Raw genomic sequence first — 228,010 nt, 5'->3', positions numbered from 1 at the left:
AAATTTAAACAATATCTGTCTATAAACCTAGCCTTATAGAAGGTGCTAGAAGGAAAACTTCAACATAAAGACATTAACAACACCCAAGAAAACACAATAAATAAAATATCCCAAACCAGGACATCAAAAGAGGGGAAACACACAAACGGTACAATAGCAATATACCAGGAGTCAATAAACACTGTTCATGGATATTTCTCAACATCAATTGTCTCAATTCCCTAATAAAAGACACAGAATAACAGAATGAATTTAAAAACGGGATCTATCCTTTTGCTGCATCCAAGAAACACACCTTAACAGAAAGGATAGACAACACAACATGGTCAAAGGATGAAAAAACAGATTCCAAGCAAATGAACTTAAGAAGGAAGCTTGTATAGTCAAGTTAATTTTTGTGTAGTCAATTTAATTTTTGACAAAGTAAATTTCAAAGCAAAATTAATCAGAAGAGACAGGGAAGGACACTACAAACTCATACTCATCAAATGAAAAAAATCCATCAAGAGGACATTGCAGACAACTCCACCTCAGGACACTCAGCCTGGGTGGGCAGAAATCACCAAGAAGCCACCAGATACTATGAGCCCCAGCACAAGGAGGACAGATACAGCTCTGCCCCAGGACACTGTGCCTGGGCAGGCAGAAATCAACAAGCCAAGCAGTGCCTCTGGCACTGGGTTGTCGGGTACCATCATGGTAAGTGAGTATGTGGTGGGGAAATGGGAGAGAGGCAGATCAGTTCATGTGCTGGACAGAGAGAGGCAGACTTGAAGAGGAGAGGGCAGTAAGGGATAGGCTGATATGGGTGGCCTGCTAGCCACCCAGGGCAATGGTGACATCCAGGCCTGGACTGGTACTAAAGGCTGTGTCTGGATCCATGGCCTTGACACAGCCTTGGTGTTCTGTGTTTTGATCTCCACGGCTCCTGGTACCATCAAAAGCCCTGTGGATTCCCAGAGGCTGGGCCATTACCTATGATTATGTTTGTGTCCAAGAGATGTGCCCCCACAGTGGCCATGCCAATCTAAAAGGCCTGCACAGCCACCTGACCATGATGACATCCAGGCCCAGACTGCTATTGGAAGCCAAGTCTGGGTCCTTGGCCCTGCTACAGCCTGGCTCAGTATTGATGTCAGTGGCTCCTGCTGCCTCAGATGCCTGTAGTGTGGTCCGACACCTGAGGCGATGTTGGTATTTGAGAGTCAAGCTGCCACTGGGGCCATATAGATCTTGGTGGCCCGTGCTGCCACTCTGGGCCAGGGTAACATCTAGACCTGAACTGTGGCTGAGGGCCATGTCTAGGTCTGTGACGCTGCTGCAGTCTGAATCTGTGTTGATGTCCAAGGCTCCTGCTGCCATTAAGGGTCATGTGGATGTCTAGGACCTGGGTCACCACCTAGGGCCATGCTGGTGTTCAAGGGCCACACTACCAACTGGGGCTATAATGACTTCTGGGTCCTAGGCTAGGTCCATGGTTCAACCTCAGATGGGGGTCTGTGTTTATATCTATGGCCCGTGTTGCCACCAAGAGCCACATGAATGTCTAAGGTCTGGGCAGTAACATGGGGCCATGTTAGTGTCCAAGAGCTATACCACTGCCAAGGCCGTACAGATCTGAGTGGCTAGCTCTGCCCCCTGGGGCAAAGGGTGGATATGAAGCAGGTGGGGAGATAAATGGGATCAGGATGCATGATGTGAAATCCACAAAGAATAAAATTTTCTGTAAATATCTGTTAAGTCTATTTGGCTTATAGTGTCAGTGAGCTCCAGCATTTCTCTGTTTTGATTTTGTCTGGATGAGCTATCTATTGTTGAGAGTAGGATATTGAAATCTCCCACCATCAGTGTGTCAGAGTCAGTATGTAATTTTAAGCTGTAGTAGAGTTTCTTTTATAAACATAGATGCCCTTGTGTTTGGTACATAGGTGTTAAAAACTGCAATGTTTTTTTTTTTTTTGTAATAGCAACTTAACAGTACAACTGAAATATCTAGAGCAAAAAGAAGGAATCACATCCAAAAGGCAAGAAATAATCGAACACTGAAGAAATCTAAAGAATCATAAAGACATACTTTAAAAACCTCTACTCCACCAAATTAAAAAAGATGGAATAAAATAAATGGATAATTTCTCAATAGATATCACTTACCTAAGTTACATAAAGATCCGAGAATAAATTTAAATGGACCAATAATATCTAGTAAAATAAAAGTAATAATTAAAACTCCCCCAACCTAGAGAGAGAGAGAGAGAGAGAGAGAGAGAGAGAAGAAAAAAAAGAAAAAGAAATGGAGCCAGATGGGTTTAGCATAGAATTCTACCAGATTTTAAAAGAATAGTTAATGCTAGTACATCTTAGACTATTCAAAAAAATAGAAACAGAAAGAGAAAGAACATTGCCCGATTCATTTTATAAGTCACCCTGATATCCGAACCATGTAAAGACCCAACAACAAAAGAGAATTACAGAATAGTTTTCCTCATGAACATAGAATGCAAAAATTATCAATATAATACTTACAAGCCGAATCTAAGAACACATCAAAAAGATCATCCACCATGATCAAGTAGGCTTCATCCCAGAGATTCAGGGATCATTCAACATTAGAAAATCTGTCAATGTAATCCACCATATAAACAAACTAAAAGGAGAAAAAAAACCCACATGATCATCTCATTAGATGCCGAAAAGCTGTTTGACAAAATCCAGCACCACTTCAAGATAAAAGTTCTGGAGATCTTAAAGCTACAGATGACATACCTAATAAGCATAATAAAGGCAGTTTACAACAAGGCCATAACAAACATTAACTTAAATGAACAAACACTCAAAACATTTCCTCCAAAATATGGAACAAGACAAAGTTGGCCACTTTCTCTCCATACCTATTCAATATATTATGTAAAACCTTAACTAAAGCAATAACACCACTGGTAGAGATTAAGCTGCTACAAACTGGAAAGAAAAATGTCAAGTATTGTTATTTGCATATAATGTGATAGTATACAGAAGTGACCCTAAAAATTCCACTGGGAAACTCTTACAACTGATAAACACTTTCATCAAAGTAGCTTTTCATCATACAAAATTAACTCACCAAAATCAGTAGCCCTCCTTTATAGAGATGACAAACAGATTGGTAAAGAAATCAGGGAAACAATACCTTTCACAATAGCTTGAAATAATATAAAATATCTTGGATTAACTCTAACCAAGCAATTGAAAGATCTGTATGATAAAACCTCAAGACATTGAAGAAAGATATAGAAGGATATATCAGAGGATGGAACTATTACTCATACTCATGTTTCAGTAGGATTAACCTAGTAAAAATGGCCACCCTACTATCTATAGATTCAGTGCTAACCCCATCAAAACTCTAACATAATCCTTCACAGAACTTGAAAGGACAATCTTCAACTTCATATAAACACACACACACACACACACACACACACACACACACACACACACACCAACAAAAAAAATATAGCTAAAACTGTCCTGAATAATAAAAGAACTGCTGGAGGTATCAACAATCCTGACCAAAAATTGTACTACAGAGCTACAGTTAAAAAAACAAAAAACAAAAAAAAAAAAACAAAAAAAAAAAGCAGCATGGTATTGACACACACATACAAAAAAAAAAGACATGTTGATCCACAGAATCGAATTGAAGACCCAGACATAAGTCCACACACCTACGAATATTGAATTTTTGATAAAGAAGACTGAAAAATCACACTGGAAAAAAAAAGGCTCTTTCACAAATTGTGCTGGTCTAACTGGAAAGTTGCATGTAGAAGAATCGAAATAGATTCATATTTATCACCCTGCACAAAACTCAACTCCACATAGTTCAAAGATTCAACCTTAAACCAAATCACTAGTCCTGATAGAAGAGAAAGTAGGAAATAATCTTGAACTTATTGGCACAGGAAAATTTTTCTGAACAGAATACCCCATTAGCACATGCTCTATAATCAACAATTATAGAAAAAAAATAAATGGGACTTCATGAAACTGAAAAGCTTCTGTAAGCCAAAGGATGCTGTCAGTGGGACAAAATGGCAGCCTACAGAATGAAAAAAATATTTTTACCAACTCCACATTCAATAGAGAACTAGTATCCAAAATATATAAAGAACTCAAGAAACTAGATATCAAAAGAAACAAATAATCCAATTAAAAATGGAATGCAGATCTAACCAGAGGATTTTCTTTTTTCTAACTTTTTATGAGCATTAGTGTTTTGCCTGCATGTGTGTCTGTATAAAAGTGTCAGATCCCCTGGAACTGGAATTACAGACAGTTATAAGTTGCCATCTGGGTCCTGGGAATTGAGCTAGGGTCCTCTGGAAAGCAGCCAGTGCACTTAATTACTGAGCGATTTCTCCAGCCCCTCAGAGGACTTTCAGTGGAGGACTCTCAAATGGCTGAGAACCACTTAAAGAAATATTCGACATCCTTAGCTATCAGGGAACTGAAAATCAAAACTACTTTGAGATTCCATCATAGACCTGCCAGAATGATTAAGGTCAATAACACAAGTGACAGGTCACGCAGGTAAGGATATAGAACAATAGAAACACTCCTCAATTGCTGGTGAGAGTGCAAACTTGCACAGCCACTGTGGAAATCAATATGTTGGTTCCTGAGTAAAATGGGAATCAATCTACCTCAAGATCCAGCCATACTACTCTCAGGCATATAATCAAAGGACCTTCATCCTCTCACAAAGACACTTGCTCCATCGTGTTCACTGCAGCTCTATTTCTAATAGCCAGAAAAAATAGCAAAAAACAAACAACAAGAACAGAAAAAAACTAGGTATCTCTCAACAGAATAATGGATAAAGAAGTTGTAGTGTATTTACCCAATGGAGTATTACTCAGCTACTTGAAAAGAAATCATGAAATTCACAGGTAAATGGATGGAACTAGAAAAAAGTCAATGATATAAAAGTTACAATCTGTAGAACCACAGAGGTTAAATAGAACAAGTGACTATAGGGGACAGATAGATTGCATTAGAAAAGGGAAATAGAAAGATAGATATGGATGGATGGGGAGACTGGAATGGGAGAATAGAGTGGAGAGGGGGGTAAGGAAAGAGGAAGAGGAAGGGGAGAGTATGGGCAGAGACCGCTAAAATTAAGAGCCATTGGAAGGGTAGTATGAAAACCTAATTCCATAGAAGCTTCCTAAAATACATGCATATCTGAAAGTGATCTAAATGAATCATCAAATAATGGTGGAGACAGAAGCCCAGCTGGCCATCTCTTGTCACCAAATGAAGCTTCCAGGACAGAGATTGTATTACACATAATTGAGCTGTTAGCCAAAGGGATACCATAGGAACTTCTAAACAAATCTGCCTATTGCCAAGTCTATAGGTTGCTCTTCACACAAACTGACAGTAAGGCCCCATTGCTGAAGACACATCTACATAACTCATTGAACCTGGAGAAGTTGAGATGGTGCCTACATAGAGCCTTCACCCATACATGCAAGCATCTTCGGCACCAGAAGGTACTTTGAAAACTGCCAACGGAGAAATGTAAACACAAACCCAGCCACAAACCCTTTGACCTATAGTGCCATCCTGCCTGCTAGATATGCTAAAGCAATGGTGGCACAAAGCTTGTGGAACCAACCAATAATTGATTGGATGTAAGGTCTACTCCACAAGATGGAAACCATACCCACCCAACACCGCTTGGGTGACCAAGAACTAGTTAGCCCAGGGAGCTGAGGCAAAACCAAAAATGTTGTTATTTTAAAATAGAAATGTAGTAATAAAATGACTTCTAATGATATTCTTATTTAGCCATCATCATAGAGACTTCTCCTGCAGCAGAGGGAAACAAATAAAGAGACCCACAGCCAGACATTATACAGAGAGAGAAAGAGAGAGAAGAGAGAGAGAGAGAGAGAGAGAGAGAGAGAGAGAGAGAGAGAGAGAGAGAGAGAGAGAGGGAGAGGGAGAGGGAGAGGGAGAGGGAGAGGGAGAGGGAGAGGGAGAGGGAGAGAGAGAGAGAGAGAGAGAGACCTTGGATTAATTACACAGGTCTAAATATGAGGTCTTCTTCAAATCCCTCCCCTTAGAGATCAGGGAACCCCATGAAAGAGTCAGAAAGAGTTTAAGAGCCAGAGAGGATGGAGGACACCATGAGAACAAGGGCCTCTGAAACAACTAAGCAAGGCTCATATAAACTCACAAAGGCTGAAGCAGAGGCTGGAGAGATGGCTCAGAGGTTAAGAGTACTGACTGCTCTTCCAGAGGTCCTGAGTTCAAGTCCCAGCAACCACAAGGTGCCTCTCAACCATGGATAATGAGATCTGGTGCCCTCTTGTGGCCTGCAGGCCTATATGAAGGCACAATACTGTATACATAATCAAGACTGAAGCAGCAGGAATAGAGTCTACGCAGGTGGGGTCTGCAACAGGTCTTCTGCATATATATTACAGCTTTTGGCTTGATAATTTTGTGGTACTTCTGAGTGTATGAAGAAGTGGGTCTCTGATTCTTGTGCCTACTCTTGGGCTTTTTTCTTTCTGTTGGTTTGCCCTGTCCAGCCTCGATGTGATGGTTTTGGTTATATTTTATTATATTTTATTTTGTCATGTTAAAAAAAGTAATTAGCTTTCCTAAAATAATTTAATAATAATAATAATAATAATAATAACAATAAAGACACAGGCAATTGATGCTGAAGGTCAATGGTTCATACACAAAGTGGATTCATAGAAAGTTTATTAAGTCATAAAAGTCTTCGTGAATTTCCTTTTTGTACATGAATGTGTGGATTGATCCACATTTCAAGGGCAAGCTTCTGTGAGAGAAGATCCACTGAGGTCCATAGTGAGGTGGAAATCTCCCAGACTCCGAGATTCTGCTTGTTTATATTGAGTATTTTACAGTTTGGAGTTTAACTATTACAGTGAGAACATTTCCTTTCATTTTCTGGAATTTTTTTGCTTATCAGCACATGAAAATGACTCAGTGATGTTTTGTTTTGTTTGTTTGTTTGTTTGCTTGTTTTTTAATAAAGCAGACTAATAAATCTTCAAGGAAAATGACAGCATTCTATGTATGATCTTGTCCTATCTCAATAAATATGTATAACCACATAAAGTGAATTGCTATATGATTAGCATCTGTTAAATGTATGTAAAAATAAAACTCTTACCTAACACCCCAATGTTCAAGATGGTACCTACATTGTTATCCCTGCTCACTTGCATACTTTGAGAATATTTTGTCCAACTCTATTGTGCTTTCCTAACATGTACAGGTGTGCAGGAAAAAACATGGTACATTAATATTCAATGTATTTTTAAACTTCATGAATAAATACAAATATATCTCTATCGTTAATATATGTTGATAAAAAGTCAACCAGTAGGATTCCACCTAACAGAAACAGCCACCACATGACATGCTATAGTTCTATTTTTTTTCCACATGAAAAACTGAGTTCTGGACTTCTCCTTGGCTGAATTCCCAGGTGCTGGATACTTTAGTTTTCTTACAAACCTTGCCCATTTTAATCTGATTCTTTCTCCATGATACATGAGCCTCTCCTTGCAGGATAAGTTCATCTGAGTGCAGTTCTCTCATTTGAAATTAATCGGCTGCCTTCCACATTATCCAGATTGAAGTGTTGATTGTCTACTATTTATCTTCTTAATAACAAAAAAAATTAATCTGCAGAGGAAAGATCAAAGGAGACACTGTGTTCTCCACTGTGAGAGATGATGTTCTCACTGAGAGGCGCGTTTGCCTCCTTTTATTTATTTCTGGGTGGCATTATTTTATTTAAATGTGATTGCTTTCTGGACTTCAGATGTTTTAACAGAGTCCCTGAGTGCCCTGATTCATTCCAGGTTTCACTGAGACCAGTGCAGGTTTAGGCCTGAAGTGTTGAGAATCTCTTCATAGTCTCCACTTTTAAACCAACCCAGCAATCTCAGAGTCCAGATGTGACATCCACACCCAAAACAAAGAGATGTTCAGACCTATCCAGTGTTCCTTTCTTCCAGGACGATCAATGTAGCTCCTTCCCAAGAGGCCCTGGCTTGTTTTTTATTTAGCTGCTGCCTCCTTCCCACCCTACATTGTGATATGGGAAGAGGAGTTCATTCACAAATGCCAGAAAGAACCAGGGTTTCAGGACCCTTTCCAAGTGGCCACCCCTGTGCTTCACTGGAAAAGTGCAAGTTAAGGCTATGTCGTGTTGGGTTATGATGCAGACAGGTTTTTGTCCCCCTATAAAGCCATGCTTAAAGGAATAAACAAAGATGAGATTGTGTTGGAAATGCCACCAGTACCCTGAAATTCATCCCCATTTTCTGTATAATTTCCTCACTGAACTATATAGGCTTCAACAAATGCATGCCAAATACCAACTACATACCAGGTTTAGGGAATGGAGTAATAAGCCATAATCTCCCACCTCAGCAAAACAGCCGTTTTCATCAGCTCAGCTGTGACTTCCTGAAAGACACTATCACAGTTGGGCCTGTTGACTGTTGACACTCCCACAGAGGAGGGGCTAGAGACCCTCACTTGAGATTCTAGTAACTCCTCCAACCATTTGTATCCAATTCTGCCCAAATGCACATGGCCTCAGGGTCTGAGGTTCTCTGGAGATGCTAGAGTACATAGCACATTGGCCTGGGGAGGTTAACTGATGAGGCTTCTATCTACCCAGCCATGGGGAGATCATCATCCATCATAAGTGAAGACTTCCCAGTGTGACTGTTTCAGCATCACCCACACTCCTGCTAGCAAATAGTACCTCACTCATATTCTTCCTGGGTAAGTAAGTCCAGTAAATTCATTGGTTCCCCAGGTTGAAGTTTTGTAGAACTATTCTTTGCTTTGTCTTTCTGATCTCACAAGGAGAGGATGGATGGTGATTAAGTCTCCCCATGGAAGGAGAGTGGCTTCATGTGACTTAAAGGACATGGTGGTTCCTGAGCCTGATGATAACATAAGTTTCGAAGAGGGTTTGTTGGTGCCTGGCACTATTTATTAGTTCTTTGAACTCCCAAGAAATAACTTACAGAAGTCATTATTGCTGTTCCTATTTTACAAAGAAAAATAGACATTGGAAGCCTTACGGACTTTTCCCAAAGCACATGGCCAATGAGCTGCGCACCCAGGTCTATATGCAGGCAGGAATGGTCCCCAGACTCTGACCTCTGAGCCTTCGGGTGTATCACATGACCTACCCTCCTCAGCACTGGGCATCCTCACTAAAAAGCATGTTGTTGCAGAATGTTTGGGGGCAGAGATCATCTAACACAAAATTCTTGTATCAGGAGAGAGGATACTGGAGCCAAGTTAGCTTCTCAAGAGCATGAACTGGCTGCCTCCTTCCCCTATCTCATGCTTCCTCCTGCCATTTCAAACCAGTTCAGCCACAGGACCAGGCTGCAGTATATCCTGCCCTGCATTCTTCCACCTGCCCTCACCAGAATGGATAAGTTGAAATAGTACAGCCTATATTTTAACTTCATTTCCTCTCAATTCTTTCTTGCCTCTCTTATCACCATAACACTCTGTCCCCATAGTCATAGCCTTCTATCTTAATGCCAGGCCCCTACACAGAGGAAAGGCATTCACTAACAGTGGTCAATGTTTCTGCAAGCAGTGATGACTTTTCTGTCTTCTCCTCATATTTGTCACAGATAAGCAGTAGCCAGCGTTCTGAAGATGCCAAGATCAGAATACAGCCCAGGGTTTGACACTTTGTGAGTGTAATTGATTGGCCTTCTTCCACAGAGCAGTGCACTAGAACTGGCAGGTTCATGAGCACAGCAGCTTTGACCTTTTCTTTGACCTATGCCTCCTCCCTTGAAAGGGATGACTCCCAGTGTGTGGTCTCTGGAACAGCAGCCATCTCTTAGCAACCTGAAGCTGCAGCTCTGGCTCTGAGGCAGGACCAACTGCAGTGCTGCTCACACGGGTGTTTTCCCTTGGTGGCTCTAGCCGTGCACACTTCTCTGCATTCAGAATGCACTTAGTGGTATATCTGAGGTCTTAGGCTGCACACATCCAAGTCTGAATCTTCAGGGGTTCTTTTCTACCTTAGTTCTTGGCAAGTCTCCGAGTTTGCCTTGGCTTCCATTCATAAATTAAAAATAATGACGCTTCCCAGAGCTCTGCTGAGAAGTGTTGAGTTTTAACATCCCTAGAATATACCAGCCCTCCTTGATACTCTTATAAAAAAAAAAAAAAAAAAAAGACCATGTTTTTCCATTCATTCAAATATCTATCAGGGAAAGGCTTAAGAACTGTTTCATTTAAATGACCTGTAGGCTGATGAACTTACTACTCATTTTTTTCCCCAATGAGACAGATATTTCACACCAAAATGATGAGAGCTTCACTTATAACAACACCAGACTTGAAAGCACAGATATTCTTTATACAGACCATTTGTAAGAAAGATTCACTAGATAATAATTTATTCTCCTATCCAGGTGGAGCCACCAAGTCCTACTGAGCTTAATACAGCCCTTCAGGACCTGGCTCTAAATGGGCCATCTCTGGCCAGCAGACATGGTGAGAGGCAATGAGTATTTACGTCTGTAATTACCTGATTTGCATAGCTAATTGCCCTCTGCTGTCTGTGTAGCCTGATCTGTGCCAGTAGTCTAGATGTGGGGCCGAGAGCCAACAACTGCCTAGTACAGACACTCTTTTTGCAACTCATTTGCTGAATGGCTTAGACAAATCACTCAGCACCACCACATCTCAATTTTCCACTCTCTGTCAGCATCACGGTGGTGTGTGCTTGTTTACCAATTAGTTGACTCCGTTAATAAATTTAAATTGCTTTGTAGATAGGTGATATTGAGTGAGAGTAAGTATTAATTATTGTGATTTGTGAACACTTCCCCAATAGTGAGTCTTGTATGCAAATTAGGCAATAACTACCCTAATTTGGTAAAAAAGAGAAATAAATGCTAACTAGAAGTTGTGTCAGCAAGTGCAAATGTTTACATGGAAGCAGAAAGGAAGAATTAGGAGATACATTGGGGGGGAAATTGTCCTTGGACTGCCAAATTAATCTGATGCTTGCACAGTCTAAAACAGATTGAGAGTAGGGAAACTGGCAAGCAACCCTAGGCAGCCTCTCCCAATGGGGAGAGCAAGCAGAAATCTTAATCATTGCATCTAGGAAAAGTCAAGTGCAGTCCAATAGACACGAATGTCTTCTATTATAATACAAGTATTATATCCCTGAATTGCAAGTGCATCAAAAGTCATGTATCCAGCTGGTGAGTAGGATAAAGCAGACAAGTACTAGAGTAAAGAAGGAAAGCCCTCATGTACACATGTGCACATGCACGCCCACATATGCCCCCCACCCCCTCTACACACATATGACTATAAGACAAATTGCTAAATGGTTTTATTAATAAAAAAAATACCCAGAGCCAGATATTGGGGTAAAAACTGAGAGATCAGGGAAGCAGAAAAAAGCCAGACACATTCTTACTGCTAGAAATCCTCAGCCAAAGAGAGACCTACTTCCTATATAACCACACTTATATGCCTTTCTTTCCCTCCCCTCTTACTTCCTCTTTCTGCCCAGCTCCATCACTTCCTGTCTGTATGTACAGACCTCCAGACCTCCATGGTTAGTGCTGGGATTAAAGGCATGCACCACCATGCCTAGCACTGTTTGCAGTGTGGCCTTGAACTCACAGAGATCCAGATAGATCTCTGCCTCCCAAATGCTAAGATTAAAGGCATATACTACCATTGTCTGCCTTCTATATTTCATATAATGGCTGGCTTTTTCCTCTGATCTTCAGATACGCTTTGTTGGGGTGCACAAATAAAATATCACCACATATGACACCTAGAGAAGGAAGCATATTTAAGAAAAGAGATATTTCAGAGTGGATCTGACAGTTGAACTAAGTTCTGGATAATTATGTAGCAATTATCCATGAAAAAAAAGTGAAAACACTACTCAGTGTCTTGAGCACAAGGATATACAGAACTTTCTGGGTACCGTCTTGAGTGCGAACAGCACAGGCAAACCCAACAGGGTTTTATCGTAGTAACAAATAACCAAAAGAAGACTTGGCCCAGGGGGAACCCTGAAACCATAACTCAGTACATCATCTCCTAGAAAAGGGTACTCTGTACCAAAGAGGAAAACTGTTCTGTAGAACCATGGATTGCTGAGTTACGAAATTTGTAGACTCCAGGGAAGAAAAAAATTAGGGCAAAGTAAAAAGACTACAAAAATGTTAGGTTTGTCCTATTAAGCACACCAAGCCTAAGGATGTTGATATATAGTTGCCATTGCAGAAGGATGTTCATGTTTACGCTACCAATAAGGCCCCAAATCTTATATCTTCACCCAGCTCTTCCATTGCTGAGTCCTTTGAGGACCCCTAAAACTGGAGCCATCTTTCTATCTTGTCCTCTAATGCTTCCTCTCAGGGAAGCCAGAGGAGATTGGATTTTCTCTTCCCTTTTAAGTTGACAGGAAATAGAAAAGGTGGTCTGGGCCAGCTTTGCATAAAGAAGGTGGTTCCCTACACACAAAAAGGCTCAAAGCACCCGAAATTCCCAGGAAAGTGGAAGTAAGTGTAGCTGACAAGGCTCTATTTCCCCCGCCTGGACCACAGCCCTTCACAGGCATTCTGAAAACTACCAATATCTAGTAGAAAGTGTATTATCTGTTTTAACTTACAGACAAGAACACTGCTCAATTCCCATGACCACCCCTACCCTCCCTGCCTAATGACCACTCCTACCCTCCCCACCCCACACCCACCCCTGTATACCTATAGGAACAAAAAGAGCTCTACTGTGACATTCAGTTGTGCCTTCTGGATTCCTGCTCACACTACATGCCCAGCCCAGCCTGAAAGACCTGCCCAGTACCAGGTTGATGGTGTTCTGTGAAACACATTAAAGTTTCAGCAAACTAGAGAGAGCTTGGAAGTTGTACAGTAATTAACTGTTTTTCTATATTCATATCTCTTGTTCTACATGAAAATACTCACTTTCTTTCTATTCATGTGGTTGGCCTTGCAATTTTACAAATGTCTCCTTAAAATATCCCTTCTCATCTTATCATTCTTCTAAGAAGCTTATTATACATATTTACCCAAAAAGAAATTGAGGTGTCACAAAAGTTGAGTTATTTACAAGAATACCCCATGTTTGCCAAACTCTGTTTCACCAGTGTGACTATTAATTTCGATTGTCAACTCAATTAGATGAAGAAATGCATGGACCATTAGGGAGACACACCTTCTAGTGTGTGGACCTTTCCAGAAAGGACTGAGGCAAGAAGACCTATCCTGAAATTGGGAGACATCACCAATGGGTTGAGGCAGGTTCTGAATAAAAAGGGAGAAAGGAGAGAGCTAGCTGATTATCACCAGCATTGCCTTTACTCTGCTTACTGGATGACTGGTCAAACTCTGCCACACCTTCCTAGCGCATGGACCCTCCCCTCTCAAACCCTGAGCTGAAATAAACCTTCCCTCTATAGATTGCTTTTGGATAGGTATGTGGACATAGTGACAAGAAAAGTAACTTAATAAACCAAGCTACATTTAGTCACAAGTCAGGTCAATTTGAAAAGTACAATAAATGTCATGAGTAACATATACAAACACAGGGCACGGTGGGCACAGAATTAATAAAACATGCACGAATGCACTTTGTAGTTGTAATTTTCTTTGGGCCACCAACCAGCTCCCAAATAAAAATATGGAGACTCGTTATTAGTTATGAATGCTCGGCCTTAGCTTAGGCTTTTCCCACCAGCTCTTTTAACTTAATTTAACCTGTTTTTATTATGTATGTTTTGCTTCAGGGTTTTTTACCTTTCTTTCACTATGTCTGTCCTATTTTCCTGCTTCCTCCGTGACTGGCTGGCTGGCCTCTGGAGTCTCTCCGGCATCTCTTTTTCTTTCTTCCCCTCCCAAGCCTAAATTGCTCCTCCTCCTTACTCTCTCTGCCCAGAAGTCTCACCTATACCTCCTCCCTCACTATTGGTTGTGCAGCTTTTTATTAGATCAATCAGGTGCCTTAGGCAGGCAGGGTAAAACAGCAACACATCTCTGCATAGTTAAACAAATATTCCACAACAGCACTCAGTTTTATAATATTAAAAAATGGCTCTCATCCGTCTACAGAGGTTCAAGCATGACTACTTTCTTGGGTATTAAAAATATAGCAATAATTAGTGTTAATAAATTATACATCTGACGAAAGATTTTTCAGAAACATGAAAATTTACAAACTCTGCTAAACAATAAAAAAAGATCAATACTTCTACCTAAAACTGGACAAAGAATTTGAATAAACATTCTCCAATGAAGACATACAAATGACCAATATTTTTAATGAAGATATTCAAAATAATTAATCACTAAGGAAGTGCAAATCCAAACTAAAATGTGATCCCACATTACACTCACTACAATGTGTGAAATTTAAAAAAAAAAAAAAAAAGACAGTGAAAAACTAATGTTGGTAAAAATATGATGAAATTGGAATTTTAAACATTCCAGAGGGGAACCTAGAATCCATAAGAAAGAAAAAAAGTGAGCCAAAAGTATTACAAATCAAGTGAAAGAAATGAGTTCAAATCCACACATTAGTTGTGCATTACAAGAACTGTCCATCAGTGAAACTGCAAAGAGTACCTGCCAGGGCCAGGACGAGCTTTAACACAGTGCCATAAGGGTTGTTGTGCGGAGAGGAATAAAATGGTGTACCTAATAAAGAATGAATGATATATCAGGTGCAGAATTCTTTGGAAAGAACTGAAAAAGTTAACTACGTGTAACTGATACCTATATTGCCCCCACACAAATAGATTGCAAGAACCAGATACCTAAAAAGAAGTGACTTATGGAGGAAAGTCTTGTTTAGGTTCACAGTAAAGGAGATGCAGTCTGTCGTGTGGGGTGAGGCGCTCAAGCAATGGAAGGAGGAACAGCAAGTGGCTGGTCACAGTGCATCAACAGACAGGAAGGAGAGAGCAGACAGAAAGCAGGGCAAGGCCAGAAAACCTCAAATCCTTACCCAGTAACCATCTCCTAAAGATTCCAAAACACATGAGCCTGCAGTGAACTTTTCATAGTCAAATCACAGCAAGAGATCATTGCAATGCCAAAAACTAAAAAGCAGTGTCCCTTTCAAACAAATGCACTTTGTAATTTGCATGGTAGCTCAAATACAGCTGTCCCTCAAAAGGGAAATGCTAGTAATTTGACTGATTATCGCCCCACCTTACTTGATAGCCCTCAAAAGTTTTGTAATAGTTGTGCTTCATTGTAGTTAACAAAACTGCAGCTGCAGAGAAAAAGTGAATTACTTGAGGTGAAACAGTGAAGAAAAAGTTAACACCTAATCATTGTGTTAGTAACCCAGCAAACATGTAGATGACAGCCAGGGTGTAGTTAAGTTTTTATATTTAACCTCACAATTGTGGCATGCAACTGTTTGATGTTTGGAAATAAAATGAGACTCAGAGGGACATGTTTAAAAATGTGTAACTAATGACTACATTGCCCCAAAACACATTTTAACTTTAAGAATTCTTTCCTATTGTAGACATCACATATCCTTACCAAGAAGGTGAGATGATTACTTGCTTAAAAAATACGAAAAAGGTTATAGGAAATCAACTTGTGATTTCCTCTTCATCTACATGGAGAAACAATCTTTTGATACCAGAAGATTTCAAATAAAACCTGTCCAGTTTTTATTGTGTCAGTGTGGCAGTTGATAGTGTTCCTTGGTGCCCGATCCAGGATCCCTACCTGAGCCACAAATTTTCACTTAATATCACCTTCTTTAATTCCTTGAAAGATGCTTAACCTTATTCATCTTCTTTAGAAAAGTGGCAGAATTAATTCACCAATGGTAACAAGTAAAATGTACAAATAAAAAGACCTTTCCACACTAGAGCAGATGTTAAATTAGCCACAGGAGGACTCTCCTGCTATTTCCCAGATGAAATGCAATAGAGTTATAGGGAATGCATCATTAAAAAAGAAAAGCTTCTGAAACTCCCATTCTCCAACATAAATTAATAGCTTCTAGGTTTATTGGCTCCCAGAAGAAAACAAGCTGAATTTGTTTACTCCTGCATATGAATAATCATGTCCATCGTGTCCCAGCAGAACAAAACATACAAAATGATTAATGTTCCTGTTAGATGAAGTAAACCGAAGCACAGTCAGAAGCAGGGAGGCAGAGAAGCTTGAACTGTAATGCACACATGAGAAGTCAAGCTTCCTCTGGCTCTGAGCTTCAGGTAGACCATAACGCTTAAGCAAAATTCAATATAGTAGAAGAAATGTGAACCTCCCACCCTTACTATGTGGCAGCCTTTCCTCTCTTAGAGTATGTAAGATCTCATCAACCAAGAACAGTATAGAATGCTACATTGTGGGGAGGTAGTCACACAGGAAAGGGGGAGATGGGAGAAGGGAATTCCACAAGTGCCCTTTGTATCAACCTTGTGTAAAGAGGACTTACTCCATTACCAAATCATACAGAGATGATTAAACTAGAGCCACAAATATTGAAACACAACATTTAAAATTGTATGTGAATCATTGTTGCCCACATTTTCCAGAAGAATAATATTATGGTTGGATCAGATACATGTCTCCAAGCTTAAATGGCTGAGTCTTTGTTTACTGTGGGGGGCTACTTGATTCTCAAAGTCATTCCCTTGAGCTCTGTGGCTACTATCTTCTCTAAGAAGAGTAGATGGCTAAAGGAAGGAGTAAATTGGTGTGCACTCCCACAGGTAAGTAGTATGAAGCAATACAGGATGCTAAGGCTCTACCATCCTCTGGATTGGCAGAACCCAGGTGAGAGAAGAAAATATATTAGGAGACACCAGATACAAAAAATTGTAACTGCTAGTTCTAACTGCATAACAAACATCCCCAAAATATCCATGGCCCTGAAAGGTAGGCATTTATTTTTTGTTCACCAGCTAGTGGATCAGTCTCAGCAACACTTTTCCACCTGTCTCTCTTTCTTCACGAGGATCCATATGACAAAAAAACTTGTTCTCTGGTAGTGACAGAGGTGTGACAGAATTTACCTACCTGTACATGTGCAATGGCTGTGTCTGCCCATACCATATATAGGAGAAATCATCTGTCAGCCCAGTAGCCAATGCACAAGGCAGAACTCAGAGTTGGGGCCTGAGGAAGACACTCGGGATTTGTGGTAGAAATATCTCAGCAAAAAAGAAAACTATGGAGACAAATGAAGACCTGGGATAGTCCTTCAGCCAACCTTAGTGCCTGAAGGGATTTGGATTCACTACCTAGTTTCTGGGGGATCATTGACAGACTTTATCCAGGGAATTAAAACAGTTGAATTTCCCTTAAGGGTAGGCAGAGAAAATTTTTGAAGAATAAATAAGCCTTTGGGATGCTTTGTTAAAAAATAACTTTTTTTGCCTTCATGACTGATCTGTCACATGGGGATCTTCCTAAGAGGAAGAATAGAATTGTACCTGACACAGATAACAAATTCAGGGGTAAGCATCTTTTCCTGTAGTTTTTGTACACATGTGTTCAAAATAAGAGAAACCAAAAGTAACTAGGATGAAATCTGAAATTTGTTCAAATCTGAGTAGTATTTGAAACTTAAAAAAAAAATTGATAAACAGTGTGTTAAATTGCCACATGGCTAATTTTTATTCACCATGTGTGTTTCTACTTGATAAAAGTGTGAAATACTATTGTTGTCATTGAAAACTTATATATGAGTATTTTCAAAGCTCGGAACCAGTCTGTACCACCTTTAGAAAATGCACCATTTACAAAACTGTTTGAACTTGCCTATTAAAAATTGAATTATCATCTTTGCATGTTTGGAATTTGAAATTACATAGATCTCACCTAGCTGTAAGCTTTTCTGAGTCTTAATTCCCTTTTTAAAAAAAGATTACAAATACCTACATTACAAGGAAATTGTGAGTGTTTTTAAAAACATACAGGCAGTACCACATGTTCCTGATGGCCACATTATCATTACTATTGCACCCTATCAGGTCCTGGGTAAAATGAGCACATAGTTACAACACAACAAGACCCTCCCTCTACGTTTAGAAATGAGCTATTCTATAATTAGAGTCAAGGGGAAAACTTCTTGCTTCTTAAGAATCAGTGACTCATCCTTCCTGGTCAGTTTAAACATCATTCTACACTGTAGAGAGTGAAAATTATTACTGCCTGATGACCTGCAGTAAGAAGGTGATAGTCTCAATCAAGTGCTGGCGAGAAGTGTGTCTAGTCCAGCCAAAAGAATGTCTTTAATTGCTTGCCCTCTTCACAGATCCTGTGACAGGTTAAGAATCCACTAAGCATATTGATGGGTGATCCATGGCCTCTGCTACAAAGGCTAGGAGGCAGGAAGATGTGGGGGAAAGAGGCCCACATGTTGACCTTTCTGGTTCCCTCCTTCCTTTTAAGACAATAAGTTACGCATCTCAATCCAGAATGTTATCAGATAAGGTGAACTTGGCATTAGATTCACATCGTATTAAAGGAGAACCCATAATAAAGAACATGCCTACACTTGACAGTTTTCTCCATATGTATTCTTACATTGTTTGTGCTATAATGCTTGGTATTCTTTCCAATGTTAAAATGCATATAACAACTGCATAGTAATAACAAAAGGAAAGAATCAGTGTGTTTGAATTTGATTACTTAAGTTCAGATGTTTTCATTCCTCTCAGCCCTTCCATTAAATGTCAAGATAAACCATGTACTTATATTTATTATATTCTGTGCAAAACCAAAAAAATAAATAAATAAAAAAACCCAACAAAACAAAAAACAGGATTTTGAAACAACACTTGGGGCTGAAGAGATGGCTTAGCAGTTGCGAACATTTGTTACTCTTGCAGAGGACCTGGGTTTGATTCCTAACACCCATACTGTGGCTCACACTATCAGTAACTCTGGTTCCTGGAAATCCAATGCTCTCTTCTAGACTCTGCGGTCACTCATACACATGGTATTTACAAACCTGTGGTAAATTATTCATATATATTAAAAACAAATCTTAAAAACAGCACTTTATTTGAAGCAACATAGGAGAATAAGATTCAATAATTTTTCAGTTATATTCTACATATTTATCAAAGACTTGAGCCATACACTCATCATTTTTAAAGGATGAAAGGCAATGTGATTAGCATATTTATAGGATGCCAGCATACTAACCAGGCCTAAGAGGGCATGACAAGGGCAATAAGGCCTTTCCTGGCATCAAGCTAGGAGCCAGGAAAGCAGCTCAGCGGAATGCATGAAGGAAAGACATGAGCACTGAGAGATAGAGAAAGACCCAAGGCTAATTCAGAATCTGTCTGTCATGCTAGGCTTTCCTACCTGGGGATAAATGAGAAAATGGACCCCACATTCAAATAAAGCCCAACCTTCTGGGAGTGGAAATGTTGCTCCCTTGTAAAAAAGATTGCTTAGCATGCATGAGGACTTCAATTTGATCACCCGCACTATAAAACCAAAAGTTTCCGGTGGTGTTTTTTATTAACCATTGAACTGTTTGTTATTGTTGGAGCTAATGAATACTGCTTTAAGCTTTACAGTAGAATTCTCAGGCAGATGGAAGTTGAAAATCTGTCTTCAAAGATGGTGATTCTTTATCGTTGGCCACAGTCAGTTCATGGAGGTGGGGAGACTAGGGCATCAGTCCCAATGCTGCTGTTTGGTCTACTCACTCTAAGAAAAGCCTGTGTTACTGGAGTCCAGAATTGACTGCCACAGTGAGAAAGGAAGTTTCAAGCAGGGTGGAAGACCTAGTTGGTTAGGATGCTGGAAACAGATCAAGTGTGTCCACTCTATGAATTACTGAAAATCCATCTGTAATCTAAAGAAATAGAAAAAGCATAAGCCTAGGTTTGATACCTATTTGCCAGACACCATTACAAATAATTTATATAGAGAGTTCTCTTTGCAATGTCAATGAAGTTATGAGATAGCACAGGAAAAAGACCTAAGACCACATATTGAAAGAACATCAGAGCTGGAAGTTAAGCAGAATACACAGGGGTTATTTAATTTCATGGAAATATTTGTTTGTTTTGAGTCATTATATAGTTCCACCTTACAGCAATTGTCCTGGAGAAATAACTCTATGTGATCAAGAAGCAAATTTGATTTTTCTTGGCCTTTCCCACTTGAGGAACCATGTCACATTCAATCAGGAATGTGCAAAAACTACAACTTTGGTAGAATCTTCTTGTTCAGTTGGAGAAAAATTTGAAAAGCAAACTCTTTAAAGAGAGTGTTAAAATTGAATCAAAGTACAGACAAAAACACAGCTAGCATTTTGTTGCTGTTGTTCACTGTAGAGGGTAGTTGTTCCAGCTTTGACCTGGAAGTACTACACCCATTGAGGCTTCCGGTAACTGTCACACCTATGAGACAGGAGCCCTTAAGACCTGAGATAAGGCTGTGCTGGCTCTCTTGGTTCCTGGATCCTAGACACTGGAGGTAGACCAAGCAGAGTTCTCCAGAGAACACCACTGGACTGCACTTCACCTCTCCCAGACCCTGTAACCTATCCCTTTCCTTGTAAGTTACCCCACAAAATAAACCTCCCTTTTAACTATGTGGAGTTGCCTTAATACTACAACCAATAGTTCACAGCTCTTGTTATGTTCAAATAGTGGTAACAAGGTGGAGATTAGATGGGTAAATGTGAAAAATTAGAACTTTACTTAAAGCAGGGGCAAAGAGAAAGGAAGTTTATTAAACTTGAGAGTGCACCCACAATCATCAAAGACTCTCCCCTCAGCTCCCAAACTAGGGCTGATCTGAAGTTCTGATTTCCTTAAAAAGTATGGCGTCAGTGTGCTGGTCAATAAGGCCTTGGAGAGTGCCTACAAAACCCATATGGTTTCCTCAATTTCAAGAGTTGTTAGTAACTGGGTTTGGGGGACCATGGAAGGAAATGTTTATAGACATGTAGATAGTATGCTATTGGAAGCTACCAGTATCTTTTATGCAAATGTTATTGATTATTAACATTATAAGCTAGATATTTTTTAAAACTGTGGGTTTGTCTCCCTTATTATGAGTTTATAGGCCTCACATTTCAAGATGAACCAGAAAAAGGGAGGCAGAATCTTCTGGTTCTGGATGTGTTGTCTTTGGAGACAACAGCAGATTTGGGCTTCTTTTGGCTCACAAAAGACTGAATTTTTTATGAAATATTCCTAATATGGGAACAGACCTTCTTTCTGAACACCTTGAACTACTGACCCAAAAAAGGAAGAAACTATCCATTTTCCTCAAATGAGCCATAACAGCATTAATACATAAGAAAGGAAGCTATGTTTTTCATACTGCTATGTCTCAAGTTAAGCAAAACACAGGACATGTAATACCATTAAGTACCTTCAACACCCAGACTGCAATATCTTTGTCTTGTTCGTGGACTCAGTCGGCCAAAACACTGGCCCCTTTGCAAAGATTTGCCAATTCTCCCAGCTTCTGACTTCATCATCCAATATCCTGATTATAATCTTACCTCATCACCTCAGCCATCATTCTACATGACACATTGCCGGTCGTTTAGCATTATTGCTCGTCTCCTTGGTAGTGTGCAGGTTGTCCTTCTTCATACCCACCATGAATTTGTCTCCTTCAGTTCATTCTTTAGTACTCAACACTCTGTTGCAGCTTCCTTCTAATCAGAGTTGGTGAGTAAAGGTGCATTGGAGGGGAGGAGGAAGCAAGAGAGAAACCATGGGAAGCAGCACCATAGAGAGAAATAGCAACAAGTTGACTGAGGCTGAAGCTCTGGTTCTCAGACACTTAGGAATTCCAGTTTATATGGCCCTATCTGCTAAGCACCAAGAGAGCCTTCTTCTGTTCCACCTTTGGTTTGAAGGCTAAAGATGATGGCTTTCTGACATAGCTAGTCTCTGCTGTGCTATGAAGTCTCCTCTAGTGTTCTTTGCTCTTCTGTATCTGAATGGCCAGCTCCACACCATCTACAAGGTATTTATTTACCAACAACTTTGTTTCATGTATTTCAAGTAGCTTCTGATTTTCTAGTTGGACTCCAACTAATAGGGTCTATTCCATGGTACTGGGTCCTACACAGTGGTACAATGGGCACTCTTAAAAAGCCCATGCTTGGTTACCATGCTGACCAAGAGACTCACACTTTCAGTGAACACTGAAGCAGCTAGTCTTGCCAATTCACTTTCACAGAAACATTAAGCTCTCAGAGTTGCTTCTGTGGCAGTTGACATTTACACAAGGTTTTGCTCTTGACAGGCAGCCTGGCCAGGATTCTGGCCCTGAGATAGGCTGCTCACTCTGACATATTGTCTTTGGAGATGGCAAAAATGCTTCACTTCTTCTAGCTCAATTCTAAAGGGTGAAATCATTTAAATTAAATAGTTCTGTTATAGGGACAAGCATTCTTTCACTTGACCGATGCGTGTTCATTGTCTGGTAGAATCCTCAGTGTCTTTGCTTTACTGAGTCAGTGTGGTCCTCTAGTGACTTCTACTACTGATTCTGCTGAGCAACTCTGTAGAATTTCCTTGTTTCCAAATGTAAGTCACTTGACTATTTGTGATTATCAATCCAGTTTGCCTTTATTAACTGTGATATGTCATTCAGCATGAAACAATCACCGTGTATGCCAAAGTGAATACTAAAAAAAAAATTTAAAAAATTTTAAAAAAAGGTGGCAGTCTCAGCTGACTGGGCAGACTCTTCTAATCAGAAGAAGTCAGGATTGAAGAAATAAAGAAAATCTCTTGCAAAATGAGTTGATACCACGCTCCTGGCTCAGCATGTGAGCAATGTGACAGACTGCAATGCAGTTGCAAAGGTATTTCTATTCTAGACACAACCAATCTACCTGTGCACATGAAAGAACTCTTCCTGGTTGACTACTCCAGGGTGATGGAGTACATTTCAAGATCAGTGAAGTGGGTAGAAACATTTTAAGTAAACAAGACAAATCTCTGCCCTGGAAAGTGAAGCACCTCTGCTCACCAATGTGGGATGAAAAGGACTCCAATATAACAGTTTCGGTGACTTGTTTTCAGGAAGCTGATGATCTGTCCTGAGAAACAGACCAAGCCAAGAGTCTAGGAATGGCCCCGTAACAGCATCCATCAAATCAATTTCAATGTCATAATGTTCATATATTGAACCTATGCCAAAAAACTCCTGCCACCACAATCTGTGCATATCAGTGCTATGTTTTTGGCTGCTATAACAGCACTATAGCCTGGGTGTCTTAACACATGTTTATTTCTTACCATTTGGGGGGCTAAAACTCCAACATCAAGATGCCTGTGTGGTTGGCCAGTTTCCCAGTGAAAATGGCCTATCTAGAATCTCCTCAGGTAGCATTCTTTGGTGAGTAAACTCAGGAAAGATGTTATTATGTCTCTTCTATCTCTATAAGAGCATCAGTCCCCCATCATGGAAGCCCCATACACCTTATCTCATCTAAACCTAATCACTCCCCACATTGGAATACCATCAATTAGGCACTTGATTTTCCATGAAGAGGTATGGGAAAGAGACACACATACTTGGTTCATGGCACTGAGCCAATAAAGAGTGCTGGTTGACTGGAGGATGATGTCAACAGCCACAAAGGAGACTCTTCATAGCTAGTACATTGCCAAGAGCTCTTTCTGCTGCAAAAACATACTTGAACCTTTGAACAGAACACAAAGTTTTCACATTCTCTCTACATCCAATAAGTTTAACTTCCTATCTTTTCCTAATATTCCTTCTCATCAGTCATAATACATCCTTGGATAATTTGCCAAACTACAAGTGATTTTCAGTGATGAAAATATATGTATGGCTATACTTTCTATTTAAAACAAGTAGTGTGGTATTAGTCCCAGAAATTTGATATTCTGGGATGTTGCTCCAAATGGCTCAATTTCAGGACCATGGTTATATCATTTTATTGAGAAACAATTGCTTTTCAGTTGAAAAAGTAGGGTCATTGTTTACGTTTTTCTCAGCAGTCAGACAAATGAAATTGCCCTTAAAGCCATAGATTTGGGTTTGAGGGATAGATGATAATGAACAGAAAATCTTAGCCATTTTCTCATAGAAGTAGTTTATGCCATATAGAATAGCCTGACCACACAAATGCAATTTCTATATTAAAATGGATTTTTACGCTGTTATCAATCTGCTTTATTTATTGGTTGTCCACAATTTATGACAAAAATTAGAAACCAATGTTAAGCAAGAATTTATGTTCAAAAGGAGAGCTTGGTAGATGAAGAAGGGTATGCCTTAATTCAAAAGAGCTACTGTATGATTCATTTTGCACAGCCCACACTTAAAGAGGCACTAAAGGCCACTTGCCTTCTGCATGGAAGACTACCTATATAATTTACTAAGAATTCTTCAGTTATTGTAGATGTAATATTCCACATAATTTGTTTGTTACATAATTTATATCTATATGGATTTGTGAATATTTACTCTACACTTAAGATTACAACCCAGTTGTATCTTACTTAGCTACTCAAAATCTTCAGCTTTGGCCGTTGTCAGATTTTCAATTTTTACCTGAACCTCTTGACATATCCCATCACGGGTATTTTTGTTGTTGGAGTATTTATATGAGTTTGGAGAAAATTTGATTTTGAGCACCTCCTAAATTTCTAGTCTAACAAAATGAGTTGCATTCATTTTGTGCATTTTCCCCTCAGTCTAGAATTACCCATTTTTCCTAGGTTCCTCTTACTGTTTCATAACTCATATGCTAGGTGTGTTCACTATAATTGAGGTCTTGTTTTGGGGGCCCATCCAGTTGACAAATCATCAATATTTCTTTGTTCTTTTTTTTTTTTTTTTTTTTGGTTTTTCGAGACAGGGTTTCTCTGTGTAGCTTTGCGCCTTTCCTGGAACTCACTTGGTAGACCAGGCTGGCCTCGAACTCACAGAGATCTGCCTGGCTCTGCCTCCCGAGTGCTGGGATTAAAGGTGTGCGCCACCACTGCCCGGGCAATATTTCTTTGTAACAACGTATATATTCTAAAAATGAGTCTCTTGTCTCCACCTCTAATGTGTTGCTATATGGTGCATTCTAGTCCCCTCCTCTCCTGATTGTCACAGCTACTACAACAGTCAGAACCTGGATTCTATCAACTATTATTTAGCTGTGCAGTTTGGGTATGTACTTGTGATAGTATAAGTTTGAGCATCAGATGCCCAGGGAATAACCTTATCTGCTAGACTGCAATAATTACACTTGGTTCTCTTTGCCCTTGGTTTTGCAGATTCCACATAACTCTGAAACAACTTAAGTCAGCATCTTCTTCTCCACCTTTTCCACTGAGGTATATTTGCACTTGTGATATAGTTACATGGTTTAAGAACATTCTTTCCTCCGTCCTAGAAGGCCCTGATCTCCTAAATGACTTTTTAATGTTTTTCACACACTACATTCATTCATTTGTCTCTACGGGATTTAACAAACACACCCAGTCAAGTATTCATCATTACAGTACTTGACGGAATCATTTTAAAACACTGAAAAGCAGCCAATCAGTGCTTCTCCTCCCTTATACTCCTGTCCTCCACCACTTCCCAAAACCTCTGGCAACATCTGATTTTTCTACTATCTCAATATGTTTTCACTTCATAATATCACACAACTAAAGTCACATAGTGTGAAGTTTTTCTTTAACTTAGAAATGTGTGCTTACAATTCATCTATGTATTTTAATTATATGATAGCTCATTCTTTCTTCTTTTGGATCACATAATAATCTATGAGTGGGATTAACATATTTTTATCCATTAATTGTCACTCATCAATAGTATCTTGATTGACAACAGTTAGGGGTGATCCACATAATTCTGCTGTAAGCATTCTTACGCAAATGTTTATATAAACATAAGTTAGCAAATCACTTGAGTGAGTTACTACTAAATAGCAAATATCAACAAATAAAAATAACAAAGAAAAAAGATAACCTGAGAGAGGTTATTGCTGAATTGTGTGACAAAGCTATGTTGAGCTTTGTAAGAAACAGCCAAACTATAAAGTAGCTATTTCATTAACATTTCCACTAAAAATAAATGAGTGTTCCTCGTCTTCTATATCCTAAACAACATTCGGTTTTGTCAGAATTTTTGGAGTTTAGCCATTTAGTAAGTACATAACGATGTTTGCAGTTCTCTGGTGACAAAGGATATTTAAAATCTCATGCTTCTTTGCTATTGTAATAAGTCTCTGGTGAGGTGACATATTTTATTCAGTTTTCAATTGAAATGTTTAATCTTTATTGTTGAATTTTATGAATTTTGAACACTTAGAATACATGTATTGTGAAATATCTTCTCATAAACTAGGGTTTTTGTTCTATTAACAATATCTTTCACAGAACCAGAGTTGTAAATTTTAATAACACCCAGTTAGGCAATATTGTAATAATAGGTCATACCTTAAAAAAAAAAAAAAAAAAAAAAAAAAAAAAAACAGAGTGAGGAGATGCCAGCTTGCCATCCAGGGAGCATCAGGTAACAGCACACAGGTAAAGCCACGGAAAACGTGGTGACATATAGATTAACAGAAATGGGGCTGAGTGTAAGTGCAAGAGCTAGTCAGTAGTAAGCCTGAGCTAATGGCTGAGCAGTTTTGTTTAATATAAGTCTCAGTGTGTTTACTTGGGTCCAAGAGGCTGAGAGACCTGCAGGTGGGAGAGATTTGTCCTGACTGAAGGCTGGGTGGGAAAGAGGAAAACTCCAGCTACATTTTGACATACCAACGCAGGGCTCTTGAATTTCCATAAGGCCTAAAAGACTTTAAAAAGAGCTTCTAAACACACAATAATGGAGCCAAAAAAACTGGTTCTTGCTTCACGTCCCATGCAGGCTGCGAAACACTGCAGCATTCGAGCTTGAGCGCAGCATGGCAGGTTCCCGCCAAGTTACACAGAGGTTCCTACAAACCATGCAACATGGTGCATGGTGGATATAGCTTTTGCTAGTACAAAGAGAGAGAGAGAAAGAGAGAGAGAGAGAGAGAGAGAGAGAGAGAGAGAGAGAGAGAGAGAGGTATTTGGGGGCTACACGCGGCAGTATGGAGGCATAGACCCACTGCCTCCCTGAGTCCAGTGATAAGTGTGGTTCCCAGAGCTGGCGATAAACATAATTCCATCATATTGGAAAGCTAAGGTGGGCAGAGCCAACAGCCAAAGCTGCCATTTTAGTCCTAGTCATGCTGCAGTTTAAAGCAATAGATTCACAGTAAGACAGATTCAGATTCAATAAACCTCTAAATGATTTACAGTGTGTGTAAAAATGTATGTAGGCTTGAAAGAAAAAGGAAAAGGAAGATAGACAGTTAAATAAAGAAATAGTTTAAAAAATAAAATCTTTAAAGAGACAGTAAAAGTAATATAAAAATAAGCCACATAAAGATGTAAATCACACAGAGAGTCTGGATTATACTGTCTTTGGGATTTTTAACTACAGAGAGACATTTGATTGTAAAAGCTACTAAGTTAAAACAATATGTATATTTTAAAGGTATCTTGACTTCAAAATTTGTGTCTAAGGATACATTGCTTTGGGAAAGAGGTTGTGCTTTTGTTTCCACAGAAAATAAGAACATGTGGATTGCTTCCAGGCTAATATGGTTTGACCAGCCAAGACACCCGGAAAGGTCTCCAATGATACCATGGACAGATCATCCAACATCCAAAATCAACTTCAAGGCAACTGGCTCATAGAATACAACCTCACAGACTACTTCAGTAAGGACTTGACCATCATCCTAAAATTTTCTCCGTGTCCCCATAAGATTACCAGCACCCTCTATCAGCAGTAAGTAGCTTAAAAAAACTGCACCACATTCCCAAAAAAATGGATTATGGATGTTTGTCTTTGTTTAGATTGTTGGTTACAAATTGTTATTGGTCACAGTCAATATCTTTCTAGAGAAAAAAAGAAGACAGGATATAGATATGATAGGATGAAAAGGTAGATTATTAAATCTACTTTTAAAGAGCAACAACTTGTTTGAAGTGTTTTACACTGCTATGGACTTTAGTTTATTGATACAAATTTAAAGTCAATTTTGTAATAGTGTATGTATATTTCTACTCTTGTTTAAAGTATTTTGTTTTTCCAACTCATTTAAAATTGTAGTGCATAGTTGAGAAATACAGATTAATAATTAGTCATCTATGATAATAAAACTTATAGTCATGTTAGTTAAATTTTCTAGGTATACATAGATATATTTCAATTAGGTAGGTAATCTTCAAATACTTCAAAGACTTACAGAATATGGCATTTAAAATGTTTTAAAAACTTAGACTTTCTGGCCAGTGAGACATGTCTGCTTCTGGCAGTACCGATTTACTTCAAAAAGAAAGATAGGTATTGAAGACACTCCATATGGGGTTTATCTTCTTCTTGGCAAAAATAGCCATTTGGGTAAGAAACTGTTCTTGCCTGGACTGCTTGACAAAATGTTGTATCAACTGGACATGCAGGACCCATAGGAAGGTGACCAATGAACTTTGCAAGGCAAAATGGTTCTTCAGATTTCTGCTTCTCAGAAGAAACAGTCAGACATTCTACAGGACACAGAGAGAAGTGACTGAGAGACTCTAAGCCTATGGGCTGAAAATGAATGCCCTAACATTGCAGAAGAACTTTGGGTGACTGTCCAGGAAGGCAGCTGTCTCTGTCATTCTAGATTTTTGAAAGTTGCTTACAATGTACTTCCTGTTTACTTAGGTAATATTATATCCTTCTGAGGTCTTTGATGTAGTTGAAGACTAGGTCATTATAATTATGGTTTTTCTTGGTTATGATAAGAGATAAGGTGGATATGAAACTTTAGATGCATAAATATAGGATAGATAGAATGTTTTCTTTAATTTTACAAAATACAAACAGACTGGATATTGTAACTGCAATTCTTGTTTGTTATATGTAATTTTACTATGTTAAAATTAAAACCTTCCTTTTTAATTAAATAGAAAAGGGGGGAACCTCACTACTTTTCTTTCTCCTGTCTTCTGAATATGTTGCATGTTTTATAGTTTATAGCTGATATTTAGGTATAGTGTCTAAAATTGCACTACTTTTTGTGAACGGTGTGCTTGTGTGCAGATTAATGTCTTTTCAGACATGTAGCTCTGAATGTCTACATTTTTTATTAAGACAGGTTTTAAATAAGTAAATGATACACCTTAGGCATTTGTCAAAAAATGGCAAACTCAGCATATGTGGATTGAAATTAATACTTGCTGTCAAGACAGAAACTAATAGAATAGAATGAAAAAAATACAAAGAAAAAAAAGAGGACAAACAAATCTAGCCAAATCAACCAATTAACCAAAAGAGAAAGAATCGAAGTAATATATAGTTAGAGATTTAAAAAAATGGAGCCATAATGACAAATAGATATGGAATTCAATAAATTGTAAGGATGTGTCTTAAAACACTAAATCAGAAAATCTAAAAGAAATAGGTGGACTTCAGATACATTTTTCCTACCAAGTTAAATTAAGTTGACATAAACAATTTAAAGATAGCATTATTAAGCAATAATGTTGAAGCAATAATAAAAAAATTCTTGACAAAAAAGTCCAGGTCCAAATTTTACTAGAACTTCAATAAGAAACAACAGCATTTCTTATCAAATTACTCATAAAATAAAGAAGGGAAGAACAGTATGAAACTCTTTTTATGGAGGCAGTATTGCCCTGATTTAAAAAAAAGCTGATAAAGCCAAAACAACAAAAATTATAGACCAATATCCTCAATGAACATAGATTTAAAAAACTGTTAAACTATTTGCAAACAGGATACAGAAATACATAAAAAGATTATTCACTATAACCAAGTTGGCTTCATTCTAGAGAGGCAGGAATGATTTAATATAGATTAACAGGTAAACATATGTCATACAAAGAGACTCAAAGACAGAAATCACATTTATTTCAATGCAGAAAAGGCTTTTCACAAAATTCAACATTTGTTCATGATAAAAGTCTTGAAAAAACTGAGGAAAGAAGGAGCATTTAATAATAAAGACTTTATTCAAAAAACCTATGACTGCCAGACGGTGGTGGTGCACGCCTTTAATCCCAGCACTTGGGAGGCAGAGCCAGGCAGATCTCTGTGAGTTCGAGAGTTCGAGGCTAGCCTGGACTACCAAGTGAGTCCCAGGAAAGGCGCAAAGCTACACAGAGAAACCCTGTCTCGAAAAACCAAAAAAAAAAAAAAAAACCTATGACCAACCTTATATTAAAAGGGGGTGGGCAATACAAAAGATTTTTACTAAAATAAGGAAACAAGGTACAGGAGTCCCTGAACTTAAGTCCTTGTTCAGGGCACCATGTAGCTGAAGTTTTCCTGTGTCCTGCCCAGTCCACAGACGCTCAGACCCAAGTAAACACACAGAGGCTTATATTAATTAAAACTGCTTGGCCATTAGCTCAGACCTACCACTGACTAGCCCTTACACTTAAACTCAGCCCATTTCTGTTCATCTATATGTTGCCACATGTTCCGTGGTTTTACCTGTGTGCCATTACATGCTGCTCCCTGGATGGTGGGCTGGTGTCTCCTGACTCAGCCTTCCTCTTCCCAGAATTCTCCTTATCTGCTTATCCCATCTACACTTCCTGCCTGGCTACTGGCCAATCACTGTTTTATTAAACCAGTGTACAAAAGTGTTATCCCACAACAACACCATCTACAGGAGGCCAGCTTCCACTTTTTTAAAGGGTTCCTATGAGGAGAGAGGAATAAGGAATTTGTAGACAGAAAGATAGCAGAGATGAGACAGACAAAAACATAGGATAGCTTCTGGAGGTTCTGGATCAAAATCCATTGGTCCCCTCTGTCTCTTCAAAAGGGCTTTTTATAACAATGCCAAGGGGTAGGGCAAAAGACATCCCCCTTGCTAGATCAAAGCACACCACACAGCCAAGTGTAGATCCTTCCAAATATCTGGTAACCACACATATGGTCAAGTCATACCCTTATGCGGCTCTGCTGGGTAAAGCAAGCTCAGATCTCACTAGGAAACCTCTGTGGACTCCCACAACAAGGGTATCTTCTTTCTCCACTCTTATTCAATATAATGCGAAAGTCTTAGCTAGATCAATAAGACAAGAGGAACTAAATTAATTTAAACATGAAGAGAAAAATGTAAAGTATACTTACTTGTAGATGATGCAACTCTACAGTTGGAGACCCTGAAGACACTTGCAGAAAAACTTTAGAGCTGACAAATACTTTCAGTAAATTGGAAAGATAAAAAACACTCAAAAGAATAGCATTCCTCCTATATGAAATTAACAAACATGCTGAGGAAAAATGCAGAAAAACAATATCATGTATAGTTTACACACAGAGAGAGACAGAGACAGACAAAGATAGATAGACAGACAGACTTAAAATAAACCTAACCAAGGAAGTATAAGATGCATACAATTAAAACTTTAAAACACTCAAGAGAATTTGAAGAAGTTGCTATAAGATTGAAATACTGCCCATGCTCATACATTGCCTGAATCAATATTGTGAAAATCAGTATCTTACCAAAAGCAATCTATGTATTCATTGTAATCCCCATTAAAATTCTTAAACCATTGTTCAGAGAAGTAAAAAAAGTATTCTCTTTTTTTTGAAACAGAGTTTCACCATATAGCCCTGCCTGGTCTAGAACTAGCTATGTAAACCAGCCTGGCCTCTAACTCACAGAGATCGGCCTGTCTCTCCTTCCTGAGTACTTAGATTACAGGCATGTGCCATCATGTCCAGAAGGGAAAACAGTTTTAAAATGCATTTGTATAATAAAGGACACAGTAAAACCACCAAACTATACCACTCCATGGGTAGAAAGAAAGGTTTATTGGGATCCGAACTTTCAAGGCTATTTCTCAGGGACAGAGAGAAAATGATGGGAAAGCAAGCAGATTTTATATTAGTAAGCAGGGTGGGGGCCTTTGTGCTGATACAGGATGTTCAGAATGACCTGACAACTAGACTCCCTGGTGTGAGGCAGTTGACCTTTGGGGACAGACTAAGGAAGGGTCCTTGTAAGCAAAAACCTGGTTTACAAAATCTACTTTTCTGGTAAACAAAAACCCACCTTTAGGCTTCTATTTGCCTAATAACAACCTTTCTGTTTACCTGCCCAAAACCCTTCTGTTTAGGACATTGTCACTAGCACTGACATTTGATGGAAGCACTTTGGACCTGAAGCTCCAGTCTTTTGTTGATGATAGGGGACAATGACAGCCCTCTGGCTGCTTCCTGATGATTAGGGGCTTGAGAAGGGAGGTCTGGAATGCTAGTCCAAAGCAGGGGCTCAAGCAGCAGGTGATGGTAGGACACCTGATGAAATTCTATCAAAATCATCTGGTTTACTGACTCTCCCAAAGGAACATGAAGAGGCAAGGATCATTATTAAGAGAATGGTAGAGCCCAGTGGGTAGAGGAGGGGTAGAAGCCGTGTCCCAGAAAGGACCATATGGAGAATCCCTCATTCAGCTGGTACCTGAAGGCCATAGTTTGTAAACTAGTTTGTGTAAGTTTTTAGTCTTCTCTTCCACTTGGCAGGACTGGTTCACATAGTAGCAATATTGAAATAGAGGCAAGCGCCTCCCTTTTCTGCTGTCAGCAAATTGAAGTCTTGCTGGTTTGGAGCACTCACAGGGGTGAGGTTGATTCACAGATGGTATCTACCAGCTGGGTGGAAATCTGCTGGGATAGATATAAATTAGAACAGAAGGTTAAAGTTAAGATGCTTAGGAGGATCCTAATCTTCGGGATATACTTGAAACTTCCAGGCCTGCCATGATGCCTGGAAGGTCTAGAAGGTAAAGAGAGCTCCCAACAGTATGGGGAAGAAAAGTGCCCAACCTTGGAGCTAGGCAGTAGGAGGAGAGATTAAGCTGTTGACTGACAGGCAATGAATCCAAGTCATAACTTCCTAAAACTATAGCAAAATAAAGCTTGGAAAGTTGTTGACATGATAGAAACATAAACACTCTTTTCTCTACCCAGAGGACTGGAAACAGAGATGGGACAGAAATGTTTCCAACACAATGAGAAGAATTTTTAAGTCTATATTTAGAAAAGGAAACAATCAAAGAAATTTTAAATTTTTTGAGCCTCTATGATAATTTTAATTATGTTTTAAAAAGCTTTAGCAGCCAGTGCTCATAACTGTTATCAAGATTAGATTAATAACTTAGCAGAACTCCACTGATTAATATGTTAACTTTGAAGTTTTAGCCTCATATGCATCATCTTTAAGTCTCATTTTTCATAAACCTTAAGTCACTTCTTTAGTCCCTCACAACTTGCATCTTTCCATTCTGGAAATATCCAGCCATCCTAATCTTAAATGGTTGCTTTTTCTTTCCATCTGGAAACAACTAGTCATTTACCATGAGACATAGATGCTTGATTATTGCCAGTAGTCATTGAAAAAGCCAGACTCTTTGAAAATTGTCATTAGAGCATAAAAGGATAGTAAAAAGCAATTTTAAAGTCAATGACAATAGCATGATAGTTTTGAGTTTACTTTACTTTTTTTTTTTATTGAAACCTGTCTTGTTAACTCTAGGAAAAGGCAAAGCCTGACTTTTACACTTAAAACTAATTTAGGCTGATAGGTAATTGAACCTCATTTCCAAGCTGTTTTATTTAGGAGACTTGAGTAATTTAAACTTTCTTTTAAAGCTCTCAAATTTGTACCATCAGCAAGCAACACGTACATCTTTTGCACTCAGAGTTATTGTAAATACAGAATGTTTTTAAGGTGAAAGCACTCTCTAGCTATGAATGGACTGACCATGCAGCTGCAGCCTCCATGGAGGATCTGGCCAGGCTTGCTTGCTGCTGTAGCATCAAGTGGCAGGGCTGCTAAACTGTCTGGTGATAATAAGGCCTGCAGTTGGGAGGGATTCAGAGTCTGTAGAAGTTAAGCTTGGAGGAGCCAAGAAGAAAACAGAGGTTGTATGGTGAGGGTATTGGCTGACTTTAGCAGTACTGACAGGGAAAGCATTTTCCAAAGCTATAGCATTAGTAGAGCCTGTTGGTAAAGGGGTGCATTCTATAACCTGATCAAATGAGACTACAGCATAGCCTGCTTGGTGGGAGCCAGTGCAGCCGAGAGCTGAGCTTCTCTGTCTATGAACTGAGTATAGTCAGGATGTGACATAGGGGAAATAGAAAATTGTGGGTTTGTAAGTAAGGGTTCCAAGTGATTCTAGGTAGGAATGGGTGAGAGCAGTGGCCTTGGCATGAAGTGTACCAGGGTTGAGACTCAGAGGGCAAAAATGAAGTGAGACATCAGGATTTTCTAGGAAGGTGATGTGAACAAATTGAAGCTTAAAAGGGGACAACATAGAGAAGCTCTTGTGTGAAAGGAGGTCCTGAGCCAGTCTAATGAAAGGACTGAAGGTGATCTTAGAGGTCTCCTGTGCCCACATGGAGGCTGCCGCTCGCACCCACAGGAAAGGTTGCCATCACCTGTTGTAGTTAGCTCTTTGGAAAGACAGGTGACAGAGGGAAAATGGGTCCTCTTATTTGCCCAAAACCCCCCAGAGTCACTTGTTATGTGATATGTTGTTTATGTTCTGACAAATAAAGCTTGCTTGGAGTCAGAGGACAGAGATAGCCACTAGCTAACCGTAGAGGTTTGGAGGACTGTAGAGAGAGGGACAGGAAGTAGAAAGGCGGGTCAGAGATAGGATCTTGGCCCTTTTGGACTGAAGGAATGGAAGAGGAATGAAGGAACTATGGCTGTTCTCCCACTTCTCTGATCTTTCAGGTTTTACCCCAATATCTGACTCCTGGTTTTTTATTGATAAGATTAATTAGATTTACACTTCATCTGGTGTCTAACTTTTGGGGCATGAATTCACCAGATAGCCACTTGCCCATGGTTTTGCTGCCGCCAGTGGCTGCCAGCACTCACTGGAAATGCACCACCAGGCAATCACTGCAGCACCAGCTAGGTTTTACATTCCTTACCCAAGCCCTCTAGCAAGTCTGGGATTTCCTGTTGCAGCCTCTCTATAACAATCTCCACAAGCCCCTAAAGCCCTTTTGGGATCCAAACACCATCAGAATTAGCCCCTTACCACTTGCCATCTCTGCCTTCAGGCAGCTCTGTGCTTTCACTTCCCACTGGTCACACATGCTGCATTCATATGTTCCCCTGTACAGACAGCTGGTTCTTTGGCTCCTTTTCTGCCATGAGTTGTGGGCTTTCCTGTAGCTAGAGTTTTCCTGCCTGGCCCACAGTCAGGACAAATCTTTGTCACCCACCAAGTAAACACAGAGACTTATATTGCTTACAAACTGTATGGCCGTGGCAGGCTTCTTACTAACTGTTCTTACAGCTTAAATCCATTTCCATTAATCTATACCTTGCCACATGGCTCGTGGCTTACTGGCATCTTTCCATGTGGCTTGTCATGGTGGCGGCTGGCAGTGACTCTCTTTCACCCAGCTTTATTCTCCTCCTTGTCCCGCCTATACTTCCTACCTGGCCACTGGCCAATCAGTGATTTATTTATTGACCAATCAGCAACACACTTGACATACAGACCATCCCACAGTACTTCCTCTTTTTTTTTTTCCAAAAAGGAAGGTTTTAACCTTAACAAAGTAAAATTACATACAATTTGGGAATTTGGGCGTAGCTTCTCTCACTACTTCTTGCTGGAGGGGAGCGCTGTATCTTACGGGGACACAAAGAAAATTTTAGGATTATGGAATGAATAGTCCATGAGGCTGTATCATCTGAACCAGTTGCCTTCAAACCATTCTAGATGTTGGATCATCTGGGCCATGGTGTCATCGGAGACCTTTCAGGGGGTCTTGGCTGGTCAAACCTGATGTATCTTATTCTGGAACAAATCCATAGCCTTTGGCTTTCTGTGGGAACAAAAGCAGAGTCTCCTTTCCAAAGCAATACATCCTTATATCCAAATTTTGAAGGCAAAGTATCTTTAAAATATATATATTGGTTTAACTCAACAGCTTTTACAATCAAATGTTTTTCTGCAGTTAAAATTCCCAAAGACAACACAATCCAGATTCTCTGTGTAATATTCATCTTTACGTGGCTTATTTTTTATATTAATTTTACTGTCTCTTTAAAGACTTTACTTTTTAAAACTGTATTTGTTTATATAACTGTATATATCACCTTTTTTGTCTCTTTCAAGCCTACATATATTTTACACACATTGTAAACTATTACATCTGAATCTGTCTTATTGTGAACCTATTGCTTTAAACTGCAGCATTTGTAAGACTGAACCGGTGCTATGGCTGCTGGCTCCGCCCACCTCAGCTTCCCAACATGGCGGTGGTACGTTTTCTGCCAGCTCTGGGAGCTATCGTGCTTTTATCCAAGCAGCGTGTAGCCCAGAAACCTCTTTTTTGGTTTTGTACTAGCAAAGGCTAAATCCACCATGCAGCTTAATGTGCCACTTGCAGAGGCCTCAATCCCGCCATAGGGCAGGTCAAGCGCGCATGGTAGGAACCCACCAGTAGCTCAAACCGGCAGCTGCCGCTCATTTGAGAGAGACAACTAGGAAGCTGTTTTTAGCTCCATTTTAGAATCTTTTTTCTCAGTTTTTAGGTGGAATCTCTTGCCCCACGTTGGGCGCCATTTGTAGCTAGAGTTTTCCTGCCTGGCCCACAGTCAGGACAAATCTTTGTCACCCGCCAGTCCCACAGCCGCTCAGACCCAACCAAGTAAACACAGAGACTTATATTGCTTACAAACTGTATGGCCGTGGCAGGCTTCTTACTAACTGTTCTTACAGCTTAAATCCATTTCCATTAATCTATACCTTGCCACATGGCTCGTGGCTTACTGGCATCTTCACATGTGGCTTGTCATGGTGGCGGCTGGCAGTGACTCTCTTTCACCCAGCTTTATTCTCCTCCTTGTCCCGCCTATACTTCCTGCCTGGCCACTGGCCAATCAGTGATTTATTTATTGACCAATCAGCAACACACTTGACATACAGACCATCCCACAGCACTTTCCCCAGACCCACTCCTCAGGCTGCTGATACCCAATCAGTGGCTGCTGTCCTCAGCCAGGCTGTGCACCACCTGTGTCCTCTGCTCAGACATCCTATGCAGTAACAGCCAGCCTCACACTTCACCGTCATCACTGTAATGATACAGCGAGCAGGAGGCCTTGGCGGGTTTTGGAGCCAAGGTGCCCCTCGGCAGGTGAGACAAGCCATGCAGTCTGGCAGATGGTGAAAAGTTACTGACAGGGCAGATATGACGTCCACATGGCAAGTTTATTTTGGGGTTTGAGGGAAGGTAAGAGGGAATGGAGGAAAGGAGAAAAAAAGGAGAGAGATAGAAAGAAAGAGAGAGAGGTGTGCACTATCTCAGGCAAGGGGGGAAAGGGTTTTTTTTTTTCCTCTTAAGGGGGCTTTAATGTAAGATGACATCAGGACACTGGCCAGGTCAGAATACTAACATTCCTCTGTTTTGATGATTATAAAAAGGTGAGTTATAGACAGCAAGTGGGGGAACAAGGGCGCTAAATTCTCAAGACTGCTTCCTGCTGATTTGGGGGCAAAGTGGGAGGGGGAAGTTGGGAGTTGGGATCACTAAGGGTGGGAGGTGTGAGTGAAGAAACATCATTGTGGAGTCCTCAAGGGTATGCTCCTTGAGGGAGCTGAGAAGACAGGTTGCAGCAGTGGTGTTCCAGGAGCTTGGGGGAATGGCATGCCAAATCAGGAGTACGGGAGCCATCACATCTGCCCTTCCTCTGGAGGTGGAAATGCCCCTATTCATCCTGTAAAAAAAAAAGTGTCAATGAATTAGGAGATAACAGTTTTTATGAGTGGGCATGTGGGTGAAGTTAACCTGTCAGTATTCACCTGGTTGGCTACCCGGTTGGTGGTTGGGATCCTCAGAGCTGGTGAAGAGGCCAGTGGTATATCTAAAGAGCCCCTGAGGGTTGATCTTGGCACAAGTCTGGCAGGAGAGGTAGACTTATGCAGGAACCTGTAAGTGAGTAAAACTGGAACATATTTACATCCTTGATGTCATAGCAAAAGGCTATGGCTTTGGGTTAAAAAGTATGAACATTTTGTAGGACCTGGTTTCAGCCCAATGAAACACATCTTTGAATCTATAACCAGAGGAAATTTACTGAATGGAAGTGGTTGAGTGAGTGAACATCATCAGATCTAAGAAGGATATATAAGTGAACAGAAGTGAGACAACTTTCCTATCTTCATATAAACAAACCTTAAAGTTGTTTTTTCTTTTTTTCAATCTAATTCTCCAGGAGATACTGAGATCAGTCAATAGTAAAAAGTTATATTGAAATCTGTTCTGTGAGTTTATCTGATCTGGCAACAAAGTGAATTGTGTCTAGACCTAGGAGTAGTAGCCCTAGGAGAGGGAGACCTGTGAATTTTATATAGAGAACTGAGAACGCAGCTGAGGCAAACCTGGTCATCAAATGGAATCAGAGATCTGAGAAAGATAAGTTATACAGCTTTTGAATCTATTAAAAATTATAGGGACCAGTCCATATCTAGGTTTCTACATCTTGGAGGCAGAAGTATCAGAACAGCATAAATCTTCAGCCGCCAGGGCCGTAAGGTAGGAGTTTTTCCCATGGAAGAGGGACATAGAGAAGACTGATCTTACTTTGTCTAGGCAAAAGGGATTCAATCAATTCTCCAATGTCCTGCTACTTATCCACAGTCTTGCTGGGTCTTGGCGGCTGGTGTCACATTGGGGTATTTCACCCAGAGGTCAGTGTTGCCATCATCCAGGCAGAGACATCATGGTGCCTTGTATTCTTCTTCAGAGACCTTGGGTCACTGATAGGATCTGGAAATCTCCGTCTAATATAATAAGCTTTTTGATCAACATTTTTAAATGCCATATTCTGCAGACCCCTGAGCATTTGAGGACTACCTGTCTATTAGATGTGAATGGCTGACTATCATCTTACAGTCTCCGATGTTAGCAGCTTCCATATGCAAAGACTTACTGTCTCCTGAGAAGGCAAGGAAGAGTGATGGGGAAAAGATCCCAGAGCTGAATGGGAATAAGAGAAAGGGACTTGTGAGTCAGGGTGTGACCCAAGTCTGAGAAAAGGACCCTTTTGGCAGACCAGAAACTCCATCACCTGAAAAGATTAAATTTAGCTATGACAGAGGGCTTATATTCTTAAGTCTGAACAGACCTTGTGTAAGGAGAGACCCTTTTAAGCTATTGTCAGTGATACTGCATCTATTACCATTTTTAAGCCCCTGTAGTTCTAATCTTTGAATACAGCCAGATTATAATCCTGGATGGCTTATATAGAAATAATTATTTCTTTAGGTCATATAATACCTCTTTGTTCTGCATAAAGAAGGTCAAGTGTCTTATCCTATTGCAGAACCACTTTAGTTAATAAATCTATCAATTGACAACATTAGGTTCAGTTTCCTGGTATATCAATGGTCATTAGATAGCCAATTTGTTCCCCTATGTCAGGAGTTTTATCTTTAACGTAGCCTTTGGGAACAGAGAGCACAGAACTACGTATTCTCTTCCATAACTGCTTCAAGTTTAAATGGGGCACAGGTGGTCAGAGTCCAAGGAGGCTGAAAGGCAAGTTAAAGATCAGAAGGGAATTTAGGCAATGGGGCATTACCAGAAGCATCTGATTTGATCCAGCTGGAAATAAGGAGCATTCATATTAACTGGCTTGGTCCATATCAGCTTTCAGCAAGTCCATGTGTCACAGGTTGAAGTCAGCAACCGATGCCTGGATGTGTCAGTCAGCCAAATGGAAGCCCACTGAAACAGATATAGACTAGAGACAAGAGTTAAAATTTATGAACTTATTTGGAACTTTTAGGCCCATGGTCTTAGTAATTGGGAAAGGAAGACCAAGAGGGAGAAGAATATCATCCTCACGAATAGACAGGCAAGGAAAACTCCTTTATCTGGAGCAGGGGTGGGACATCTGAAAAACAGCAGTAGACTCATACCTATAGGTTTATATTTGGAAGACAATCAAAGAAAACCCAAAATCCTGAGTTTGTGACCCAAACTGCATCAGCACTCTATTGATGTTAAAATCTGAAATTTTAAAACCTTAATATAACAATATCATAGAAGGGGGAAGTAATCTGAAGCATTTAAATCATTTATTTGTGTCAAGAGAACTAGTAGCTTTAGTAAAAGTAAGGCTTGATTTTTTTTTTTAAGATTTATTTATTATGTATACAATGTTCTGTCTGTGTGTATGCCTGCAGGCCAGAAGAGGGCGCCAGATCTCATTACAGATGGTTGTGAGCCACCATGTGGTTGCTGGGAATTGAACTCAGGACCTCTAGAAGAACAGTCGGTGCTCTTAACCTCTGAGCCATCTCTCCAGCCCCTTGATTTTTTTTAATGTGTAGAATGAGCTGGCAAGTTGGCCATATCACCAGCGTGTGGCACTACTGATGCCCTAGAACCTGGAAGGTCTCCAGGCCCCGCCCACATGAGCACTCAAGCAGCAGTAGAGGGATGCCAGTTACAAGAAATAATCAGAAACAGAAATCGTACCTCATATGTAACACATATTAGATCCCATACAGGTCAACCAGGCCCTCTAGCACAAGGTAGTGGTGAAATTGATCAGTTGTTAGTAGTGTGCTAGAGGCCTCAGAATTTCATAAAAAAACACCATGTCAATAGCAAGGGTTTGAAAAAAGATTTTCCATCACTTGGCAACAAGCCAAGGAAATTATAAGAAAATGTTCTACTTATTCCTTATATAACCAAACTCCATATTCAACAGATTTCTTTGAGAGACTTGAGAACCATCATCTAGTAAGTTTGAGCCTTAATGTTTATAATTTTTAATAGAAAACCCTTTAGAATCAAAATAAACTTTAAACCATAAATGCAGTCCACAGAGAAACTGGGAACCTCATTTTCTGATCCTTTTATAGTATTCTTTTGAAAAATATAATAGTTTTTTTTGTTTAATATGACTCAGTTTCTCTAAATAGCTAAAGCTTAACAAAGTTAACAGAAATGTAAGTGCTTAGACATATGTTTTTAAGTCAGTTTTTGTTATCCTGAACAGACCATTATAACCTTGGGAATTTATAAACCTTCATTTACTTTGTCAGTAAGTCCTATTTTCTATAAACAAGGTTTATGCTATTGTTCTCATCTGTTATTTTTACTCTTAGGACAAAAATCACCATACAAAAAATCCATCCTTATCCAAAATATCTTAGAGGCCTGGTATTGTCTTCCTAGTCAAGAGAAGATAAATACAACAAAACATCTTCAAACATCTCTGTTTTTTCTAAACAAGAATTGGATCCAAGTTACATACATGTTATTTTGTAGCAAATTAAAATTACCTATACATAGATTTTTTAAGTATCACCCCCCTTTTTGTTACTAGTTTTAAGCTAACTTTTTCTCTGTTTAGGATTTTATAGATTTTTGAAATCCATACCCTAATGATATTACAAATCCTGAGATGAAGGAAGTTTACATTTCAACAAAAGCTTCACAGTTAGTGAACAACACCAAGGGGAAAAGGTGGGAGTGGGGGTAATTTAGAGAGTAAAACATTTCCATTGCATTTAGCCGCCAGTGACTTCTATTGAAAATTCACTGTTCTCAAGTGCAAAGTGTTAACTGAGCCATTTCGTTTCGTTCTACTCCCTGTTACAGAGTCAGGTGGCCAGCCTGACCCAGGACAGAGACTTTGGAGGCAAGCTTTAAACAAATGTGCTTGGATTGAGAGCAGTCAGGCCGAATCCCATCTCTACAGACAGTTTTTCTTTGTTTGTTTGAGTAGGGTAGAGTAGAATAGCATGTGACAATATTTTAATATTATCCATACCCAAAGGCATTTGATTATGTGTAAGACTGAGCTTGGTGGTCACAAGAGAAAAGAATAAAAAGGTTTAGAAAGAGATAAGGAATGTATGGAATCAGAGAACAAAGGAAAACTTAGAGATAAAAGAATTTTTCAGAACATTTGCTTGTGAAGTTGCAGGAATTGTCACAATTTGTCAGGATTTAAAAATTGAATGTGCCATTTTCTGCCCAATGAAACTTGATTGTTAAGTTTGTATTGAGGCCAAATCATACTGTAGTAAAATAAAAATAAAGTAACGAGGCTTAGTCGAAACCTTGAGTCCAAGGAGGGGAAGAGATTTGAAAAGGCAGACAAGTGAAGTTGATGAGTCTAATAAGAGCCCATAGTTAGTTCAGGCTCTAATAGGCAATGGGAGAAACAGAGCAAGTGCTAGGAGCAAGCAATCAACAGAGGACCTGGGAAAGAAGGCATGCTTAAAAGCATGTCAGTAAAGAATTTCCAAGAACAGAGCAAGGAGGAGGTGGGAAAGAATTAGGAAGAGAGGCTGTAAAAACGAATGCCACCAGAAGGAGAATTCAAATAGCATAGGATCAGAAACACAAGGAGGCTGGGCAAAAATATAGGTGGTAAGTGCCATGGACAGAGTCTCAATCCCAGGTTGTCCCCCAAAGAAAAGAAACTCATCAGAGAGAAGCCCTGAATCACAATAGAGAGGCATCACTTTCCATGCAATGGTCACCCAGGAGGATGGGGTGAGACTGCCTGACTTACTGACATGACTCTAGTTGAGAAGGTTCCAGTGAGCCAAAGAGACAGCAGGCTCTAGAGAGCCAGTGAGAGATTGAGAGAGAAAGACAGAGTAGGAGCTCCACAAGGATACTTACTCAAGGTGAAAAGAGATAAATTGGCACAGCAGGTAGAGAAAAATGGTTGGAGAGGTGGACTCTATAATTTGAAGTTGAACATTGTGAGTGGCAGGAGCCAGCATACAGAAATGATCCACATTCAAGAGGGCTAAATCAGTATTTTCATTATGTTAGGAGGGGCAGGATCCTTTGAAAAGGGGACCTAGTGTTTTCCTCCTGAGTTTTGAGGCCAAATGTAAGCAATTTCCAAACTAGACTACTCCATGGGTAGGAAAAAAGGCTTATTGGGAACCAAACTGCCTAGACTATCTCTCAAGGGATGGGTGGAACATAGAGAAGCAAGTGGATTTTATATGACAGGCAGCAGGGTGGGGGGTCTTTGAGTTGATGCAGGCTGTTCAGGTTGACCCAGGAACTAGGTGTTTTTGCCCTACATTTTTGACCTTTGGGGTTGAATTAAGAGAGGTTCCTGGTAAACAGAAACTGCCTTTAGGCTTCTGTTTACCCAATAACAATCATTCTGTTTACCTGGCCAAAGTCCTTCTGTTTAGGACATTGTCACTTGTATTGCCATTAAGGGGTTGCAGGGAGGTACTTTCAACCTAACAATTTGGAAATAAAGAAAAATCTTGCTAGCCAAAGTAATGCAGAAAAAAATAAGTTGGTGATATTACTACCTGATTTCAAAGTATATTGCAGAGCCATTGTAACAAAACCAGCCGGCATGATAATGAACCAAAAAAGACACATACACATAGATCAATGGAACAGAGTAGGTAACCCAGATGTAAAATCATCAGCTACCCAGTTTTTGACAAAATGTCAAAAACATTCACAGAAGAAAGAAAAATAAAGTACACCTTTTAAACAAATGGTATTAGGGAAACTGGATGCCTACGTGTAAAAGTGTTACAAGAAACCAAGGTACCCCTTTATGCATTCTTACTCTCCTTGATTAAATAACTTAAAAGTGGAGCCAGATGCTTGGGGACTTTGTTATTGAAATTTGAGAGAAAACTAACAGGGCAGGCAAGCTGTGAATCTCAGCAGGTGCTAGGTTCTAGCAGCTAGGGGGAGAGAGATAGGTAAGAGGAAGAGAGATAGCTACCACGTTTGAGCAAGAGAGCAAGAAATCAGGCTGGTTTAGTAAGGGATGTCTGCCAGAAGCAACAGGAAGGAAGCTGAGGGAGAGTGTCTTCAGAGAAAGAACACCAGTGCAAGCATAGGAGTTGAGAAATAAATAGAACCGGGAGTTATGCTTTTTCCGTTAGAACTCACAAAATCAGGTACTGTTAAACAGTGACAATCATCAATCAACTGCATGAAGGGTTGCAGCTTCTGGGTGGTATAAGTACACTATCTCATTAAGGAGACAATTATTCCTCCCATGTTGTTAGCATGTCTTGAGTTGAATAAACTTTTGTGAGGAGCTTTCTCTGGCCAGGTGATTGACCCACACCGCTGTCTTAACTCTTAATGAAGGAAATAGTAGTATGTAATATTCTAATTTATGGCGCAAGATTAGAATATCTCGTCTCCACCCAGGGCCAGAAGTAAAACTCCCATTCCATTAGTTTGAACAGGCCCTTAATGGACCTCAACAAAGCTCTGAAACTTCCACCTTTTGATGTGGAGATTTAAATCTGAAAGAAGGACAGTTGTGATGCTTCCCTTTTATGGGTTACCAGGAAAGTTGGAAGTGAAGTCCAAAGCTAATTGTGATATAGGAGTTCATAACCAATGGCCCTTAAGTTTGCCAATACCTATATACCTACCTAACAGAAGTATGAAACTAGCTCCTTATCACTCACTTTGCATAAAAATAAAATCCAAGTGTTTTAATGTAAAACCAGAAACTATGAGACCAATAGAGGAAAATATAGGAAATATTTCAAGATATAGGTGTAAGTAAAAACTTTCTGAATAAGACTTTAGCTATTCATGGAATAGGGCCAATTACTAGAAAATGGGTTTCTATGAAATTTAGATGTTTCTGTGTAACAAAGGAGACTGTTAATCCAGTGAAGAATGGAATGGTAGAAAAATATTTGATAGCTGTACATCTGAAAGAGGATTAATACCCAGAATATATAATGAACTTTAAAAAAAAACCTAAACATTGAGAAACCAAACAATCCATTAAAAATTGAACCATAGTCTTAGTTAGGGTTTCTAATTTCTGTGAAGAGACACTATGATTCTTGTAAAGGTAAACATTTAATCAAGTGGCTCGCTTACAGTTTCAGAGGTTCAGTCCACTAGGATCATGGTGGGATATGGCAGCATGAAGGCGGACATGGTGCTGGAGAAGTAGGTGAGAGGCCTACATCTTGCAGGCATCAGGAAGTAGCCTAAGTGTCACACTGGGTGGTATCTCGAGCATAGGAAACCACAAAGCCTGTCCCCAGAGTGACACACTTCCTCCAACATGGCCATACATACTCCAACACAGCCACACTTCTCAATAGTGCGACTCCCTATAAGCTTATCAGGGCTAATTAGGTTCAAACCACCATACATGGTACACAACTAAAATTTTTCAAAGAAAGAACTACAAATGGTTAATAAATATTTTTAAAGGTTCAACATTAATATCAACCAGAAAAGTGTAAATGAAACTACTTTGGTATTATATCTTTCTCCACACAGAATGGTTATCATGAAGAAAACAAATGGCAAATCATGAAAACAATACACTTCACAATAGCCTCAAATATTATAAAATATCTTGGGATAACTCTAACAAAGCAAGTGAAAGACTTGTATAATAAAATCTTCAAGTCTTTGAAGAAAGACATTGAAGAAGATATCAGAAGATAGAAAGATCCCCACTGATCATAGATCCATGGGATTAACTTATTAAAAATGGCCATCCTACCAAAAGCAATTTGTAGATTCAATACAATCCCCACAAAATTCCAACACAGTACTTTACAGACCTTGAAAACAATTCTCAACTTTATATAGAAAAAGAAAAAAGAAAAGAAAACAATAGCTAAAACAATCCTGAACAATAAAAAGAACTGCTGGAGGTATCACCATCCTTGATTTCAACTTGGACTACAGATCTATAGTAATACAAACCACATGGTACTGGCATAAAAACAGGCATATTGATTAATGGAATTGAATTGAAGACCCAGACATAAAGCCATATACCCATGGACACCTGATTTTTTATAAAGATTTTTATAAAGAAGCCAGAAATATACATTGAGAAAAAGAAAGCATTAAGACGAGCAAATGGTGCTGGTCAAACTGGATACCTGCATGTAGAAGAATCCAAATAGATCTATAGTTACCACCCTGCACAAAACTCAAGTCCAAGTGGATCAAAGACTTCAACATAAAACTAGACACACTGAATATGATCAAAGAGAAAATGGGAATAGCCTTGAACTCCTTAGTACAGCAGACATCTTTCTGAAGAGAACACCAATAGTGCAGGCACTAAGATCACCAATTAACAAATAGAACCTCATGAAACTGAAAAGTTTCTGTAAGACAAAGGACACCATCAATAGGACAGGTAGCAGACTACAGAATGGGAAATGAATTTTTACCAACTCCACATCTGATAGATGAAATATCTATGCAAACATCCAAAATATATGAAAAACTCAAGAAACTAGATGTCAATAAACCAAGTAATCCAATTTAAAAATGGGATACAGATCTAAACAGTGATTTCTAACAAAAATATTCAAAATCTTTAGCCATTAAGGAAATGTCATTAAGGAAATGCAAATCAGAACTACGTTGAGATTCCATCTTACACCTCTCAGAATGACTGAGATCAATAATACAATTGACAGCTCATGTTGGAGAGGATGTGGAGCAAGGGGACCACTCCTCCATTTCTGGTGGTAGTGCAAACTTGTATAGCCACTACGGAAATCAATATGGCAGTTCCTCAGAAAATTGTCAATCAATCTACCTCAAGACCCAGCTGTACCACTCTGACATTTACCCAAAGGATACTCCTTCCTACTACAAGGACACTTGCTCAACTATGTTCATAGAGGTTATATTCATAAAAACCAGAAATTGGACACAACCTAGATGTTCCTCAACAGAAGACTACATAAACAAAATGTGGAACATTTACAGAATTGAGTATTAGTCAACTGTTAAAAACAAACATACCATGAAATTTAAAGGCAAATGGATGGAACTAGAAAAAAGTCATCCTTGAGTGAGGTAACCAAGACCCAGAAAGACAAATATGGTATGTATTCACTTATAAGTAGATATTAGCTGTTAAGTAAACAATAATCAAGCTATAATCTACAGGCCCAGAGAGGTTAGGTAATGAGGAGGTCTCTAGGTGGAAAGCATGGATCTCCCTGGGAAGGGGAAATAGAATAGATTTTGAGAGTAGACTAGGAGCAAGTGGGGAAGGAAGCAGGAGTAATCTCGTTGTGGAGAGAGGATGGAGGGAGAGAGTGTAGGGAGAGACAGCTGAAATTGGGGGGGATTTGGGGGTATCCAGGGAAACCTGGTGCAGTGGAAACTTCCTGGAATCTATGAGAGTGACCCTAGTAAGGACTCAGTAATGAAGGATTCAGAGTCTTAACTGACCATCCTTTGTTACCAGGCAAGGCTTCCAGTGGTGGGATTGGGTTGCACTGGGTTGAATTGTTGGCCATAGGGGTCCAACGGAAATTCCTAAACAACCCAGGCTGATACTAGGATAGGGTATTACTCTGCAAATACTAACAATAGGGCCCCATTGCCAAGGACAATTTCTACTTCCAACTACACACTTAGCTCATTGAACATAGAGAGGTCAAGCTGCTGCAGGTTTGGACCCTTAACCCCTATGTTCAAGTCCCTTTGGTGCAAGAAGCTACTCCAAAGGCTATGGAAAGAGAAACCTGGATACCAACCCAGTAACAAATCCTTTGGCCTATAATATGCTTTGCCGGTAAGATGTGCTAGGGCAATGGTGGCCCAGCACTTGTGTGAGTGGCCAACCAATGTCTGGTTTAAACTAAGTCCCATGCCATAAGAGGGGACCCATGCCTCTACAATGCCTGGATGGCTAGGAAACAGAGACTGGATAGCCCAGAGACCTAAGATAGAACCAAATAGTCCTGGGAAAAAAATCAATTAAATGACCCTAATGATTGTTTCCTTGTGGAGTCATCATCAGAGAGGCTTCCTCCCGCAGCAGATGAGAGTGGGTGCAGAGACCCACAGCCAGACATTATGCAAAGAAAGAGTCTAATCTAGAGGTCTCCAACAGGTTCTTCCTCTTGACGCTCTTGGAACCTGTGGAAGAGGGGAAGGAAAAATTGTAGAGAATGGTGGACACCAGGAAAACATAGTCCACCAAATCAACTACACAGGGCTAATATGGGTTCACAGACACTGAAGCAGCAAGCATGGGGCCTGCGTGGGTCTGGGCTAGGTCCTCTGCATATATGTTATGGCTGTTAGCTTGGTGTTTTTGTGGGACTCCTAACAGTGGGAGTGGGTGAGTCTCTAACTCTTTTACCTGCTCTTTGGGAGTCTTTTCCTACTTATTGGGTTGCCATGTCTAGCCTTGGTGTGAGGGCTTTAGCCTTGTCTTATCGTATTTGACTGTCATGTCTTGGAGGCCTGTTTTTTTCTAAAGACGAAATGGATGGGGAGTGTATCTGGGGGAAGTTGGCAGGAGAAATTGAATAGAGTTGGGGGAGAGAAAACTGTGATCAGGATTATTGTATGAGAGAAGAATCTATTTTCAACTAAAAGAAAAAGTGAAATGGCACAAAAAAAAAGGGAAAAAATCATGCCTTCTAACATGTTTCAGTTGTTTTTAATAGAGATATATTCTAGAAAGGAAGATAAAATTTGTAATGGGATATTATATTGGGACAAAAAATACCAAGGAAAGCCTAGAAAAAATAAAATTTGCATTAGAAAAAGGATTGTATTTTTATCAAATTTCAATAAGATTAGCAAGCTAAAAACAAAACAAAACAAAACAAAACAAAAAAAACAGTCTGATGAGCAGAGCAACCAAAAGTTCTTGGAGGCCTTCCTTCTGTCTCTGCAACCCCATCCTTGAAATGATCTTTTATTAAATCATCATCTTAAGAACTGTAAATCTTTAAGCCTTGTGTGTTACTATAACCTCAGGTTATACCCCAAACACCTAAATTGATTTTATTAGTTTCTTGGCTGTGATAAAAATCCTCCCATTAAAGCAACAAAAGGGAGAAAACTTCATCTTAGCTCACAGTTCTAGGTCACCTCTTAACAAGGCAAAGAAGTAAAAGCAGCGGGAGCTTAAATCAGTTGCTCACATTATGTCAGCAGTCAGAAGAGGGCAAGTTCAGGCATACTAGTTCCAAATTTCCTGACTAAGGAATGGTGCCATCTACTGTGGGTAGGTCTCCCCACTTCAACTAAATTACTCAAGATAGTCCCTCCTTGGCCATTCTCAGAAAGCAACTTTAATCTAGACAATCCCTGACAGGTGTTCTCAGAGACTTGACACCTAGATGATTGGTTTCACAATAATACCAGCCATCACCCTGGGACAACTATTGTACCATCTATTTTAAAGACTTCTAAGGACAGGGTTTGTCTTATCATTTAGAATTTCTGTTGTATTCTTAAATATCTTTCTGCAATGAACAAGTATTCAATGCCATGGAAATCTGCTCACAGGTTTCTAAAAGGAGAGGTGTGTTTAAAGGTGAGATAAGAAAATCATATTCTTGGGCTAAATGTTGATGTAAAGAAAAAAAGTTTCACTCCTGAAAAATAGAAAGAGAAAACAGGAAATATGCAGTTTTTAGCTAAAGGCTGAGTAGAAAATTCTTCTCATCTCTGCACTAATCAAATATAATGAGGATTTGTACTGAGATTTTTGTACTGCTAATGTTAACTCAAAAACCTCAAGTAAATAATTTAACTGAAAACAGCCTTGCTTGGTGCTATACCAGTGACTGATGAGCAATGTGATGAGCATATATATATATATATATATATATATATATATATATATATAATATATATATATTGTAATATGTGTGTAAGCAACTTCTACAGATTAAAAAAACCAACAAATATATTTCTGAATAATTGTTATAAAATACAGTCATCCAGAGAGAATAAACAAAACACACAAGGAGACAAGGCACCAACAAAGCAGGTCTGTGGGTGCAGTTAGAGTGAACAGAGAAGATGATGATGCTCAACATGTATCTGAAGACCGGAGTGACCATGTGAAAAACAAGAAAGAGTGCAGGACTGTGTATACTGGGGAAAAAGTAATGCAACTTCTGTAGAGTAATAAAAATTTAAAATTCATTGACTATGGTAAAGGGTACACTGCACACAGTTAAGGATAAAATTAGTAAGCAAGAATATAGTCCACAAAAAATTATTTAGAATATAACACAACAAGAGAAGAATATGAAGTGTGAAAGCAATGTAAAAAGAGTTTGACATCTCTGAGACAATACCAACAGAAGTTCTAGAGAGTGAAGAATTTATCAAGGATCAATGTTTGATTTGATAAAAGTTGAGAAATTTTCAGAATAATAAACATACAACTTGCCCTATAATGAGGATCACAGGGGACCCTATGAACAACTACAAAGATAAACATTTCTTATCAGTGGAGGGGTAGATTTTTCTTGACAAGCACTTATATACTCTGTAAGAAGCAAGTTTCCAGTAAGGATTAATCATCAAAATCCAAAGAGGCAAGAAAACATGATAAAACTACTTTAGTAGCTAATAAATAAAATAATTTACTATACAGAACAATCATATTACTGTCTAAAGTGTAAGATTAAACAAAGCGAGATAAAACCAAAAAATGAAACAAATATTGTTATTAGTTATTTTTGTTGTTGTCATTGTTGTGTAAGACACTTGACAAAAACAACTGAAGAATGGAAAGATTTATTTGGGTTCAAGCTTTAAGAAGGGGTGGAGTCTACTATGGGAGAGAAGGCCTGGGGCCAGGACATTCAGACAGCTGGTCACATTTCACTTGTCACAGAAAGCAGAGATCAGACAGGAAGTGGAGGCAGACTTTAAAATCAGTGCCTCCAGCATGGTTCCACATCAGAGAAGTTCCACAACCTTCCAAAGTTAGTGCCACTTGCTGCAGACCAGATGTTCAAACACATGGGCCGATGGAAGACATTCCATAGTGAAACTATAACCTATGACCTTAAACTTGGAAAGGAAATGACTCCTCTCAAACTCACTGCATATCTTGTTATATTGGGGAAAGTGACGAAAATACTGATTAACATTAATTATTTCAAAGGAAAAACAAAATATTAAGAAACAATCTAAAGCACCAAGAGTAAATCTCCAAATAATTAAAAATTTTCAAACATATCATTATTATTTAAATATATATTTAAATAAATGCAAAAGAGTTAGAAGTTTGCAAGACATAACAGAAATTTTCACACTAAATTTTAAAATTCAGAAAAATTGAAATTCAGCAGCCACAAAAGAACCAAAAGCAAAACTTGTGATATTTGTTTGGGACCTGGGAAACACACATTTTTAGGGACAAAGGTTTTTTATGTTAATTAGGAAATATAATTCATCAGTTGCATTCATATTGACATATGTACAACATATTCACATGTCAATCAAATATTATAGTCACAAATTATGTGTATCAAGATTAAGCCTAATGGTTCAATTACAGAAGCAAAATCTTAAAATTCATTTAGATTTTAAAATTGTGCTTACTAAAATCTACTAGCAAGACATGTCAAGCAAAGGACTGTATAAATAAATGCTATATCTCAATAAGGAAAGGAAGACTTCACATTAAAAACAGACAAAGGTGTGAGCAGACCTTAAACACCATACACTTCCCATCATTTTAATGCACCAGAAAAACTATAATCAAAAGCAGAATTATTTTTCACTACATACCTGCCACAGTGACTGACAACACCCAGTCCTGGCAACACGTGTCACTTTAGAATTCTCTAGCTCAGTCAGGGTACATCTGGGTGACTAATCGCCCTCCTGTCAAATGATTCAATAGTTCTACTTCTAGGCATGCCCACAAAACTTTATTGTCATGAGATACAATTGTCCTGAACTAGAAATAGCCCAGGTATCCACCAACAAGAAAATGGGAAAAAAAAATGGTGACATATACACACATACATAAATGGAAAACAATCCAGCAAAGAAAAAGAAGAAATACACAACGACCTGGAAAAACTTCAAAACTGCAGGGGGGCAGGGAGGAACCCTTTGAAAAATAAGTACAAGCCCTATGATTTCATTTAGATGAAGTTCAAAAATGGGAAAATTAATCTATAGTCATGGAAGAGAAAAAAATCCTAAGAGAATCCTTTGTCTGGTGTTAGCTAAGCAGTTACTAGGAAGACACAGTGGGTAATGGTCATACTCTATAGATCAAAATTTTGTTGTGCAGGTGTGTACAGTAATTAAAAGTCACTGTCTCAACACTTCCTGGCCCCAGCCATGGAATAGACACTGAGTAATAACCCACTGACATCAAGACACCAAAGCAAGCAAAGAAAACCAAAGGAATGTCTGTGGACAGTAACTGGGCAATTCACTCTCCTAACCACAAAGCATTTTCATGTATAACACAATGCCAAACAATGAGATCATCAGGAATGAATTTAAACTTAACTAAGGATGCAAAGGTCTTTTATATGGAAAACTATAAAATACCTTTGAAGAAAAATATACATGAAGACCAGAGGAATGGAAATATATCTAATATGGTCATGAATTTTAAATGTTGTATTATTAAAATGACATTATAGCTCAAAGCCCTTTACAGTTTTACTGCAATCCCATCAAAATTCTCGTGTGTGTGTGTGTGTGTGTGTGTGTGTGTGTGTGTGTGTGTAAATGGGAAAGCTGATCTTCAAATGCACAGGCCATTGTAAGGAAAGCTGCAAAGGCAAAATGATTGAAAAGCAATAAATTTAAGGACTCGAAGTTATCAATACAGTTTACTAATCAAACTGTAGTGATATGAGCATAAGGAAAGATGTACAGACAATGAAAGAATTGTAATCTATAGATAAACTCATATAGCTATATTAACATGTCTCCAACAAATCTAAGTCTACTCAGTAGGAGGAAATAACAACCTATTTAATAAACAGAGCTGGGAAATTATGCATCAACAAGCAAAAAAAAAAAAGGTAAAAGTTTAAACCTCACCTCCCATCACATTAGATGGATCATTGACATAAAATTTAAAACAATGAAAATCATAGAAGAAAAACAGGGCTAAAGTTTATGACTGTCTATTCAAACACAATCTTGGATTCTCAGATAAGATATCAAAAGCATGGGCTACAAGAATTAAAATTGTGCATCAACATTAAAATCTTGTATTTATCAAAAGCATCATTTAGAAAGCAAAACAGAATTTATAAAATATTAGAAAACATTTACAAAGGATATACATGACATGGAGGTTAGTATTCGTGATATATAAAGAACTCTTTCAACAACACGAGGCAACAACATGATTTTAAAATGCACAAAGGAATTGACTAGACAATATCTCCAAACAACATATAATAATAGCCAGCAAGGAAATGGGAAGATGGTTAGAGATCCTACTGGACTTATACCCTTTATATTTAGTATCCACTCTTTCTGAATATGCAAAGTATTTCACAGCTTTCCTTAATTAAAATTCATCAAGAAACTCATTTCAAAGCTCACCTTTAGATATTCAAATTTGTCAGCATGAACAGGGACTATATGAGAAACATTATCCACTGCTATGGAACAGACACTGACCAATTAGGATGGACATTGTCTATATGCTATTGTTTCAGATGTCCTGGACTGGACCAGCTGCACCCTAGTCTTAGAGAAAGGCAGAGTGTTGGCATGGGAACAGGCTTGCCTCCACCTCCACTCTTTGTTGGTGTCACCAAAAGCATCATGCCAAAGCCTGATCTTGAATGGTGTGCTTGATTCATGCTGAGTAGAAGCAAATCACTCAGGTGGTAAATTAGTCCAATCTGACAATCGGATTTTTTCCCCTGCTATTGTGTTTTCAATTGTTGCAGTAGAATATTCTTAGCAAGTTGCCCACATGCTGCAATGAATATTAGGAGTGTGGCTATTCACATCAAGCTCTGTACACTCCCAGCCCCTTCACTCATATTACATCACTTATCTAACACCATACAAAAATCTACCATATTAATACCAAGATTAACTGTTTCTTTTTGTAGGTGCAAGCCATCCAGGGACAGAACTAAGTTTTCTTTGTCACTTATTGCCCAGAATAAGGTTGAAACTCTAAAAATTTTGACACATTGTTAAAATTGTGAATAAGCTTTTAGTCCCTGTGAGCACTTTAGGTATTTAAGGATGATCCATGTTTGATGTCTTTCTTTTATCTTCTCTTTGACAGAGAAACAATTAACGGAGAATGGACACTTTATAGTGCAGCTAAAGTAGCAATTGCATCGACATTTGTCATCTTAGCCATAGAAGAAAAACAATTTACAGTTCATGTGAGTCTATCTGTAAAAGTGGTGCTTGTCAGATAACATTCATAGAAATTGGATACAAATATTTTTAAAATCCTTGCTCGACAAGAAACTTAAGATTTTATACTATAAACTTAAGAATTTCATTAATGCTGTTTTTAAAATTCAGACAATTGAAGTCTACAAATTATCTAAGTCAGTGTCAAATTTTATTGAATAATTCATGCTCATGCAGAATATTTTGAAATTACATAAAAATACAAATAAAAATAAGTTGCATCCAATAAAATGTCTAGAAATGTGGGTGAAAATACTTGTGAACACAATTACATATTTTCATGGCTTCATATATTGCTTTTATTTGGAAAGAATATGTTTATTACATCTGCTAATTGCTTACTTTCTTGACTAAGCATAAGTAATTAATTTTAAATGTATAACTTTAATTTCTTGGTGTGATTTCTACATTGTTCTTTTCAAAGATTTGTTTTTAATTTTGTTTATGTATATATGTGTGAGTCTGTGTGGGTATGTGCATGTGAGTGTAGGTACTCATGGATGCCAGAAGAAGGTGGCAGGTTCCCTGGAGCTGGAGTTAGAGGCAGTTGGGAGCTGCCCAATGAAGGAGCTGGAAACAGAACTCAGGTCCTCTGCAAGAGCAGCAAGTAATCTTATCCACTGAGCCACCTCTCCTGCTCCATATTTCCAACTTTTATTTCCTCTTGTTTTGTTGACTTATAATTAAACTTTAATAGCATATTGTGTTCATAGTTGTACTGAAAGTTATTCTCAAGAACTTCCTTTCAATTGATTCTTTTAAACTTTTAAGATTTTGTTATTGGTGTGTATTGGTGAAATTATTAAGGCCACTCCACGTAGTTAAAAGGAAGATTTATTTAGTGGGTAACTTACAAATGAAGGGATAGGTAGGTTGCGGGGTCTGGGGAAGGTGTATCATAGTCCAGCGGTGTTGTCTGGAGCTCTGCTCGGTCAACCTCCACTGTCCATGGTCCCGGAACAGAGAGAGCGCTGGCCCATCCAGATCTCAGGTCTCTCGGTGCCTCCCTTGGCCCTGCCTTGTAGGCGTGACAGTTGCCGAAGCCTCAATGGCGGTTGGAATTTCCAGATCAAAGCTGGAATGGCTACCCACTACATCTCCCCCTTTTTGTCTAAATAAGAAGGTTCTAACCTAATACAAGACTATATACAAAGGAATGGTTATCAAATATTGTCCAGGAATAATGAGGGATAATGACCTAGATAAGATGGAACTACAATCAATGTGAACAATATCAAGCAAGAAACAAATACTAAAGTCCAGAGAAGTATAGAACATAGGTAAATGGCATGTTACAAAGATCATTCCAAAAGGTGTCCTATCCTAAAGAACCTGAATCTAATACTTAGTATGTTCTATCTAAGAGTACAGTGGTCGCTTTTTTTGTGTCCCGCTTGTCCAGAAAGGACAGCATTGTATTCGTACTGTCAGCAGTTGAGGCAAGGGCAGTTCTTTGCCCAGTAGGCCATTTTGTGCCAAGAAGACAAACTTCCAAATGGAAATAAAGCCCAACATTCTCTCGGGATCAAATTGGTGCAGCCAGGAGCAATTGTGTCTCACATCAACAGAATTTTAAGTTATTTAAATGCCATATTCTCTAGGTCTATGAAGTGTTTGAAGATTACCTGTCCATCTGACCTATGTATCTGTAAATCTGGATAACCTAACTAATGTAACTATAGAGATGACAAGCATAGGTGACTATGAATCTATAAGTCTTATCTACCGAAATAACCTAAGGACTAAGGCTTCGTGTCAACAATGTAAACAGTCTATAAGCAAATGTATGGTAAAGAACAATGACTTCAAAATTGTGACAATACACAAGATATTTATAACAGAGGTAGGAATATATAGTGCGATATGCAATATGACAATAATCTTAAATATGTATCAATATACAGAATATCCTAAACAGAAGTAGAACATACAAAAAGTATGACAGATATAAATTTACATTTGTATCAGTATACAAATATTTCAAATAAGAGTAGAAATACATGTACATTATAACAAATATAGTTCCGTATTTGTATCAATATACAAATTATCTTAAACAGGAATATAAAAATAGTTTACATTTGTATCAACATATAAGAATCCATAACAGTGTAAATTACAGTGCAAATTATCTGAGGCTGCTATTTTACTAAATTTGTTTACTAGTATATACAATAATCTACCATAATATCTTATACCTATCCATTCCATTTCTTCTTTTCCCTCCTTTTTTTGTGGGGGGTGCACACACATGCCATGGTGTACATGTGGAGACCAAAGGATAATGCTCCCTAGGGAGTCAATTCTTTTCTTCAGCCATGTGAACTCTGGGGATTAAACTCAGGTCGCCAGGTCTGAGAGACAAGCTTTACCAAGTGAGCCATCTTGTTATCTCTGATTATCTTCAATTTCTTAATTAATTACAATTTGTGTTTTAATAAGGATAAAGAGAGACCACCCTTCATTATCTTCATTTACAAAATGTATTTGACATGGGGGAAATGGAGAGAAATTCCACTATATTATATTTGATTTCTGGGTTTTGATGGAAGATCAAGCCTGGATACATAAACTACTGAGCAGATGGCTGAAAAGTTTACTGACTAAGCATACCCCCAGGCAGCAAGGTAAGCCAAGAAGAAATATGGTTTGACTTCACCATGAAATGACCACTTTAGTACCCATGTAAGTAGAGCTACTGTTGAAATAGGGATGAAATAAAAAGGACCAAATAAAAGCAAGATGAGGGACCATGTTCTGCTGGGCTGCCTTTGTGCTTAGCTACTGCCCTTTTCTCACTCACCAAAGTCTGTAGGTTAAGAGGTAAGACAAATCTCACCTAAAGACTTAGGCTTGCCAAGAACCAGAGAGAGGATACAGCCACTATGCACAGTGAACTCTGAGAACAGGGAAGTCAGAACACAGTCTTGCAGGGATGTGGCTGAAGGCTTGCATGGCAGGATGGCTGAAGGGAAGAATAACATTGTCTGACCTGTGAGAGACAGAACAACTCCCTCTGGATGATCCAAGTAGCTCAATGGGAAACACCTAAAGATTGTGTCATCATTTGACCCCGTTTATGACCCACATAACAATCAACATTGAATCCTCCATACTTAAACTTCCAATTAGCCTCTCCATACTTAAACTTCCAATTAGTCTCTGCGTCCCCTACTTTAACTACTAGAAGGCAGCCTTCCATAATCTAAGAAAACAGCTCTCACTGTGGAAGACAGAGAGTTCTTGAATAATAGAAATAAAAATTTGTAAGACACAGAGATAAAATACTGGGAGAAGCAAGGAAATTATAATAAAAATTATGGGCTGGGTTGGTTAAGTGTTTCCCATGCAACCATGAAGACCTGAGTTTATTTCATTAAAACCCACATAAACAAACAAAACAAAACAATCAAACAAACACCATATGCTGTGGCACTTACCATACACCTTCTTTGGGAAGTCAGATATCACCAATCAAACCCTGGAGCTCCCTGGCCAGCCAGGTGGCCTTGTAAGATTGGGCAAGCCCCATCCCAGTGAGAGACTGACTCTGTCTCAGAAAACAAAACAAGTTAGATGGCATTTGAGGAGAGACAGCTGAGGTTGTCCTCTGGCCTCTACACACATGGGCACACACATGTACCTACATACACATTCACACACACACAAACACATACAATGTTTGCTAAACTATTCTGTCAGTGAAATAAGTAATGAAATTAAATCATGATAAATATTTAACAAGTATCACTATAATATGAAATTAAATCATGATAAATATTTAACAAGTATCACTATAATATGTAATTAATCATAAAACTATATAAAATCTGTAACATTTGATACTTTATTAATCATACATATAAATGTCTGAGATAATATGTGGTGCACAGTTATACTGTATATATAATGTTGAACAAATAGCAAAAGATTCTTAAAAACTGAAGACATGAAGGCATGGACGTAAAACTGAATAGAAAAATTTTAAAAATTAAGTGCAGAAAACATGAGTGCCTCTTTAAAAAATATACTGAAAGGTGGAAATTACAAAAGACACGAAAATTAGAGTTTCAATCCAAATGTTCAAATGATCAAATCCTAGAGATTCTGAAAGAAGGTAATGATGACAATGCCAAGATTCTCGTTATGGAAACAATTCAAGAAACTTGAGACAAGAAAACGTGGGACAACAACAAGGAAGCTGGCAAGTGTCACTCACGCTCTCACTGTGAGGTGGGAGATAATCTGCAGAATCATGTCTTTCTCTCATTCCTTCCGAGAACTGTTTCTGCAGGGAACCTAGGACCTGAAACCTCAGTGACAACCAGAACCTTCAAGGAAAACAGCATGTAAACACTTGCCAAAGGCCAAGCTTAGGCTCACACAAGTGTGCAGACCCTAGAAGCAGAGGAGCCCAGGACATGTCAGCAGCTCACAGGCTCTTCTCCCCAAATATGCTTGGGAACTAAGGGTAAGGCAAGCAAAATATTGCACATGGACATAAACCAGTGTGTAAAAAAAAAACAAACACAAAAAAACCCCTTGATATCATCAAATGTTTGCACTACAAAAGAAGTCTCAAATTCATTATTTAACTTCTTATTTTGAAAGCACAGGAAAAGAACAAACTAAATCCATATAAGCAGGAGGATACAGGAGAATGGCAGAGAGTGTCGGGCATGCCACCCATCAGGCTGCATTGCTGGCTGTCAGACCCAGATGAAAAGTTATGGCTTATTCTATCAACTGGCTATTACTGTGATTGGTGAGAGATGGTGGCTAATATTTTATAATTAGGTAAAACTGTACACACTAAAAATAGTGAGTGAGGGAACTCTGGGTGAAGTGTATTGCTAGTATAGTTGGGTATAAGATCCACACTCCCTGATGGAAATGACCCAGGAGCCTGTGGCGCAAGGCTGGGTCATCGACAATCCCCACACTAATCCCCATGCCTGTGAAATGTATGTTTCAAGAATACCACTGCCACCTTCATATGACACACGAATAGGGTGATAAGAGTCATTGCAAGACTTAGCAGGAGCAGAGGATCAAATTTATCTCCTACTTTAAAATTTATTGTCCAAAAGAGCATTACAAAGTGTGCCATTCTTCATATTCAAAGTAATTAAGATATTTCTGTGGATATCACTTCTCTTCTAAGAAAACCAATGACCTGGTGAACAGAACCCGTTAGGTGGTCCTATGAATGAAGTGTAAAGCATCTACTCATGTTTTGGAAAAACTAAAACAGCCGGTACTTTTCAATGAAAGCCCAGATTTGTGTATGTTAGTTTCTGTCAATTTGACACAAACTTCAGTCACCTGGGAAAAGGAAACTTCAAGTGAAGAATTGCCACCATCAGCTTGGCCTTTGATGTGTCTTCAGGGGCATTTTCTTGGTTAATGATGGATGTGGGAGTGTCCAGGCCATTGTGTGTGATGCCACCCCCGGGCAGGTGGTGCTAGGTAACACAAGAGGCAGGCTGAGCAAGCCACAAAGAGTAATCCAGTGAGCAACACTGCTTTTAGTTCCTGCCTTGGCTTCCCTCAATTTGTAAGCTGAAAGGAACCCTCTCCTTCCCCTAAGTTGTGGTGTTTATCACAGAACCAGAAAGCCAACAAGGAAAGGCTTGTAATTATTGCTCATGATTTAATAAATGACATCCACATAAAGGATAAAATACCCCTAAGTCTCTCTGATCCCTGACCTCCACTAGTCCTATTCCATTTGGAATAAAATATTAGAGGGAACAGTAAAAGATGACAATAAAATGGTAGTGAATACTTAGAAATGACATTGAGAGAACTAGCATTTTAATAGTTACCTGGATATTTTCTATTAAAAAATATAACTCTTCATTTCATGTCAGCCTCATCCTATATTAAAAATTGTCACCACCTCATGAAATGTAGACTTCAATAGATTTTCAAAGGTCATAATTTTTCTGATTTTAATAGTATTAAATATGGCACTGATACATATTGGTATTTTTGCTTTATTTACTGGCATAGCATTGAGGTACTCAGTCCTCTTTGAAGAACTTCACTTTAGCTTAGAAAAGCTTTCACTCAACTGGTCAGCACCCACAGCTCCCCAAGCGCCCTACAGCCGTAATTCCTAATACCTTTATATGTGGGTGTTTTGGTGATGCTGCTTCCACACTTCAATTCTTTTAGGTATGACATTCATTTTTAAACTGGAGTAGTAGAGTCATTTCAGAAAACTAGAAGACACAGATAAGCCAACATAAAAAAAGTTATGTAAAATTCTATTTAGTAAGAAAGGAATCATTAATATATTGGCTCATATCTTTTTAGGCTTATACACACACACACACACACACACACACACAGTAGTTATGTAGTTTTCATAATATGGTTTTTCCTAGAATGCCAGTGTTCATAAGAAAGAAAATAACATTATCATTTGTAATAACTGCTGCTTTGAGTATGCTATAATTTATTTAAAAGTAGCTAGAGACTAGAAAAGCAACTTTATCAATAAAAGATTTTAGGGACACAAAATGACAAATGATCCTAAGAGACTATGTGGGAAAGTACTTTATATTTCACTAAATGAATCGATTTTCTAAAAAGTGTTTATAGTAAGCCTTCTGTGTAGATGAGGATCTTGGCTCTGAGAAAAAAAAGAAATATGAATCAAGCAAGGGTTCTGGTCTTAAGGGACATGCAATGTGTGGGGAAAGATATCAGCACTTCACACAAACATTTATTTAAGAAGATACATAAAATTCAAGGCTGAAGTTTAGAGATGGCCTACAGTATGTGCAGACAAAATATCATAGTTATATCAGGATAGATATATCAGGGTCACTGAAATGGGGAGGGGGTGAAGAAAATACATCATTTAGTTGAGGGCTTCAAACATTTAGTTGGACAAAACTGACTATAAAATTCCAGGATGAGGGAGAGACAATCATGAAGAATGTTCAATAGGAGAGATTAATGTAGAGCCTGACAGTCGGTGGGACAAGCATCAGATCCATCTATGTGAACAACTGTGCCCATGGAATGAAGATGTTTAGATTCCAGAACCCAATAAAGTAGTTAAATTAGTTGGGTGATTCACCTATATAAATCTAAACCATTTTAGAGAGATTTGCTGGAGAACACAGAAGAGAAATGACCCTATGTGTACGTCTCCCTTGCATGTGTGATAAAAATGCATGCATTACATCACATCAAACTTTATTTCCATCATATGGTTCTCTAACACCCGTGGTTGATTGAGTGATTTGTTTTCCATTGATGATATTTTTCCAGACCAAGAAATATTTGTGGCCACCTTCCATATAAACACATTTATTCACTATAAGCAACATGTTGTTATAGAAATACTAGATTCATCTACCAGCTGTAAGGACAAAGACACCAACTACACATACTTTTGTGTCATCTGATCAGTCATTTTATTACCATAGTAAACCTACAGGCTAGAATTCATCTCCCAGTAAAAAGAAATCAAAGATTGTTTCCAGACTGTGAAAATGGCATAACCTTAGTTCTAACAGCTACAGAATCTTTATGGGTAGGCTCAGTTTTTTGTTTTTGTTTTTGTTGTTTAGAGACAAGGTTTCTCTGTGTAGCTTTGGTGCCTTTCCTGGATCTCGCTCTGTAGACCAGGCTGGCCTCGAACTCACAGACATCTGCCTGCCTCTGCCTCCCAAATGCTGGGATTAAAGGTGTGCACTACCACCGCCCAGCCTAGGCTCAGTTTTATAGTTTCCTCAACAGCATGTAGCAGCAACTTCATATGGCCCTTCCCCACTTTGGCATGAAATGGTAAAAGCGGCTCATCCAGGAGCCAGTAAACAATAGTAAGAGAAGAATGGTAAAGAAGACTATGTGCTTGGCTAAAAGCAACAAAGAGCAGTCAATACTCTGCCTCGATAGTCAATAAATACTATGATCAACACACTGGACCCTCTGCACGTGGTACTGGGGAAACTGTACCTGGGCTTTCAGAGATTGCATGCATCCTTCCAAACTGCAAAGAGTCACTGTAAAAGTTACCCGCACTGAGAGTGGCATGCTAGGTCTGCAGAATTACAACGTGTGTGTAAAAGATAACTTGCAGGCTTTCAATAAAAGCTTTTAGGCAGAGGCTAAAGGTGAGGATGGAGGGTAGGAGCGTGGCTGGAGACAGAGCTCAGCTGCTGAAAGCATTTACTGTTCTTTTGGAGGAGTTCAGTTCCCAGCACCAACATTTGCAAAAGCATGTAACATCAGTTCTAGGAGATTTAATCCTTTGGCCTTCTCCAACACTAGCACACATAGTACACACACACACACACACACACACACACACACACACACACACACACTCACAAATAAAAATTAAAAATTAAATATTTGTTAGGAAGAAAAACTTTTTAGCAAAATGCAGCTGTTATCACAGCTGACTACTTGAGTCTGAGACACTGAATTCTTACACACACACACTCACACCCACATCCAGTGAAGACAATTCATCAAATAGTAAGAGTCTCTGTTGGGTGACCACATTTTTATTTGTAAGTATGCATCTTACACATTATTGTAACTTTCCAGGTGGCCCCAATTAGAGCAGATATATTTGTCCAATGCACTTTATGTAAATTTTAATATCAGTGAGCAAATTGTATACTTTTTCTCAAGACACTATAATAAATTTGGGCTCCATAAAATGTGGATCTCCAGAACTTAGGATCATAAAGTGATTCCTTTATACATTTATTTATTTTTATTTATTATTTATACATTATAACAATATCAGCAATGTTCTAATTAAATATAATAGAAAGTTACAGTAGCATGATGACATATAATATATAATGTGATGCTGTAAATACATAATGATGTCTTCCTATAGAGAATCTTAGTAGGAAAACAGCACCATACAATGGAAATAGCAAGTAAAAATGAAGGCTACCTAATCAAGTTCAAATTCTTTACAGCAAACAATATCTGCAATGTAGGTATGTATGCTGAAGTGTATTATGTGCTTTGTTAATCACCAAAGGAAACATTCCAAAATGAATGTCTTATTTTCCCGTGTCTGTGATAAAATACCTTGATAATCATCTTGAGGGAAAAAGGGTTTATTTAGCTCACAGTTCCAGGTGAAAGTTCCTTACAGCAGGGAAGCCTTAGCAGCTGGAGTTTGGGAGAACTGGTGATCTTACATGCATAGTTAAGAGCAGAGAGCGAGCCGGGCGGTGGTGGCGCACGCCTTTAATCCCAGCACTCGGGAGGCAGAGCCAGGTGGATCTCTGTGAGTTCAAGGCCAGCCTGGTCTCCAAAGCGAGCTCCAGGAAAGGCGCAAAGCTACACAGAGAAACCCTGTCTCGAAAAAAAAAAAAAAAAAAAAAAAAAAAGAGCAGAGAGCGACGCTTCAGCTCAGCTCCTGTTCTTCATTTATACAGAAAAGGATCCCTAGTCAGGTAAGGATGCTGCTCACTTTCAGGTTGTACCTTCCTACCTCCAAGTACTTAATTAATATAGTCCTTCACAGACATTCTCAGAGGTTAGCCTTTAGCTAAGCCATCCCTCACAGGTGTGCTCCAAGGTTAGTGAACCATCGTGGGAAAATAGCGGGAACTTTATACCTTATCATCAGCCCTGGAAGAAAGCCAGTACTTGTTCGTAAATGCTAAAAATCAACAACAGAGAGAAATGTCTTCAATCCAGTTATGAATGCTTTTCATGTATGGCTGGAAGCAATGCTCTAAGGATTTTTATTTCTTCATGCAATGTTGATTCAGCAATTCCTAAAAAAGGAAATGCTACACTGAAATAAAAAGTAAAAAGGCCAGGAGGTGGTGGCGTACGCCTTTAATCCCAGCACTCAGGAGGCAGAGGCAGGCAGATCTCTGTGAGTTCGAGGGCCAGCCTGGTCTACAAAGTGCGTTCCAGGAAAGGTGCAAAACTACACAGAGAAACCCTGTCTTGAAAAACCAAAAAGTAAAATTAAATAAATAAATAAATAAAACTGTCTTTATTTCAATTTCATGCAACTCCTTTTTTTAAGTATTAAAGAATATATAAACAATTACTACTAAAACTTAAAATTACCTAGGTCTCAGAGTAGAAGGTTAATATATTAAGCCCAATTCTATTTCTGTATACTCTCAATACAGAACTGGGAAATAAAAATTTTAGATGCCATCGTCTATGATAGCATCTAAAAACGTATTTTAGGAGGAAAATGAGGGTTTTTTGGCTTATTCATCCTGATCACTGACCATTATTAAAAACACATTTTTTAATTTAAGAAATTATGTATCACTAAAAGATTAGAGAGAAAATAGACACAGATATTGATGTACTATGTTCATGGATTAGACTCAATATTTTTTATTAATTAATTAATTAATTAATTTTCCCAGCATTATCAGTCTCCCCTCCCTCCTCTCCTCCTAGTCCCTCCCCCCATCTTCCCCTCTTGCTCCCCCATCCTTTCTCTTGAGAAAAATGCAGGCCCCCCATTTTTGTCAGCTAGCCATGGCATAATCAAATTGCTGTAAGACTAGACATCTCCTCTCCTATTAAGGCTGGACAAGGTAACCCAGCAGGAGGAAGGGTCCCAAAAGCAGGCAACAGAATCAGAGAAAGCCCCTGCTCCCTCTGCCAGAACTCCTACAAGAGGACCAAAGATATATGACTGTAACATATGTGCAGAGAGCCTAGGTCAGTCCTATGCAAGTTCTCTGGTTGGAGGTTCTAGACTCAGGATTTTTAAGAGGACATTTCTCCCTCAGTGGATTTGTGGACTCAACTGAAAAGAATAGTCCACTATTTGGGTGGAAATCCAAGTGTTAGAAAACTAATACAAATATTTAAAAAGCTATTTAAAAAGCTGTGGGAACTAACATTCTTTGATTGTGGGTCTTATGAAACTACTAACTTAGGCATTATATGTGTTAGCATAAGACATACATTTTTCAATAGAGAAACATATGGAACAGAATAGGAATTTAGGAAACAGAATAGAAAATTTGAAAAGTTCTGAAAGGAACATCATCCAGTGAAAAATGCTGGAAGACTTGGAGGTGTCTATATGAAAATAAATCAAGCCTGGATCTGGCTGCACTTGTGAAACCTAGAACAGATTATATACCTAAGCATAAAAGCTGAGTTAGGAGGGCTGCAAGGGTGGTTCCACAGCTAAGAGCGCATGCTGCTCTTGAAGAGGACTCAAGGGCAGTTTCCAAACCCATTTTGGGCAACTCACAAGCCCCTGCAATTCCAGCTCCAAGAAATCCAAACACTCTCTTCTAACATTTGCCAGCACCTGCACATACAGATACATGAACATAAATAAAAGAATGAATGAATAAATAAATAAAAATACCTAATTTATAAAGTATCCAGAGGAAACACAGAAAGAACTCACCTCAACTTCAGGGTAGCAAAAGTAATTTTCAGTGAAGAAAACATGTTTTATAAGTTTGAATTTATTTAATAAAAAAATGCTACTTTTCAAGAAAATTTTTAAAAAGTTGAAGCTTCTGAAACTTTCTAAAATGCCAGGCAGTGGTGATGCACACCTTTAATCCCAGCACTCGAAAAGCAGAGCCAGGCAGGTCTCTGTGTATTCAAGGCCAGCCTGGTCTACAGAGTGAGATCCAAGACAGGCAACAAAAAACTACACAGAGAAACCCTGTCTCAAAAAAACAAAAAAAAAAAAATTTAAAAACTTCCTAAAACTAATGAAAATGGAGGTTAAATATAATATTTTATGGATTTCAATCCAAAATATATAAACTCCAGTTACTCAGTACAAAAGATGGAAAGATGGGCAACCAATTTTTCCAGAAGTGTACCTGTGAACAGACTCTTGACTGAATATGACATGAAAGGCCAAAAGTACATAAGAAAGTGTCAACATTGGTTAGTCAAAAGGCAAGTACAGTTACAAACCACACTACAATATCCCTTCACAACCACTAGAGAGGTTAAATCTGCAATTACTAACATCAATGCTGACAGGATGTGGCACCTCAGGAGCGTTCAAGGACTTCTGGTAGAAGCATAAAAGGTATACAGACATTTTGGGAAGTAACTTGGTAATGTCTTATAAAGCTCTGTACAGACCATAAGTACAATAATCCAATTTTTCTGAAAGCATATGTTCACAAAATTATTTATGTAAAGAGTGCTCAATCTGCCTCAATCCTGATAGTACAAATGTAGACATCATTCAAATGTCTATTAACTAGTGGAGGGGAAAAAAATGGTAGAGCCACAACACAGAACATTTCATAAAAGAAAAAAACAACTTCCTGAGGTATGTGGGCATAGGATGAAGCACAAAAGCATAGTGGAAAAGGCCAGACACAAGCAATGGATAAAGATGCATGATCCTCTGGATGGAAATCCATAAGCAAAATGAAAGGGGCTCTTGGAGATTAGGGTGTGTGGGGTGGAATTGGCAGCCACATAAAGAATTGTCTTGAAAATATAAAGGAAGATTTCTGAATAGGTAACAGCAAATATTATGACTAGTGTGTTAGGTACACATATACGCACATTGGTTAAAACACATCAAAAGCCATAAAATCTGTGCATTGTATATTATATATAGTACATTGTATGTGAACCGTTTCTTTATAAAGTTAGTTTCAAATGACATAAGCAGATTCTACATCCTTAGATGATCATCTAATGAGAACCATCATATGAGTTTATTTCTCACAGTTCAAAAATGTTTATTATTATGCTGATTTGGCATTTGGCACAATTTTAATAGCCAGAGACTCAATAAGAGCCAGCAGTGAGTCTTCATAAATAACAGCTGTAGTCGTGTTAAATAGAGGCCACTGACTTTATGGGAAGCCCTGCTAATGAAGCATTGAAGAGTTTAAATAGAGAAAAATGTTGGAGGATCCAGGCCCCACCAGGCATGAATCTTCTGACAGTGCTGGGCCCTGAGGAACAGAATAATTAGAGACATGGGCCTCCCACGCTGTGTGGAGCCATGGGGCTTCAGGAAGACTCCCTCCCCCTTTTCCTAACTAGTGTGACTGGTTTCAATTGCATCCGTTTTATAGTTTATTTTATATCTGATCTGTAAATTTATTTTTGTAATTGTCTAGCAGCTGTAAGCCTAAGGATGTGCAGTGTTTTGTATTTGCATATGTTTAAGTAAAATTATAATAAAAAGAATTTTATATTGAGGGTCCATGTGAACAGTTTCTCTTTTAAAATACGTCAATACATTACTCAAGACTGGAATATGCTGAGTGTTTCTAAATGGTGTTGTAATTGGAAGTGGTCCAGAAATCTTGACTGGAAGCTGGGGCTGCCAGAAAGAAAAAAAAAAAATGTAGCAGAGCTGGCAATAGGGACTCTGTGCACAATGCAGGCCAGTTCTGCCTCTGAAAGCACACAGGCAGAGTTACTGGGACGGCATGAAAGAAATTCTTGTGCAGAAAGGGCAGTGGCTTCATTTCCAAGTGAGAGGCCGCATTTGAGAACTGTGAAGAGAGGCTCCCAATCCACTTACAGTCCAATCATCGCGGTGGGATTTTGACGTTCGCAGATACGCTCGCGAGCCACTGTTTGAACTGTGACAGAACTGAATTCAATTAGTGAACTTAACGAAGCGTTTGATTTGCCAGAGCTGTGCATGTGTGTTTGCAAAAAAAAAAATCAAATTCAAATCTGCTTGGGAGAGGGAAGAAGGGGAGGGAGAAGAGACAAGAAGAGGAGGAGAAAGGGAAAGGGAGAGGAGATTAAGGGAAAAGTAAGAAAGAAGAGAAGAAAAAGGAAGAGATGAAGGGGATAGAAGAAGAGAGAGAAAGAGGAGAGGGAAGAGGAGAGAGGGAGGAAAGATAGGAGAAAGAAGAGAAGGAGAGTAAAGATGAGGAAGAGGAGAAGGAGAGGGAAATACTGAGTACAGGTGACGCAGCAGCTGTAGAGACAAATACTTCTGTAAGTCTGGAAGCCCCCCACCTCACCCCGGCCTTACCAGGAGTTGATTTGTCTTCTTGTTTGAATTCTCCTCTGTGCTGTCTTCATTTCAGGTAGATACACAACATGCGCTGCCTTCAGCACACAGACCCCTGAATTTTACAAGTTCCATACTACTAGGAGGAAGAAAAAACAGTATATCTTTGGATGGCTCAAACAAGTCTAGCCCTGCTCTTCCCTGCCTCAGAGGCATTGTGGTCACATCCTTGCACCACCCACCATGGACTACGGATGAAGATGCTGGCTAGACCTTGTCTCTTGTTCCAGGCAACAGTTCTGCCTGAGAAACTGGTAGGTAGAAAATAGGTGGGTTATCATTCTCTAGCAGAAAAATCAAGTTAATGTTAGTTATCAAAAAGAGATGGGTACTGAGTGGCAAATATTTAAGTGTCCTTTTATATCGTCATATAGCTGTCAGCATATGTCACCTTACAAACCTCCAAGTATGACCATAAATCAGCTTCTAATGGACAAACTGTAGTGCTGTCTTTGAGGAACATGGAAGAAATAGTTGAGTGCAATTATATGGGTTATAAGATACAGGTTACAACAGAAATACTTGAAAAAGTATTTCTCAAAGGATACTAGAGAGTCTGGTTTCTGGTCCATAATGTTGGAGCCCAGAAATCTTCTCTCTTACAGTGAAAAGCTCAAGCAACAGAAACAAATACTGCTTAGATTTTTTTTTAGAGAAGTTCACAACGCAGACCTCTGCTCTCCAAATAAAATAGATAAGTGGATATGCAGAATTAGAATTTATTGCAGCAGAAATCTACCTTCCAATTTCCATAGGAACTGAGTGTGTGTAGTAAAACATCAACTGTAACTGTCATTGTTGGAGGGGGTGTGTGGGCAAGTCAGGCATCAGCAACTCCAGCTGGACCCTCTCACCCAGGGGTCTCCCAACTTTTATGATCTTACCTTCTGAAGTTGAACCCAGTTTCTGCTTCTAGCAAAGGGAAAGAAATAGGAGATATTCTGAAATATTTCAGAACATCCTCTTTTCCTTCTAACAATTCCTGCCCTTAGAAGATCCTATTTAACCAGAGCTTAGCCTAATGCAGTATTTTCAGAAATAACTGCTTTGTGGGAAAATAATACTCAGGTGCAACCTCACAATTTGAAGACAGAGCAAGCATCAGAGCCAAACAGGAAGAGATGCTTACTTTTCAGGAATTTAAAACAACCGTGGTTGACATGGAAAGGATCACACTGGATAAAGGCAATAGCCCATGGGCACTAGAAGCAAAGAGGTAGAAATCCCCAAAAGGAGCTAAAAAAAAAACGCTAAAGATCAAAAAGTACTAACAGAAATGAAGAATGCCTTCCATCAGCTCATTGACAGGCAGCACAAGAGGAAAGAACAAGTTTAAGGACGTCTTGCACCAAAAAACAGAGTAAAGAGACTGAAAACAGTTCTAGAAAATTGAGCCAATTAATTGGAAGAAAAACCATGGAAGTTATGCACCATGAGAATTTAAGAAAGGGGGGAAAAGAGAGGTGGAAAGAAGGGAGTGATGGACACATGGTTTGAAGCTGATAACTAAGAATTTCCCCAAACTAAACTCAACAGAACACAGATTCACAAATCTCAGAGAAACGGAAGAGGGATAAATTCCAGGACAAAAGAAAGAAAGAAAGAAAGAAAGAAAGAAAGAAAGAAAGAAAGAAAGAAAGAAAGAAAGAAAGAAAGAAAAGAAAAAAGAAAAGGTACCTAGCAGAAAAGCAATCCCAGCAATTAGGAGGTAGAAATAGTTCAAGGTCATTCTTGCCTGCATAACTAGTCAGACACAAGCCTGGCACCCAGGAGACCCCACTGCAAAGAAGGAAGGGGAGGAGGAGGAGGAGGAGGAGGAGGAGGAGGAGGAGGAGGAGGAGGACAAAAGAAAAAAGGGGAGGGATAAAAGTTTCACAGAATGCCAGAAATAGTGGTGGGAGGACTGACTAAAGGTCATCTAAATATGTAACCCATTCCAAGTGTTCAAGGGTTTCTGTTAGAAAACAAAGATTCTCTGGGCAATTGGGTTCCATGTGTCTTTAGTTAGGCTAACTTAAATCAGTACCCGCTGCAAAGGATCGATAGTAACACAGAAGTCACTGTGAGCTGAAGTCTTCGAGCAGTCTCATCAAAGTGACGGCCTGGAGAGCATCACTTCAAAACTCTAAGGTCTACTTCCCCTTGGTTTTCAGTGCCCCATTCTACGCAGTTACTAGTGATCATTTTCTGCATCGCCCACACCTTCTGCTTTTGCTTCATATTTATGACTTGGTTGTTGTCATTGTCCTTTGTATCCCAAATACCTGAACATTTGGAGTCCATGTTGAGGTGGTTTGGGGCAAAGGCCAAACTCTGTGTGCCATTTGGGCCTCTTGTGAAACAAGTACTCACTCTCCCAGCCCACATCTGCAGCCTGGTATCTGAGCATCAGGAATGATCAGAGCAGTAGGTACTTTAAATTGTCACTTACAAACAGAATACCAGCCACTCTCAGATTCCATCATTGCTCAAGGAGCTGGTGATATCCAGAAAGTGTGGGAATGCCCCCAAAAGATTTGAAAGTTCCTTAGCCTTACTGTGGATTGTTTTGGAAACTAATCAGCTTGGGGTCAAAGTGACAATCCATACAAGGAAGACAGGTGCTGGTTCTACCAAAAATCCACATGCCATTGACTCACCATCAGCCTACCTGGAAATACTCTCCCATTCTTACACTACTTTCTGAAAACTCTGCTCATCTGGGGATTTACAGAAAGGTATGAACAACATTGCATCTTCTGCGGCATCACAGTCAGGTCTGATACCTTGATCTTTGGAAGATCAGGCACTAAGAAGCCACCAGGATGCAGATCTTGTGCCCAAAAAACCATGAAGCACCTGAAGTCTTTTATCTCTGTTTGATACGCAGAGGCCCTTCTCTATGAGACTACTATATTTGCCAGGACAGTCCCAAGAATTCAAAGCAATCCCCTTACAGCACTTTCAGACCAATGCACTCTGACCAATTATTATATTTCATAATAATTGTTTTCAAAAACATTTCTACCCACAAATATCAATGTCTGTAAAGCTCACACGTTGGTTTAATTTATAATATATGAAAATGAATCCCTGGAAACCCAGCAAGCTTTTGCAACTGATTTTGAAAAACACCTGAGTCATCCATTCGATTATCTGAGCAGATGCTGCTGACTTTTAGCATCATAGCAGAAGGGATGAGTCCCTGAGGTATGTTGTAATCAGGCAGCCTGTGCATCAGGTCAGCCCAGGGAGCAGTAACTCTCAACCCCAGGCATGTATCAAAAGGGTAAGCGGTAACAGAGCTGTTGCTCTGTCGACTGGTCGCCTGCTCCGGAGCAGAACTTTAATTAGTGGCTCCCTTAACAGCCAGGCCTGCTCTGTGAACATCCATAAAAAGCCATCTGAACATGATGGTGGCTTCTCTCACTCATTAGCTTTAGTTAATGGTCAATCTTCATCCTGAACCACAAAAATTCTGCTTACTCTAACTTCAGGTGCCAGTGGCTTTTGTTCCCCCTGGCTTTGGAAGAGGAAGGTTTGAGATCTCTTCCTTCTCTGGCTCACATCCAGAGTTCATGTTGAATGTGCCTTTGTCAAAGGTGTAAACTAAGTGAAGGCCGCTCCTTATTTATCTAGGCCTAGACCTTCGCCAATCAGAAGGACACACAGACGAGAGCCCTCTACATTCCCTGCTTTTCTTGCTCTACTCCATGTGCAGAGAACATGAAATCACAGAGGTCTTCTTTCTCCTTGGAAGTGTCTTTGCGCTTTGCCAGCCCCAAGGACAAGCATGTTGGCAGTCAGGCATATCTCTTCTCTGCCACTCTGGGCTACCTTCCCCCTGTGTGCCAAACAGCTTCCTCCTTGCCAGGAAAATTCATAGGGTATGCGTTCATTCCATGTAGCTGCTTACCAGACCCCATAGGAACATTTCTGTTCCTTGGCCATTTTTTAGTCACCTTAACTTCATTCTGTATTTCATGTCACACCATATGATTTTTAATCTCAATCCACAAATGCCAATGCCCTCCATTTCAGCAGGTAATTATGCTGCACTGGATTCTTCTCTGCCTCTTAACTTCTCTTCACTCACAAATGAGATGCTGATGTCCACCCCAACCCAAAGCACCTTATCTTGCTTTTTCTGCCAAGAAATTATAGCTCCTTGGTTCCAGGTGTTCAGGATTTTGTTTCTGACCAAGCTATCCTCCCTCAGCCATGCTTCCTATTGGTTTGATCTCCCGTAAAAGGGTAAACAAGTCTGGAATCCAGTTATAACAGGGCACTAGTGTAGAACATACAGGTGATAAGCAGATGAAGAAGGCTCAGAAACTGACCAGAAGGGCCATACAATCTGTCCTAGTTCCTTGTGTCACCATTGTGCCTCTGCTCTTCTGGGTATGTGGTCTGAGTGAGGAAGCCTTGTAGTGTTTGCTGGACAAACAGGCAACTTAACTGAATTTCCTTAAGAAGCCAGGAATGATCTGCCCTGTCCAGATGGTAACTGAGCGGAAGTGAAGCTCAGCCCTTCCTCCCGTTCCCTCCTTTCCCCCCTCTCTGCTTGCTTTGCTTCCTTCCCAAGGGGTCTTGTTAGGACCCTCAGCACTAAGGATAGAAAGATGAATGAAACACCCCTCAGCCATTTAGTAAGATGTGATTTCCTAGGTGAGTACTGACACCCTGGAGCTATGAGAAAGTTGAGTGTTATAAGGCTGTAATAGAGACATAAACCATGCCTGGATGGAGAAGCAGAAGGTAAGTTCAATTTTGCCTAAGGGGACAGGAAAGGTGACCCACCTTTCAAGGCAAAGTTGAACCCTGCTTAGAACCACATGCACTGCTGTTGCTCAGGGCTACCCTGAAGCTGATCACACATTCTCAGCCTGGCCACTAAATATAACTGTACTGCAGCTGAGTGATTTAACTCCTGAATAAAGAAAGAGAGGGGAAGGAATAAACTGGGTTAAAATCCAACACAGGGGCAGCAATGTAGTGCTCCTATTCCTCAAAACAGAGAGTTCCTAACCATTGTCCACTCTTTCCTTTTGAAGACATCTGAACCCCTGCAACACTGGGTAATTGCCCCGTGTTTTAAAGCTAGACTTGGCAGGGTTGGATGAGACTCATGTCACCTTACTTTCTGACAAAGATCTTTCTGCTGCTGTCCTTCACTCTCTAACATAAAAGACAAGGTATGGAGGACAGGGAGAGAGAAATATAAGGAAAATAGAAAAGAAAGGAAAGGTGGAAAGCAGGGAGGAAAAAATGGACCACAGAAATTTACTACATTGGCAAGAGATGAATGACAAATTCCTCCTGTGGTGGCAGAGTCCTCTCTATTTGGTTGCTGGGTATGGGGAGGTATTATTGTAAGGGGTTATTGTTGTAAGAGGGTAATGCTTTAAGGGGGTATTGTTGTATGGGGGTATTATTCTAAATGGGGATATTGCTGTAAGTGATTATTGTTATAAGGGAGTATTGCTATAAGTGGTTATCATTGTAAGGGGATATTTTTGTAAGTGAGTATTGCTGTAAGGGGGTATTATTCTAAGTGGTTATTGCTATAAGGCGATATTGCTGTGAGTATTGCTGTAAAGGGGGTATTATTGTAAGGGTATAGTGGTGTAAGGAGGTATTGTTGTAAGGGGGTATTGCTGTAAGGGGGTATTTTCATAAGGGGATATTGTTGAGGGGGTATTGTTGAAGGCGAGGTATTGCTGTAAGAGTGTATTGGTATGGGGGGGGGGTGGTTGCTGTGACAGACCTGACCATGGTGTTTTGGAGAGAATTGTAGAAGGACCTTTGGACTTTGGACTGGAAAAGCTATTGAATGAATGCTCAGAGACCAATGAGATGTTCTTTGAAAGCTTGGAAGATTAAGAATGCTGGGAGAAATGCAGATGGTGGAGGTCAGGTTTGTGAAGTTTTAGAGGAAAGTTTAAAGACTCTCTCCAAATAATTTGCTATTTTTAATTGAGAATCTGCAGTTCTGGTCAGCTGGGGCTGAAGAGTCAGCCATGATTAACAAGAAACCAGTACCACTGAAGTGAAACCTTTGCTTTACTGGAACGATTGATGCTAATCATCTGGAGCTAAGAAATAAACAGTGTTTAAGCGATCAGCACCACCGAAACAAAATCTTCTGGGAAGTCTTTCCTCAGAGTCAGGACAGAACCTCTGCTGTGGTCCAGAGGCAGCCAAGGCTGCTCCTCACGCTGTCAGTCAAACTTGGTAGTGTAAGAGTCACCCAGGCACTGCAGAATGCAAAGGTGTGAACAGGCCATAAAGAGTAGCTGGGTCCAGGAGAAGCCACTGGTGAAGGTGCAGCCTCACTTCCAGTCAAAGCCTCAGGAATGAGGGGTTACGGAGAGAAGCTGAAGCATGACACAAGTAGCATGTTTAGAGCCCCTGAAGAAAGCCCAGGACAGACCATTAGTGAAGGTGTAGCCCAGTTGTAATAGAGACTTTGGCATGTTGGAGATGCCAATATCATGGGACAACCAGCAAGGGCAGCAGCAGATGTAGAATGGAGCCAGCCTGAACCTAAGAGACAAGTTGTGTGTGCTGTGAATGGCTGCCCAAGCCCTTTGAAGGAGCCCAGAAGACTTCAAAAGAATCCCAGAAGTCTGACACTGACTTTACACTGTGGGAATTTGGCTGGGCTTTGCTCAGATTCTAACTGTGCCCCCTTTCTTCCCTCTTGGAATAAGAATGCATTTAACTTATTTGGTTTTTATAGGAACCCACAGTTGAGAGATTTTTATTTTTAAAGAGATTTTAGAGTTTTATAGAGCCTAGATTTCTAGAGAGACTTTGGATTCTAAAAGGAATCAGTTATTTTAAAAAGACTGAATTTTTAAAGTATTTGAATTTGTGAAGACTACATAATTTTCAGTTATTTATGTTTTATATTGAAATGTTAATATTAACATCCCATCTTGGGGACAAAGGACAAAAGAAAGGTTACATACAAAAAGTGATGTGCTTGTATGTCAACTTGACAAGTGATTAATTATCCTGGTTGGTTTTTATTTCAAATTGACATAAGCTTGAGTCATCCCAGTGGAGGGAAATTCAATTGAGAAAATGCCTCCATAAGATCAGTGGTGGGGGAGTCTTTCTCTACACTGCCACGAATATATGTTGCTCTGATTGGTTGATAAATAAAGTTGTTTGGCCTATGGCAAGGCAGCTTAGAGGCAGGCGGGAAATTCAAAGAGAGAGACAGAAAGAAGGCGGAAGGAGATGCCAGCAAGCTGCCCAAGGAGCAACATGTAATGGGACACAGGTAAAGCCATGGAACATGTGGTTATACATAGATTAATAGTTATGGGCTAATTTAAGATATAAGAGGTGGCTAGCAAAAAGCTTGAGCCATGGCCATGCAGTTATAATTAATATAAGCCTCTTTGTGTTTACTTGGGGGACATGAGTGGAAGACATTTGTCCCAATTGCAGGCAGGCCGGGACACAGGCAATCTTCTGACTAAAGATCAGCTTGTAAGCAAGCCTGAATGCCATTTTTATAATTGGTGACTACTGTAGGGGATCAGCCCATTGTGGATGGTGCCACCCTGGGCTATTGGTCTTGGGTGCGATAAGAGAGAAGACTAAGCAAGCCATGAAGAGCAAGCTATCCAGCAGCACTCCTGCCTCCAGGTGCCTGCCTTGTTTGAGTTCCTTCCCTAACTGCTTTCAATGATGAATTGCTATCTGGAGATGTGAGTGAAGCAAACCCTTTCCTCCCCAAGCTGCTTTTGGTCACAGTGTTTCATCACAGCAATAGACACCCTAACTAAGACATTGGACTAATCAAGCTGTCTGGATAGTGTTCTTATTCACCAAGGAAGGGGGTTCCTCTGGAATTGCATTCTCCCTTCATCTTATCTGCCCTATTGCACTATTTCAGAATATCTGATGGAAAAGCCCAGTTTGGACACATAGTAGAATAACCAGTCTTTGCTTGTCAAGCCTCTTCTTAAAAGCTTAAATATTCATATTAATATCTCTACATTATGATCAGGAAGTTGGGACAAGTCACAAGTCCCTCCAGAGTCAAAGGGACTTCAGACCAATGCAAGACAAACAAAATTTCCTCATTGGGATCAAGGTGAGGCAAATAAAACATCTTCATTCCTTCAGTTGAACCCCTGGTTTTTCCATTGTGCCTCTTCACTCATATTATTACATAGTCCTAGAAAGTGTATGCATGTGGAGTTCCCACCTGTAACCAAATTGGGGGGGGGGTGAGAGGGGAACTCTTGGTAAAACAGAGCACTTGGGCTATTTCATGAGTAGAGCAGTTAGAAATAACAGCCTTGATTCTAGCAAGCACTTGATGCTGTCTCTGGGTACTCCATAGAGGACTTCCCTCTTTAGAAGTGGTCACATCTCCAGCCCATTCTCATGGTAGACTTTGCTGGTGTTTGTATTAGGGGCATCATACAGCCCCAGAAGTTATGATTTATGAGTACCAGAGATGGAGCAGGGAATCACTGTAGGTAAGGCAGCAGCCCGCAGGCAAAGATAGCTATTCTTTTCCCTGAAGGTGACAAGGGCGTTGGCTGCAGCAGAAGTAGAAAGCATGGGATCATCCTGAGCCTGGAGACTCCCTAAATTTTTGTCAGTGTGCATGGTTTGTTCTCTTGTGGAGGGTCTCCCTGGGAATTTCCAGGCCCTGTTCTTTCCGGTCCCCCTTTTAAACCTTGGTTGATCATCTACATAGAGTTAAGGGGAAAAATTGGTCCTATGGCAGTCCTCACTCCCAGCAAAGGGCTTGACCTTGTGAAGTTGGGTGTCGCTATCTGAGCAACCTGGGCATGGCGAGTAACCACTGTCCAGGAAATGGATATTTCTTTAAACACTCGACTTCAGAGAGAAATTTGAGCAGACACCACTGGCTCTTATTCCTTTATCCAAGAAAAGCAGCAAATTCTGTGTTCAAGACCAGAGTGGAGCTAACAGACTTGCTTCCCACTCCAGCATTCGAACAGGTCAACAGCAGCAACAGCAGCAGGTTTTGCCAGTTTCCTACTCTACCTCATCTCTACCTCTGGGTTTCCGAATTTGTAAAGGTGGAACAAATCTCCCAACAGTCTATGTTAACACATCCTCGGGATCCCAAACTCAACAGTTCGGTTTACGTTTCCAACAGCAGCAAAAGCAATCTGTCCACAGAGAGCAAAGCCAGAGGGGGCCAATTAGGGGAAAGGGTTTTGAAGAAAAGAATAAACAGAAGGAAGAAAAGCCCAGATGAAAGGTCCAGAGGAGAGTGAGTGACAAGAAAGGAAGCTTGAGAGCGGCTGACAGGTGGGCTGAGCGGTGGTAGTGACGGCCGCGCGTGCGGCAGCGGGGGGCCTCCCACCCACCAAGGGCAGCGCAGGCCTCGGCGGCGACGCCTCGCAAGCGTGGGCAGCGGAGGAGGGAGCGGGGTGCGAGCCCCGCGCCAGGCAGCTGCGACAGGAGGCAGGCGGCGGGCGCGCGGGCTCCCAGCCAGCCTGCTTCCCATTGGCCCCCGGGAAGCGCTCGGAGCTGTTCTTCTCTTCCTGGACGCAGCGGCTGTCCACCGGTTCCCGCTAGTCAGTTTCGAGAAATTCCTTGCCTACCCAGCTGGGAGAGCTAGGCTGGGCTTCGGCGGCCCTCTAGGGCGCTCTTCTTGCTGGAGACTCGGGGACGAGACCCGGGGATGAGCGGCGGAAGGCGGCGCCGGCACTGACAGGACTCCCGGCCAAGGCTACCCGCCACCGGCTGGGGATGAGCAGGCTGGGTCAGATGCCTTAGCCGGGTGCACGCGCCGGGCGGAGCGCGCAGGTCGGACTGTGCTCTCGGCGGTCCGCCCTGCGTTGGTGCCTGGCCAGTCCCAGGATGGGCACTGGAGCCCCCGGGACCGCGCCCGCTAGAGCCCGGCGTCCCTTCCACGTCCTGAGCTCATGTATGTAGGTGCCAGTCCGCCGGGGTGAGGGTGCATGTTAGAGGTCCACGCCGCGGGCAGCGGGACACCTCCGGAAACTATTCAATGGCCCAGCCGCTAAGGAGGACCCCTGCCTGCCTCCCAAGTTTTAAATATGGGCGATTAACCCTGGGCTGAGGTCCACTGGGGTTGGCGGTGAGCCAGGGGCCAGCATGATTAGAGTCCTAATAGAGAAGGCTGAGGCAGAGGGCAGACGCACTGGTGTGCACCAAGAGGCAGGGGGGGTGCTTGGACGAGGCAAATAGAGACTGGCATGTCTGTGCCCAGCGGTGTCTGGGGCTCTAGGCTCCTTTGGGCAACAGAAACTTTGAGATCCACAAAGGCTGGAAGACACCCTTCAACGAGATAGTCCTATACCCCTGCACCTCCCACCTTCCCTCTCGGTCCTCCCTGGACAGGCATCAGACCCCTCCGGGTTAAAAGCTATTCCAAGACAGCGCTGTTGCCGGTGACAGCGGCTCACGTCACCCTCCAAACCGCCTAGTGAAGAGCCGTCACCCTCCAAACCGCCTAGTGAAGAGCCGGGTACAGAAAGGGGGGGGGGGGGGGTAACAGCAAAGGAGCAAAGCCTCGGGAAACCCGGACCTGGTCGACCAGGCAGAGGCCAGGTAGTGCCCAGGTTAGAGAACGGAGGGGACATGTGTTCCCTAGATAGGAGGTATCTAGGAAGTTACAAATGCCTCGTGGGGTCTTCGGAGTAGCAGTGGGTTTTTTGTTTGTTTGTTTGTTTGTTTTCCCCAGTTCTTCCCCAGCTCCCTTTCCATGCACAAACCCCTTGGGCGAGAGAGGAAGGGTTTCTCTTTAATCTGTGCGCCCATTTGTCGGTCTCCAACTCCACTGCGGAATTCTCCTTTTAGTAACCTGCGGGAAATGCGGCCAAGACTTAGTGAGGGCCAGCCCAGGTGCCGGAATTTGAGCTTTGGGTGCAAGCCTTGCAGCCGGCACCCGCCCGACTTGCTGCATTTTCTGGGCTCCGCAACCTGCCGGTGACCATCTCCAGCACTAATCTCCACTGCAGGAGACTCCGCGGCCGGTGTTTTTCTTGGACTCTGCTTGCTACATATTCCTGCACGTGTGTGATGTCTGAGAAGCCCGTTGTGTACAGACACTGGGCAAGCTGCCCCCGCCCCCGGCGTCCAGCTCGTTAATCTAGAGCGATGCGGGAGCCCGGGCGGCGCCGGGCCGGGTGGGGGCCACGGCGGGGCCGAGGTGGTGCGCGCGGGCCACGGAGCTCAGTTGTGCTGCTGTTCTCTCCACAGGGACGGCGACTCCCGGCTGGCAGCGGCGCGCCCCCGGGCTGTGAATGCGACTCGCTCATCGTCCGCGCTCCCCGCCCGCCCGCCCGCCGGGACGTGGTAGGGGATGCCTAGCTCCTCTGCGATGGCAGTTGGCGCGCTCTCCAGTTCCCTCTTGGTCACCTGCTGCCTGATGGTGGCTCTGTGCAGTCCGAGCATCCCGCTGGAGAAGCTGGCCCAAGCTCCTGAGCAACCCGGCCAGGAGAAACGCGAGCACGCGTCTCGGGACAGCCCCGGGCGGGTGAGCGAGCTCGGGCGCGCCGCGAGGGACGAGGGCAGCAGTGCCCGGGACTGGAAGAGTAAGGGCAGCCGCGCGCTCGCGAGCCGGGAGGCGTGGAGCAAGCAGAAGCAGGCCTGGACTGCCCAGGGCGGGAGTGTCAAGGCCGCGGACTGGCAGGTCCGACCTCGGGGGGACACCCCTCAGGAAGAGTCCCCGGCCGCCGCCCAGGAAGCGATCAGCCTAGAACTCGTGCCCACACCAGAGCTGCCTGAGGAATACGCTTACCCAGACTACCGCGGCAAGGGCTGCGTGGATGAGAGTGGCTTCGTGTATGCGATCGGGGAGAAGTTCGCCCCAGGTCCCTCAGCCTGCCCGTGTCTGTGTACGGAGGAGGGGCCCCTGTGCGCACAGCCGGAGTGCCCGCGGCTTCACCCGCGCTGCATCCACGTCGACACTAGCCAGTGCTGTCCGCAGTGCAAGGAGAGGAAGAACTACTGCGAGTTCCGGGGCAAGACCTACCAGACTTTGGAGGAGTTCGTGGTAAGAGGCAAGCGCCTGCCGGCGACTTGGCACCTTCCAGGAAGGGGTGGAATGGCTTTGGTTCTGTGACACTCCCCCTCCCCCAACATACACCCCCCCCCCCCCCACACACACACACTTTGAAGGGAAGGCTCTCTCTGGTTCTCTGAGGTGGGGAGCGTGGTTTGGACACCCTTTTTTAACATACCCTCTTTTCAGTGCTGGGGTAGTCCTTATAAGACCAGTGTGGCCAGTCCGTATTGATTGATCTGGTATTTGCTGTAAAGGGGTTTCATTAGACAGAAGCCTTGGCACCAAGGGAACAGCTGCAGGCTATTGGCTGTGCTTTCAACACGAATTCATTGCTTCTAATTTAGAAGTGAAGTGCTCAACCTGTTTTCAAACACAGTGTAATTTACCCTGCCACTTGGGACATAGTCTTTAGTAATTGCCTAATTAAGAAAGACCACTTACATACATAAGCCATTCCCCAGATCTGGTGGTCCTAAATATCAAAAAAAACCAAAAAAACAAAAAACAAAAAACTTACTAGTTGACAAAACATGGTGGGAAGCAACACCGAGAAGCCCAGTTTCTGGTTAAAAGAGTTTTAATCTAAGAGGAATACAAGGAATTCTATTTCTCTTGATCCTCTGTATTGGGTTCCAGGCTCAGGTTCTCACGTGCCGTGATTTAGTGGGACTATGTATCCGGCTAGAGGATAGGTTATTTATCTCTGTTGCATGAAAAAGAAGAAACTGAGACAGAGAATATTTAAATCATAAGCTGGTGGCAGGGAAGTTCACAAGGAGCAAATTCTTGTACCAAAATTAGCAATTTACTCTCTAGTGTATACTTCCAGCCGTGGGCTCCACTTGAACTCCAGCCCGGGCCTCCTGGGACTTAGGTTTGCATTAAGATTATGCCATGCTTACATGTGCTGGGTGTGATGCAAGGTGCAATGTCTACCTCTGGGTTAGGAACCTTTGGAATGTACTTCTGTCTGCATCTGCAAACACCCCAATGTGGCTTCCACTTACAGTTTGTGGGGCCCTGGCCCTTGACATAACATGCCAAAGGTATTTCCCCCCTGCCAGCAGAGGGCATCCTGAAGCTGCAAATCCTAAAGCAGAGGTTGGAAGACAGAAAGGAAGCCTTTTGGAATTGGGAATACCCTGTAAATTTGTGGACTCCTAGACTCCGTGGGTGAAAGGTACCTTAGTGAGTGGAGTGGATTCCAACATGGGGAGCACAGTGAAGTTCAAAGCCAGGAAGAACTGATCTACAGATAGTGTGTAAACTGTGGAAACTAGCTTTGTGATTTAGTCAGGAAACATGGGTTTCCATTTGGACTTGGCTGCTGCTCAAGTGCATGACTAAAACAAGGCATGCACGTGCCCCATTTGGATTTTATTTTTGTTCTCTGTGAGATGAGGGATCTACTATCCTCAAGGCTCACAGCCAGGGTATAGCTTCAGATGTACCACATTCTTTGGCTTCGGCCCTTTGGAGAAAGAACTTTGATGAAAATTCCATAGGACCCAAACTCAGGAGATATGTTAGAGTCAAGAACACTATCCTCAACAATGCCTCCTGTGCACCGGGGATGCTGCCAGACAGCTCTCCAGACGTTTTGGATTCCCAGCACAATTCTCTTAAGTGGTTTGGGTTCATAAGATAATCAGGGTCTTATAAAATTGAAGACAAACAGTTGTTTCTAAATTAATAACATTTGTTGCTTGTTCTGTTTATAGAGTTCCAAGGCACTTTAGAAGAGCTTTGTGAGGTGAGCTGAGGAATTATTTTACTATAAAATAGAGAGCTGAAACACTTCCCAGAGGAGCCATCCCTGCACCTGAAATCACAGATACAGGAGAACTCAAACTTCTGTTTTCATAATTCATTGCCAAGTACTAGAAACAAGGGAGCTGTCTTTTCCTTTTAGGGGAAGGCAAACTCTTGTTTGATTTCTGACTGCAAAAACTGGTATTGGAAAGAGAGGATGTGTTTTCAAGTTCTGGGGGAGGGGCAATAGTGACAGAAGAAACAGGAAGTTGTTAGAGTATTCACATCTTCCTTCTTCAAATGACTTTTCATACTCTATGTCTCTATCTGTGTCTCTCTGTGTCTCTGTCTCTGTCTCTCTCTCTCTCTCTCTCTCTCTCTCTCTCTCTCTCTCTCTCTCTCTGTGTGTGTGTGTGTGTGTGTGTGTGTGTGTGTGTATACATACATGCATAGACCCAGAGGTCAATGTGTAGTGTCTTCCTCAGTTTCCAGGTTGCTATTGAGAAAGGATCTCTCACTGACTCTGAAGCTTACTGATTTAGTTAGACGGGTTGGCCACCTCTAGAGACCCTCTGACTCTATCCTTCCCCTCTGCCCAAAGCATGAGGGTTACCAAGGTATGCCACAGCACCAGGCTTTTATGTGGGTGCTGGGAATCCAAACTCTGGTCCTCTTACTTGCACAGCAAACTGACTGAGCCATCTCCAGGCTGACTTTTCATTCTTAACATTCAGTCAGTCTTTACACATGCTAGGGTGTCACATGTTGGGATATTGCTGTGTCATAGTTTTAACTTACGACATTTCTCTTATGTCATTTTATTCTATGATGCCGTGCTTGTTCCTTACTATTGGGATCAAGTAAATTTCTAGTCATTTATCTTATTTGGTATGGCTAAGAGAAGTCATTTGTGCCTGTGGCTGTTGTTTTTCAACATAGCACAAGGACCTACCACTTGGGTGGAGGATCCTGCAAAGGATCAGTATGGAAGAGTGCAGTCAGTTTCTGGTCCACGGAGTTTGTGGATGGCAGTGATGGATATTTACTTTGCAAATGTTCACATACTTGCTCTGAGTATTCAGAGAGAGATGTTATCTGTCCATCGGTCTATTTTATGATATAGTAGACTAATATTCAGAACTGTGAGCTAGAGATAGTTATGGAGAGAAAGACTTCCTTTCCTGAAGAGATACAGAGCCCTGCAACAGGCTGGTCTCTCCTTCCTGACTGAGGAAATGGCTAGCCCTGCCTAGTGAATATTTGAAGTGAGCAGCAGATGAAATTCCTAGGCTGCCAGCTGCCAGCAGGTGCCTGTGATGTGTGGGGCATTTGGTTCCCAAGCCATCAGCATCTCCTTGGTTCCTATGCTTCCCTTTCTTGGGCACATGTTACCCACCCCTTCTGCTGCAGAATCTCACCCCTGCCTTTTATCTTCTTTCTGGATACTTTAACCCTTATCAAAACCCCTGCTATTTATGGCTACATATCTGTAGAAGACTTTATTAGTCAACAAAATACCACAAAGGTGATAGTGGTGACAAGGATGGTGGCCTCACTCCTCCAGGTGTCTGTAATCCCATTTGTTTTCCTGAATGTGGGGGGGGGGCAGTTAGTAGTAGAATGTTTTCCACTGCCTCTTGATTATATATCAAGAGTCTTATTCTTTTATGGCAGCAGCAGATATCCAAGATTAGAACAAGTTCCATCTGCTTTGTGCTTCCTAGGAATATTAGTTGGCTAGGGTTGCCATAATAAGTACCAAATTAAAAACAAAACAAAAAAATGAAAAGGAAAAAAACATGGTGCCTTAAGACATAGAAATGCATTACCTCATGGTCTTGAAGGCTAGAAGTTCGAGAGCAGGGAGTGCACAGGAGTGATTCCATTTAGCTTGTAAGGGGCTGTACTCTCTGTGTCTTTATTGCTCTTTCTTCTGGACATTGATGTTCAAATTTTTTTTCCTTCTTTCTTAATGGCCATGCCTGTTGTTGTGGGGGTTGAATCAGTGGTTTTCCACATGATAGACAAACACCCTAAGCCAAACCCCCAGCCCCAAATTTCTTGCCAGGACACCAGTACTGTTCGATTGTCATTCCAGTGACCTCATTTTAACTCAGTTTCCTCTCTGAAAGGCTAGATCTCCATATTCAGTCAAATTATTAGGTATAATGCTTGGGACTTGACCATAAAATCAGGATACAGTTTGGTCTGGAGCACAGAGTGCCAATGACCAGAGTTGACCTTGTGGCAATGAGACTAAGGGACAAACAGGACAACTGGAGTAAAGAGGGACATATTTACACAAAGAAAGGAAGAAAGTGTTCATAAAGATGACACAGGGAAAGATAATAATAACTCCAGGCCCAGTAACATCAGCTTAACCCATGTAATTATGTCAGTTCCATTGTGTGAGTGCCACTTTTGGAGTTTTTATGTTGCTTCTGCGGCTGCACTCTCAGGTCACAGATAGCTAGAAGGTGACTCTGCTGCTCTGTTGAGTTTTAAACCTGTTCCCCATAATGATCAGTATTTAGTGAAGAACCCAACTGAGTTTGAAATCTATTAACAAGAAATAATTTTATTTGGATCTATACAAAATTGTTCCCATTGTGGGAACTCTAGTTCGAGGGGACTCATAAAGGTCTCAATGGGAATCTGTAGTCATATTCAGTGTTTTATTCAAGCTGGTGGAACTCATGGGGCTCTCTGAAGTAAGACTGTATTGGATAGCTAACACTTCATGTTTCTTTGCTTCTGGTTGGATAGTATCAGTTCGAGGTGTCAGCACTGTTATCACAGCAATCAGAAGCTCAACTGGCAATCACTATGTCTTTGGAAAAGAAAATATGAATTATTAGTAGAAATTGCTTGATGGACTGTCTGTCAGTGCTCAAGAACTGTGGAGAAGAAAAGAACTGTGGGGTTTCTGCAGGCAAATTGGATGGGGACTACTGACTTAAAGCAAGCTCGCTCGCTCTCTCTCTCTCTCTCTCTCTCTCTCTCTCTCTCTCTCTCTCTCTGTCTGAATAATTGTCTGGCTTGCTATTAACTGTATCACAAAATTCTCATTTCTAGAATTTCATCAATGAGAAGAATATTTTTACATGAAAATTGGAACCAAAATTTCTGTCTAAATAGATGTCTGTTGCAATTTTGGATAAGTGCCAGTAAAACAAAATCAATCATATCTTCAGTCTAATAGTGTTTATATTCTTTTGGCTGATAATGCTTAGCCAAAAACAATGCTATTACTATCTACTGTCACTGAGCAAGTAGCATTTTGTGTATGGCAGTGAGAATGGCGTTTAGATCCACCTACCTGTACAAAAGAACATTTACACAAACTTGGGCACCTGAATGACATTTATGCCTAATAAATAATTGGATCTATTTACCTAAACATTTGTTTATGTGAATTTATGACATTTGAGACTCAAGATAACATATCTATATATTTAAAATGATGAACTATTGAGTGTAATGTAAAAAAAAACATTTAGTCCTAGGCTTTCCACAAGAGCAAAGGGCAATGATTCAATGATTCAATCACAGAACATTAGGTCTCAAGATGTAGGCAGAACCTTGGAGAAGACCATACCTACCTGGGGCCCAATCAAATCCAGCTGGAGGTTTCCCAATGGTTAGCTCAAGTCTATGGCATTTGTTTATCTAGTGCCAATATTGAACAAGTGAAAGGTTCATGTCAACATGCAGATGTTTAGTTCCTGAAAATAGGATGTTTCTTAGATGGCAGCTGTGGAGGGACAGACTTCGCACCACTGTGCCTTAGGAAGCCATTTGCTCCCTCACATGGCCCCCTCTCCACTTAGCAGCTGTTGTTTCTATAGACTCTGGTCCTAAAGTTTCACCTTAGGAAAAGGGTGCCTTGTTCAATGCCTTACAGCCAATTTTCCTCTGAAGGAGTTCTGGAGTCCTCAGATCCCTGGCCATTAGGTCGCACTCTCTTCATTTGTGGGCACAGAGTTCGTAGAGAGTGGACACGATTGTGTGAGTCTCTGTCTGCTACATCCTGCATCCTGGGACATTTTCAGGGCTGTCTTGTTTGCTGGCAGGTTAAGTAGGCAATACCCTGAACATCTCTTACCATCAGAAGGAATGAGGTAACTGAGAACAGTTTGCATTTTTCAAAGCTCTGAAAAGACATGAGGAAAATCCTGTTCTTAACTCCTGTGTGGATGCTCAGATGAGTTCTCCTGGAAAGATGCTCAGTTGGCCCTTTTGTTTGTGGCTATGCTAAGGTGTGGCTTAGATCTCCCTGGGCTTTCACCTGAACATACCCTAATCATCCAGGGCTGATTTGTGGAGCTGTGCTTTAAGCATTTTTATTCAGATAAAATCTCCGTGTCTGATACATTCCAACAATGTATCAAAACCATTGTTGCATTTACTTCCTCAAAATATTGTGACTACCATGTGTGTGTCAGATATTGGGATAGATCTTAGAGGTACAGTGAGAAGCAAATGTGTGCTCTAGTTGACAAGCAGGGTCACTGTGGTATGACATGTCCGCAGGGTCCTAGTGGGGAGCACGGAGTGGACAGGTGACAGCCACTCTTGCTCGTTATTACTCGGTATTAGTAGTAATAAACTCAGTTCTTGCTGATGGCTTATTTTTAAATGAGAGGAGGCTTCAGGGCAGAGGTCCTAAGGGACAGAAAAAGCTGTTCAAATATAGCCACCATCAGCTAATGAAGGGTAGACTTTCAACCAGGCCTGTCTGCTCAGTGACCATCCTTCACAGTACTTTTCTGACCGTGTAGCTGGAAGTCCTCCTTGCTGCTCATGTGTTCCCAGGCTGATATCCTGCCAGCTGGATCTCTCTTCTCATTCTATTTCTGTCAGGCACTGGGGTGCAGCCAGGACATGGGCTGCCTTTCGAATCTGCAGAAAGGGATGATGTCAGGCATCTGCCTGTGGCCTTGTGAGTTCTCTTAGAATCCCTAGGACAGTGGAAAATCATGAAGACCAAAATTTAAAATGTTCTGTGGATGCATTTCCAGTTATGACAGAGTGATGCTGCATTAAACACAAGGAGACCATTCCTTTCATGGCAATACAGAAGATGGCTAAAAATGTACAAAATCCTGGATAAGATGTAAAACATATTCATGTTTGTCAGTATTCTATTAAAGTAAGAAAACAAGAGGTTTTTGATTCACAGTTTTGGAATATGACTTGCAGTTACAATCCATGCTCAGTTGGCCCTTTTGTTTTTGGCCATTGGTGAGGGGCTGTGTACATCCTGTTGTGAGTACATGGTAGAGCAGAACCAGTCATATCAAGGTTGAGGATCAAAGAGAGAAGATTGACCAAGGTTCTACAATCCCCTTCAAGGGCATCCTCTTGGAGACTATGGATCTATCTGTAGATTCTATCAATCTGAGGTTCCACTACCTCCCAATAGTACCATTTCAGAACTGAGCCTTTAATGTATAGGTTAAAAGGGACATAAAAGACCCAACCAAAGGAGCATATTTTGAAAAGCATAGCTGAAATGGTAAGAAAGTAAAAGACATTGATCCTTAGAGGTGGAAATTATAATCCACACAGCAAAGTCTGCCTTGATATGGTGGCTCTCTGGAAGTCTCTGCTGGTTCTTGTTAGTACTTATTAGGCCAGTCTCGTGAGTCTATGTAGGCTTGGAGGGAATTAGATCAATATTAGCCTCATAAAGCCAGGGTCTGTCCCTCAAAGGGCCTTAGCACTGCTCAGAGGAGGAAGAGACTTGGGGTTTCTTTGTGAAGTTCTAGTTTCTGCACTCACACCCTCTTATAGATGTGGGAGTGAGTTCATTCTTCCCCCAAGAGGTGTGAAAAACACAAGCTTTTCTGCTTTCCTCAAGTGAACTGCTTGAAAAGAGACCAAAGATACCTAACCTAAGCAAGTGCACACAGAGGAAACGTGCCTTCCACCAAGGGCACTAAAACCACCACAAAGAGCATTCCAAGCAATGTGAGTGATTTCCAAATAAAAGCTTAATTAGGGGAAGAATGAGAATTCTAAGCAAGTCAGTCAATGGCAAAGCTGTTGAGCCTTTCTGAGATTCTTAAATGAGAAATGAGCACATTTAATATGAATCAAAAAATGAATGCTGAAACTAAACATCTAGGTAAGAGATAGAAATGTATTCCAACTACTTGTCATGTTTAAAAAAAATAAAAGAATCAAGTATAACCTGCATTAATGAAGTAATGCCAAAATAGGAATTCATGTCCAGTAGTAAGTGGGTTTAGCAGAAGGATAATCTTCATAGTTAAACTGACTAGATTTAGAATCCCCTAAGAGATATGCTTTCTGGCATGTCAATGAGAGGCTTCCAGAGGAGGAAAAACCCACCCTGACTGTGGGCTGTGCCATCCAATGGAATAAGGACCCTGACTGCCTAAAAGAAAAGGGGAGAAATCAAACTTAATACCAGAATCATCTCTTTCCAAACTCTCGACTAAGGATGCAATGTACCATCCATCTGACATCCCAACACCTTGACTTCCCTGCCATGGTTATACTATATATTCTATACCTCAAAATAAGCCTTCTTTAAGTTGCCTTTGTCCATTGTTTTGTGCCAGTAACAAGAAAATTAGCTGATATAAGACTAAACACTAATGAAGAGTTAATTTAGTGAGTCTGCAAAGAAGTCTGAAGAAGCAGACATGTGGCTAGGATAAAGGAGTGAGACGTTCTACTGCAGAGAGGAGAAATGAGGTCTAGTGATTTCTTCCTAGACTGTAGACTGTGGGAGAAATCAGGAGACCATTCCAAGACTTTGCTGTTGCAGCACACATCGCTTTTCTGATTCAGGAAAACCAGTAATTATAAGCAAGGGTAAATAAAACATGTCTACACTTATGCCATTCTGAGACTAGTGAGCACAAGGACAGAAGAAAGACTTGCAGCAGCAGCAGCAGCAGCCAGAGAAGATACTGTATTTCGAGCTGCCAAAGGCAGACTGACCTGGTGACTAAGGACTGTGCAACAAAGGCAGAATAAACAGGGAAAGCAAGTGTTAATCTGGTAATGTATCGAGTACCACTGACGTTCAGGAAGGAGCCTAATAACGTAGTTTCAAGTAATAATAAGCTGGGCAAAACGGCCTATGCCTGCCAGAGGTGTGAAGGATGTTTCTGGCATCAGATAGTAGAAGCTAGATTGGAAACCTACTGTGTGCAAAACAGCTGGACAACCCACACCCTTGGTGCATGGTGTTAGATGAGTGGATCCTGCTCAGTGCCTGCCTCCCTGGTGGGAGGAGCCAGAAGGGGCAGATACGCCTATGCCTGGGTTGATTTCTTTGCCCTGGAGTTTGAATTGGGAAATTTAAATAGGAAAACCCTTTAAGTCCAACTTTCAAGTGCTCTCGGGAAGTAGATCCAGGGGTCAGTCTCAGCTTTACGCCAGATCAGGAAACAGGTGGATACATTCTGAGTCCCCTCTGCTGCCAAAGCCACCCATGGCAGGCATCACTAGGGTCCCCTTGATCCTAAACGTCTTTTATTGTCCTTTCTGTAATGAAGATCAGAGTACTTCAAAATGATCTTCCTTAGTTGGATCTCCATACCTGCCACACCCTGGGCATTTCCAAAGCAATGTATCCAACCATACAGATACTCCCCATGCCCTGCTTTCACCACACCCCCTTAATCTTAACCTTCAAATTTGGGGTACCTTTTCCAAAGATTTCTCAGTATTTTTAGAAGGCTTCAAGTACAACACCATCAAATTAGTTTCGAGCAAGTGACTGTTCTCATTAATTACTTTTGGTGTGTCAGGAGTTGTGACAGTCACTCTGGAGACACAGTCCTTCCTCCCTCAAATAGTAGAGGAGCTGTCTTTAGTTCCCTTGGATGTGGCCAGTGAGACACATACCTTCTCCTGTGGAGCAGGACTGCCCTGAACACTGTTGTATTTACCTGTTGGTACCTAGCTATGTCAAGCATACAGAAATGTAGTGTGGGTGAGCTGAAAAACAGAAAGGATTCTGACAAGGCTGCTCCTTCCCTCTGGCTGGAGGAAGACAGGCGGGTGGCCTGAGGGATAAACTGTGCTCTCACGTCTTGGCTTGGACAGCTTCTTGCTGTTGGCAGAGCTTCTGGGCTCCAGGGCTCTCCAGGAAGCCAAGAAAATAAGATCATCTTGCCCCTGGGTAGTAGGGAAGGAGGAGGGATATGCTTTAATGGTTAGGCCGCAGGAATATTGGTTCCTGTATGTCTGCTTGCAAAAATGGGTCCCTCTGTGGGTAAGCTCTGTAGGCTCCTTTGCATAGAGGTGAAGACTTCTGACAAAATGGCTGGGTGACCTGGAAACACTGCTGATACTCTATTTGCATGTGTGCGGGTGGCAACGAAGGGGACTTGCTTGGGTCAGAGGGAAAGGGCAGCAGAAGGGAGCTAGCAGTGCACACAGTGAGCTGGCTTTGAGCTCTAGCACCCAGTAATTGACAGCTGACGCACTCGGACGGACTTTAACATGACAGCTGGACTGCTGGTGGTCACACTGGTTTCCAGGAGAGCCACCTTAGAGATGTGGGTATGATCCCTGTTGCCATGGCCCTGCCAGCTCTAGCCAAAGCCAAAGGAACATATATTTGTGCATTGTCATCATTATCTGTTTAAGATGACCACTGTTGGCCATCTCAGTTGCCATCTCATAGTAAGAATATGAAAAGGAAGAATGGGACTGTGGGGTGTGTGTGTGTGTGTGTGTGTGTGTGTGTGTGTGTGTGTGTGTGTATGAAGATATATGCGTATCAGTTTCAGTGCATGAAAGTTTTTTTCACTTGGCTACAGACCCCATCTGCATTCACCTAGGTCACGGCTTCATTTTCCTATCTGAATGATCCCTGAATTGAATTTATGTTCCCTACAGTGGAGAACAGTTCACAGGTCTTTTCACACCCTACTCCTTGGAAGATAGTTGATTTTAGACGTTCATATATTCAGTGAATAGTACACCCTCTGCTTCATTCTACTGAGGATTACTTAAGAGTTTGGATCTTCCAGGTTTTTTGGTTTGTTAGTTAATCAGTTAGTTAGTTAGTTTGTTTGTTTTGAAGAAAAAGGTGGTTTAGCTTTTAGTGAAAGTTTTAAGAAGGGCTTCTTTCACAAAAGTGGGCTCTAAGTAGTTGACCATGTACGTATCACTTAAGGACTTAATTTAGGAATCTGTGAATGAGCAAACTAACTATTATTATTTCATAAGAATCTCAATATCATCTAGGGTCCCCAAGGCGGGTGGCTGAGGGCTCTGAGTCTGACTGCCTATATACAGCGCTGTGGCCTTTGGCACTCTGGGAAGCAAAGCTTTCCTGTGTTGGTCCTGGCAGAAAACAAAAGCACTTTCTCAGGTTGTGGACAGGAGCCTGCCTAGGTTTTGCAGAGCCCAGCTGCTGGCCATATTTGAAGGAGAATGGGGTGATACCTTGATGTTCATTGAAAAAACTTATCCCACCTGCTCTTGCCAATGGTGGGTAGGGGTGTGCCAGAAGTGGCATATTTTCTATCAATGTGTCCATTCTCACTGTGTATCCATCAGTCTGCAGGCACCATGTCTGAACTGTCAGCAGAGAAAGCCATCTGGCTTTCTTCTATTCCTCTAAGTTAAATAAACATGCCATGTGAACATCACTAGCACTTTCTACTCTGAACTGCCCTAGCAGATTCCTGTAGGATCTGCAATAATCAGAGGGAACTGTTCCAACAAGGATTTGAAAGACTGACAGATGAGGATCTTACCAAGTTACTGGTTGGTGCTTAAGAAGAATGCTGTGCCACTTCACCCCTGTCCCCAGGCTGCTCTGTGAATTTACAGTATGGTCCATGGAGTTTTGTTTCTTCCAGACTCTCAGACACTGACAGCTTCTGGGGACAGTTGTTAATTAAGTCCCTTTGTGTGCAAATCCATTCCCTGACAGAGCGTGGGGGACAGGGAATGACAAAAATGTCTTCTCTGAAGAGGACAGGCAGCCAGGCAGAATGCCCTGTGGCTGTCTGCTGCTGCTGCTGCCTGGCTTTGAGGGGAAGGAGGGATGAAGAGCTCTCTCCTTCCAATTTGGAAAGAGCACCTTCCCATGGAAAGGAGACAGAAGCACCAAGAGGGAGCAGAGCATGCCTGTGCTGTCCCTGTTAGATCACCATCCATCAGAAAACAGGGAGATGACTACCAGCATTTCTGTGACCATGGGAACCACCCTGTGACTCATAGACTGCTGCTCCCAGCCAGATTCAGAAAAAAAGGGGTGAACAGTTTAATAAGTCAATATCAGGAAGAGAATGTGGGAGCAGAGTAGAACCGATGAAAAGGAGACTGTAAGTCCATTCCAGGTGTGCATGTGTGTCCTGATTCCATCCAAGTGAAGGTTTTTATCTATAGACCAGACCTGAGTTAGACATTTGACCAGATCCCTGGCCATATTTTTTTCACGCTGTCAAAGCCAAGTCAAGGATATCACTTCCGATTTTTGCCCCATCTCTGAATAATGCAGTTTCAGCTTACCAGAAGTTAATGAGATATTCACACATAAGAGCACTTGCTCATGCCCAGAGTGAACTGGACAGTTTTGATAGACTGAGTATCTAGAAAGGACACTTTCGCCACCTGGTGACAAAACTGTGGCAGTGATTTTTTGAGGCGCTGTGAGTCCTCCAGAACCAACAGGGAAAGCCCTCTGCTTCTCCTTCTTGCATCTAGTTACTTGCCTGGAGTCTGAGCTCATCAGGACAACTGGACAGCAGGGACAGAAGGAACTGACCGAATTTCCATGTAAGAGCTGGAAGATCATTAGTCTAGGAGCACTCCTTTTAACTTGTGACTCCTTAAAACAGAAGATGGTTGGAAATAGTTGTCCTTATTAGTTTTTGCTTGAACTTCTATTAGAATGTTCTGGTCTTTGAGGTTCTCAGAAATCCCGTTACTGTGGGTAATTACTCAGTGATCCAGTGGTTTTTCCCATAACACCAGGGCCAGATTTCATTTACCCCAGAGAGGAAAGATTTCTGTAGCATCAAATTGTTGAGAAGAGTACCTTATCCTTGCCGCCTGATTTCTTTTTACAGAATCCAGCCAACTGTATGAGGTGCTGAAGGTCCTGTGCTTTCTTGGGAGCAGCATCCTAGCTCCCGTGTCTGTGAATGATTGTCCGCCTCTTTGCAGCTCCCGATGGTGTTAGAAGCTTTACTCTTGACAGCTGTCTTTTCCAGCTCCTTTGGGACCCCTGGTCACCAGAGGCCCCTGCTATGTCCTGTATCCTAGGTACCTGTTCTGTGCCCAAATACCTGAATGACTCCTGTACTTGTGAGTTTCCATACTATAGTCGAGGCCAGCTTTCTCCCAGAAGCATCTGGAGTCTTCCAAATCCATCGAGGCTAGTGAATGCCGGCTCTCAGTTCTCAGAGACCACCCCACCCTAATCCTAGGGATACTTCTGACTTCCCCTTCCACCAGCCCCCAATGGACTCAAGCTAGAATCTTAGTTTTTGACTCAGTTCTCATCCTTCTTCCTCCCTCTGTCCCTCAGGTCCTTATTTCCAACACTAAAAATGATTAGGCTTCTTGTGATGTGTTCTAAAAGTCACGCTTTCATTCTTCCTACTCTATAGCTCACCCTGCAGACTTTTGACTCCTGATGTCTGAAAGTCCAGCTCCAGATGCTCTGCAAATGATCACTTCCTTTCTGGAAAGTCTCTCCCTGATAATACCTACAAATTAAGCATAAGCACCTGTTAGTGGTTATTAGTGGTTCTGGATGGTTTTGCTCTTCAGAAAATTAAGTTTTTGGACTCTCGGTGAAAATACAGACGTGGATGGACTGGTGAGAAGAAAATCTGGGCTGGGCAACATTTCAGAGTTTACCCAGCAATCTATGTATGGGCTTAGCAGTGGGAGTTCAATCTAGTGTGGACTGAAAATACTTAAAAGATTTGCACCTAAATTTCTTGTTATCATACCTAAATAATATAGTCAGACAACTATTTATAGAAAATTTGATACAAGTAGGTATTATAAGTCACCTAGAGATCAGTTTAAATGTGCAGAAGGATATACATAGCTTCATGCAAATATAGCTCCATTTTATAGAAAGGACTTGAGTATTTGTAGATTTTGGTCACTATGATTAAAGAAAAATCCCATAGGAATAGTGAGAGAACACAATACCCCCCTTCTCTAACTGTGGTTTATGTCCCATAGCAATTTATGTTTATTAGTGCCTAAGCATATTGTGAGTGATGGCTTAAGTCCATCTTTTAGATGTGGCACAGATACACAAGTCACTTGTCCTAGTTTGCACAGCCAGTTGGGCAGAACTGGGCTTGGACTCAATATCTGCTTATCAATCTTGCTCTCACACTAAAGGAGATAATTGGGTGTATCCCTGTGTGTGTCAGGCACTGTGGTGCTCTGATTGGACCTTAATTGTTTATTAGATACCTTCTTCCTCCCAGCTTTGCCATATGAAAGCAGAGAGGTTCAACAAGAAGTGTGACCAGCCTTAGTTTCCCTTCCCAAATCACTGTGCCATCACCATATGGACAAAACCACCACTACCACCACCACCACCACCACCTGATGTCCTTGACTTTATGTCCTGACCCTTCCTTGTTCTTGCTTGGGGAAAGTTGGAAATTTTTTTATCTTTGTGGCTAGAGACCTCCCCACCACCACATTCAGCTTTGAATTTCTCCTTGGCCATCTGCAGGAGGCTGACATATGGGTTACTGCAAGGCCTTTCCCTCTTGTTTCAGGGGCATGAGTACATGGGATTCTTCTGCCTGAGGCGTTCATCTGGGACAGTGATGCCAGGGCCCAGAAGAGCCTTACGCATGCTGAGACCTAAGTGTCAACGTCATCCCCACCCCTAGAGATCTGTGGCATCGTTTATTTGCTTGTTTTCATGTTTGATTTGAAGCTGGGTCTTGCTCTGTAGCCCAGGCTAGCTTGGAACCCGCAGTTATCCTGTTTCCGCTTTCTGAGTACTGACATAACAGAGGTGCTCCACCTGCCCAGTTTGTGGAGCATCCTTAATTCCATCCATCTGTCCCTGTGGTCAAGGTCAGGCAGACCCCCTGATGGGGCCCCGCAGAGCAGCCTGGAAAGCCATAGCCCTCTCTCCACTGTGTTTGCACCCTAGTAGAAGTGATGCAGCCCAGAGAAATACAGCTGCCGCCAACTGGTTACTGGTGGGAGTGATGAGTGGGCTGGCGGGTATTTCCTAGCATACATTAAGTACATAGTAAATGTATTTTTATGTTTTGACATAAAAAGGTGTATTTTTAAAAGATCACATGTAAAACATAACCAACAGGCACAAGCAATGGGTAGATGTGTAGGCACCATATGCTTCTCTCAAGTGCTGTTTTTTACCATACTTGTTTCTGATCCCCGTTTTCTAATGAGATGAAAGGATACAGGTAAACCTCCCTCCCCATCCTTTCTTTGTCCTTCCTCTCCCTTCCCTGCCACAAGGAGATAGGTAAATTAGCCTCCTGTGTTGGCTTTCTCGTTTTCTCCACGTGCACACGCCCATGACCCACGCCTTTCGTTGCACGAGCAAGCGAGGTTTGGGGCTTATGTGCACGTGTCATAGGATGCCATATCTGTTCTTTTGTAACTTGCTTTGTTCCCGACAGTGGTTTTGAGATTCACCCATTTGTTTCATGGATGATTATTCCTATGTTTTTGCTGTGTCCCGGATTCCTCACGATGACTGTGACACAAGGCTTATCGGGTCTCTTACTACCAGGCAGCTGTCTTTCAGTTCTATTTTTATCAGCTGTCAAGGTTCTAGTGCTCAGCTCAGCTGGTGCCACAAGGTCAGCAGCTCGGGCTTGGATGTATACCCAGATGGAAGGCATTTTGCTGGTGGACCCAACGGGTGGCTATGCTCTTCCAGTCTGAACAACTGCAGAGCCTATCTATGAGGTAGATCTTATAAGCTTATGAAAGGAGGTCCCAAATTCCCTCATCCTGTAGGCAAGCTGATAGCCAGGGAGAGCATGTTCAGAGAGTCCCTTGGAGTTAGCTGCAGAGTGTCCTTGATCACCGCCCCCTAAAGAGATGGGATGGAGACAGAAGAAAAACCTGGGAGATTTCTCTCACTTCTATTACTCTCTGGTTGCCTCCTGGATAGCATGACCCAAAGCCCTAGTTCCCATTTGCAAACCAGAAAGGGTAAGAATTCTTGTTTGTCCAAACTTGATACCCTCTACATTCTCACCATATGAGTATAGTGCTCATGAATATGTTCTCATTTGGTTTGAGCTTCCTAGATTTTTTTTATCAGATGGCATATTATTTCATACATCTTAACCATTCAGACTGTCTCTGCCATACCATTTGTTTTGATTGTTTCTCCCTTTGATTTGTAAAAATAATTCACAATTGATTTATAGAATTTCTTGCACCCTCTAGATGTAGTTCCATCATGATTGTGTCAACTGCAACAACCGCAATTTATTGAGCCTTGTGTGTCTTCATTCATTTCATCTCCCGTAGTAACCAAATGAACTAAATACTGCTTTTTCTATGATTCAGCATTTGTCACTGTAACAAAATACCCAAGGCAATTCACTTATAAAGAGAAAGGGGGTTGTTTTCAGCCATACTACCCTGAAAGCGCCCAAACTCTCCTGATCTCAGAAGCTAAGCAGGATTGGGCCTGGTCAGTACTTGGATGGGGGAGAAGAGAGGTTCTTTCAACTTATACTTTTGGAGATTTCAGCCCATGATGCTTTTGAGCCTAAGATAAGGCATCACATAATCACATGAGCAGGGGACAGAGAGCAAAGCTGCTCACTTCAGGACCAGAGAGTAAATGAGAGTAAGGAAGAGACTGAGGTTCCACATGTCTCAAATGGTCCAAGGCCATCCACTAGACCCACCTCCTGAAGTCCATCACCTCCTAATAGCACCACCCTGCGGTTCAACCTCCAAAACTTCAGTAATTGAGTTGTTCAGGTCGTGGTAATAGACATGGAGGCACAGTAATGACAAAACAAACATGAGGCTGGCTGCATTGTCTCTGAGCTTTGTAATACAGTCTGTGAATTCAGAAGGGCAGGTAAGTAGGATTGAATGCATTGTTGGTTAGTGTAGATCCAGGTGGACTTTGTATCACTATGCAAGGACCATGATTGGAGGATGTCCATCACCACAGATCTCATGCCCCGGTATGTGTGTTTGTATCCCCTCCCTCTCTGCATGCTGACTCTGACCTACTATTGTGTATTTGCACTGTAGTTATGTTCATCCAGCCTGGTAGGGGCAGCATTCTTTGTATAAGGATCTGTGTCTCAAACTTTGTCTTCTTGTCCATATGGTTTCCTCTGCTCCTCAGTCAGCAATCTAAATAAGATAGTTTCGGAGAAGAAATGATTAGGAAAGAAGGGGGAATGAGTTTTAGTATATCTCTTTGTTTTCATGATAACCTTGTTTTGTGTAATTGCTGAACGAATACTTTGAAGTTTAGGAAGACAAATGGATAAACTAATCAAATAAATGGTGAAGCGGGGCTTTATTTTGTGATGAGAAGTTTTAGTGGAGAAAGAGCTAAGCTGAAGCCTATTAACTCATACTTCTCTCAACTTAAATTAATCCCATCAACCAAAGCATTACAATCATTGGGGGAAATCGTTCTGGGATTTTCATCCCTCCCATTGTCTGTTGTTGAGTTAGCATCCTCATTGAGCATGGAATTGGTCCCTAGGCACCAAGAAGTACTGCCTTTTGCCACGATGGGATTTCATGCTACCCACTCCAATAGTTCTTAGTGACAACCTCCAGACAAGGAGTATAATAGAGGGAACTAATTATGACAGGGTGGTTGACACACACAACTCTTCTCACTCTTTTATGTCAATGCCCCTTTCCTGCAGCATAGAACAGGTAGATGCATTTGAATTGATTTAAGAAAGAAGTGCTGTATTCCTAAGCAGGGGGCAATTGTGGTGTGGTGAGAGAATGTTGTGGTGCAGACAGAAAGGAGCAGGAAGAAATATCTGGAAAGATTTCTTGGTTTTTAGCTATGTATGGTAGTACATGCCTTTGATCCCAGCACTCAGGAGGCAGAGGCAGGTGGGTCTCTGTGAGTTTGAGACCAGCCTGGTCTACACAGTGAGTTTCAAGACAGCCAGAGTTACATAGTGAGACTCTGGAGAGAGAGAGAGAGAGAGAGAGAGAGAGAGAGAGAGAGAAGGAGAAGGAGGAGAAGGAGGAGGAAGAGGAGGGAGAGGAGAGGAGAAGAGAAAAGAAGAGAGGAAAGGAGAGGAGAGGAGAGAAGAGAAGAGAAGAGAAGAGAAGAGAAGAGAAGAGAAGAGAAGAGAAGAGAAGAGAAGAGAAGAGAAGAAAATATTCCTTTTGCCACAGAAAAGAAGTTAGAGACATAGGCAAGAACAGGATTTAAATTTAAGAAACTTTCTGCAGGTCCCTCTTGTGCTATTAGTAATTAGAATTGCAGTTACAAACTGACCAAGGCAGACTTTCATACAGATAGACACACCTAATTCAACTCAAGTTCATTAATATAAAATGTATACAACTTGCCATCTTGTGGGGGTGTACATATTTGAAGCTTGATCCTCCTGGTGGTGATAGATGGACTCTTTAAGAGGGAGGGTCTTGTAGGAAGTGATTAGGGGACACCTAGTTTATGGGTAAGGCACAGTGTCATTTTTATGTTCTTCATTTTATACTCAAGACTAATTTCATGTATTAACTACATTGCCCACTGTCCTAGTTAGGGTTTCTATTGCTGTGAAGAGAGACCATGACTATGGCAACTCCTAAAATAAACATTTAATGAGCAGCTTACAGTTTAGAGGTTCAGTCCATTATCATCATGGTGGGACATGGTGGCATGCAGGCAGACATGGTGCTGGAGAAATAGCTGAGAGTCCTACATCTTGGAAACAATAGGTGTTGGGTTTTTTTCCCCACTCTTTACTCTTTGGGGGACCCACCACTCCACTCCAAAATAATCACACAGAGACTTATTCTTACTCATGAATGTCCAGCCTTAGCTTGGCTTATTTATAGCCAGCTTTTCTTAACTTAAATTATCCAATCTACCCTTTGCCTCTGGGCTTTTATCTTTCTCTATTCTATATACCTTTCTTTACTTCTTACTCCATGGCTTGCTGTGTAGCTGGGTAGCTGATGTCCTCACTCCTCCTTTTTTCACTCCTTCTCTTCTCTCTTTTTCTGCTTCTATTTATTCTCTCTGTCTGGCAGCTCTACCTATCCCTTTCCTGCCTTGCTATTGGCCGTTCAGCTCTTTATTAGACCAATCAGGTGTTTTAGTCAGGCAAAGTAACACAGCTTCATGGAGTTAAGCAAATGTAGCATAAAAGAATGCAATACATCTTTGTATCATTAACAAAATGTTCCACAGCATAAACATGTAACACTTCAACTAATATCCCATAGCAACGGAAAGTTGTCTTAGTGTCACATTAAGCAAAGCTTGAGCAAACAAAAGATCTCAAAGCCTGCCCCCACAGTGGCACACTTCCTCCAATAGGGCCACATCTTCTTCAACAAGGCCACGCCTCCTAATAGGGCCACTTCCTTTGGGGGCCATTTTCTTTCAAACCACCACACCCACTTATCCTAAATCAAATGATACAGCCTCAGTATTTACTGCTGTACATGTGACAGAGGCACACACATAACTATTGAGTACTGTGAGAGCACCCCTAATTATGACTGATGTACTTTTATTACCATTGAATTACTGTATTTATTTACGCTTTCTTGTTTATGCTGTAGTCAGAGTTGTGCTACTGAAAAAATTTCTGCTTTGTGTTTAGGGTATGTTTCTTAGATTCCCTTTAAGGAGCTGCTGCTTGCAAGCATAATCCATGTGGTAACTACAGAGCCATGTGGATAAGGGACAATGACCAGCAGTGTGAAATTAGAGCTCTTCCAGCAGAGGCCAGGTCCAGCTACACTATTTGTTCATCACCTTACACACACACACACACACACACACACACACACACACACACACACCACCCTACACCAAACACCATCTTATCTTCACTCTCGAAAAAGGTGGCAGAAGTTCACACTTCTGAAATTGCAGCTGGAGTTGTGGCATGAACAGAGAATGTCTTCATTCTCACTCACAATTGGGAAAAGCCATACTATTCTTATTGACACATGTTGGGATCGCTCCCAGTGTGTTGCAGTGCCTGAGGCTGCTGAACAGAGTTGGTTTTAGAAGGGAGGATGGGCAATCTGAGTCAGAGCCAGAGGCGTGAGAACATCTAGCCTGCGTCCTTCTGGGTCCCCATCACAGGGGTCACCTTTTGAATGTGCAATGCTTACAACTTCCTTGGTTGGTTCCTGGGGTCCTAGAAACACTGGTTTGGTTTGGTTTGCATTTTCTTTATCTTGTTTTATTTAATTTATTTTTAAACTTAGCAACATTCCATATGCTATAAGAGGGCTATAGCCCAGGTCAAGGGATGGAATTGAGTGATGGCTTACTGGAGGAAAGGCCCCAGCTCTATCCATGCTTTGATGGACATGTCTCAGCTGGGTCTATAGTCAGCAGAAGTAAATTCTGTATGAGATTTAAAAGGGGCACAGGTCTGCACAAGGGAAGAATAGAAGAGTGAAAGCCAAGAGGCTCAGATGCTAAGTATCACTGAGCTTCACAATCAGGGGGTGGCATTATTCCGAGGCATGGCTGGTTGACTGCCTGTAGCTTAATTGATGACCAGGAATCAACACAAGGAGTGGCAAAAGACCACCTGATGGGTGATCCCAGAGGAGTGTGGAAACTAGCTGGCCAAAAACATGTGTGATTCCTTGGGAGGAAGTATCAGACTGTATTGTCCTGTGGGAGATAGGAACATGAGCACTGTACCCACAGTTCTGAGGTGAAGCTGGGTCTGGGACAAGGTGGGAACCCCATTAATACACAAGAGAGACTGATATCTTAGGAACTAGGGGCCTGTGACCTGCTGACGATGGTACCAGCAGAGCCTAGGGCAACTCGGGGAACCAACAGAGATTTGAAACTTCCTCTCACCACCCTCTCTTTGTAGGAGCCTGGGTGGCCTGAGCCTGGGATTGGAGTAAAGACAGCCCCAGAGTGGGAGCTGATGACAGGAGATATGTGTGGCAGAAAGGAAACTGGAGAGGAGCACACTCATAGTAACCCTGATGGAGTATTAATTCTGGTTTTTGAAAAATGAACAAATCCCTAAATAGCTGAGTCAGACTTCTAAATATTTAATGACAGTAAAACCCCCAATCAAATTTTAGATAAAACTGCAGGACTTTTCAGAAAATAGAAAATCATCATGTGTATCTACAGCCCTCACATGGGGAGGTTTTACCTTGGGCTGGAGATAGGGAACTTCATTTCCAACCGATTGAGGCTTCCTGTGGAAGGATGGACTCACCAAAGGCCACCTGCCTACATACTGAGAACAGTCTGATCTTCAAGTGCACATTTTGCCTAGGAACATGACATAGGGCCCATTTTGTCCCCTTTAAATCCATCGTACATTAAGCTTCATCCTCTCTACCTAGAGCATGGCCCAGGTGAAGGGTGGGTGCCTAGCTATTGAGCAGCTTCCTAAGGACATATGCAGATATGTGACCTCCCTGCCCATTGCTAACTCTACTGCCCTAAGCTGGGTAGGCTCTGCTCCCTTGGGGCAGCATGGCTCTGCATCTCTAATCCACACCATCTGGGCTTCTTGGCTTCTGCCTGAAGTCCTTCCAGTTAAAGGGATCTGACATGCACTTGACTGCTTTTCTTGCAACTCAAGGTCTTTGCTCTTAAAACTCAGAATATTTTCCTCATGTTGCTTGCTGTCTACATCTGCTCTGGAGACAGAGACGCAGTGCTCTAGCCAGGAAAAATGGAGGAAAACAATGACAACCACAGAAACATTACAAAATCTCCCACACTACATTGTGCCAAAAATACTTCTTAAAACTGAAGCTGTGCCTTTATATTGTTGTAAACTTGGTTTTAACTTGTAAACTAGGCCACCATTTTATTCTGGGCTTTTGTGAAATGTTGAAGTTTCTCTCTCTCTCTCTCTCTCTCTCTCTATATATATATATATATATATATATATATATATATATATATACACAAAGAGACAGAGAAGGAGAAAGAAACAGACACACACGGGGGGGGGGGGGGGACAGGGAGACAGACAGAAAGAGACAGACAAACAGAGAGACCCTGATACCTCTCAAAGCCTTGGTTCCCAGAAGAACATGGTACCATTGATGTCATGAAGGAATGAGCCTGTGAGACACTGGAGAAGGGGGAGGCAGCATGGACCTCCAGTCAAGAGCCCTCTGTGGCATCTTGCCTTGATCTCTTAGGATATCTGGTGAAGGCAAGTTACCTAAGGCCTCTAAGTCTCAGGTCCCTTTCCAGTAAACAGGGCCAACCATTTCAGGAGGGCACTTAGTGTGGCTATAAGACCTCTGGGACATGAAGGTCATGCAGCTCCTGGCACGGGGCTTCTGGCCTCGGAGGACCATGTGAGTGTCTTATGCCTTCCTTTCTTCCTGCCCCCCTGTTCTGAGAAATATTGGGAACAATCCATGCTAGACTAAGTGTAGAGTTGACAGGGCTATAGAAAAGTAAGGCTTTGCTGAGCAAGAAATCAGTAGTAATTTGATTTTGGAAGCAACAGAAATATTTCTTCAAAAGATGCTTTTAAAGAAGTCCCTTCAGTGAGAGCTGCCCTGACTAGAGCTGAGCGCTGAGTGGCTGGGTAGCCCCAGTGAATGCCTTTATTTACACCTTAGGCAACAACGGCAGGAGCTTGTGTCCACATTTGAAAAAGTACTGGGCCCAGGCATTTAAAAAATGTCATCCCTAAAACACCTGGGTGTCTTCATACCTTCATAAAAATAAAGATATGACTTTATAGGGTAAGGACTGTGGGAGGTGTGACCCTGATCATGGGCTTGTGTCTCAGGTGTCTCCGTGTGAGCGGTGTCGCTGTGAAGCCAATGGTGAAGTGCTGTGCACAGTGTCGGCGTGTCCCCAGACGGAATGTGTGGACCCCGTGTACGAGCCTGATCAGTGCTGCCCCATCTGCAAAAACGGTAGGTGGAACACCCATCGGGACAGTGTGACCGGCAGTCCCAGCCACTCTGCTTATGAAGGTGGAATATTGGGCATGCATGGTTTCCGTAGACGTGTCTGGGCCCTGTCACATAGATCATCTGTAGTTATGGGGGTAGGTGCAGGTGAGACTTGCTGTTTACCAAGGCATTCTGTCTCACTGGTGTCTACCTTGTGTCTCATAGATGTGATGAAGTTTGGAGGGGAAAATTCCATTCTGCCACGGTGGAGAATCACTTATTTTAATTTAACTTTGTTTGTTCTTGCAAAGCTGTTTCTGTTTCCAAGACAAATCAAACACGTTTGTTGGGCTCATTTACTTTTCATCACTAAGTGAATTAAAGTAGAAACATAATTGAATATTTTTCAAAAGCAAATTAGACAGGAAGAGAGGTCCCTCTTTTTCCCAGGGAGCATCCTTGGTACACAAAAAGCCAGACTGGAAGTCATTGTCAAGGAAGAGTGCTTGTCTAACTTAATCAGAAGCATTAATTACTCTTGTACCTAAAGCTATTAGGGCCATATGGGTGTGGCTCTCCAGGAGGGTGTTTGATGAAGGTGCATTCTCACTGGAATAGACCAGGGGATTACAACTCAATTAGGTGATTGTTGAAGACATAGAAGGCAGCTTAGAAGAGAACAGAGATAGGAGAGCTGACCAGTGCTTCCATGTCTCAGTGTCTTCCCTATGGGAGACCGGGATTTCTGGATTATATTGACTTATGGTTTGTCATAGGTATCTAAGGGTGCACATGTGAGTACTGCAGGGCTAATTTGTGATGTCTGTAAACTTGTGTGCTTCTGGAGCAATGCTTGATGGCTCTATGATACAGGCTTTATAGGCAACAGGTTAGATCTGCATTCATGATTATATAGGAGTACCAGTTGTGTTCCAATTTTGAGAGTCTTGGGACTCCATTAAAACTTTGACCAAGGATATGCACATACCTAAATTTCCCTCCAACACATTGTGAAACTCTTGAAATGTATAAGTAGAAGAGGAAAGGAAGTTTCCATTGAAGATGGGTAGCCCTGAAAGGGCAAGGTCAATGTGTTAGAAATGAGTAACTGTGGAGGATGGCATATTCAGCCCTGACTACAAATGGACAGTGTTCAAGGAAAAGGGTTAGAAAGTTTCATGTAGGACTAGTGGTGCATTTATGAAGAGACCATGAGGTATTTGATGAAAATGGAGACACTTTTAAAAGTCAAGAGTATTTTTTTTGTTTTTGTCTTGGTATAGACATTGTGCTCCAAGTACACATATTTGTGTACCACTTGCATTTCTGATGCCATCAGAGGCCAGAAGAGGGTGTCAGATCCCCTGAAACTAGAGTCACAGATGGAGATGAGCTGCCATGTGGATGATGGGTATTGAACCAAGGTCCTTTGGAAGAGCTGTCAGTCCTCTTAACCCATGAACCATTTCTAAAGTCCCTCAAGTATGTTCTTTTAAGAAAGAATGTAAAACAGAACTACAGGAAACTAATGACTACTGGGGGAAGAATTAGCATCTCCAAGGGCTTGATGAGCCCCCTGATTGTCTAATACAAAGTGGTTTTACATGAAACTATATATGCACAAAGAACAAAAATGGACTCAGTGGGATACATGTATGTGTGTTTGTCCATATATACATACATATGAACATCATATGGGTTACATATATGTATGTAACAATAATAACCAAAGAAAAAGAGGCTATCAACTTGAGCATGGGGGGAGCATGGGATGAGTTAAAAGGAAGAGTACATTGGATGATCTGGAGGGAAGAAAGGGAAGAAGGGAAGTGTTATAATTATTACATTTTAATTTAAAATGTAAAACAATAAACTAAAAAAGAATGTTACAGCAGTGAAGTAGTGTGTGGGAAATTGAAATAATTTACTAGTGTAAATCAACAATAAGAGAAGGAGACTGAAGAAGGAGAAACAGAAGCAGGTGATAAGGCTAGCAGAGTGTCCTTCAGATGGTGTGTGGTAGTACACTAGCAAGGCCAAGGGCTGTAGTCAGGACTTCAGATGGCGAGGAGATGGCCAAAGCTGGCAGGTCGTCAGCTCCCTGCTGGGAGAGAGGCTGAAGAATGACCTCTTCTCCAGCCAAATGATAGACAGTGAGTTAAACACTGACACTGAGATGCTTGGTAAACAAAGTATCAGAGATAATCTGTGTTTCTCTTGTCAGTTACAATTGGTAACATGTGTTGGTATTAGCTGGCCTTGGAAATCAGAATTTCAATCCCTGTGTATTTTCCACAGGGGGTAAAAACGACAACAGAGAGTGCTAACTAGCATAAGTGTCCAGTGAGCGGGCACCCACTCTACATTTGCCTGCTGTTCTGCTTTGTTTGATTCATGGTTTTCACTCTCTATCTTTTTTTGTTTTGTTTTATTTTGTTTTGTTTTGTTTTTCAAGACAGGGTTTCTCTGTGTAGCTTTGCACCTTTCCTGGAACTTTTGTAAGAAAAGATTATTTCGTATATATAGTTGATTATAGCATATCAAGAGTGGGTGCTGTATGTGAACATAAACATTTGAGTAGACTTAGCTTGGATGAAGCTGTGAAGTATAACCCTGATCGCCGAGCTGCACATTGTCTTCATGCTGGTATAACTTGACCTACAGCATTAAACAGCTCTTTTCTTGGTAAAATGGAAATTGCAATTTGGTTGCTGCCTGTCAGTCTCTTTCATCAAAAGAGCAAAAGTTTGAAACCAAGAATGACTTGAGTATAAATAAATGATCATAGATCAAGTACAGTTTTATACTATTCACTTTCTTGACTTGTGTAGATCAATCTCTCAATGTTCTTTTCTTTTAATAAAAGGAATGCATTATGGCACTGTTCCCCAACCCCACTACTATACAAACAGGGTGCTGTATTAACTTTTGGGAACTCACACTTTCTCTGGTGGTGGACACACCCTGTCCTTTATGTACCTTGATCATGGGCATATTTTCAGCATTGCATAGGCAAGTGGCTTTCACCAGTGATCAGATCTCTGCTCTGTGTAGACAGACTTTCTTTTCCGCCACCAGCCCCAAATAATGACATGGAGAGGTATCATTAATTATGAAAGCTTGGCCTTAGCTTAGGCTTGTTCCACCAGCTTTTATAACTTAAATTAACTCATCTATATTAATCTGCCACTTGGCATTACCTCTCCTTCATCTTGAACCTCCTGTTTCCTCTCCACATCTTGTTGGCATCTCCTCTGTGCCCCGATTATTTCCTCCTACTTCCCTTCTCTGCCTGGAAGTCCTACCTATACCTCCTGCCTAGCTATTGGCAATTCAGCTCTTCATTAAACCAATCACAGCAGTGAACCAACCTTCACACAGTATACAAATATCCCACATTTCCCCCTTTTTGTCTAAATAGAGAGAAAAATTTTAACTCTAACATAGTAAAACTATTTATAATAAGAACAATTATAATTATCAAGTAAGAATTATATTTGCAATGTTTAGTCCATATGTATTTGGAAAATTCAGAGAAAGTGTTGTATTGTCTGTCCTATCTTAGTGAGTCCAAAGTTTTGTACCTAAACCATTTTTTATCATAATTCATATTACTATTCTAAAACATATTTTAGATAAACAACTTAAGCTTTTAATGTTTTTCTTTCTTTCTTTTTTTTTTTTTTTTTTTTTTTTTTTTTTTTTTTTTGGTTTTTCAAGACAGGGTTTCTCCGTTTAGTTTTGGTTCCTGCCCTGGATCTCGCTCTGTAGACCAGGCTGGCCTTGAACTCACAGAGATCCGCCTGACTCTGCCTCCTGAGTGCTGGGATTAAAGGCGTGCTCCATGGCCGCCCAGCACTTTTATGTTTTTCAAACTTATAGACTTTATACCTCTTTTGTGAGTTTTTTTTTAATTTGATAACAAGGAAAACAGTAACTATAGCTATCTAGTCTTTAACCCCATTAAAAATCTGAAAAGGATATAATATTACCTGATTAAACAGGAAGTGCAGAGCAAGCAACTTCCAAAACTAAGAAACAACAAAGACATCTGGCTGCCTAGACAGTCACCCAAGGTTCCTCTATAATGTTTGGGCATTCATCTTTGGTCTACAGGCATGGAATATCTGACAGACTTTCTTGTGAAGCAAGAATTTTGAAGGACTGTCTTGCTTTTCCTTGACAATGTTTGTCAGTTGTCTTCTTTTGTGTCCTGTTCATCCAATTTGAACAGCATACTGTCAGCAGTCAAGGCAAAGGCAGTCTTGCCCAAATGGATAGCTTTTCCACATTGAAAGCAAACTCCATATGGAGGTTCTTTGATGTCCATCATCTTTTCTTGAAGTAAATTGGTGCTGCCAGGACAGATATGTCTCACTGTCATGGAAAGCCTTATATTATTAAAACATTTTAAATGCCATACTCTGTAGGTATTTGAAGTGTTTGAAGACTATCTATCATTTAAAATATATGTCTGTTTAATCTTGAAAACATACCTAACATGACTATAAATTTGATTGTTATAGATGACTAACTATTAACCTATCCTTCTTTAATTATCCTAAATAGCTTTCAACGTCTAAAACTTTACATTACATTTTTAAATGAGTTGCATGGGTATAATACCTTAAACAAGAGTAGAAACATATATACAGTATAACAAAAATAACCTTAAATTTGTATCAATATATAAAAATCCATACTAATGTAAAATCTTTGAGACTAGTGGTTCTTCAAAGGATACTCAGCAATCCACCCTTTTAGTCCATCATTTCTATACTATATCACCTCCCCTTTCTCTTCAGAAAGAGATCCCAGAATCTAATCTCCTTTGTTATTTTTTTTTTACCATTACCAATAGCAATGTGTAACCAAGTGATGACAAATATCCATAACCTACCAAATGACCAAAAATCACTCACCCCATGTCTTAGGATGTGTGGGCATCATGTTCTCTAGACTGATTCCTGTTGCTTAGGGGTAATGACATCTTTAGGGGACCCTGAGAAAATTTAGATAATGATTAAGTCCTGGGAGAGCTAACTGTATCATTTTTGTCCAATTTCTGTGTAATGGTAAAGTGCAGAGCTTAGCAGAAGTCCTGGCTGGAATAATGCATGAGGCTGGACCATCTCATCTAGCAGCTTTGAAGTTGTTTGAGATGCAGAATTTTGAGGAAACTGTAACAGAGGCATTCTGAGAAGCTGGATCACCTGGGCTACTTGTCTTTATTGGTGTTTGGTCATTTATTTCTGAAAACACACAAACTTTTAAAGGTAACATATATCTCCATTAACACAAGTGTGGAATGTGCAGTGTGTACAAGCCAACTAAAGATAATATTTTTTTGTTTTATGTTTGAGCAGGTAAAGGCATCTGTTAACTTTATAAGTTTGTTTGGACTTTATAAGCAAACCTCTACCCATGCCATATGAAAGTATGTCATGTAGTAATAAGTCATGAGGATTCTATAGCCAACAAGATTTATCATGTCTCATCCAGTCTCAGAGCTTTCCTCGTGTCAAAAGATCAGCATGTATGTTACCTGTCCCATAGTCTTTCTTGACTTTTTCCCTCATGTCTGCAGCCAAGATTTTCAGGAGGCCTCCCCCAATCAAATCTGGCCTTTATTAATTTTGAAGAGAACTATAACTTTTTATTTCCTGTGGAAACAAAGGCGTAACCTCTTCCCCAGCACAACATATTTTCTGACTTCCATTTTGAAGTTAAGACATTCTGCCGGGCGGTGGTGGCGTACGCCTTTAATCCCAGCACTCGGGAGGCAGAGCCAGGCGAATCTCTGTGAGTTCGAGGCCAGCCTGGGCTACCAAGTGAGTTCCAGGAAAAGGCGCAAAGCTACACAGAGAAACCCTGTCTCGAAAAAAAAAAAAAAGACATTCTTAAAATATATATGTTAGTGTAATTTAGCAGTTTCCATAATCCAATGATTCTCAGCAGCTATTTTTTTTAACATTAGGATTTAAAAAGTTCAAAATCAACAAAGCACCATATAGGACCCAGACACCCTGTGTATTTCCCATGTTTACATGGCTTTTTTTTATTAATTTACACTCTCTTTAAAGACTTTATTAGTTTTAAACTATTTATATTTTCTATGACTGTTTATACCCATTTTCTTTTCTTTCTTCAGCATCTAAGCACATTTTTAAACAGACTGTACCTTTTTAGAGGTTTTCTGTGTCTGGACCTGGCTTTACTAAGCACCTGCAGCATTCTCTGACAGAGTGAGACAAATCTTAAACTGCCATGTCAGCCACTGTGCAGCTCAGCTTAGTGCATGGTGCTAGTGGCTGGCTCCAGCCTGCAGGCAGCAGCCTGAAGCAACATCTCTATATGCCACCAAGCACTGGTCCTGAGAGACTGCAGACTAGGAATCCACATCCTTGTCCAGAACATTTTTAGCTTTCTCAGGCCCTGTGTTTGGATGTTTGAGTCTCCACATTGGATGCCATATGTAACAATACTTTCTTTGTCCCATGAGCCATCTCCCAAAAAATGACATGGAGACTTACTATTAACTATGAAAACTTAGCTTTAGCTTAGGCTTGTCCCACTAGCTCTTATAACTTAAATTACCCCATTTTTTTTTAAATCTACATTCCGTCATGTGGCTTGTTACCTCATCTCTCTGTACTGCTCATGTTGCTTCCTCCTTGTCTGTCTGGCTGCTCTGTCTTCTTCTTCCCAGAGTGTTCTCTCTGCCCTGAAATCCTGACTAAACCTCCTACCTACCTATTGGCTGTTCCACTTTTTATTATACCAATTACATTTTCACACAGTGTACAAACATCCCACAACAGCTCTGCATGGGTGCTGTGGTCTCACTGTACAACTACAAGAAGGATGCCAAGTGTTGGGATTAACTGTACTTCTCAGAGAAGGGATTCAGTCATAGCAAAGGGAGAACATGCTGTGTCCCAGAAGCACAAAGGCATGGGGCATAAAGCTTGTTTCTTCCCTGGAGTCTCATTGCCATTTGATAGTAGTTATTTACAGCTTTATTTTCATAAGAAAGTATAGGTGTTTTTTGGATGAGCATGAAAAACATGAAATTTTAAGATAAACACTGAAATTTCGAGTCATTAGATGTATTTTTATAGAATATGTGAGAAGCACTGACAGCAAATAAGGCAGAGTTTTGTTTGTTTTCCTGAGTATTTCAAAATAGGACATAACTATGGTGAAGATTGAGAGAAAGACTGGGACAAAATAGAGGTGTGTGGGCTCCTATCCAGAGCCCCTCAATAAGGAGAATCCTTTAAATTGCAACATTCTACAATTTTACCAAAGCAATGATACGAGTATCAAAGAACACTCTGTCATTGTCTACAGATGTATCTATGAAACTTCTAAAATTTTCAAAATGTCAGAATGAATTGGTTGTAACAAGAGAGTTTAGTCAGGTCACTGTTTAACACCCAGCTGTGTGCTGGATTTGGTGGCCTAGGCCTATAACCTTAGCCACCCAGTAGACAGAGACAAAAGATTATAAGTTCAAGGCTAGCCTGAGGAACTTATGTCTCAAAAGAAAAGGTAAGAGCAGGGCTATAAATATAGGTCAGTGGTAGAATGCTTACTTACAGTGTCTTGGGCCTAGGCTTAATCCCCAATACTATCAACAAGAATTTTTTTCCATATACCCACAGTAATCACTTAGAAATTAATTCTAAACAACATTCTGAAATAACATCATACATATCAAATGAATAGAGGTACATCCTAGTAAATTGTAGTTTCATATCTAGAATAATAATTTTTACCAAAAAAAAGCCAAGAAGAGCTGATGAAGGGATTCACCATATTATAAACAGGCAGACTTAAAAAAATATTTAACTGCTTCAAATGAATCTACTGATCCAATAGAATTCCAATAAAAATTACTCTTTTTTTAAAAAAACACATCAGATTATTTCTAAAAACGAAACAGAAATATAAAAGTCAAAAACATGCAAGAACAGCTGGGAGTGTAGACAGTAAGATAAAAGGACTTACTCGACATCATAGACATTAGCGTACTGTTGTGAAGCCTCAGAGGTTCACAATGACAAACAGAACAGAAGAGAGTGAGAAAGGACTTGTGATGGAAAGATCACATGCTATGCAACTCAACCAATCCTTGGCACATTGGGCAAAGGGGAGAGCGATCCAATAATGATGCTTCTCTAACTGAATAGCAGATGAGTTCAAAAGAAAAGTCTTGATTCTTCCCTTATACTACATATAAAAAGGATGAGAAAACCTGAATTCTCAATAGATTTCATCTTTAAGTATGGAAGTTGAAACTAATAATTTTGGAGGGAAACACATCTTCATGATGTTCAACAGGTGGGAATTAACAGAGCACTAAAACCACTAGCCATATGGGAAAAGGTGATAAGATGAACTTTATTAAAAGAATGTTTATCAAATAATACTATTAACAAGTTAAATGTAGCCTCCCCCCATTTATTATGAGAAAATGTATCTGACAAGTATCTAACAAGTATCTATGTTTCTAATGCATTAAAACAGAACAGAGAGAGGACAGAAATAGATTCTGGAGATACCCAAGCCTCTGAATACTGGTGCCTTTTCTAACTCATCAGAGAGGTTTTATTCTCAATACATTTTACATAACAGACTTCTATCACTGTTTCCTCACACTGTGGTCCCATTACAGTACCTGTCTTTAGTTCGTATATAAAAAAGGAATTTCTCACCTCAGAAATAAGTAAATAAGTTGGTATTTTCATTTACTTTTTAATTTTATGAGCTTTTTGTATAAAAAATGTTGCAAGCCAATAAAAAACATTGTACACCAAAATGAACCAGAGCCAAAGTCTACACAACTCAATGAGCTTCTGTACAGCTAGAATGGGCATTAGGAACAGAAGCTGTGGATCTTCAGACTGAATTTTCCCCTGAAAGTGTGAAGTGAATTAGTATTAACATGGGGTCCATTGTTACAAAGAAAGGCACATCTTGTAATGTCCAGATCGCTAAGAGAATCAACAAAGAAAATAAACTTGAAACATGAAAATGCATAACTTTAAAAAGGGCATTTAAGGAGAAATAGAGACCAAACACAGGAAACAGAGAAAATAAAATGTTTATATGCTCTTAGCAGTATAAAGCCCAAAGTACATGAGATAAGTTTGAAGAATTCAAAAGGTAAATAGAAAAATAAGTCATTATGTTGACAGGTTTCTGCACGCAGTATTTAATAGACAATCTAGACAGAAAATTGGGTTATGAGAGACTTACACCAGCTGCTAGAGGTGTGAATATACTGCCAAGTTGGAGGGACTCATTTTGCAAACTGCAGATGGGTGTTCCGTAGGAGAGACCAATTGCTAAGCTTCAGAACAATTCCCAATAAGTTTGACAGGCATAACCACACAAAGTATGGTCTTTGAACACAACAGATTCAATGGAATCAACTTAGAATTAACAGCAGCAGACAATCTAAGGAATCTGAAAATATTAGGCAATCAAATTGTTATTTTTTTAATCACCTATGGGTCAGAAGAAGTCACAGAGATTTTAGGGATGTACTTGCAACTGATCCAAAACGAAAAGCACCTGTTTTAGTTGATGAAGCCCCTATAAGCTACAATAGTGCTTAAAAGGAAATTCATCTCTCAGGTCAGTAACATACGCTGTAAACATCTGCCTGTAGTTAACTAATATCAGAACAGCAGATCATATAGAAGCATTCAAAAGACAGAACCCAACAAAATATAAGCAGAACTCAATTAAATAGAAGATGTAAATGCCAAGTTATTAATGCTATGAAAGTTATTTGAAACAATGAAATTATCACACCCTCCACTAGACTTGAAGAATGGCATATGGGTACCACTAATGACCCTCCAAGATGGACAATAACCACAAGGCAATATTAGGAAAAGCTTTGGAACAATATGTTAGAAAACTTGGAAGAAATGGGCAAATACCTCAAAAAACACAAAAATTACAATTAATGTTAATCCCAAAGATGTGAAAAGAAAAACCACCAATCCAAATCATCATGGCCAAATCAATTAAAGCAAGCATTTTTATTCATGTATACAGGCTGCCTCCCTAATAAGGTGGGGTCCAAGAAGTCAGCCTTGGATGTAGGGAAGAGGGGGTGGTTTTGATTTGTTTGATTTTGTTTGTTTCTCGTTTTTTGTTTTGAGACACGATCTCACTGTGCAACTCTGGCTATAGTGTGAACTCACTATATAGTATGTAGTAGAACTCACAGAGATCTACCTGCCTCTGCCTCCTAAGTACTGGGATTAAAGTCATGCCCAACTTGAAGATAAGGTTTTTGTAGCTCAGGGGTAGGGGTTTCCAAATGGAGGATTTGGCAGGCAAACAGTCAGGGTTACAGAAGCAGAGTATAACACAGTGGTCATAACAAGGTAGTCATAACAACAGGTGGTTATAATAAACTTTTGAAACAAAGGTAGGGTTGCAATGTTTTGAAACAAATACATGGTTACCATTTCCTGAAGCAGGCAGTACAGAACCATTTGTAGTTAAGGTTGCAGGTGGGGCATAGCCCAATCCTTGAGAAACAGAGTTAATCATAAACAGGAAGGAGCCTAGTTTTTCTTTATTATAAGATGGCTTTCAAGTCTAAGATGGAGGCTGGCTGGTTCATCATAATATGTATGCAAAACATTTTTAACAGACAAAAGTGCTTTCCCTGGTGAATTATCTGAAATAATGAAAAGAATAATAATTCTTCTTCACAAATTGACTCGGGAGAAAGTGGCCAAAAAGAACACTTCCCAATTTAGTTTTTCATTGATTCTGATGCTCATAAAGTTACAGCAGTGTACCATAAACCAAAGAAAACTGTAGAAAAATTCTTTATTAACATGATGGAAAAATCTTTAAGAATGTATTAATACTCTGAACTCATAACCATGAAAATGATGTAGTGCTATATCAAGTAGGTGTAACCCAGGAAAGGAATGTTGACTTCACATCTGAAAACCAAGTGAATGAATTACTACATTAGCAAGATCAAGGAAACAAAAATCACCTCAAGTGATGCAGAAAAGTTATTTGACAAAAATCCAACATTCAATTATGGCTAATACTTTTTAATAAATTACTTACAAGAAGAGTGTTTGCAAGTTGATAAATAGTAACTGAATAATTCATAGCTAATAACTTGTGTGATTGTTCTCAAAATACTCCTGAATCTTAAGATCATAGAGCAAACAAGGATATCTATTTATCTCTTATATTCATCAATGTAACATCAATAACATCAATATAGTATGGAGAGAGAGAGGGACAGATAGAGACAGAGACAGAGAGATCTTGAATCTGAGTGTGAAATTTTTCAGGGAACATACACAAACTTAATAGGGCAAGTAAATAGTGATACCAAGTAAGTAAATCAATTTACATACTATATAATGGATTTTAGAAAAAACTAAATTCAGAAAAAATTCCTTATTTGGTGTGTTAGTGTTACCAAAAATTTGGATAAATCCCTCCATGATAACCAAGCAATGCTGGGGAAATGTGGGCCCTCCGGGGGTTCTTGATTTTATTAATAAATGAATTTACAAACTCAAATGGGAGCTTGAGTGCAGTTTTATTTGAGTTTTAAAATACCCAGGGCAGGCAAGCTCTAAGTCTCAGCAGCCTCCTAGAGGAGAAGAAAAGAAAAACTACAATGATTGAGTCAAGTCATCAAGGAATCCAGCCATATAGACAAGCAGCCACATGGTATGGAGGGAAGTTTAGAGAAAATAATGCCCAATTGTTAGGGAAAGCATGCTTAAAAAAGAGCTGAAAGGAAGAGAGGAAAAAAAAATTGTATTTTTCCGAGTAATTCAGAAAAGCTATCTGATTTACCAAACTGCATGTTTGGCCCCCATAAGAGACTGAAGTAGGAGGTAGGAACTCTGAAAAGGAAAGGTAAATTATGTCATTAAAGAGAGATTTAGTCCTCCTATCTTTAGCATAGTTTAAGGTGGATCCACCTTCCTTGGGGGTGGAGCCAGATTCCTTCCTTAGGTGATTGGGTAGCCTAACTGGACTAACTCTTAAGAGACAATGGCCTATTCCACCCAGAGGTACAGTTCATTCTTTTGACTAGGAGATGACAACTTTCTGTAGTTAGAGTTTTTTCTCCAGGTCCCGCCAAGCCCTGGCAGTTCCATAGCCCACTTATAAAATAAACATACAGACACTTATATTATTTAAACTGCTCGGCCATTAGCTCAGGCCTACCGTTGTTTAGCTCTTACTCTTATACTCAGCCCATTTCTGTTAATCTATATGTTGCCATGTGTTCTATGGCTTTACCTGTTGCCTTTACATGATACTCCCTGAACTGCAGGCTGGTGTTTTCTCCTCTTTGCCTTCCTGTTCTCTCAATTCTTCTCTCTGCTAGTCCCGCCTATACTTCTTGCCTGGCTACTGGCCAATCAGTGTTTTATTTATCAATCAATCATCCACAACACTTCCCCTTTTTCTTTTTTTCAAAAATGAAGGTTTTAACTTTAACATAGTAAAATTACATATAACAAAACAATTATCAAGCAAGAATTACAGTTACAATATTAAAGAAGATACCCTATCTATCTTATATTTGTGAGTCTAAGATTTTATATTTAACTTATTCTTTATCATAACTGAGGAAATTATAACTATCTGGTCTTCAACTACATTGAAGACCCCAGAAGGATATACTATTACCTGAGAAATGGGAGAAGGATGCAAGCAACTTTCGGGAGTCTTGCAGGGTAGACAGAGACAGCTGGCAGCCTGGACAGTTACCTAATGTTCCTTTGCAAAGTTGGGGCATCTGTCTTTAGCCCACAGGCCTAGAGTCTCTCAGTCATTTTTTTCTGTGTCCTGTAGAATTTCTGGCAGTTTTTTTCTGCAAAGCAGGAACCTAAAGGACCATTTCTCCAAGCAAAGTTCAGTGTTACCTTCCTATGGGTCCTGCATGTCCAGTTGATCAAGCAGTACAGGCAAGAACAGTTTCTTGCCCAAATGGCTATTTTTGCCAAGGTGAAGATAAACTCCATATGGAGTGTCTTTGATGCCCATCCTCCTCTCTGAAGTAAATCGGTGCTGCCAGAAGCATACATGTCTCATTGTCCAGAAAGTCTAAATTTTTAAAACATTTTCAATGCCATAGGTCTTTGAAGTGTTTGAAGATTACCTACCTAATTGAATTATATCTATGTATACCTAGAAAACAATATGACTATAAGTTTGACTATCATAGAAGACTAATTATTAATCTGTATTTTTTAATTATCCATTACAATTTAAATGAGTTACAGAAACATAATACATCAAACGAGAATAGGAATATATATACAGTATAACAAAATTAAGTTTAAACTTGTATCAATAAACTGAAATCCATAGCAATGTAAAACATTTTAAACAAGTTGTTCTTTAAAAGTAGATTTAATAATCTACCTCTACCCCTTTATCCTATCATATCTACATCATATCCCTTTTTGTTCTTTAGAAAGAGATCACATTTATAATCAACCTGATTTAAATAAAAATATTGTTTTTTTTCTCTGTCCCACCCCAGAGGGCTCTTCTGATATGGGACAAAAGAATTTCTTAACCCCCCTTTTTTTTTTTTAGCAATATGTTTGGGTTTAGAGAAGTAGTGAGCCAATTCCATCTCCAAAGCCAGCTTGGTATATTTGGGAATTTGGGTGTAGCTTCTCTTATTGCTTCCTGTTGGAGGGGGGCGCTGTATCTTATGGGGACACAAAGAAAATTTTAGGATTATGGAGTAGTTCGTGAGGGTGTATCATCTGAGCCAGTTGCCTTGAAACTGTTCTAGATGTTGGATTATTTGGGCCATGGTGTCATTGTAGACCATTCAGGGGGTCATTGGAGACCATTCAGGGGTTCTTGGCTGGTCAAACCTGATGTATCTTAATCTGGAACAAATCCATAGCCTCTGGCTTTCTGTGGAAACAAAGGCAGAGCCTCCTTTCCAAAGCAACATATCCTTACATCCAAATTTTGAAGTCAAGGTACCTTTAAAATATACATATTTGCTTAACTCAACAGCTTTTATGATCAAATGTTTTTCTGCAGTTAAAAATCCCAAAGGCAACACAATCCAGATTCTCTGTGTAATATCCATCTTTACATGGCTTATTTTTTATACTACCTTTACTGTCTCTTTAAAGATTTTATTTTTAAAAAACTATTTCTTTATATAACTGTATATATTTATTTTTTTCTCTTCCAAGCCTACATACATTTTTACACACATTGTAAAGCATTTAAAGTCTTATTCCATCTGAATCTGCCTTATTGTGAATCTATTGTTTTAAACTGCAGCATTACTAGGGCTAAAATAGCAGCTTTGGCTGGTGGCTCCGCCCACCTCAGCTTCCCAACATGGTGGTGGAACATTTACCACCAGCTCTGGGCCACCTCCAGCTCTGGGAACCATCAACTCTTAGAAACAGTGGTTTTATGCTTCTATCAAGGCAGTGTGTAGCTCAGAAACCTCTTTTTTTTGTTTGTTTTTGTTTTTGTTTTTTTATACTAGCAAAGACTAAATCTACCACGCAGTGTATTGTAGATGCCTAATTCCCACCATACTGCTGGACAAACGCAGATGCCAGGAACCTGCCAACTTGAGAGAAACAACTAGGAAGCTGTTTAGAGCTCCTTTTTAGAATCTTTTTCCTCAGGCTTTAAGTGGAAACTCTTGCCCCATTTTGGGCACCATTTGTAGCTAGAGTTTTTCTCTCCAGGTCCTGCCAAACCCCGGCAGTCCCATAGCCCACTTATAAAATAAACACACAGACACTTATATTATTTAAACTGCTTGGCCATTAGCTCAGGCTTACCATTGTCTAGCTCTTACTCTTATACTCAGCCCATTTCTGTTAATCTATATGTCACCACGTGTTCTATGGCTTTACCTGTTGCCTTTACATGATGTTCCCTGGATGGCAGGCTGGTATTTCCTCCTCTCTGCCTTCCTGTTCTCTCAATTCTTCTCTCTGCTAGTCCCGCCTATACTTCCTGCCTGGCTACTGGCCAATCAGTGTCTTATTTATCAATCAGTCATCCACAGCAACTTTCCCTAAATCGGCCTACACTGATAATATAACACTACATACACATGAAGGGTAAAGCAAGAAAGTTGTGAATTGAAATCAGCCTGGGCTACACAGAAAGAAAGTCTTTGCCTCAAGAAAAATAAAAACTAATATGATTTTGTTTACTCTAGTATCAGAAAAATAGACTACCTGAGAGTATAAATAGTTTAAAAAATGCAAGATATGGCCGGGCGGTGGTGGCGCATGCCTTTAATCCCAGCACTCGGGAGGCAGAGCCAGGCGGATCTTTGTGAGTTCGAGGCCAGCCTGGTCTACAGAGCGAGATCCAGGAAAAGGCACAAAGCTACACAGAGAAGCCCTGTCTCGAAAAAAAAAAAAAAATGCAAGATATGAGCACTGAAAACTACAAAATATTACTAAAAGAAACAATAGGAGATATAAATGAAAAGCTATTTCATGTATTAAAAAACTTCACTATTGATAATTCTTTCTAAATTGGACAATAAATTCAATGTGGTTCTTATACAAACCAACAATCATTTTGGCAGAAATTGAGAAATGGAACCTAAAATTCACCAACAATAGACAAACCAATGTCAAAGCGAGCAAAGATGGGAAAATGTCACCATTCAACTTCAGAACACATTGGAGAATTGTAAGGATACTGATATATTGGTGTAAGAATATTTGCTTCTTTGTTTTGAAACAGGATCACACTGTGTAGCTCAGACTGGCCTCAAAATGACTACGTTATGTAAAATAGCCTCAAATTTGTCATGATCTGTAGTGGGTAGCCATTCCAGCTTTGATCTGGAAGTTCCAACCCCCATTGAGACTTCGGCAACTGTCACGCCTACAAGGCGGGGCCAAGGGAGGCACCTGGGGACCTGAGATCTGGATCGGCGGGCGCTCTCGCCGTTCCGGGACCCTGGATAGTGGAGGTGGACCAAGCAGAGCTCCAGAGAATACCGCTGGACTGTGATACACCTTCCCCAGACCCCGCGACCTACCTATCCCTTAATTTTAAGTTACGCCATTAAATAAATCTCCTTTTATTTATTTATTTATTTTTTTTAAGATTTATTTATTATGTATACAGTGTTCTGTCTGCATGTATGTCTGCAGGCCAGAAGAGGGCACCAGATCTCATTACAGATGGTTGTGAGCCACCATGTGGTTGCTGGGAATTGAACTCAGGACCTCTGGAAGAACAGTCAGTGTTCTTAACCTCTGAGCCATCTCTCCAGCCCTAAATCTCCTTTTAACTATGTGGAATGGCCTTAATAATTTCACCAATAATGATCTTATTGCCCCAGACTCTCTAGTACTGGGATCACAGACATTACAAATCTGAGCCACTATGCCTGGCAAAATGATTGTATGTGCTTGTGTGTATATAATTAACATATATAAAAATCAATGCAGATATGAATTAACATGTTCATATTTAACATGTACTATGAATATATTAAATTTATATAACATACTACATATATAAATAACATTAAATATAGAATAAATAATATGTTGGATTTAAATGTCATGCATATAAAATTAATGCATAAAATCTGTATTTGAGGAACAAAAAAAGATGCAAATCTTTTTTTTTTATTCAAGAAATTTTTTATTCATTTTACATACCAACCACAGATTGCCCCTCTTTTCCCTCCTCCTGTCCCCTAGCCTCCCTCCCCCACTCACTCCCGATTCCCTCCTCAGACAAGGTAAGGCCTCCCATGGGGAGTCAGCAGAGCCTGGTACATTAAGCAGGGGCAGGTCCAAGCCCCTCCCCTTGCATCAAGGCTGTGCATGGTGTCCCACCATAGGTAGTGGGCTCCAAAAAGCCAGCTCATGTACCAGGGATAGATCCTGATCCTACTGCTAGCAAGGCCCTTAAATAGATCAAACTATACAACTGTCTCTCTATACAGAGTGCCTAGTTCAATCCTATGCCAGCTTCACAGCTATTGATCTAAACTTCATGAGTTCCCACTAGCTTGGTTTGGTTGTCTCTGTAGGTTTCCTCTTCAGGATCTTGATGTCCCTTGCTCATAGAATCTCTCTTCTTTCTCTTTGACTGGACTTCTGGAGCTTGGCCTGGTGCTTGGCTGTGGATCTCTGCATCTGCTTCCATCAGTTACTGGATGAAGGCTCTATGATGACAGTTAGGTTATTCACCAATCTGATTATTGGGGTAAGCAAGTTCAGAAACCTTCTCCACTATTGCTAGTAGTCTAAGCTGGGGTCATCCTTGTGGATTCCTAGGAACTTCACTAGCACCCAGTTCCTCCCTATCCCCATGATGTCTCCCTCTATCATGGTATCTCTTTCATTGTTCTACCACTCTGTCCCTGTTCCAGCTCAACCATCCCATTCCCTTATGTTCTCATCCCCCATCCCCTATCCTCTATTGCCCCCCTCATCCCCAGTTTACTCATGGAGATCTCTTCTGTTTCCCTTTCCCAGGGCCATCTGTGCATCCCTCTTAGGGTCCTCCTTGTTAGCTTTTTTTTTTTTTTTAACCAGGAGAATAAGATACTTTAATGGAGGTAAAAAGAGCCTTTCCAGCAGATCCTGTAGGGACAATTACATAATCACATGATTAAAATCAAGAAAGAGATAAGAACTTAGACCCTAAGTCACATCATCTACAAACACTAACACTCATGAACCACAGACTTACCTAGAGGTTTAAACTAGTTATCCTTTGGGTAGGAAGAGAATATTTTATGGCTTTAGGTTTGGCAGAGTTCTTAGATTTGACATAAAAATCACAATACACAAAAGGTAAGCAAAAATTGAATGTGAAAATTTAAATCTTTTGTAATTCAAAACATAGAACTAAAAACAATTAAAACACAAGCCACAGATTATGAGAAAATAGTTTGAAATTATATAATTGATAAAATACTTATATCTAGAATCAATAAGGAGCTCACACAATGTAAGTGAAAACATAATAAAAGTCAAGGACTTGAATGTGCATTTTACAGAAGATGAACAGATGCATTAGATGTTCTCATTAGTCTCTGAGGAAAGAAAAAGGGGAAATGAAAACATTTGTGATGGGAAGGCAGACCAATGAATGTTAGAAATGATGAGGAAAAGCTAGATGCCTCAACATGGCTGATGGAACACCAAACAGCATCCACCATGGAAACAATTTGATGTTTTCAAATTGAAAGAAAAACCTACCACATATCTCAATAATTCATTCCTAGAATTCTGTCCTAGAAAACCATGAGCATATGTCTTCGCAAAACATATGTGTTTACAGATGTTCATAACAGGATTACTTTCAGTTTCCTCAGACAAGGTCTTAGGCAGCTGAGGCTGGCCTTGAACTCCTGACCCTCTTACCTTCACCTCTAAAGTGCTAGAGTTATTGGTTTGAGCTGCCACACCAGCTGCATTCTTAATGACAACTAAATAATCAGAAATGTCTGTCATTGAACAGATGCACAAAATGTACCATATCCAAACAAATGCATGTTATTTACAAAGAAAAAAATAAAGCTATGTGCTACCACATGAATGAACTTAGTAGCCAGTTTTTAAAAACTGTGCATTTGATTTATTTGAACATTATTAGGAGATAAATTTACACAAAGGGGAAATTTATTGTTGGAAGAATAAAGCTCTTATCAAACTAAAAATTACTGCATGTAGACACAGGGAATTTATTGAGGTGGTGATATGTGTGTTAATTGAGTTAATTAATTAACTGGGCTGATCAATTAATTGGGTTACTTAGCCACACAATGAAATAAACTTACCAAAATTTGTTAAATTATAATGTCACTGTGGCTAAGTTCTATGGTATGTGAGGCATACCTGAATAGTACTGCTGAAAATGCTGGTGATCTCTTAAGAAGAAGACACGGAAGTGTATTGGTTACTGGCCTGCTGCTGCGATAAACAGCACGACCAAAAGCAACTTGCAAAAGGAAGAGTTTCTTTTGGCTTGGGGTTCCAGGAGGAGAGTCAGTCAGTAACGGTGGGGAAGGCAGGGAAACAGAAGGAAGCCAAGAGTGTGAACTGGAAGTGCGGTGAGGCTATGGCTTCTCAAAGCTCGCACCTAGTGGCATACTTTGCTCCACAAATATCCACCTCCTGAAAGTTTTAGAACCTCCCCACACAGCACTACTAACTGGGGACCAGGCCTTCAAGTGTACTGCCCAAGCCTCTGGGGGACATTTCTCATTCAAATCACCACAGAACGGTTTGGGCAGTTTCCTTGACTCACAGCCCAAGGCTTCTTCTCTTGGTTGCACTGCCTTTCATTTTCCCTCAGGGATCGACTGTTCTATACCAGTTCTGATGCCCTTGATAATTCTATAAAATATCTTCCTGTTTAAGCCTGTTATGGTTAAGGCCTTTTTGAATATATACTTTTTACCTGTATGGAAATAAGAAATTAACTTTTACGGCTTTTATTTGCTCAAAGGACAATTAGTGAATCAAACTGAGCAACACCAAACCCCACAAGTTCAGAGAGTCCCATCCTGCCAGGTTTCAGTTTGTTATGTAACAAACTCTGTTTATTTTATTTTGACCTTGAGATAGGAAGCTGTAAAGGCTAGCAAGTGGAGTGACGCAGCAGAAGTCAATAATCAAATGGAGTCCTTCCTTACACTCAGAGTTCCATATTCAAACTGTGCGTGTCCAGCACCCCACCCACTCCTGCTCTAGTTCCCCTCCTCTTGCAGGATAGACAACTTCTTGCCTCCTTCAAGCCCTGTACTTCCCCTTGCCAATCTAGGCTCTTCTACTTTATAATTCAGCTTCTCCAAACATGGCTATGAGAAGACAGGAAGAGTCAAAGTCAGGAAGAGATCCCTGGCCTCTTGCAGGCACTGTACTTCTCTGCACAGCCCATCAGCTCCCTCATACCACTGGCTAACAAGGTGGTATATGTAGAAAGATCACCTTGAAGGCTGGCTGTTGGGATCTGCTCTGGAGTTCCTAATTCACAAGACCTCGCCTTTTTTAAGACCTTGGCATTTTTAAGTTGAACCAGCCTCCCTTCTGAGGGGTTTCTGTCAGTGCTGGGCTAAACCCTAAATTGGGAAATACTGCTGGCCTGCACTCACATTTTTCTGCTCTAACTGGATATTTCTTTCTTGTCACATTTAGTGAGAGATGAGCACAGTAGAAGTCTAAGGCCTTAAACATGGAATGAGATTGTTTTGAGAAGTAAATGCATTTGCAACTCTATTAGTTGCATTTCGTGTTTTCCTAGAGATTTGAGAGTTTATAGAAATGCATAACGTAATTTTGTTTTTACTTTGAAAATACCAGGACAAAGAGAAAATGACAGCTGAATGGTAAATTAAGTTGGAAAAGGTTAAAACAGAAATGTGTTCTCTCATTCTGTACAGTTAGTTATTAAAGACAAAGTTTTACTGTTGTCTTAGAGCCAAAATAAAAAGAAACATAATAAATCTTAGCTACAAAGAGAAGCACAGTTCTGCTTTTCTTGGTACAAAGGCCTAGAAAACTCTCTAGTCATCAGGTTTCTTAATAATGAATACATAAATAAAATTTAAATATCTAAAAACTTCATTCAACTTCTCAGCATTCTCCAAGTCAGAAACTCAACTCAAAAGTGCTAACTTCCTTTTCTTATGCATGTTCTAATTTATGCACATTTTTGTGGTATAGGAATTCTTCAAGGGGCATCTCATACATACTTATAAAGCTCCATGAGCATCAATTAACGTTTTTACTTAAATACGTGATTCCCCTGCTGCAGTAATACATCCTTCCCATAGTTTCTCCTCACTTGTGTAATTAATACTATTTCTACATTTACTGCTGTCTGTTCCAGGCTTCCATTTTATATCATCAGAAGAGAGACCCTCTCATTTATAACAAGGTAGATAAAGAGAAATGTGTGGAGCTGGTTTCTAAACTTCAGGGGAAGTTGGTTTGCTTTCACCTCAGATTTTTGGGATAACAGCCTTCTGCTGTTGGTTGTTTTATTTACTCTTTTACTCTTAGCTCTTTAGGGGGCTGGCCACCCAGCTCCCATGTAAATCACACACAGAGGCTTATTCTTAACTACAAATGCCTAGCCTTAGCTTGGCTTGTTTCTAGCCAGCTTTTCTTAACTTAAATTATCCCGTTTATCTTTTGCCTCTGGGCTTTTACCTTTCCTCTTACTTTTGTATATCTTACTTTCCTCTTACTCTGTGGCTTACTGTGTGACTGGGTGGCTGGCCCCTAGCATCCTCCTCTCCTTGTTCTCTTGCTCTTTCTTCTTTTTCTCCCAGATTTCTCCCTCTATATATTCTCTCTGCCTGCCAGCCCTGCTCATCCTTTCTCCTGCCTGGCTATTGGCTGTTTAGCTCTTTATTAGACCATCAGGTGTTTTAGACAGGCAAAGTAACACAGCTTCACAGAGTTAAACAAATGCAACATAAAAGAATGCAACACATCTTTGCATCATTAAAACAAATGTTACACAGCATAAACAAATGTGAAACATCCTAAAATAATATTCTATAATAGCCTTCCTTTGCAAATTTAAGAACATTAAAAAATAATGGCTAGGCTCACAAATAATGGTTCAGACTTTTTGTACAGTGTCTCAGTAAATAGCCCAGACTGTGCTACCAAACCCAGCTCAACCTCTAAAATCAAATAAGTTAAAGTCAGGGTACCCCAAGCAGTTGGTACCAGTTTATTGACATGTATAATTTTTCTAGGTTTAAGTACACTTCTTCTTGTCAGTGGCTTTAATTCTGTGTCCCTAGGGTTACAAAAAAAAAAGAAAAGGAAAGAAAAGAAAACAAAAGCTCCAGTCTGCCAGACATGGCCACTTCTATTTTATTCTGTGCCCTTTGACCTTGCTGAGGACTAGCCCTGGTGCCCCTTTCTCATCTTTGCCTCTTTGTTTTTTGTTTTTTTTTTGTTGTTGTTGTTGTTGCTGTTTTTGTTTTTGTTTTTCGAGACAGGGTTTCTCTGTAGTTTTGGTGCCTGTCCTGGATTCTCGCTCATATAGTCCAGGCTGGCCTCGAACTCACAGAGATCTGCCTGGCTCTGCCTCCCAAGTGCTGGAATTAAAGGTGTGCACCACCACCGCCTATCTTTGCCTCTTTGTAAGCCTACTTGAATCTTTAAAGGCATGTGCCCATGTTCCCACTGGAGAAACTTTCCATGCCCTGCTTCCTCAGAGTCTACAGTTTCAGTTAGGCAGCATTGTGAGTGTGGGAATCCAGAGACACTGTGATAAACGAGCTTTCTTCAGCATTTAGTTCTGCTTTTGCAGAGATGTGTGTTTGCATGTATGTGTGTGTGTGTGTGTGTGTGTGCACTTTGATCATTATTTATAAAACACTGAGTTCCTTACCATTTATTTCTCTGTAAGTACAAAATGGATCATGTTATGGCATCTTGCCCATAATGAGCTCATGGCCTAGAGGGGAGTCTGCCTTGTAAATAACTTGTGTTTGTGGTTCTGCTTGAATTATGATAAAAGTGGGGAGGGGGACAGGAAAAAACTACAATTCCACTGTAGCCTCACTGTATACGTAACCTTGGTTTGCTTTTGAATTATTAGAACAGAGTCCCAGGAGTGAGCTGATTAAACCAGAGGCTTGGAGCACTTTTATGATCTGATATATTGCCATGTTGTTGAACAAAAGCTTATGAGAATTCATTCTGGTTTTCTTTTAATCCTTCTAAACTCCCATTCACTTAATTTAGAGAAAAGAGTGGTTCATTTTTTCAGTACTGAACATTTAAACTTTTAAACAGCCTAGATAGCATTTTTCTACAATATGTTTTACTTCTCTGCCTTTATAACAAATAACTTCGGACACAATTTAAATAGTTGCTAGTGATTTACAGTCGGGGATATAAAAGAGTTGGTGGAGTGCCATGTATACAGTAAGGTTGCTCAAAGAACCTGACTTCTCTGTAACCATTTTTGTATCTGTAACTGTGGGTACATACATAGATGTTTCATGATAGTTTAATACAAGGATGAATTTTGAAATCCTTCATAAATTCATTCAGCAGAAACTACTCGATTCTTCTTCTCTATACCTCAGAAAGGAAAGTGACAAATCAAATAGAAAGACTTCAGAAGCTTAGTGTCCTGGTTGATTTTTTTTTTTTTTTGTCAACTTAACACATGCTAGAATTATCTGGAGGAACCTCAGCTGAGTAAATGACTCTATCCAGATTGCTCATAAGCAAATCTGTAGGGCATTTCTTGATTAATGACTGATGTGGAAGGGTCCAACCGAAAGGGTGGAGGGTGATGCTGCCTCCTCTAGGCAGGTGGTCCCGAGTCCTATAAGAAATCACTCCAAGCAAGCCATGCAAGCCAGTAATCAGCATTCCTCTATGCTTCTACTTCAGTTCCTGCCTCCAGGCTCCTGCCCTGAGACTTCCCTTGGTGACCTATAAGAAGAAATAAACCCTTTCCTCCCAGTTTTGTCGTGGTGTTTTATTGCAGCAATAGAAACCCGAATGGAGACATAGTGTAGGTAAGGCAAACTGTGAGAAGGGCTCTTCTTCACCTAAGGAGAATGCCTGTAGGTTGTAGTGGCTGAGAAGGAAAGTACATAGTAAGATAGGAAACACAGGTGTTGGGGACGTAAAATGGTGCTGTGAGTCTGAGATGATGCAAGAGTGAGGAAATGTGAGGTCACAAATCACCTCATAGAGGACTTAGATGCCTCATCATGGAGGTAGACATTCTGAGTAATGAGATGCAAAGAGAGTATTTTAGGATGGACGTGACACAGTTATATTTGAACTCTATAAATCCAATCTGATTGCGGGACTCAGAATAGAGGCTATTGCAGTATCCAGAAAAGGATGACAGTGGCTTAACTTGAACGTGGCCAGTAGTTATGGGAAGAAGTTGCATCCTAGAGACACATTAGAGGTTAAGACAACTCAGTGCTGACTCTGTAAGGGTGGTAACCAAAAGTTTAAGAATGGTGCTCTACTTTAGATTTGGACGACAGCAGAGATAGCGGAGAGGGTCTCTGAAGTAGGAAGAATGGGAGGAGGAGGAAGAACAGATGAGCAGGTGCATTGGTCAGGGTTCTCTTGAGCAACAAAACCAATAGGCTGTGTGTGTGTCTGTGTGTGTGTGTGTGTGTGTGTGCACGCGCGCGCGCGCACGCGCGCGCATGTAAAAGAATTTAATTAAGTCAGCTGTAAAAGTAATAACAACAGCAGAATCACACATGAGTGCTGAGACCCCAGTTACTGAGTCTTTGAGGCTGGGTACCTCAGCAGTCAGAGTATTCCCACAGAGAAGACTCACAGTTATTGCCTTTCACTATTGGGGGCCTGACAACTGGGCAGTTGCTCGGTCCACAAGGCTGGGTAGCTCAGCAGTCCCAATCTGACCCTGAAACCCAGAAGGTTCCTAGAACACCAACCACTGGTGTGCATAGTCCATGATGAAAGCTTGGTAACACTGTTTCTGACATTAGCAGAGAAATCAGCATTAGCAGCAAATTAACGTGGTGGTAGGGAAGGCCAAGTGATCAAGAGGCAAGATGATCTTCCTTATGTCATACCTCTTTTATTAGAAAGTGCTGACCACAGTTGAGGTGGACATCAATCAAGGCAATTAGGACATACGATTCAAGTGATTCTAATTCGTAGTAGTTTGGCATTAAAACCAACCACAATAGTACTCCTGATGAAAGACCAAGTTCTGGGCCAACTGTTGGGTTTGACTGGATTTCTTACTGTAGTGTGAAACCCCTTGGCTTGGAGCTAAACCACTGTGATTTCTCACCTCAACCCCTGTGTCCTGTCAAGGCAGCTTATCATGTTCATTTTTTTTCTCCTGCAAATGGGCACAATCTTCTGTACATCACTTTAGGATTGTTATAAGGAATAAATAAGTAAAAAAAACCTACTATTGAGACCAAGTCTCCAGACTGCTTCCTTCCCACCTCTTGCCTCCTAGGGCTTTACCTGAAATTTCAGTTAATACTCAATTTGAAGACAACTATAGTGAGACTCCATCTCAAGAAACAAAAGAGTAACATTTATCGCCAAACTTCCTTTTAATAAGCCTCCAAAATTTGTCCTGAATACCCTATAACAGTTTGTGCAGCCTCAGGTTGTGGACCAGGGCTGGAGAAGAGGCTTACGGTCCAGCTGTGTTGCACAGGCCAGACCTCTCAGATAATTCCATTCATGTTCTCTTCATCATTGTTTGTCTGTTAGAAGCTGCTTGGTCATTAACATAGTGGTCTAAAATCCCCCTAGTCTGTGTCCTCTGCAAAAGGTTGATCAATTGTCACAATACACAATAAAGCCATTCAATCCAAGACAGATAGCTTTGCCGCACTCCCAGGATGATCAATGACACCATCACTGGAGGTAACTTGAATTGTATCCAAAACACTTACATGGGCCACATCCTGGTAGAAATGACCTGTCAATGGCAGACAGTCTAAAGACAAATAATCCCATGGATGACTTGCTCAATCTGTCTCCTTCTCAGCAGTATGAACCAATGAATATTCAAAGCAAGCATTCTAGTAGGGGCATCCAAGGAATGCAGAATGTGTTCCTTGTTGATAGAAGACACATTCTGCTCTTACCTAACAGCCAAACCCAAATGTTTTATTTGGCTTTCATGAAGATAAACTTCAGGTGTAAAAGAGTCCACTGCCCTGGGAGGTTCCCATAAACCCCTAATTCTGAACGTTGCTTCTCCATCTCATCTTTTCTAAAACTAATACTTCCACTTAAGAGTGTTTGCCACTTGCTAATCCTGACAGCTGTGAACTGAGTGTTTTTTTAATCACACATTCACTGAGGTCTGTGGAAAGCACATCAGCCATCACTGAGTAAAGTATTAGCATATGGGATGGGAGGGAAATGTTGCCAATTCTTTAATTAGGAACACTTAAGTTTTCCAGATATAAGAACCATGTGCCTTTTGGAGGAGTGAGTGTACTTAGCCCCTGACAGACCTTCCTGCTATATACTGGTTAAGACAGTAGTTATTTGAAGAAATATTTAGTTACTCAAGGAGCAGACTAGGATAGGTACAAGGAAACACACTAGATTTCACCTCAAAGCAGAGCCACCAAATACTGGGTGAAGGACTGTATGGCCTCTTAAACAAAGGACTCTCTACCTCTCCTGAGATGACCATCTGCCCCTCGTGATCAAGAATCCTAACCCAAGCTAAACCCTTCATTCTGGAAAAGCCCCAGGCATCTATCCAACCACCCATTCCCAGAAAAGCAACAAAAATCCCTTGTCCTGACCCAACTCCCATCTGTAGCTAAAGTCTTCCTGGTCCTGCCTGGCCCATGGTCAGGACAAATCTCTCTTACCCACCAGTCCCGCGGCCTCTAGGACCCAAGCTAACACACAGAGACTTGTATTACTTATAAACTGCATGGCCGTGGCCGGCTTCTTGCTATCTAGTTCTTATATCTTAAATTAACCCACTTCTATAAATCTATACCTTGCCACATGGCTCGTGGCTTACCGGTATCTTACATCATGCTTCTCATGCTTCTCATGCTTCTCATCGCGGTGGCTGGCAGCATCTCTCTGACTCAGCCTTCCACTTCCCAGAATTCTCCTCTCTGCTTGTCCCACCTATCCTATACTTCCTGCCTGGCTACTGGCCAATCAGTGTTTTATTTATCAATCAATCATAGCAACACATTTTCACAGCATACAGAAAGACATCCACAGACCCATCTGCTATAAAACCATGGCTTCCCCATCCCCATGAGGCATTGCCTTCATGCCTATGTGAAGGTCACTGGCCCCTCATAGCAATAAAGGTGCTTTCTGTTTCTATTGAGGTCAATTTCAGTCCCTCCATTTCCACATCACCTGGATCAATCCTGATTTAACACTGGGCCTGCCCGTAATCAAGTCATCTTGGAAGATGAGAGTGAAATGCATGGGATTCACAAAGCCAGGATCCGGTGTTTCCTCATTTTCATTCTCTGTCCTCCACAGCCATGTCAACCAAAGCACAAAAGATATGGAAGATGCCATGGCGCCTACAGTGTAACTACTGGAGGGTAAAAACAGAGGTTCCCAGTTGCCATGTGCTCTGGTACAAAACACAGACTGCTAAGAGAAGGCAGAAGTTTGCTGATAGGCATTTCCATATGCACATGGGAGTGAATGGTTCTTTCTCCAGTTGTGGCACTGGATTCTATATTATATGATCTACTTAACAACGATACACAATTGTAGAGCAAGGTGTGACAAAACAAAGAAAAAGGGTTTGAATCTCTAAGATCTGCAACTGTGGGAAGGTGAATAGCCAGACGACAAGGCTAATAAGTGAAGCATATTACTAGGCTCTTCTTGTTCTGTCTCCAGACTCATGAGGAGTCAAAGCTGTTAAAAGAGGCCAATATTTGTTCTCCCCGGTGAAGAGGGGCATGAAGACCATTTGTGTTTAACTTCTAGGTAAATACAAGGGGCACAGGGTATTCTCTTGGATCACTTCTGACTGTCTTCAGTTCCTTCATATTCTGCTCTCCCTTAATGTATCTCCAAGTTTAATCCTTCTAAATATGGTGCAGTTAGAGATACCAAGCAACCTGCCCTTGCAAGGGAGACCCTGCTTAGTGGTTTGCTCTGGAGCCCTTGAAGAAAATGCTGGGTTTTTTTGGTTTTTTTTGGGGTTTTTTTTAAGCATTTAAAAATAGCCCAGAAATCTGTAGCCTGCAGGCTCTGTGGATCTCTGAGGCTGTCCAGAGTGTAAGAAACTTCTCACTAGTGACTATGACTGCTCCCCAGACCCCGTAAGCGATGATCACCAAAGCAGCCTGACAGGCACGATCTAAAATGTAGCCTCAGAATAATGAAGATGCCCAGACTCTCCCTGCTGGCTCCCATGGGTAATGAAAGCCTGAGGAAAAGGCTCACTCACTAGGGTTTCATAAGCAGAGGAAGAATAAAAGGACGTCTGTCTTAAAGAAATTCACTTTTGTCCAGTCTGTCCTTGCTTTAGAAGAACAGGATAGGGGATGTAAACTATTTTTTTTTTTTAATGATTAAAGTCATGTTCCGTTGCTGAGAATGTCTTTTAACTACTGAAGTGTTTCATTAGCAACAATTTCTTCAAAAAAATTATCCACTAACAGGAATTTCATTTTGTCTCATATGCTAAAGAAATGCAAAGATGGTTATTTTTATATACCAGGAGCACAGACAATAAAGTGCATTTCACCCCTATTTCCTTTTCCCATCACACAACTTTGCACAGTCTCTGCAATTTTTAACTATACTGGCAATGCTTCATTTCTTGGGGCATACCCAAAAGGTGACCACTAACAATCCTACTCAAAGGTACAGTACACACGCTTCAGTGACAGGAGTCCTAGGAGGGAAGGATGGGGACACATGAGCTGTCCTTCCACCTGCGCCATGGACCACGCTGGACCACAGCCCAGAGCTGCACTGTGCAGTCCCTCTCAGAACAGGATTCTGAATTAAGGGCTTGTTTTTCTCATTGAGCAATATGATTGCAGGGAAACATCTGCAGTCACTTCTCAGTATCTGTGAGATGGGATCCAGGATCCCTGTCACTAATACAAAATGATCAGTGATTTCCTTTTCACCTACATCCTCCTATGTACTTTGGACCATTTCAATGTGGTCTATAGACCCTAACACAATGTCAGTGCTATGTAAAGAGTTGTATTGTCTGGGAAGATGACAAGAAAGATGGGCGTGTCTGTACAGGCTCAGTTAAATATTAATGTTATTTATTTATTTTTGGAGATAGAATCTCATGTAGCCCAGACTGACCTTAAACTCTCTATATTGGAGAATGAGTGATATGTAGCTCTTGATCCTCATACTTCCGTATATCTTGTGCTGAGACACTCAATTTTTAATATATATTCTTTTTTTCAATCCCAGTGTGTATTAGTTACTTTCCTATTGTAGTGACAAAACACCATGACAAGGAACTTCACAGGAGGAAGGGTTTATTTGGGGCCTTACAGTTCCAGACAGATAGGAGTTAGTCCATTAGCACCATGACAAGGAGCATGGTTACCGGCAAGCAGGCATGGCACTAGAGGAGCAGCTAAGAGCAGCTCACATCTGTTCCTAGTTCATAGGCTAGCTATTATTCTAGGATGATGATTTCTAGATGTGATGTGATCCATGCAGCAACAGAAGGCCCCCACCCCACCATCCCACCACCTTCTCTGAACTGTAAGTTTTATAGAGCAGGTCTTAAATGTTCAAGGAACATTAGTCCTTTTCAGTTGCAAGGTTCCTTTGTGGTTGAGTGAAATATGTACTGTTGCTAATATGTTGAATACAGTATCACAAGAAAAAGGAGCAAAAATGTTACATAATTGTTTTATATTAGTATCCCATTTGCTTGACATAGAAAATCAATAATTTCAAAATCAAGGTCAGTTGTGTGTGTGTGTTGTGTTGTGTGTGTGAGTGTGTGTGTGTGTGTTTAAATTGGTAGAATCAAAGCTAGTTGAAGATAATTCCACCAAAATTAAAATATTTAATGCTCTTACTAATTCTATCTTAAATTTGCTTGAAAATTCTAACATCAAAAACCAAATGTTTTTTGACAGAAGATGTGAATGAGGTTTTGACATATTAACTAACGTATTACCGTGGTCTTGCTAATTGATTAAGCCTGCAGAGAGAAATGCATGTGGACTCAGCTCTGCTGTGTGCATTGTTCACGTTTGCATCCCAGAAATGATTTGTAGAAGTAATTGTGGGAGCTGTGATTGTCAGTTGTCACATTTCAAAAGCTTCATGAACCCATCTTTTTACAAATAAAAAGGAAAATCAGCGTGGCTGTCATGACTCCACTTGCACCAAGTGGGTTTCCTCCCGACCTGCCTGGAGCTCAGCATAGCTGCTCTAGCCTTAGCACTCCTCAGAGTTTCTGACTGCGAGTGAGATCTGTGTATTGTGGTCGCATGGTTCCTTACAATCAGCTAGAAAAGTTAATCACAGTACTCAACAAAGATAAAAAAAAGCCCCAGGTTTTAGAGTTTTAGGAATTTGATAATATGGAAACAACTATATATAACTTCTATGTATTCCACAATTCCATGTGCTAAAATAAGCTTTCCCTTTACCGTGCTGCATGTTTCTCAGCCTTCCCTCCCTTCTCCAGGCAAGTGCTTGTGTGTTCTGCAGCTGTACTTCTTTTAAGTTTGGCTTGCAGAATTTCTTTGGATGGACTAACTTACCACGAAGGCCCTGCGACTCACCTAGGCTGCTGTCTTTACCACCCTCCTTGTTTTTAGCATATTTACACATCCTTCTTCATTCACCACCTAAGTTATTTCAGCTTTCAGTTTCTAACTACTGTGAATGATGTTTCTATGAGCATTTGTGGATCAGCTTTTGTGTGAGAGTAAGTTTTTATTTATCTGGGGTAGATTTATAGAAATACTGGGAGTCAGGACAGGTTTTCTATGTTAGGACACGTCTACAGGGTTTCACATCGTGGTTGTTCCGTTTGCATTCTCTTCCGGGAGAGTGTGAGTACTCTGATTTGTGTCATAATTACATGGTGTTCCATATGATTACAGGTTTCTTGGATGGCAGGATTTAACACAAAGATGCTCATATGAAACGCCGAATGCTTTGTTACTTATGGATGGGAACACAGTGTGTTGCATTATATTATACACACAGTAACTGAAACTACCAGAGGGAGCTTTTGGGCCCCAAGATGGGTGAAAAAGTTTGGTGGAGCTAGTGGGAAATGGAAACAAGTAAGAAGTAAGTGAGGAGGGGCTGTTCCTGGAGATTTGGTGCCCCGGGAAGCCTCTGGCAATGGGGTACCTGCATATTCAACTCTCAGTTCTCAGAGCCTGCTAAGAGAAATCACTGTGAGTGCACTTAGCAAATTGTGTGCGCTTTCGGAATTCAGAAGTTTCGGTCAGAAATCAAGTTTTGGTGAAACAGCACTTGTAAAGTATTGAATTAAATGTATACCCATGTCATTGCCAAGAGCTGTTCTCAATGGCACTTAATTTTAGAAATTTTAAAAGGTGAACCTCAATTTCCATTCCCACAACTGCACAGGCTGAAGATCCTTTCCTAAGGCTTTATGGCCATTTATACAGTCAACTTTCTGAGGTGTCTGTTCAGATCTTTGGCTCACTTTTCTTTGATTTTCTTGAGTCTTATTATTGATTTGAAATGGCTCATTCAACAACCCCCCCATCTCTCTCTCTCATTCCTGTGTTGTGTGTGTGTTTGTGTATGTGTGTATGTATGTGTACTGTGAATATTCACTTGCAGGCTTTGGCGTGCTTTTCATTTCTAAAGAGTATCTTTGAAAGAGCAAAATCTTTTAACTTTGATAAAGTTTAATTTGCTGATTTGCCTATTATGCTTCTTTTTTTTCATTGTGATTCAGAAGTTTTATAATTTTAGGTCTGTGCTCCATATATTTAGATAGAGAGTAAATTGTTGATAGTAACTGTTTACATGTTGAAATCCAGGTGTACCTATACTACTTCTGGAAAAAATTATTTTTCCCCACTGACTTATTTTGCATCAAAATATACTCACCATATACGTGTAGACCTATTTAGGTTACTGATTTTGCTCCATGGATCCATACATTTATTCTTATATCAATACCCAACTTGATTACTCCAGAATTTCTGTAAGTAATTCAGATATTCTGGTGACAAACATTTAAAAACTTCTTTGGCCTTTATATCCTGATAAGTTTTTAAAATCATCTTGTTCATCTCTACAAAAATATTTGCTTGGGTTTTGATTGGATTGCATTGAATCTACAGATCAGTTGGAGGGAAAAGGTAGATGTTTTATTTTGCTTTTCATTGCTGTGATTTAAAAAAAAATGACCAAAACCAACTTTGGAGGAAAAAGTTTTATTTTATTTGCAGTCCATCATGAATGGAATCCAAGGCAGGAACCTGGAGGTAAGAACTGAAGCACTATGGGAGAAGGCAGACCTCATCTCAAGAATGATTCCTCTCACTGTGCTGCCTCCTGGCCCCCTTCACCCTCGCTGCTGCACATGCTTGCTTATCTTTTGGTCAAGGAAGACAGTTCGTACTCAGATTGGGGGCCTTACTCATTCTCTACCTCTTTCACTTCACAGACCTCTCCCCACCAGTATCTCCAGATGTTTTGCCAATCCTGACTCTGCCCTTAAGGCAATAAGAGTGTGAATAAATTTCTTCCAAATATTTTATAACATTTAAGCTATAGATAAAATAATCATTGATAAATAAAAGAGAAACTCACAGTGCCTATGGTAGAGTGCTTGGCAGTCCTTCCTCAGGTGCCTGTCATGTACCAAGGACTAATGGAAGCGTAAGTTATAGAGAAAAGAAGCATGGTCTGTCTGTGAAAAGTACATAGAGTTATGATAACTTATTAATCCAACTAGGGATGAGGGAGATGGCTTGGCAATTAACAGAACTTATGTCCCAGAGTTCAGTTCCCAACACCCGTGACAGTCTATAACTCCAGCACCAGGGGATCTGATACGTTCTTTTGGCCTCCATAGACACTTACACACATAGGCACATGCCCCACACACAGACACACAGACACAGAAATAAAAATAAATCTTTAAAAAAATTCAAACATAACCCGAAATTCTTTCAGTTACTTTTAGTTTAAAGAAATGCTGAATGCCGTGTAGAAATGAATTAACATACATATCATATGCCAAAACCCATGATAATTTCAAATACCTAAGTTTTTGGTGAGAAAATTTTCACAGTTACATTAACAAATCCTTAATGGGTTTCTTGAGCATTCACACAGGCATAATTATTTGGAAGCTTGAAAAATATGACATGGAAGTTGACTTAAAGTTATGTTGGCAACTGTAAGGAACACTATGCAAATGTACTTTTTTGTCATGATTTTCAGGAAGAACTATATATTATTTATCATATGGTAAATTTTTCACTAATGGTTAGAATATTTTCTTAGATAAAATTTTAATCTTTAGCTTGTTCAGTTTGCAGAGTCAGGAAAAACAGTTTATTCCCAATTGTCTTGTTCTTTGTCTTATGTACAGTTGCACATAAACATAATTTTTCATCCCTCCTTCCCTTCCTATATTTCATTATGACACAGTATAATTTCAAATTTTAAAATTGTTTCTTTTTTTTTTTTTTTTTTTTTTTTTTTTTTTTTTTGGTTTTTCGAGACAGGGTTTCTCTGTGTAGCTTTGCGCTTTTCCTGGAACTCACTTGGTAGCCCAGGCTGGCCTCAAACTCACAGAGATCCGCCTGGCTCTGCCTCCCGAGTGCTGGGATTAAAGGCGTGCGCCACCGCTTCGTGTTATTTATTTAGTCATATTTCAGGGGACGTAGTTTTGCTCTGTATCCTCATGGTAATCCCCCTGCATTGGAGTGCTGTAATTACAGACCTAGGCTGTGCTTGTGTTTTTGAGTGGGATTTGGATGTTTGTTTAAATATTCTGTGTATTTCCAAATTCGTGGGTTTCTATACCCAGAGAGCAGCTTTGTTGATTCTTTAGAGTGCATATGTACTTTGTTGGCATGCTTTTTAATTGTTTCTTCATGTTAAAGTCCAGCAAGTGTCTTCATTTCTTTAGAAGAGTCCTTTGCATTTCACAGTTACATTAATACAGATTCTGTGAGGAATGGTGTTTCCTCTTACTTCTCATAAGGTTTCCTGTGGCCCAGACTGACAAAGACAAAAACAGACGAAAAGCCACACAACATTGAATGTTCCAAAGGAGGGAAGCACAGCACAAGAGTGTGTTTACCCACTGGCTTCACCTCGTGCACAAATCACAAAGGTTTCTTTCCATGGGGAATGGAGAATTAAGACACTTTTGATGGCTTGTAAGTGACCATGAGCCAGCCATAAGCAGCTGGCACAGACTGTATCCTATAGATTGGCTCCTGCTTCTGCCTTCTTTCCTGAAGTGGAGATGGATGTCAGGGTGGAACTAGAAAATTCCCTGGGCAGCTGGTCACAGGGAACCAAAGGAATTCCAAAAAGGCCTTCGACAGCCTCTTCTCCCTTTGTATATGTGATGTGATGTGATGTGTGTGTGTGTGTGTGTGTGTGTGTGTGTGTGTGTGTGTGGTGTGCATACATGTACATGTGCAGGTACATGTGTGTATGTGTGTGTGTGTGGAGGCCAGAGGGAAACCCCAGGCATCATCCTCAGAAACACCATCTAGCTCTTCTAAGACAGGGTCTCCTTTTGATCTGGAGCTCACCAGTTGGGCTAGGATGACTGGCCAGTGATCCCCAGGAATCCTCCTGTCTTCGCTTCTCCAGCACTGGGGTTATCAGAGCATTCTATCATGCTTGGAATTTTTTAAATGTGAATTCTAAGAAATGAATTTGGTTCCCAGGCTTGTGAGGTAGGAACTTTTCTGCTTGAGCTGTCTCCCCAGCCCCTGTGACTAGGTCTTTTCTCCATGCTACGTGGTAGGAACACTAATACTTTATTTTTCTTCATATCAGATGGAGATAGTTGTGTACTATCCAACTTACTTTATAGAAATTTATTTATGTTGTGCTAAGACGCTTTCTTTAGTTTCTGCCCTTGTTACCACCGAGCCTTGTTGATAGAAATCACTATGTAAGAGGTTTGCTTTGTACAAAGAGTGATTCTAACCCTCTGTAATGGCTCATATGCTTCAGGGCTCTCTTCTCTTCGAGGGAACTTTTACAGCCAGGGCATTGGGACAGCCTCCACTGAACATCCCATTACTTCTTTATTTATTGGCACTAGAGATTGAACCCAGAGTCTCGGCAGCAAAACCTCTTAATTGAGTTCGATCCCCAATTAAATAAGATGTAATTCTTACACCAGACTGTTTGTTAAATGTAAGGTTTTTTTTAGAACAAACTTTCTCCTCCCATATTTTGGTTAAACTTTTGCTTTTGATGCATGGGTCTCATGAAATAATTCAGACATATTTTAGTCAGTCGAGTACTGTTTCTTTTTTTGAGATTTTGTTTATTTTATTTTATGTGTATGAGTGTTTGCCTGCATGGATGTTTGTGTACTAGGTAAGTGCAGCACTTCTGGAGGTCAGTTGGAGACATTAGATCCCCTGAAACTAGAGTTATTGACAGTCATGAACTACCATGTGGGTCCTAGGATCTGAACCCAGGAGCAACAGGTGTTTTTAACCACAGAGCCATCTCTCCAGCCCCTCATGTAAGTTTTGATTGTTACATACATCTACCTAACCAAGCCATCATTCCCCAAATACTTCCGTGAGTATAACCATGAGACTTCCACTCAACTGTATCTGCCAAAGAAATTGCTTTCTGATTTCTATCCCTGTAGGTTATTTTTCTTGTTTCTAGATATCATTGAAACGGGAATCTCCTGAAAGTTGTGTCTGTTTTCATCTGATGTAACGTTGCTGAGCTTGATCCTTGTTGTTGTATGTATTGAATTTTGTTTCCTCTTTCACGCTTTCTCATTCCAGTTTACAAAGAACCACAATTTGTAAATCCACCCAAATGTTGATGGATGCCCAGTTCCTTTCCAGTCCAAGTAATGAATAAACTGCAGTAAAGTTTTTCACACTGGCTTCTATTGATCTTAAATAAATACTGAGGAGTAACTTAGGAGTTAGCCTTGTTTAAAGTTGTATGAAATTACCAAGTTTCAAAAGATTTGTAGCTTTCTGTGTGTGTGTCTCTCTGTGTGTGTTTGTACATGCTGACATGAATGTCTTGTGCATGTGTGGAGGCCAGAGGTTATCCTTGGGTGTCTTAGCAACCATACTCCTTATTTTGTGAGACAGGAAGCCCTAGGAAGCCTCCTGCCACTGACTTTCCAGTAGTGGAATTACAAAAACATGCTCTCTCTCTCACCATAACCAGCTTTTTATGTGGGTCCTAGGGATTAAACTCAGTATTCATGCTTGTGTGGCAAGCTTTTCCTAAGCTATCCACCCTGAGCAGTTCTACATTCCTAGCAGAAGTGTGTGCAAGTCCCCATTACTAGGCATGCCCTACCAGTCTTCTTAGCTTCCTTTGGTTAGTGGTGGTGTGGCATGTGCTGAGCAGTCTCCAGGCTTGGCCACTGCTTGGTTCCTTTCCGTTCACCACGTCTTTTATTTTCTGTGTCCTGGTACTTTGTGCCAAGCCTGGAGGGACTGACCCTCTTAGTGTTATACAATTTCAGAAAATATGAACTAGCTCACCTATGGATACACATATGAAACACCAACCAGCCAATCCAGGGTACTCCCTCTTCCCCTAGCTCCCTAGAAAGTCCTCCCACTCTATTTTTCTGCCTTCATACCTACCTCGAGATAGGAAGCAGAAAGTTCCTACATCTGAGAGCCAGGAAGAAACTCAGAGTAGCTGATCCTAAGCCTGTCGGGGTACTTTGGTCCCTTCCCATTGGACCTACTACAAAGGCTCCTGGCCAACACCCTTTTATCTCCTTCTGCCTTGTGATTGCACTAGTCCCTCTGGGTATGAGCCCAAGAGTTGTACGTCCTTCCTCTTGGGAACTGGGGGATTGTTGAGTATCAAGACAGCAAGATCTGTCTCCTGATGTATTGGGCTTGCTGTACCTTTTATTTCTATTAATACAGTATATTTTAAAATAAATCTTCTGTACCTCTTTAGATGTTTTTAAGAGCAAATCAGATTTTTTTCTTTTATCAGTGCTTAGGAGCTGAACCAAACATTCTTCAATTTTTGCGATTATTTTGTAATAATTCAGCTTCCTAAGTTATTGAGTCTTCTTTTGCTTATGACCTGTCTCTTTCTGGTTCTCAGGGGAATTCACTTAGTTCACCATCTGTGCTCTTGATGTCCTCAGGTTGGGGGGGAGGGTCTGTCTGCTCTGATATCCTAGGATGATCCCACATCACGTTCAGTTAAGGTCTTCACTGGATGCTTAGTCCCAAATATTCTTTGCTAATGGCTTCTGTTCCTGTGCAGAAGCCTTCAAGAAAGGACATGTGTGGAGAGGCTTACTTACTGGCTTGTTGTCCCCTTGGGCATAAGTACTGTGCCATCTACTTTTTCTAGTTAAGAACAGTGAACCTTTGCTTTCTCTCGCCCTGTGCCTAAACAGCCCCCTGCCCATCCTGTCACGACAGAGATGACATCAGGACCGTTGGGGGACTCTGCCCTCATGGAAGTGGCTATCTTGGTCTGCCTCAAGTCTCTGTGGCTCTCTTTGAGTCCTCATTGCTGTTGATTAAATGTATTAAAAAGACCACCTAGCAGTCACACCAAAATCTGTGGTTCTGTAGTTTATGCAGAGAATTCTTAGTAGGGTTGAAGTGATAGTTCCTTGAACTCTTTTCTGTGCCTGCTGGAATCAAAGCTCCATCTTGACTGGTTTGCATATTGTTACTTGTCTGTGGGTTATTGTCATTCTCCCTAGTTAACAGGCCCTCGGGTCTCTGTTGCTGCTTGTAATAAATTTTACAGCCATGGGACTGTATATAGATAGATTTGTTTCTCAGGTCCTCCATCTTCCACGATATTTTTCTTCTGATTTAAAAAAGAGAGAAACAAACAAACAAAGCAACAACAAAAGAAAACAAAAAAACAAACAACAACTGAAAAAAAAAAAAAAAACAGCCTAGCTGGCTGAAGCCATTGCGGAGGTCATGGTCTTTGTTCTCTTTCCTGGGCTCCTTCCTCAGCTCTTTCCTGTATAAGGAAGCAGCTTCCTTTTTGTCCTGAGCATGCTCTAGCCTTTGTTTTTAGCTTGCAATATTTCAAAAAGAAATGTTTAACAGGAAGGCGTGCTGGAGCAGAAAAGGGCTTTTTTGTGGGGTATTATATGATGTCTTGGGATCTTGATGGCATCACATGTTGGATTGCCCGGATGTGATGTCAACATGTGTAAATTAGCTTTATGTTAGTGTCATCTTTTTTGTCCCTGGAATCAATAGTAATTCTTCTGGACTAACATTGGTCTAGCACTGATCTGTTCTTTCTTATCATTCGGTTAAACTTCAAGAAAGTTAGTTAACCTTCCGCTTTCCTGAGAATTTTCTGTTTTAGCACTTTCCACGCTGTATCATGGGCTTGTCTACCTTGTTTAATGAACTGACCATTCTTCTCTGACTTGTGGGTGAGGAAGTGGTCAAATGCTTCTATCAGAGCTCAGGGAGCTGCATCCAGCCACCTGTTCCTCATAATTGTATCACCAGACATGCTTCTGGGGGTCATCTTTCTCCCTCTGCGTTTCTCATTGCTTTTATCAGTACTTCTAATCTGTGTAGATACAGGTTCTCTTTGAAATCCTGTCATATGCATTAGCTATTTTTTCAGCAGTAGTAACAAACAGACCTCTTCTATTTTGTCTGGATACCAGGACTTCAGAATGCTATGACAAATGTCCTACTTATTACACAATTATTTAATCAGAAGATAATTATTTAATGTAGATAAGAAACACTGAGACTTGTTAAGTGGGATGAAATGCTATGAAAATTGACCATAGTAATTTGCTCTTTGTGTCTGAGGGGTTCTGCTTTTGTGGATAAAAATGTAAGCCTCTGGAGTTTGCACCTGTTCTCAACAACTACTTATTAATACTGAAACAATTTATTACAAACTGTAAGTAATCTAGAGTTGACTTGAAATACACAGCTGCATGTACATAGGTGATATGGAAATCCTAAACCATTTTATATAAGGGATTTGAACATCTACATTTCAAGTTTCTTCAGGGAGTCCTGGAACCAAGACCCCACAGATGCTAAGGAATGATTATGTAACTGAACACAATGGGTTCACATCCTCATGAATACAAAGCCAAAATAAGCATAACCAAGACATGAGAGAGGAGAGGAGGATTGGTGACCAGTGGGGTGAGGGTGAGCAGAGGAATTATTTGCAAGTCAATGCTCTCCTCCAACAGAGGAAGCCCTCAAGCAGATATTGTTCCAGGAGGCTATACATACTTATTAGAAAGCACATGAAGGGTGGGCAAGCTCAATTTGAGGTCATAGTTTACAAAAGACAGACATTTTGGATATGCTCAGCTGAAAGTCATACACATGTTTAAAAGGCCAAAATGGTGGACAAGAGCAGAGCATGCTCAGATTTGTCACTAAATTCTTGCTGAAAATAAGTGAAAGGACACTAAAGGTGCATTAATATGTTAATATATGATTCTGTCTCTACAAGTGTCTGTCTCATCTAGTGGCTAATAGTTGTGCTTATCACATAAGGAGAAAAAAATATTTATTCTGTATAGCTGTAGGACCTCATGGGTAGCATATACATGTGGCAGATTTTACCTTCATGAAAAGAGAAACTCCTGACAATGAAAACTAATAGTTGCCAGAATAGACACTGGGAAGTCAATAATCTGCAGCTCTCAGAGGTAGGAGAACAAAAGCACACTAGCTTCACTTGAGCTACAGTGTGAAGACATCCTAATTGGGCAGCAAAATCCAAAAATTCTTTCTATCAGTAAGACTATAAGCGGGAGCAAAGAGATGGCTCAGTGGTTAAGAGCATGAGCTGTTCTTCCAGAGGACCTGGGTTCACTTCCCCAGCACCTACATGGTAGCTCACTACCATCTGTAAATCCAGTACCAGGGGCATCCAATGTCCTCTTTTGGCCTCTACAGGCACTGTACACATGCAGTACACAGATGTACATATCTGTGCATATATGCATATGTATATGCAGGCAAAACACTCACATACATAAAATAAAAATATGGTGATAACTGTCAAAGAAATAGGTTTTAGGAAGGACTATTCAGAAATATTACCGAAAACAAGAGGGAACATTAGGGAAGGTGGCTATTGCTCTAGTGGGAGTGTGCTGTTGCTATAGGGAAAATGGCTTGGTAGAGTCCAGGAAGATGGCTATTGCACTTGAGGGAGCATTGTGTCTTTAACAAAAGAGCTAAGGTCCAAAAGTTAGAGAAACAGGGGTCTATTTTCATAGATATGAGTAGGTAAAGATAAGAACTGAGTGTGGGAAGCAGGACAAAAGAGCTGCATGACTGGTTAAACCAGGGCTGTTTTACCTGAGACCACCTGTCCTTGAGTGGACCAAAGCTCTGGAGCCCAGAGAAAGGTGGGTCAGTGGAGAGAAGGTGGTTCAAGTAATCATTGACAAGACAGAGAGAGAACATCATTTGTAGGTCTGCATCTAGCCTTGTCACGATAAGCAAGGGGATTATGAGTCTTACCTAACCCATATGGGAAGAAATGATTCAGTACATACAGGAGCTTTCAGGAGCACAAAATGGTGTGAGGATAGCAAATTCTTTAAGCATCTTGTTGCTTTTTACTTATGACTGTAGAATGGGCAACACCTTATTGCATAGAACAGAATGGAAGTTTTCACACCTGGGCAGAGACGTTTGGCTTTATAGAAGTCCAAGTGGCAAAGAAAGCAGAAATGTACAAGTGGTTGAGGGTTTTACAATTGCTTTTCTTTAATAGTAAAAACACAGGGGACTTCCTCAGTAGGCTCAGGAAGTTTGATTAGAGTTTCCTGGTTTTTTGAAAACTGACCTTTTCTAAGGTTCAGCTTGATGAACTGATACTTGGGTTCCATTTGGGTTTGGTCTGGTTTCCTGGGGCCTGGTGAAGGACCTTGGTCCAAAAGGGTCCCATGCTTTAACAACACTAAACCAAATTTATCGTTGTGAAGATTTTTATCAGTTTTTCTTTTCTAACCTCTGAGTATCTCTCCAACTCTTCTTGGTATTTTAAGTAGTAGGTCTTGTAAAACTCAGGCTGGCCTCAAATTTGAGATCCTCCTACCTTAGCATTTCTAGGACTTGGGTTCAGGGTGTTTGTAGCAGGAATCTTAAAAGTTCTTATTAATAAAATCAAAGCTGAGGCCAGTTATTGGGGTGAAGCTGGAAGATCAGAGAGACAGAACAAGCCACAGCTAACTTCACCTGGCCAACTTCTCAGCTGGTCTTGTTTCCTCAGACTGGAAACTTCTGTGTCCTCATCCCAATGGCTCTCAGCTGAACTGTTTTGCTCAAAACCTAAAAGCTTATCCAGCCAATTGCTGCTAGTTTCTGGTTCTCACGCCTTATATACCTTTCTGTTTTCTACCATCACTCCCTGGGATTAAAGGCTCGCTTTCTGGGATTAAAGGAGTGAGTCACCATGCTTGGCTGTATCCTTGAACAGATGGATTTCTGCCTCTGGAATGCTAGGATTAAAGGCGTGTGCTACTACTGCCTATCCTAAGTATCTAGTGGCTTTTCTGTTCTCTGACCCCAGATAAGTTTATTAGAGTACACAATATTTTGGGGAACACAATACCACCACAGGTGTTCACTATCATGCCTACTTAATACTTTCTCAGTATTTATTAGCTTCTTTACCAGGCTATATCCATGTGTCATTTAGTGATTCTTAGCCACTCCACTAGGTACTTAGGCTGCCCCCAGGAGACCACAGCTGTAGGGCATGTATATCTTGAGTTGTCAATGTATAACAGTCCGGATGACCATAGTAAGGGCAAGATTTCAAAGGCTATAACAAGAATCATATCATAATTTACATTCATGCACGAAAGATGAGAGGCATCCAGCTTAACTGTAGAGAATTTAATCTAAACAACTAGATGAACGGGAATGATATTGTCTGATATAAAGAAAAATATGGGCATAAAATAATGGAATAAGAAGAGAACAGGAATTCAGCTGGATGCATAAAGCTTGGTAAACCTCCTTCAGACCCAAGTCACTTTTTCAATGATAGAGTTAAAAGTCTGAAATTTAGAGATGTGGTCCAGGCCAGAATCATTAAATCTGGAGGTGACTTTTGGAACATCCTAGCCACAGAGTTGACCTTGTACCATGAGGATGGTAATGTTTGAACCCAATAGAGATTGTGATAGATTCTAGGCTAATAGATAGGATTCAGTAATGAGGGAAGCTTGCTATTTTCCAAAACAACCTAATTTTCAAAACAGTCTTCTCTGACTTGTGAGCATGGGTGTTCTGATTAGCTGAACAACATTGTGTAGGTTATGTGGGCCTTGGGGCAAACTTCAAGGTTGACTTGATGCAATCCATTGGTGTGTTTCTTTGTCCTCTATTCATTATTCCCTGTGGCTAATTTATTCCCAGGGGACTCAGTGGTAATCGAATAGTATATGGAGAATGAATCTGGGCAGAGAGGTTTCATAATTAATTTTAAAAGACCATACTATAAATGAGATACAAAACTATAAGAATAGAATTAAAATTACATAAGTGTATTCTCAGGTGACAAGTTAATGAGTGACTTAAATATTGAATACACTTGTTAGCTCTAGGAAGGGTCAGTGTCTGAATTATATATTAAAGTTGCAAGAGAAACTAGGTTACAAGCCACATTGCTGACAGAGATGAAATTCATGACACCTTCTTACCATAAATAATTCCAAGCAAATTTGTTTTGAAAATTCTTGACAACTATAGCTTGTTTTGAAAAACAAATATAAGTAAATTTCCTTCAAGAGCTAGAAATAAAGATGCAAGTGATTCTCAGTCATAACTGGTGGTCAGTGTTACAGAGACCTTGGAAATTTAGGGTTGACAGAGGCATAGAGGATGAGAGCTGTGATTGTGTTACCAGACCCTCTTTTATAAAACCTGACTTATGGGTCCACCCCATTATAAGGCTTGGCTCTTGGATCTACCCCCTGCTACAAGGCCTGGCTCTTGGGTCTACCCCCTGTTATAAGGCCTAGCACTTGGGTCCAAAAATCCTCCCTATGTTAAGAGAAAATAATATTGAAGGTAGATAGAAATGTGGCAATGAATTTATTTACAGCTTTGGCTTTAGAAAAAAATACAGCTCCATGCTTATCCACCTCATGTTGAACCACACTTAGAATTGATAATAAACAGAAGTTGAGAGAAAGTGCCAGGGGAATATTTTCATGCTGTGTTTTAAAAGATGTCTCAGATGTTCACTATTTTTTGTTATCAATAGACACCAAACCATCAGGTTTAATTTAGGAAGAATACTGTAGGCAAATAAATACACTAATTGTATTTATATTTCTAAACTCATGATGACCATTTTTATATCAAAATGGGTAGGTAAATGTGTAAGTTGGTGTCTCTTATCAAGAATTTTGTGAGATTTTATCTATGCCCTTACTCAAACTGTATCTATAATGTGTATTTTGATAGGTCCAGAATTTATAAGGAAACTTTCTTGAGAACTGACAAAAACTTTCAAACAGTTTTATATACAAAAATGTTACAGTACTGAGCAAGAAGCCAAGCTGCTGCTTCACTGTAGGCATTCCTGTGTGCATATGTTCTCATGGGGGGTCCTCTCAGTGTGTGGGTGAACTCAGGTTCCCACCATCTTTGTTCAGTGCTGCAGGCCACAGGAATATGAAGCAGGAATTCAGCTGACTGTATCAAAAGCTAATACCTAAAAGAAGCAGGATTCTTCCAGAAAAAAAAGCCAAGCCTCAAGGAGTCTTGCTGATATTAGCATTTTAAATACATATTAGCTGGTTCCTGCAATGATTTTCTTGTATGTTATGTGTGCTTCTAAGAACTTCTAACAGTGTATTTTATCTAAGATACCGCTCAAGCATCCAAGGACAAAAGGGCAGACAGAATAGCATTCCAGACCACCTGCTGTCTCTTGAATTAAGGTAAATATCCTTATGGAGACACTGCCTAGTCCGGGCAGACTTTAGGTACATAGCTTTGCTTCTTGTGCAAATTAAGCTCAGAACCCCTTTCTCTCAAAGCCCAACATGGCACCTTCAGCAACTTACTTAGAAAAAAAGGCTTTTCTCATACCAGGTGCTTCAAGCTGTGAAGCAAGTTACCTAGCTATGGAGTACTCTTCCCCCACCCTGCCAGAAAATGGCAGCACAGAAAAAAAAGGGGAAATTTTATTTATAGACTCTTTTACCTAACCACTTCTAAGATTGTAGTCGGAGCACATTTATGACAAACTTGTAACGTTTCACCTAACCACTTCTAAGAATATATTTTGAGCACATAAATTCCCTTTCTGATCTATTCCAGCCCTTATTTGACCCCACCTCCTTTATTCACTCCCCTTTTGGGTTGCAAATGAAGCTGATTATCACTGCTCTTGTGGGAACCTGTGGTGATATTTTATTTGTGCTCCAACAAATAAAGCTTGCCTGAGAATCAGAAGGAGGAGCTAGCCACTAGTTAACTATAGAGGTCTGGAGGTCTGTCCAGGCAGACAGGAAATGATAGAGCTGGGTGGAGAGAGGAGTGATAAGACAGGGTGGAGAGAGAAGCTTGCTCTCTTTTGGTGGAGGATTTCATAAGGGTAAGAACTAGTGGCTTGCTCTGCTTCTCTGATCTTTCAGCTTTTACCCTAATGTCTGACTCTGAGTTTTTTATTAATAAGACCATTTAGCAATTCGTGTTACAGGGACCTTGAAAGCCTTGCACTGTATTGTAAAAGACTGAGTGCTTGTAAAGTTTTAGACTGGTTCCAGAGAGGAACAAAAATGAAGATGAGGATTAGGTGGAAAGAAGTTATTTAAAACTATGAGAAGACAGGAGGAGAAGGGACAGAGAGGAGCTAAGTACGAGTACAGAATTGAAACTGTGTAGATAGAATTTTGTCTCAAGAATAAAGTGAATGGATTAAAGAGCTCAGTGTTCTTAGATTCCTTCCCTCAGATTATTCTCACCATTGATAGCATCTCTTCTGGAACCCTGGGGAAAAAAAGACTATTAGAGGCTGGACCTTATTAGCCTTCGACAGTCCTGCCCTTGTAGGGGACATCAACAATGATGAGAATATGTTTACTACCAATTTCTAAAGTCCACAGTCACTACATTCTTATATTTTTAGCCTTTGAAGTCGGGGTTATTCAGTTTGTATGATTATTAAAAATTGGCCTCATGGAAAATAATGCATGACAACTACTGAAGTGAACTGAGGCCCTTAACATAAAGAACCCAGTTCTTTCCAGCACTTTATTAAGCATATTCCATAGAGATGTAGACAATTTAAATCAGGAGTTGCGACTGTGATAACCAATAACTAATCTGCACTCCATGGGACCTGATGAACCTTACAAGAATTTTGCATTCTGGCCTGAGTAATGGAACGTAATTAAATTTAGGCATACTTAGAGTAATTGCTAGAGACTGTGTTACTATTTGCAAAGTAAGTAAATAAATATTGCTAACCTTAAAGAAACCAAAGCAAATAGTTTACCTGAGTTATGTGCTCACTGTTTCAGGTAGGAGGGCGGATGTCAAAGATTGTGTGAAGGACTTTAAGTCACTTCTTATCAGCAAACAGGTTTCACACTGGGGTTTCTGAAGGCTAGGTAAGATAGCAGAGAGCCTTTGGACAAGGCCTCGGCCCCTAATCAGCTCTGGGACTTAGTCAGGGCCCAGTGGTGGGGAAATCACTTGCACTGAAGAGATAGTTTAGAGATCAAAACTGGGAGTTACGTGGGAAAGCGGCTTTATTCGTGGAAGCCCTTTTTGTTTCAGAAAGGACTTGGCAGCTTGACACAAGATACAGAGCACAAAGGGATTTAACGGTTTTAAACAGCACAGTTTGCGAGGGATAAGAAAAAGACAAATCCTAGTAAGACAATGACCCCCAAATGCCTTCCAACATCAGATGAACTTACTAGAGATGAAATACAAATTTAATTTTTAATTTTATGGCACACAAGGAGGTAGAAATGTAATCCATCCCGTAACCCCTCACACTGATAATAAAAATAAAATGAGTGGCTCAGGAGGGCATGCTTTCTCATTGTGAGATTTGAAAGGAATTTCTCTGTTAGTCTTTGTGATACTGTGTAATAAAAACATTTCCTACCTTTACAATACAAGAATAAAGTTCAAAAATCAGCCTCTGTGTGCTTCCTCCATGTACACTGATGTGATAAAGCCAAGGGCAGTTCAGTGGAAGCAATTTGAAGGAAAGCCTTCGTTCCCTAGTTCAGATAAGAAAGTCTCCAACGGCCTGGCTTAATCTGGATATAGAATCCACCATAGCTGAACATCCCCAAACCTGTCTTCCATGTCTATCATAAGCATGCTAGCCTTGTGATAAGAACCTTGAGGCAGTGTTAGGGGCATAGTTTGTGAAAAGCAAGTACCCAGAGTGCATAACCATGAAAGGTTAAAATATTGAATGAATGGGAAATGTTTCTTGTCCAAGATTCTTGAACAAAACTGTGCGAAAAATGGAATGTATTTAATTTATCACCTCTTTCTTAAATGCTTTCTTTTCATCAGATTAGTGCTTATCTTGATTTTCTTCAGAATAACTAGCTGGACTCTTTAAAAAGGCATCTGAATGTTGATGAGAGATCTCTGACAGTGGGATGTGGGGGATTCAGTGTCTTCAGATCTGGCCAGAGAGAGAGGAGCTAGGTGTCTGGTTCTGGGGATGCACAGCCATGAGTGCTTCTTCTAGCAGTCAACAAAAGGGAGGGCGACACAGATGCCCAGGCTACAGACTATCCTGTCCAAAAACTGCATGTAGGAGGATGGCTGCTATTCTTTAGGTGGACCACAGTAGTGTACAAACTGCTTTTTAAAGGAAAAACCTGTGTAAAGTTTCAATGGCTGCAGTCTTATAATTTATCTTACAAGATCTAAAATTTATTAGGATTTTCTAGGAGCTTTTAATGTATCACTTAAGGTTCGCAGATACTGTGAAATATAGCACACATTTCACAAATGAAAAAAACAAAGTGTTAGGGAGGATGTTTAACTTGTCCAGAGTGCCCTGCTATTCAGAGTGAATGGATTGAATTGTGTCCTCTAAATCTTAATCACAAGTTACAGAATTTGGACAAAAGCCCTAGCAGGAAGTAATGAAGTCTAAATGAAGTAATAAAGGCCTTCATTACTTCATGACTTCCTAGCTTAATGGGGCAAGGAACTTAGAAGAAGAGAAAGACACACTTGCATGTGCTCCCTTCTGTGATGTGAAGACTGGGCTGCCAGCAGGAAGAGAATTTTCAAAAGGCACAACCCACCTGCACATTGATCTTCCTAATCTAGATCATCCTTAGGATTTTCTGAATTTCATTATATCTGTAGTAATGCTTCCCTTTTCATTTCTAAATTTATTATGTTGATTCTTCACTCCTTTTGGGTTAATTTGGATAAGAGGTTTTCAATCTTATTCATTTATTTCTTTAAAAATGCTTTTGTTAATTGTTGAACATTTTATACAATGTATTTTGATCATACTCATCCCTTTCTCCACCTCCTCCTAGGTCCCCTCTAACATCTTTTCCCAGGTCCATTCCCTTTCCACACCCTCCAAACTTTGTGTTCTCTTTAAAAGAAAAAACATCAAATTCAATTTTACCTCCTGTATACTCTTAAGTGTAGGGCCATCCACTGGAATGTGGTCAACCTATTATGATCCATACCTTCAGAGAAAACTGATTCTCCTTCTCCCAGCAGCTCTCATTAGCGATAGTTCTTCAGCTAAGGATAGGAGTTTGTACCCACCAGGAAGAGTTAAATGGGGATGGATGAGAGGGCAGGGTAGAGGAGGGAATACAAGGAGAGATAACTAACATTGATGACCCTTGAAAATACCATATGAATGCCTACTATTATAGAAGCCATATATTTACATATACATATAAGAAAGAGTTTAAGTGAAGGTACCCTATAATTGTGTGACAGTACCCTACTAGATACCACAGGCTAACAAATTCAAAGCAAAGTGCCTGGAATGGGTTACCTCTTTCAGAGTTGTTGGCCAATGAGGTTCCATAGACCCTCAGACATTGCATTGTATTGCTAATGCTCCTGGTTATACTCCAGAGCTTGATGGTAAGACTCTGCTGTCGAAGATACCCACATACTTAAGCCAAAGAATATGGAGAAGTCAAGCTAGTACTGACCTGGAAGCTCCGTTCCTAAGATCTGGATTTCGTAGTGCTGGGTTGTGCTGTGTGCACTATCAGAGGCAAAAAGTAGTCGATCAGCCTTACCTATTTGGGAACGCTGTGATCAACAATAGAGATAGCTAGCCCTGGCAAAATATGCTCAATGGTTAGAAATATTTCACAGGAGTAGCCAAACACTTTGTGATTGGATTTAAGGCCCGCTCCATGGAACCCATACCACATTATCAGGAGCAATAACCTGTGGCTAGACTGGTCATAGACCCAGGTGAGAATCTACTACTGCTGCTCATCTATAGATGTAGTTTTACACTGGTTTCTGGTGATTTATAGCTATACCCATGAATTGGTGAATTTCTTCAGTCTCATCAGAGAAGCTTCCTTTGAGAAATGGCAATAACAGACACCCACAACTGGTCAAGGTGTAAGAATTAAAAGACTGTTTCTCAGCCCTAAAGGGGACATGTATATCACATCCCTCCTCCCAAGGCTCAGGGGTCATTATAAAAGGAGACAGAAGGATTATAAGAGCAAGAGGCAGTGGATGACTAAGAAAACAGTATCTTCTAGACACCGTAGGGCAGTCACACATACTAACCTACAGAGGCTGTGGCAGCATGCACATCACTTGTATAAGCTTAAGCCAAACAAAATCTTGTTCACTGTTTTCCAACAGCCATCTTTTCGTTTCAGTTATTTTTATATTTCATTCAATTCTACCCTGGTCTTACTCTTTATTTCTTGAGTAATGCCTTTGGGGCTTTTTGTTTGTTTGGTTTTGGTTTTTTGTGGGTTTTTTTTTGTTTGTTTGTTTGTTTGTTTTTTCTTATATGGTACATTTTTTTTAAATTTTCTTATTGAGTCTTTGGGAGTTTCACATCATGCACCCCAATTCTGTTCACCTCCCATTCCTCCCATGTCCCCCCACATCCCTGTTGCATCCCCCCCCATGAAAGGGAGCAAAACAAAGTAAGCAAGCAAGCAAACAAAAGCAAGAACAAATAAAATAAAATAAAATAAAATAAAATAAAATAAAATAAAATAAAATAAAATAAAATAAAATAAACCATAACAGAACAAAAGCCACACCAGAAACAGAAAAATCTCTGCTTCTCCTCTCCTTACTCTCCATCACCTCTTCATCCGTCCTGATGGCATTGGAGGCTTCTATGTGTCATAGAGTATACCCCTTTGTCCCATCTGCTTGACTGGCAACTCTTCATTGCAACGGGTCGTTGGTCTGGTTTTTGGTACAGCATCCTCACTGGACCCTCACCAGAGCTCTTCTGGGGTATCCCGTGTCTTTGAGATCTTGTGTGTATTGTTCTGCAGAAGCAATCCCTTCATGAGTTCCAGCAGGACCTAGATGGGGTAGATGCTAGGGTGAGTCAACCCAAGGCCCAGTTATGGGCCTGGGTATTAGCCAGGCAGGTCAGATCAAGCCACTGGAGCCACCTGCCTGGGATGCAGTCATGGAGTCAGCTCCTGTACATGCATGCCCTCAGGGCAGGTTCATCCTCACTTGTGTAGGGTGGGGGCCCTCTCTCCTGAGTACAGCGCTCGTGCTGTAGCAGCCTATGAGAGGCTAGGTCAGCTTTCCCAGGGCAACAATCAGTGGGACTGGCTCAGTATAGTCCTCTGATTCCATCTCACATGATTCCTAAGGCCTCCTGAGGTGACACTAGCCACAGACACCAACACAGACCCCAACTGTGGCTAGACCATGGACTCAGACGTGGCCTTTGGCAGCAGCTTAGTCCCAACGTCATCCTGGCTTTGGGTGGAAGGAATGGTCACCCAGGTGGGAATGGTTCTGGCAGCCTAGTGGTCGCTGGACATCACCAAGATCTCAGGTTGTGGCTCCAACCCTGGGCCTCTGCATGACCATTAGTGGCAATGCAGGACCTGGATCTCAGGTCAGATCCCCAGCCACAGACATCAACATGGTCCTTAGCAGCAGCTGGATCTAGACATCACTACTGCCCCCAATGGCAGCATGGCCCTGAAACACTAACTTGGCCCTTGATCTTGGGTGTCTGCACAGCCTTTGATGGCAACAGGAGCAGCAGGCATCAGCACAGACCCTGGCTGTCTGGGGCCACGGACCCTGACATGGCCCTCAGCTGCAGCTAAGGCCCAGATGTTGCCATGACACTGAGCAGCAGTGCAGGCCACTCACACATGGATGCATTCTGGTCCTTGCACAACAACCTGGACTCAGGTGGCTGGCTTGACCCCAGGCTTCTTCATGGCGCTCAGTGGTAACCTGAGCTACATATGTCAATCCGGACCCTGGTCGCTACATAGCCACGGACCCAGACATGGCCCTCAGCGGCAGCCTGGGCCCAGATAAAACCCTGGCCCTGGGTGGTAGCACAGGCCACCCATATCTGTAAGGCCCCTGCTGTGGCATAGTCCCCCTGACTCTACCCAAGCTGCAGTCTCTGGCCCGAATCCCCAGCCTCTATATAGGCCCTAGTGGCAACCACAGAGTTCAATGCAGACCCCAGCTGCAATTGAGCAATGGACCCAGACATGGCCTCATGTAGCAGCTTAGCCTGGTCACACCCTTGTTCCGAGTGGTAGCTCCAGGTATTCAGATTAGGATGGCTCTGACGGCAGCATGGCCCCTGGAGACCAACAAGGCCACAGGATGCAGCCCAGACCCCAGGCTTCATGTGGCCTTTGGTGGTGCTGTGGGGACATGGACATCAACATGGATCTCAGCTGGGGTAGGACCACAGCATAGGCATGGTCCTCAGCAGCAACCTAGGCCTGGTTGGTTGTTACCATGGCCCCAGTTGATGACAAAGCCCCCCCCCCCCCAGATCAGTACGGCCCCAGTGGTAGCATGGTTCATGGACCCGAACTCCAAACCACAAGGCGGGCCAGCCCACTGGAGTCAGCATGGCACTCAATAGCAACAGGAGTCATGGCTATCAACATAGACCCTGGCTACTGCAGGACCCAAGACCCACACATGGTCCTTGGTAGCAGCGTGATCCAGACATCGCAATGGACCCGGGTGGTAAGCAGACCTCCCCACTAAATCTACTCCTCCCCACTGTCACCATAGACCCAGGTGACAAGCTGCCTCCAACATCTGCCCAATCCTCTTCATCTACCTTCTTCCTTTGTGTCTTTCCATGGCTTATGAACCATTCTGATTCTCTAACTCTCCCAATTCTCTGCCCCTTATTTCCTTAAAATGGTGGGGATACCCACACGCTGGACCCAAGAACCCGGGCTGGCTTTCTTCTCACCTACTGAGCGAACCTGCATTAGTTAGGTGTGGCAGTCCTCCTGCCAGCCTGGACCCAAGAACCCGGGCTGGCTTTATTATCCTGTGCTGGGAACATCCCAGCAGGTTAGGCCCCTTCTAAGCAAGCATGCACCCGGTGGGTGTGGCTGTATTTCTTTCTTTCTGCATCTTTCTGTAGCGCATGAACCATTCCGGTTCTCTACCTCTTCCACTTCGCCACCACACATTTCCTTACTGAAATAAGGCCCACAGGCCCAGCACCTCGGGCCCCTGGTTGTCTTCCCGCCAGGTAGAGCCTGGAAGACCCCTGGTGGCTGTCTTCCCACAAACAAGCTTGGTTTTTTGTTGTTGTTTTCCGGTTTTTGGTTTTTGGGTTGTTTTTTTTTTGGTTGGTTTGTTTGTTTGTTTGTTTGTTTTTTGTTTTTTGGGTTTTGGGGTTTTTTTGTTTTGTTTTGTTTTTGGTTTTGTTATTTGTTTTTTTTTTTTTTTTTTGAGACAGGGTTTCTTTGTGTAGCTTTGCGCCTTTTCCTGGAACTCACTGGGTAGCCCAGGCTGGCCTCAAACTCACAGAGATCGGCCTGGCTCTGCCTCCCAAGTGCTGGGATTAAAGGTGTGCACCACCACCACCCGGCTTGGTTTTGGTTTTTTATGTTTTGTTGTTGGTGGTGGTTTCTTTATTGTTTTCAATATTGATTTCATTGTATCCCATAGATCTTAGTTTTCTTTTCAGTCAACTCTTGGAATTCTTATTTCCTTCTTGATGTCTTTGGTGGCCCATTCATCACTCACTGTATATGGTTTAATCTCTGGGAGTTTGTATACATTTTATAGTTTCTCTTATCTTGATATCTTGCTTTAGTACACAGGATCAGATAGAATACATAATGTAATTTTAATTTTCCTATATTTGTTACGTTTGCTTTGTATTTTAGAGAAAGTTTCATGCACTGCTGAGGGAAAAAAAGTATTCTCTAGCATTTATGTAGAATACTCTATTGTTAAGTACTTTATAGCATCATTTTAACTTCAGTGTTTCTGTTTGTTTTATACCCAAATGAGCTGTTTATTGATAACAGTGGGCTATTTTGGACATACGTTACAACTTTGCTAGAGTGTCCCTGCGGCTTTAGATCTACTAGGATTTGTTTTATGATACTGGGTGCACCTATCCTTGGTGCATATGTATTTAGGATTTTAATACCCTCTGCATGGATGGTTCCTTTAAGAATTATGAGGGGACCTTCATTCTCATGAGTAGTTGTAGTGAGAAGTCTGTTTTGTCAGATGTTAGAATCTGCCAGTTCGTTTCCTAGTTATATTTGTTTCACATACCTTTCCTATCCTATTTATCCTAAAGTGTTATCTATTCTATTATCTATTTATCTGTTAATAAAGTATATTTCTTGAGGCAGAAGAAAGATGGGTCCTATTTTCTTAACCATTTTGGCCCCCATAGGCTTGTAGCCATATTATAATGTAAAAATGCATTCAATCCAAGTTCAAAAGTCCACATAGACTGTCACAGTCTTAGCACTGTTTAAAAGTCCAAAGTTCAAAGTCTCTTCTGAGACTAATGGCAATCTCTTAGTTAACCTCCTGTGGAATCAAAATAATACTTCTACCATAAAAAGGCCCAGAATATACATTGCCATTCCAGAAGGGAGGGAAGGAAACATAGTGAGGAATTGCTGGAACAAAAACAGAATGAAAACAACAGGGCAAACTTCAAATTCTGCATCTCTATGTCCAATATCAAATCGATCTTCCAATCTCTGACTCCTTCTAGTTTTATTGACTGCAACATACCTTTATTGACTGCAACCTCTCTTCAGCAGTTTCCAATGCCCCCCTCAGCAGGTATTCCCTGACTCTGGCATCTCTAACATCTATAACATCTTAGGGTCTCCAACATAATTCAGGTTTTACTTTCACAACTTCACAAAATGCTTCTTTGGACCTCCATTCAGGGACACCCCTGACACACACTTGGCCTCAGCAGCTTTCCTTAGCTGCTGAGGGAGATTCCATAAACCCTATCTTTTATCCTTGACTCTATCCAGAACCATGTGGCCAAAACTGCCAAGTTCTACTGCTTGCTGGGGCTAGGAGTTGGCCCCCTCATTCATATACATTTTCATCAGCTTTCTGTTTTTAGTGGTTTACTTCACTGCTTAAGCTTTTCTTTAATTCCTTTTTATAAGTTGGCAGCTTAGCTGGATGGGGTCTTGCCCTGAGGTCACCAGTCCCTTTATTCCATATAGCATCCATCCCATTCTTTAAACTGTTTATCTCCCAGAGCACTGGATTTAGCTCCATTACACTGGCTGGTGCTCCTTTTCTCCTCAGACTATATTTTGTTTTTTCTTTGCTCAATTTGCTCCTTTTCATTATGGACCTGCATGAAAGTGACCACTAGTAACCACATGACAGAGTCAATACTAGGTTGTCTTGAAGTATCTTCTGCCAAGGTCTTTAATCCAAAACCCCTCAGTTCAGTCTCAGGCAGATTTTTTTGGACAAGGGCAGAAAGCAGCCACAATCTTCACTAAAATGTCACAGGAAAGGTCTCTAGGCCACTTACTAATAGTTTTCCCCTCTGAAACTTCTTGAACTGCTGCCCCCGCCACAGTTCAAATTGGCCTCAGCACTATCTTTCATACCCCTACTAGGATAGACCATTAAGCCCAACTTAAAGCATTTAACTACTTGTCTAGTCCAAAGTCCCAAAGTCTTCTATATTCTTCCAACAAACAGCATGGCCAGGCCTATCACAGCAATTACCCCAGTCCCTGGCACCAACTTCTGTCTTAATCAGTGTTCTATTGCTGTGACAAGGCACCATGACCATGGCAACCATGACCATGACCAAGACACCATGACCATGGCAACTCTTATAAAAGAAAGCATTGAACTGGGGCTGGCTTACAGTATTAGAGTACATTATCATCATGTCAAGGAGCTTGGTAGCACACAGGCAGAAATGGTACTAGAGAAGTAGCTGAGAGGTCTACATCCAGATCCACAGGCAGCAGGAGAAGAAGAAGAAAGAGCCACTGGGCCTGGCTGTGGAGCCACTGGAGGGCATGTTGATATGCATATTCTGTGCTGTCACCTGAGGCTATGTTGATTTCCAGGGTTCATGCAGCCACAGAGGGCCATATTGGTGTCTATGACTCCACTGTGGCCCAGGGACCATGTTAATGTCTGTGGCTCGCGTTTCCACTGAAGGCCATGTGAATGCCCATGATCTGTGTTGCTGCCAGAGGTCATGTTAATGTCTTTGACTTGTGTTGTCCCTGAGGACCATGATGGTTTCTGTGGTCCATGCTGCAGCCCAGGGACTTGTTGATGATCATGGTCTGTGCTGTCACCAGAGGCCATGTGGAAGTCCATGATCCATACTCCTGCTAACTATAAAGGGCAAAGAAGCTTCTTTTGCAGTGGTGTTGATGACTACAGACTCACATTTTAGAAAGAGAGACACAGAAGGCTTCTCTGATAACCACTACCCCTACCCCCCAAAAGTAACAGCTTATATAGGAAGTCATCGAAGAGAACTACTTTTTAAAATTGTGATAAGTATGATGAAGTGTAGCTCTCCACAATTGATGGTTTCTGGTAAGGGTGGAGGTGGGGGAAAACTCAATTTTCTTGAAGGGGTTGGATGCTAGGAGTTTGACCATGCTCCAGTGAGTATATAGGCAATACAAATTGGACTTTTTTTTTTTTGTTGTTGTTGTTGTTGTTGTTGTTGTTGTTATCTTTTCTTCTATTTTGGGGCAAGGTGGTCATAAGGGTAGGTGAGCAGACCTGGGAGGACTGGCTGAGTTTGATCCATGTGCATTACATGAAATCCCCAAATATATGATGTTGGAAAAAGTTTTCTTTTTTTTTCTTTTCTTTCTTTCTTTCTTTCTTTTTTTTTTTTTTTGAGACAGGGGGTTTCTCTGTGTAGCTTTGGAGCCTTTCCTGGAACTCACTCTGTAGCCCAGGCTGGCCTTGAACTCACAGAGATCTGACTGCCTCTGCCTCCTGAGTGCTGGGATTAAAATGTGCACCACTACCACCCAGCGGGAAAAATTTTCTAACAAAAAGAAATCCGTTGTTATTCTAATAGGCCTGTCTGTGTACATCATTTGGCCCCTCTCTCTTGCTACTTTCAATCCTCCTCATTCACTCTGTTGTTAGTGTTTAAACTCTACTGTGTGTCCAGTAGCTTCTTCTCTGGTCCGATTTATTTTGCTCTCTGTGGGTCTCTTTGACTTGTATTAGATTCACTCTCCCTAAATTTGGGACTTTTTCTTCTGTCACTTTATTGACAGTATTTTCTGTGTTGATCTAGACTTCTAGAATCTCCTCCTTCTTTGTCTACAATCTAAATGCTTGGTCTTTACATGGTGCCCGAAATATCCTCTATGTTCTTTTCGTGTCTTGTTTTTAATTTACAATTTTCTTTGATTGAATGATCAAATTCCTCTCTCCTGACTTCTAGCTCTGATATTGTCTTCTACCTGATCAATTCTGTTCCTGATGCTTGCCATTGAGATATTATTTAACTAATTATTTTTTTTCCTTTCCAGTTTCATTTCAGTTTGGGTTTTCTCCAGTGTTTCTATCTCCTTATTGAATTTAATTTTTTATATCATGAATTGTCTTCCATCACTCAATCCTTGGAATTTGACCATGTTATTGCTGTCTTCTTTAAGTTCATTCATGTGTTTGTGTTCTTTTTGAATGCTGTAAACTCACTGAACATATTTATATTTGTTGTTTGGAATTCTGTGTCATGAATTTTGTCTAAAATGTTTTCCTTGAGGGCCATTTCTACCTACGTGGTTGGAGCTTTGGGTATATTGTCTTAGTGTTTTATATTACAAGTATTTTTGCAATGGGCATCTGAGTTAGGCTGTTTTGTTGTGTTTTTTAGCCCAGAGGGTCTGACTCTTGAGGGATGATGGGCCTTGTGAAGGAAAATTAAAAGATGAGGGAGGTTCCCAAGGCAGTGAGAGGCAGAGTCAGGGTATTTTGGTCTTTTACTGAGATGACCACATTTAGTGGAGCAGTGGAGGAGTTTCCTGAAGTGGTAGGGGCCAGGACAGGGTCGTGGTGTTTCTTGTCTTTTACCACCAACCACGGAGTGGTAGGACAGGTTCCCAATGTGGTAGGGAACAATGGTGTGCTGTTTCATATCTCTGAGCAAGTTGGCTGCATTGAGTGGAACAGCAAGAGGAGTCCAAGAGAGGGCTGTTGATTTAAATCAAAGTTGTGATGAGGCCCAAGGAACCAGCATATTGTTTGGGCGTTGTACATCTTCCTCCCTTTAGTCACACAGACCCTCAAGGAGAACGATTCCCTATGCAAAGCTTATTCCTTCTGTCATACTGCACATTGTCACATGCTACACAGGGTGACTGCTCTTTGGTTAACAGTAGAAAAACAATCCAGGGGATAATTTCCAAAGATGGCTTACAGAAGAACAAATGTTTCTGTGACTATCATTCGTAAATGCTCAAAATCCAGAAGTTCATGGGACTTAGGATAAAGGAGGGTATCCCCCGTAATACTTCTGAAAATTTCTAATCATAGTAGAGCAACACCTCCACAATATCAACGTTGTGACTGCCGTGTAGTATCTGCTTTGTGTAGCTCATTGTATCTGATCAGTGACTGCCTTCGATGGATCTATTTGCACAGCAGAATTTATAGGCTAGTGCTTGATAGAGCTGCTCTGGGCAGGGGGCTGCTTAGTATAACTGAAATGCTGTGCTGCAGTGCTTGGAGTGGGAGGGAGTGATTGTGGGACAGCGAGCCTCCATCCATGTTAGATTTCTGAATGAGTAAATGTTTGTAAGCTCCTCTGCTTTTCTTAATTTTGTGAGCAGGAGGGTATTGGTGTGACTGTTTTTTCTTCCTGAATCTCTAGAAAATTGCTTCAGTGCAGCTTCAAGAGCCCTATGCATAAAACCTGCTTCGTCACTGTTTTGCTGCTCATTTGTATGGATGAAGCATTCAGGAAAATTCTCCTAAAGTTCCACTCATAGCATTGATGTACTTCATATTCACAAGGAGTCAAGCCCATCTTACACCTTATTTGCTTTTCTCCATCTTTTCTCTAGCCCCCCGAAGGCACTGCTGGAGGTCATTCCCAAGCTGTCTGCCTCTCAGAGCAATTGGGCCAGGACTGCAGCTGGTCAGCATGCAGCTGTCTGTAGGTGTGCAAAGCCCAGATGGAGATGATGTCAGGAGGGGGTCTAGGAGGAACTCATCCTTCTTGATTGGCCTTCATTCAGAAGACAGGGGTTGAAATGCTTTGTCTTATTTAGATGTGGGCAGAAATAGGGTTTGGAATTGTTCCTGTCTGAATTATGAGACATAATAATGCATACAGGGAATCCATTTGTTCTGACCCAGGAGGATTCCAGAAAGAGTGACTTTACTGCTCCAAGACAAGTAACCAATGGCAGGAAGTGGCTGACAGTTTTCTACCCATAGAGATGAATTTGGCTATGTTATGAAAAGTACCATCTGCAAAAAGAGCATTATTGCATTTGCGTTTTGTAATGTAAGTTGATCAGGGAATGGCAGGAGCTAGACCTCCAGCTCCAAGTTCCATAGTCACGCAGAACAGTATTTTTCAGAGTGGAAACAAAGACAATTAAATGAGTTTGTAGAATTTAAGGCAGAGGTTCAGTGTTTATTATGTTGATATATAATTCTCACATATTTGCATCTGAACAGTGCTTTTCTTTAGAAATTTCATGCTTCTGAACTCTAATGTTATAGCAGGTTTTGTAAACCTGTAAGAAACTGCACAGAAATTTCCTACATTCATATGGATGGGATTTTACTTTCCCTATACAAGGGCAGAGGCCCTAGGTAACACCTCTAGAGGTGCTACATAGACGATTTCCTTCTCTTCAGATTCTCCATTGTATTAGAAATCCTTTTCTAATATTTCTTGTATGAAAGTTTATGCAGACATTTTCATAGAGCTCTGTTTTGTGAGAAACTATTTTCTTCTTTATCTGCGTTCTGTGGCTGTAACTGAATAATGATGACTGTGTAAATGGTAGAGAAGACAGGTTTGTTCAGCTCATTGTTCTAGAGATTTGCAACATCAAGATTGGGTAGACAAATAGGGTGAGCTCTGTTTTGTAGGTGGAGACCCTCTTCAGAGTTCTAAGTTGATACAGGGCATTAAATGACTTAAAAATAAATTGTCCCAGTTTAGGCCTCTTCTCTCTCTCTTTTTTTTTTTTTTTTTTATTTTTCAAGACAGGGGTTCTCTGTGTAGTTTTAGTGCCTGTCCTGGATCTCGCTCTGTAGACCAGGCTGGCCTTGAACTCACAGAGGTCGGCCTGGCTCTATCTCCTGAGTGCTGGGATTAAAGGTGTGTGCCATCACTGCCACCTGGCTTTCTTTTTTTTTTTTTCTTAAGCATAACATTTTTGTTGATTCTTTGGAGATTTCACATCATGCACTGCAATCCCACTCACTTCCCAGTCCTTCTGTGTCTGTCCACTGACCCTTGAGACCTCCCCCTCAAAAATAAGTAAATCACTAAATGAATAATAAAAATAAAGAAAAAATAGAATTTTTTTTTTTAAAAAAAAGATCCAATTTGTGTTATCTATATACTCACTGGAGCATAGTCAAACTCTCAGTGGCCTGTCTCTTAAAGAGAACTGAGTCCTTCCCTTCCCACACCATCAACTGTGAAGAGTTACACTTCAGCATCCTTATCATGCTTTTTAAGTCTTCTCTTCAATGGCTTCCTGTTTAGGCTATTACTTTTTGGGGGGTGGAGGAGGGTGTTGGGAGGGAATAGAGATTCTCACAGAAGCTTTCATTCATGCTGCCACCGAGGGCCATGTCTGAGTCCATGGTCCTATTGTGGCCAAGGTCTGTATTGATGACCATGACTGTGTTACCGCCAAAGGCCATGTGGATGTTGGTGATCTATGCTGCAGCCTGAAACCATGTTGATGTCTGTGGGCCATGCTGCCACCTGACCATATTGATATGGATGGCCTGCACTGCTACCTGAGGCCATGTTGATGTCCATGGTCTGGATTGCCTCTGAGGACCTTGTCTGGGTCCATGGTCCTACTGCAGCTGGGGTCCTGTTCCATGGTCTGTGTTGTCAACGGAAACCATGTGGAAGTCCATGATCAGTGCTCTCACTGACTGCAAAGGGCAAGGAAGCTATTTTGCAGTAGTATGGATGACTGCAGGCACACAGTTGAGAAAGAGGGACATGGAAGGCTTCTTCTCTTCTTAAAAAGTGTCAGTTTTATTGGATGGGACCACCACTTTTATGGCCGAAATCAGCATTGATTGCCTACCAAATATCCTACTTTCAATCTGTAGTCAGATTAAGTTTCACTTTCTTATTATCATACAGTGAGATTTAAATTCAGCAAGAGCTTTGGTAGAAACTATTCAAATCATAGCAACCTCTGTTTCTGAGTGAGGACCTTGTCCACATGTTAAAAATGTTGTTCGTGGGACGAGAAAGATAGCTCACCCATTAAGAGCACCTGGGTTGGATTCCTAGCACACAGCAGCTAACGACCCTTTCGAACTGCAGTCCCAAAGGATCTGTTGCCATCTTCTGGTCTCCTCAGGCATTGCATGCACACTGTGCACAGATAGACATGTAAGCAACACACACACACACACACACACACACACACACACACACACACATTATATTTATATGTATATATATTAATAAAATCTCCCCCAAATTAATAATATAGTGTCCACATGATGCATGGACTGAAATAAACCACTGTTACTGTTGTAGGTTTTCCTTTTATGTTTGTGAGATAAATTCTTACTCTGTACCCCTGACTGGCTTGGAACTTTTAGCAATAGTCATGCATCAGCTTCTCAAGGATTGAAAAGAAGCACCTCTTAGAGACCATTCTGAATTCAAGTCTAAGTGATATTATTAGGATTATGTAGGTATTTGACAAATACATACTAAATTTGAGAACATATACATGAATGAAGAAATAGCTTTTGCAATACCATCTCAGAAAATTATTTTAAAAGTCCTAAATGTATCTGCTTCAATAGATTTAAATAAATTCTTACTACAGCATTTATTTTAGGGATAGATAGATAGATAGATAGATAGATAGATAGATATAGATATAGATATAGATATAATACCTAGTGGCCTGGAACTTACTGTGTAGTCCAGTCTCATACACAATCTTCCAGCGTCACCCTCTCAAGTATTGAGATTACAGCTGTGCATCACCATGACTGGCTCTTTTATTTTTAATTAGACATTTGTTTTGGGGTGTGTCAGTTTAGTCAAGGCAGACTCAGGAAGACCTTAAGAACATAGATATACATGTGAGAACAAAACCAGAAAAGCAGTATTGAAAACAACTACCCAATGGGACTCAGTAACATCATAGTGAACCCATATCTTTACCTGTTTCCATAAATGTGCCCCCTTCCCATCATGCATCAGTGACTTTAAGAAAGCTCTCATCTGGAATAGTGTATATACTTGCACATTACTTGACATTAATATTATTGAGAATAAACATGGGAAGTAGTGTAATCATTTATTCAAGTCTAACGTTAGTGATTTATATCCATGAGCATTTTGAAATGAAGCAAAATTGTATAATATGAATATGGATGTGTGACTAAGGTCATCTTATGGTAGACTAGAGTGGAACCAAATTTACGGGACTGGTATGACTATGCAGAGAAGAATCATGTTTCCCATGCCATGTATCTCCCAGCTTTTCTCTTCTTTTTAAATTTCTTGCTTACTATAAGCAGTAATAAGATTCCTATAGGGTAACTCCAATATCAAGCTATACTCATAGAAGTCCACATTCAGCTGTTGTAGAACCTCTATTGTAATGGATGTTCCTGATGACTTCAGGCACATAGAGCATGAACTCTGCAGGTCAGAGATATCAAGCCCAAGACTCCAGGGAGAGAAGATCTACCCTCATTGAGAATCTCTAAACTATATTGGTGTCATTTTTATCATTCAAAAGACCAAAGAGCATTCCAGTAGTGAGCCCATAGAGCCAAAATGCACAAAGACAACTACCCAAACTACTTCAACTATTATACCAAGAAAATACTTAACTAAAGCAAACAAATACTCTTTAAATCAAAGATAACTTTTTGATGAATAGATTCATTTCATTGAGCAGAGAAAAGGCATTTCATCTGAAGTATCCACAGTGTAGGTAGAACCTATGTTGTTGCTTTGGTTAGTTGATTCCCTTTCGTATTTACTCTAGAAGAAGCAAAGATAAAAGATCAAGTCAACAGTTGTGAGTGATGCTTCCTACAGAATACAGCCATGACATGTGAGGAACGGGTGGTGTCTGCTGGGGTATGGAATGTATGGATCCTGGAAGGTCAACACATTTACCTCAGTCCCTAGGATGGCCACCCTAAAGAAGCAATGTGAAGTTGTCTGAAAAAGCAACATGTATTTTTTAAGTGATTTCAAATATTTTTGGAAAGATGGATGAAAGAAATAAATTTTATTGAGTGTAGCCACCTTCTATAAAAAATGTTCTTAGGGAAGGTTTAGATCAAACCACCCATGACACAGGCCTTGGTGAGTCTTAGTCAAAATCTTTGAGGATTAGTCAATACTAGCAGAAATTGTGGGTGAGCTCTCTCATTCCTCACTCACCCACTCACTCCCAGCTCACTTGTTCGCTTATTGGGTTGCTCACTGTTTCCTCCCAAATAGATGCTTTGCTTCATAATTCCAACATGGTAACCATCTGTGATCGTGACAAGACTTACCAAAGAGTCAGAGAAAACCACATTTTTTTTTTAGAATCTTATGGGTGCTTTTAATCAGATTTATAATTTTCTTTGAAGGTATCTATCACTGAGAGTTGGTGTCCTGAAGTTAGACAGGTCTAACTTTGAAAACTGATTTCTGTTTTACAGAATTCCTCTTGGTTACAAAACTTTTGTGCTTTGTTAACAGTTAAGAGATTTATTTGCATATAGGTTTTAAACAGATACATTTCCTGCCTCTGCTTTAGACATATTCCTTCATTATTGACCTTTTAAACAGCAACACCATAAAACAGCATGGGGTTGAAATTTAGCTAATGTTTCAGTTATTGTAATCACTAATGCTATTGTTGAAATAACAGGTTGCATGTTAATTTATAAAATTCTGCAGAAATCATAGATATCCAATCTACATGTAGAATCCAAGAAAATGTATGCTTCTGGAGAACTATATCTTTCTGGAGAAAAGGTATCTCTGGAGACTGAAATGACTTACCAAAGAAAAGGCCCTGCATGCTGGATCCACTGACCCCAAACATTACTCTTTCTGTCCCCGCCCCCTATCCTAGGGCTGCCTTTTGCTCCTATTCTATAACCTATTAAGAAAAATTTACATTCACCAATGGCCCCAACTAATTGAGTAATGTAGAATAAATTTTTCCTAGGGAAGTTTTATTGTGCAACCTTAGAAATGCATCATGTTTATGTTAGCTAACTTGCAGAGGAAAGCCAGTTTGGCCTGACTTATGTGGAACTGTGAAAATGGGTAGGTTACTAACTAAACTTCCCAAGTGTAAATGCTGCCAAGCTTTAAAGGCTGACAAGTTAGAATTAATGCCCTCAAAGGCCCTGCACTTTTATATCATCTACACTAATGTGGAAATTTTCCAACCCAAATCCATGATTCCCACTTAGTGTTGGAGTCATGTCTGACCAAGTCAACCCTTCATCTGAAAGTACCATATGTACCTTAATATCATCAATTCTCCATCTTTTGATCACTTCCTCTCCATCAGCAATAACCCCTAAGTTCTCAACCTGTGGGTCGTGACCCCTTTGCCAAACCTCTATCTCCAAAAAGAAAATTACGTTATGATTCATAACAATAGCAAAATTATAGTTATGAAGTAGCAACAAAAATAATTTTATGGTTGGGGGGGGGGTCACCACAACATGAGGAACTGTACTAAAAGGTCACAGAATTAGGAAGGTTGAGAACCATTGCCCTAGCACTTGCCCTGTGTCTTCCACATCCAAATAGTTCCACAGCCAAAGCCGAAACCTTCACTGGCTTTTCCCCTGTTCCCTTCTTTACTCGTGGCTCCAATGGCCTTAATCTGGAATTTTGCCTGTTTTACCCTTTCAGTACCTCTGAGGTTTCTCTACCTCTCTGGCCTCCAGCTTTTTCCATCTGTACACTTCACAGCAGCCAGATTGATTTTTCCAAGCTCACACTTTGCTCACATCAGCTCCCAGCTTGCATCCTTGCATGATGCGCTTGTAGTGCCAGACAGAATATTCCCACACCCAGCTTCTCATTCCAACACCTCTGTGATCTGACCACTAGCAGACCCCAGAAATGTCTGCTTCCCTACCAGCCAACATGCCAGCCTCCACTCCCAGTTCCCTCAGCTTGCACGTGGCCTGCAGTACTCCTCCCAAACCAGTCTCATGGCTCTCTTCTGCTCTCCTGCCACACATACTTACTTCTATGTGGACCTTTAAACACTATATGGACTTTTTCATTTCAGCATCCAGTGTCTAAAAAACAGATCACACAAAAGGCCCTGTGCTACATAAGGACTTAATACACAGTTTCTGACCTAGGAATTCATACACTCCCCTACTTGATAGACACATAAACATCTCAGAGCATTGCCACACAGCCAGAGAAGGCTTCCCAATCATAAAGACATGATGGCAGTTGAGCCCCAGTGAGGTAAAACATTATGACACAAATATATGATTGTTTTTCTTTGAAGGGGTAATTAGCAGTTTGGCAACTTGTGCATGGAAAGCTGGGAAGCTGTAAATCTCCTACCTACACAATTTAACCCAACTTTAAGTAGAAGGTCTTTCTTTGTTAAAGGGTGAACATCTTTGAAACACAGCTCATTACAAAAAAGAAATGGCAAGTTATATAGATGACTTTGTTTTTAAAAATAATAGATCTTAAAAGGGTCACTGCCAGGCTTTAAGAATCCTCTAAGTCAGTGGTTCTCATCCTGTGCATTACCCTTTAAGGGGTTGCCAAAGACCATCAGAAAACACATTTATTTTCATTACAATTCATATCAGCAGCAAAATTACAATTAGCAACAAAAGCAGTTTTATGGTTGTGAGTTACCACAACATGAAGAACTATTTTAAAGGGTCACTGCATTAGGAAGGTTGAGAACCACTGCTCTAAGTGACATAATATTAGGAAAGGAAAAGTGTGAGCACTTCACAATGTGATCACTGATTGGTATATAAATGTCACATGGATTTTGCCAAGTCCTTTGTTATCTGTAACTCTGAAGTTTTCATATTTAAATTGGCATAGTGGTATTACCTGTATTGGAAATTTGTTGCATTAAAGATCAAGGGTACAGAGCCTGCCAATCCCTAACTATCACAGCCATCATTATAAACCTCCTGAAGACATATGATTAGAAAGTAGGACCCTTTTCTTCTTGGGTATGGTATGGTTAATGTCTCAAGACAGTTGCTACTGGAAAAGTTACTTTGCTTATACATATCAAAAGAAGTCAGGATGGTGGAGCTGGAACAAGAACAGAATGGGAGAGCAATGAAAGAGATACCTTGATAGAGGGAGACATCATGGGGATAGGGAGAAACCCAGTGCTAGGGAAGTTCCCAGGAATCTACAAGGATGACCCCAGCTTAGACTACTAGCAATAGTGGAGAGGGTGCCTGAGCTGGCCTACCCTGGTAATCAGCTTGGTGAATACCCTAACTGTCATCATAAAGCCTTAATCCAGTAACTGATGGAAGCAGGTGCAGAGATCCACAGTCAAGCACCAGGCCAAGCTCCAGGAGTCCAGTCAAAGAGAGAGAAGAGAGATTCTATGAGCAAGGGGCATCAATATCATAGTGGAGAAACATACAGAGACAACAAAACAAGCTAGTGGGAACTCATGAAATTTAGACCAACTGCTGTGGAGCCTCCATGGGACTGGACTAGGCCCTCTGCTTACGTGAGACAGTGGTATAACTCGGTCTGTTTAAGGGGCCTCTGGCTGTGGGAATAGGGTCCATCTCTGGTGCATGAACTGGCTTTTTGGAGCCCATTACCTATGATGGGACACCTTGCTCAGCCTTGATGCAGGGGGAGGGGCTTGGACCTGCCTCAAATGAAAGTACCAGGCTCTGCTGACTCCCCTGAGAGGCTTTACCTTTCCCAAGGAGGGGGTGGGGGGGTTGGAGGAGAAGGCTGGGGGCGGGGGAGAGTGGGAGAAGAGAAGAGAGGGGGATCTGTGGTTGGTATGTAAAGTGAATAAAGAGTTTATTATTAAAAAAAAGAAGTCAGGGGATAAATCAGAAAGTACAGGTTGATCACAAGTCAGAGGCAGCCTGAGGAAGACAGGACCACAGCTTTGACTGTGGCATCTGAGATAATAACTAATGGATAAGGTTGGTGTCTTAGTTAGGGTTACTATTGCTAAGACAAAACACCATGACAAAAAGGCAAATTGGGGATGAAAGGCTTTATTCAGCTTATACTTCCATGTTATAGTGCATCACTGAGGAAACCAGGACAGAAACTCAAGCAGGGTGAAACATGGAGGCAGGAGCTGATGTAGAGGCCTTAGAGGGGTGCTTCTTACAAGCTTGCTCCTCATGGCCTTGCTCAGCCTGTTTTCTTATAGAACCTGGGAGCACCAGCATTAGGATGGCATTACTCACAATACACTAGGCCCTCCCCCATCAATCACTAATTAAGAAAATGCCTTACAGCTGGATCTTGTGGGGTCATTTTCTCTAGTGAGGTTCCCTCTTTTTAGATAACTTTAGCTTGTGTCAAGTTGAGATAACACTAGCCAGCACAGTTGGACAAGCAGGTTTAGGACTGGCTAGGGAGAGAATATCAGCATGCTTAGGGCACAGGATTGGGCCTAGTTGTCTGGGATCTGGCTCTGCAGTCAAGTGAGTAGAACAGGTGAAGAGTGGTCCTCAGGGAGAGTCCCATGAGTTGGAGTAGGGACTCTTAGGTATAGGCTGCCTTTGGAAATATGCTGATCTTGCAAAAGCACTTCTTCCAAGTCAGCATGGCCCTGGATGTAAAAGCATCCAGATTTAGAGATTAAAAGTTGAGTATTAAGGTGAGATTCTCCAAATAGAGCCTTAGTAGTGAGTGCTGGCCACTGGTTAGATCAGTCTTGAGGGGAGAAATCTGCCATGGATCTGCTTCATTCTGTCTATATAGTGCTTTACCTAGGCAGGTGGAGCTAGGGCTAGAGTGGCTGGGAGACTTGGACAGGATTCGACAGCATGTGAATTTTTCTATCTCAGGAATAGACACTACACAGCACTATCTGCTGAATGTGAAGTGCTTCCACTCAGCTAAGGTAGGACCTGCCTGGGATCTAGTCCCTTGATAACCTGTTCCTCCACTGATAAGAAGCAATTGATTCCCTGAGACCTCTGGGAACCAGACCAAAGACCCTGAGCAAAGCATCATAGCACTCTTTTATATCTGTTTTTTGAGCCGCATGGCCTAGGGTGATATAGTCTTGTGTGATAAGCACCCAGAAGCCTCAAATGTTGGATAAGCTTCTCATTGTCCTATTTGCCAGCCACTTCTCTATAGCTACATCCAGGAGCCATCTTTCTCCCTTTTCCCACTTGTAAAAATCTTGCCAAAAGTATGTGTAGATAAGTGCTCTGTGTCCAGGTTGTGCATGTCTGTCTAGATTCAACCATTCATAGTTGGAAAATGTCTGTCCCCCCTCCCCCCCAAAAAAAATGTCTGCACTGAACATGTATAGACTTTTTTTGTCTTTATTCCATAAACAGTGCAGTGTAGCAGCTAACCATACAGCATTCACAATGCATTAAGCATTTAAAGTAATCTAGAGGTAACATCGGCAACATGGAGCAATAGGCCTTAATTTTATATGCAAACTGGACCATTATATAAGGAACTTGAGCATCCACAGAGCTTGTTATCCATGGGCGATCCTGAGACTAATTCTCCATGACAACTATATATCTATGATTTGGTGACTGTCACTTCCTGTTTCTTCAGAACACCTATGTTCAGAATCTTCTACATGGAAAACACATTTCTCTGTTTTGTGCATATCATTTTTGTATGTCAACGACATAACTTGATATTTCTGTAACTGTTGTCTGTTCTTTAAATTATTTGCATTCTATGAATTAAGAACATTAAAATACACAGTCAGTAGAATGATTATGCTTTCTCTAGATTTGTAGATCAAAAAGGAATTTATCCAGGATATATAGAAATGTCTCAGGAGTCAGTCAAGAGCTGCTCTTGCGGAGGACATGAGTTCGGTTCCCAGCACTCATGTTGGGCAGCCTATAACTAACTCCAGGTCCAGGGGGATCTGATTCCTTCTGTAAGTATCTGCAGAAATGTATGTATACCACCTTCCACATAATAAAAATAACCGTTTTTAAGAAAGAGGTGAATTGGCCAAATATTAGAGTTTTACAAATGTTTTAGGAATTTCCTGGATTCCATATCCATTTTATAAGAGTACTTGGACTTACCCAGAATTTGGAGGATATGAACATTGTCCTCTATTCAAATTTTCCAAGTTTAACTTAATGTTCTCACAGTAGCTCATATTTCACAGACCCAGACATAGGCATCCTTCTCCATAGGGAAAAGCAGTCAACATACCTTGATTATATAATGCTTTTGCCTTTTATAAACAAATTTCTACTTAATAGTCTGCTCAAAAGTCATTATTTAAATAAACTGGGCCAAGAGATCCCTGGGGACTGAATGTACTGTGGATATTTGTACATCTAGCCAGTGCTCCTACAGGCTCTGAGCATGGTCCCTGTGGCTGGGAGAAGAGTTGGGAAGAGGGCTCCTCACAGCTTTGCATGTGGGGTGCAGTCCATCTCAAGCAGACTTCTGTGTAACCAATTCACCCATCTGCTTCTGCTGCAAGCAAATTTCAGCCCTGGCAAATACATGCCCTGGATTTTACCTTGCTTTTTTTTTTACCCAATCCAGAATCTGTCTGACACTTAAGACACTAGCTCTAGCCTAGTGCTGGCTATTTACTTTTATCCCGTGCTAACCGCCTATTTTATTTCAAAGAGAAGCTAGAAGGTGAGCACTCAGTGAGAGCCAGTTTGCTCTGTCTGCTGATTCTGGCTTGCTAAATATGACTCCCGCTCACACTGGGGGTTAGGGAGACATCACTTCTTTTCTTGATCATGGGGGCATTTGAGCCCTATGTAATATAATGAGAAGACTAAGCATAGTACCACAACATGGTACCCGGGAAGGCTGAGTACTCCACCCTAGCACAGTGAACAGACTAAGTATAATACCTTGTCACAGTGCCTAGGGAAGCTGAGTGTATAAGTTAGAATCTAACAGTAAAAAACATCTTCCTCACGCCGGGCGGTGGTGGCGCACGCCTTTAATCCCAGCACTTGGGAGGCAGAGCCAGGCAGATCTCTGTGAGTTCGAGGCCAGCCTGGGCTACCAAGTGAGTCCCAGGAAAGGCGCAAAGCTACACAGAGAAACCCTGTCTCAAAAAACAAAACAAAACAAAACAAAATCTTCCTCATGTCACTGTAGAAGATAGATTTTTTTTCTCGACTTTCTAAGGGTTCAATAATTAAGCATATGAAATAAACTGACAACGGGAAAAAATAGTCATACAAATTTGTTTATGTGCATGTGTTCAGACCAACTTGGAAGACCCAGTCTTCCTGCAGAACCCTCCCGAGCCCAGCATCCCTAGAACTATGGTAAACATGGTGTCATCTGTATAAAATATAGATGGCGGCTGGGCAGCAGGGCCTCGGGACAAGAGTTGTACTTGTTTTCTCGTGTATACCCATGTCTGTAAGCAGTTGTCAGCATGCACACACACACACACACACACACACACACACCCTGCACAACATCATTATCTATATTGATTTTACTGGGCAAGGTCATAACTAATTTCATATCATGTAAACAGATACAGTATGAAAAAATGCTAATGTCAAACACATACCTGTCCAAAATATCTAACCTATGTGACTTCCCAAGTTAATTTACTCTATAAAAATGCTAGCTATTGCAGTATTATCAGTAAAATGAGGTTCATGTATAAATGCAGTAGAGCTTAGCTGATAATTCTTTCACTGAGCTAGCCCCGGGGTTTACTAATCCTTGCAACAACTTGCTATGGAGGCTGTGAGAAATGTTGGGGAGAAAGCTGTGACAAAATTACCACAATTTTAGTGCTCAGTCAGCCTAAATTCATTCTCTGGCAGTTTTGAAGGCCAAGCCTGGACTCCAGGTGTTCGCAAGCAAGCCTTCTGTCTGGATGTTCTGAGAGAGGAATCCTCCCTGCTTCCCTTCAGCTTCTGGTGACTGTCAGCTGTCCTGGGATTCCTGCACTGTGGACACGTTGCTGTTATCTTCATTTGTGTTTTCTCCTTTACTCTTAAAGACAATTGGTGGTTTAGGGCTACCAGGGTCATTCAGGATGATCTCATATGGAAATTCTTCACTTTATTATATTTGCAAAGGCTTTCCAAAGAAGGCCTCATTGATAGGTTCTAGGCAAAAATAAATTTCTGAGGTCATCATTTCAATGGTTAGTCTTAATGGTCACCTTGATTGGGTTCAGAGTCACCTCAGGTACTTACTTCTGGGCATGTATACAAGGCTGTTTCTAGAAAGTTGTAACTAAATGGGAAAAGGTCAAACGTAAATGTGGGTGGCACCACCTAATGGGCTGGGTTCCCAGACTAAATAAGAAGGGAAAAGGGAGGACGCCAGCTGAGCATTAGCATTCATCTCCCCTTTCCCCCCTTCCTGGGATACAATATGATCAGACTCCTCACGTTCTAGCTGCCATGCTCCTTGCCCACCATGATGAACTGTGCCACCTCAAACCATGAGCCAATGTAACCCTTCCTTCCTTCCTTCCTTCCTTCCTTCCTTCCTTCCTTCCTTCCTTCCTTCCTTCCCTCCTTCCTTCAGTTGACTTTGCTAGGTATTTTGTGGCAGCAGAAGCAACAACAACAAGCTGACATACACCATTCAACCCAGCTGCTGTGCTAAACACGCAGCCAGCACATAGCAGACAGCTACTGAAGGACGACCGCCAAGAGGAAAGAGGATGCTTCACTTAGCACTGTGGTCCAGCCTGATTTCTGTTGCTATGATAAATGGCACAATTAAAGCAACGTAGGAGAGGAATGGGTTTATTTCAGCTTATGCTACCAGGTCATGGTACATCATTGAGGGAAAGCAGGGCAGAAACTCAAGGCAACAACCTGCAGGTAGGAACCATGGAGGAGTCCTGCTTCCCAGACTCATCTCAGTTAGCTGTCTTATACAGCTCAGACTCACCCACTTAGGGATGGTGCCATGCATAGTGAGCTGGATCCTCCCCATCCTCAATCAGGACATGATTATAGGCCAATCGGGTATAGGCAATTTCTCAATTAATTCCTCTTCCCAGATGCCTCTAGGTTGTGTCAAGTTGATGATGAAACCTAGCTGCCACACCTAGTAACAGTGTCATGCAGCAGTATGTGACTAAAGACAGCCTAAGGTCATGGCACTGAAGATGGAATTAAAAAAAATGCTGGAAAGAGGCTAGACCCATGCAACTTTCACTCCATAACACAAGGTCTCTTCCTCACTCCTCTGGACTTCTTCCCATGTTCATTCTGATGGCTTCCAGACATTTTGACATCTCCATTTCTTATAGGTCATTCTTGCATGCCTAGGATAAAGATTGGATCCATGAAACCTAGAGATGCCTTGAATAGTCAGAGCGTTGGGAGCCTGACAAAGGTTACAGGTTCTTGAACTCCCCTCTACTGATACCTGCTCTGTGGAGAGTGGATGCTGACAACCTGTCTGCTCCAAACCCTATGGCTACTACCTTCCACTGACAAGTCAGATAGAAAGCCAACCTCAATAGTTCTATCCTGGAGAGTCAGGGTCACAGCATCCTAGACCTGTGGGCTGTGTTCTTCCAGGACTAAGGATATGAGTGCTGATAGTGCCAGTTAAAAGAAGAGGCAAAGGCCAGTGGCCATTCTGGAAGTATGCACGCTTTCACAGCACAGCACATGCTGTTGATCAGCCCTTGCTGGAAATTTATTCTTCATTCGGCCCTTTAGGGAGATGATTCTGTTCCATGTTTTAACCAAGTCTTTATAAATACTTTAAAACTGAGGAACAGGAGATTATACCTGGGGTAATACTACATACTGGTTGTTGCTGTTCTTGTGGTGTTTTGATATTGTAGTGTTTTGAAGAGTGGTGGAGTGGGTTGAGAACCATGTGCTTAGCCTCCTTCTTCTAAATTCTTGCTATCCTGGTGTATTTGTCAGGGTTCCCTAGAGGAACAGAATTTATAGAAAGAATATATGCATACACACATATATATGCATACACACACACACACACACACACACACACACACACACACACACAGCTTTTCAGTCCATGAGGCTGGATGTCTCAGCTAGTCTTTGGTATACACCAGAATCCTGAGGAAGTAGGCTCTAATGCCAGTAAAGGAATGGATTTGCCTGCAAAAGCAAGGGCAAGCAGGCGAAGAACAAAAGCGAACTTTTTCCATATCCTTTAAATAGGCTGCCACCAGAAGGTGTGGCCCAGATTAATGGTGGATCTTCCCACCTCAAAAGATATGGACTAGAAGTGGGTCTTCCCACTTCAAATGATTTAATTAAGGAAAAAAAAATCCCTTGTGGGTGTGCCCAGCTACTTGTGCTTTGGTTAATTCCAGATGTAATCAAATTTGACAACCAAGAATAGCCATCACACCTTCTATGACTAGACTACGAGGGGGTCCTCCTGTAGATTTTCAACTTCAAGAGTTTATGTTTTCCTTGCTTGATTTCTTACAAAGACTGACCCCTCTCTTTGCCCTCAAACTTTGAATATTCATCCATGGCTTGGACTGACTCGCCATCTAGTGCCTGAGTCCTTTAACTGCAGATTCATATGGAAGCCAATTTAAACCCAGGGCCACTGTTGATGTTGGTAATAGAAGGGATGGGTAAGGGAAACTAATTTCCCTAAGAAGCATCTTTACCACAGACCTACTTTGATCCAGAATCCTCATCTTTACCTTCCTTCCCACACTTTAAAAATGTAACATCATTAGCAAATAATGCCCAAATCTTGCTCAAAGCCAGAAGCCTAGCTTGACTGACAGAGTTAGGGGGAGGAACAACGGAGCCTCAGTAGTTAGTAGCCAGGGTGGGCTTTGATTTGCTGTAAGCTGTTTCTTGAAGGTGAGGCCCTACATATTCAGGCTAATACAGGATGTGGGCTGAGCTGTTCAGCAAGGCAGTTGGTCTCCTCTGATGACTGCAAGCCATCACAGCCTCTGTTGGGTGAGGTGTCATCATCCTCAGGGTTCAGGTAGTCATCTTAGAATCCACACTCACCCTTGATCTCAGGAGATGCTGACCATCGATCGGCCTGCTCAGCACCAGGATGCTGCTGGCCCCAAACCCAGGATGTGTCCTCAGGTAACTTGCAGTTCAAAACACAGACGAGGCAGGTTCCAAAGTTATTTTTAATCTTAGTGAAATACAAAACCTAAAGAGAAATTAAATTAGCAGACTTACACAAAGTATGCTTATGCAATTCCTGTTCCTGATTGCCATTTATTATCACATCCTTAATATAAGGCATGCACCACACTGTGTGTTCTGTGTGCCACAACTCAATGAAATAGCCGTTATAATGTTTTACTTTTTTAGATGAGACTATGAAGATTATTGTTCAATGTCACACAGCCTGGTCCGGGGTGACCAGTTTAACACATGTTAGATATCATAAGAAAATTGCCAAAAATCACATAGAGGCAAAGAGAGATAGTGTCATGCATGACTTAATGATTGGGGTATGATCTAAGTAAAGCACTGTTGAATGAATCTGTCATCATCCTAATGTTAGAGAGTGTACACAGTTCTGCACGCGGCTGTGCATACCTGCATCGTGGTACTGCCCTGAATGCTGTAGATGAGAATTCCACAATGACAAATATTTGTGCATCTAAGCATATCAGAATGGAAGAGGTGCACTAAAAACACTAAGCCATAGACATGCCTCAGCTCCACTGTAATCTGTGGAAGCTCTGTTGCATATTCTATGTGCCATTGAACTAAATCTTGTTATGTAGCACATGACTGATGACAGTCTCATTTGAATGTGACAAGGAGTTCTTAGCTTCCTTATTTAAAAGTAGAAAAATAAATATTCTCCTTCATAAAGCCATTAATGCAGAAATAAAATATATCATGGTGTGTAAAGCATATTTACCTTAGGTTCTTAATAATTAATGCAGTTGCCATATAACTTGGTGCCTAAGAGGCGCTTTTTTATTTAGCATACTTCTTGTCTCAGAAGCCTGGATGCATTTTGCTATATATGTTGGAGAAAAAAAATTGGGGTCATGGTTTAATGATATATTTTCTTCTTTAGTAGTATCTAATGCTCTTTCTTACCAGTGCTAAAAGGTATGTTCTATTTGCTATGGTATTGCTAGTTGTTAGGTGCAAAGCTTGACTAGGACGCCCCGTTGTTCCTCAGTGGGTATCTAATTACCCAAGAGTGAGTGTCAAATATAGTCCCAGGGTCATTCAGGTGGAGCACAGACAGATGAATCCTGGAGTAACAGAGGGCAGACCTCAGGAGACAGGGGAGGCAGGCTCACTCAGGATGCAGAGAAGAGGAGAATAAAGCTTGTTACATTCACGGACTTCTGTATATCATGCCACCTCAATATTCAAGGAATAAATACCATTGTATCAGGATGTATGATGATTTTAATATGGTGTCACAGTCCAATTGATAGCATTTTGTTGAGGATATTGAATCTACGCTCATTGCAGATGTTTTCTTATGGCTTTCTTTGATGTCCCTGTCTGTCTATGGGATTGTGTAATGTTGGCCCTTGTAACCAACTGCAAGAAAGTGATCTCCTCTCTTCTATTATGTGGAAGAGCTTGAGAAGGACTTGTGCTAATGTAATATCCTATTTTGGAAGACACTGCACCTTGGAAATATACTACAGAAGAAAAAGTCAATGTGGAACTGACCTGGAAGCTTTTTCTGTGACAGTTAACCTTTCATAGCTCAAGAACATGCTGTGTAGTCTGCTTGGGGCGGGGGAGGCATCACTGGTCTTACTCAGCTTTAAACACTAAAATCTATAAGACCAACCAGCCAGGAAGGATGAGCCCACCCACCTGTGCAAGAATGGCACTGCTGGTATGGCATAAACCAAACTCCTCTCTGCTGGGATCTGGAACCCACACCACAGGAGGGAATGCCTGTCTTGGCATTATGCTTCGTATTTTACTGTAAACCAAGAAAGAAACACCTAGGGAGAAACTAGATACTGTTTTTTTTTTTTTTTTTTTTTTTGCAAATTGATAGAACAAATTGTCAGACTGACTTTTACAAATTTACATTTATTCCCATAGACAGATGATACTCTCAGCCTTACTCAGAGAGCCTGTCTTTCCAGCCAGCCAGTGGTGGATGCAGGGGCTCATGGCAGCATAAAGTGTTGAGAGCGACAGACGAGTGCTTAGCTCTAAAGACATTTATACCATCCCTTCTAAGGTTCAAAGAATATTGTGTAAGAGACAGGAAGAATGGGATAGCTGAAAGACAGGCAGAAGGGCTATGAAGCACCATCACCTGGCATGAGTCGACTATTGCAGTCAACAAACTCACCCCCTGTTGTGGATGCCTGTGCTGAGTCTGCACAAGGATGGGCCTATCAACAGTCAGGTATGGATGGTGGAGAGGCTCAGAGTGCCCTGCCCCTCACTGTGAAGTATCTTCTACTGATAGGTTCAGGGGGAGGGGGAAGCATTGTGCCCACTGATGATTCTACCAGGCTCCAACAGAGAGTTCCAATTGAATGGTCACATAGATGGCCCTAGATAAGTAAATGGGTCACAAAGGTAAATGAAAAGTCATGAATTTGGGGAAAGGACTGGTAGAGATGGGAGAGCTGATAGGGATTGTAGGGAGATAAAAACAGGGTGTGGAGGAGAGGGTAATCAGAATGTTTTCAATACACCGTTAAAATTATCAAATAACAAAAACAGTCAAATAAGAAACCAGAATTGATCTTTACGGTGTAATGCTTTGTAACAAGGACATTCTGCTACTCATGTACACTCAAATACCAGCTTACAAAATAATACAGTACTAGCAAAGCACATTCAAATTAAAACATACACATCAAAAAGTTTGGTCGAATTAATAATGAACCTAGTTCTCAGCTGTTCTTTGGATTAGGTATTTTGACTTTGCCAATTTTTAAAAACAGTTTCTGTTTCTTTCTGAGTGGGTGTTTGTGCTGTGTGTGTGTTTCTAGCAATTTGTTCATTTCATTCAGATTATACAGTCAGTGGGGGGTGGGGCTTGATCACACTAGTATCATGTAATGCTTTTTGTTCCCACTAGTTTCCACTTTCTTGTCTGATTTGGGTAATTTTGATCTCTTTATCTTCATTGTTTGAGACAGTGGTTCTTATATTTTGCTGAAACAAAGCAACTTTTAGATTTGAATTCTCTCTTGTTTTCTATCCTCTATTTTGCTTATCACTGCTCTAATTTTTTTTTTCATTTCCAATCTTCCAGATGGTTCTATTAGAAGGGGTGAGGCAAGAGCAAATAAAAGGTTTGCACCCCCTCTTTCCTTCCAGCTGGAAATTACTTCAAGCTTTCCTATGCTTCTGTTTTTTGTTTGAGACAAAACCTCACCCTGTAGCCCTGAGGCTGACCTCCAGGTTTTCTTGCCTCACCCTGTTGAGTGATGGGATTTCAGGCATGCACTTCCATGCCTGGCTTGCCTTATTCTTGATTCAGCATTTGCATGCTTGCTGTAAGCCCTGGACTACTTTCCACGTTTCTAACAAAACTGGACCTGACAATCCCTTCTGGCTGCCCAGTGTCCCTGTGGAGGGGATGGAGGGCTGCAGCTGTTTTGCTGACATCGCTTCTATCTGTTTATAAAGACTTGGTGTTTGCAAACAACTTTTAAGAATCATCATGTAGAAATGCTATTACTTTTTATACTGACTTTCTATGACATTCCTTAAGGACCATGGTTAAGGGTGAAAGCTTTTTGTCAAGTGACCATTAGCGACTTGGGTTTGAAATCACAAACATGGAGCAAAGCACAGACTGATTCTCTCCTCTCCATTTTGTAAGCTTTAATGAGTCATTTAAGCGTTCAGCCCCAGCTTTCTCAGCTTAGTTCATTTCTGTTGCTGACAGAATACCACAAGCTGAATAAATTATTTTAAAAAGAAGCTTACTTTGCTCATGGGTATAGTCCAAAGTTGAAGGGACATATCTAACAATGGTCTCCTTGAAAACAGAGTCCTAAGGTGGTGCTGGGAGTCACATGTCAAGTGACAGGAAGTACATGAGGTGGGCTTTTGCAACAGATCCACACTCCAGATAATTAATCTATTAATCTTGTAAATGAATTAATACATTTGTAAGGGCAGAGGCCTAATCATCTCTTAGAGTTCCTGCCTGGTCTAACTTCTCTCACAAAAAAAAATCGAACCTCAGTATTAACATTGGAAGATATATAACACATCTGAATGTGTGCATACACACATATTGCTTCTATTATTTTTCCTAAGGGTCTTTCTTCCTGAGAATCTGTGGCTAGTTGGAGACAGAGACATGAAATTTTTCAGTCTTCCACCTAGAGAGTCCTGGCTTGTCCACCTTTTCCAAAGTCTGCATGTAAGCCAAGCAGCTCATCTTATCACTCCCTTGCTTGCAGAGTATCAGAGACAAGTGTGAGAGCCACCCAACACTTTGGCAGATCCACAGTTCATCGGTACTCTATTGCTTCTCATTGCTCGAGGTATTAGCTGTGCCACATCTGACATGGATTGCCGTTTTTTCTGACCAGTTGATTTTCCAACATCTATCTTTTTTTTGTGTGTGGTTTTTTGAGACAGGGTTTCTCTGTGTAGCTTTGCACCTTTCCTGGGACTCACTTGGTAGCCCAGGCTGGCCTCGAACTCACAGAGATCCGCCTGGCTCTGCCTCCCGAGTGCTGGGATTAAAGGCGTGCGCCACCAACGCCCGGCCAACATCTATCTATTTTATGTCTGTCTTAGTTAAGGTTTCTATTACTGTAAAGAGACTCCATGACCATGGTAACTCTTATAAAGGTAAAACATTTAATTGGAGTTGCTTTACAGTTTCAGGTTTAGTCCATTATCATCATGGTGGGACAAGGCAACATCCAGGTAGACGTGGAGCTGGAGAGGTAGCTGAGAGTTCTACATCTTGTGTAGGCAACAGGAAGTAGTCTCAGACACTAGGCACAGCTTGAGCATATATGAGACCTCAAAGGCCACCTCCACAATGGCACACTTCCTCCAATCAGGCAATACCTACTCCACCAAAGCCACACCTCCTAATAGTGCCACTCCCTTCTGGGGCCATTTTCTTTCAAATCACCACAATGTCCACTCATAAAACTGACTTTACAGGTGGATGGTAAGTACAGGTACAGAGCCACCTCATGTGCAGGCATTTTGCAAGCCTCTGCTTCCATTACATTTGCTATAGTTCATAGAAAAAAGCAGTCATACAAGAAAGTCAGACATAACCCGTAAGAAGATAGATCCCAGTGCTTGATGAGAGGAGATGTTCTAACTAGTTCTGGTGTCCATCCCAGGTGCCTAGTGTGTGGGATTATGCTGATCCATCTTGTTATCATTTGTAAGAAGGAGGCAAAACACATGCATAGCCACTTCTGAAGGTGCTCATATACAACCTTAGCTGTATGCAATACTTACTGAAGCTGTCCTTTATTGTGTAGAGGACTTGTGATTGTGGGATTAGGCCTATGTTTGCTTCCTTTTAATTTGTACATTCCTTTTAAGAGACCCCACACAGCAATAACAGCAGTAAAACAAAGACGCTTCCTTTTAATTTGTACATTCTCTTTTAAGAGACCCCACACAGCAATAACAGCAGTAAAACAAAGACGCCATTTCTCTGAGTACAAGGAGATCAGTATCTTCCCTTTGTCAGCAAGAGAATTCTAAACCAGGCAGTGGTGGCGCACACCTTTAATCCCAGCACTCGGGAGGCAGAGGCAGGCAGATCTCTGTGAGTTCGAGGCCAGCCTGAGCTACAGAGTGAGTTCCAGGAAAGGCACAAAGCTACACAGGGAAATCCTGTCTTGGGGGGGGGGGGAGAAATTTTTTTTAAAAAAAGAGAATTCTGAATGAGACTGTAGACCAAAGATGGGATACTTGAGAGCTGACTACTTTGTCTTTGCACTTCCTAATGAAGAGAAAGATGGATTGAGACATTGAAATATTAACCTGTCTCCTCAGAAGGGTGTTGCTTCTCAAAGGTGGAGTACACATGAAAGAGTATGAGAAAAAACCCTTCCTCAGGCAGCTTCCTAGGAAAAATTTAAGCTTTGTTATTCTCTATGAGCTCCACAGGGAAATATTGACCATAATATAAACCCACATACATTTACAGATATTTCAGTTCTAAAGTTTGCCACCCAAAAAGGAGTCATGGGACCACCAGGAAAGTGGTCTGCTTGTTTATTCATTTAGTGTCAGAATTTACTGTTCAGCAGGCAGGAGCAGATTTGAGAGTGACATATAGACAGTCCTGAACCCAAGGTGGTAGCATTTAAAATCTTCAACCGAACCTGATTACATTTAAGGTAGGCTATGTGAAGATAGGATGTTTAGCGAGCTGGGTGTAGTAAATAAATGTTCTGCTTATTGTGAGCTTATTGGATGTATCTACATCTCAAGTTGAAAAGCTTCTGTGATGGAGGAGGTATCAAATCAGTAGAGAAGCAGTGCTGTGTATCCAGATTTAAGAAGAATGTTAGAAAACGAAGTATTACAGTAAATAGAGTTGCCCCATGTGCTGATATGACCACTAGTGTCTTAAGAACAATTAGCAGAGAAAACTAAAGGGTCTGTAAGTGGCTAGGCTCTGAGATGGTCTAGAAGAAAATACAAAGTCCTTCTGAGTTCACCATCTGTGAGATTCTATCTAAAGTCATATAATTCTGTTCCTAGGACTTATCTGTCAGTTGCCATGGACTTGAGATGAGGATCTTTCCCAAAACACAAATACAGAAGAAGGAAAAAAAGAGTAGAATACCTTTTGTGTAAATGTATATTTCTTATCCCAACTGCCAAACCCCAAATAACCAACTCAGAGGCTTAATATTACTTATAAATGCTCAGCCAATAGCTCAGGCTTGTTACTAGCTAGCTCTTACATTTAAAATTAACCCATACTTCTATTTATGCTTTGCCACATGGCTCATGGCTTGTTACCACATTTTTATGCATCTTGACTAGCTGGCATCTCTCCTGACTCTACCCTACTTCTTCTCATCATCCTTAGTTTGGCTTTCCCACCTAACTTGCCTGTCAGCTTTTTATTAATCAATGAGAGTAATACATATTTTTAGTATACAAAAAGATTGTTCCATAGCATTTCCCCTTTTTGTCTAATTAAAAGGGAATGTTTTAACCTTAATATAGTAAAACTATGTACAACAAAAAAAAGTTATTAAGAATTACAGAAACAATATCTAATCCATTTGCATTTGGCAAAATAAAAAATAGTTAATTATCTATCTTATTTTGGTGAATCCAAAGTTTTGTATCTAATTTACATTCTATTATAACTAAGGAAAACTATAATTGTAACTATTTAGTCTTCAACTCTATCAAAGACCCAAGAAGGATGAAATGTTACCTAGTGACAGGGACATCAGGCTGTATGGACAGTCACCCAAAATTCCTCTGCAAACATTGAGGCATCCATCTTTGGTCTATAGGCCTAGAATATCTGACAAACTTTCCTGTGATGCAGGAAATTCTGAAGGACTGTCCTACCTTATCTTGGCAAAGTTTGGCAGTTGCCTTTCTTGCATCCTGCTGCTCCAGTTTGGAAAGTAACTATCAGCAATTGAGGCAAGGACAGTTTCTTTGCCCACATGGATATCTTTTGCCATTAAAAAAAACACACTCCATATGTAGTTTTTTAGGTGCCCAGTATCTTCTCCGAAAGAGATTGGTGCTGCTAGGAGCAGATGTGTCTCACTGACATGAAAAGCTTTAGGTTATTAAACATATTAAATACCATATTCTGTAGGTCTTTGAAGTGTTTGAAGGCAATTCATCTAAATATATCTGTTTATGACCTTGAAAGCATACCTAACATTATAAGTTTGACTATTATAGATGACTATTAATCTGTATTTTTAACTATACATTACATTTTTAAATGAGCTGCATAAGCACAATGCCTTAAACAAGAGTAGAAATATGCATAGAGTATAACAAAATTAACTTTAAATTTGTATCAACAAACAAAAATCCATGCTAATGTAAAATATGTAAGATTAATAGTTGTTTTTTGGATTAAAGTAGATTCAATAATCTGCCCTTTTATTCTATCATTTCTATATCACCCCTTTTACTTTTCAGAACAAAATCCCTGAATCTAACCTCTTGTTTAGCTTTTTCCTGACCATTATCCATAATAACTTGTAACCACCAACCCCCAAACAATAACAAGCATTTATAATTTAATTTGGGGAATGTGGGCATAGTTCTATAGACTACTTTCTGTTGATTGGGGGTGCTAGTAATTTTTGGGTGACCCTGAAAAAATTCAGGATTATGGTCAAGTCCTGACTGAAGTATTCTGTGAGACAGGATCATCTCAGCCAGCAGCCTTGAAGCTGTTCTGGATGCAAGACTCAGAGGGAACTGCAACAGAGATGCTCTAAAATGTTGGATCATCAGGGCCACCCATTCCCTTTGGCTATTTTTCAGGGGGTCTTCCTTGATCAAACCTGATTTTTCTTAACCCAGAATGAATCCAGAGCTTCTCATTTCCTGTGGAAATAAAAGCAGACTCTCTTTCCCAAAGTAGCATATCTTTGGACTTAAATTTTGAAGTCAAGATATTTTTAAAATATAATATATATATAATATATTTTAAAATATATATAATCTAGCAGTTTCCATAATCCAAGGTCTTTTAACAGCCAAAAATTTTAGAGACAGCACAATAACATACAGAATCCAGACTCTCTGTGTATTTTTCATCTTTATGTGACTTATAATTATTCATTACTCTATTTCTTTTTAAAAGACTTTACTATTTTATTTTTTAGTATTTATTTATTTTATGTATATGAATTTTTTTTTAATTTTCATTTATACCAGAAGAGGGTACCATATCCCATTACAGAGGGTTGTGAGCCACCACATGGTTGCTGGGAATTGAACTCAGGACCTCTGGAAGAACAGCCAGTGCTCTTAACTGCTGAGCCATCTCCCTAGCCCCCACTATTTTATTCTTAAACTATGTTTTATATACTCTCTCTTCTCTCTCCCAAGCCTGTGTATATTTATTAAATACACTGTGGTGCATTTAGAGGCTCTTTTTGTCTATATCTGTCCTTACTATGCATCTGTAACATTTTCTGTCTGTGTGAGAAAAAAAATACAAAAACAAAAAACTGCTGTGTAACTTAAATCATGGAGTGCTGGTGCTGGCTCCTCCCCCTTGGTTCCCTGAGAGGCTAGTCTCATGGTGGAGGTATGTTTACCATCAGCTCTGAAAGCCATGTTTAACATTCTAACTCTGGAAAGTTTCTGGGTCCATGCCACCACCAAGTAGCGAGCCACTGGCTGCTCATAAACACCATATAAGTGTTAGGTAGTAGGACCTCTTAAAAGAGCCATCTGTAGCTGGGTGGTGGTGGCGGTGCATGCTTTTAATCCCAGCACTCAGGAGGCAGAGGCAGGTGGAACTCTGTGAGTTTAAGGCCAGCCTGGTCTACAGAGTGAGATCCGGGACAGGCTCCAAAACTGCACAGAGAAACCCTGTCTGGAAACAAACAAACAAACAAACAAACAAACAAACCCCACTTGTTTTTGCCACTAACACTGAGCCAGGAAGCCATCTCTTAAAGGAGCCATCATATGCTCACCACCAACAAACAGAGCCCACTGGAGAAAAGGCAACTACCAAGAAGCTGTGTTTGACTCTGTTCTTATGTATCTAGAATCCTTTTTTAAGCTTTGTCAGGTTTTATGTGGAAATTTTGGCCCTATCCTGGGCACCACATGTAAACGGACATTTCCTATCCCAATTGCCCAGTTCCAAATAACCAACTCAGAGGCTGAATATTACTTATAAATGCTTGACTGATAGCTCAGGCTTGTTACTAGCTAACTCTTACACTTAAATTAACCCATATTTCTATTTATGCTTTGCCACATGGCTCATGGCTTGTTACCTCATTTTTAAACATCCTGCTTGCTTGGTGGCTGGCATCTCTTCTGACTCCACCCTCCTTCCCATCATCCTCAGTTTGGCTTTCCCACCTAACTTCCTGCCCAGCTACCAGCTCGTCAGCTTCTTATTAACCAATATGAGAGTAATACATATTCATATTCCACAGTTCTTTTCAATTCCACATATTCAGTTCCAGGATTGTTCCACAGTACTTTTGAGTTCTTTTATGGTCTCTAGTGTCTATATCAGCATTGTGTGTGTGTGTGTGTGTGTGTGTGTGTGTGTATTTTAAAGGGAAATTATATCATACATGAAGAACACACAAACAAAGTTAAAATTAGTTCTTTCTCCCTATGATCACTGTGCTACAGTGTTTTAAGGTAACATAACTGGTAAAATTTCTGTTTGTTTTTATTGATAAGAGGCATAGACTCTTTCCTTTCAAATACCTAGAAATGGTTTGTTCTTGTTTTTCCAAGCTTGTTTTATAAATGCTCCAAAGCATCAATTAATGGTTCATTTATTTGATCACAAATTGGTTGGTGATCACATTTAATTCATGTCTAAGAGATAAAGCAAATTTAATTCAGGGCTACCATATCTACTTGGGGAGACATTTATACTCTCATTCATTCCCCCTGACTACTTTTGGAATACTAATTATGGGCTCAAACTCTTCACCAGATCCAGGTCTATAAACGTGAATGGAACATAGCAGTTTATAGCTTGAGACAAGAGGCAGACACTGCTCATATTCCATATGTATAATTATTATAGATTGTTTGCAAAACACATGGGAAATGGGAGACATAATTGCACTTTCAGACCCAGGGAAGCAAGCTAAATAAATTAAAACTGAGCGAGCCCCAAAGGTATATTCATGTGAGCCATAGGCAGTAGGGAGGGGACTACTACACATGGACAAATAATGTTCACAAATTAAGGACTATGATGTAAGAGGTTAGTTTTCTCATCTTACGTTGTAAATTAGGGCTATAGTCTCTGTGTCATAGACTGTTTAAGATTTAATTGTCCTAGAACTTTTATTTGATTCATTTTTTAAAAACTTTTTATTTTTTTCTTCTCTCATATCTTATATCCCAGCCGGCCACAGATTCCCCTCCCTCCACTCCTCTTAGTCCCCCACCATCACCTCCCCTTTCCCCAAGATTCATTCCTCCTCCATTCCCCTTCAAACATAGGGCAGACCTCCCCGGGATGTCAACTGAATGTGGCATAACAAGTTACAGTAAGACTAGGCACAAACCGTCATGTGAAGGCTGGATAAAGCAACCCAGAAGGAGGAAAAGGTTCCTAAGCTTAGACAGAGAAACTCCCTTACTCCCACTGTTAGGAGTCCCACAAGAACCTCCAGATACACAATCATAACACATATGCAGAGGATCTAGCACAGTCCCATGCAGATTCTGTGATTGTCACTTTATTCTCTGTGAGCCCCTATGAGCCTTGCTTAGTTGATTCTGTGGACTGTGTTTTTTAGATGTCCTTGACCCCTTTGGCTGCTACAATCCTTCCTCCTCCTCTTCTGCAGGATTCTCTAAGCACTGCCTAATGTTTGACACTGAGTCTCTGCATATGCTTCCAACAGTTGCTGGACAAAACCTCTCTGATGACTATTGAGCTAGGCATTGATCTATGAGTATAGCGGAATATCATTGGAAATCATTTCATTGACTTTTTTCCAGTCATGTTTGGTTCTATCCTTGGTCACTGGGATATCCAGTCTGTTTCCTGGCCATCTAGACAGTATCAGGCATGAGCTCCCTCTCCTGCATGGGCCTTAAGTTGGACTAGTCATTGGTTGGCCTCTCCTATATGTTCTGTACCACCATTACTCCAACACTTCTTGCAGGCAGGGCAGATTGTAAATGAAAGGCTTTGTGGCTGGGTTGGTGTCCCATTTACACTGCTAAGAATCTTGTCTGGTTATAGAAGATGGCCAGTTCAAGCTCCATATCCCTCATTACTACAAACGTTCATTAGATCACTATCATAGATTCCAGGGAGTTTCCACTGCACTCAGTTTCCACATTGCCCCTACAATGTCTCCCCAATTTCAGTCATCTCTCCCAGTACTCTATCCTTCCATCCCTTCCCCAACCCTGACTTGATCCCTCCTCTTGCTATCCTCACCCATCCACCAGTCCACACACAAAACCTATTTTACTTCCCCTTCCCAGGGAGATTCATGCATTCCTCCCTTAAGACCTCTTGTTAATTAGCCTCTCTGGGTCTATGGATTGTAGTATGATTATCCTTTACTTAATAGTTAATATCAACTTATAATATAAGTTGATGTCTAGTTTCTTGAGTTCTTTATGTATTTTGGACACTAGCTCTTTGTCAGATGTAGAGTTAGTGAAACTATTTGCCTACTCTGTAGACTGTCATTTTTTCAAACAATGGTGTCCTTTGCCTTACAGAAACTTTTCAGTTTCGTGAGGTCCCATTTATTAATTGTTGATCTTTGTGCCTGTGCTATCGGTTTTCTTTTCAGCAAGTTGTGTCCTGTGCCAATGCATTCAAGCTATGCCCCACTTTCTCTTCTATTAGATTTAGTGTGTCTGGTTTTATGTTGAGGTTTTTTTATCCACTTGGACTTGAGTTTTGTGCAAGGTGATAGATATGGACCTATTTACATTCTTCTACATACAGGTATCCTGTTACACTAGCACCATTTGTTGGAGATGCTTCCTTTTTCCATTGTGTATTTCTGGCTTCTTTATCAAAAATCAGGTGTCTACCTTACATAGCCTTGGTGCTGGGGGAGGGGCTCGGACCTGCCTCAACTGAGTGTACCAGGCTCTGCTGACTCCCCGTGGGAGGCTTTGCCTTGGAGGAGGTGGGAATGAGGGGTAAGTTGGAGGGGGAGGGCTGAGGGGCCGGACGAGGGAGGAGAGGGGGATCTGTGGTTGGTATGTAAAATGAATAGAAAATTTCTTAATTAAAAAATCAGGTGTCCATAGGTGTATGGATTTATGTCTGCATCTTTAATTTGATTCTATTGATCAGCCTGTCTGTTTTTATTCTAGTACCATGCAGATTTTATTACTACAGCTCTGTAGCACGTCTTCAAATCAGGGATTTGAAGTCTTCTGGACTTCTTTTATTGTTCAGAATTGTTTTAGTCATCCTGCGTTTTTTCTTTTCCATATGAAGTTGAGTATTGTCCTTCCAAGGTTTATAAAGAATTGTGTTGCACAACCACCCGGAGCAGTTTGCCATGGGAATGCAGGAAGAAACCAAGGGCCCATTCAGCATCACTAGCACTGAGCAGCAGAGATGAACTCACACACACTCACCCAGAGCAGTTTACCCTGGAAGGGCAGGAAGAAATCAAGGGCCTGGGTGCTAAGGCACCATTATGGTAAGCAACTATATGGAGGGAGAGAGAGGCATCCCGGTCTGTATGTACAAAACTGTACATGGCTCTTGTTGTCATCAAAGCCCTTGAGGATGCCTGGAGTCTGGGCTGACACAGGCGACCATGTTGGTGCCCAAAGGGCCATGCCACCACAGGGGCCATCCTGATCTGAGTAGCCTGGGCTGCCATGGAGACATCTGGGCTTGAGCTGCCATGTCTAGGTTTGTGGCCCTACCTCAGCCAGAATCTCAGGAGTCCAGGGACCACCTTGCTGCCAGGCTGTGTCAGTCTGAGAATCCTGCTCCGCCACCCTGGACCATGGTGACATCTGGGCCCAAGCTGATGCTGCTGGCTATGTCTGGGTCAGTGGTCTTGCTGAAACTGGGGTCTGTGTTGATGCCTATTGGATGTGCTACCATAGGGGCCCATGAGAACCATGCATTGAACCATGCAGTGAAGTGTCTGGGCCTCCCTGAACTGGCCCCACCACTCAACTGAGGGGAGTGGTCCCAGAAATCAGGACTGACCAACTCAGCAGCCACCCAGGTACACATTGGGGACTTTGAGCTGGCATGCCCCAACATCTACCCTATATATGACCTGCTGGAGTGCATGAAGGACCTGAAACCGTAGTCTCATGATCTCTATGACTTGGGATAACAGCAGAATATCTGAGGAGTTCTGTGAGGGTCCAGTATTGATGGTCCAGAAGGCAAAGCAGCAAAGACAGAGGAATGAAGTTTTTTGGTTTTGTTTATTTGCTTGTTTGCGTTTTGTTGTTTTTAATTGATATTGATATTCTTATTTGTATTATTTAATGTGTTTATTTACTTTTTTGGTTATCTTATTTTTATTATTTCCTTTTTAGTTTTCTTGGGGGGGGCACTACAAGGGTAAAAGTGAGGGAGGGACTGGGAGATAAGTGGAATTGGGGTGCAAGATGTGAAATTACCAAAGAATCAATTAAAAAAAAGAGTTGTGTTGGAATTTTGATGAGGATTGCTTTGAATCTGTAGATTGCTTTTGGTAAGATGGACATTTTTATTATAATAATTCTACTAATCCATGAGCATGGGAGATCTTTCCATCTTCTGATGTCTTCTTCATTTTCTTTCTTCAACAACTTGACATTTTTGTCATACAAGTCTTTTACTTGCTTGATTAGAGTTACCCCAAAATATTTTATGCTATTTGTGGATATTGTGAAGAGTGTAGTTTCCCTGATTTCTTCATCGACCTGTTTGTCATTTGTATATAGGAGGGCTACTGATTTTTTTTTTTTTAGTTAATCTTGTATCCAGCCACTTAACTGAAGGTGTTTATCAGCTGTAGGAATTCCCTGGTAGAAATTTTTATTGAGTATTTTATATTTTATTTTATTGAGTATTTTTGCATCCATGTTCATAAGGGAATTTGGTCTGTAATTCTCTTTCTTTATTGGGTCTTTGTGTGGTTTGGGTACCAAAATGACTGTGGCCTCATAAAATGAATTTGGCAGTGTTCCTTCTGTTACTATTTTGTGAAATAATTAGAGGAGTATTGACATTAGTTCTTCCTTAAAAGTCTGGTAGAATTCTTCATGAAAACCATCTGACCCTGAGTTTTTTGTTGTTGTTGTTTGGGAGACTTTTAATGACTGCTTTTCTTTCCTTAGGGGTTATGGATCTTTTTAAATTATTTATCTGATCTTGATTTAACTTTGGTAATTGGTATCTATTGAAGAAGTCCATTTCTTTTAGATTTTCCAATTTTCTGGAATGCAGATTTTTGAAGTGTGACATAATGATTCAGTGAATATCCTCAGTATCTGTTGTTATGTCCACCTTTTCATTTTTGATTTTGTTAGTTTGTGTAGTCTCTCTCTGCCTTTTAATTAGTTTGGATAAGGGTTTGCCTATCTTGTTGATTTTCTCAAAGAACCAACTCTTTGTTTCATTGATTCTTTGTATTGTTCTCTTTGTTTCTATTTTATTGATTTCAGCCTCCAGTTTGGTTTTTTTTCTTATATTCTTCTTGAGTGAGCTTGATTCTTTCTATTCTAGAGATTTTAGATGTGCTAAATTGCTAGTATGAGTGAGATCTCTCTAATTTCTTTATGTAGGCACATAGTGATATGAACTTTCCTCTTAGCACCACTTTCATTGTGTTCCATAAGTTTGATTATGCATGCACTCATTTTCATTGAATTCTGGGAAATCTTTAATTTCTTTCTTTATTTCTGCCTTGACCCAGTAGTCATTCAGTAGAGAGTTATTCAATTTCCATGAGTGCATAGGCTTTCTGTTGTTAAAATCCAGCTTTAATCCATGGTGATCTGATAGGATGCAGAAGGTTATTTCAATTTTTTTGTAACTGTTGAGACTTGCTTTGTGACTGAGTATGTGGTGACTTTTGGAGAATGTTCCATGAGTTCTGAGAAGAAAGTATATTCTTTTGTGTTTGGGTGATATGTTCTGTAGATATCTGTTAGGTCCATTTGGTTCATAATGTCTGTTAGCTCCAGTGTTCCTCTGTTTAGTTTTTGTCTGGAAAACCTATCCACTGGTGAAAGTGTGGTATCAAAGTCTCCCACTACCAATTTGTGAGGATTGATGTGTGATTTAAGCCTTACTAGTGTTTCCTTTACAAATACGTGTGCCCTTGCATTTGGGGCATAGATGTTAAGAATTGAAAGATCATCCTGGTGGACTTTTCCTTTCATGAGTATGAAACATCCTTCCCAGTCTCTTTCCATTAATTTTGGTTTGAAGTCTATTTTGTTAGATATTAGAATAGCAGTTTGTTTCTTAGGTCCATTTGCTTAGAAAATCTTTTTCCATTCATTTACTCTGAGGCAATTTCTGTCTTTAATGTTGAAATGTGTTTCTTGTATGCAGCAGAAGGATGGATCCTTTTTTCCCAACCATTCTGTTAGTCTGTGTCATTTTGTTGGGGAATTGAGTCCATTGATGCTGAGAGATATCAATACCAATGATTGTTAATTCCTGTTATTTTGTTGTTGTTGGTGGTGGTGGTAGTGGTGGTGGTGGTGGTGGTGTGTGTATGTTTGCTTCCTTTCTTTTGGTTTTGCTGGTGTGAGATTATTTATTACCTGTGGTTTCATGGGTGTAGTTAACCTCCTTGGATTAAGGTTTTCCTTCTAGTACCTTCTGTAGGACTGGATTTAGAGATAGATATTGTTTAAATTTGACTTTATCATGGAATATCTTGATTTCTCCATACATGGTGATTGAAAATTTTGCTGGGTATAAATAGTCTGGGCTGGCATCTGTGGTCTCTTAAGAGTCTGCAGGACATCTGTCCAGACATGTCTGGCTTTTAGAGTCTCCATTGAGAAGTTGGGTATAATTTTAATAGGTCTGCCTTTTTATGTTACTTGGCTTTTTACCTTACAGCTTTTAATATTCTTTCTTTTTTTCTGTATGTTTAGTGTTTTGGTTATTATGTGGTATGGGGGCTTTCTTTTCTCATCCAATCTATTTGGTGTTTTGGGAGCTACTTGTGTCTTTATAGGCATGTCCTTCTTTAGGTTAGGAAATTTTTCTTCTATGATTTGGTTGAAAACATTATCTAGGCCTTTGAGTTGGGTTTCTTCTCCTTCCTCTGTTGGGAAATATTATTTTAAGGCATGTTACTTTTGTTTATGTTGCATTTGTTTAACTCTATGAAGCTGTATTACTGTGCCTGTCTAAAACATCTCATGGTCTAATAAAGATGTAGTTGGAGTTTTCCTGTGTCCACCTGGCTCCTGCAGCTGCTCAGACCCAAGTAAACACACAGAGACTTATATTACTTATACACTGTATGGCCATGGCAGGCTTCTTGCTATCTAGTTCTTATATCTTAAATTAACCCATTTCTATAAATCTATACCTTGCCACATGTTATGTTTGCATCTCACTTCTCATGGTGGCAGCAACTGGCAGTCTCCTGATTCAGCCTTCCACTTCCCAGAATTCTCCTCTCTGCTTATCCCACCTACACTATACTTCCTGCCTGGCTACTGGCCAATCAGTATTTTATTTATCAATCAATCAGAGCAACACATTCACAGCATACAGAAAAACATCCCCAGCATAAAGAGTTGAATGGCCAATGGTGAGGCAGGAGAAAGGATAGGTGGGGCTGGCAGGAAGAGAGAAGAAATAGAAGAAGAAATCTGGGAGGAAAAGATAGAAGAATGAGAGATGAAGGAGGAAGACTTCAGGGTCAGCCACCCAGCCACCCAGCTATATAGCAAGCCATGGAGTAAGAAACAAAGAAAGGTATACAGGAATAGAAAAAAGAAAGCCCTGAGGCAAAAGATAGATGGGGTAATTTAAAGTTAAGGAAAGCTGGCTAGGAATATGCCAAGCTAAGGTCTTACATTTATAATAAAGAATAAGCCTCCATGTGTGATTTATTTGAGAACTGGGTGGTGGGCCCCCCCAAAAGAGCAAAAATGAACATTCTTCTAAACCTATTTTTCTTAGGTTTGGTCTTTTCATAGTATCCCAGATTTCCTGAATGTTTTGTGTCAGGAATTTTTTTAGATTTAACATTTTCTTTGACTATCATATCTTTAACACCTGGGATTCTCTCTTCCATCTCTTGTATTCTTTTGTTAATGTTTGCATCTATAGTTCTTGTTCACTTACCTAGATTTTCCATTTCCAGAATTTCCTCAGTGTTTTCTTTACTGCTTCAATTTCCATTTCTAGGCCTTGAACAGTTTTGGCTGTTTCCTTCAGCTGTTTGTTTTTACTTGGCTTAAAAAAAAAATTCCTCCAATGTTTTGTTAGTTTTTTCCTCAATTTCTTTAAGGGATTATTCATTTAAGAACCTCTATTTTCTTCATAAAGTTGGTTTTAAGGTCATGTGCTTCAGCTGTATTGGGATATTCAGGGCTTGCTGTAGTAGAATAGCTGGGCTCTAGTGGTAATATTACCTTGGCTGTTGTTGTGTTCTTATACTGGCATTTAGGCATCTGGGTTTTGGGTGATTATAGGTCTAAGTATCAATTTTTGAGGTGTCTTTGTTGAATGGGTGTTTTGTTCCTTGTTTTCTGTTTTCTCTCTGGTCTTCTGGCCAGAGTGGCCTGCTGTTGAGTAGAGGGTCTCCACCTGAATTGGAGTCTGGACTTCTGATAGCCAGGGTGGCCTCTAGTCTACTGGGGGCTTCTGCTTGAGTTGAGGGCTAGAGTTCTGGCAGCTGGAGTGGCCTCTTGTTCAGGTGAGAGTCCTCCATTAGAGTTGAGGGCCTGGAGTTCCGGTGGTCAGTGTGTCCTCTGGTCTGCAAGATGCTTCCTCTGGAACTGTGGGCTGGGATATGGTGATGAGGAGGGGAGGGCCGGTTGGGAGTAGGCTGGGTGGGCACTGAGAGAGAGGGGGCAGACACAGCAACTGGAAAAGAATTTAGTAACCAGAAATGTAGCTATTGCTGTGATAAACATTACCATGTGGTTCTTAGGCCCTTGGAACTGTTGTGTGAGAAGAATATGAAAGAGTTTGGAACTTTGCATTAGGAAAGCCATTGAATGCTGTCAACAGAACATAATGGAGTATTCTGGTGGAGCCCAAAAAGCATTGATGCTGAGAGAAACATGATCAGTGGAGGCCCAACCCATAAGGTTTCAGAAGTGAGCATAATCTCTATCAGAAACCTGGCTAGAAGTTATTTGTGTGATATTGGCCAAGAACTTGGTTTCATTGTGCCCACATCATCAATTTGAAGTACAGCCGAATTCAGGATAATGGAGTAATTCATTTGCTAAAGGAACTATCAAGACACTGGGGCAGTAAAGCTGGCGCTTAGTGCTTGTTTGGATGAACAAGGATATCTAGAGTTGTGGTAGTCAGTGCTGTCAAGTTGACAGTACCTAGAATCACACAGGAGATGGGCTCCTGGGCATGGCTGTGAAGGGATGCCTTAATTATGTCAATTGAAGTAGAAAGACTCACTCATCATGGGCAGCACCATTCCCTAGTTGGGATGCTTGACTGCATAATGGAGTAGCAGCCATGCATTCATCCCTGCTTCTTGACTATGAATATGAGATAACCAGCTCCTTCAGGTTCTTGCCATTGTGATTTCTTTACCATTGAAAACTGTAACTTGGACCATGAACCAAAATAAATCCTTTTTTCCCCTAAGTTTTTATGTCTGAGGGTTTGGGGTACTTTTGTTTGTTTTGTTATTTTATCACAGCAATAGAAAAAGAAACTAAGACAGTGAGGGAGAAAACCAAAGTTTCATTTTGTGTGTAGATATCCAGCTTTCCCACTACTGTTTGGTGAAATTACTGGCTTTTATTAGTATGTCTCTATGGTATAACTTGAATTCAGATAAAATAACAATATTCTTGTTGCTCAGGATTGTTTTGAATTTTATGATTTTTTTTTCTAATTCTGTGAAGCACAGAGCTGGAATTTTGATTGGCATTACACTGAATCTATAGATTGATTTTGGGAGGATTATTGTTTTCATAACATTAATACTTCTTATCTGTAAGCATGATAGGTCCTTCTATCTTCCTGTGTCTCTCAACTTCTTTCTTCAGTGTTTTGAAGGTTTCACAGCAGACATATTTAATTTCCTCATGTTTATTTCAAAGTATAGTAGTTTGAACGTAATTGGCCCCCATAATCTCATAGGGAGTGGCACTATTAGGAGGTGTGGCTTTGTTGGAATGGATATAGCCTTATTAGAGGAAGTGTGTCACTGTGGGGGCCAGCTTTGAGGTTCCTATGCTCAGGATACTGTTCAGCATCTAAGTCCACTTTCTGTTGCTTGCAAATGTAGAACTCTCAGCTACCTTTCCAGCACAATCTCTGCCTGTATGCCACCATGTCCCATCATGGTGATAAAGAATTAAGCCTCTGAAACTATAAGCTGCCACTTAATTAAATGTTTTCTTTATAAGAGTTGACACAGTCATGGTGTTTCTTCACAGCAATAGAAACCCTAACTAAGACACACGATGTTATTTTTTTTTTTTTGAGGCTGTTGGGAATGGGATTGTTTCTCTGATATCTTTCTCAATATGTCTGTCACTGGTATATAAGAAATCTAGGCTGGGTGGTGGTGGCACACACCTTTAGTCCCAGCACTAGGGAGGCAGAGAAAGGTGGATCTCTGTGAGTTCGAGGCCAGTCTGATCTACAGAGCGAGTTCCAGGACAAGCTCCAAAGCTACAAAGAAACCCTGTCTCGAAATAAAAAAAAAGAAAGAACCTCTCTAGCACTTTGTTTCTTCCTATTCTCATGTGGTCTTCATTTACCATGGTCTCCTATTCCTTGTTCTCCCTCTCTGTTGTTGATCCAGCTGGGATCTCCCACTCACCCAAGCTCTCTTTCCCTCGACCCTCGCCCTTCACTACCCCCACTCATGTCCAGGCTGTTCATGTAGATCTCATTCCATTTCTCTGTCGTTGGGCGATCCCTGTGTCTTTCTTGGGGTCCTGTTTTCCAGGTAGCCTGCCTGGTGATGTGAGTAGCAGTCCAGTCATCCTTGTTCCACATCTAGTATCCTGTTATGAGTGAGTACATACCATGTTTGTCTTTCTGAGTCTGGGATACCTCACTCAGGATGATTTTTTCTAGATCCATCCATTTGTCTGCAAACCTCATAATGTCATTGTTTTTCTCTGCTGAGTAGTATTCCATTGTGTATATGTACCACATTTTGTTTATCCATTCTTCAGTTGAAGGGCATCTAGGTTGTTTCCATGTTCTGGCTATTACAAACAACGCTGATATGAACATAGCTGAACAAGTGTTCTTGTGGTGTGGTTGAGCATTCCTTGGGTATATGCCCAAGAGTGGTATAGCTGGATCTTGGGGGAGATGGATTCCCAATTTTCTAAGAAATCGCCATATTGATTTCCAAAGTGGTTGTACAAGCTTGCATTCCCACCAGCAGTGGAGGAGAGTTCCCCTAGCTCCACATCCTCTCCAGCATAAGGTGTCTTCAGTGTTTTTGATCTTAGCCATTCTGACAGGCGTAAGGTGAAGGGATACCCCCACAACAGACTGCTGGCAATGGTCGAGAGACAGTCCGAACTGACCTACTCTGGTGATGGGATGGCCAAACACCCTAATTGTCGTGCTAGAAACCTCATCCAACTACTGAGGGATCTGGATGCAGAGATCCATGACTAGGCCCCAGGTGGATCTCTGGGAGTCCAATTAGCGAGAATGAGGAGGGTTTATATGAGCGAGAATTGTTGAGACCAAGGTCGGATAAAGCACAGAGACAAATAGCCAAACAAACGGAAACACATGAAATATGAACCAATGGCTGAGGGGTCACCAACTGGATCAGGCCCTCTGAGTGGGTGAGACAGTTGATTGGCCTGATCTGTTTGGGAGGCATCCAGGCAGTGGGACCGGGTCCTGTGCTCATTGCATGAGTTGGCTGTTTGAAACCTGGGGCCTATGCAGGGTCCCTTGGCTCAGCATGGGAGGAGGGGACTGGACCTACCTGGACTGAGTCCACCAGGTTGATCTCAGTCTGTGGGGAAGGCTTTGCCCTGGAGGAGATTGGAATGGGGGGCGGGCTGGGGGGAAGGTGAGGGGGGTGGGAGGGGGGAGAACAAGGGAATCTGTGGCTGATATGTAGAACTGAATTGTCTTGCAAAATAAAAATTAAAAAAAAAATTTAAAAAAAAAAAGAAAGAAAAGAAAACAAAAAAAGAAATCTACTGCTTTTTTATGTTTAGCTTGTCTCCTGCTACTTTGTTGAAAGTGTTTATCAGTTCCAGGAATCATCTTTAGAGTCTTTTATATATAAAATCATGGCCATCTGCAAATAAGGGTATTTTGACTTTTCCTATTTATATCTGTTTATTTCTGTTGTCTTATTGCTCTAAGATTTTGAGCACTACATTGAATAAGATTGCACAAGGTGGACACCCTTGTCTTATTTCTAATATTAGCAGGGAAGATTCAAATTTTTCTTTGTTTAGCATGATGTTGCCTATAGGCTTGTTGTATATAACTTTGATCACATTGAGTTGCACTCTTCCCATTCATATTCTGTCCAGGGCTTTTATTATGAAGGGGTGTTAAATTTTTCCAAAGGCCTTTTCTGTATCTATTGAGTTGCTTATGTGATTTCTGTGCTTACATCCATTTCTGTGGTGAATTATGTTTACCGATTTATATACACAAAAGTTTGCTTGATCATGGTGAATGATCTTTTTGATAGATTCTAGAATTTGATCTATAAGTATTTAGTTCAAAATTTTTGTGTTGGTGATCATCGGAAGATTTGTCTGTAATTTTCTCCTTTTGTGGTTGTGGTTTAATCTGCTTTGCCTATCGGTGTAATGCTAGCTTTGGAAAAAATAGAAGTATTTCTTTTTTTTCTTCTTTATTGAATAATTTGAGAAGCACTGATTTTGGTTTTTATTTAAATTTAAAGGATTCCAGGGTATAGCCAGGCATTAGTGGAACACGTTTTAATTTCAGCACTCAGGGGGCAGAGGCAGGCAGAACTCAATGAGTTCCAGGCCAGCCTGGTCTACAGAGAGGGTTCCAGGATAGCCAGGGAAACCCTGTCTAGAAAGAAAACAAACAAATAAACAAACAAACAAAACAAAAAAGGGGAAAAGGATTCTGTGTGTGTGTGTGTGTGTGTGTGTGTGTGTGTGTGTGTGTGTGTTGGGGAAGCTATGCATCAGGGTCAGGAGTGTGATGAGTCCTCTAGCCTTACCAGCCAGGACTTGGAATGTGTGCTATGTAAGCTGGTGGACCTACATCCTTTGGCTTCCCCTTCCTTGGTTTGCATGGGAAAACAAGTATCCCTGAGGTCTCTAATTATTCCTCTGGCTTCTCCAGTCAGGGCACATTCAAGATCTTTCGACCTCTTATTCCTAGAACTACAGAGCATTAAAATGCCAGCATTTGACTGTATATTCTATAGTTTTCATTTTTTGCTGTTTCATTTCTTATCATTAAAATTGTGGAATAATGATGAATATTTGTTAGTAATGGAATGACTGGGTAAAATATGCAAATATAGTGTTGAAAATGAATAACTTAAGTGGAACAAGTTGAGTTGGTGGAATTTCTATGTGTTTTTAACAACAAATTGCAGACAAGTTAGTGTAGTATCTCATTTTTTCCCATGAAGAGCATTAAATAAAACAAAATAAGAAATTCTGCAGTTTTAGTCATTTTATTCTTTTTTGACTTGAGAATGGAATTATACGGAAAGTGAAATGCTTGGTGATACTGTTTGAATGTGAGCAGGGAATTTGAGTGAGATAAAAAAAAAAAATCAAAACAGGCCGGGCGGTGGTGGCACACGCCTTTAATCCCAGCACTCGGGAGGCAGAGCCAGGCGGATCTCTGTGAGTTCGAGGCCAGCCTGGGCTACCAAGTGAGTTCCAGGAAAAGGTGCAAAGCTACACAGAGAAACCCTGTCTCGAAAAAAACCAAAACAAAAAAAAAATCAAAACAATTAAATTTATTTAAAACTATATTATCCTTAGAAAACGGCCTGCATTTTATAAACAGGATTGTAGGAATTATACATACTATCAGACAAACCCATGGGAGGGACTGGGAGGAAAGAAAGGAGGAGGAAAGGACACAAGATAAAAGAATTGATGTAAATGATTGAATCTAACAAAAGATAAAACAAATGAAATATAACGTATATTTAAAGAACTATAGACTGAACAGGTAGGGTATAGAAAGAGGCCCCACAATTGAAAACACTCATTGTCATCAAAACTCAAATCCAATTACCTAGTCACAATTAAAGAACGGATTTGAGAATTGGCCTGTGTGGGGAGTGGCAAAGAAGCCATTGTTGAAGTCACAGTAACTGACGGTATTTGAGAAATAAACACAACAAAAGGCCTCAAACTTAAATGTTTGTCAATATTAATTCTGATTACCAGGAACCACAACACAAACCATGCCTTATGTCTAGCTACAGTTTCACAGTGAAACTGCAGGAGAAATACCTGACTAACCCAGAAAAAAGGGCAAATTCCTATGAAACTCTAGCAAACAAAATAATATCACCTTTAACCAGGACATGAAGGAAGGAAGAACTTAAATACTTAGAAATGCTCAGTCCTGGGATAAAATAATGGTGTTTTCAATTTCAGTATCCCTGCATATTCTCATTTGAAAATGGCATTTGACTGTATAGTACTAAATAATACTATCCTAAGCCATTTAAACTTTTTGTTTTCTCAGAAATGTATAGCATAATGACAATAAGCCTCTAACAAATAAATCTATACCATTTCAGTTACAAAGCAAAAAAAAAAAGCATATAGTAAGCTTATGGATGGGAAGATTCAGTATTGTATTCACTTCTGGAAATGGACTGTGGGAACCAGAAACTTGTGGGAGAGACCACACAGAAGGCGCATGGTCTTAGATGCACCCTTGCTGGCACAGCCCTGAACTGATGCCTTTTTACTCCCCATCATGAAAGAAAACTTAGGTTTTGGTTTCAAGCCTAGTTCCCACTGATACTATCCAATAAATGTTACCAGGAAAATTGGGTTTCTATATGGAAACAAATTTAATTAGATCTCTGCATCACAGCTAAGCAAAAACAAATCCAGGCATTTGGGATCCTAATGTGAAAAATAAGTAAATTAAATTTGTGAAAATTGAATTCCTGAAGATCTATGGCTTATGGGAAATTAGAATTCCTTAGGATATGGAAAAGAAACTACAAAATATTAAGGAAAATTATATAACATATTTCTATAATAATATACAATAAAACCATGGGCAGTAGAACTTGGTATCTAGGTAAATTATGCTATAAATCAAGAAGAGAGCAACTTGGGAAAGAGGAACAAGAAGAGAAACAGAAATATTGATAGCAAGAATCACACTGAGGGACTGCTGGGATGGCTCAGTGAGTGAAGGCGTGTGCTGCCCAGAGAGAGAGAACTGACTCCCTGAAGCTGTTTTCTGACTTCCACATGTGAGTGCCCACACACAAAACAAGCAAACACAGTGAGAATTCATAAAACAAATTATATGAAAAATGTTCACTGTAGTGATTTTCAGGGAAATATAAAATAATATGGAGGAAAGCCAATTCTAGCCCCATTATTTTGAAGCAAAAAAAAAAAATCACAGCCTGTGTTTGATTTATATATTTGGATTGCCAGCACTAAATATCATAATGAGGTATATTATAATCAGAAATAATTGGTTTCTAACAGTTCTGGGAAAGGTCAAGGTCAAGCCAAGGTATTGGCCAATTCCTGATCCAGGGTGGACTCCCTTCCTGGTTTTGACCAATTTGTGGTGGACCGGGGAATGACCTCTTCTAGACTTATTTACCAGTCACTAACCCCACCAGGAGGATTCCACCACCATGTTGTAACCACTTCCACAAATGCTGTAAGTCCCCATATGATCACTGTATGATTTCAGCTTAACCATTTTGAAGAGACAGGAACATTCAGGCTATGCATAACCATTGGGTGAGGTGTGAGGAAACAGTGAGGAAACAGGAATTGAAAGGCAACTTTGCTCTAAAGTTGGGCAGTGTGTGTAAAGTGGTAAGTGTGCATAGGCAGACAGATTGCAGTAATCATCAATTTGGGGTAGATGAAAGGGAGACTCCCTAATGGATCTTCTACACAGAATCTTGAACATGTGTATGTGTTATATTGTTCTTGTTAATGACTGAAAGGGGAGATAGCAGCTGAATATCTGGTGAGGGCCTCTCTGCTGGATCAGAAGTCATCATTCTCTGCACCAGGCAGAGAGAGCTCAGCTTTATAACAAACCCCCAACAGAACACCATTTATCCACTAATCCATTCAATTGTGGAGTGATTAATCCATTTACCTCTTAATGGTCCCATCTCCTGATACTTTAAATTTCATCATGAGTTTGTGTGGGGATACTCAAATGTTACAAGCCCTGTTGACATAGTAAGATAAATTTAATGTAAAAGAAAACAAATTAAGCCAGTGTAATATGGTGATGTGTGTGTGTCTGTCTGTGTGTGTGTGTGTGTGTGTGTGTGTGTGTGTGTGTGTGTGATGGAGATAGATAATTTCCTTGTGAAAATGGTAGGAACGGGACAGCAGTTGGGAGCAGTTCTCACTCTTTGTTCCATACGAACGGTCTGTGTAAAGCAAAACTAAATACATACTAGATGCGCCCATACCCTACATCTGTGACCATTAGAAACTAGTAATTTCTCATGTCTGTGTGACAGGATTGGAGGATCCCTGTCTTTTTTTTTCTTCTGGAACTTAGACATTTACTACATACCTGGCGAGCTAACACTGACAGATGGCGGATGGAACACTCTTGTCAGAAGCACTATAAAGCGACAGGACACAGAATTTCAAATCCCGTTTCTTCATCCTGTTCCTACTTCCAATGTAAACTCAGTCCCTTCTTCTTTTCTTCAGAATGGAGAGGGAGCAGAAAACATCAAAGCTACCTCTAAGCTTTGCAAGAGAGTTGCATGCCTGGAATTGCAATGTCCACTAGAAACAATTTTAAGCTGTGCAGGGATGGAGTTGAATTTATTACTATAACATGCCTTCAAATGGGTGAAAGATGTCTGAAGACAGAGCAGGGAACGATTTATGATGCTGTCTCTGTGTAAAAAAAGTTCTAATATAATAAGAAAAAAAGGTAAAAGTATTTGTACCCAAGTCAATTTAGAATGCAGGGTCAGTGTTGTAAACTAGAGACCAAGAAGGAGAGCCGGCGACCCTGGCATGTGGCTTAACATTCATTCAAATGATTATCAACAGTGACACAGGGCAACGAGTGTAAGTGCTGGGCATTGCTGCAGACACAGCTCCTTCCCCTTACCGGGTGGCCTTTCTCAGCCACTTGCCCCACTCTCCCTTGTTCTTCCTCTGTGCAGTAAGAATGCTAACAGGTTGAGTTTCCCTTATTCAGAGTACTTCAAAGGGAAAGTACATTGTGGTTTCTATTTTCTCTGATTTGGGAGTATTTATAAAAAACATTAAGTATATTAAAATTGTTATAGTTCATAAATACATGCTAATCTATGATTTTTTTAAAAAAATGTGCATGAAATGAGATTTTTATGCTGTGAAATTTTCCTCTGGCATCACACTGGTGGTTTTGTCTTAGAGATATTCCTTTTTTAAGTGTCTTAATGGAATTGTGTGATAATTGCATTAACATGCATTGGGTACCAAAACAGTGCCCAGCCATGGTAGATGCACTCAGAATGTGGCTCACATTAGAACTGTTATTCCTCTTGGTGTCTGTCTTCCCACTAGTCTTTGAGATCCCTGCTTAATGCTTGTTTCTCATCACTGAGTCCTGAGAGATTGCTTGTGTCCAGTAATTAGTTGCCAAAGTATAAACAGAGAAAAATGGTGTTGTACTTTTCTGACATACTTGTTTTCTATTATGAACGTGTATCTATATATCCATGCTCGACAATGTGTATCAAGTTCTGAAAATGTTCAGAATTTGTTATGCCTTGGGGATTGTACTTCTAGAAGCTTACCCTAAGGAAATAACTAAATTCATGGAGCAGAATTTATATGGAGCCTGTGCCTGCCATGAAAGAAGAATTCAGTAAGGTTCTGTGCGTGCTGAGTTACAAGTGCAGTAAGTCCTGGTTTGACGGAAGCTCACAGGAATGTATCTGCATGCTAATCTGACAAATATTGATGTTTTCCTTATTGAATGTGTGTGGTTAGTTCTGTGGAAAACACATTAGGCTTTCACTTAAAAGACATGGGTTTGGCTTTTCTATCTACCACGATGTGATTGACAAGTTCAGGCAAGTGATCTGTTATAGGGCTTCAGCTTCCACCAGTATAAAGTAGAAATGCAGCATCTGCCTCTTAGCTACGAAAATAATTCACTGGATATAGAAGCTCTTTCAAGACCACTGACTCCTACAGGATGCTCAGGTAGTGTTCAGGGTTATGCCGGTGACACGACTCTTGTATCATCTAGTGCTTCAGTTAAGTAGCTACCTGGAGGGACTCTACAGCATGAACTGAGAGCATCCAGGAGCAGATCCAGAAATTAGTCCCCATGCTTTGCAAAATTGTCAACATTTATCCTATTTTGAGAGCTTCCTTCCTCCTCCTTTTTCCTGACAGCCCATGTCTGTGTTCAATCACTACCTGTCAACACAGTTTTATTTTGTATGAATAAATATGGCATAATTAGCTTGGAGACGATTCTCTTAATTACAGTTGTAGAGGTGCCTTATTTGCTCAGCCTTCATGTCTGGAGAAGATGACACAACCTGCCAAGACGGCTTACAACACAAAGTCTAAATTTATACATGCCATCCTTTTGATGTGCTCACACTATTGTGGCTTTGCCCAATTTCTCCTGACAGGTCTCCAGAGTTCAAATACATTTAGCCACACTTATTCTCGAGGACAGTCTGGGGGTAGAGAATGCTCCATGTGACTGTCAAGTCTCTTCCATAATTAGAACTGATGTCCCAAGGAATGGAAAGGAGATACGATGCTCCCAGCATCTACCACGACACTGCTCTAAGAGTCATATGAGAAAATGTATTAGAAGACACTCAAGGCACATGGCTGTTGCCTGGCATTCTGTCATAAATAGCCCTGGAGTCATTTCTTCATGCAGGAATCAATAGCCATCTTTCTCTGTGGTCACTTCCATAACTGTATCCCAGATTTGGAATATGCTGTAAAAATAATGACTTACTCAATGCATATAAGCAGAACCTAGACAGCACTTACCTGGTGGTCACAACCATTTGGATCTAGTCATACTGTCTTGTACTTTGGATAGTCACAGTCACTTTTTAGGTACAAGCTGCTTTTTTTTTAAGGTGTTATTGTTGTTTACTGTCATCAAAAGTTCTGCCTACCTGACTGTGTGCCTACAGTGCCTCTCCAACTTCCTTTCAGGACACTTCCCCTTCTGCTTCAAGGTTCCCTGCAGTATAACTCCATAAAAAAAAGGCATGGGAGATGAAATTTACCACCAATTGCTCATTTGAAGCTATTTATTTTGCCTTCCTTTTTAGAGAATCTGTTCGCATGTAGTATAATTGAAGTACATTATATACATGAATGAAATGGCATGATGAACCCCATTATGATTAATATGTCCTAATTATTTTTAAATCTGTTTGCTCACTCTGAACCTCTAGTTACCAATCTCTTTCGAGTCTCAGAAGGCATTTTGCTCTCCCATGAATTCTAGGGTGGAGATTGTCCCTTCTTCCTGCTCTTCGGTTCTTTGGAGGCAGCTTGACGTTTGTTTGTTGTTTTGTTTTTGTTTTGCCAGTAATGGTTATCTTTGCTCTTTTCAGCAGGCTCAAAATGTTTTCCTAAGTTGTATATTACAATAGAAAAAAAAAGCCCCTTTTTTTCTAAAGCCTCCATCTGTATGTAACCTGACATCATTCCTAAGTTACCAACTATAATCTTATTAAAATGAAATGTTGCATTGTCTCCTCTAGTAATAATATCATATCTTAACTTTCCAAAGATAGGACTAGGAATGAGCAACTGTGTGACTCCCTAACCAAGTCAAACCAGCTTCCAGGATTTTGTTAATTAATCTTTATTAGAACTGCACTTATTCTTTCCTACATATTGTGCCTTTGTGCACAATGGCAAAGCTTAATTGACATCAGATACTATGTTGCCCAAGTTTAAATATTTAGTCTCTGGTCCATTAGACAATTGTGGCTAGATCTCGTCACTATATCTTTTATGTCTATTACAGGATCTCTGAATGTTCTAATCTGTTATTTTGTGCTGACAGTTTTCTTCTGAATATTTTTCAGTTCATTCTGCCTTCAGATTTTCAACTTTATCTTATTTCTATATTTTGACTTCTTTATGTTATTACCACTTGAAAAATCTCAGCTTATTTGATTCCTATTTTCTTTCTAAAATCTTGATATTGATTTCTGTTGTTGAGTATGCTGAATAAAAAAAAATGAAATTCTGTATTAGATGATTCCAGAATGTGGAACAACCTTTTTTAATGGTCTTATCCTTGTGCAATATCATGTGCTTGTCATTTAAAAAAATTGGTTGGGCATTATTTTTGAGGTATTTTTTAGAACTAACTTAAGACTAAAGCTAATGTTACCTTACCAGAGAGGTTATACATGAGCATGTACACTGCCATACAAATAACCTAGACAATCTGGACTTCACCACACATAAGGTTCTGGCCAGTGTGTTCCTTTATTTACTCTTAGGAGTAAACAGGAAGTCATCAATTCTAACTCCTAATTCACAGTAAGTGGTATTGATGGGCAGATATCTCCCAACCCTTCATGTGGCTTTGGACTAAGTTATATGATAAAAATGTCTCCCAATTCTTGTACCCAGTGAGCCTTTATCTTCAGCTGCTGTTATTTCTGTGGATAGTTACTGTATGTTCTTTGCTGTTTTAGACCATTTTCCTTTTATGATGTGAGGTACAATTTTTATTGTCAATGGACATTTTTTATCTTTTCCTTTTCTACAAATTTATTTTCAAATCTTTGAAGCCTATTTGTTTCTTTAAGAGGTGCAGTCTTCTTTAGACAGACTTATCACTGGTCCCAAATGTTTATTGAAGCTATTTTATACTCTCTGGTTCTTTTGTTTTTTGTTTTTCTGTGTTTAAGTTTTCAGATGGCCAGGTTTGGTTCCTCCTATGCTCTCTGTGCCCAGGCTCTAAAAGGTGCCCAGCTCTGGTGCTGACAAAGATGCTCAAGTGGGAGGAAAGAGCCCCACGTCAGTGCCTCACTTCTGTGGGGCTGCAATGGTTTCACCAGTGGGTTCATACTTGGGAGTGGTCTCAGCCTGCAGAAGTACCCCAGCCATCTGACGATATACCTGTGGGACTTCTGAAACACAAAAGGACAGCCTGAAATTACAGTGGGGATGCTTGGAACTCTAGAACATTAGTAATGAAGTTGAAATTTAGTAAAAGGAAGACGGAAGTGGGTCAGCCTGCGCCTCCCCTGTCTCTCCTCATACCCACACACTTCTGCTTCCTCTCAAGAAGGCCTGGGTTCTTTGGTTTATTGCAGGAAGTAAACTAGACTCCCAAGATCTGTGCTGTTAGAGCCATAAAATAGTGTCCTATAGCCTCTTTGAGACCCTCTGATAGTTCCCATCTGTCATGATGTGCTTGTCTTAAATTGCCACAGTACTATTTCAGAATATATTCACTTTCACCAAAAGTCTTTAATTTGGTTACATTTCATAGAGAATGATTATAAGTAGGCATTTAAAGGCAGTTTCTCTCCTAAAAATATTTATTGAAATCTTTTTTCACATGGTAATATGGTTTACTACAGTAATTAGTCATTTATTTTTATACTGTTAAAACAGATATATTTCTAAACTGAATTTACAGACACATTTATAAAGGATGAATATTAAAATAATAATATCTATTTTACAGCATACTTAGTATCCACTTAATTGAATAAAATTTTCCTTTCCTGTGTTAAACTCGTCATGTAAATTAGGTTTTCATACTATTTTATGAGCCCACAAGAAATGAAGACAGATTTTAGACCAGCATCTAAGTGCCATCTGCTTACTTATCAGTCACACACCAATTTTCTGTTTTACAAATTATTTAAAGCATAAAGTAATTGTGTATAAATATTTAAGAATACATCCACACGTGCCATAAACTTCGAAATGAGCTGGTGGTGCAGTCACTTTTTTTCCACTGGCTTAGCTGACTGAACAGACAACAAAACAAATGAAAGCCGCCAACGCTTAAGCGAAGTTGCTGAAAGTTTATGCCACTCTAGTTAGATGTCCGAACAGATTCTGGATAACTCTCTCCTCTGCCATGCCACTAATAATGCAGGCATATAAGGTCACAGAAAAACAAGTTAGAAAGAGAAAAGCAACGGTACGGGTATTTCACACCGATATGCTATCCACTGCCTCCATTTGTCTTCTCTTCTTTTTTTTTTTTTTGGTTTTTCGAAACAGGGTTTCTCTGTGTAGCTTTGCGCCTTTCCTGGGACTCACTTGGTAGCCCAGGCTGGCCTCGAACTCACAGAGATCTGCCTGGCTCTGCCTCCCAAGTGCTGGGATTAAAGGCGTGCGCCACCACCACCCGGCTTGTCTTCTCTTCTACACACATCCCATACTGTTATAGTGTCTTTGTAAAGACCAGGAAGGAGGAGGGAGAGGAAGAGACAGGGGGTAGGGAGGGAGGGGGAACAGAGGAAGAGAGAAATTGTCTACAGGCAGACACTGTGAAGTTCCTCTGAAGCTTTCCGCTCCCCCACCTCCAGGTTTTCACTGTTGAGGTCAGTGTGCAGCTTTCTCACACCACACTAGAAGCACAGAACAGTCATTGGAGGAATCTTGTTTTGTTTTTTTGTTTTTTTTTTTTTTTTGCTTTTCTTTACATATCAGAATTAGCGCAATCAAAAGCTTCCACTCTGTCTTCTTTATTGTCTGAATTTTCCTTGATCTTCAGTTCCTAAAACCAAAATCCACTAAAAGTTTCAATGCTTTCCATGAAAACTTCAAGTTATGTACAACTGCAGTGGAACGCGCACACACACACACACACACACACACACACACACACACACACACACACACTATTATATTTCGCTGGAGTTGTGCCACTAAGTAGGGTGGGAAGAGCCAATGTAAGATGCTGCCTTGAGTGTGGAGGGGAGTTGGCACATCTCACAGTGAACCTCAAGTTCTAGGAAGGCCGAGGAGAGAGCCAGGCTGGGGGCCCTGAAGACACAGTTGTGGCCAGGCCTATCAGCTTAGGGCAAGAGAGCAGGTCCTGTTGCTGTGTGAGGAGCTGCTGAGACACTGGGGGAAGGAAGCAGAGGTGTGCGTCCAGAAGGGCAGAAGCAGGATGAGATGACAGCTGCGGGGACAGACCTCAGACCCTCTGAGTCCCACCAGCAGCTCCATTCATGTGATCCAGGCCTTACTATTTTCATTGCTAAACCAGGACAAGCATGAGTCAGCACAGGGACCTGAAGGACAGAAACACAGAAGTCTGAAAATTAGAAAATAAATAAAATGGAAAATTGAAAAAAAATTACAGAAAAAAAATGATAAACCCAAAAGCAAATGCCTTGACCAGAGCAATAAAATAATGGCTTTCAATCCATCAAAATAAAAGATTAGAAGCATTAGCTTAAAGAATTATGAAATCTACAGAGGACACCATGATTCTGGAGCTAAATTTATTATGGGAGATATTGTATAACTCGATAATCATAAATGATTAAAGTCTCAATTAGGTGGGCTATTTTCTGGCCTTATTGAAAATGACTCAAAAGAAATAATAGAGAATTTGAATGGTGTGAAACACATGTAAAAAGTGAACTATTTGTTAAATAATTTAGTTACAGAATGACTTTTGCAAGTTTTGAGAAGCAAGTAATATATATAATAATTAAAATTAGCACATAAAAGCAGAAAACTCTCAATAAATCTAATAAAATTAGGATAATTCTAAACCGCAACCTCATTAAAAACAGCTCTGCAAAGAAAAGCACAGGAAAATTCCATTTATTGATTGAAGAGGGTAACCTTATTAAATCACATCCAGTAATGTAATACTCCATATTTAGGATTCTTCTGGCAACCCTTTCAAACTACAAAGACTCAGTGTCACAATAGCAGCAAAGCACATTTTTTATGAAGTATTTTTATAGTGTAATTCTCTAAGTTCTGGCTGGTAGAAATACACAGAGCTGCCAACACAGTGTGTGTGAGTTTGAGAAGGTCTCATCATTGGGTCTAATTTTAGATTATTAACTCTTTAGTGACTGCACCGGGGACATGGTCTCTGGAACAGGCAGGTAGTAGTAGAGGTGGAAAGAAGGAACTGAGTGCCTACACACTCAGATAAACTTGGTAGAACACTCTTGGTTCCTGGATATGGCAAATGACAAACCAGATACCTGGTGCTATTATTTGCCTCTAATCTCTCCCAAAAGGCTAGTTCCCAGACTGGGATTACTGGAAGGTGGTGGGGACACAGTGGGCAGACTTTAGGTCATTGGTGGCATACCTGCTAAGGAGATAGAAAATGACAATGCCTCCCCTCTCTCTGCTTCATAGCTGCCTTGGGGTGAGCAACTTTTTCTAGCACATGCTGCCTACCATGATGCTCTGCCTCACTGAGTACAACAATGGGGTCAACTCTGCACTGAGTGGACCTCTGATATCATGAGCATTTCCTTTCTAAGTTGATTGTGTTGTTCAATTTTATGTAATGAGTTACTTCCTTTAGAGTATGATATATTTATAAAATTATAAAAACTGAATAGGAACATTTTATATAACAAATTAAATTTCTAAAACACAATGAAGAAATGCCATCTAAAAAATGACATCTTCAACATCCCAAAGTGCATATTAACTAAAAACTTTAAACAAAATCTATTTGGAATAAAAATTTAAGAGTAGTCACATAATTTTCATGACTTCCATCAACATATGGCAGATTAGAGGTGGCTTAGAAGATACACGAAACTGAATTAACAATGTGGATGTCATGAGGATGTCTCCTCAAACTAATGAGGAGAGTTTTGAATATTCAAATTGGAATATACCTGACTATTCAAGGTCTTTTCCTAACGATGATTGGAAGTCACGGGGACATTTTCCGTGAATGAGAATAGGAACACAGCTTAGCAGAGGTTCCTCGTCTCCCTCATTGTTTATCCTTTCTGGTTTGTTTTTTTTTTTAGGCTCCTTGAAAGCTGTATTTTGGTGTTTCTTTTCTTTTAATGACACACACAAGATTCAGAGTGGAAGATGCTACTCTGCTAAATGATCATAGACCCAGAGCATAGCTTTGAAACAGGTAAAGCAACTGTTGAAAGGACTAAACCAAGAGAATGATTTCATGACTCTATTTCAAAGTTCTTTCTGCAGTCATGTGCCAGATAAAGGACTCATTCAGAACACGTGAAGATTTACACAAGTCTCAGCAACTCAGCCAAAAGCAATGGCAATGCCTATTCTAACATTGAAGATTTGAAATGACTCATGTATTGAAAGAGATCTAAATTATTATCATTGGCAAAATGAAAATTAAAGCCACATCCAATATTATAACATATCTCCCAAGACAAATAAAGTATACTAAAAGCTGACAACAACAAAATGAAAGATCTGTATCAATTAAAAACCTCAAACACTGACTCCAGGTGTCAATATGGGTGTGACCACTATAGAGAAATGTTGGTCTCTAATAAAACTTCAGGAATACATGTTCTACCATCCGTTTATCCTACCCTTGAACAATGTGTATTCATGCATACCAAGGACATTTCGTATACATATATGTATCTTGGTGTTTGTATAGATATAGATATAGATATGTTTTTGTTTTATAAATGGCTCTTTCTAAAAGCTACTACTAAGCTACTGTAGCCTTCCACTACTGGTAGATGTTTGGAAGCATCAGTAGTACAATATAGCAGACAAATTTTGGTACAGTGACAAATGTATCACTACATAAGAATGAGAATTAAAGCAATGCAGCTACATGCAAAAAGGTGAGTGAATCTCACAACTACAATACTGAGGACAAGAAGCCTACATCAGAGGGTTACATAACTTCTAAGTGTCCTTAGGAATAATAAAAATGCAATCTTGTTCAATATATAGTAATTCAGGCCATGATAGGGGGATAAAAGAGATTCTCAAGTCTTGGTAATGTCCTGTCCCTTGAGTTGTGTGGCAGTTTGATGCACGTGTTTATGTTTTTGTCCTGGGCAATGCAGGCCCATCTTCGTAAGTCAGTAAAGAAGCTTGTTCATGCTCTAGTGTGTCTCTCAGCTCTGCACAAATCAAAGAGGTCTGTGACATATTTTACAAATGCTTTATTGGCCCATTTCTGAAATACCCATGTCCCTCAAATGCTAGCACCTACTTGTGAATGGAGGTTTTCATGGCCAAATGAATTTAGGAAGTGCTCTACACTCCAAGCCTGCTTCTCTGCTTCTCACTATTTATTAATGTGATTGAGGCTCTGAAAAAGGCGGGCTTTTTGTAAAGAATCCTCATTTACTTTGTTTAATAAAGTCTGTATATCCAGTTACTTCAACAGATAACGTCTTAATTTTTAAAAATGATTTCTTTCACATATTCAAGTTTGAAGCATTGGAAAATATTTCTCATTCTTCATTCTTTTGAGTGGGACATACTATTATATATATTTTCTAAGAATTTAGAGTATGTGAATGTTTTTGCCCTTAAAATTGGGAGAAGAAAGCCCTACCTCGGGGTGGAGGAGGGTGGTCAAAACAGAAGGAGTCGGGGAGGAGGGACAAACAACATCAAGAATGTTTTATAAGGCCTCCATGAATTATTTTTTATTTACCTAAAAGTATATATAATAGGTATACACACACACACACACACACAAAAGCATACATGCACCATGAGTTTGTGTGTGTGTGTGTGTGTGTGTGTCTGTGTGTTTTAAATGAACTTATGCATAATCAAGGCATCACCACTCAGAGGTCGAAGGTACGTCCCTATTTCTTAAGACACTACGTACTTCAGACACAAGACATGAAAGATTTGAGCTGGTTCTAACATGAAAGCCTTCTTCCTGAAGTCTAGCTTTCAGAGTACATGTAAGTACTATGTAAATAAGTATTATGTGAGTACTGTGTAATCTGTTAAGGGAGGGAAGCAATTAGTCGTCCTATACAGCTGTGATACCTATGAACTATATCCATGTCCAGCATGGCAAGCTATCTCTAAAGGCAGTCATGTCTTAGTGATAACTAACAGCTAGTTGACTTAAGGCCTCTCAATAGAAAGGAAATCATGCCTGGTACCAGAAACCTACCCAACTACCTAGGGTTAGTGAAGTCATGAATCTTAGAAGAGAACCTATTACCACCACTTTACTAGACCAGCATAATTTCTAACTACATTCCAAAGCTTATCCTTATACGTACAGGTAAGTGTAGCTATCACCCCTCATGAAAGAAGTTTCTCTTTCCAGTAAATGGAGACTGTAGCTGGAGTTTTCTCCAGTCCCGCTCAGGCCCACAGCCACTCAGACCCAAATAAACACAGACACTTAAATTATTTAAACTGTTTGGCCTAATGGCTCAGGCTTCTTGCTATCTAGTTCTTATATCTTAAATTAAGCCATTTCTATTAATCTATAATTTGCCACATGGCTTATGGATTACTGGTACCTTATATCTCGCTTCTCATGGCGGCAGTGGTGGCTGGCAGCATCTCCTGACTCAGCCTTCCACCTCCCAGAAATCTCCTCTCTGCTTGTCCCTCCTATTCTTCCTGCCTGGCTACTGGCCAATCAGCATTTTATTTATACAGAGTGATATCTACAGCACTTCCCCTTTTCTTTTTTCTTTCAAAAAGGAAGGCTTTAACTTTAACATAGTAAAATTACATATAACAAAACAGTTATCAAGCAGGAATTATAGTTACGATATCTAATCTATTTGTATTTGGCAAAATTAAAGAAGATATCCTATTTATCCTATATTTGTGAGTCTAAGGTTTCATATCTACCTTATCTCTTATCACAACCAAGGAAAATTATAACTATCTAGTCTTCAACTACATCAAAGACCTCAGAAGGATATAATATTAACTGAGAAATGGGAGAAGGACGCAAGCAACTTTTGGGAGTCTTGCGAGAATAGACAGAGACAGCTGGCAGCCTGGACAGTCATCCAAAGTTCCTCTGTAAAGTTGGGGCATCTATCTTCAGCCCACAGGCCTAGAGTTTCTCAGTCACTTCTCTCTGTGTCCTGTATAATGTCTGGCAGTTTCCTCTGTGAAGCAGGAACCTGAAGGACCATTTTGCCAAGCAAAGTTCAGTGGTCACCTTCCTATGGGTCCTGCATGTCTAGTCGATCAAGCAGTCCAGGCAAGAACAGTTTCTTGCCCAAATGGCTATTTTTGCCAAGAAGATGATAAACTCCATATAGAGTGTCTTCAATGTCCATCTTCCTTTCTGAAGTAAATTGGTGCTGCCAGGAGCAGACATGTCTCACTGTCCAGAAACTCTAAATTTTTTAAACATTTTAAATGCCATATTCTGTAGGTCTTTGAAGTGTTTGAAGATTACCTACCTAATTGAATTATATCTTTGTATACCTAGAAAAAACTTAAAATGACTATAAGTTTGACTATCATAGAAGACTAATTATTAATCTGTATTTCTTAATTACCCATTACAATTTAAATGAGTTACATAAACATAATACCTCAAACGAGAGTAGAAATATATATACAGTATAACAAAATTAAGTTTAAACTTGTGTCAATAAACTAAAATCCACAGAAATGTAAAACATTTCAAACAAGTTGTTGCTCTTTAAAAGTAGATTCAATAATCTACCCTTTCATCCTATCATATCTATATCCTATATTTCTATATCATATTCCCCTTTCTTCTTTTAGAAAGATATTGACTATGACCAATAACAATTTGTAACCAATAACCTAAACAAAACAAATATCCATAATCCATTTTTTGGGAATGTGGGCATAGTTTTCTAGGCTACTTCCTGCTGGGGATCCATAGCAGGAGACTATTACAGAAACCACAACTGGTCATAATGCAGAGATCATGGGGATCCCAGAAGCAACAGATACCTTAACAACACAGTTCTTGCCCCTGAGGTTCGGGAAACATCACAGAAGAGATGGAAAGATTAGAGGTGGAAAGAAAGACTGTCAAAGCCAGAGGGCCAGAGAGTTTGTCTTCTAGAGTGACAGGGAAGCTTCACTCATGATACTTCAACAATATGGCTGCCTAAACAAGACCTGAACAGTATCAGTTGACATACTAACTTGGAAGGTGGAAATATCATGGGACCTCACCACTAGAAAAAGAACTACAGGCAATTAATGACTGCTGAAAAGGAGAAATAGCCTCTCCCAGGGTTGGCCCTGAAGTCATACACACACAAGCAGCACTAAATGGATTCAGCAAGTTGTATGTATGTATATATATTTGTGTGTATGTGTGATATATAAAAAAATAGAGAAAAGGAGGCCATTAATTTGAGGAAGGGGATAGGACATGGGGGGGGTGTTGGAGGGAGGAAAGGGGCGTAAGTGATATAATTTAAAACAATTTATATAATTAATAATAATAAATAAAAATATATTGAAAAAAGTTATCGCTATGTAGCCCTGGCTCTCCTAGAACTCAGTATGTAAGCCAGGCTTGAACTCAGAGATCCTCCTGCCTCTGCCTTCTGACTGCAGGGATTAAAGACATCTGCCACCATACCAGGCCAGAAATATGTCTTATTTCATGAATTTTTGTGAAGACTGAGTGGCATATGAGATACCATATCAATGTGAAGGACAGAGTGACTAGAGAACTCTGTGTGGCTCCCAGGAACCTAAGGAAGAAGCAGAAGGCAGAAAGGAAGCCTGAGTATGAGCACCATGCTGGGAACAGAAGATGGTTGGGTGGGGTAGTTTTCTGACACATTTTTCTTTAAAGGGGTCTGTTGTTTTTCTGAAGAACCTAAGTTTGCTTCATTTTCATGCTTGCTTTGGAATCATGTGCTATGCTTTTTCCTTTAACTCTTCCAGTGAAAAATGACTTTGTAGTAGATCATTAATAAAGAAGCATGTGCACAAACACATACTGTGTGTGTGCAAATGTACAATGCGTGTGCACAAACACATGCTGTGTGTGTGCAAATGTACAATGTGTGTGCACAAACACATACTGTGTGTGCTATTGTACAATGTGTGTGCACAAACACATGCACATACAAATTCAGGCTTTCGTTGCTTCACTCTTAAATGACAGGAAAAATGAATCTTGAAACAAATTTTCCTCTCCTTTGGAGATGATGCCCGGTGAACTTCATATAAATTAGGAATTTAGGTACATAAAAAAGAAATTGAAATGTAAGAGATTGGTTCCTCTATACCTGTGGGTCGTGTCTCCTTTGGAGGTTGAATGACCCTTTCACAGGGGTCACATATCACATATCTTGCATATCAGGTATTTTTATTGTGTTTTACAACTAGCAAAATTAGTTATAAAGTAGCAAGGAAAATTCTATGTTTAGGGGTCACCACAACATGAGGAACTATATTAAAGGGTTGCAACATTAGAAAGGTTGAGAACCACTGATCTATGGAAATAATGGTGGAGGAGAGTCATAGTTGGGAATCAGGCCTCTGCTAAGGAGAGTGATTCACAGGAAGACAGAAGGAGAAGTGGCTGTCTCTAAACAGGTATGGGGTGTAAAGTTTGGCATTTCGTTGTTATTGTATTCTAATTTCATGGTTTCAAAGGAAAAGTCACCTGCATTTAATCTCTAAATAATATTTAATCTCTAAATAAAATGCAGTAACATAAACAAACACTGCCTCCACTACCTGGAGTTCTGCCTCACTGCTCTGCTTTTCTGGGGTGTTCAAGGACCCGTGAAAGGGAACAGGGCAGGACTTCACACACTTATTTGTGTCTTTGTTCACTGGCTTTCTGTTTTCTATTCCTTACCATTATTGTAGTAAAAATCTAAAACATACGAGTGGCATACACATCAACAGGGGTGGGGTTTTTAGCAGGATGTCCAGAATGACCGTTCATTAGCTGAGTCTCAACTTTCAGCAAAGGTTTTAAACATGCGCTGAGAGCCAGTCTGTGTTGCAGTTCTAGGGGCGAAACTGCGGTGTTCTTGTGGGTTCTGCCGGTGTTGAGTACTGATGACTAGCACTATGGAAGGCAGTTCTGCTGGAGGCAAGGACAGCAGCAAAGTACCCAACTCCAGTCCTCTCACCAGGTTCCAGCTTGATTTGGGACCTGTGAGCCTCTATATAATTTACCATCAGGCTAGAACAGCCTAAGAGGAAGTACTGTCATGGTGTACCCTGTGGTGATATCCACGGCACAGTACAGACTTCCCATTCTAGTTCTAGTCTAGAGACACTGGTAGGTATTAAAGGGAAGAATTTTGGTGAAATCATTACATAATTAAAAGGGAGATTTATTTAGCAATGTAACTTACAAATGAAGGGATAGGTAGGTTGCGGGTTCTGGGAAAGATGCAGCGCAGTCCAGCGGTATTCTCTGAAGAACTCTCCTAGGTCTACCTCTAGCATGCAGGGTCCAGGAAACAAGAGAGCGCAGGGTGCATCCAGATCTGGGCACATCCAGATCTCCGGTCCCCCTCTTGGCCCCGCCTTGTAGGCGTGGTAGTTACCGAAGCCTCAAAAGGGGTTGGAACTTCCAGACCAAAGCTGGAATGGCTACCCACTACAGAGGAAGGTTCTTGTAAATACTCACCCGAGAGTGAGTTCTGCTAACTGTGCTATTAGGTCCTTCAATTCTTGATACTATGTGTCTTCGCCTGTTTGTGTATCTATAACAAAACACTATTAGGCTAGAGAGATGGTTCAGTCATCAAGAGCACTTGCTGCTCTCCAAGAGGACCCAAGTTCAAGTCCTAATATTCACATGGCTTCAGGATATCTGATGGTCTTCTGGCCTCCACTAGCATCCACACATATGTAGGTTGCATAAATAAACATAAATAGACACTACAGACTGAATGATTTAGAAACATCAGAGCATATTTTCTTACAGTTCTGTAGACAAAAAAGTCCAAGATCAAGTTGCTATCAAGTTCAGTGTACCTTGTGGGTACCTATACCATAGTGGTATTTTCTTTTTGTGGCATCCCCACATAGAGAGAGTGGTAGGAGCAGAGGCAGAGTAAGTAGCTCTGTGAATCCCTTCTTTAATACATGTTCAGTCCTGAGGGCATTTCATAACTCAGAACTGCTCTGACATGCCCCACTTCAATACTGTCACACTGTCAATCATTAAGTGTCTACATGTGATTTTGAGTAACATTACCATGCAGACCATATCACTGTGCATCAGTTGAGGTTGACATACCTGTGGGGTCCAGACATTATGAACAACAGCCTCCACAACTGTCAAGCCTCTGTCCTGAAGTCAGACCAGCACCAGGAGGTTCAGTTTATCAAGATTTATTTATCAACTGTCCCTGAGGAAAGAAAGCATTATTGTTATAGGATAGAATGATTTTGGAATTAGCCATCATTAGTTATCTAGGACAAGTCAATAATAATATAATTAATCAGTACTTATTACCCATATGACTCAATTAATAAAGTTTCTGAATATACTTTCTACAGTTATGAAGTTGTTTTGCCTATTGCAGAGCAAATAAATGACTAAGAAGATTATCTATTATATATTAAAATTAAGTAATTAGGATTATGATTATTCTTTCCATTTCCCTCCTTATAAATTCAGTTAAATGTATGGGTGTTCACTTTTCATTAAGCAACTGTAGTACCAGAATCCAACTTCATGCAGCAATATTGTTAATTCATTTATATTTTCCATCAGCTAATTATGAGTGATATTTTTTTCCCGGAATTCTAAAGGTCTGCTTTGTAAAAAACTGAGAGACAACTCTGCTTCCCTTTGATTAGTGTTCACATGGGTCAGCCTTCTTTACTGACTTACTTTAAATTTCTCTCTTACTACCTTTAATGTGCCTCTCATTTTTAAATTTTATTTTTAACTTTTTTCAGACAACATATTTTGATCATATTCTTTTCCCTCACACAACTCTTTCCATACCCCCCCTCCCTACCACCTCAGTTCATATTTTCTCTCTCTTAAATAACTAGACCTGGACTCCTCATAATCCATTGGTCTAGGCATCATGTCCAGTTGTGGTTTTCAGTATTGGCCTCCATTTACTGTAAGAGAAGTTTCTTTGATGAAGGAGGATAGCTACACTAATCTGAATAAGAAAAAAATTGAGTATTGTTAGTAATTATGCTGTTCTAGCAAACAGGCAGTAGTAGTTTCTCTTCTAAGATCCATGACCTACCTCAGTAGACCCAATATTTGATTAGGTTTTAGTACCACATGCAATTTCCCTCCTGTTGACTTAAGGTGGCCTTAAGTTCATTAAGACAGCTGTTGTTTACCACAAATATATGAATTCCACTTTTTGGATATCTTGCCATGCTGGTCATTGTATGGTTCATAGAAGTCACTACTGGGAAGGACTGTTTAATTGCCCCCCACTCGTTGGAAGCTTGCATCTTAGTTTCTGGTACTATGGAAGTAAGATCTCAGGAAGGAGGCTTTTAGATTAGATCTATCTTGATATCTCAATCCAGTGTTCTAAGTTCTAACACTAATCTAAGTGTTCAGCTTCTTCAACATTATCCCTGACCTCTCACCCTCTAAAAGGCAACCAAGGCTTACAATAATAGTCTACATTGCTTTGGGGGTCACTAGGACTACTATAACCAACCTTCGGATACTGGGGTTTTTGTTAGTCTATGCATCTTGTGGGGAACACTGCCAGCCCAAGTGGCACAATACAGAAACTAACAGATCCTGTGTAGCCCCACCCCAGTGGATGTACCTACAGCCCAGCTCCTACACCCATGGCTCAGAGAACATCACAGAAGAGGGGGCAGAAAGATTGTGAGAGCAAGAGTAGCAGGAAGTCTTAGAAATGGCTGCATGAACAAGACCTGAGCAATGGCAATATCAATAGACATGCTAACACGGAAGGGAGGGAATCTTGTGGGCTCCTTAGAGAACTACAGACAACTAATGACTGCTGAGAGGAGGGAAATTAGCTTCTCTAGGAATGAGCCATCTAATTAGTTATCAATTACACAGTAGCCATAACTGAAACCATATATACACGAATGACAAAGAAAGAGATGCAGTCATATACTTATATTGTATAAAATAATCAAAGAAAAAGAGGCTACCAATTTGAAACTGGAGGGATGAACCTGAGAGGGTTAGAGAGAGGGGCCATGGGAGGCAGGGAATGGAGGGAAGAAAGAAAAGGGTAGAAGTGATATAATTATATTTTAATTAAAAACAAAACAATAAGCACACATGTGCACACACATACAGAGAGAGAGAGAGAAGGAGAGAGAAAGAGAGACAGAGACAGAGAGAGAGAGGGAGGGAGGGAGGGAGGGAGAGAGGGAGGGAGGGAGGGAGGGAGAGAGGAAAAGAAACAAACAAGGAGTAAGGAGTTCATTTTGGGTTGGCCAACTGCTCCTGAGTGGCTTACCTCTTAGGTGTGGTAGATACACTAGTGCCATTCTCTTAAAGAAAAGATTTTCCCTTTCTCAGCAGTTATCAATGGCAAATACCTTCTTGGTTAGGGTAAGACTTTGTGTCCACTTCCCTTCCCCTTGCTGGGATTTTATCTGGTCTGAACAAGTGTAGGTCTTGTGCATGCTGTCACAGTCTCTGTGAGTTCATGTGTGCATCAGCCTGTTGTGCTTGGAAAAAGCTATTTTGTTGGAGTGATCCACTACCTCTGGCTATTCTATATTCTAGGCACTTTTCCTTTACCAGATGAAAGACTTGCAAATACGTTTTCTTCCATCTTGGAGCTTGTGTTCCTATTTTTTTGTTACTTTCACAGAGTAATAATTTATATTTGAATGACATAAAATGCACCGATTTTCTCTTTTATAGAACTCAGGCAGTCCTCAAATTCACTATCCTCTTGTCTCTGTCCTCTCAATGCTTGATTTGATGGGTGGCATGTACTGCCATGTCCATCTTGGCCATGCACACTAATGTTCATTCAAAAACTCATCAAGAATTCTGTGTTTTGACAGCTTTACCCTGTTATTTTATAAAAGTATTATAATTTTTATTTACATTTAAGTATGTTATCCCTTTAAAGTAATTTTTGTTTCAAGTGGAACATTTGGATTGAGTCTTCTAATCCTGCAAATCCAATGGTTTTAGTACCACATTTGGAAAGACTTGTTTTGTTGGGCTGATTTTGATTTAACTGTTTCCACCTTTTCTAGTTTCCTAATGTAGAAACTTAAATACTTTATTTAAAATTCTTTTTAAATGCATTTAATTCCATAAATTCCCTTCTCAACTTTGCTATCTCTCAGGTTTTATGTGTTTACATTGTTACTTAAGTTAAAATATTATTAAAATTCTCTTTGCATTTTTATCTAGCACCCCATTCTTATTGTATGCTGTATAATCTCCAAGTCTTTTTGGTTTTCCTGATGTTTTTACGTTAATGACAGCTAATTTAATTCCAATCTAACTGCACTTATGATTTTCCAAATTTCTTAAACTTGTTAGAGTGGATGACAAACAAATCTGATAGAACTTAAAGTGTGTTGCATGGTCCATAATTAGTGAATAGTACAAATATTCTTGAGAAAAAAAGTGTGTTCTCTTGCTGCTGAATGACATGAACAAAGGCCAGTGATACCCAGTGGATGGCTGATGCTCTTCTGGTCCCTCTGTCCTCACTGATTTCCTGGTTTCTGCATGTGTCCATTCTAGTATAGGAGTGTGATGAGAGGTTCATATATTTTTCCTAAAGTTCTATCAGATTTGTTGCTGACCCACTCTAGCAATCTCTTTCTTGATATATTCAGCCTATTGGACATTCACTGTGATAATTGATATATTTTTCTTATTTATTTATATCTGTGATATTTGGTACTCTTTTCTATCTGTTGCTTTTGTTCATTGTTCCTGTCTTTGTCTCTAGCTCTTTTCTGCACTTTGTGATTTCACTTGAGCATTTTATGGGATCATAGCATATGTGTGACCCTCCCTAGTCTTACAATTTTTCATCAGTTACCATAAAGTTTGCAATGTACTTTTACTGAGTACATTGTACATAGTTACATGTACATATTCTACAATGATGATAGGTGTTAATTTTTCCAAAAGGACAAAACAGCCTTCAAACAAGGTATTTTCTTACAAATAGAACATCAAAATGGATTAAGGGAAAATAGATGAAGGTCATTACCAGTCACTAAAGGAACAAACATTCAAATTTGGAAGTGTATTACTTCTCTCTTAGAATGGCTTAAGCTAATATATGTGATCAAGACAAAAGCTCCTAAGGATGCTTTTGTTGTCCACCATAACTAGATGCTATTGCTAAAGACACTGCTCATCTTGGATGCAGGATATAGAGGATGGTATTCTAAAGACAGTCACATTTGGTTCTATCATAGGTCTCTGGACTGTCCATCTGGGTCCTGGACCTCCAGGCATTGTCAGGGTGGGCTCCCTCTTATAGTATGGGTCTCAAGCAGGATCAGCCATTGGTTGGCCACTCCCTTAATTTCTGTGCCACCTTTGTCCCAGCATATCATTTTTTCTTTTGCAAAAGTTTATTTAATTTCTTTCTGTAAATCATAAACTATTTGAGAAGAATTAGAGTGACCCAACAAATTCATCTTAACTTTATCCCAATCAAACTTGCTTTTATTAAATCTTAAGGATGTGATACAATAAGAAGAAACATTCAAATCACATTCTAATTTTATCTGCACTTTCAAAATTTCTAACTTATCCCCTAACAATACAACAGCTTGCCTTAACTCAATTAATTCATTTACTATCTCATTACCCATCTTATTTTGTTCAGTCCAAAGTTCTTCTGGATGTCCCAGCATATCTTGTAGGCAGGGCAAATTGTTGGTCAAAGGTTATGTGGCTGGGTTCAGGTCCTAGTCCCTCCACTGGAAGTCTTGCCTGTTTAACCCCTTTGCATTCCTTTAAAACTCCTTTGGCAGAGACAGTCAGGGCCTGACAGATTAGGATCCAGGCCCTCCTGAGGCTATTCTCTCTCTCTCTCTCTCTCTCTCTCTCTCTCTCTCTCTCTCTCTCTCTCTCTCTCATCCTCTCATCTTTCTATCTAATATTTCCTGCTGCTCTTGATCAAGAGTACCCTGAGGAAAAGTGGGGGTGGGATGGCCCTCCACAAGCCATAATAGAAGAGGAGGTGCCTAGTCTTGTTATAATTTGATATGCCATGGCTGGCTGATATACATAGGAGGCCTGCCCTTTTCTAAAGAGAAAGGAGGAGGACTGGATTGGGGACGGGGTTTGGAGATAAGGACTTGGAGGAAAGAAAGGAAGGGAAAATGAGTTTGGGCTGGGAAAAAATTAATTCATTAATTTAAAAAATCAAGAGAAAAAAATAAAGCTGAATCAATATTTTTTATTTTTTAATTTAATTTATTTATTTTACATCCTGACCACAGCCTCCCCTCCCTCCTCTCCTCCCACTCACCCCCCCCAACCTTCCCTCTCAATTAACTCCCCCTCTGTATTCACTCAGAAAGTGGCAGGCCTCCCATGGGCATCAGCAAAGCGTGACATATTAAGCTTCCATAAGACCAAGCACCTCCCACTGTATCCAGGCTCGGCAAAGCAATCCAGAATGAGGAATAGGTTCCTAAGAGCCAGTCAAAGCACCAGGGACAGCCCTGCTCCCATTGACAGGAATTCCAAAAATAGACCAAGCTAAACAACTGTCACATATATATGCTGAGGGCCTAGGTTGGTCCCAAGCAGGTTCCCTGGTTGTTAGTTCAGTTCTGTGAATTCCCATGAGCCAGGCTAGCCATTTCTGTGGGTTTTCCTGTGATGTCCCTGACCCCCTGACTCCTACAATCCCTCATCCCTCTCTTCAGCTCAGCCCAGTGTTTGGCCATGGGTCTCTGAATCTGCCTCCATCAATCACTGGATGAAGGCTCTCTGATGACAACTGGGGTAGTTATCAATCCAATCAGTTCAGGCTATGCATCCACCGCTGCCAAGAGTCTTAGCTGGGACCATCCTTGTAGACTCATGAGGTTTCCCTTGTATCAAGCTTCTACCCCACTCTGTAAAGCCCCCCTTTCCAGTCATCTCTCTCAGCACTTTCCCCCTCCCCTAACCCCTCCAACCCAATCTCTCAAGTTTCCATGCCCACCCACCCCCAGTCCAAACAGGAGATCGCCTCTATACCATCATCCCAAAGGGGTAATTGCTGAAGCTTCCTTCAAACTCTCCCATGTATTGCCCCCTTACACTCTTTCAAATTCATGACCTTAAAAAAAAATGTCGTTACGTGTATGTGTTCCTACATCCATCCATAAATGCAATCTGCTTATTTCTGGATAATGTTACCTATATGTGTATATGTTTTCAGGGTTGACCCTTTGATACTAATTGGTATGCTCTTCCATGGGAAGATGACTTCAGTTATGCTCTCAATATTCCTTAATTGCCTGTAGTTCTTTGTCTAGAGTTGAGGCCTCCTGAACATGCACCCTATGTGTCTATTAGTATCACCTTTGTTCAGGTCATGTTTAGGCAGCCATGTTAGTGAGGCTTCATGGATGTAGCTTCTGATATTCATAAAAGACATAATCTCACATCATGCTCCCTCATCCTCTGGCTTTTAGAAGCTTTCTGTCTCCTCTTCTGCAATGACCTCTGAACCTTAGGTGCGGAAGTTGTATTATAAATTTATCAGTTGGGACTGTGCTCCACAATTCTGCATTTTGATTGGCCGTGTTTTTCTGTAATGATCTCCATCTACTGCAAAAAGAAGTTTCCTTGATGAGAGATAAGAATTATACTTATCTGTGTGCATAAGGACAAATATTTAGAATGTAGTAAGGGATTATTTTGGTTTAGTAAAGTGGCAGTTGTAGTTCTCTTCCAAGATCCATGGCTTCACTAGCCCTAGATTTCCAGTACCAGGCATGACATCCCTCTTGTTGAGTGGGCCTTAAGTACAATTAGAGAGCTGTTGGTTACCATCCAGGTATGTCTGCCAGTACTCTCCCCTTAGGATTATGGTGTCATGATAGTCATTGTTGTAGTTCACAGCTATCACAGCTGGGTAGGACAATTGGTTGCTTCCCTTCTTTGGAAGCTTGCATGGCACCTCCTGGTTTGCTATTGTCCTTGGTTGTCCCCAAGAGGTGAAAGGTAAGTGCCTATTGCTGAAGAGAACTGGCCTAAAACCCTCTTCCCCTGAGTGTTAGTTATGTGGCTCTGTGTTATTAAGCAGTGCTGTTTACTGTGCGAGAAAAACCACAAGGCACAACAAAACCACTTTAAGAGTTTATTAAGAGAAGAAACAGAGGGGAGTGCTTAGACCTATGAAAATGGTCGTGCAAGGAGACAGGAGGGAGGGGTCTGTGACCCACTTTTTATGGATTCCCCCCCACATGAGCATATGGGCTTACATAGCTACGGCATGACATGTGCATAGATTACATGATCACACTGTCCACAAATTACGTAGGATGTAGGGCCCCAGAATGACTAAGCGTTTTGTCAGAGCATGTGCAGTCATGGTGGAATGGCTAGAGATTCCAACACTGAGGACCAATCAAGTAATCTTTTATAACAGCATTAGTTTCGAGTCACACTGGAAATATTTTTCCTACTTATTTTTCATGCCCTTGAATTTATACCTAAAATTATGCACAGAAGACACACCTTTGTGCTGCTAAGCTTTTACTTGGTGTTACTAGCAAGAATTACAGTCATTCTTGCTTCTTAGGGACTGTGGAAGACATACTCCTGTACAGTAATTGGGGGGTGTTGCTTTAACTGTGTCTCCAGATAAGCATTAGCATCACCTAGGAACTTACTTCTTTGGCCCCCTAAACTTAAAGAACTCTGGTTTTGGGGCCTGTAGCCAGCAACTGAACAGAAATCCTATAATTGTGACAACAGATGTTTTAATCCATGTGGGAAAGTTGTGGGAAGACTGTTTTCTTGTTTGAGTTCTCTGCTAAAACTGCCATGAAAAGTAAGCATGGTTTTCTGACACTACTGGTTGGTTGTGCTTTTTAAGTAATTATTTAACAACATTAGTTAAATCTAATGATTATAGATGTGACTTCTAGAAAGTCTCCCACCGAATAGAAAAGTCTACATATGAAAATAGTAATTCTTCAGTCCTAAATTTTAAGTAACATTCATTTTACTTCAGAAAAAAGTTGGTGTTCTTTGTGTTTCTAGTTCTGGCTTTTCTAACTGTCCTTTATAAGAGGGTAAACGAAACACATTGTCATGCTACTTACCTAATTATATATATTATACTTACATGCACTCAATAGTATGAAACCTTTTTCTGCATTTCAGGCCCAAACTGCTTTGCAGAAACTGCTGTCATCCCAGCTGGTAGAGAAGTGAAGACGGATGAATGCACCATATGTCACTGTACTTACGAGGAGGGTACGTGGAGAATTGAACGGCAAGCCATGTGCACAAGACATGAATGCAGGCAAATGTAGACTTCACAATACAAAACTCTCATGTTTTTCTAGAATATTTTACTAATGTTGACATTCTAGATGACTCTGAGAAATGTCAATCAAAAAGAGAAGACTTTGGATAAGGAGTCAAGGGAAATGGTTGGCACTTTTCCTTTTCTTGGTAACAATTACAGCAAGAGACAGAAATGGATGTATTTCAAAACATCAATAAGAACTTTGGACATAAACTCCCTCTCTAAATAAATGTGCTATTTTCACAGTAAGTACACTAAAGTTCACTATTATATATTAAATGTGTTTCTATAATCCCTCTATTAGAGTCTTATATATTAAAAATGCTGTTGTCAACCGTCCTCACTGTGGTAGCCTTCATTCCATCATGGGGTGCTGGTGGTACCAGGAATCCTTTACACCTGCACATGCAATACTGCACCCCATTAAGGGACTGCAAAAATAATGACTGCTTTATAGCAAAATCCTGTTCAAATGCTATTGAACTAATGCTGTGTATCTAAAGCTTGCCCTTAGGACACAATCTAATTCACATAAATAGGCTTCCATATTTTAATAGCCCATTTCTTTTAGCAGTTCATCCTTACTCATTTGGGAAATGTAGGTATAAAGACTGCTAGCATACATTTCTTCAGTTCTCATAGTAATCCATAAATAAACATTTACATGTACTTCATTTTCATTCACATTACCTATTTTACTAAGCATAACTTGAATTCATTCCCTGAGGAAGAAGAAAGCTGAGACTTCTGCATTAGTCCCATGAGGCTGGAGCTGTTCTAAAGCACTCTGCATGTGTATGGGGCTGGGGGATGTCTTTGAATTCTCTGGAGAATAGTTAAGGAAAGTCAAATTCCTGAACAAGCTTATGCCTGAAATAAAAAATATGCTATAGACATCTCACATATCTCAGCTTAGTGTACCCATACTGTTAGTTGAGGTAGAAGTCTGTCCTCAGTAATAGACAGAGCGAGATGATAAATCTGTCTTGCATCAAGAATAGTGTAGGTGCAAGTAGAATTCTTTGTCCAATTATGTTTAAACAAGGGAGAGTGAAGGCTAAGTACAGTCTTCCCTACAGTCATATATAATCCAAATGATCTTCATGTGAACTAATCAAAGCTGCTGTAAGTGTTGCTGATGGGGCCACAGTGACTGTGGAGCAGTTCCCGTTTCATGAACCACATCAACACTTGGTACACGAGTGAGAGAGGCAGTCAGGGTCTTAATATGTGTAAACAAAACCAAAGTATCTATTTGAAACCTTTACGTACATACCCCCACATTTATTTCTTCTAAATTTTAAAATTAAGTATCTATTACACAAAACATCTTGTGGAGACAAAGAGGAAATGAGGGCTGGTTTGTTCTTTCTCTGCTTTTTTCTATAGCATAACAGGACTAAGAAATTACACTATACTATATTATAAACCCAATTAGAGGCTAGGAAATGAAGACTTCTACAAAGACTTACTAAAAGCAGCATAGTTCATACACCCAAACCCTGCCAGTATATACTAATTTCAATAACTTATTGTTGAATGACAGTCAATGACAATTGAAAATTTGAATCATTATAATAAGTACAAAAATTACCAGGGCATTTGTATATGCTTATATTTTTATCTTGTTTTTGAAAAATATCTTGGGTCAGGTAGACTAGCATGTACATCAACTTCATAAAAATACTCAGGGGTATTATTAGCTAGTTACTCTCAGGTACCTGTTTTCAGCTTTCCAAAACTTAAATCTTAGTATGAAAGACTGTTAGGCAT

The 228,010-nt window shown here is 40.5% G+C and overlaps 1 protein-coding gene across 1 annotated transcript; it reads left to right on the top strand.

The window, feature by feature from the left end:
• The first annotated feature begins 79,680 nt into the window (after positions 1-79,680).
• On the top strand, positions 79,681-226,576 carry Vwc2 (von Willebrand factor C domain containing 2). Its single transcript, XM_059275031.1, has 3 exons — positions 79,681-80,374; positions 103,111-103,240; positions 226,090-226,576. The coding sequence occupies exons 1-3, from the start codon at positions 79,682-79,684 to the stop codon at positions 226,239-226,241; spliced, it is 975 nt and encodes a 324-aa protein (XP_059131014.1). The 5' UTR covers position 79,681; the 3' UTR covers positions 226,242-226,576.
• The last annotated feature ends 1,434 nt before the right edge of the window (positions 226,577-228,010 follow it).

Source organism: Peromyscus eremicus, chromosome 10 (assembly GCF_949786415.1).
Source record: "Peromyscus eremicus chromosome 10, PerEre_H2_v1, whole genome shotgun sequence".
Lineage (NCBI taxonomy): Eukaryota > Metazoa > Chordata > Mammalia > Rodentia > Cricetidae > Peromyscus > Peromyscus eremicus.
This window is presented reverse-complemented; position numbering and strand designations above follow the sequence as displayed.

Excerpts from the sequence above, each read along its gene's own strand:
- Vwc2 (XM_059275031.1), top strand. The coding sequence starts at position 79,682 with ATGCCTAGCTCCTCTGCGATGGCAGTTGGCGCGCTCTCCAGTTCCCTC. Across the intron at positions 80,375-103,110 it reads AGACTTTGGAGGAGTTCGTG|GTGTCTCCGTGTGAGCGGTG; the intron begins GTAAGAGGCAAG and ends CTTGTGTCTCAG. Across the intron at positions 103,241-226,089 it reads CTGCCCCATCTGCAAAAACG|GCCCAAACTGCTTTGCAGAA; the intron begins GTAGGTGGAACA and ends TCTGCATTTCAG.